Here is a 280,174-nt window from a genome sequence, read left to right as displayed (position 1 = left end):
CACCAGTGGGGCGCCAATGGGGCTCGAACCCGTGACCTCGTAATGCGAATCCGTCACTATGACTACTCGACCGCCACAGCGGCTACAAGGGTGGGCTGGCAGCAGGACGGTCATTTCAACTATTTCCAGGAGGGGGCAAAGAACATGTACTCAATGTATATATATATACTAGAGGGGTTTCATAACATATCTTGTTTATTTCGTCCCACTTCATCAGCGTGCTATGGAAAGGGACATGTGAAAGCACAAGTTTACTGAAGAAGCGAATTTTACAATAATAAAGCAACAAAAAACAAATGTGATTCATCAACTATACCCCCAGAAACCTTCCCCATGGAGGGGGGGTCCCCAGACTCCAATTTGCTGAATTTTAATGGGCCCCAGACTGGATTTATCTCGGGCTACCGATGTGTTGCAAATTTTACAATGTTAAACAACAAAAGTCAATGAGATTCCCCAAATCTAGTAGTGGGGACCCAATACGCAGATTTTTAGTGGGGGACCGAGACAGAATTATCTCGGGCTTCCGCTGTTGCAAATTCTACAATGTTAAACAACAGAAAAGAATGAGATTCATTCAGTGCCCCCTAAAAGAAAACCTGTGACTTGGAAGCTTGTCGGTCATCCCCCGCTCCGAGTGCCATGAAAAATTTTCATTTGTATTCATTTTACCAATGAATAAAATCCAAGCCTCAACCAATTACCCGGGACACCAATTCGAATACTTTTAGTGGAGCCCCAGACCAGTATCTTAGCCAGGTTTTGGTCCGTGGGGGAGCGAAATTGTTAAAGGCGCCATTTTTTTGTCCGTGCTTAAGGCGCAAACTTAAAATTATGCATTAGTGGAAAAAGAACTTTATAAATTTCCCAATTTAAAAAAAATTAAATTTATTTTGTTCTTCAGTTGATATTATTTTTCAAATTATAAATTAATTACTTTTCAGTGTGTGTGTGTGTGTGTGTGTGTGTGTGTGTGAATATATATATACAATATATATTAATGTATTTTAATTTTTTAATTAATTTTAAATTCCATTTTATGTTTTGTGTACTTATACAAATGCAAACACCAAAAACAACTGGGAAGTCACCCTAAAAGGTAGTTGGAAAAAAATTTAGATTAAAATATAAAAAAATGATAAAAAGGAAAAAAATATTTTTTTTCTCTCTAAAATTATTCCAAGATATGAAAGCACAGAGCATCTTCATGCTTCCATTTAATCGCTTTTATCATGTTACACTCTTATCGTAAGCACGTATCACATGTACACTACTTTAACTACTTAATCGTGCATGTACTTCCAAGACTTATGGAAGATAGCAAGACAGATTTATGGAATTTCTAACAAATTAATGTAACGCCGGAAAGTTCTTTCTTATATTATGCATGACCGTAATGTATATATGATGTCAGTAGTATGTAGTTATGTATGGTTTCAGTTCGAGAAGTTTTGCCATCTGTCTTCCATATTAGAAGTAAAACTGGCAGATGCCTGAAGTTTCGTCTTATGCAAATACCACGGTGAAAGCCTGCCTGAGGGGCGCGGTAGCCCGGTCGATAAGATGCTCGCTTAAAGTACCAAAGGATGTTTAGAGGTGTCGCGATTCGGAGACCCGGTTCGTCCTTGTCAGAACACTTTCCTGACGCAGGGGTACAACAAAAAACGGCAACTTGACCGCAGCGAAAAATTGCTGCCGCAGGGAGTCCCCCATCGAGGGGTTAACGCACCAACCTGTCGATGAGCATAAAAAACAAGCTCGCCGTTCGGAATCGGCAATAAATTGTAGGTCCCGGTCCAATTAGCCCTCGTGTGCAGAAAATGACCGTGGTGCGACAAAAATGATCAAAGCCTGCCTGCTCTCTGCGGGAAGGCTTTCCACACGAAAGGGTTTGCATTCATACCTAGAAATTGAAAAAAAAAAAAAAGACTCCCTCTGGTCACCGCCACTGTGCCACTAGTGGGGTTCAAACCGAGGTGAATCCACCATGATGTCCACATGATCGCAGTGGTTATCACATATTACTAGATTGCAGACGCACAGAGGGTGGCCTGAATCCAAAAATGTTTAGGAACCACTGCTTCAAACGAATCAGTGTACGCTAGAAATAGTCGCATGCGTCCGTAATCTATTTAAGTATCTCTGAGGCGTGTTTGTAATGCCACTGCTCATCTTCTGAATCGAAGTGAAAGTGGCAGGTGTATGAATCGATTGAAATATTTTTATGCTATATTATCTACCGGCTTCCTTTGGAGATACTATTTGAAGGGGAGTTCTCTCTGCTCGAAGTTGAAAAACTTAAAAAGGCATTGTGCATAATATATGTATATTTATTTCTAGTGAAATAAATTCATTCCATGTTTTTTATAACAAATCAGAGGAATGGAAATATGTCCGGTAATGAATGGTACAGACTAGCGCAGGGGTTCTCAAACTTTTTCCATCCGCGGTGCCCCGTTTCTTCAATCAATGCTTGGCCGCGACTCCCCAGAGCAGTTTAACAAAGATTCTCTTTGAAAAACCTTCGGGATGCTCCGCGGTGCCCCCGACAAAGGTTGGTGACGCACAGTTTGAGAACCCTCTGGACTAATAAGTTCTTGGATTTTCCCCCTCGTAATTTGACCAGAGGGCCTTCGGGTAAGTAGGCAAACCTCACGACGCCATAGTTCATATTAGAAAGTATCGTAAGCCCTCGGATAAGCACTAATTGAAAAACACTAGATAATTTCTTAAGAGTAGACTCTCAACGTTTCGTGGACACTTACTGTTTTTCTGAAATAGTATAAGTATGTATCTTCAGTTACTTTTAAACTTTCCTCATAATACGTAGACAATTCCAGGCCCGGTCCAAGTGCTTCAAGTGCAAAAGAGACTTCATCAGGATGATATCCAGTTAAAATTTTCGAGAGTGAACTGTTAGGCAGGAATTTTTGAACAGGTAAAGGGGCTTAGAAAAGTCCCTTTGATGGTCGTAAAACGGCCCTGCGTAGACCACCAAACACCAATGTGTTGTAGTGGGAAATAAAGAAACAAATAACGCCCGGAATTCTGCTTTAAAAAGCGATGAGCATACACATAGTGCGTTTTTATTATTTTATTTATGAAATATTCAACGGATGTGTATGTGCTTGTGGCTCATCGCCACCCTTTTTTGAGGAACGTCTCAACGCGTTGGTGTATTGATGCGTGCTCATTCAGTTCTTTGTAGTGGGTTTTTTTTGCATTACGCCAAGGGGTTCTCAAACTGTGCACCGCGACACCCTTGTGCGCCTCCAATCTTCGTCAGGGTCACCATGGAGCGGTGAGAACCCCTGCGTCAGGCTATTCTGGGCAGTCAGAGATAAATGATGGCGAAGTCGGGGGGGAAGGCCACGGGTGCCGAAAGTTTAAGAAATACTGGGATTAATTGGAGGGGAGACATGTCATGAGTTAACAAACACACCGGCTATTTTTGCAGGGAATAATTTCGCCAATTCGGCACACTTTGACCTTTGAAGACCGGACACACCCCGCTTCCCATCTCATAGAGATATCGAAGCGTTCAATTCGGCACACTGCTATGCATGCATAGTGATGAAACAAACAGTGATTCTTGGAAACGAGAAATTACACCATGAAAAAAGGCAATGTTTCTGGAAAAGTCACATTTTAACATAAAACTATGTACTATCACCGTATATAATATAGTACAATATATTGTCGTACAAATATAGAAGACTAATTTTCTCTACATATCGGAGCGCTATTTGCCCAAGATTATAGGTTTTTTATTTACCCATTTTTAAGAAAAACTCTTCCAGAAACCCCCCTTTTGTGCTCCAAAATCTTGGGTTTTTTGAGGCTCAAAAGCTCATAGCTGTTTTCCACCTTTTTTCAGTCTTTGACACTGCCCTATACACAAGCTAGTAGCTCTTGCCAAGGCAGATAACCTGCAGATTACGTGGCATTTCTAGGCGTTATGAATCTAGCTAAGTCCCCCATTCACAAAGTGATATTTCTAGCCTAGAAACTCTAGGAACTCAAGATGTACTTAAGGCGCCCAAAGAAAAGGCGATACTTCTTGGAGCTTGAATCTTAGCCATTACTTCATAGGTTCAGTGGTCTGTCCGATATAGGTTCCCGTGTCTAATTTCTTCAAAAGGCGCCTTAGTCAATGCTCTTGGTGGCCCTTCAGAACAGAATGAGCATTTCGTGAACGTCATATCCTCATACCTATGAAAGGTATTTCTAGGAGCTCTATCGAGAACGACCAATAGCCAAAAAAAAAAAGAAGTGGGCAAGATTCTGCCCTTTAATAATGGGTGGGGAACAGAGGCTGATCTGAACATGCTTCCATATGAAAAGCTTGAGAGCAATTGTCAAAAATGGTAATGAAAACCTCCACTTTTTTTTCCTTCTCTTAAGGATTAGCACAAACCCAATCACTGTGAAACTGCAAGAGGCACAAATATAAATGTAGATTTTTTTCCTTACTCATCATTTTAGTCAATGAAGGTAGAAAATGAAAAAGTCAATATTTTTCAAGTTTTTTTTGAAGATCAAAATTCATTTAGAAAAATAGGCGCCAATGTAGGCAAAATTTCGATTGGGGGAGCAATCGCTCCCTCTGCTCCCCCCTGGCTACGCCACTACCCCAGACTATCGTTATCTCGGGCTACCGATGTTGCAGATTTTAGAATGTTAAACAAAAAATCAATGAGATTCATCCAGGGGCCCCGAAATAGAACCTGTCAACATTTCCATGGGGGCCCCGACCTGAAGGCTTGTCGGACATTCCCCCCTGTGTGAGGCTACGACAACTTTTCGTTTTTATCAATTTTACGACGAATAAAATCGAGGTCCCTCATCCAGTATCGAGGACCCAATACGCAGATTTTTAGTGGGGGGGGGGGGGGACCCAGACTGAATTTATCACGGGCTTCCGTTGTTGCAAATTCTACAATGTTAAACAACAGAAAAGAATGAGATTCATCCAGGGCCTTCAAAATGAAACGGGGTCCCCCGACTCGGAAGCTTATCGGGCATCCCCCCCGTGAGGGCCACGATAAATGTTCATTTGTATTCATTTTACCAACGAATAAAATCTAGGCCCCCAACGAATAAATCCAGGCTACGCAATTACCCGTGACCGAATTCACAAATTTTATTAAGCCCCCCCCTGACTGGATATATCTTGGGCTTCCGCTATCTCAAATTTTTCAATGTTAAAGCAGCAGGAAAATAATGAGATCCATCAAGGTCCCCTTGTGTGTGTGTGTGAGATGAAACCTTTTAACTTTCCCATGAAGGTATATGTGCAATCCCTCCAGGTACCCCGACCCTGTGTGTTGGGAGCACTGGTGATACATGTATATTATACATATACATACTTCTCGGCATGACCCCCACAAGGGCAGGGCTGACACAGGCCGGAACGATTCTTATCACTTTTTGATTTTTCACACTATAAATTAACCACAGAGAGGCCCGTGAAAAAACTGATTTGGGGGCTCGCCATCTATTCCAGCATATGCTGTAGGATGTGGGAGGGGAGCCTCTTGGTACATACATGCACATAACTTAGTCCGGATGGGTCCCGATATAAATGCAAGAGTTAAATGAAAACTAGATCCAAAATCGTAACCGATTTCCGTAACACAAAAAACGTCACCGACTTCTGTAACATAAAATCGTCACCGACTTCTGTAACATAAAATCGTCACTAATTTCTGTTGCATAGAAACACTCCCTTTTCGAGTTTGGGATTTTATATTATAGAGTAGATACCATTTAAAGTGTATTTTTAAAAGCCTGGGAGCGACATGGCCCCCCCTGACCCCCCCCCCCAAATGATGGGCCTGGCAGGCAGGGCTCTAGCCTTGGGGGAACAGGTGCACTTGGAAATTCAACATTTATTTATAAATTAGAACTTAATCTAAAACTGTTCCTGGAGGAACACTACAGACACGTGTGCACGCAGGCAACCACAAGCAATACACTAACGACCGTATTCACCCAAAGCCGCACTCTAAATGCAGCTTTGGTATTCACCAACACAGTTTAAACTGCAGTCGCAGATAAAAGGATTAAAGATTGAAACGGATTGGTTAAATTGAGGATTTTAACCAATCCGTGTCGATCGCTAATCGTTTAACCAGCGATTGTAGGTGAAACTGTGTTGGTGAATACTGCCGTAAAAAAGCAATGGGGGAGGGAAACAAACACGCAACTATATCGCTGCAAAGGAGATGCTGCCATCTATAGAACAAAGTAAAAACAACAACCTGGGCTCTAACATCCCACCCGGCGTTGAAATATTAATTTCAATCAATATCACAACACATAAATGAAATGAATAGGATTGGTATAAATCAATTCTAAGCTTTACAAATTCCCCAACATTGCATCCTAAACATCGTGCAAACAAGAGAATTTTTTTTACGTCAGGGATTGTTCTTGGAATGGAAGGGGACAAATTTTAGAGACGCTTCTCTTTATGACAGCATTCTTTGTCTTAACCAACATTCAACACCACTCGCACCTTTTGATCAGACCCCTTGACCACATATTGAATGCGACCCAGTCACCAACTACAAGGAGAGCTGTGATCTTCCTTAAGAAGGAAAACGTCACCTTGTTTTACATTGTCTTTGTCGAAGTACCACTTGTTTCGCTTCTGCAGTGTGTCCAAATAGTTCCTGTTCCATCTCCTCCAGATGCTCTGCACGAACTTGGTTGTACGCTGCCAACGATTCTCATTCACATCAATCAGCTCTGGCATAGTTCTGATGGGACGACAGACCAAAAAATGACCAGGTGCCAGGGCATTCATATCCTCTGGATCAGATATCGGTGAAATAGGTCTAGAGTTGAGCATTCTCTCAATCTGGGTTGATACTGTCAGGAATTCTTCCAGTGTCAGATGTGCACTGCCAACTGACTTCTTGAAGTAGTATTTGAATGCCTTCACTCCTGCCTCCCATAAACCTCCAAAGTTTGGAGAGCCAGGAGAAATGAACTTCCAGTTCACAGATTCCGACGACAGAAAATCAGCCTGGTCCTGTAGTTTGGTCACCACGATCGCCCGATTCGTCGTGTATTGATTTCTTTTTGTGGGGACAGCTGAAGAGTCTGATGTATGATACTTCTCTTGACTGTGAAGAGGACTTAATCGCAAGACTGTCGGCTACTGCTAGAGAGGTTCGCGATGTGCCTGGAATATTCCGGAGCGTTCGCCAATCCCTCCTTCGCCGCTGTTCTTCTTGCATCACTGTTTGCGGTCGCTCTTTTGAGCAATTATTGTAAATTACTCATTAAAATTGCTTTTTTAACGAATACGTTATTCTTGTGTTTTCTCCTCGTATCTTCGGTTTGACTGTGTTGCGCCCTGTGGCACGTTTGCATTTCATTTTAGACCACGCATTCTTTGATGAAAATTGTTTGTTTTTGTGTGTTCTACCACTTCTTAAGGTTTTTCCCGTCTTTTTTGAATCACCTTATATATATTCATATATCAACAAAGATGGCGCCTAGTTCACAACTAAACCTATTCGAAGATTCGGCTGTTTTAAGACAGTGTGACGGATTGCTTCTTCATTTCTGTTTCAATTTTATCACTCTGTTAAACCTACTTAGAAAAATATCAAAATAACGTAACAAATAAAGTTTAAAATGACGAATTTTAAACTTAAAAAAAATAAAAACTTGACTAAACAACGTGAGGCATCAAAGATGCGTATTTTGCAGTTATACGCAAGGATTATCGCTATAGTGACAGTAAACTTTCCCCGTCTTCTTCTTATCGGTCGTAGGTCCTGGGCTGTGCTTCTACTACGATTTCAGGGCGAAATCACCGGGTTCTAGACTCCCAAAAGAAGAAAACAACACACTTTATTTCATTTATTATCCAGCATCCCCGACGATACCGTCATGTCTCTTCGATACAAACTTTCACCCTATACTCCCTTTTCGAATGTCTCAACTCGTTCCCTTTTCTCTTCTCGCGACTTCTGTCTCTCTCCGGCCTTTTTCCAACATCTTTTTTTCTGGACCTTACAGTGACAAAACATTGCCAAACAGTCATCTGCTGATACTTTCTCGCCAAGCAGGTTTCCGATAATACGTAAGTACCCAAAGTAATATATATTTCACGGTAAATGAAATAAAAAAAAACCGTTGATTATATATGCATATTGGTTATATTTTTGTTATCGGGGTCGCAGCCAACGTGGTAAAGTTTTTAATGGTGCTGTGGCACCAACTTTTGAATTTTATATGTCGTGCATGCATAAGGGGCGCACGATTTTGGATTGTTTGTACTGTCTGCACGTTTTTTTTATATGTCTGTAGTATTTTTTGATGTGGCACACGTGCATTTCTCTACACATGACTTTTGGCAAATTGCAACTATGACTGTCACACCCGCATGTAACTCCTCAAGTGAAAAGAAGGACGGGAGACCAGACAGAGTTCGGGGGTGCAGGAAATAACAAGGGGAACAAGATTGAATGTCGACAAATCAAATAACTTGATACGTAGCCGAAAATAACGTGCCGATTGAGGTCCTTGTCGCGTGCGTTCCATGTTTTCCTTTGAGGGCGATGTTCCCATCTTGTAACATATTGTGCTCTCATATCCGCAATAGAGATTCTTAGGGGGTGGGGGGGGGTCTCGGGGCACCGTCGGACGGCGCCGGAGGGGGCCTTATCATGGGTGTCGGGACGAAGGGGGAGTCACACTCGCGATGCCGCCGAGCAGTGATGTGCCCGGGGTTTGGGTGTGGTTGTGCTGCTTGGGGGTTGGCGGGGGTGTTGGTCCGACTAAGGTGTGCTTTCCCGGCGAGCTTGCCGGTTTGAGTTTTCTCCGGCACGCCCACGATCTCACCATCAATGAGCTTATATCGTAAAAGCGACAGAGCCTGGACGTGCTCGGTTCTAAACTAAAGTAAACTACCTTCCCAACTCAGAAATTACTTTACGATATAATCACAACTATAAATAAGAATATATTCATCTCACATATTTGTGTTTAAGGGTGATTTTTTTTTCTCAAGTCACTGCAATTTGCAGTAGCTCTTTACTTCTCGTGATGGTGACTTTTCTGTGATTTCAGAAAGAGTTGACAACTTTTCTCACTTTTGGCATCATTTTTGCAAAAATGTCCCGGTTGTTCACGTGTTTTCAACGAAGTGAACTTGATTTTTTAAATCAACAATTAAATTTATCTTCCCAATTCAGAAATTACATGACGGTAATTACGAGTACAAATATAATAGGGTGCAGTACCGCAACTAGGGGAGAGCAGGCTGGTCTGGTGCCCCGGGCGCTGTACCAGAAGGGGCGCTGAATTCACCGTTTAACTGCATTTTCTACATAGCAAGGAGGCACCAAAATGTAGGTTTGCCCTGGGTGACAAAGCGTCTATTTGAGGCCCTGAGAGGGTGCATTAGTGTGACGTCACGACCGGCAGCTCTGATTCCAAACAAACATGAGCTGGGCGAGATTATAAAGAGAAACGCCATAGGACGCAGATGAGCTTCTATTTAAATTATTTTTCTAAAAAATATATGATCAAATAAGACTTGCAGGCTTTTGAAATGAAAACTTCAAACTCTTGTGAACATGCAATGTTAAAAATATAATAATAGTTCGTCTTTAATTAGCTATGAAAGCTTTACATTTCTCGCATACTATCCGGTCACTTTGTTCGTTTTTCCTAGTAGCCATGCTTTTGATTCCTGCATTGAATCATGGATTCCATCATGGAATCAATGAATGAATCGAATTGAAGAAATAATTTTAGAATTATTGAAAAAAATAATTTTAGAATTATTGAAAAAAATAATTTTAGAATTATTGAAAAAAATAATTTTAGAATTATTGAAAAAAATAATTTTAGAATTATTGAAAAAAATAATTGATGGAAAAAATAGTCACAGAATTACTGAAAGCAATAATTAGAAAGATTCGATAGAAATCAGAATTATTGAGAATAACTTAGGAATTGTCAAGAGTAATTTCAGAATTGTTAAAAGTAATAATTTATGAAAAAAAATTTAAGTTTTTGAAAGAAATAATTTCATACTTATGAAAATTTAAAATTAATGGAAATGATAATTTCCGAATTACCGGGACAAATTTCAGATTTAGTAAAAGAAATAATTGATCAAAAAGAATTAATTAGCTAATGAAAGAAAGTTATTTGAAAATAAATAAGAATTCAAATTTAATGAAAGATGTTTAGTGGAACCTCCCCTAACTTTTTTATAATTTTAGTTTTTAATTGGGTTGCTGTATTTTTAAATTATATGACATCCATAATTTTTATGGGCATCTTTTTCTCAGCCACATCGTTGGGCATTTTGCCTGTTGAGGCGTTGTATTTGTATTTGTATAACGGACACTCCCCATTAATGGCCACCTCCGTTAATGGACACTTTTCTGATTCCCGGTTCCGTAGAACAGCGCTTTAATGTATTTCACTTTCCGTTAGAGGACAGTAAAATCAGGAAAACTCCAATTTATTAACTGTTGGTCATAAATCGTGAATTTATCACGTTCAACAAGATTATGTCCCAAACTCGTGCAAGGAAATATAATAAATCACCAATAAATTACTGAATGCTTCAGGATGGTGAATTCGAATGGCAATGTGTTGATACTATCACAAAAATTAGAAACGATGTTGATGTTGATACCTTGTGACATTATAAGTCAATGTAACATTATAAGATTGATAATGTTGTTGTGAATGTTTTTATCTTCACGTTTATTTTAATTTAATTATTATTACAAAATACGTTTGGCGCACATATGATGTACGGGCGGGTTAGAATAATTAATTGGTTTAATGTGAAAAGATGAAAGCTTACTATAATAGCATACAAAGGTTGTAAATTTTTCATATTTATCAGACTTTCTAACTTTATTTGGGAATTACAAATAACCGCCGGTAAAAGTGATAGAAATGTAGTGAAATTCAATCAAACTTTTTTTTATCAAGACAAATGGTGATTATGCATAAGCACCTGTGTATCACTTTTGCAGTAATTAAAATGCATAGGAACCAACAGCAAAGAAGCAGAACGTCATATAAATGAGGTTCCATTGCATATCGTTACTCCCCGTTAGCGGACAAAATTTTTTGGTCCCATTGGGTGTCCGTTATCGAGAAATTCTGCTGTATATTCGATCAAGAAGGTATATTCAGAGCAATTAGGCCAAACGCACGTGAACGGATAGCATGCGAGAAATAATAAGCTTTCATAGCTAATTGGAGACGAACTATTTTGTTATATTTTTAACGCACTGCATGTTCATAACAGTTTGAAGTTTTCATTTGAAAAGCTCACAAGTCTTCATCGATCATATTTTTTTTAGAAAAATAATTTAAACAGAGGCTCATCTACGGCCTATGGAGTTTTCCTTTATAATATCTAGCAGCTCATGTTTGTTTGTAATCAGAGCTGCCGGTCGTGACGTCACCACGAATGCGCCCTTAAGAACGAATTAGTGGTTCAATCATATAATTACATTATATATATATAATAGTTGTCGCAACAACTATTATATATAATGGAAACATATGCATTATGTAATTCCATATCAAGAATAACGCATCGATTGAGGCCCTTGTCGCGAGGCGTTCCATGTTTTCCTTGATGAGAAGCGATGTTCCCGTCCTGTAACAAATTGTTCTCTCATATCCACAATAGAAGTTCTTGAGGGTGGGGATGGTCGGGGGTTTCCATTCGTGGGGCGTGTTGGAGTGCTGTGGACAGCGCCGCGGGGCTTTGTCAGGTGTGTCGGGACGGAGGGGAAATCGCACTAGTGGTGCTGTCCTGACTTTGTCGAGCGGTGATGTGCCCGAGGATTTGGGTGTGGGGGTTGGTTGTGCTGCTTGGGGGTTGGCGGGATGTTGGTCCGAACCGTGTGTGCTTTCTCTGCTGGCTTGCCGGTTTGAGTTTTCTCGGGCACGCCCACGATATCACGATCAATGAGCTTATATCGCAAAAGCGACAGAGCCTGGGTGTGCTCGGTTCTAAACTAAAATAAACTATATAATTCCATATATTTGTCTTTTTTTTTTAAATTCACTGCAATTTGAAGTGATGCTTCATTTTTCTCGACTGGCGACTTTTCTGTGATTCTAGTATGAGTTGGTGACTTTGTCCACTTTTAGCTTCAATTTTAGCGATTATTTGCAATGCCCCGTATTTTCCTGTATTTCGAAGCACAATCTCAGGTATTTTTCTTGAACAAATATGATCAGTTTACATATACCTGCTGCTTTTCAGTCACTGAGCTATAAGGATAGCTTTCCAAGAAAGCTCAGTATTTCCGGTAAGCAGCTGTGCGATATTCCGTATTTTTCTCGAGAAAATATGGTCTATCGATTCGTAAAGTTAAAAGTAAAAATAAAATTGTTAGTTCGGCCTTGCCTTGACTTCTGTCCAGATTTCCTGTAATAAAACTTGGAGTAATAGTTTTTCCGGATCGTTAAGGGTTGGATAAATACCCGTTTCATTTTTGGTAGAGAAGAAGGGAATACTCTGAGAGTAATAGTGATATATAGTAGCGCAAATATGTAAATGTACACCCTTTTCTAACTTTGGTGTTGAATCCTTAACGCATAAGAAATTCTAGTTCGTAGTTTTTTTTGTTCCCGCTGGCAGTACTGCGTTTTTACAAAGCGATTGTTATGAATTTACTACCGATTTACCCGTAAATCGGTATAAAATAGATCTGAATGTGTCGTGATTAGTAAAAATCAAGACCCTGATATATTTTTTTTCGGGGGTTATGGCCGCTTTGAATGATAACGGCGTGAGCTGTGTACCGCTTTTCTCATCTTTGACGGCTTCCCAGGTGAAGAATAATGAAGATACTCTGTCGCTGAGAGATGAAGTACATCTAGAAAGATCAAATATTTCTAATCAGTATTCAGATGCTAATGAACTGAATGATCAAGTGCTAGATATTGTCATCAATAACGTGGTGTGCAGCTTCAACTTGAAATGCCATCTAAACCTCAAATACATCGCTATGAACGGATGCAACGTTGAATACAGGAGAGAAAATGGGGTAATACATGTATATATACAGTATGTGCATATACCGTACCACCATTTTTCACTCTTCTATTTGTTGTTGGTGTACAAATGTAGGAGTGAGAAACGGGAATAACCGGAAACGACTTTGTTTTAACCTTTTTTTTATACAGCAATTATTCCATTTGTTTTTTTTAGAAATTTTATTGATAACATCGTGAAGGCAGGCAGTCGTGGCCTTACCCAAGACAATTGCCATAATTTTTTTTTGTTTTTTCATGCTATAAATTCGCTATAGAAGGACCCATGAAAGATCCCAGCCTTGCTCCAGGATTAGGGCTGTCATTAGTGCAGTGAGATTCAAAATCTGTGATGTATGTTCCTGGGGTTGCAGGACAGGCTGTTGAGGGCGTATATAAAAAATTAATTGCCATTTGTAGTAAAAACTAGAAGAGTGGCATAACAAGGTGAAATACACAATAAATGTGGTGGGGGGAAAAATAAACTTGTGCATTTCTTTTTTTGAGTGAAAAACCACATGCTACTTGGGGTATGTAAGCCTTCTATATATACCTTGGTATGAGCACACCTTAGCAGGACCGATTTTCAAAAATGTAAGCAGTCAGCTATAAACATTAAAATGATAAATGTTGGCTTTGAGTATGTGGTGGGGGGACCTCATCAAAGTTTTCACCCCCAAAGCAAAATGTGCGAAGTACGTCGCAGAACAACCAGTGCTGTTGTAGAACAATCTGGAAGAATTTTAAGAATAGTGTAGAAAAACGCTATTATGTATATGCGAATTTTTACCGTAGAACATTTTCAGTCAGCTGAGGGCTCGTTGCAGAACATCGCAAAACATTTTGCTTTGGGGGTTTTCACCAGTCCTCGGCACGTCGTAGTGGTCATAGTAGCAGACTTGCATCACAAGGATCTGGGTTCGCACCCCACAGATGACACCATGGTGGTTGGCTGAAGGTGGTTTTTTATGGATCCCAACTTCGAGTCGCAAATGTGAGCCGATCTTTCTATTGAAAAGTCTCGTCATAGATAGCAAAAGGCCTACAACTGTACAATTATTCAATCACTTCACTTCATTATTCAATACGCTTCACTCCATTATTCAATACGCTTCACTCATAGTTAAAAAAATGGATGGTAGCATTACACATAACAAGCTTTGCGCAGAAACAAACTCTGCTGTAGGTTTACAACGCATACACAACATTCAAACATGTACCAATTTGTTAGAAGTTCTGTAGAGGAATATGAACAAGTTTCATGTGTGGTTTAGTGATAGACTCCCTGGCATGTTAGGCAACAGATTTGTCCAGCACTGATGCACACCTTCTTTCTATGTATTTCAAGGGATGCGTAATGTGGTATGCCTCTTTCAAATCTCTGTGGGTATTCGTACCTCTTGAAGATTCATATGGAGGGTACTACTTAAAACCACGGTATGTCAATTTAAATCACTTGATTTAAAAAATAACCATTGATTTAAATTTCGTTTTTTCTTTACACAACTTCAATGATATTGAAGTAAAAGTAACCTGGTATGGTATGCATGTGTGTGGCAAAGTATATGGTTAAAAGAAGTATAGATAATCTTCAGGGAGTAAATAAAGACTTGAACTTGACCCCTAGATACAGTACAGAAAAAAGGCTGCTCTATTTCTAATTTTTGTGCACAGAAAAAAATTGCAGAAAAATATAAGGAGCTAAACTTTTTTAGAGCTCCAACTGGGGAGGGGGAGATTTTTTATCACCAAAATATCATTTGCTTAGGCTAGGTGCAAATTGAGACGTGGGCAACATTTGCAAGTGGGCCAGACCCGATCGTGATGCTGTCAACACACCTTATGTGTAGCGAGGGAATGCACATTGAAACACAGTTCATTCGTTAGCTCTGGACGCAGGCCCCAGAGTGGACGAGCATTTCCAAAAGGGAACGATTTCGTGGGCCAGGAGCCTTGCCTTTTGGATATTATATATTTGTGTAGAAAGTCAACATTAAAATAAAGACATAACATTAATTGAAATAGAAAGTACAGGAATGCTGAAAAATACCAAATTTTGTAAAAATGTGAAACACAAAAAATAATGAAAAATCAGGAGTTAAAAAATAAAGGTTTTAAAGGTTTACATAAATAAATGAAAATTAAAGGGGGGGGGGATGGTTAAAAATTAAGGCTAATTCAAGATTTGTGAAAATGAATGAAACTTTGGGATTTATTAAAATTGAATTTGTGAAAAAATTCAAAATTTATAATGAGTCGCACAATTAATAGAAATTTGATGAAAACAAAAAATGGTGATACCACTGACCTGTGTTAATATATTTTGTTTTTATCCAGATCTCAAAGCATTCTGTACAAATCCCATCTCTTGATGCACATTTGCCGCACACATTTGCATTGTGTACAAGATTGAAGCGTTTTATTGTCTTTACAGTTCCTTCTTACTCAGCATTTCTGTCGTTTCTTGTGTCCATCAATAGGTGTTTTGCATGTTATCACATTTTGAATTGTAGTTTTCAAGTTTAAATACTCAGCACAGAGTTCTTCACATAACTGCAATACGTAAGTTCGCGAGTGATTTTATTTTTCTGTCACTTTTCCGTACAAAATCCAAGCATTTATCTCTGACATGTCCAAAATGATAGAAAATACACGCGTTGTCCAGTGACAACTTCCAGTCTTGGTCGTATGTAATCGCACCATTTGATCCACAATGTCCACTCCATATTTAATTTTGTTACAGTAGGAAACTGTTTTTGGGTTCTATTTTTCATTTTTGTTGAAAGCTACATCAGTATGAAGTGAATTCAGAACTAGAACATTTTTATTATTTTTCCCTGATAGGATGTCGGCATAATATCAGTTCCAGTTTTGAATACGATCGACGAGTATAGATCTTGTTTTCCAGTTTTTGCTGTTGGATGCACCTCACGACGGTCTTTTAGAAGGGTCCCAACCAAATTTTTCGATTTCGATTTGAAAAACTCACATAATCTCAGTGATGTAAAATAATTATCTGTTATGTGTCAATCTTTTCTTAGATATGGTTTGACTAATCTAATTATTTACATTTTTATTGACAAGTTGATTTGCTGGTCTGGTGGTATATTCCCAGTGTAAGGAAATCCTTTTAGAATGTTTTTGGAGTCAATGCAGGCAAGAAGCCAGAATTATATCCCAAATTTGTCGCTCACTTGGGATATACTTTGTAAATGGACATCTTGCTGTTCGTTGACAGTTAGATTGGACCCTGGTTTGTAGAAAGTCACACTGTTTTCTATGAACAAATTCCATAGTGAAGATGCTAGAGCAAATTTGTCAGTTTTCAATCTTTCAGATATTTCAGATCGAATCTCATAGTTTCAAAATTTCTTTGAAATGATCTCTTGCCATTGTTTGGGGGGGGGGGGAAACCACAAACCGACAACCATGATGAATTCAGGGGAAAGTTTTTGCACCTTAGTTAAGGTGCAAAAACCTAAAGTTATAGCCTATCTTTTGCATACATAATGGATTATTATGAATGGATTATGAATAATTGCATCCAGTTCAGGCGCAAAGGAACTGACCAAGGAGTTTTATTTAGATGACGATGAACTTCACACAGCATCTGTACATTTCTGTATATGACGCATCATTTTATCACTGAAAATAAGGCACCATGAACTCAGAACACTTTCATTTATGGTTTTTGACATACAAATTGGAGAGGGCTTGATCTTCTCTCGATATAAGTTTTCTTGCCATTTCTAAACTAACTTTGAAAAGATAACATACACTCAAATTTTCCACATCCCAGAATGAGCAATTTATCAGATAACATGTCAAGAATACTTGGCAAAAAACCAAAAATGATACACCTGCTGACGGACACTTGCATTTAAGAATTAGGGGAAAAGAAAAGTCACACAGAAAGTCAAATGCAAAAAAAAGACTTTCAGAGGAATTATAACCTACTTAGAAATCAATTGTAATGATGATAGTAGTATTTACCGCATAATATGGTAGAATATGAGGAAGGGTCACTATGACCCTTTCCCCTCTGTCTTTCTAGGTATATCCGCTTGTATCTTCATTGTTAAAAAAGATAAGGAAAAAGGCTTTGGTGTACAATAAGAGCATACTAATTCAGGAAAAGTTGATAAATTTTTGGTGGTTCAGTTCAGAGATATGTAAGCTTAAACAGAGCACGTAGGGTACCCTTGTTTGTTTCTAGTGTTAAACTCTAAGAAGCCAAAGCGAGTATAATAATCCGAACTTCGTGGGAATGTCCCCCTCTCGCACAGTCTGCGATATAGTCTAAAAAATTTTCTTCGATTATACTAAGAAGAGAACCATGAGGGTCCTTTCATTTTCGTTTTCCTCTCGCCCTCTCTCCGTTCTTGTCTGTATCTGGGTTCTATCAAGCTGCTTCAGCAGCCTTTCTGTATGAGTGTGACGCATGTGTTTATACTCCACACATTGTAATTGTCTCTATTGTGCTTTGGAATCTTAAATTCTTGCATCTCTATTAGGTTTAGTTGTGTGCTTTGATCCTTTGTGAAGCTAGATTTCAGTTATATACTTCCACTTACTGATGAAATGTTTATCCAGGGGCCTTCATGCTGATAACGTTTTGTGATACGACAAGGTGGGTATACTGGCTACATTGATTTTATATGTGAAAGACACTCTACATGAGGAAATGCACGTCTTTCAACATCGTGGCTTTATTTACGGGAGCCATTCTACCAAACCTACTGCCAACAAAATGAGAGTCCAAGATGAGAAATTTTCCTAAGTCGAAGATTTTATTGAAATTTTTTACCCAATGTCATACCGCAAAGGTAATGTTCCGTTAAATTTTATTTCTTTAAGTGATTTGAAATGCGCGATTTTTAATTATTTTTCCCTCAAGTGTTATTGAAAATGAGGTTTTTCGTTACAGCAATTCCGGGATGCAGTAGATTGTGAAGGTGGTCAAAAATCAGCTTACGATACGAGTCTGGAACAAAAGGTCTGGGTGAGCCAGTTGAAATGTCACACCATAGCTCACCATAAGAACATGCTAATTCAGGAAAAGTAGAGAAATTCCAGGTGGTTTGGTTTATTCTTAGCAGAGATGTAAGCTTAAACAGAGCGTGCAGCCCCATCTGTTTTTCTAGTGTTAAAACTCTATGAAGCCGAAGCATGTGTAATAATTCAACCGCTTTATCTGTTAGATGAACATGGTTTCAGTTCCAGCTGTAGGGATGTGTTGTTGCCCTTCGAAATTTCTTTCAGTTCCAGGTCGCTTGTTTGAAATCCCCCAAATTCTTTGGAATTAATGTCCTTAGAACCAGTTTCGAGCCAATTTTGAGAGCCTTGGACGTGACAAATATTGGTTGAATACTGGGATATAAGGTGTAAATAACGAAGTTATTGCAGTGAACATTTGCTTGAATTCTGCTTGAAGGTAATAAGGGGCCTCTGATCTGTGAAGATAATGAACTCCCTGCCTTCGAGCATGTGCTTGAATTTTTTTTTTATGGATGAATGAATTCTAAACAGTTCTCAGTCATAAGCAGACTATTTGTATTGAATAACTTCATAGAGAAAAATGCAATGGGTTCCCATTTGTCAGCTAACTGCGTAAGAGTACCATCCACTGTGACATCTGAAGTATTTACCTAAAGCCCAAATACTGAATTTAGCTCTGGGGAGTGTGGAATTTGCCAGTGTTGTTGTTATTATTTTAAAAATTGTGTTAGTCTTTACCACAATGATGAATTCATATAGGTGAGAGAGTAAGCTTGGAGCCAATCTGTTTTGTCTGTGCGCGAAAGGCAGTCTGTAAAGCCACGTCTAAAAACACATTTTCTATACCAGAAAGCTTTGACCTCACTGAAGTTATCCATAGTCATTAGGTATAGCAGGCCAATGTATGCAAAATTCTTACTTTTTTTTCAGTATATTCAATGGCTATAGATGAAATGGATGACTTCAGTGACATCATGAGTTTCGCGCGGAGGCTTTCTGCTGTAGACGGTGTTGTCATAATCTGCCGCTCGACTCTATGCGCAAATGTGCAAAGACCAGTTTTCGTCAAAGCAGCCCATACTGTGGGCTAAAAGCAGATTTTTGAGTGGTTCAAGGTGGTGGAGTGGACAGTTTATTGCAGATGGTTCGGACCTGGCTTCATTTGCATAGTGGAGCTCGCGGAACTTGTGCCAGAAAGAATGTGTTTCGTCGTAGGTGCTGTAAGAGCTCTGATAAGAAGAAAATGGGGAGGGGGGTCTAGGATTGTTAGACGTCCATATATATGGTCCACAAGAGCCAGGGTTCGCACATCCTTAAAAACTCCTAACTTTTCATTTCCCTCTGGAAGGGCCCTTATAACTCCTTACTTTTTGCAGCCACGCCTGAAAAAGTCCTTTTTTGTTTCTCTGAAAGGATGATCTTTCTTAGAATAGGCATTCCCCATGGTGATGAATAGCATTGCCTAGAAAAATAAGAGGAAGCTTCCCCCGAATATAAAGAGGAAGAAAAGAGAAAAAAAACGCTCTCTACCTTTGTAATAGGAAATGTGAAAGCAGGGGATGGGATTGGAAAGGAAAAAAAATTTCAATTCCACTGGAGTAAGGGACGACGACAAGCGTATCTTTTCGCAGTCGCACCTTTTTAAAGTGCTAAAAACTGAAGTCCAGTGGGGAAAGTGAATCTGTTTCGTAGATTGGTTGCCGTAAATAAAAAGGCAGAAAAGAGGAACAGGCTCTATCCACACACAAGAGATTCCATGAGAGAGACAATGTGTTTATCTCTCCTGGGATCCCGTAACGAGCGTTCATCCCTGAAGCCACGTTTTCCTAGGAGTAGGCTTTTTGTGCTGCGTGAACCTATCTGGATCATTTCGTGTCGGCAGAAATGAGTTACATAATGACGTTAAACATTTGTGTTTTCCAAGCGTGGTGCATCGGCTCAGGACAGTTATATAGTATATGACCCTGGCGTCATATACTCTATCGGCTGCATGCTCCGGTTTAAAGGGAAGAGACACAATACGAAAATGAAGGGAAGATCGCTGAAACGCGCGGCACACGACGCTTAACTCCTCCAGAAGCAGTCTGCCAATCACGGCCGACGTAAAGCGCTGTCGTGAGCCGTATTGCGCTCTGTAGGAAAACAGTCGTACTGCTTTTCATATTGATGAATAGACGGCATGTCGTGTGGCATAGAAAACCTGCTAGTAAAACCCGGCTTTTAAAAGTGACAGCCCGAGCCACGTCTGGTTTTACAGGAGGGGGGGGGGGGGAGAGGACGAGCCGATCAGCTGCTATAGCGGAACCCACTTATTTTAACCTTCAGAAAATAACTTTAGGGTATCTTTATGTTAGGGGTCATTCAAGTATTACGTCAGCATGGATGGGGGGATTTTTGATTTGCTGACGTGGAAGGGGGGGGGGAGATTCTTACGTCATCAACCAAACCCTTTATAAAAAATATGAAATATTCTTAATGCCGTCTTACTCGGTGCGCGAAAAACGAGTAAAACTTTTCACTAGTTTGTGGGCACCTGAACTAACATTCTCCCTATTGAGTCCCCTACAGAGCCACTCTAGTGATCTTCAAATACTTAGCGGATCCAAATGCTCTAGAGCTGTGCCGTGCATCATATAAGTGATCCGTGATTATGCCGCAGATCACTTAAGTAATCTGGGAATGTGCCGCGGATAACTTGAGTGATGTAGAACCGCACTGGTGGCAGGACCAATGCTCTAAAACTTAAGGATCACTCAAGGGATCGCTTAATGTGCCAGAGATAGCTTAAATGGTCTGGAATTGTGCCACGAGTCACTTAAGTAATCTGTAAATGTGTCACTTGGTTCATTGTTAAAAAAATAGATTTAGGGGCAGGCCACATCATAACGCCAGGGCCACATTTATTTACCATCTATGGGCAATTTACTATCTAGGAAGTTGTGCTGGAAGTGTATGTGGCTGCCTAGAGTTGCTGCAAATATAAAGAATTTTGTAAGAAAAATCTTTGTCGGCTAGTGGTTTTTATTTTGAATAATTGGAGGGGGAATGAATATCACTTTTCGAATTTTTGTAATTTATGTGATGCTGTTATGAGTTATATTTTTGACTAATACTTGAAGGTTTTTGAACACTTTGGTGACGACAGGAAAGCATGTATATGGATTGATTATTTTATGAATTCTTATGATGCTGGGTAACAAATCAAAACTTGTAATTTTTGAACCACTTCTGCATCTATATTTTTGAGAAGAGGGAAAGTTTGTTTGCAAATTAAAAATAAATTTGCATATGTGCCCCACTCCTTTTTTTGCTGTAAAATTTGTAAGTTATGAAGTTTGTCACGACTCCTTAAAAACAGCTTGAAACTCCTTAAAAAGTCCTTAAAAACTCCTTACTTTTCATTTTGAAAATTTAGTATGAACCCTGAGAGCGTATACTGGTTGGTATTGCATTGAATATTCATGAATTATCAATTGACTTTGTAACCTCATAAAGCTGCTTCGTGAGGTGGATAGGGGACTCATGTGGCCTAAAGCCTTCCAGGTTCCAGTGCCAATGAGGTGCTGTATTTAATGAACTTTCAATTGAAATTTAAAAAATTAAAAACTTTGAATGATTTTTTATTGTACTGTGATTATGTTGTCCTATGTCCTTATGTCCCTATTACTGGCTGCTCATTAAAAAGCTCGTGTGACCAACCTTGGCACATCTTGTTTGTCATCTTAATTTAATAAAGCTGACAAGCCTTTAGTCGACTGACCTTAATCAGACAAGTCTGGAATGGCTCAGGCTGGCGTTATGATGCTAAATTAATAAAAACTTAAATGCCTCAGAGTCCTGCTGTCCATCATACATCCTCATCTGCAACAAGTAAACTGAGAAGAAAAGTATGTATGTGACAATGCATCTTCCTTATAAAGGAGGAGGAAAATATGGCAGTAGTTGAGATACTACTAATATATCTACATCAGCCCTTCATGCCACAGTGCGTGAGATAAGGAAGGCAGGGTCATGTCTGTAGTGGTGTATATGGTAGCACACTATTCCAGTTTGCAAAAGGACCTGGGTTCGATTCCTGGTAGAGAACAATTAAATTTTCTTGCAGATTTCACATCGGCATAATATCTAGAAAATGTACATTTTGTTTATATATTGGGCTTAGAAAAAGCTGTCTCTCTCGCGTGAAAATGTCAACAACCCCTGACATCAAAACTGGGGCTGTCTTGATCAGAGCCAGCATGTGTACTGAAAGGCGGGAACCAAAAAGAACTACAAAGCACAAACACTTCAAAGATATAGGTGTCTGCAGCCACTGACACCGTGCTTTTCACAGTGTGCATCATGGCTCCTAAAGTCTGCTCCTGATGGGTTCCAAACCGCTCTACCAATTTTTGATATTGCATCTGCATCATTTATTTCTATTAGTTGTAACCCCCTTTTCATCCAATGATGAGAGGTTACAACCAGTTACAGTAAAACCTCCCAACAACGGCCACTAACGGGATCGTGAAAATGTGGCTGCTATTCAGAGGTGGCCGTTATTGGGGGAGTGGCCATTTTTATTTCTGAAAAGAAAATTTAAATCTGCAATCTATATAACATGTAAAATGATAATATCCATTCTGTAATTTATTATGATAATTATGTAATTGATTATATTTAAATATATGATAATATAATTATAATTATTGATTAATTCATCTACAATCGATGGAGCAAAAAGTTAGGAAAACTAAGACCTAGACCAGTGGTTCTCAACCTGGGGCTATATGGCCCCCCTTGCAGTCCTGGGATATTCTAGGGGGTCCATGGAAAAAAATCAGAAGAAAGGTGATCTACGATAGGTGGTGAAGGGAGTCATACAGAGCTGTGAAGAGAAAAGCTTTAAAAGTGAAACATGGTTGAAAAATATTACTACTTTCAGAATCTGTCCATAAAACCATGGGCATCTTAACCCTTGGGTCTATGTAGGCATGGCCCAGGTCTTCATGTCTATAATGGAGGGAGGGGACTGCACTATATGGGATCAGGTACTATGATTTTCATATGTAAGCTGTTATTTCCAGCTAAGTATGGAGGGCCGCCAGAGCAATGGTCGATGTGTTGGGAGGGCCGATTTATTGTGCAGGTTCATTGGATCGTCCCGTATTTTACACAGACCGTTTTTACCATATAATTTGACTCCACTCCTCAGAGAGATGATAATCCACCATTTGAATCTGTGCCTAGCCAGGATTCCAGAGATCGATCTGATTTATTAAAATTTCATTCATAATAAAAAAATAGGAAGTATCTCAATCTTGGATGAGCGTAGAGTAGGCCCTGGATAGGAAAGGGGGCCACGAGAAAAAAAATGTGATCCATAGGAGGATCATGAGCTGAAAAAGGTTAAGAAACACAACTAAACCAGTGGCTCTCAATCTTTTTTGACTCATTGAGCCCTTTCTGTCTATAATTTCTATGGCGGGAGCCTTGTTTAACACGAAGAGCTCTTTTTTGTGAATAAATTTTATGGTGCAACCCTGTTCAAGCCTCTTTTTTTTATTTACTAATCAAATTTACTGATTTATTTTAGTTTCCTTGAGTTGCCGCGGAGCCCTTGGGAAGTGCATATTGAGCCCCAAGGGTTCTGCAGAGTACCGGTAAGAACTGCTGAACTAGACCATACATGCTAAGCTCCGGACGCGTGGGTCAAATGCGGCCTTTAGGGTCATCTAATGTGGTCCGCGATCTCAAACCTAATTCTGTAAGAACTAAGTGCCACATTCTCGGATCACTTCTATCACCCACAGCATATTTACGAATCATTTAAATTACCTGGACGCTGTTCCAGATCACTTATATGACTCGCGGCACATTTCCACCTCAATTAAATGGACTGCAGCACATTTTTGAATCATTTAGGTGATCTTAAATGTAACCATAGAGCACTTGGTGGCTGATTTTCCTTCTCCACTGCCTCCAATATAACCATCCAGCGTTTGTACTGTGGAAAAAAAAAACATACGTATTCCCCATAGAGTGAAAAGGAAAAAACTCCCTTGAAAATTATTTTTCTAATGGGTATATGTATGTTTTTCCCAACTCCATGTCCAAAGTGGCCGTTGTTCGAAAATCGTTGTTCAGAGGTTACTTGTAATGTTAAGTCCAAGGGACGCGTTCGGTTCCAACAAAATGTGGCCATTATTGGGAGATTATCATTGTTCGGAGGTAGCAGTTAGAGGAGCTTTAACTGTACATGCTAAGGAATACGTGCGTTTCTTCCTCAAACGGGAGATAGGAAAATTCTTTTATTGCAAATTTACAGAGATATGAAGAATTTCACTGTTTTCCAAATTTCGCTGAGACAAAAACAGTTGATAACATTAATTAAAATAGAATGAATTATATCTACAGTCGAATCCCATTATAACGAACTCAAATAAACAAGAGAAATCACTTTGTTATAACAAAATTTTGTTACAAAGGAATTCCAGGTTTTTGCATTGTTTTTATGTCAACTTATCTGGGGTATCAGAAAAGTGTTCGTTAAAACAAGATTTTGGCTATAGCGGTATTCGTTAAAACAAGATTTTGGCTATAGCGGTATTCGTTAAAACAGGATTCAACTGTATATATATAATCGATAGACATTCTGTCGTTATCATGGCACCTTCCTCAAGTTGGTATGAAAGAGCTCCAGCCCAGGTGCCTGGAATGATTCTCGTCATTCTTTGTTTTTCATGCTACAAGTTTACTATAGAAGGGCCTGAATGAATGAACGCCAGAAGTTTGCCACTGAACTTATCTGTTGCTGAGATCTCTTCCAGCCCAGCTTTGTGGCAGTCTGGAACAATTATAGAAGGGTCTTTGGAAGGTTGGTCTGAGAGCCTGTTAAAGATCCTAGCCTAGAGGGCTTTGCTGCAGGATGTTGGGGAGGGGGTCGTGGTTGTTGTAAAGAGCTTGAGACCTTATTTTAAGGCAGATACTGAGAAATCCTTATTTTTTCCAATTTTTTTCCTTCAAAATTCTACAATTTTGTTTTTTAAGCTAATTTATGCCATATGATTTTCCTGTTTCGAATATGCTACCAATTATAACATAAAACAAATTATATATAACTTACTGTTGTATATCTGTTTTTTTTTATTTATCTTGCGGGTCTGTATATTTAAATATTTATTCATCTTCCATGGGTTGTAAAAGTTCCAATTTGACGAGGGAGTTGTCCAGTACTTCATTTTTTTTTTACTTCAACCTGGTGTTGATATACTTTTTTTGCCCAGACAATTTCGGTTTTTTTATCCATAGGTAAGTTTCAAGCCATGACCTTAACATCCAGCAGCAATGGTCCCTAGACTGGGATGCTTAGTGGGTCCCCAGGCCAGACTTTCTCACGGACCACTCCACAGTGGACCTATAGTGTCTGTCACAATGAGGCTAACTAAATCAAGAATGAGCAGTACCCTTTCGAACCAAATTTTTTGACTTGCAGCCTTCAATGAAACCAATATCACTGCCTCCTACCTTTCCCAACAAGCTGCTAAAACAGAACTGTGAGTTCTTTGAAGATACGTATATTCACCGCAATAAGTGACAAAGCGCATGGACAAGAAAAAATCTTGTTAACAGCAAAAAATCTGTGTTTATAGAAGTCGTGGAGCAGTTGCAAAGAAATAAATTTTTGAATTGCTGCCAAACAAGATAGATGAGCACATTTCATTTATGTGATCAAATACAAATACAGCACCACAACAGGCAAAATGCCCAACAAGGTGGCTGAGAAAAAGATGCCCATAACAAATATGGATTTCAAACATTTCAAACATATAGCAACCCAATTAAAAATGCAATTACAAACAAATACATGATAAAATATTACACAATGCCCATAAAGAATACTTATGGTTGTCTTATTTTAAGTATGGATAACTTCTCGATTCACCCTAACATGTTTATTGTGTTTTTTTTAAACGTGTCAATTTTGTTAGAATTTACTACCTTCGGGGGTAAGCTATTCTATTTATTAACAACCCTATTGGAGAAAATTCCCTGCGAAACCATAACCTAGAATTGTCCCTTACCAATCAGTCAAACCATAAAAAAGAAATCCCCTTTTGCAAGAAGCATATACAAGTGCATGTCGAATCTGTTTGTGACCAGGAATAATAAGAATAAAAACCCATGATATTTCCATTAAAAGAGAGAATTTGATGTTTGAGTGAGAAAGACGATATCCTTTCAACACCCACCCTGAGGACATAGCCACAGAAATACTTTGATCCTTTAAAAAAATTCAGTCTTCCAGATAGCTTTTAAATAATACCAAATAAATAAAAAATAAATAAAACTGAGGTACTCGTATTTTATGATACGAGGGGCAAACCATCAAAGACTATATTTTTGGCAGTGTTGTACTGTAGGAGAGGCAAAATGTTCTTCAATCATTTTGAGTAGGCCTATTGTACAAGTGCTTTTGTTTACATTAGGACAAAAGTTGGAAGGAACAGAGATTATGGGCATTGGGGTGAGCTGGAGATATTAATTCACTTGCTTATATTTATGCTTTGAAATAGTTATGAGAAAATATCTGCAAAATTATTTTGAGTAGCCGCAGATGAATTGTGAATTGAGCAAAAGGGCCGAAAGTGACAAAAGTTGAGAACCACTGCCCTAGACACATTGATGCCATATATTTTTTCCACTTGTGGCTTTGAAGGAAAGTATTCTATACCAGGGTGACAAAATAAAATTAAAAAAATTTAGGTGCCACCAAAATTTTATAGATGCAGAGCATTTCCCCTCCACTAAATCTGTCTAAAATAGTATATTTGAATTACCAGAACTTGCTCACCATTTCCTGCTCTAGCAAAAGTGCTAATGTAATTTCCTATAATTTTGTGTTGTCCACACACTCCAATTTAATTATCATACATTTAAAAAAAATGAGGTGCTAACATCAGTTTTTTAGTCGCCATAGTGTCAAGCTGTGTTTTGCACCAGAGGATCTGTCAAGATGCCAGTTGTCAGGATCTGTCAATGATCATTGGCATGCACAAGGTGGGATAGGAGCAACCAAAATTATAGTGTTATTTTGTAGGAATAAAACATAAACCCCCCCCCCCCCTTCAGAAGAACAAACTTTTAAACCCCCCCCCCCCTTGTGTACACAGGATTTTCTCCTGTGTACATCTATGGTTATTATACAAGTGTTGGTGACATGAGTGCCATGATTCTGCTACACAACCTCCCCATCAGACTCACACTTTGTTTAGGGGAAAATAAATCATATTCTTCAATAGCATCTTGTGACAAATAATTTCACACAAAATTAGAATCTGTAGATTCATTGGGAACATTATCACAAGATAGATAAAATGCTGGCTTCATTCCATCAGTGTTGATCACCTATTCTTCATGGTTCACTTCTACAACGAAGTCCTTGGTCAGTCTCCATACAATGCAGAATGGGCGTTCTTAAGGACACTGTAGAGACTTCTTGAATGCAATGCTGTGGTGAATGCAGGTAGCCGGCTTTTTTTTTTTTTGGAATACAGATCTGTTAAAGTTTATGGTTGCACAGGATTAATCCTCATAAAAGAAAACTGCTCATAATATGAAGCATTTTATATAATCTGCACTAGAAGATGTTTCTTTAACATTTATCTGTAGATTATACAAGGTGATTCAGAACATCAAAGGGAGATTCAGGCATATGATAACAACCAAAAATCACATAGGTGCGCAAATGCCACTACAGGAACTTGTCGAATCACAGACTTTTTTAAAGCAATCCCAAACTCAGCAAGAAAAAAGTAGCAATTCTGATAATATAAATATGTTAGGGGCCACAGATACACTCAGAATACACATTCCTACTTACTGATTCATTAGAAATTCTGCAGAGGAATGTATATGAGGTGCATGTAGAGTTAAGTAGTAGTATGTGCATTCAAGCATGCAGTCCATGCAGAGTTACTAACGAATGGCTCCGGATGGCTTCAGTGATTTTGATGGCTTTCCTATGTGATTTTGGATTATTATTGTATGTCTGAATTGCCCTTTCAGCTTGGCATTGCTTTTCTGAATTACTCTGTATGCAAGAAAATAGTATAACATTATTTGTGAAGAGTATTTTGTAAGAGTATTTCAGAATAAGCCCATGTGCTTACTTGCTTACATAAATAAGTTTTTCTGTATATATGATTTGGCAGATGGTGACAATGAAACTGAGAAATCCTTGTACAACAGCAAGCATATGGTCTTCTGGCAAAATTACATGCACAGGGGCGACCAGGTGAATTTTCGTTTTTTTTAATTAACATAATACAGCATAATGAAGTTTTATACTGTGTTTAGTTTCTCACAGGCTCAGTAGTAAATTAACATCACATTTTTCTGGTGCACAGAAAAAATGTATTAAAATGGTTCACATTTCTTCTGCAGCATGTTTTTAACCTGCTGCAAAAAAAAACAAAAAAAAATTGTCATCTGTCCTGCAATTCAGAAGTGAATATAGTCAATGTATGCCATAATATATATATATATATACACCTTGACTTATGAATTTTTTTTGTGACTAAAATTGTTTTGTGATACTTCTTCCTCGTCTAATGAACATTTTGCTTGACATAAATGCAAGCACTCGCATAACAGCAGCGTTGTGAGCTGAATTTTTGTGCAATTATCATTAGAATTACAGTCTTTCACGCCTGATTAATTTATGTTTATCTTGAAAATCCCTTTATAGATATACTTCTATTTCTTTTCCATACAGCTTATGAGCTAATTCATATGAATAAAAAGATATGTCTAAAAAAAAATATAAAAAAATTATCCTAAACTTGAATGTTTCCAATGCACATGTTTTTTCAGTGAGAGACTATTAGCACCAAACTGAAGCGTTGTCTGGACATTTTAGGAGATTATCTTTTTCATCTGCCTGTATGAGATACAGAAATAAGCCAACCACATCACGTAATAGTACATTTAGAAAACTGATTGAGGTTGTGTGAATATTGTAAAATAAAATATTTTAATAAAAAAGTGGCAAAATGTGATCTAAAAATGAGTTGATATGCACCAAGAAATGCTAAAATATGTATTAAAAATCCAAATAATAAATTTCCAAATAAGTTTTAAAAATTCCAAATATGTACCAAAACTGTTTAAATGTGTTAAAAAAACAAATAATTCTGTTGAAAAGCCAAATAAGCAGTGTTTTTAAAATGTGCATTCTATATTTTCTTGGTGCATATTCATTTACGAAATATAGTTTTATATGAATGAAAATTAAACATGAATACCATCAATGCTATTGTATAGCTGTATGTAATTGATCACCTTTTTTAAGCATGACACCAAAATCTTCTGATAGGATTAGTATCTGGTATTATAATTGGGTATTGCAAAATCACAGAAGCATTGATGAAATTTGATGGACATTTCCGAATTCTTGATTCAATCAGCATTTTTCACTTTTGGACAAAGTTTTCAGCTGCTTTAACCAAAAAATAGAGATAAACCACAGTGGATCCCAACCTTTTTTACTCCATGCTCCACCTCTGAAATCATGATCACACACCCCCCCCGTTAAACTTCATATCTCTAACTTTTTTAATGTAAAAAATTAAAATGTAAATATAAAAATTAACCATCTTTTGCTATTGTTTTGCATCCATAAATTTTACAACCAAGAGGTTTTTCTGCTGTCCCCCCCCCCCCATTGTTCTGTCTCTTCTGTCCCCATTACTTGTAATTATTTTATACAAAAAAGTAAACTCCTATTCACGCTAAAGGAGCCAAAAACTTAATTTACTTAGTCGAAAGCAGTGGTGCTTTTTACCAGAGCTTTCAATATATGGAAAATTTACTTCCAACAATTCAAAGACTGAAAAATCGCCACTAGGAAAACTCACTGGCAACAGTTTGTCACCAATGAGTGAGTGACAGTGATTAAACAAGAAGTGAGTGAATAATCATATGAGTGACCAAGTGAATGTGCAGTTGAGTAGCCATATGAGTGATTCAGTCACTCACTTACCAACTCATTCACTCGCTTCTAGCTTGCTTACTTCCTGACTTATCTGTTCATTCACTAACTCCCTTGTTAATTTACTCACCTGCTAAATCATCTAATCATTTTGCTCCCCTGCTCAATCGCCCACTTATTTGTTCACCTGCTCAATCGCCCACTTATTTGTTCACCTGCTCACTCACTAACTCACTGGCTCACTCACCTATTCTTCCTCTTACATTTCCACTTATCAATGAATTGTTTGTCTGTGAACTTTCTTGCAGCGAATTTGTCAGGTCTGGGAATTTTCCCAGAGATAAATTTTCCTTTCAGTAAATCGTGTGGCAGTGAATTTTGTAGCGGCGAATTGTTGGAGATAAATTTTCCACACAACAAGGGTCCTTGGAGAGACTTCAAGGGTAGGAGGGGGGGAGGTGTACATGAGCTTGGATAAGAAAAAAAATTAACTCATTGTTTCCATATGCATCAACGCACCCCTGACCCAGCCCTAAGGCCATACAGGATACTTTCTTAAATCTGACACTGCTGTCCCACTCAGGACAGATCTGACTGGGCGAGACAGAAATAAATCCTGAATCAAGAGCCAGTGGAGCCAGAATCGAGGGGTGGTGCCAACCCTCTTAATGTCAGTCGTGGGGTTTTTATCCATAGGTACAGAGCTACAGCCACCAACCACAGGGCTTAGTGTGACTTGCACCAAGCTAAAGCCTCACCCCACTGTATCGATCTGGAGAACTCCAGCCTGGCAACAGAATGGTGAAACTAACCTGTCTCACGACAGTTTCTATATATATATATATATATATATATATATATATATATATATATATATATATATATTATTTTGTAAAGAGGGGGGGGGGGTTCTTGGCTTTCATTTTTTTTTCATTTCATATATTTTGGCAGAAATCGCCCATGGAACACAAACATTAAGAACCCCTGGTCAAACCACAAAACACTGAGGGGGAAAACACCGAGACAGAAAAATAAAAGTCATCACAAGAAATTGTTTAAAATGTAAAACTTTGAAGTGATATAAAAAATTGTGGGATTTTTTTTTTTTTTTGAAAAATTCTGAGCTCTAATAGAAAAACATTCTCAAATCGCCCCCTTGTGGGGCATCACCGAGGCAAATGAATCGGAAGATTTCTCTGGATACAGGTGTACATTAGGCTCTGCCTTTTGAGTTCAGAAGTTGAAGACTTGTATGGAGATGAGAATTTCATTTGCCATCAAGATTTTGCCTATGTAAATTGCTGCAGCATCGATACAGGTTCTTGGAAAATTTCAAAATCTTGATAGCAAATGAAACTACCCTCTCCATACAAGTCTTCAACTTCTGAACTAAAAAGACAGAGAAGCTAATGTACACCTGCATCCAGGTGGTCTTCTGATTCATTAGTCTCTTTTTTTTTTGGTTCCAGCAGCTGAAGACTTAGTTTGAAGATAGAAAATGTAGATCAAGAATTCTGCAAGTTCCATCTGTTGGAATAATATCATTTCCCCCCTTTTACTGTGTGTATTCATGTTCTTTCCCATATACGCAACGTTTCCCTCTTTTGGGGACTTTCTTTTTCCCTCCACTTGACCGCTGCTGTATGATAATTATTTCTTTTTGCTTGTATAAAATGTTGTTCGTCTGACTAGACGTGTGTTTCGTTTCTCTCTCTCTCTCGTCGTCGTCTCTCTCCCTTCCACACTCTGCCTGCCCACAGGTTATGGGCCCAGAGCATCACCCAGAGACGTATTTTTTGTGATGGTTGCATTTTCAATTTTTTTTTTTCTGCACGCCGATACGCAGTAGTGGTATCTCGTTAGAAGTTTAGTTTCCATTCGTTTTATCGTGTGCATCAGGAAACTTCGCAACGATAATGGCCAGCATCAAGGACAATATTGTCAAGCTGAACAATCAAAACTATTCGAACTGGAAATATAAAGTTAAACTTCTACTAATGAAAGAGAAACTTTTCAAGAAAGTCATCGAGAACGATAGGCCAGATCCAGGTGAAGCGAATCAAAGGACCCTCGATCTATGGGATGAAGCCGACAGCCAAGTACAAGCGTCCATCGGACTAACTGTCAAGGATGATCAGCTAATCCACATCCGTGATAGCAAATCCGCGAAGGACATGTGGATCGCCCTGAAGGAGTATCACGAGAAGAGCACCCTCACCAACAAGGTTCACCTGATCAGGACAATCTGTTCCCTGAAGCTAGAAGAAGGCGGAAATGTTCCCGAGCACGTCGTCCGCATGCAAGAACTTTTTCTGAAGCTGAGGGACCTCGGCGAGGAATGCTTATCAGATAAATGGAACACCGCCATTCTACTCAGCAGCCTGCCGAGGAGCGTCGACCCAATGATCACCGCATTGGAAACACGTGCCGAAACCGAGTTGACGTTCGCTGTTGTCCAGCAAAAGGTCATCGCAGAATACGAAAAAAGGCAGCAACAAGCGGATCCAGGCAGTATCCTCACAGAAAGAATGATGAAACTCGGATCAAGCCACATCGAGAAGAAAAACTCCATAAAGTGCTATTTTTGCAAGAAGCCCGGCCACGTCAAGAACAGATGCAGAAAATACGTAGAGTGGAAAAGGAATCATCCAGAGAAAACGTCCAGGAGCTCAAGCGAAAATAAAGTGAGCGCAGCTCAACTAAAGGATACCTTGCTTTCAGTAGGCATACAGTCGGAAAACTGGATTGTAGATTCTGGTGCCACACGCCACGTGAGTAACGATATCAATTTCTTCACGTCGTTAGATAACTCGTATAAAGATAATATTGAAGTTGCAAACGGCGAAACAGTTGATGTGCTAGGCATAGGTTCCGGAAATATGCTATTGAAAAATGTAGACGGTACTGTGACAAAAGTGTTACTTTCGAATGTGTTGTATTCTCCCGATGTCGTCGTCAGTAATCTAATATCCGTTCGTCAGCTAACTTTACATGATGCTTCCGCGAACTTTCATGGTGATTATTGTGAAATTCACAAAGATGGAAAGCAGATCGGTATTGCTGACTCTGTCGGAAATCTGTACCGATTACGGTTTTGTCAGTTACATAAAGTGAATACAGTGACTGGTCATAAAGAAAATTGCGTACATACATGGCATCGAAAAATGGGTCATAGAGATATAGAAACTATCAAGAAGATGCATGCTGAAGGACTTGTTCATGATTTGAAACTCATTGACTGTGGTATCAACATGTCCTGCGATACGTGCATGAAAGGGAAACTTCCGAGACCCCAAGAAATCCACGAGTGAGTCGAGCGCACCGTTAGATCTAATTCATACCGATGTGTGTGGCCCGATGCAAACGATCACACCAAGTGGAAAGCGGTATGTTGTCACGTTCATTGATGATTATTCGAGGTACACTCAAGTATATTTGTTGGCATAAAAATCAGACGTATCCGATGCTCTAAAGCGGTACCTGAATCTTGTTTAAAATAAATTCGGTCGAAAAGTAAAGGTGATTCGATCCGATCGAGGAGGTGAATACCTAAACCGAAACTTGAGGAAATTCTCAGCTGATAAAGGTGTGCAAACTCAGCTAACTGCGGCTTATTCTCCACAGCAGAACTTTTGGGGTGAAGCTGTGATGACAGCTGACTACATTATGAATCGTGTTCTAACTCGAGTAAAGGACAAAACTCCTTACGAACTGTGGACGAACAGGAAGCCTACCATCAAGAACCTACAAGTTTTTGGATCGAAGTGTTTCGTTCATGTACCAACAGAGGCGTCAAAAACTCGATAACACAGGGGTACAAATGATTTTCCTTGGGTACGACGAGGAGTCGAAAGCCTATCGCTGCTACAACCAATCATTGTAAAAGGTTGTAATCAGTCGAGATGTCAGGTTCTGTGTAGAACATCAAGTAAGTGACAGCTTCGATGCGACTAAAGATGATGTTCGTGAAACCGAACTTTCTGGCTCAGTGGAAATAAAAACTCAGGAGGAGCGATCCAGAAACCCATCAGAGGGAGATCCCAGAGGTGACGGATCCCGAATTCGTGTTTCACAAAGGTCAACTAAAGGCATCCCACCCAAGAGATTCGAAGTGATGATAGCAGGTGACGACCATCACATGGGGAATTTCTTTGAGAAATTGATGGATGACGACAACGATGATGAGGAACATCCAACCTGTAGTCGTATTCCTGACAGAAGGCACTTCAACAACGGCTTCATTGTCCATCAAGCCAGTTTGTGTCGTGGTGAAGATCCAGAAACATTAGAGGAAGCTATGGCCAGCCCCGAAGGAGAGAGATGGCGAGAGGCTTTAGATATTGAAGTAAAAGCTCATCCTCACAACAATTCTTGGGAACTTTGTGATCTTCCATCCGGAAGAAAACCTATCAAAAGTCGTTGGACTTTCAATACAAAGAGAAAGGCCAATGGTGACATAGAAAAATACAAAGTTCGTCTCGTTGCCAAGGGATGTTCACAGAAATATGGCCTGGACTATGAAGAAACGTTTTCGCCAACAGTGAAGCACAGCTCCATCAGATTTCTGATCTCTCTAGCAGCTCAACATGATCTGGACATAGATCAGATGGATGTGGTCACAGCATTTCTCCATCCGGAACTTGGAGAAGAGATCTATATGGAACTTCCAGACACGGAACATTTTCCAAAACGACACTGTCGACTGAAGAAAGCCATTTATGGGTTAAAACAAGCCAGTAGACTATGGTATGACAACTTAAGTCAGGCATTGTTGCAGTCGGGTTTAAAAAGGTCAAAAGCAGATCCATGCATATTTTTTGAGAACTACAACGGGAAAATTATCATCGTAGCCGTTTATGTCGACGATCTTCTTATTCTTTCCAATGACAAAAACTAAAAGAACAGAATCAAAAGGGAGCTGAAACAGGCATTCCAGATGAAAGATCTAGATGAAGCCCACTATATACTCGGAATAAGGATAATCAGAGATCGCAAAAACGGAGTGATAACTCTGGACCAACATCGAAGACATCTTGAAACGATTTTCTATGGAAGGAAGCAAGCCGGTCAATACACCTATAGCCTCCGATCAAGATCTCACTAGAGACATGTCGCCGAAGAATGAAAAAGATCGCAGCCAGATGAAAAAGGTTCCATACAGAGAAGCAGTAGGATCCTTACTATATGCTTCACAAGGAACTCGTCCAGACATCAGCTACGCTGTAGGAGTGGTGAGCAGATTCGCCAACGATCCTGGTCAAGCTCATTGGTCTGCCGTGAAGCGTATTATGCGCTATCTGAAGGGAACTCTCACCAAGAAACTCGTGTTCCAGAAAAACGAAGGGGAGTTGGTTGGTTACACCGACTCTAACTGGGCTGGAGATAAAGATGACAGGAAGTCAACTACGGGCTATGTCTTCTGCAATGCCGCCGGAGCCATCAGCTGGAATTAAAAGAAACAACAAACGGTCGCTCTTTCCATAACAGAAGCTGAGTACATGGCAATAAGCTCAGCCGTTCAAGAACTTCTCTGGATACAGCAACTCAAGACTGAATTGCAAGGTTGCGTCAGCCAACCCATAACTTTGTACTGTGACAGCACAAGTGCCATATCATTCGCCGGTAATCATGTTGTGTCCAGTCGCGTGAAACACATCGACATCAGGCATAATTTTGTTCGCGAGAAGATCAGTGAAGGTTATCTGGACATTCAACATATAGACTCTAAAGTCAACCCAGCCGACGGATTTACAAAAGCACTTGATATTGTGAAATTAAGAAATGTTATGTTTATTTATGGGCTCAAATGAAGTGGGGGTGTTGGAATAATATCATTTTCCCCCTTACTGTGTGTATTCATGTTCTTTCCCCATATACGCAATGTATCCCTCTTTTGGGGACTTTCTTTTCCCCTCCACTTGACCGCTGCTGTATGATAGTTATTTCTTTTTGCTTGTATAAAATGTCGTTCGTCTGACTAGACATGTGTTTTGTTTCTCTCGTCGTTGTCTCTTTCCCTTCCACACTCTGCCTGCCCACACCATCAAACATAACTGATACTTCAGTGGTTTTGTGATATCCGATAATTGATGATTGATGCTGATCTTATCAAGACATTGTGAAGTGGAGCATAGAAAAAACTGATCAATTGGAAACCATCTGCTATCAACTCTACTATAGCAACAATGGAATTCATGGCTGAGTTGCAATCCAGATCTGTGCCAGAGTTCTAATTTTAACACAAAGAGGAAAAGGTGATTTGGCATTTTAAGATGCATTCAATCTATTTAAGACAAATTTTCTTACCATCAATAGGCCCAAGAGCCTTTTAAAAGAAGAAAATACTAATTACGATCACACTGTTGGTTTCGGCTGTCCAACTTCAGCATTTCATGAATTGCTCTTCTCAATTTCTGGGGTGTTCTAATTTTTTAAAACAAACTTGTATATATTCATTTGATAAATTACAAAAAGTGTTATCAACCTTTTGGGAAACTTTAAAAATAAGCATGGTATCTGAAAATTTTTAATTTTGTGCATTTATGTTGAAAAATAGGTGAAAATATGCAAATGCATATGCCTTTATGTATGTATGCATTTGCATATAATTGTGTCTTGCTTATTATTGTTATATTACTTGTGCTATCTATTCATGTAGTGCTATAACCTTTATTTTGGTTGCTTTAGTGATGATGATGCGAAAAAAGCTTCTAGGAGATTTGCTCGTGTGATTCAACAGCTTGGTTTCAAAGTGAAGTTTTCTAATTTTCGAGTTGTCAATGTTCTGGGTACCTGTACGATGCCTTTTGGCATTAAAATTTCACAGTTTTCTGCCAAACATAGACAATGTGCAAGGTAATTTTATTTATAAGTTTTTATCTGATAGTAGAAAAAATAATATAATGAATAATGAGTTACTTTTACTCGGGGTTGGCAGGTTTTTGCCGCATGGCACACTGTCATGTCAAAAACCTCAAATATTGCTTTTCAATATAAAAATTCCTTTTGAAAATACACACATTGATTGCATGTAATGTTTAAAGTGACTATTTTATTTATTTTACGTCCACAAAAGGCTTGTTGCACTTACATTGCAGGGAATAAAGAAAAAAAAAGCATGATAAAAATCAAAACAAACATAACAAATAATGACATACTGTACATACATGGGGAGTACATTAAATTAAAATGAGTATCTGATCAAGAAAATGTCAAAGTTTGATAGTCATTTGCCAAATAATGTGTATGTCTGCGTACGAGATCGGATAGAAGTCTATTTCAAACTCTGCCTATGTTACACAAAGTATGAATACTTAATATGATTATAAAATAGTTTTCTACTATCTACACAGAATTATTTTGAACAATATTTTTTTTTTCTTGTAAAATATACAATTTGAATAGAGCATAACAAAAGCTGAAGGAAAACTATGGAACAATTCGATATTCTTCAATTTAAGGATTCTCAATCTTCTAAAATTCCTTCAACTACTTATGCATGTCTATTGATATAAACCATGTGCTGAACTCAGATAGGTGTTTAAAAAGTTCTTATATGGCATATATGTAGTGTTGATTTCTGTTATTATTGAATTATCTATATAAACACAGAAACATACCCTTGATGTGTGCATAACATTAGAAAATATCTAGCGATATCGAATATTGTGTCTGTGACGTTATTGTTCTGCCACCCATCAGTGATGCCTATGATACCTCAAAAAACATGTGCATGTACAGTCAAACCTTGTTAATTAGTCATGTTAATTAGTCACTAAACAATATATTGTTTACAATTTTTTTTAATTGCATTTTTAATTGGGTTGCTGTATTTTTGAAATATATGACATCCATATTTTTATGGGCATCTTTTTCTCAGCCACCTCGTTGGGCATTTTGCCTGTTGTGGCGTTGTATTTGTATTTATGCTTGGGAGAGCAAAAATATGACTTGGTAAGCAAAGTGGCTCGTTAAGTGGAGTAAACCATAACTGTGATAAACCAAATTTTAGTTATTCAAACATGTTCAGTCATTAAAATTGATTACTCAAGTTTTTCTTGACAAATTAATGTTAATTTGCTAAATAATTATGTATTTGAATGACACAAAAATATTACTTTCTGATTTTTCAAAATTCGCAAATTTTTCCACGTTTATGGAAAAAGTATTGTCTTCTTAGCAGTTTACTTTTTTTGTGGTACATTATAAATGAAAATAAAATAGGTATTCTTTATCTATGAGTTATGTGGAAAAAAAATTCTTCATTTTACACTGAAAAAAACTGTCAAGTTTTGTTTGTATGGAATTGGTGGTTGAAGAAGTGATTCTTTTCTCCAAAGAAGATAGAAATTGGAAGTCTCTGTCTGTTGTGCTTTCCAATCCTGACACAAATTTTCTTAATAAATCGATAGAATCCATGGCCTCTTGTTTGGAAGGCATCTTGCATGGCATCAGCAGGTGGTAACTAATTCTTCATCTGTTTCGTCATCAGATATGTTTTTCCTTTCCTGAAGTTCAGCTACAATATCCTTTGTTATTCCCAGCGCATATCTGAAAATTTCCGTTACCATTCATATACATTCCTTCATCAGGAGTATCTTTCCCACGATTTTGCAGATGCTTTAACAACACAAAAAATGGGACTAAGTCATCATCATCACTTAAATTAACAGAATTTCTAGAGAAAACAAACATGATGGGAACAATTTCTTATGGTAATTTCAGAGACTTTTCCAGCTTTTGTGAACATAGAACATGGCATCAAGTATGTTCACATGGAACTTCTTTTTCATTAATCTCTCTGATGAAATCCTTAGCAACAGTTTTTATAATAAGACTTGAAATTTTGGATGACTCCTTGATTGAGTAGTTGTAATACAGAAGTGACATTTGGTGAAAGATAAATTAACTCAGTCGATAGCAATCCATTAACTTTCACATGAGCCACACAATTATCAACACTAAAGATCATTTTTCTATAGATTATACAAAACTTTTTATCTAAGCTTTCCATAGTTTTTCCCATATTTTAGACGTCACCCATGACTTAGAGTTAGCGTCATGAATTTGTGGTAGTGATTTAACTTGACCAAAACATTGGGGTCTTGCGCTCTTACCTATAACAACAGGTTTCAGTTTTTCTGTTCCGGTCATGCTTCCACCAAGCAGAACTGTTATTCTATCTTTGCTTGTCCTAAGACCTGAGCATTTCTCGGTTTGAAATGTCAATGTCTTGTCGGGCAACAAGCCGAAAAACAAACAGTTTCATCTAAATTAAATACATCATGTGGATCACGATAGTCTAGAACATTCTTTAGAATAGTCTCTTTCCAATTATCTCTGGCAGAACTATCAGCAGATGCAGACTCACCTTTAACTTTTTTGAAGGATAGTGCATGCCTTTCCATAAAATGCTCCACCCATTCATTACTGGCATGAAAACTTTCAACACCAAGTTCACTGGAAATTTCGAATGACTTCTCTTTGAGCGAATTTCTTGAAACTGGAATGTTGTTTACCTTAGCTTGCGTGCATCATTCAAGGATTTGATATCTTTAAAGTTCAAATTTCGAAATATCCTTCGCTTTGTAACCCCATTGTGCATTGCAGAAAGAGTAAACTCCTTAGATGCCATAATACTGTTCAAACTTGTACAAGGTACCCTTCATTTTGCGAATGCCATTTTTGTCATTCCCAATTTTTCATATCCAACCACTAGCGTTGCTTTGTCTTTTAGTGAACAAACTTTTTTAAATTTGGAGTAGTTTTTAAATTTTGACAGTAGGATGGGAGCGGACACAGAAAACTATGTTGTGTATGCCTGGTTAACACTAGAAAAATAAACTTCATGATTTTTTTTTTCTGTAGGGAAAACCAGGGTTACAGATGCTTGACAATCGTCCAGACTAGATTTGATTCGAATGTCAAAAATCAGTCAAATCTATTGAATTCGCCCTGTAAACTCAGTATTTATTTTTCTTAAAAAAGCCAGCAAATTTTTGCAATGGAAAAAAACCACATCTCTCCAACAAAAAAAAAATTCTGCTGTACAGTTCCCAAATAAGAAATAGCCAGATGTTGAAGGATTCCGTTAACAAGCCTCTAGTAAAAGGTATGGATGGGGGAATAGAGATAACTTCAGTGACTTCTGCTTGAGAAATGAGAGGTATAATATATCTCTGACACAGCGAGAGTGAATGACGAGCTTATTGTGTATCATCATCATGAACAACCACCATTTTCAATCCACTGCTGGATGAAGGTCTCTAAATTTTTCCATTCTCTATCTGATGCTTTAGCCATCCAGTTGACTCTAGCCACCACTTTCCTGATCTCGTCAATCCATCTTGCGTGGGGATGCCTTCTCGGACATTTAACACCACAAGGGTACCAATCTAGAATACTTGTGGTCCATCTGTTGTCCTGTCTTTTTGCAATATGTCCACCCCATTTCCATTTCAAACGTTTAATTCTTTCCATGATATCATATACCTTTGTGTGGTTCCTTATCCAAGTGATTCGTTTTCTGTCTCTCCTTGTGATGCCTAGCATACATCTTTCCATGCTCCTTTGTGTTGTCTGTAGCCTTTGTATCATCTTGCTTGTGAGTGTCTATGTTTCAGCTCCATAAGTCAGTGCTGGTAGCACACACTGGTTAAAAACTTTTCTTTTTAGGCATAATGGCATGTGTCTTTACAGAATTACACAGTTTTTGCCAAAAGTGCTTCATCCAATCCTGATCCTTCTGTTTATTTCATTAATGATTCCGTTGTCCATGGTGATTTCTTGTCCCATGTATACATAGCTTTTTACTTCTTCTATCTGTGTTGTTGAGCAAGATTGTCCTCTTCAACGCAAAGGGGTTGAACATAACTTTAGTCTTTTGCAGATTCATTTTCAAGCTCACCTGAATACTTGCCTTTGCCAATTCTTATATCATTTCTTCTAGTTCGTCTGGATTACTGCTGATAACAACAATGTTGTCTGCAAAACGCAAATGGTTGAGAAATTCTCCATTTATTTTAATTCCTTTTTTATCCCAATCCAGTTTTCTGAATACTATTCTAAAACAGCTGTAAAGAGTTTTGGTGAGATAGTATCACCCTGTTCTGACTCCTTTTCAGAGTTTAATCTTTGCCTTTCCTTTATCCAAATGAATCATTGCAGTTGTTTTCTCATTTATTTTCTTGATATTGGTGTAAGTCTTCTCTACCCAAATTACATCTAGAGCATAGTTTCCCAACCTTTTTTGTCCCATCGCCCCCCTCTTCAGAAATTTTTTTCTCCCATCGCCCCCAACGCAATCTAACCCATAGGATCCAATGTTATACCCGTAGCTTCTACCGCCACCCTGGAACTTTCCATCGCCCCCAAGGGGGCGTTAATGCCCACGTTGGGAATCACTGATCTAGAGCTTTAACAGCAGATGTGAAGATAGTCAAACGCTTTCTCAAAATCAATGAAGGCTATACACAAGGGCAATTCCTATTCCTTGTGTCTCTCTATAAGTTCCCTTATTATTTAGATGTAATCCATTGTACTGAATACACTTCAAAATCCTGCTTGTTATTTTGGTTGAGCTTCGTCCAATTTGGATTATAGCCTATATGTCAGCACTTAAGTGAAGATTCTATAAATTACTGATAAGAGACTGATTGGTCGATAGTTTATCGTGTATATTGTACGAGTAGTTACCAATTTGAAGGTAATTTTCAAAAGGGTGCTTTCACAAAAGTGACTCATTAATCAGAGGGGTGACGCATTATCAAGAGTTAAATAACATTAGAACCCCATAGAGGACAGTTTGGATTTCCAAGAAGTGATCAGGTAAGCAGGGTGACACACTAATGAGGTTTGACTGTATTGAAAGCAATTGGAAGGTTCAAGACTGATTGTTAAATGATTTTCATTTATGCTATCAACTCCCGTCACAATTAATTTGTGATGTAACAAGTCTTTATTGACGCTCACCCAACCTTTTTACCTTGTGTAATGAGAATGCATGTTATATTTATTTTGAGTTTATGCTATGTTTGCCTAATTTTGTGTATGTATTATGTCGTCAGAGTCACCAACTGTTACGGATTGTCTGTAGTTTCTATGGACAGCTGCAATAAACTACAGAGCTACGGGAGATACTCTCAATATTTACAGAAATTGGTTTAAAAAAATCTGATCTTCAAGTTTCTTGCAGTATTTTACTCTTTTTTTCTTTTTTAAATCACATCAATCTTTACTATAACGATTGATTTGTATACAGGTCATTCCCAAAAAAATTGTACATTCCAAATATTTGAAATGAAAAATTCAAAATTGAATTTTCAGAATAAAATTGATCTCAAATTATATAGCCAATGACTTGAAATTTAATATTTCATATTTCTCTTCTCTTAAAATATTTGTTTTCTTAAAATAATGATATCAGCTTATTTCTCACACATCTGCTGAAATAAAAAGCTGTTTTCAAAAAATTGACTTTTTTTCTGTTTTGATGGTTTTTATGATTTTTTCGAAATAGTACATAGAAATAGATGACTTTTTTTCTCAGCCCGAGATATCAAGGAAACAGTTATTTTCCGGATGTGATGCTGAGGTGAACTCAGAAAGAAAAGTGATCATGTCTCCGCCAGGACTCAAACCCGGGCAAGAGAGCCTGGGTTCGAGTCCCGGCGGAGATGTGATGGCTTTCTTTCTGAGTTCACCTCAGCATCATATCCAGAAAATAACTGTTTCTCTGAGTACATAGAAAGTTTATTTTTACATATATTTAGAGCTACACAAAATCAAAACTTTTTATTTCTGATAGACAATGGACTGGTAATTTATAATTTAACATCTTAGTGTGAAGTGTTCTTGAAAATTTTTGCCCGTGGACTGCAAAAATGCTTCCTGTAACAAAGTGGACACCCTTGCAATGGCAGATCTTGATTTTGTGGGACACCAGGCGCAACCTGATCTGGAGGCCCCCATTGCCCCTATCAAGAATGGGATTGTTCACTAAAATGAATGCAGAAAATCATAACGTTTTTTTATTTTTGGATCAACAAAAATACTCCCCAAGGGGAAGAAAAAGAGCACAATCACAGCACACATGCAAACAATATATAGGAAGTTTCTCAGTCACGCAAGACCATCGTAGTGAAACAGCATTAACAAATAACAACATAGTAGTTTGCATATCACATCGAAGCATTGTAAGAAAATCTTAATAGAAATATGGCAACAATTAAATACCAACATTAAAGACTTGGTCAGAGTTGACAATGTATAGTTATGCCTATTGCGAAATGAATAGAATTAGAGCCATGTCCGGGGCCCACCACCAGTAGAACATTAACGGATTACATTTAACTATTCACAGAAATATAGAAAACTCTGGAAACTGACTGAACTATGGAGTTTTTACTGGAAAGGAAACTCGATGTTGCAAGTTATATCTAGTATTGTTGTAGTGAGGTTACACTGTATATGTATCTGTTTTTTAGGCAATATGAATAAATTGAGCAAGATTTTTTAGTGACATTGAAAACCATTATTTTGGCATGCCCCTCAAAATATGTTTTTCCTGTCGAGTTTGGATCAGAGCAGAGAATTGATACTTACCATGAGTTCAGGTGTTTAGTATAGTTAAGAAAATTTATCAAGTTGTGAATGCTGGTTGTATTTACCATTTCACTTAGTGTCACCTGATGATCATCAGAGTAGTTCCTTCTTGGGATTGAGAATGCAGGGCATTGTCCTACATAGAGAAGTGAGGTTTTATTGTTTTCTTCACACACAGGACAGATAGATGAATTTGTATAGATGTTTGGCTAGGTTAACATGACCAGTGATGATCTGTATAACCTGTCGAATCTTTCCTATTCAGTGAAATAATTTTTTTCAACTATATTCGGTTGGTTTCCCAAGGCCAGTTTGGCTTGTCTGCAGTCCTGCCTTGAGTTTCATTGCCCATAATGTTTATTCTCTGTCCATTGTTTGACATCTCCTTTTATGGTTGACATAGGAAATAGGATAGAAAGGTTCGAGTCCAGATAGCTTCAAGTTCACTGCCTCACTATTCAGATGCAGTAGGTGACACACAGTTGAAACTTGAAGTTGTCAAGAGTCATTAATCCTGCATGGCTATCAGAGAAGATAACGATTTGTTTATCACGATACCCTTTAGTGATTAGGTTTTGAGCTATAGTGTAACTATTGCAAATACTTCAGCTTGGAAGGCTGAAGTCGTTTTACTAAGATACAGGTGTTTCTTATGGTAGTCATGGTCAACTCTGGTTTTTCATTGCTGCAACTGTTTTGGAAAGCAGCAAAGATGCTCTGAATCTGTGTGAAATATGTTCTTATTTAGTATCAAAGCATATTGAACGAGATATTTAAAGGAAGTATAAGTTCTCTGAGTGAATCCTTTAATCAACAAAGACGCAACTTCAGCTGGTGAAAAATGTAAGTCTTTCCTTTTTGTTCTAAAGAAGCACAACAGAGAAAATTTCAGCAATCTTAAAAAGTGTACTTAAGTTTATTAGTAAATTAAAATCTCGGCCTAGGTGGTGTCTGGCCTTAGAAATAATTTTATGTGGGTTATCACGTAAAAGTGGTGACCCAGCCAGGATGCAAATTATTGAAATTAATATTAATTATTTGAGAAAATAAACATTTTATAGCATCAATTAATTAATTGAAAAAATTTTGATATAACTTTTGTATTAAAACTTTTTCCTCGGGATTTTGTGTCAGTTTTCGTTCAGTAATGTGCAATTTAATTTTTTTTGATAATGGAAAAACTTGTTAAAAGAAGAGTTCCCATTCGAGCATCTTTTAATAGAACTCTGAATCTAATTGCAGATAAATTAGATAAAGATTTTGTAGCTTTTGGTTTACTCACGAACAAATTCATTAAATTGAGAGATTTAAAAGCTGAATATTGTGTATGAACTTGATAATTTAATAATGGATACACTTCTGGACACAGAAAATGTTAAAGATGAGGAAATTTTTTAATGAATCACAGGGTGTAAAAGAATACACAGACAGGTTCATAACAATTGAACGATTATTTTGTAAAAAGACCAGGGTAGCTTACTCTGTTCAGAGTGAATCTGTCATGAGCATTCATTCTGAAAACAAAACAAAATTTAAGCTTCCCAAGATTGAATTAAAACATTTGATGGACAATCGATCAATTTTTTTCCATTTTGGGCACAATTTAAGCAGATCCATGAGTTTCAGGAGTTATCTGCTGCAGACAAATTTCGTTATTTTTTTCGAGCAATGCAACCAGCCACAAAGCAAAAGAGTTTATAGATGCGTACCAGGTAATGGAAGAAAACCACCCGAAAGCTATAGACGCATTGGAACAGCACTTCTTGAAAAAGGAATTAATTAAAGTGTATGTTCGAGAACTATTGAAATTTGTCAATAATATGGGTAATCAGGGCCGGCTCAAGCTTATTTGCCACCCGGGAGTGAAGCCTCATATGCTGTGCTTAATGGCAACCCTGGTAGGAGGCTGACAGGGCTCTAATGAAGGGGACTTTGAGATAAACCTGATTTTTGTTCAGAAGAAAGCCGTACACGATCGTTTATCGTACCAAATGTGCATGCCCATACATCCAGCTTTTGAAGTTAATTTTTTGGTGTTTTTTTGTTTTGTTCCAGAATTATTCTACTATTCTTAATAATGCCAGGTAACTTAATCCTTGAAACCGCACTTATTTTTATGAGCCATTATCACTTATCTTATAAGGATGATATACAAAGAGGTTATTTTTATATTAAAGTTTTTTCTCAAAGGTATTTCTGGTACTCCAGGGACCGGACAAGTGAGAAGCCGAATTTTTCCTTTGCTTTCATTTGACTGTTCTAGAACAAATTCTGGGTGAGAGAACCAAAATGCACACTTGCCCCATGCGATAGAGTGCAGGGGGTGGCTCTTTGCAATGTGACCCTTTGCGGCTGCACGGGGCACCGCTCAAGAGGGGTGCTAAATCTGAGGTGAATGGGTTAAAAAAAGTTCCATTGGCCAAAAAAAATCAAAGAAAATGTTTTCCGTCTGCTCTGGAGGGGGTGCGCAAAATCCCAGATGATAGGGTAAAATTTTGTTTTTTGTTAGGAATTGTTTGGATAAGTTTTGAGATAAGGTGCATGACCCCCAAGAGTAGGGCTCCCGCTGGGGACCCGGGACTAAATCCTTATAATCTTTCTTTTTTTCACACTATAAATTAACTGTAGAAGGAGCCCCGTGGGAAATCCGGCTTGGATCCCACAAAACATTCCAGCCTATGGGCCCTGTTGCAGGATATAGGCAAGAGGTGCAAAAATATGTCCAGCATGGGTACAGATTTTGTCTCAAGCTGCCCAAATAACTTGCATTTTTGTTTCTGGTATTACTGTCAAAGGCCCTGTCTATTTTCTCAATGTTTCCATCTTCAAGGTACGACTTAAAAGTGTGATGTCATTATGAAATTTTACTGTGTTAAATTTTGGGATCTTAACTGAAGTCTATACTGCTGCCCCTTAAAACTTGCCGCACTCCTTGCATCCTCACTTAAGCCACTCCTGTGAGTAATACTGGGAAAACATCTTTGAGCAAATTGGTGGATAAGATTGAACCCCATTTAAGATCATTGGAATCCATGGGGGGTTAAGCAGGAAAACAAATGGGGCCTGGTTGTATCCTCTAGTTGAAAGTTGTTTAGGGGAAAGATGTTTTAAGAGCGTGACAGATATTCAATTCCCCTCCATTTCCTTCAGTCATTAATGGTGTTCTTGATGTCTCGATCCTCACCCACCAACAAACAACTGGGAACATGTGCAAGACTTTCAAGGTTAATGGCTTTTCTTCACTATGAAGTCGAAAATGAAGAGAGGCCGACTGTAGCTAGACAGGGCTTTCATACAAATAAGGAACCCTTTAAAGACGAACAAAAACTATAGAGGTCATCATCACCCCTTCCTACTGCTATAGATTGCACACAGAGATCAAAACCAGCTGCATTTTCTGTGTTTGCTCTCACAAAATTAGGGGCTACCCTATAGCCATGTCCATGCTGTTAAATGACAGAATCACTAAACTTGAAGAAAAAAGATGATTAAAAAGGGGGGCATCTGGCAAGGTTCTGTGGGAGTTTTGTCTGCTGTCATGTATGCAGCAAACAGCACTATTTATTACTCTGCCCAGGTATTCCTTCTTGAAATGATAATGCGTCCAAGGACTCGGAAAAGAAAAACTGCACATGAGTGATAAAGACACTGAATCAGTGTCATTATTATGACACTGTTTTCTATGGCTTCTACTTTCATCGGGTCAGGCTGGATTCCTTTGTGGTCTATCAGATGACCTAAGAACCTGACTTCTGTGACACAGAAGACACGCTTGTTCTTGTTGAGGATGACGTTCCCATCATGTAACCGTCGAAGCACATATCTGAGACATCTGTTGTACTCTTCTTGAGTAACTCCCCAAACTAAAGTGACGTCTGTCAGGTTCGTCATGGCTGGAATACCCTGTAGATGATCTGCAATGCCTTGTTGACAAACTTCTGGAGCTAAAGAGATTCCAAATGGAAGTCTCAAGAGTTGAACCTTCCAAAAGCCGTGATAAAAGTTGTCAACCTCTGAGCCTTTTCTGCCAAACTCCTTTTTTAACATCCAGCTTGGAAAATATTGTGGCTTCTGGGGGTATATCTGGCCCAACAGATGATCAACTGAAGGTAACAGAAAATTTTCATGTTGAACGTTACTGTTCAACTTCATCAGGTGGATGCAGAGCCTGATATCTCCATTTGGTTTTGTTGCTACATAAGCAAAGCACACCATTCATTAAGTTCTGTGAAAAATTTGGTTATTCTATCCTTCCATATAACATTGAGATGCTGTTTTACTTTATCCATCAATGGTATAGGAAGTCTTCTTGGAACGTGAACTGCAAAAGGCATGGCAGGAGGCTTCAGCTTTATTTATTATTCTCCCTTCAGTTCTCTCAAGTCTGTCGAACATTTGTGTGAATTCTTTTTCCAAGTTGACTTGGTTAGGCTGTGAGCTCTCACTTCATTGAATCAACTTCAGTTAGAGGCAACGATCTCTTGATAATAGCAGACGATGAGGTATCTTGATCACATAGACTTTTGCAGACATAGTCGCTGCCTTGCAAGTTAGCTGGCACTCGAACATTCCCTTGACATTCAAGTTTGCTGCACCAGGACTAGAAAGATTCTAGTCAGGTGGCTTCAGTTTCAGAAATCAGTTTTTCTTCCATTTTTAGAGACTGGCTGCGATGACAAACTGTCACGATGCAGAAGAAAATTAATGGATCCCAAAAAATATTTCTGTACAATATTTTTATTCAATAATATAATTCTATTCTTGAAATGCTGTAATTTCTAATAAATGTGCAACAAAATAAATTGTGATTGTGATAGCTCTTTATGAACATATGTTTGAAATAAAAAATTTTTATGACAAATCATGTGTGCAAGTTCTGTGATTTATAAATCATGTTTCTATTTTTTTTTTATCATATGTATATATAGTTTTTTAGTTTTCTTATTGCACTTTTAATTGGGAGTTTCTGTATTTTAAAAATATATGACCCATATTTGTTATGGGCATTTTTTTCAGCCACCTCGTTGGCCATTTTGCCTTTTGTATTAATAATTAACTGAAATAAAGTACAATGTCAAATGAAAGTTATTTGTTGGAAGCTAAGTATGAAACAGATAGATTGGTAAAACATCTTTAATATACACTTGTATATATATTTATTTAAAATATTGAAGTATTCGCTTCCACTAACAGATAAGTGCTCACCCATAGAAAGCTATGTTCTGATTATACTTTTAAGACTGAGTAAAAACCACGGTTCAAAATACAGAACTACAATAAGCTGTAAGGCAGTTAATTATTTTTAATTACAAATTATCAATAATTTAAAATTTAGTTACTCCAGAAAGAATTTGCAGTTCATTGCTCAATGCAGTTTTTTCGAAGCAATAAATTTGATAAAAAAAAATCATTTAAAAAACAAATTGATCTTTAGGTGACACTCAGTATTAAAAATAGTATTCAGCAGGGCCCTCAGGTGAAGAGGTGCTCTTGGTGGGGGGGACTAAACCAGTGACCTTAATTTAGAATCTTATATTTTGTGAAAATTCAATTTTTTAAAAATTTTTCTTTTTCTTCAATATCAGACCCACTTCTATGTAGCTGGGCTCCAGATACTCGTTTCCTCAAGTATCCAAAAGCATGAGTACTTGAAAAGATTTCGAGGGTGGGGGGTGGCTGATGAGCTTGGACAACAATAAGTATTTTTACTATTATATGCTGTTTACAAAATAAAAACTAGCTAACGATATTAGTGTAAAAAAAAAAAAGTGCAAAGCACAAGTAACAAACATATATGGCGAGTAAAAAAAAATCCCTCGGAAAAAGTTTGTTTACATGAAATTGTTGCCACAATCACTACAGAAAAATGATTAGTAGTAGTTGTAAAGTTCAAACGTCATCCCGATTGGTAAAAGATCTGTTACTTTTGAAACCAAAAATTTTCTCCCCTTTAACTACTATTTCACATCTCGTGACCTTATGAACCGGTAGTTTGTGGTTCTTCGTGGTTGCTCTCAACTACCAGTTGTTGAAGCAGTCCTTAACTTCTTTGCTCTGATCGGTAGTTCATTCAGACTAATAGTTACTAAGCAATAGAGATAGTTTACCCTCAACACTGTCAAATTAAAGGACATTTTAGTCCTACAATTTAGTATTTTGATTGCTAACTATATTCTAATGTTATGCACTATAAGGGTATTGTTTTAAGTATCAGTGATTATCTAGGTAATTTGATAATAGAAATCAGCATTAAGTGTATGGTGTAAAAACTCCTTAAACAATTGTTATAAAAAGAGCATAGCAGATGTTTATATCCATACTAAATTGGAATATCGAATTGTTCCATAGTTTCATAACTGCAGAAATCTTGCTTTTTTATAGCATAATGACAGACATTTTTTGTATGATTTCTGAAGCAAAACTGTTTACTGAAAGTCAGGCAGCAAACGGTGTGAACTGCATACAGTTGTTGCTCTGTTAATGACCAATAATGGAAAAAATAAAAATCCATTTATACAGTACTGTTTTAATTTTTTACTTGTTATATGGCAATGCTAATAGTTAATGCATGTAATGGACTACATAGTGTAATGTGTTGAAGTAAATGCAGTATGTATGCATTTTTAATAAATAAAATGTATCATATCAGGTGATAAATTTTTAATAATTATTACTCACCACTAATTAATAATTTTATTTATTTTCAAATTATTTACTTTACTTTCATTGTGTGTGTGTGAGAGAGGGGGGGGGGCAGTATTAATTTATTAATTTATTTTTGAAGGCCGGGATGCATGTGCCTTCTGCCATGGATATCACTTTGTGAGAAACTCTTGCTTCATAAAATTTGAATCTATGGCCCTCTTGCTAGCAGTGAGCGACGATGGTTGATTTCTTTTACATTCTTGATTTTTAACACAGTGAGCATGTTCATTTAATAAAGTGTTTTCTAGTATAATCTAATCTTTGATGTAAAACCATAACGTAAACCATCAAAAAACGGTCATGTATCAAAACCAGCCAACCCTGCTCAATGTTGATGGGTTTCTTTGCAAGCTTTAGTTAAACTGCTTAATTAAACTTAGAAATCAATTATTAGTTTGATTCACAGGGGTACCAGTGAATAATGGGGAGCAGTTTTAATTTATAAAACTTCTCTATAATAGATTCTCTTATAAAGAAATAAAAAAAAAGTTCTCTTGTATGAGAACTTTGTTGTATACAGTCAAACCTCTCTTTCTCGAAAACTTCATTTCTCGAAGAACTCTATATTTTGAAAAATAAAAAAATTGTATTTTTTTTCTTTATTAAATCAATGAATTTTCACCTCTGTATCGAAGTCATTTTCGAAAAACTCTCTATCTCGAAGGCCAAGCCCAATGATGGTAAAACTTAAAACACTAAAATTCTTTATTTTTTTTTCATGTCAAAATTCATTTTCCGGTTTTCCTCGTGGTTTTTCCTCCGGTAAAAACCACGGTATTTACCGTACTGTCCAAAACCTTGCCAACCCTGATTAAAATGCATTGAACGTTGAGATTTCAAGTGTCCAAATGAATAACATCTTTCGTAAGGGCTTGTATACCATTAAAAAACATAGAAAAGGATCCTCTGAGAACAAAAAAGTAACCACTGGGAATGCAAAGGTTTTTTCCAAAAAAAGGACAAGAATTCATTGTGAGTGCATACTACATCTCTGAAGAAAATGCCTACAGATTAAAATTTTCAGTGATAAATAACCAAAACATGTGACCAATTGCTTGAAAGAAAATGCCTAAAATATGACCACTAGCTCAAAAATGTGCAAAATATGACTTGTCATAAAAAGGTTTGACATGCCAGAAGAATCTGAGCCCTACAATAAATCCATCTGCAATGATATTTTTTAAACCTTTTTTGTAATTGCTTATAGTCTTATGTTAAACTCCTTTCGATACAACGTTATCCTTTCCAATGATAAACCTCTCTGTAATGGTATGTTTTGAGGAGATTTTGATACTGCTACAACAATATATTTTTTATATTTCACTTGAAATATCCTTCAATATTTTTTTTTATTGTCACATAATTTAGCTCTTTTGAGGATGTCCAATAATATTGGTATTGCCTAAAATGAAGTTTTTTGGCATTAGAGGGTCATTCAAGTATTATGTGAGCATCGATGGGGGGTTGTTGGGGTTTCAAGTTTGATGACCAGGGGAAGAGGGGATTTGAATGATGCTTACATCATCAATAACCCTTTATAAAAATAAATTATTCTTAATGGCATCTTTACTGAGATTGCAGTTTGTGGGCACCTGAACTAACATTGCTCCTTCCCTATCGATGAGTCCTCTATAGAGCCACGTTAGTAATCCATAAATGTTTCATGGTTCTTTCAAAGTGATCTGGAAATGTGTTGCAGGACACTTAAGTGCTCTGAAACTGCATCTCGTGTGGCTCAAGTGATCCCTAAATATGCTGCGGATCACTTAAGTAATCTGTGAATGTGCCATGGGTAACTTTTGTGATGTGGAACTGCACTACAGGCCGCTTATGTACACTAAAACTTTCCTTTTATGTTACTTAAGAGATCTCTAAATGTGCCACAGACTGTTAAATTATCTGGAATGGTGCCACGGGTCACTTAAGCGATCTGTAAATGTGCTGCTTTGGTCATTTTTACAAAATCAGATTTGAGGATAACCAGGCGACATTTTTGGACTGGAGGCCATGGGTTTAGCATATATGACTCAAAGGGTGGGTTGCAATGAATTTCTTAAAGAGTAATTGTGAGTTCTTGTGATTTTCGAATTTCTAATCCAAAAAACATATTTTTTAGAGCTTAAAATTATTATATATGTTCTATCCTGAATTTGAAAATGCAAAATATTTTTGTCTGGTAAGTTTTTATGGTGGTCGAACATGTATTATCCCATTCACCAATCTCCAGTTTTTCCTGCAATGAACCCAAGTTTTAAATTTTAAAAAAAAACAGTCTCGTACTATATTCATTAAATCTATTCCTTTGAGGTACTTAAGATAAATATCTGCATAAAAAAAATATTTAAAATGGATTAGAAAATTTTTTTGAAATGATTTTACAACCTTATCGTGAAAACACCTTTACAATCTTTCTTGGCCAACAGAGATTTAAAAAAACACATTGAAATTATTTATTGCAGTTTATTTTATTGCTTACTTTGTAAAAAAAAAAAAAAATATCTTAAATTTTTTTTTTTTTTTAGTATACGTTCTGTCAGATATCACAACACATTTGAAAAATTTCAAAACATGCACAGCGCAAAGTCCATCTCTTAGCAAAATTCAGAAATACAAAAAACAATCGCGCCGTGTAAGTAGCGATGAATTCACCTTCAACGGTGCAATTCTTCTCTTCAACCAAGACGGAGTTAACCTTCAAATAGCATTAATAGTAACAAAAAAAAAATGATTACAATAACATATAAAGGTGTTTCATTTCAAAATCTTATTATTTTTTGAAAAAATTGTTTGCATCAAATAAATGTTCTATTTTCTCGGGGGGAGCACATAAAGCTAATGAAATTTTGCTTACCAGGGGGAGGGGGGGGAGGAAATATCCAAAAACCTGCAGGCGTAATACTCTTGAACAGCCCCTTGCTACTTTTTTTGTATTGCAATAAATCCCTTAACAGGGGCAATACATCCAACTGAATTCTGTGTTTATCCACTAATCACAGTAAAAACATTTGGTCACAAATAAATGCTGAAAAGTGCATTCTTTGGTGCTACTAACAATGATTTAGAAAAGGTGCCAACACCCCTAGGGTTTTAGCTCCGGTCGTATTTTTTGCAAAATGTAAAAGAAAATCTTAAAAGGCAAAAGAAGCAGTAGCCACTTTCGCAAAAATGCATACAGGATGTACGAGAGAAACGAGTAGACATACAATCATCAGTCATTAGCATTTTGCTAAAGCTTTTCTCCCCATTTTCATTTTTTTTCGAAAGGAATTTTTTATCTAGCTTAAACCCTGCAACACCCACATAAATTTGTTGGCACATGAAGATAATGTTGCCTCTCGATATAATACTACTCCCTCCACAATGATATTTTTTCATTTCTCTGCAGAATATAGTTTTGTCAATGTTTCACAGTATCTGCATTGACCTGATCAGCATAGATAAGCAATATGAAATTCATTTGAAATAGAAAAACTTTGTTGTATGTGAAAATTCATAATATCAATGTTTGTGTTTTAGTGAGTCCAACTGTATTTAGTTCTTTGCCACATTTTTTCATGGGCACCCAGGAAGTTGCACCTATGGAAGTTGATGAAGTGGGCATTTCCGTTAATAAATTTTGGATTTTGTTCTCGTAGCTCTCTAAGAAAATAAGCTTATGTGCATAAAGTTTTAGTTCCATTGAACGCATGTTATTTACCCTTTCAATAAGTAATAACTTTGAATGAGTTCACTCATTCTTTTTAGTGCATTCTAGTTAAATAATGCATACTTGCGCATATTATTAATGACATTCAAGATGCACAAGATCAAAAAGTATGGTATATTCTTAATATTTCTCTGGTTTTGTGTATCAGGTTTGATGCTTTTTATTCACTTCTTAGCTATGAACCAGAGCTACATCCTGGGGTGACGTATAAAGTAAAAGATCTGAAAGCAACTATGAAAATATTTTCAACTGGTAATATAACCATTACAGGTTAGTATTTACTATTGTCATTGAGAAATTTGAAATTATTAAGCAGATCCAGTCATAATATTACTTCATCATTATTATTCATTCAATCATTTAGTTCTCTTCATAACTCTATAGCAGTGTTCCCAAAGATGGCAATGGAACGGTCTGGGGGGGGGGGAGATAGAACCTACAGGTATAGTATGGGACCCTATGGGTTCTCTTGATATGGGAGGTGGCAATAGAAAAAAAAGTTTTGAGGAATTGTGTTCTGTAGCAGGGGTTCTCAAACTTTTTCCACCTTCGGTGCCCCTTTCCCCTATTCAATGTTTATTTGCTAGCTACACCGGCTCCCTTGAGCTGTTTAACAAAGGATATTTTTGAAAACCTTTGTTAGGGTCACCGCTCTGTGGCACCCCGGCAAATGATGGAGGTGCACAGTTTGAAAACCCCTGCTGTATAGCATAGTTTCCCAAACTTTTTGTTCCATTGCCCTCTTTTTCAGAAATCTTCTCCTTTTATCACCCCCCAACCATAGGGTTCTATGTTATACACGTAGCTTCTATCGCCCCCTGGACCATTTCACTCCCACCAGGGGGCAATATTGCTCACTTTAAGAACCACTGCTCTATTGGATGAAGGAGTGCTCTTTTGTGCGCAGTGTTATTTTAATATGTTCTAATAGGTTTTTTTTGGACTGAACACAACACACAAAACGTACAATCAAACTTAGAAAAACACGAAACAATAAAACTCCACAAAAAGTAACAACGTTACGATAACACAGACACTGTGACCCCAAGGTGCTGATACTCCATGCTAGATGATCTTCATGCTAGTTTTAAATTCAGCCTGATTTTTAATTGTTTCACGAATAATATTGGCAGTATTATTAACTAGCTATACTATCCGGAGCTGCCCGGGTTTTCTTCGTGTGAGGCTTTTGGATAACGTTATATCTCCTTCTTTCTTTGAAGGACATACAAACTGTGTCTAAGTTAACCAATATGGCGCCTTTCTGCATGACTCATGAAAGAAACATCTAGATTTAAAGAAACGTAGAAATGAATATACAGGGTGTTTCAAAAAGAATCATTCAATTAAAAAAATCGTAACTATTCAGCTTTTAATTGAATAATGTATAGAAAGAGGGAAATCTCAAGTTTCACACAGTTGCCAATAGGTAGCTGGGAATGGAGATGACTTTGTTTGCTTCGACGTGCACGTAACGGATTCTGTAGTCATGTGGATATTTTCCCCCGATGATCGTATTGGCAAGACAAATTTCAATGACCGATATTTTGACTTTAAATCTTATTAACGTAAACATTTCAAACTCTTGCATAGTGATTATCATTTCCAGCAATTATTGATAGATTGTTGTTGTAACTAATATAAAATTAATGTAATAAATATTCATATAGAAAAATGGCCATTCCTTATTGTCGCCTTCTTAAAAATTTGTCTAGGAAAACAAAAAAAAAAACATCAGGTATGCTAAATATTTGTTGCAAATGAACACCCTGCTCGTTACATGCATAAATATTATCTCGCTCAAGTATGGTGCAATAAATAATAATAACAAGGAAAGCGATGCCAGCATCATCAAGACACAAAAAATATTTTGAATGAGGGCCAGTAATTGGTCAGATGAGAGGGAAAATATTTCGCCCTGTATTTTCTTTCTTGATCTCAACCATAATTTTCTGGAATTGTCATGTGGTTACTTTTTGACGAATATCTGTGGAACGATCGTGGAAAACCAATCCCTGTCTCTCAGATTATTCTTTACAAGCATCAGGGGATGGTAGGCCTCCTGCACCTTGTGTTCTGAACCTCGGTGCTGACTCGTCAGTATGTCATTATTCTATATGTAACTTTTTTGGTGCTATAACACTAAGTCTTATCGCATTTTTATAACTACAGAAATGACTGTAATGCAATAAACAAAATTAGCTATTGAGTCTCGCTTATCCGACATCTCATTGCAAAAATAAATAAAATAATGCATCAAGTGGCACCAAGAACTGCAAGTTGTGAGCGTAGTCTATTTTTTGTTGATTTGGAACTACTGCAGCTACTTAGTACCCTGTACATTTCCTCCCCCCCCCCCCCCCCCCGGTCTACACCATGGCTCATGTATTTGCCATTCACGGGTGTCTGTTGAAATTGAAAATTGAAGAACAAAACATAATTGAAAATTGAAACACGTCAATATAAAGGATGTTACTTATTGGGTTGCAAGGGCTTAGGCTGATGTAAGGGCTCCAATAATTTCCAAATCATGGAAGAAGCTGCTAGGCGATGATAAAAGTATGGAAACGGAAAGCACAAATGAAACCGAAGAAACCATTCTACCTCTAGTGCAATCTATCTCTGGATGTGAAGATACATCTTTGCCAGAAATCAAAAGTTGGATGAAAGACGATGATGATCAGTATGAAATAACTGATGAGGAAATTGTCACTCTTTTCAATTGCGATATGAACAAAATTAAAGATCAAGCTTGAGAGGCTCTTGAGGCTCTAACAACTGCAATTAAAGAAGAGTAAACATTGAGCAACACTGCAATAGCAGTAGAAAAGCCAGACGCATCCCCACATTAATATTCACAACAAACCTCTAATAAATAAGGGAGAGCAACACTGCAAGTAAACATTGAGCAACAAGAAGCTAAAGAAATTGACATAATGATGCTGCAAAGATGGCGAAACTTGGCAGCGAGGAAATGGCACACATCAGAAAAGCAGACTAAGATCAAATTTTTTTTTAATCATCACAAAACTGAACTTTTTAACTACTGTATTTAACTTCAGAATATTCTGTAACTAAGTTCATTTTTTCAGTTAATTTTTTCTGTTTTGTTGTAAAAACATGATTATTAGGCCAGGATTACACTATAAACGTTTCATAAAATTTCATTTATAAAACTTTAAAAATACAACCAATAAGAGCATTGGTTGCATTTGCTTGAACGAAACTGGTAACTTTATTGGTTACATTTTTCAAGTTTTATGAATGAACTTTTATGAAACTTTTATAGTGTAATCCCGGCCTTAGGCTCGTAATGTGTAAATTATAGTATAGTTTGCTGTTTAATAGTCTTTTTTGTAACACCTCCCTATTAGCTGGCATTCCGCTTATCCGACGTTCTCCCGGCCTGTTTATGTTGGATAAGCGAGACTACTGTATTTCTAAAAAATATTTTCTGCAATTTATAATTTGATAGCATCAATATGGGAACATAATGTTTAAGTAGCAACAGCGTGTATTGAAAAAAGAATATGATATAATTGACAAAATTAGTTTAAGTTTCTGTGTATATTTTATGGATTAGAGTTGTGCATTAGAAATTAGATGGGAGTGAATATGGGCGTTTTGATATTTGACAAAGTAAGAAATTTGCGCCTATTCATCTCCAAGTTATCCAAATAAACCCTGTTTGTGAATTACCACAGGAAAAACAATCAGTTTCATTCATTTTCTTACGCTTCCTCTCCAACTAATATACTAATAATTTGTCTGTTTATTACAGCCCCAGCAATCGAGAATGTTCAGAAAGCAGTGGAATATATATTTCCTCTAGTTCATGAATATAAAAAAGATAAGCCTGCACAACTTAGAAACTGTCGAACTGTGGAATTCTTGAAACAAGAAAATGGAGGAAATGGTTTGAATGATGAACAGCTTTGTCATAAAGTAAATGCTGAAGCAAAAAAGTGATAATTATAGGAATTAGTGACTTGGAACTTTTTCGAAACAAATATTTATTTTGCCACAGTGTTTCATGTATCTTTCTGTGACTTTTTTTTTTGTTGTTGTGAAAAATCGAACTAAAATTCGACATTCAAATGTTCATGTATGAAAATTCTTATAATTTCAGTTGACACATGGTCAACTAGAGACTGACCACTTTTTTTACTGATTCGGTTGATGAACTTCAAGCTTTTTTTGTTCTTTCTATCATGTGTGTTTTCTAATGAACTGTTATGGTTGGAGTTATGTATTGAATTTGCTGTGAATTTTTGATGCAGAATGATGCTGAAATAAACAAATAGATAAGAAATAAACAATAATGAATATATTCATTAGACAAACTCCCATTAAAATTTATAAAAATGTGTAATTCGAAAATATATTTGTACTGGTTTTTTTTCCTTAAAATTTTTTATGATTAATAGGTACATAAAAAATTGGATATGTGTATATATAGAATGTTATAATTTAGTTTAACTGTTCTTTATATATCAATGGGCTAGTTCAAAGTGGCAACAGCTCAGAATTCGCTGTTTTGAGATATCAGCATTTTGAAAATTCACTTTGTATGGAACTCAGTGGGAGCCGGCTCACATTGAATTGCAGTGAGAAGTGTATGAGCAAAATTGAAGTTGAATTATCAGCAGAATTGAATTATCTATGTCTACACTGGTGCGTTTTTGCTGCAACAGTGTGCTTTCTACTTTCACAACTGATGTCAAGCATGACATAATCACTCAGGCACGACTTAAACTTGTTGGAAGGCAGCCATTTTTTTAAGAGGCATTCCTCTTGCTTTTGCTTTACCAGGTGTGGTTTTTTGTTGAATTTCCCTTTCCTGAAGATTCAGTTTTGTTTTCAAAAGTTTTTCCAATTTTTATGATATTGTCCAAACAAACTTAGAAATTTTTGAAGATTTCCAATCACGTAGTGCATTACAGGATATTATTGCAATAAATTTAAATTAACTGTAATTATAATTACAAAATTATAAATTAAATGAGCATTTTGAAAAATATTTTTTGGTCAAATTTCATATTAAAATGCAGGTTGATTTGCATTACGGAGGTTTTCTGTGTAATTATAAAGTAATTCACAAGCTTTTCCCAGGGCCACCTCAAACACATGGGGCAATCCATACAAGGTGTGAGGACCTTAGATGTGTTGGAGAGCTATTTAGGGTAATGAGATCTAATGCGCTATGATTTTTTAAAGTATGTAAAATTGGTACACCCTCTGAATATCACTTTCCCCCAGAGGCCCATGGTGCTGTTAAAACACGTGACTCTTCCACATTCTTTCAAACATTTCGTAGACACACACAAAGAATACTTAGTCAACTGTTGCAGAACAACTGTTACAGGATGCAGGACTCCTTCACCAGTGCCTGTTTCTTAAATGGGCACTTGTCCTTTTCCCTTCTTATTTCAGGAGCCCCAAAAATTGGATATCCTTTATTTTATTTATTTTATTTTTTTAATTTACAACCTTTGCCATAGAATATTGCCAAACGTGGAATTTATTTTGAGAATAATTATATGAACTTGTTACATAATTACTATAGCAGGAAATTTCATGCTCATGAGCACTTGGTCAACGTCCCAATTTAAACACTTTGTGCAAATTGCATCCTACAATTAAAATCATCTCCTTTCAAGAATATTTATGCCAAACTTGCTGCAAGATGGCATCCTTTTTGATGGTGGGTGCAGGCAGTGTGCTTGCAACTGGAAAAAGTTGCCTCAAAGAATATTTATAAAAGGGGGAAATTATGTTTGCCTAAGACCCGAATTCATAAGGAACAGTCTGTGCTCTTCAGCATACTAATAATCTTTGCTGTTTTCTCAAAAACTGCAGTATTATGTAGATTTTATTTTCATGAACATTATTATAGCTGCAACCAGAGGCGTACATATGACCGACCTTTGGAGAAGCACACAAAGTTTAGTGGAGAGTGCACAAGAAATCTCTTCTAGAGAAGTCTTACGAACTGTTGAGAAAGTATGGTATTTTAAGTTTTGTGAAATTTCTTTTGATATTCTGATTTTTGTACAAAAATATTTTTTGATCATGTTGGAGGTAGGCACGGGTCACCATACTCCGCCACTTTTTATTACTATAAAAAATTGTTTAATTTTAAAAATCCAAGTTTTTTATATCTGTTACCACAAATTTAGCTTTCTGGTGTATCAATAAACACTTGAGAAAAATAATACTGCACCGACTATAATTTCGAACGAAAAAATTATTTGAATATGTATGAGATTATGACTTGAAAAGTGAGTAAAGAATAGAAGAATACAGTTTTCTCAATTTATTTGACTCGTCTATATTCTGATAAAGTTAGCAAACGAGTTTGGAATAAATTAAAAATTTAAATTAAATCAAGTTGAGTCATTTTGAACAATTTCGTCTATATTTTGCCTGTTGTGGTGTTGTATTTGTATTTCCCATCTTTTATTGCTCAATTTTTCCCTTACACTTTTTACATTAAAACGTAGAAACTGTATCCACTACTACAGTTGTGTCAGCAATCTGAATTGAAAGGTTTTGCCTTATAGATGTAGACAGAGAAAAGGCCCACTACTCGAGCTGAACTATTCTTTAAGAATAATAAAACAAAGTTGAAAGAAGGGGCAATAGTGAGGACATAGCTATTGAGCATATAAGCATTGAGGGTTGGAGTGGATACTTAGATGTATTTTCCACCGTTCTCATGGTGTGCCTAACTCAAAAATATAATTTTTAGTGTTGTTGCCTTCTTGAACCATCCCGTCGGTATATTTCAATACTAATTTCTTCAAATGCTTCTCTAAAACTCAATATTCAGTTGACGTCGCTTATTAGAGTCACAGATAATGTTATCATTCAAGTATTTTTATCACTCTTGCTAAGTATGGAATGGACCAATATCGTAGCATGGGGGAAAATTTTATTTATTGTTATGAAGACATTTATGCTATTTTTTTATCTAGTTTTTTTTTGCATATTTTGACGCTGAGATTGAACTGGACTCATTTTTCCCCTATAAAGTATTGTTATCAGTTTGCAAGACTAGGTGAGAAGTCAGAATGTTAATTTGTATTGATGAAACTTTCAATTTCCTAATCAAGCCATAATAGCCGCTATGATCTGTGTATATGTAGTGCTTCTTTTGGAACGGCCTCTCCATAGTGAAGGAATGTGTGAGGTGAAAAATTTCCCTTCAGTTCATAAGTTTTTTTTAACTGACCACATTCACATAAGCCAGAAAATTTTCACAAGGGAATCCATGAAACAAACCTTACATTATAAGAAATATAATTCCTAATACGCATTAGAAGGTTTCATTCTAACTGATCAATTTCTGAATAGAAAAAATATTAAAAGGGGGGAAAATCCTTTTTTAGAACTAAAAAAAATATTCACTATTTAACATTTCGAAATTAGTTATATCGAAAAAAAGTAGTTTCCAATTTGACTAAATGGGGCATATGGCTTGCAACTGGAATTTTTTTTTGGTATAGTTATCAATTGGTTATTGTTATTAGAGAACCAAGTCCTGATCTGATCACATTATGCAGCATGTAATGTAGTATAAAACTTGTATGCGAAAAAGTAATTTTTTTTTTAAATTTACATTTCTAAAATCTTTTTTCCAACTTTCTAGGACAGTTTCAATAGTCTGAAGCTAATAACATTCATGCTGAAGCTTTAATGCACTAGTACAGGGTTGGTTAATATCTCACTATTCAAGGGCCAACATAATGGTAAGCTGCAGCGTCTCGGGTCGCACCAGGAATACTTTGGTGTATAAGCCGCACCTGTAAAATTATATGGCAAAAACGGGCAATTTAGTCAATAAATTTCACCCTAGGCTCCACATCTTCATGAACTGATACATATCCTTTTTTTTTCTGGCTCCCAGTTAGTAATTTTTGATGCATGATGCAATGCATGTTTTTTTTTTTTTTTTTTTTTTGCAAATTAGTCCTTTCAATTTTATTCATAGTTTGAATTTTACAGACAAAACATTTTTCCTACAATGTTTCTGAAATTACTTCTTTCCTTTACCCCTGATTTGGTAACCAGTGGGAGCGGCATGAGTCGAATAGACGATCAAGGAATGTATTCATGCACCAGTATTTTTGATAGGAGTTTTATTATTAGGATGAAAAACCTGCTAAAAGTCAACAGTAGTATTGACTATCATGGGTAAACACGTGATAATACCAAGATAAAATAGAGTAGCTATGGACCAGACATTTTACCTGCAGATGTGAAAGGATGTAAAATAATGGTGCTCCTGTCCATGAGATTAAGCGGATACAGATTTGTGATAGGGGCCTACATGTATTCTTATTACTTGAGTTGCCTTTTTTGAACAGAATATCAGTATTTTGGTTTGAGAAAGGGCGTCACTCTGCTTTAACGGGGAATGCCACTAACCTGCTATATCAAAATTTAGAGATGATTGCTTTCTTTTCTGTTTTTGACAAAAAATCATATACTCTTTTGTTCAACAACACAATATGAGCCCACCATCCCATATGACACATTTTTACTATTTGGAATTGTTGAGGTCTGTGTATATTTGAAAATATTGAGGTCCTATAGTTTTTATTTGGACTTCCTCGAACTTGATCAGGTGTAGTGAGGGTAATCTCATCAAACCAAAATTTCCCTCAAAAATTTCCATTTTGAGTAAGTTTCCCCCACAAATTCAGAATTAATGTGCAGCCACCTATAGGTAAAATATGTACTCAAGTATTTAGCTTTAGAAAAGCATCGCACAAAATAAAATAAAAAGAGGAAAATAAAGTAATTTTTTTAATCTGATAAAAACTCAAAATTTCTCACAAATGCTAAATGATGATCAGATTAAATCAGATGATTAATCTATTTGCAGCCAGACACTATTGTCGTTGAAGAGCTAGTATTATGTTCTAAAAATGAAATGCAGTTGCTGATTGGTCGAAAAACGTTAATTTCAGGATTTTTTTTACCAATCAGCAACAACATTTAATTTTAGTGCATAAAAATCCTAGCCCTAAGAGCTGTTGTCAGAGGCAGGAACCGGAAAAACCAGTCTAAAGTAAAATTGAATAGTTGTGAAAAATTTACTTTTTACTGTAAATTATATGAAATATGCAAAATATACCTTAAAATTTTGAAAATATACTCTATCACGTGAAAATAGTGAAATATGCAAAGACATAGAAATCAATCCCTATTAATTACCATTGTCACTAGAAATAATGAATGCAAATAGTTAATCAGGTCTGCTGTGGAAAATGTTGACTTAATAAGGAAATAAATTTAATACGCTGTAATTTTACCTAGCCGTTGGCCGAACAAAATCACCTCACGGACCAGCTGTTATTCACCCCTGCACTAGTATATGTATAGCGAATTACTGATATACAAAAATAAAACAACACAAATTAATATGATAGAACTATGTCACGCTATTAATACATTTATATATATATTTTTTTGATAGTTTGGACTGAAAAAGTAGGATAATCAATTACAACAGCACCCTTATATCCCCCCCCCCCCCGATATATTTACCTCACTTAACTGTACCCATTCCTCTATATATTTCTAACTTGTGTAACACATAACATGCAGAAACATCTTATGTGTAAATGTGTTTGACCCCAAGAAGTTAAGCTTGTTTCGTGTTCTTGCTGGTATTGTCATCTGCCTTCCGTATTTTGAAGTGCAGGTGGTAAATGCTTAAATTCTTTTATTTTATGTTAGTTTTCATTTAAGCATCATTTTGATGGTCCAATGAAGCCTGCTGTCTACGAAGATACTGTTTCAGTACTTCCTATCAGAAACCTGATTTTTTGTATCTTGATTTGTAAAAATCCCAAAAAGTGACTAAAAGAACTAAAAGAAAGAAATACTAATAAAAACCCTATTCATTTTTCAGTCTTCACTATCCTAGGCTGAGGATGTTGTCAGAAAAATATTTTAAACTCTTAATTTCCCATATTTTTCTCAGAAAAATATGGGAAATTGGGTAGTTTTCAAGTAGGGAAATTTGGAAATTTCTGCCAAATAAGATGCCAAAAGTAAACAAAGTTGCTAAATTATGTTAAAATTATGAATGGTGAGGAATGAAGTAGTACCACAAATCACTAATTTTACAAAGAAAACATAATCACGGCAAAAAAATGTGAGTTACAATTTATATAGTCATAGGTTTCAATTATAAGTTTGCAAAAATGATTTTATTCTTTGATTTCAGTAAAGCATAAAAAATACAAGTAGGCTTAGTTGCAAATTGGGAAAAAAGTGGACAATTTTATAATAAAATAAATTAAGATAGTAAAAAATATATATGGGGACGTCCAGGAAAATGAGTCGTGGTCGCATATGCAATCCCAAAAAATTTCCCAGTTTTCCCTTCTATTTGTAATACACATTTTCTTTGGTGAAAAATATTTCATCACATGGTAAACCACAGATTTTTTTAAATCTGGAAATTGGCACCTATGATATGTTATTTGAATAGGTGATGTTTAACCTGCCTATCACTAAAAAAAATGCTTGTTACAAGGACTTCTAATAGAAAACATAAAACACTCAGCCTGAATAAGCAAAGGCTTCAAATTTGGGAATAAAAAACCACAAAAGCATTTTTACCCTCTAATACTAACTAAAAAAAGCTTATGAAAACTGCATTTTAACTGCCTAATACCTCTACGTCCCTGAGACGTAGAGTTAGTATTCCAGGGTTAAAGAAAATTTCAAACTGAGAATGGATAGACTTCAAGAGATGCAATTGATGAAAGACTTCAGCCGAAACTGATCTGATAAAGGGAAAAACAAGTTGCACGTGGCGACCTGGGAGAAAGATATTAATGAAGCATCATTAGCATTCAATGTGATTTGAACAGAAAAGCTGAAAACGAAAAAAAAAGAAGGTAAATAATGTGGTTGTTTTCCAGTAAAATACCAGTTCTTTCTACAAAGAGCAGGTATACCTTTAACATGGTGCTAATGTAAAGTCATGCACACAAAAATAATGCAAATTCACGCGTGCATCACTTTCACTTCTAATATAAAAGACAGATGGTGGCACTTCTCAAACATGAAACTCTTACATGATGTCAGGAGGGGGAGTAGCAGGATTTGAAGTGTTTAAAATTTTAAATGGAATGGGGATCACAAGTTATTAATACAACGTCAATCAACTGCTTTGACAAGAGGACACCAGTATTGCTTAGTAAGGGAAAATTCTAGGTTGTGGTATCGCAGGGAGTTTTTCTCTAATAGGATTGCGAATAAATGGAATATCTTACCTCCAGGTGTCATGAATTCTTACACAGTTGGCACATTTAAAAAGAAATACTGTGAAAATATTGGTACAAATCGAGAAGCTATCCACACTTAAATGAGAGAACCATAATTTTTTAAGCGCAATATATTTGTATTTTTTCATAATTATTGATTTTTTTTTATTGAGCTTATTTGGGTTGCTGTATTTTTAATATGGTTTAGATATATATTTGACATCCACATTTTTTTATGGGCATCTTTTTTCAGCCACCTCGTTGGGCATTTTGTTTGTTGTGGTCTTTGTAATTGTATAAAGCGTGGATGGCCGCACTTCACATAACCAGTGTTACACAGTACCAAACGTCACGTTAGGTTCACAACATATACCAATTCACTAGAAGTTCCACAAAGAAATGTGGATGAGGTGCATGTGTGGTTTAGTAGTTATAGAGTTACCGATAGAAGCTTTTTTAATGTTGATAATAGTCAACTTCTGTATGTGTATGGAAATCAAGAGAAGAGTTTCTTCACATTCAACCTTATTTCCTGTAACTAAGACATTATATGCTATACATATACAGGGTGATTAATATAGAACTGGTCTCGCAAAATATGGTACATCTAAAAAAAAATGTCATACATATAATTATGTGCTTGATATATAACAGACCTTGAGTTGTGTACTGTACATTTGAATGCTGTTCATTGTGATTATAGCAGGTGTTGAAAGTGGGGGTACCATTTTCTTCGAGGCATACAGCCCCTGTTTATTTCATATTCTCAGTGATATGTTGCATTGTTCCTTTGGTGATTGTCCTGATTGCTGCAGGAATGTTATTCTTCAAGTTGTGTAATGTGTGAATTTGAGGTTTATTTGTGTACACTCTGGGGTATACATTCATCCTTTGGGAATGCTTTGATGCCTATCTGAGATGTGAAGTAGGATGTCTCCGGTCCTTGAATGTTCACTGTGTACATTCTGTGTTTCATAAAAATCCTTTAAAACAAAGAAATCAAGGCCTCTGAGGATCATGGAGTGGGAACTTCTGTGTCTTTCAACTTAGCACCATATGTGCTGCCACCTGTTCGTGCCATCCGCAAATTATTTTACTATTCCACTCGACAAAGCTGAGAGATTAATTCGTCCTTAAGTTAAGTGGTTACATGCCTCAACACTGTGGAATCACAGTAAAACCTCTCAGATGCGGCCACCCCTCGTTTATGGCCAAATGATAATTTACCCTTGTATAATAAATGCAAGCAATTCACACACCTTGATTAATGGTCATCCCTCTTTTACGGATGGATTTTTTTGTCCCACTGGTATCCGCAAATTCTACATTTTGTTTCAATTTGTTTTAAACTGATTAGGTGAGACCCCACACTCTCCTAAGTTGGTCGTTCTTTGGCATCAAAGAAGGGTGTGGGTACCGGGTTTGGAGATCATTGGTGTGACCAGGAGTCTTCTACACATGGTCCACAAGGCAGTGTCTTGCATGGGCCTACCTGTGCACTCCAAGAGAAAAGGGGGCTCAGAAAAATGAGTAGTAGTTGCATTTTTCGAGAATTTGCCATGTAGAGCCTCAGAAAAATCACTTGGCCCTGGGCCCATGATGCTCTTAAGATGGTCATGCCGCAAGGCCATAAGTAGCCCTCTGAGGTCTTTGACAACGTATTTGTATATAGTTCAGTGACTCGTGGACTTGATTAAAAATGTCAAATATGACCTGTGCTGTCAAAAGCTGAAAGTACCTGGTGTAAACCAAACTATACTGTCTCTTAGACACATGGAAACGTATTAAAAATTTATATTGCTCGTAGATAAAATTTCACACTTTTTTTTTTCATATTAGTTTTGTACTAATTAGTACTATTAGTGCTTTCGCAGTAGTTTTGTAAAAATTTAGCCTCTTGAAACCCCTGAATATTTGTTTTTATTGTCTTGTATTTATTTTGAATTGTACTGCAGCATTTGAACAAAAGGAATTCTGTCATGATGAACATGTTGACTCAGTCTATCCCATCCATTAATGACAGACCGTATTTTTTTAGTTGAAGAATGTATCTCCATATTTATATAGAAACTGTTTCTCATTGAAATTGTTCAATACTTCAGCAATTTTTTTCGAAAGCATTATTGACAGTGTAAATAGTGTGAATTATGCAACATAAACCATCTCCTATGATTGTTTCACAGAAAATAGCTTTAACATTGTCTTCTAGTATGCTATTTATAGATGTAACAGTCTCTTTATGTTGTGTTAAGTATTGATATAAATTGTGTAATTTTAAAATGTTTTTAATTAAAAAAATGTTTAAAAAATTACAATGATCTGTGTAGTTTAAGACTGAGAAAGAACTCTTCTATGTTGAGCATTTTTTAGCTAAAATCCATGAGATAAGTTTTTTTCTCTCTGAATAGCAAGCTTTTTCACTATGTTATCAAATTTACCTTCTGAACAAATGTGATTGCTTTCTTCTATTGGTGACATACGATTGTGAAAAACTAATCCAGTATTACAAAGAATTATAATGAATAAATAGTTGTGAGTGAAAATCTATATCGTATAATGAAGGATTTACAGTGAAACCTGTCTAAAGACACATACTGTATGAGTTGGAAACTTGTCTTAAACAAAGTCAAAATATAGTCTCTTGAATGATTAGTGATTTGATTTGCCCCTTTATAAAACGTAAATTTGTCTAAAACGGAATATTATTTGTCTCTTGACAGTCCGTTTCTTACAGGCTTCACTGTAATAGACACAGAATAAGAATTGAAGTATAGTAGTAGTATATTGATGGCGGTTTTTTCTTCAAATTTCATCACCCAATCCAGTTTTTCATTATATTGCTCTGTTTTAATGTTAATCGGCATTGCCCAACTAAGTCACACAAAAAGAAAAGATAATTCATAGGTGGATACAGAGAGCAGCGAAGAGGGCTATCGCAGCGTCCCCTTCACTTAAATAGCGTATATACTAAGTGCTGTCTTAACGCATGAGCCCACCCGGGCACCTCAGAAAAATGAGAAGTAGTTGAATTTTTCTAGAATTTGCCAGGTAGGGCCTCGGAAAAATCACTTGGCCTGGGGCCCATGATGATCTTGAGACGGCCGTGTATATACTGTACTTGTGGATAAACCTACCTTACCCGATGTTTAGGGATAAGTAAATTTCGCAAAAAAAAAATTTTTTTAATCATAAATTTCGCATTTATTCGCAAAAAAAAACATTCAGGTCAGAAATTTCGTATTTGTTGACAAAAAAAAAAATTTCACAAAAAATAAAAATTTTAAAAAATGAATTAAATATATTTAAAAAAAATAGCATATATATACAGTCAAACCTAGTTAGTGCGTCACCCGGTTAACACGTCACTCCGCTTATCGGGTCACTTTTTGGAAGTCAGGCAGGAATTGGCACAGCTATAGCTTACTCCGTTTAACGAGTCACTCCGCTTACCAAGTCATAATTTTGCTCTCCCAAGAGTGACTCATTAACGAGGTTTGACTGTACACTGAAGAGCCAAAAAAACTGGTAACCTGCCTAATATCGTGTAGGGTCCCCGCGAGCACGCAGAAGTGCCGCAACACGACGTGACATGGACTCGACTAATGTCTGGAGGTAATTGACACCATGAATCCTGCAGGGCTGTCCATAAATCCGTATGAGTAAGAGGGGGTGGAGATCTCTTCTGAACAGCACGTTGCAAGGCATCCCAGATATGTTCAATAATGTTCATGTCTGGGGATTTAGGTGGCCAGCGGAAGTGTCTAAAGTCAGAAGAGTGTTCCTGGGGCCACTTTGTAGCAATTCTGGATGTGTGGGGTGTCGCATTGTCCTGCTGAAATTGTCCAAGTCCGTCGGAATGCACAATGGACATGAATGGGTGCAGGTGATCAGACAGGATGCTTACGTACCTGTCACCTGTCAGAGTCGTATCTAGACGTATCAGGGGTGACCATATCACGCCAACTGCACACGCCCATACCATCACAGAGCCTCCGCCAGGTTGAACAGTCCCCTGTTGACATGCAGGGTCCATGGATTCATGAGGTTGTCTCCATACCCGTACACGTCCATCAGCTCGAAGCAATTGGAACCGAGACTCGTCAGACCAGGCAACGTGTTTCCAGTCCTCAACAGTCCAATGTCGGTGTTGTCGGGCCCAGGCGAGGCGTAAAGCTTTGTGTCGTGCAGTCATCAAGGGTACACGAGTGGGCCTTCGGCTCCGAAAGCCCATATCGATGATGTTTCGTTGAATGGTTCGCACACTGACACTTGTTGATGGCCCAGCATTGAAATCTGCAGCAATTTGCGGAAGGGTTGCACGTCTGTCACGTTTAATGATTCTCATCAGTCGTCGTTGGTCCCGTTCTTGCATGATCTTTTTCCGGCCGCAGCGATGTTGTAGATTTAATTTTTTACCGGATTCCCGATATTCACGGTACACTCGTGAAATGGTCGTACGTGAAAATCCAAATTTCATCGCTACCTCGGAGATGCTATGTCCCATCTCTCGTGCGCCGACTATAACACCACGTTCAAACTCACTTAAATCTCGATAACCTGCCATTGTGGCAGCAGTAACCAATCTAACAACTATGCCAGACACTTGTTGTGTTACATAGGCGTTGCCGACCGCAGCGCCGTACTCTCATTGGTTCCACATCTCTTTATTTGCATACGCATGCCTGTACCAGTTTTTTTGGCTCTTCAGTTTATATCATAGTCTCCCAAACTTTTTGTTCCATCGCCCCCTTCATCAATAATTTTTTCCTCTCATCGCCCCCCAACTCAAGTAAACCCATAGGATCAGTAGGTTCTATCGCCCACTTTGGGAAACACTGGTTTATATCATAGGTCCTCGGCTAAAATGATTTTTCTGAGGGCCGCCCCCCCCCCCCACCTTGCTAAAAATGGTTACTCTCCATAATTTGAACCAGATCTCATTTTCATGAGGCCCTTCTGTACTCGAGGTTTCTGGGCCGTGTTCGGTCCCATGCATTAAGACGACACTGGTTGGATGTCATGCGTAAAGTCAATTTATTCTAACTCTTTTCGGCTGCTGTGTCTTCAGCAGAATACTATGCCGTTCATCAATTCCAACATACAGTAGAGTCGTTTATCCGACCTTCCGTATTATCCGACGTCCCACCGCAAAAAAAAAAAAAAAAAAAAAAAGATCGCATCAAGCACCAACTGTTGAGCTTTTAGAATTTCACATAACGACACAGTTAAGGCTCTAGAAATTATAATTAAATACATTGAGTAACAAGAAGAAGCTACAGGAATCGACATAATGATGCTGCAAAGATGGCAAGATTTAGCAGCGAAGAAACGGCACTCGTCAGGAAAGCAGACTACGATCAAATTTTTTTTAAATCATCACAGGACTGAACTTCTTTAAGTGCTATATTTAACTTCAAAATATTCTGTAACTGTAAGTTCATTTTCTCAATTTTTTCTGTTGTTTTGCTGTAAACATGACTATTAGGTTCGTAATGTGCAAAATTATAACATAATTTGACGTTTAATAGGCCTTTCCTTAGCATCTCCGTATTCTCCGACGTTCTGCCGGCCCGTTTATGTCGGATAATCGAGACTCTACTGTACTCATTTGTTTATTTTTTTCCCGTAAAAATTCCCTTGAAATTTGATCCCAAAAGATTTCAAATCAACGAACTTGCTCCACAAAACATGTGCGAATGGGAAGTTTGATTCTTTCAAATTTTCTATTAGCATAATTTTTTTTACAGAACTCGGAAACGAAAGTCAACGGAACCCGTATTTTCGGAGCTAGAATTTCATTGTCAAAATTTAATTTTAGGAAAATTATGCTGGAGCAATCGTCTTCGCATTTATTGAGAAAAGCTGCAATATATGATATTCGTTCAGATAAAAGACACCTTTGAACCACGACTTATACAGTGATACTTTTTTCTTTTTGGTAGCTTAAATACGCACTGTTCATTTTTCTTGAGTGCGAAAAAAGTTATCTTCGTCTTGGCCACAACAGAATTAAATTCTTTGAATTCCTTAATGAATGCGTCACTCACAAGATGACGCGCGGAGTCTGATACTGGATCCTTTATTTTCGTATTAAGTTTCGTATTCTTTTAAGGTGTCAATTATAGCTTGAGAAAAACACGAAAGAATTAACGATAAAATTTAAATTATCGAGATTTTGCAGAAAAGTAGTAAAAATTAAATTTTTTCTTTTTTATTCATCAAAATTGGCAAATTTCGCATTTATTTCGTGAATTTCGCATTTATCTCGGTTATTTCGTAAATACTAAATTTACGTATCCCTACCAATGTTGCTAACTTGGTTGTTGTCGCGCCCATTTTACTTAAGTACCGTATATACTATACTTGTAGAAATGAATTACCTTTTGGGTTTGATAATACAATTGAGTAATCGACGTTGCATGTACAAAAAATTCCAAAACGAACATGGCTATACGCGTTTCGGAACTATATGAAGTTCCTTCATCAGTAGCAGAAACAAAGAAGAAAGAAAATATTAAAAAACTCCTTATAGGGAGAGTTACTCGCTGTTGTAGACATTCAAAATTTTGGGTACATCCAACGTCGATTACTCAATTGTACTATACTTGTGTATAAACCTACTTAGGGCCGGTCCTAGAAATTCTACTGCCTGAGTCGATAATATTTGCCCTTAAGATACGACTATTTGAGAAGAGTTTTTTTCACCTTTATTGCCTTGATACAGTGGTTCCCAAAGTGTTGGTAGTAGTATTGGCGGCGCTTGACCACGACAATGCCCATTTCCGTCGTTAGATGGCGCCACCGGAAATGTTTTCAATTATATTTTTTTTTTATTTTTTTTTTTTTTGCGCGTTTTTGACCGACTTCCTCTTTTAGCCGGATTTCGCACCTTTCGAGCCAGACTTCCTGTCGCCTGGAAAATGTCCGGTATTTTTTCCTGATCTCGAACCAGACTACTTGTCGCCTGGGAAATGTCGGATATATTTTCAAAATCGCGGTTGGTCATATTTATTTGGAAAAAAACTATTTTAGTGACTTATCGGGATTCGATACCCATGACAACTGATAAAGTCTTTCGTTCCCCTTTTCGTTGATCTTGTTCACACTGTCATTTTTCGATGCCAGAATCGCTCTCTCTAGAGGGACAGAGCCTGGGTCGTGTCTGGTTAGTAGTAGTAGTAGAATCGCTCTCTCACAAAGCCACTCATGGTTCCGGTGATTTTGTTCAATGTTTGGGAAGACTTTGTCTGCAAGTTCTTGAACTGAGTTTAACAACTGGCAAAATCCATTTGGGAACGTAATGAGTCCAGTGCTTGGGTCTCTACGGGAATTCTTCCATTGCCAAGTTTGATCAACTGACGTAAAAATGATCGCAGTGCTGAGTCATTTTTCAGTTGAACTCGCATGTTAGTGGATAATGATAACTTTTTAACTTTGTGCCAGAGTGTTGATGATTTGAGGCAAGCATTGAGTTCATCAGCTGGCGTTAAACATTTTTATTCCTAATTTTGTTGTCGTAGTTGTTGTCCTCTGTTGTTAGCTACGTCATACGTCCAACTTGTGCAGCGAATATTATTCAAACGCCTTTCAAGCATATTTTAAATTTAAACTATACCTCTACGGTGGGCGGTTGATGAGATAAAGCCTAGCCTATATACAGGGTATCCTGTATATAGGCTAGCAGAAATACCCGGCGCTCTTTCCGGGTTTTCTTCAATTACTGGGAGGATTGGAAAAGTTACAAACTGTTATAATAACAGAATTAAAGGTGTGACAAACTATTGTAAAGGCATATATACACGTCTGAAACGCATTGTTGGAAACCACGGTAACCAAAGTAAACGTTCCGAAAGTAATTGTCGAGGCCCCAAAACCATTGTTGCCCGACAGTTTTTCGGGCATTTGCCCAGCACTGACGAACTTTTAAAATAGCCTACGGTTCAATCCCTTCTTGTTTGGTATATATGCAAAATCTGGTGACGATGGGGTAAAAACTGTAGATTTGTATAAAGAACAGACATACTTTCACATTTATATATAAGATTTCAAATAGCGTGAAAATTTTTTCTTACTATCGAATTTGTATTATCGCATGGCTTTTCGAGACACTGGTTTTTCATGAAGCCTCTCTTTGAGCCAAGATTACAGTGTTATTTTGCATTAAAAGAAGTAACCCCCCCCCCCCAAGAAGGAAAAAAAATCTGAAAACCCCACCCTCTCGAAAAAATTCTGCGTACTCCTATGGAAACATGGGCCTCGCATGCGCACACCACGCGAAGGGTCTAGACTAGGGGTCTTCAAACGATGGCCCTCCAAAACATTTCGATCGATTGACGCAATATCATTCAAAAAATAGGGTAAAACGAAGATTTCGGGGGGGAAAAAATCACCAAGTTTTATATAGACTTATAACAAGGACAGGCTGATCAATGTACAGTATTTAGCTTCTTAATAAGGCCTTAAACGTAAAAGAAACCACACCATACACTTCTTCACCATGTAATTTTTGCGTACATTCCATTCTCCTTGAGTGGGAGAAAGCAGAAATGAACAGAATTTCCATGATATCGTATTTCTTTGGTGCATGGTTGGGAATGGAGCAGGTAGATGTATGCATCTTGATTGGTTGGAAGGATATGTACAATATTGGTAAAGTTGGTCTACTTGTGTTTTTGGTCTTTGAAGCCTTCTATTCTTTAAATGAGGGCATGATGGCGAACCGTGATCGCAAAAAAAAGGAAAATTTAAGAAAAAGTGATTTTTTTTTTTTCCAGAAAAGTTGGGCATCCCTTTATTTTTTCGTCGAACACAAGGCTAAAGCAGTTTGTCTCATTTACAATGAGAGCGTAGGTAGCAATGATAAATACAATAAAGAGGCATTACGATACTGATGTTAACTAGCTTGTGCTAGTTAAAATAGAAATAGAGAATAGAGGGAATATTTAAAATTATTATTTTCAGATATATTTAAAATTTGATAGTTTGGAGTATTTTAATTTGATTTTGGATTTAACTATTTAGAACTGTAGGTCAGGCGCCGATAGCAGGCGACAGTAACCGATATACTATAGTACAGCAAACAAATAATTGAACAATAGGAACGTAAATAAGAATGGTTGTTTATGGATGGTAGACATGTTTCTTGAGGGTTTAAAGTAAGTGGCGTCATGTCGATGGAAGAAGCTTTGTCCAAGCGGTGGGAACATAGTCCCAATTAAATGAAATACAATCACAGGCCGATGTAAGTAGATGGGGCAATCGCCATTCATTAGGGAATCTTTTAGTTACCGTCACAACGCATCTGGTCGGTTGTACTTCAGGGGTGCCCTAGGCAAAAGGGATCGTCCGAGGAGTGTTTTCTTGGAGAGAAAGCGGGGAATCGAAGAAAATAAAAGGGACCAACGCGAATGAATAGACAAATTTCAAGATTGAGAATAGTTGACGGCCATTTAAGTAGAAGTAGAATCCCTTTATTTAGGGGGTGCAATTAAAGTATAACAGAGAATCTAAAATGCCGAGTGTTAGTCATGGGAAGCTTCGATGTAGGTTAAAGGTTAGGCCATGGCCGTTGGGGTTCTCGGGGTCCTGAAGGGAGAGTCGCTTGGACAAAGAAATTAGGGATGGATCGGCAGTGGCCAATCTTATGAATAAACCTTCAGGAAACGAATAGAAATTTAGAGATGATGGGTAAAATATCAAATCAAATTAAATGGGTGGAGTTTTCCAAGGGACGGGGGACGTCCGAAATGAAATCTTAAAGGGATGAGAAAATCTGGATACGGGGGAATTGAGAATTGGAGAGTTAGAAATGCAGTAACGAAACTAGACTGAAAAAGAGATGACTTGTGAAGACGAGAGTTGTAATCAGAGGAATAGTTTCTTGGCTGCGATGAGTGTCTAAGGGGCTAAAGCTAAAGACTGGAGAAGGGTCTCACCTGGTGAGTGATGCATGGATTATATTCTCTCTCCCATATGTGACATATAGTATAGGTACTTGTAATTAATTGTTTTGGGGGCGAACTGAGATGCAATGGAAAATCACGGGTCAGGGCCAAGAGCTTAATTGTTTTGGGGGCCAACCGAAGATTTTGTTAAGTATTTTTGAATGAAGTTGTATTAATATTTTTAATAATGATGGTAATATGACAATACAATTTGCATTAATTCAGTTAACTAGAGTGTAAATAAACTAATTAACTTCCAGCATCTCGTGTATGACTACTTTGTGTAAACTTTGCCTGGGTTATTATACTTTATATATACACAACGCAATTTGAAATCATTGAACGGCATTCGCTTACGTACTTACGAGAACGGCCTCAAACCCGAACGGGCTAACACTGAGCATAGTGCGAAGTATTCTGGATTGAAGGGAAATTTTCGAAAGGACAAAGTCAATGAACTGAAATTGAAGCTGAACTGTCAACAGTCATTATTATTCGGAAGAAATGAACAGTCTGAAAATTGTGTTCGTGTTAGTTATATAGTAGCAGAAAAAAATTGTGAGACGTGGGCAGCCCTTCGGGTTGATGGAGAATTCGTTAAAGAGTGCCTTCAGTCTGCAGTTGATGTGCTTAGTCCATCACAGGCTCAAGCTGTTTCGAATATTAATTTGTTTGGTGTGACAGCAGCAAGACGTGTGGAGGATCTGTCAGCAGATGTATTGAAGACCTTCAAATCCAAATGTGAGGAATTTTTGTTTTACTCAGTAGCTATGGCTAAATCGAGGGCTGCAACAGATACAGGGACGCGGTAGCCCAGGTCGATAAGATACTCGCTTAAAGTACCAAAGGATGTTTAGATTTGTCGCGAGTTCGATACACAGTTCGTCCTTGTCAGAAAACTTTCCTGACACGGGGTGCAACAAAAACGGCGACATGACCGCAGAAAAAAATTGCTACCGCAGGGTTTCCCCCATCGAGGGGTTAGCGCACCAACCTCTCGATGAGTATAAAAAACAAGCCTGTCGTTCGGAATCGGCAATAAATTGTAGGGCCCGGTCTAATTGGCACTCGTGTGCAGAAAATGACCGTGGTGCGACAAAAATGGTCAGATGGCAACAGATACCGCACAAGCAGCCATTTTCATTCGTGGTATTGATAAAACTTCAAAATTGTTGAGGAGTTAGCTAGTATCGTTGCACTTAAGGATACCACACGAAGTTTCGACTTATATTCAAGTTTGGCAGAAACATTGGTCAAATGTGAGTTGGACTTAGCCAACATATCTGCCATAACTATAGATGGTGCTCCCTCTATGACCGGTGAGAAAATGGGTATTCATATTGATAGTCAGATGCCAAAAAATGTGGAAATACAAAGAAAGAGAATGGAATTTCTCTCTTGTAAAGTCTGAGAATGGAATTCAGAAGCAATTTTCTGACTTCCGCGTTCTCGCACTTTCTTTCTTAAAATGTTTTTCCCACCATTCTCAGTCGATATCGAAAGTGTTCCACCTGAGCTACAATTAAAATTTGCAGATTTGCAATGTGACTCTGCAGTTAAATGCAAGTTTTTTGAAATTCCTTCATTAATTGATTTTTATTCTAAGTATGTGTCCGAAGAAAAGTATCCAGAAATACGCAAACATGCATTGTTCATGTCTTCTATATTTGACAGCACTTGCATAAGTGAACAGTTGTTTAGTCGAATGAAGAATACAAAATCAAAAACTAGAACACGTCTGACTGATCGGCATTTGGAGGATACTTTACGAATAGCAACAACACGAATTTTACCTAACATTGAAGCTTTAGGCAAGCAAAACAATGTCAAGTTTCGCATAAATTCAGGAATTACATCCACTCGAATTCGTAATGTAAGTAACCAAAGACTTTTTCTATTTGGTACGTAATTAATTCAACATTTACATGTATAAACAAAAATCATCCATTTTCATTCTGTTTCATACAATATAAAAAATAGCTAAAATAATTTTTCTTACCCCAATTCAGTTTAATTTTTTAAAACGAAAATGCTACATAATGGAATCATAAAATATGTAGTACGCGTCACATTTCAATTTGTCGTATCTGAGCGTACGTAGGATCAACCTTTGGCAGGTAGGAAGGTGGGACACTGAGATTGATCGGAGGCATATGAAATCTCTGAGAAAAATTCAGATTTACCAACTTTCAAAAGCATTTTCAAGTAACAGAAATGTATTAATATAGCAAAATCATTCAAAATTAATATTTGTTAAAATTAATTGAATTGAATGTTTAAATTTTAAAAAATATTTTGAAATACAGTCGAATCCCGTTTTAACGAATACCGCTATAGCGAAAATCTCGTTTTAAGGAACACTTTTTCTAATACCCCAAATCAGGTTACCTAGCATTGTTCCTATGTAAACTTGAATTCCTTTATAACGAAATTTCATTTTAATTGGTCGAAACCTTAACTGAAACTTACCTTGAAAAAGAATAAAAAAAATCAAAAATATCAAAAAAACCAAAGAATCGATATCAATCCGGAGGCAGCTACACTTATCAGAATAATAAAAAAAAATCCCACGTGTTATTTTCAGACTATTTATCACCTTTTTATCGCTGTGCCCCTTAAAAAATGCGAATTTCATTTTTTTGACCCCCTACCCCTATCGAATGAATTTAATAACTCTCTTCTTTGAAGGGAGAGTGGTCCTACAGTCAGTGCCGTCTTAAGGCATGGGCCCACCCGGGGGCCTCAAGACAGAAGGGGCCTCACAAAAATGAGATCTGGTTAAAATTTCCTAGAATTTGCCTGGTAGGGCCACAGAAAGATCACTTGGCCCGGGGGCCCATGATGCTCTTAAGACGGCCCTGCCTACAGTGGGTGCACTGCTTAAATTTTTTCCTGTGGGTGTTGGATAGACTTTCATATGGATGTGTCACTTGCTTTCGGCACCCAACTCAAAAGCAAACTTCTTATGAAACAAACATCCTTTCTTCTATATGTTACAGGAGCATACGTTACAGCTGCGAACGAAGTTCTGTATGTGGCTACGAGCAACCCAGCTTTGAATATTTACATGGAGTACGAAGCTCCCAAGACCAGACTGCTACATCTTGAAAAGGACATAATAGTGGACGAGCAGCGAATTCCGTCAAACCAATTTGAGCAGCGACATAAGCAATGGCTGTTTCACCCAAGCAGTGATCTCACCAAGTCTCGAATAATGCCATTTGGTATTGATAATATTGATTCCTTGGGCTCTAAGAAAATATTCACTGATGGCTCTAAAACAGAAACGGCTACTGGCTGCGCGTATGTGGTACTAGCGGAAGATAGTTCAATAGAAGAGTAATGGAGTCGAAGGTTAGCTAAAGAGAATAGCGTATTCCAAGCCGAGATTTTTGCGATAATCAATGCTGTTAAACGTGAGGAAGAGATGTTTTGTCCAGTGACAACCTTGACAGATAGCGCATTTGGCCTCCTAGCCACAAGATCCTCGTTATTTATCGTTATCTATTATATAATTAATATTTAATTATATATTATTATATATCCGTATTACCACGGACTCTAATACGGTGGTCGTGATTCCTGATGGTATCACTTACCGTTTTGTAACGGTGTATCCGTCATTGCTGCAGATTTCTTCCTTCGACCGGTTAGAGCCGGTGGAAGGTTACCGCATCGTCGGCTCACTGCAATCCCTCGCCCTGGCCCGGCTGTTCTACGAACAACAAAAATTCCGATCACTTCAGGCGAAAGGTGAGTGATGTTTCATTTAAGATATATATTACTTAATGTCGTTATTTTTGCGATATGCTCGGATCATTTCTCTTTGTGTTGTATATTCTTCGTGAAAGGGCTTTATTTATTTTTAAGTAAAATGTACACAATTTCGTATCGCAGGTAATATCTTCAATATAAAAAATCGTTCATGCCCTTATCGTAATACTTTTCTTTCCTAGCATCCCTACCGACGACTTCGGAAACAAAGCCGGGGGGGGGGGAGATCACAGACGGACCCGAAAAAAGTTGATGAACATTTCGTTCAAACAGGGCCCCTTAAATACGATTCTTCGACCCAGACGGAAACACCATCAGATATGGAGACATAGGTAAGGGGCATAAGTGAGTTGAGAAATAGATCGTTGATTTAGTCAACGACGATTGGAATATGCGATATGCTCCGATCATTTCTCTTTGTTGTATATTCTTCGTGAAAGGGAGAAAAAAAAGAGCAATTTCTAGACAGAAATAGTGGAACATTATTCATTGGTATTGATCAGTTTCACAAACCAACAACCTACTGATTACCTTGAGCCTCCAAGCTGTTCAAATCCTTCCAGACAATTCGCTCTATCTAGAATTCCCTCAGAATTCCAGACTACTTTCCGGGTGCTGCAAGCAATGCCTATGATTATGACGATTCTGATGAGACTATTGAGAACGGGTCCGATAGAAGTCATTGATTTATCTGATTCAAGGGCGTAGCGAGGGGGGGGGGCTTGGGGGTCTGGTCCCCCCCCCCCCGAAATGTGAGAAAATGACCGAAAAAAGGGAGAAAGATGGCCAAATCCATTGTTCTGTCCCTTTGGTCCCCCCCGGAAATGAAAGTGGTCCCCCCCCCCCGAACGAAATTTCTGGCTACGCCCCTGATCTGATTCATAAAAGGTAAGAATCTTAATATATATATGTATATCATATACAGTATATGATAACTATCGGAATGTGCGTTAAGCAAAATTACTTCATGTCGATAAATGCAACTGTTTACTGAAATATTAATCTTTTATTTTGTAGTGATCCGTTTTTATCGTTCCCTAATCCAAAATAGTCTGGTAAAATCGATAGTAGCCTCGTTTACCTCTTTTAGTGAAAGAGGTAAGAGACCGAAAATAATATGTATGATAATATTGGAATGCATACTAAGGTAATTATTCAATTCTAATTCTATCTATTTTTTTTTTTTCAGGAGGTCTCAGTGGAGAGGCCACTGATATCAGACTTTTTTAGATCACGAAAAATTCAATTACTCGTAATCACCGACTGTTTAACAGCGACTTGATATCCGTTCCGTCGACTATGACGTTTTACGTAGTTGAACCTGCTCGATGTATCCCTTTTATTTTGCGAAAAACGGTATGTTGCATTTCTCTTAGAATATTATTTTTATCTTCTGGGCTCCGGCCTAAATGAATAAATTATTATTAATTATTTTTATCAAACCATAAGGCGCGAATACACTAGCGCGCCGATCTTGCAACGCACGATCCCCTGCAGCAGTTCTAATTCGCTCGTGGGTACACAAACTTCCTTTGTGTTCCTTTCTTTTCTTTTTGTTTGTTGAAAAAACCGATTGCAGGTGGGTCCAGCGAAAACAGCTCAAGAATCGTTCGCAACACCGTACAAATTACTCAACAGTCAGTTGCGAATGCTTTCATTGCAAGATCCGCGCGCTAGTGTATACGCGCCTATAGATGTGTAATTTTCTTTTGTTAATAACTGTATCACTTAAAGAAGACTTAGGCCCCTTTCACACGGAGCGGATGCGGATGCGGACGCGGATGCGGATGCGGAAGCGGGTCCGCATACCCTTTCACACGAGCACTGAAGATGCGGGTGTTTCGCCCGCATCTTTAGGTTGAAATTCGTGCATAAAAACTATTTTTTCGCAATTTTTGTAACTGTTTTTCTCCTTCACCCCTGATTCAGTGCCCATATGCAGCCTAGAGGTATTCTTTGGTGGTTTAGTCTAGAGCCACATAGAATATGGGAATAAAGATATCTTCATTCCGATCCTCACAAGTAGTCGATGGGAGAAAATGTCTTAAAATATTTTCAAAAGATTTTGAAAACAAATCTGTCTTTCCGGAAAAATATGAAAGAAAAATTCCAAAAACATCCAATATTCGAAAAATCCAATCCAAAAACATCCGAAACTAATATGTTCCTAAAAAAAAAATTCAGGAGATATCAAAGAATTTGCAAGTAGAAAAAAAGGGGAGGGGTGGGGACGTTCAAAATGTCTGTGCTTAGAAATATTCACATCACAATTCTGTCTTAGGCCGGGATTACAGTATAAAAGTTTTATAAAAGTTAGTTTATAAAACTTGAAAAATGCAACCGATAGGCCGATCAGTTAAGTTCGCTCGAATGTAACAGATGTGTTTATTGATTACATTTTTCAAGTTTTATAGTGTAATACCAGCCTTAGGCCGGGATTACACTATAAAAGTTTTGTAAAAGCTCTTTGATAAAACGTGAAAAATTCAACCAATATTATCTTATTGGTTGAATTTTTTGAATGCAAAATGTGTGTGCGTGTGTGCACCGGTTGCATTTTCTGGAATGCAACCGATGCGCCTTTGGTTGAATTTTTCAACTTTCATAAAAGTTCTTTTATAAAACTTTATAGTATAATCCCGGCCGGATTACACTATAAAAATTTTATAACAATTATTTAAAAAAAAGCAACTAATAAATTTATCGGTTGCATTAGAGCAAATGCAACCAATAAATTTATTAGTTGCTTTTTTCAAGTTTTATAAAATAACTTTCATAAACCTTTTATAGTGAAATCCCATCCTTAGATTAGTCATTTCTGAAATATAAAATTTCATTTTTTAAGTTTATAGACTGAATATCGAGTAAAATATACTTGTAGGTATCGGGGGAACCACCAAAAATATTCAAGTGCTAGGGTCTTCAAACGACTTAATCTGGCCCTGAGTGAACGTCGTACGGGGATAACGTTGTTTAATAAAAGTATTTTTTTTAAAGTTTAAAAAAATTAACAGATTAAAAATTTAAAAAAATAACAAATATTTAAAATAATATTTCAGATATTCATATTTTTAAATAATTTTAAAAATTTAAAAAGAAAAAAATTAAAATTTTTAAATTAAATTTTAAAGTTATTAAAGTATGTAGTCAATTAAATATTCGTAATGAACTGAACGGCTTATATATGGACATATGTGAAAGGGCCCTAAGGGCCCTTTCACACGGAGCGGATGCGGGTCCGGAAGAAGTTTTAACAATTGGAATATACTGCGCCTTTCAGACGAGCCGAAAAATCTCCGCACCTAGGAAATGTTCATGCGGGTCCGGACGTCGTCCGCATGTGTCAAAACCTAAGTGCGGGCTCCGCATCCGCACATAGAAGTTTTGACAATAGGTTTATTCGGAGCTATTCAGACGATGCGGATGCATGCGTGAAAGGGCCCTAAGGGCCCTTTCACATATGTCCATATATAAGCCGTTCAGTTCATTACGAATATTTAATTGACTACATACTTTAATAACTTTAAAATTTAATTTAAAAATTTTAATTTTTTTCTTTTTAAATTTTTAAAATTATTTAAAAATATGAATATCTGAAATATTATTTTAAATATTTGTTATTTTTTTAAATTTTTAATCTGTTAATTTTTTTAAACTTTAAAAAAAATACTTTTATTAAACAACGTTATCCCCGTACGACGTTCACTCAGGGCCAGATTAAGTCGTTTGAAGACCCTAGCACTTGAATATTTTTGGTGGTTCCCCCGATACCTACAAGTATATTTTACTCGATATTCAGTCTATAAACTTAAAAAATGAAATTTTATATTTCAGAAATGACTAATCTAAGGATGGGATTTCACTATAAAAGGTTTATGAAAGTTATTTTATAAAACTTGAAAAAAGCAACTAATAAATTTATTGGTTGCATTTGCTCTAATGCAACCGATAAATTTATTAGTTGCTTTTTTTTAAATAATTGTTATAAAATTTTTATAGTGTAATCCGGCCGGGATTATACTATAAAGTTTTATAAAAGAACTTTTATGAAAGTTGAAAAATTCAACCAAAGGCGCATCGGTTGCATTCCAGAAAATGCAACCGGTGCACACACGCACACACATTTTGCATTCAAAAAATTCAACCAATAAGATAATATTGGTTGAATTTTTCACGTTTTATCAAAGAGCTTTTACAAAACTTTTATAGTGTAATCCCGGCCTAAGGCTGGTATTACACTATAAAACTTGAAAAATGTAATCAATAAACACATCTGTTACATTCGAGCGAACTTAACTGATCGGCCTATCGGTTGCATTTTTCAAGTTTTATAAACTAACTTTTATAAAACTTTTATACTGTAATCCCGGCCTAAGACAGAATTGTGATGTGAATATTTCTAAGCACAGACATTTTGAACGTCCCCACCCCTCCCCTTTTTTTCTACTTGCAAATTCTTTGATATCTCCTGAATTTTTTTTTTAGGAACATATTAGTTTCGGATGTTTTTGGAATTTTTCTTTCATATTTTTCCGGAAAGACGGATTTTTTTTTTCAAAATGTTTTGAAAATATTTGAAGACATTTTCTCCCATCGACTACTTGTGAGGATCGGAATTAAGACATCTTTATTCCCATATTCTATGTGGCTCTAGACTAAACCACCAAAGAATGCCTCTAGGCTGCCTATGGCCACTGAATCAGGGGTGAAGGAGAAAAATAATTACAAAAATTGCGAAAAAATAGTTTTTATGCACGAATTTCAACCTTCAGTGCTCGTGTGAAAGGGTATGCGGACCCGCATCCGCGTCCGCATCCGCTCCGTGTGAAAGGGGCCTTAAAGGCCAGTCGTGGTCCAGGCTCTGTCCCTGATGGGATGTAAGCCGTTTACCCGGGAGGGTTGGACCACGCTGGAGAGGGCCAGCCACGCCGGGCCGGGAACTAACTGTATCACTGGAAATTTTTAGTCAACTCGTAGTTATTAAGTTATAAAAATTACCTGTATTAATTTTTGATGAAAATAACAAATTCAAGTTAACTCTGTTTAAAAAACGGGTAAAAATGTCGGTATGGCCAGAAAAAGAGAAAATGTCGGGACTGTTCCGGGAAATACGGGACGTATGACTGCTGTGAGCTACAACAACGGGCAGGGTAGAGCCAATACTAATACCGTCTAGAGCAGACAGAAGGTATTGCCAATACACACACTGTAAAATTCATGCCATAATAATGCTTATAGTGAGCATGCGCAAAAAATGAATCGAAAGTTTTTGTTCAAGACGACGTGTGGGTTTTATGGTCACGATATAATTATTACTATGTAGAAACAACAACAACAACAACAGTCAGGGTGCATAATCGTCTCTAACGGAGTTGTTTCAGCCGTCATAAAGCCTGTGTTACTAGTGAAATTTGATGGAGAAAAGTTGATATTAGTATTTTTGAATTTTTTTTACTGTAATGGCCAAAAAGGCTTATGATTTACTTTTTAAGTTGTTGCTGATTGGCGATTCAGGTGTTGGGAAAACATGCATATTGTTCAGATTTTCGGATGATGCTTTCAATACAACTTTCATCTCAACTATAGGTGAGTGCTTACTCCCTTGATTAAAAGGTTTCTAAAAAAAATAGTTTGGATATTGAATCAATGTCGATTAAATGGATGGTCTGTGAAAAAAAATTTCCCCCTTCCAAAGTTATTAATCGGCCCCTATGCCTAGTACTTATGATATATGCAGACCTCCTATTTTTCCTACTTTTCAGAAATGTCCTCCTATTTTCCTAATTTCGCCACAGTTGTCCTTTTTACCTCAATTCCCCACCTACTATTCCTATTTTATCCCTCCCTTTTGTTTACAGCCAACATCTCACTACGAAAATTCAGAAAAACCACAAAATATCACTCCCTCCCTTTTTGACATGTTTTATTCACAGCTCACTACTGAGAGACCAGATAATTTTTTTTCCAGTTCTACTAGAGTCAGGGGCGACGACAAGTGTATTTTTTCGCCGCCGTGCTCAATCAAAGTGTTTAAAATGAGCCTGAAGTCCGGTGGGGAAAGTAAATATGTTTCACAGATCGTTTGCCATAAAATAAGGAAGACAAAAAAAAGGGGGGGGGGCAGGCTATCACAAGAGAGGTTTGAGAGACTAGGGCAGAGGTCTTCAACCTCTTTCAGTTGGAAGCACTGCCTGCACCCACCATCAAAAGAAGAGCATTTTTACTGCAAGTTTAATATAGGAATGCATGAAATGACGATGGTTTCAATCCTTGAATGCAGTTCCTTCAAGGTGTTGAATTGGAACATTGGTAAAAAAAGTGCATATCAAGCACTCTGGGTACTTCAGAGAACAACGGGTTGAACATGCCTGTGTGTGGACTAGGGTTTCTCTCTCCTTGGATCCCGTAGTGACCGTTCATCTCTAATGGAATAGAGCAGAGTCACATCTGGTTTTACAGGGGGGGGGGCGGGGGCGAGCCATTATTCGCTAAGGGAACTTTCAGAAAATAACTTTCGGGTGTCTTTGTTATTTTAAAGCATACATGTGTTCTCAACCAACACCCCCTCCTATCGAGTGTGTTCGCTTAACCTATGGCCTGCCTGAAGTGTCCCCAGCACTCACAGATAATTTTAGTGGTTTGCAGCACATTCTTACCGTATTTAAGTGATCTGCGACATATTTCTAGATCGCTTAAGTGACCTGTGTTTTTGTTCTAGATCAGTGGTTCTCAACCTTTTCAAGCCTACGGCCTGGTTTCATTCATTTTTGTTAGTCAAAGGCTTGATCAAACACACAACTAACAGAAAATGAATGAGGAAAAATGAAACGGCTAATCACTCGCGGCCCAGTATGAATGATATCAGGGCTTGGCCATGGCCTGGTGTTTGAGAAGCACTGTTCTAGATTGCTCAAGTAGCTCACAGCACAGTCTGACTTCAATTAAGTGGCCTGAGGCAAATTTCCAAATCATTCAAGTGGCCAGTGGCACAGTCCCAGATCATTTGAGTGACCCGCAATACATTTACAAATCACACAAATAACCGGCACTGTTCTAGATCACTTAATTAAGTGACCCATGATGCATTTCAAATTTAAGGCAAGGGTGCTCAACTATTTTTGGGAAGTGTGGTCCAATTCATTGTTTTAGAAAAATCACTTGAGTTAACTGGAATTGTGTTGTCTGAACAACATTTTTTAATACTATGGTAATTTTTGGGAATTCCATTTTTTCCCTTTTTTTTGTCAATGGTGTTCTTATTTTTCTTTCAAATTTTCACTTCTGGGCCTGTATATGAGAACATGAACTTCCTTCAATGTTTTGCTTAGTGCAGGAAAATCTGTCTTTAACAGAATCACAAGAAACTGATATATTTTTTGCCGTTGAACCCAGGTTTCCACTTAATAGAGATTTGATTGACATAATGTGTAAAATTACATAACTATCTTGTATGTAATTGAAATACTGTATAATAAAAATAAATCAATTGAAAATAGATTAATTAATTTAAATATACATAAAATAAAGTGATGTACATTATTTACTCTGTAATTACTAAATATTTATGCTTCCACAGCATGTGTGACACCCCCACTCTGTTCTTCATCTGAAATGACTACATTTACGTTCTTTTTGACTTTCTCTGAAATTTTGAATGAGATATCAGGTTCAGTTTGTACATTGTCGTCTTTGTTTATTTAATCCTCAACACCAGGGCTGTAACTAGGATTTTTGTGGGGGGAAGCAACATGAGTTCGCTGCCCTAACCACTAGAATTCAATGATTTTCCCATGTAAAATTTGCCACTTCCTATAGTTCGCCTCCTCTAATTCCGGCCCTGCTCAGCATTTGTGATCATGGAAAATAGCTTGCATATAATTTTGTAAGTCTTGTATATCATTTGTAAACTAAACATTACACTGATTTCTCCTGTAGAAAAGCCTGGTTCACCAAAAATTTTGTTATAATTTCAGAAAGCAACTGCTTCACTATATATGGCGTTTCAAAAACCACAGCATCAGTTACGGTAACTTTTTACAAATCTAAGGATGGGTGAAGTATAACTCGCATTTGCAAGCAGTCATTGCATTAAAAATTACGATAGAAGCACAAATATTTTGTATGATTCTTTGAGCTATTGTTGCAAAACAGATGAAGTGTTTGTGTGAAATTTTCCATTAACCCTTTAAAGGGTGCAACATCAAAATATGTAAAAAAAGGGACACGGTAGCCCAGGTCGATAAGATACTCGCCTACATGTTTAGAGGTGTCGCAAGTTCGATACCTGGTTCTTTTGTCAGAAAACTTTCCTGACACAGGTACAACAGAAACTGCGACATGAACGCAGAAAAATTGCTACTGCAGGGAGTCCCCCATCGAGGGGTTAGCGCACCAATCTGTCAATGAGAATTAAAAGACAAGTCTGCCGTTTATGGAATCAGCAATAAATTGTAGGTCCAAGTCTAATTAGCCCTCGTGTGCAGAAAATAACCGTGGTGTGACAAAAATGATCAAATGAAATTTGCCAGAACTTTAAAATGGAGAACCCCTGGGAACATGTAAGTCGAAGTAGTAGTTAGTTGTTGACCCCTAAAATACCATTCATCGTATGTTGACAGTTTACCTGATTCTCTGATTATAATAGCCCCCAAAGCAGAATGTGCCAAAATCTGCAACGTACATCGCAGAACAGTTAGTGCTACTGCAGAACAATTTGGAAGAAAAGGTGCAAAAAACCACTATTATATGTATGGGGATTTTTACCGCAGAACATTTCCAGTCGGGGGGGGGGGGGGCTCGTCGCAGAACAGTGCTAGACATTCTGCTTTGGGGATAATAGCTTGAGTTTTATTAATATTCAGAAAAAAAATCATCACAAAAACCCTGGAGTACATCTATATTTCTTGGAGTGTTTTTTGGGGTATCTGATAAAATTACGCCATCATTCACATACAGAAGTGCATGTATACCATTGATTTGATTTATAAAAACTGGTGAAATACTAGATGAGTGCAGATGGTCTGTGAGTTCTTTAATGAAAATCAAAATATAGAAAAGTGAGGAGGTAATATATATATATATATATTTCACCCTGTAAAACCCCCTTTAGTAATATTTATTTCAGCATCAGCCCATCGTGGGTTCGATATCAGGGTTTAAGCTGGATAGAAAAATTCCTTTCGCAAAAAAGCGAAAATGAGGGGAAAAGCTTTAGCAAAATGCTACAATGCTAAGGGGCTATTCAAGTATTACATCGGCAGATTTTTAGCCATTTTTGACCCCTCCACAACCTTGTCAGCAAAATTTCATCAGCAGCTTAGAATATTTCATACCTTCAAAAAGGGTGGTTGATGACGTCAGCAACCTTCAAACCCCTCCCCCCTTGTCATCAAATCCAAAACCCCCCTCCCCCCCCCCCGATGCTGACGTAATACTTGAATAACCCCCCTAATGTAATGATTGATGGTTGGATTTCTACTTGTTCTTGTTGTGTACCTCATGTACGCATTTTTGCGAAAGTGGCTACTACTTTTTTCGCATCCTGCGATTTTCTTTCGCATTTTGCAAAAAATGCGACCGGAGCTTAAACCCTGTTTGATATTCTCACTCTTACCTTAGTGTACATGTCAGGGAGTATCTTTATAAATTTATCACTAATTCCTATGAACATGCCAAAGTAGGGAATGGTCAACACTATTAAAAGCTTTCTTGAAATCAATAAAAATAGCATAAAAATTACCCCTAGATTTAAAAATATATTTCTGTATGAGGTTATTCAAAATAAAGATTTAAATAGTGATTGAAAAATTTGAATTAAATCAGCTTGTTCCCTTGGAATAATATCTTTCTCTTTTAGCTAGATATTTAATCGATTGTTCAAAATGGAGATAAATAACTTGGTCATGACTGAGACCAAAGAAATGGTTCTATAGTTCTCTCTCTGATTGGGTGGGATCACCTTTTTTATTCATGATGTTGACTAATACCTCAATCCATGAAACCGGAAAACGATTTCTCAAAGATATTGAGGATTTTTAGAAGCTTTGAAAGACTTGCAGGTCCCAAACTCTTATTCAGGTTTTATGAGATCACTTCCATAAGCCTTTCCATGTTTCATATTCTTGAGGGCAAATAAAAGTTCTTCCTAAAAAAAACGGGTTATACAAAATAGGATCTGTATGACCAAAAGCCAACTCAAAACTTGAGGGAAAAATTTGTACGTGATTGTTATTAGTTGTGGATGGGTGAAAATAGATTTGAATAAAACTGGAACCATGTTGATGTAGGAACATTATTGAGATTCAAATGTCTAGGTTTACAATTATTAATTATTTTCAAAAAAGCTGAATTTTTGGCAGAAACCAACAATTTATTTTAGTGGGAAATTTTTTTTTTTTTTACACAGTTTTTATACCTTAGTGTAAGAGCTTGGAAAGTCATACATATTTCTGGAGAGAGATATTTTATATTTTCTGAGAGAACAAAAGAGTGCTATGAATATTTTTTTTTAAATTACGGTAGTCCTACTCAAACAATGTCAGTCTATTGTAAGAAAACTCATGAGTGTGTATGGTATGAATAAGGTTTAGTTCAGTTACAACATTAAAGATAGTCTCAATGAATTAGTTTGGTGATATTTCTAAATCTGCAACTCTAGAAAAAGGATGATTAGCTTTCGTGTCAAACTCATCTGAGCAATCGGAATTCAGGACTGATCTTTTGTAGCTTGTTAATGATCCAGTTTTCAGGGACAGTAACTGAGATGAATTTAGCACTAATTGGAAAATGATCATCTGAAATTTCAAAGTCATGAAAAATTGTGTTTAAATCATATGAGATAGCAAATAAATCAACCATGCTAGCACCATTTTGATAGAAAATATCATCCCATTCACAACTAAAAACATCAAACCATTCTTGACTGAAAATATTGTAACACATCCATTAACCCTGTTGCAATGGTCCTATTCATTCTCATTTATTCATTGTTATTTTTAAGTTAAAAGTTTTGTTCAATTAGAAAATATAAATGTTTACCTTATTTTAGTTTCATTTGTGGTCAGATGTGATGATCTCGAGTGAGCAGAGGGCTCCCACTTTTCTTAATTTTCCTACCTTTTTAAAATGTCCTACTTTTGTCCTACTTTCTCAGTTTTGTCCTACTTTTCCCACTTTTTACCAAATCCTATCTTCAAAATTTGTGTAATTGGTTTTAATTAAGCAGGGGATCATAGATATATTGCCAAATAGTACAAATATTGTAGATTACAATTAATGATTCTGCCAAAGCAGAAATTGTAGTTTTCAAGGTTATTTGGGAGGGGGGAACTATGTGGACCATTCAGTTTATTAATTTTTCATTTTCTTAGTTTGAGGGTTCAATGAGTAGAGTAGTCATTAGAAACTTTCCCCCATCCCACTTTTTATTCCTGCTGCTTCTAAGTTTTTGAGTGGGATCCCTGGTGAGCAATCGCGGCTCTTTGGGTATTTTACCTTTTGGGATCTTAATATTTATATTTTGTATGAGAATAGGAATTGGAAAACCCATACTTTATACAATCTTTGAAAACCAAAAACCAGTCCCTAATATTCAGAATCACCTAGATTGCGGGTAGATTGCCGATTGCCGTATTAGAGATGTCCTGCTGTAATTAAAGATTTGTATGCCAGTTGCTTATTGTCTGTCTCATATATAGTGTAACTTCAGGATATTGTATCACGCTTTATATAATTAAGCTGACCATATTTCCTCGAGAGAAATACGGGAAATTGGGATTCCAAATATGGGACATCGCCAATTATCACCAAAAAATTACGCCAAAACTAAACAAAATTGCCAAATACTGATGAAATTACTGAAAAATCACAATGGCAGGAAATGAAGAGTTACTGCAAATTACAGTGGATTAAAATGAATTCCACTAAAGAAGCATTCACCAAGACAAATGTGGGATTAATGTTCTTATTTATAGTTATAATTATCGTAATATAATTGATGAGTTCAAAAATAATTTCAATCTTTCACTTCAATAAATAATAAAAATTCTAGTAGGCTTCGTGTAAAAAACGAGAAAAAGTCGGGACGGGCAGAAAAACAAAAAATATCAGGACTGTCTCTGGAAATACAGGACGTATGGTCACCCTATATATAATGTTTGTAGTGTCTTGCTATTCATTCTTGATTTTTTTATCTGTACTAATCTCACTCATGCATATTTTATGATAGGTATTGATTTCAAAATCAAGACATTGGACATAAAAGGAAAAAAGATCAAGCTACAGATATGGTAATCTTAGATTATTTTTGAACATTTTGCAAAATACCTCGATTGACCCGATGTGATAGTACAAATTAGACTGAGACAAATGAACTCAACAGATTTCCATGCTCAACAAATTAATTTTTTAACAATTGAAAGTATTAGCATTGCAAGAACACAAAAAATTCAACAATAAATATCACTGAAAATAAAATGTCATTACCGTCAAATGAGTCTAATCAAGAGCCGAATGCATTCATGCAACGTTAGACGAGCTTCTAAGGATTTGTAATATGACCATACGCTCAGGCGGGAAGAAAATTACTCGCTTCTGTGAAGGGACCCGATGACCAATGACTGGTGGGCATGACATCAGAGGGATGCAACTCTAAAGTCGTGGTGGCGACAGAGCCTATATTCAAGAATACCCTAGGTTGACAGCAGTTTAGCATAGCATCAAAGAAAGATGACAACAGCAGAATACCAAACCCAGAAAATTGGTGTGAGAGGGCTTGAACAACCATCTGTTACTCCATAGAGAAATCAGTCAAATCAGTAGACGCAAACATACCTTTTACATGGAAAGCGTGATGGTTCCAGTCCAGCTGGTATTACTACTATCACAAGTAAGAGTGCAGCACAAATTCATACATGGCTGATCAGGAGACGTCCAGTCAAATTTGCAGCTACAAGAGCTGTGAGACTACTGCAAGAACTGGGAGGAAGGGAAACGGAACATCTGCACTATACTTGAACCTATACTGACAACACAGTCCAATTTCAGGAACTGCTATTTTACTGCACACCAACTCCAGTCATATGTCACCAATTTCCAACCAGTGGAGTTGGGTGGGAAATGTAGGCACCATCTATTGCTGGTCGCTCCAGATTCAGTAGGTAAAGGACTTATTCCATAGTCAAAGACAAGCATCTTACCACTGCGTCACTCGGATGCTGATTCTGAGGACCGGTCATCTCAATAAACTATTTTTAGTAAACAACCAATGACAATCTTCAGTTTAACTAATTTGCATATTCTCATAGAGGTTGAAATTTTCAGAATTTCTAAAAATACAATGTAAATACTATGACAATTTATTTCACAAAAGCCGTGAACAATGTTAAAAATGAATATTGAAGCGATTGTATGCACATCCAAATAAGGTAAGAAATTAATTTTGTAAAACAGATTCCATATAAACAGATAAAAGACATTAGAAATTCAAATATATACTTGCACTGACTAAATATAGAGGTTGGTAGTGAAAGTCTATTGAACAGTGTGGTCCCAGTAATATTACAATTAACAATGCATTCTAATGTTGTAGTTTTATGGCTTGTTTAGTTTTTATCTGCCTTATCTACTGCTACCAAAGCATGGAAACTTGTTATTCCATTTAAGGTCCCTTTCACACGGAGCGGACGCGGGTCCGCATATCCTTTAACACGAGCAATAAAGGTGCAGGTGTTTCGCCCGCATCTTTAGTTTGAAATTCGTGCATAAAACTATTTTTTTGCAATTTTTGTAATTATTTTTCTCCTTCACCCCTGATTCAGTGCCCATAGGCAGCCTAGAGGCATTTTTTGGTGGTTTAGTCTAGAGCCCCATAGAATATGGGTATAAAGATGTCTTCATTCCGATCCTCACAAGTAGTCGATGGGAGAAAATGTCTTAAAATATTTTCAAAAGATTTTGAAAAAAATCTGTATTTTCGGAAAAATATGAAAGAAAAATTCCAAAAAAATCCAATGTTCGAAAAATCCAATCCAAAAACATCCAAAACATTCGATGTTCCAAAAAAAAAAAAAAATTCAGGAGATATCAAAGAATTTGCAAGTATAAAAAAAAAAGGGAGGGGGTGGAGACTTCCAAAATGTCTGTGCTTAGAAATATTCACATCACAATTCTGTCTTAGGCCGGGATTACACTATAAAAGTTTGATAAAAGTTTGTTTACAAAACTTGAAAAATGCAACCATTAGGTGGATCAGTTAAGTTCGCTCGAATGTAACAGATGTGTTTATTGGTTATATTTTTCAAGATTATAAAAGAATTTTTAATCAAAGTTTTATAGGGTAATTTAAAATTTACTGCCGGCCTTAGGCCGGGATACAAACCTTACAAGGTTTGTAGAAGCTCTTTGATAAAACGTGAAAAATTCAAGCAATAAGATCACCGGTTGCATTTGCTTAAATGAAACCGATGCGCCTATTGGTTGATTTTTCAAATTTTATAAAAGATCTTTTATAAAACTTTATAGTGTGATCCCGGCCTTAAGCCCAGATTACACTATAAAAATTTTATTATAATTCTTTTCAAAATGCAATCAATAAGCTAATCGGTTGTATTTGCTCGATTGCAATCGATTGCTTTTTTTCAAGTTTTATAAAATAACTTTCATAAACCTTTTAGAGTGAAATCCGATCCTTAGATTTAGTCACTTCTGAAATATAAAATTTCACTTTTTTTTTTTTTCCAGTTTATAGACTGAATATCGAGTAAAATATACTTGTAGATATCTGGGGAACCACCAAAAATATTCAAGTGCTAGGGTCTTCAAACGTCTTAATCCGGCCCTGAGTGAACATCGTACGTGGATAACATTGTTTAATAAAAGTATTTTTTTTTAAGTTTAAAAAAATTAAGATTAAAAATTTTAAAAAATAATAAATATTTAAAATATTTCACAAATATTTATATATATATATATTTTTTAATAATTTTAAATATGTGAAAAGAAAAAAATTAAATTTAAAAGTTATTAAAGTAGGTAGTCAATTAAATATTCGTAATGAACAGAAGGGCTTATAATTTTGGTCCCGTCAGTGGCCGTTGTTGGCAGGTTTTATTGTATGAAATTGTAAAGTATGGACAAAAGGCAGTTAAAGTTGCTATATCTCCATTTCAGAAGGAAACGGAGGGATAGACGTATGTGGATACATCATATTTGATGAACCGGTGAAGGTGCAGATTTATCTGCACCTTCACCGGGTGCCAGCACCACACTTCATATGGTGTTTTTAAGGGTATTTATGACAAATAATTACAAAAAATTCCTCTCAAAATCATCTTTAAAAAGTAGCCAAATATGTGGACGAATTTGCTCCGCATCCGCATCGTGTGAATAGCTCCAAATAACCCAATGGTCAAAACTTCTATGTGTGGATGCGGAGCCCGCACTTAGGTTTTGACACATGCGGATGACGTCCGAACCCGCATGAACATTTCCTAGGTGCAGGAAAATTTTGGCTCATATGAAAGGCTCAGTATATTCCAATTGTTAAAACTTCTTCCGGACCCGCATCCGCTCCGTGTGAAAGGCCTCTAAGGGAAATGACAGAAAAGGAACGCAGTATGGGTCTTATGATGGTTTTGGGATTCATATGCAATGTTCCCGTGAATTTTTTTAAATGTTATCTGCACCAATCTCTTTTTTTTTATATGCTGTATAGCAAGCTGTCATATATACCAATAGTGTATTAGGCAATTTTGCATGAACAGGATGTATTTTCAACTTTATCGCTTCCGAGAGAATGTTTCATATCAGGAGGTGTCGTTTGAACTCTGATACAAAAAGCATTGGGATGTTCATATGGCTGCCAGACATTTGTATATGGGTCATTGCCTAAAAAAGTGTGCATTCAACATTTTTGAAATGAAAAATTCAAATTTGAATTTTCAAAATAAAATTGATCCCAAATTATAGCTGACGACCTGAAGTTTAATATTTTTCACTTTTATTTTGTAATAATATTTTCTTTGGGTTTTATGGCTGAGAGTCATGAATTTTATCCACTCTGTTACAAAAACAGATATCACTGTAAAAAATATTATTATTTCTGCTGTTATCTTTTAAAATAATATCAGCTTATTTCTCACACATCTGCTGGAAAAAAAATCCAGTTTTAAAAAAAATTGACCTTTTTCCTGTTGTTTTGATGATTTTTTATCATTTTTTTCAAAATAGTACATAGAAAAGTTTATTTTTTACATGTAGGCCTATTTAGCTACACGAAATCAAAACTTTTTATTTCTGACAGACAATGGGTTAGTAATTTATAATCTAACATCTTAGTTTTAAGTGTTCTTAAAATGTTTTGCCTGTGAACTGCAAAAAATGCTTCCCATAACAGAGTGGGCAGAAATGTTTAACTGAGAGAAAGATATCTCAAGTATTCTAAATAGGCTATGCAAAAATACTTTTATTTTATCAAAAATCTATATATATATAAAATTGATTTTCTGTGTGTCTGTGTGTATGTTCTCTATACAAATCTACAATTTCAGATTGATCGTCACCAAATTTTACATATATACCAAATGGGACCCGACTTGAATGATAGGCTGCTTTAAAATTTCGTCAGAGCAGGGTAAATGCCCCAAATGGGCAAAAAACTGTCGGGCAACAATGGTTTTTGGGCCTCAACAATCACTTATGGAACGTTTACTTTGGTTACCGTGGTTCCCTAGCAATGCATTTCAGATGTGTATATGCCTTTGCAATGGTTTGTCACTTCTTTAACGCTGCCAGTGTGTATGTATAATAGTTTATACCTTTATAATGGTTTGCCACTTTTTTCAATCCTCCCAGTAATAAGAGCTTTTTGAATAGACTCCATCATCAGCATCACTCTGAGGGTAAGGCAAAGGATGATCCCCATAGAAATCAGTGTTAAAATTGTCAATTTTACTGTAGAAATGCAGAAATTCGGTGTGGTTTTCTGTCACATCAATAATTTAAAAAATTGTATAGAATTCTTGATTTTTGAAATATGAAATGCTTAGAGATATACGAAGCCCAGAAAATTAAATATGAAGTAATTAGCCACACCTACTTTTGAGTTGGACATTCATGCAATAACATTTATTTCAACTTTTTATATCTTCTCAAGTATGAAAATTTAGTTCTCCGTATTGTCTTTTGATATTCAACTGCATAAATTGATATAGATTAGGTGGTTTTAAAATTCGTTATGGAACCCGTAAAGTACATCGAAGAAATTCCACAGAGCTTTAATTAAGCATTTTCAAAAGCAGAAACAGGCAGATGGATACCTTGAAGTTTAGGGGGGGGGGATCGAAATACTTAGCGCCCCTTAAAAAAGGAAATATATATATATATATTCATTTCTACGTTTCTTTAAATCTAGATTTGTTTATTTCATGAGTCACACAGTAAGTCGCCATATTGGTTAACTTAGACACGGTTGTATGTCTCTCAAAGAAAGAGGGAGATATCACGTGATCCAAAAAGCCTCATTGAGGAAAACCCAGGCAGCGCCGGGTATTATAGCTAGTTATGTATAAAATAAGTTATAAATGACCCAGAGACTCCTCTATAGCCTTTGAAAAACAAAAACATCCACCCCATGAGGAAATTCAAAAACGCACATTCCATCCCTCGTAGTTTGAATTTTAATCTGGTAAAATATTTAAAATCTGGTCTAAGTGGACACTGAACTGAACATATTATATCATCAAGATAATTTTTCTTTTACTTTAAATTTTTTGTTGAAATTGAATAGTATTTTGATGTTGGTGTAAATCTTGCATTTATGGCTCTCACATTAATTGATCCAGAGTGGATGGGGAATTGGACCTGGAAACAAAAATAATATAGGAAAATAATGGTTCTGTCCCATAAAATGCAGAATCGATTGTCAAATAACGACCTTTACTCATACTAAATTCCCTTTATGGCCCATCTCCCTGGATCTGGGCCTGGTAGTGATTTTGATGATCTGTACCACTTTTAACTTTGGTATTTAACTGAAAAATAACATGGTGGAGAATGTGTGTGTTAAGAAAGAAAAATAACCTCTCTTGACTTTAGAGAGAAATGTCACATAGAAAAGAACTGGTTCCCTGTGTGCTTTTCTTAGGGGAGAAAGAAGAGAGAAAAGGACAGTCAGTCTCAACGTATGGAGATGTGCACCTAAGAGGGGGGGGGGAACAAAGGAGAAATTTAAGAAAATTGTGCAATTCTTCAATATTGGTTTTTGTAACATTCATTACCACGAGCAAACATAACTAACATTATCGATCAAATTCTGGTCTAAAACAATGTTTTCCAAAGTGGGCAATATCACCCGGGGGGGGGGCAATGGAAAGATCCGGGGGGGGGGGAAACATAGAATCTCTGGATTTAGTATAGGATCCTATGGGTTAGCTTGAGTTAGGAGGCGATGAGATAGAAAAATTTTTGAACAAGGGGGCGATGGAACAAAGTTTGGGAAACTATGGTCCAGAACAGTGATTCTCAACCAAAGGCCATATGGACCAAGGATATTCGAGGGAGCCACGGATAAAAATCTGGCAAAAGGGGAGCCACAGCTTCTGATAAGGGACCACAAAGGAATTTTGTGAAAAGAACGATTAAAAAAAATTTAATTTCAAACAAAATGTGTTGAATATTTCCCTCCCATTTAAGTAACATTAACATGAGGGAGAGGAAAAAAGAAAAGTGCTGTGTGCATGAAATTTGGATGGTTTTGCGACATAGGTTTTTAGGGCTAATGCAAATGATTTTCAATTTTTCAGTTTGTTATAAATGTTATTTCTACTTCACATCTTATTTTCCATGTGTGATTATGAAACAGGTGCTGTATTTAAAACAGTGCTTGCCCAAAACCCTGCCGAATATGCCAGAACACTTTTCTTTGAAAAATTCATTATATTAAAGGTACTGAATACACATAGTCCCATTGCATTATTGTGAAACTCAACATAAATATTGTTTTTTATTAGATAGCATTATAATGATGCAAATAAATATGAATGGTGTAATGCTCATTTAACGGCAATTGCTCTATTTTGACCTTTCAAACGTTCATTTTTAAGGGAACTTTTTATTTTAGATCCTCAGTCTTGAATTTTAATTAATTTTGATGAAGGAAAATATCTGAGCAAAATGAGGCTGTATGCAGCACTTACACATGACTAACTGAATACAATTTCACAAAAACTGATTATCCCTATATGATGATAAAGGACTTCAAGACCCAAAATTTAGTTAAACTTCAATTGTTCTCTTATGAGGCTAGAAGCTAATATTTCACTGAATAAATTCAAGCTATATATACACAATGCTAGCACACGGTGGACAGCAGTTCGAAAAACACTGGAAAAAAAGACTTATCAAAAGACTGTCTTCAACACATTGTGAACTTCACACATTGAATACAGGTAATCAGTAGTTTAAATAAAATGGGCGATAAAATTATATATTATCTATTCTAGACTTTTCATGTAAGAATTGCAAATTTTAATTAATGTTTTAATTATTTTAGTAAATTAGTGTTTAAAAATAAAATTTAATATACAAAAAAGTGAGTTTCTAATCATGTTATATACCTATTGTTCAAAATATTATCCAAAAGCATTCATTTAGGTTTTTGACAGTTTGAATCAGTTTTTGATGTCAAAAACCCGACCCGGGTTTTGGAATATGCATACATTATAAATAATATAAATGGCTAGCATATTTTTCTTCCTCGTTGGGGGGGGGGAGTAGCACTATCACCTGCACAAAACCTTGAAAAATATTCCTTTTCAAAAAGGGTTTGGCATTTTACATAGGGTTTAATGTTTTCCACCGTGGCAGTTACAATGTAGATCAGTGAAATCTTAAAAAATGCTTGAAGAGTTAATGTTCATGTAATCTTGATGCAAGTTTTGTGTTTGCAAAAAATTCATACTATAATATTTTTGATATGTTCATATATGAAAATTATTTTGTTTTTTGTACATATAGGGATACAGCTGGACAAGAAAGATTCTATACAATCACAACTTCATACTACAGAGGGGCAATGGGAATAATGCTTGTATATGACATTAGTAATCCAAAAAGCTTTGATAATATTGCCAAATGGCTGAGAAATATTGATGAGGTATGTCAACAATTATTACCATGTACTGCATGAACTTGTGACTTCAATTTTTATACAGTGAAACACCTATATAACGGTACTTAAGGGATCAAAGAAACATATCGTTATAAAGGTGGTGTTGTTATAGATGGAATATGCAGGGTGGATACTATTGACCACCCAGTAATTACGCACATGATCCCTTGTGAAAAACTAATATAGAAAAGTGTTTCCTGTTTTGGGATCACATAAATATTTTAGAGTTATAAAATTTTTAAGTTTTACGACATGCCATTTTTGTCACGGTCATTTACACGCCTGAATTGCAGTTTTTTGAAAATGAACTGAAATATTTAATCTGTGTTAGAAACTAAGTTCGGTCTTTTTTTTCACAATTGGCGCTATTTCTCTTAGTATGGAATGATGTCATAACCTTGTTATTACATTACCTTCGCCGTCTATATTGACAAATTTATCACCTAATTTGTAAAGTGTTTGGTCGATACCATGAATTCAAACACACACTGTTTTTAAATTCAACATTTAATTCTAATGAAAGGTGAATTATGTATTTCACATATGCAGGGGAATTACGAGACAACCTCCAACATTGAGTGGTGTCAACATACACTTACACATTTCTCCTGAGAGGAACATAATAATAATAAAGTGAAAGGTGATGTCAACTCCATCTTGTTTCAGGAGCAAGAGATAAGTGGACATACTCCATCTTGTTTCTGAAGCAGGAGATAAAAAGTTAGGCGTTTCCAGTGTCAACCAAATGAGATGTACCAGTTTTTTTACATGTGTGAGAAACCCCCTCATTTTTTGCACTTGATATTTGGAAAAAAGTTGAAAAATATTTTTCTATAATAATATCCATGTATGAGACCCCACTCCTTATTTTTGGGACCCAATATTTGCCAAAAAGAGTTTCCTTATGTTAAAATATGGAAAAATTTGAAACCAAAAGCAATACCTTTTCACCAAAATATAATTTCCTTCCCACTGTCAAGTGGAATTTTTTGAGGGAAGGTGCATATAGTGCATAACGTAAAAAGGGATGAGTAGAAACACTTTTCAAAGTTGGATTACGAATTTTCCTATTCTGCCGAAATATAAAATTACAAATTATTACCCAAAACCTAAGTCTGCATTGCCCTTATCAATTTATGGTATTTTTACTTGATATTTTTATTTCAGTTAAATAAAAAATAATAATAACAGTGTTTCAACTCACCCCGCAGAAAGGGGTGAGTAGAAACAGGCATTTAAATGCATTGTTGTTTCTTTTCTAACAAGTTGATGTAAAGTTGAAACAAGAAAATATATATGGTTCTATTAGGAAATGCATTAGTAAACAATGATTTTTCAGTGAAACGGTTTGTTAACATAAAAATAGAGTAAGTAAAATAAACAAAAATGTGAAATACCAACTATACTGTAGGTTATATAATGCAACTCTTTACCGTAATCTTGCCATCATTAATAAACTACAACATCAGTGAGATCCTCTTTGAAAAGTAGCATGTTTTTGAAACATAAACTTGTACTCGAAATTGGCGAGTACAGTTTTTTAAAGTTTTAATGTACAAACGACAGGTTTGTATTTCATTAACATATTAACAGAAACACTGAAAAAAACGGCTTTTTAGTTGTAAAATAAACAAATCAGGCGAGAAATAGATTTTTATATAGTATTAGTACCAGTACGGCACACCAGGACAAAAAATAAATTTCTGGGTTGTAGGGTGAATAGAACTGCCTGAAATATTGTATTCATGCCATACATTCTAAAAACATAACCTTAAAACATCAACAGACAATGTTTGCCAATGGAACAAAATATTATTTCCCTGTTGGTTTTAAGTGTTGCCAATATAGAAAAAATAATAGTTCAAATTTTTTCTCAGTAATTTTATATGCATATAAAGTTTAGTTTCTATTCACCCCACTATTTCTACTCACCCCAGTATGGTACATGTTACGGTTTAATAATACATAAGGTTTTACAGCACATATTATAAGGCTGTTGATTTCAAACCAACCCAGTGTTTATTTTGCTGTAGTTTTTGAGATAATGTATACTCTCAATGATGCAATTTGTGCACTGCTTATGCATTACCATTGAAATTTAATTTCCATTTCATCTCAAAAATTTTAACCAGTCTGACAAAACCAATGTTTGATTTGGAATCAGCACCCAAAAATCACTTTAAAAATCACTGAAATATCTTTACCAATGATTTACTGTATTTATTTATAACACACAGTTACAATGTTATTTGTATGCTACTTATGTATTACCATTGAAATTTAATTTTCACTTTATCTTAAAAACTAGAGCCAATCAGACAAAACCAATGTCAAATTCAGAATCAGCGCCCCAAAATCACACTAAAATCACTGAAATATCATAAAGAACAAAATCAGTGGTGAGCAGTGTTATAATCAATAATTTGAATTATTGAATTATTATTAAACAATTAGAATTATTTGAGAACTATTGTGAACAATAATTATTCATATAGTCACATACCATACCAAATTCTACATGTTGCAATAAAGATTTTTCATTTCCTCGTGATTGCAATAGATTTTTTTATCAAGGCAATAGATATAATCTTGATTGCCAGGCGGGCATGGCGTATTAGGAAATCAGTAAGCCGGTCAACAGGAGCCGATGTTCAGCAGCAAGTGAAGATGTGAAGAATCTGAACCAGCCGGCGATGTGTGCCTTGCACAAGTGAAAATTAGATAGAAACTATGACATCTCAACATTTTAGCCGGACGGGCAGCTCTCCAAGAACCGATCAGCAAACCATGTTAGTAACGGTGAACAAATTAATGAAAGTGACCTGATCATCAGGTCTCCGGGTATTTATACCTGAAAAAGGAAGTATCGCACAAAAAATATATTAAAACATGACCAATGAAAAAAACAGTATAACAAATTTGCATAACATTGAATTTTATAGAAATTTTGCAATATCAATGTGGCAACAACAATCATCAAAATGGCAATGTGATCAAGATTGCACATTTTTCCAGTCTATGGATAATAAGAATATCACAGATTGCAACCAACCGTGCACGGTTATGAAAGGTAAGACAGTATAACAAATTGTATTATAAAATTACACAAGTATAAATATATAACATGTTTAAAAATTAAATGGTAGAGGTGGGTTTGGCAAATTCCAGAAGAGGTTTCCCAACTATTGTTACACAGAGGTTGAGCAACTTGAAAAAATTTTTATTTTTGGGTATAACGATATTGCTTAAAAGTTTTGAAAGCAATGGGGGAGGGGGGGGACTGGTATGCACATCTTTTTATTTTTTGGTTTTGGTGAGGGTCAATACAGTAGCATTATTATCGCTTCAAAAATGCCACGTTGTATATTTCGGTGAATTTTGCAGGGTTATGAAGTGACATAATCATTTTTAAAATGCTATAACTCCTTAATGATAGATCAAATCAAAAAACAAAACAATTTTCCCATAATTTGTTTTTGACAAGAAATCATGTGTGTAACTATTTCACAGTTGATAGTATCCACCCTGTATTAATATTATGAAAAGGGAGTGCATGGGAGCAATTGGTAATATTTTTACATTGGTAATTATGGAGGTAGCGATTATATTTTGTTTTTGTGAGTATCGTTGTATAAAGGATTTCCTCTGTGTTATGATTGCTAAATTGAAAAATTATGAATGACAGAAAATTTTCTGATTTCATGACAGTGTACCATGCAGCACGAAGAGAGGATGTAAGGTCATAGTTAATTTGAACAAAAAAAAACACAGTTTTGGATCGATTTTCTTAAAAACAAAATCATGTTTGACTTAAGAAATTTGGATGGCACCTAATTTTTTTTCAATTTGTCAACCCTTTATTGACACATAACATAGAAATGAAGCTAATGTATAACTGGGGGCTCAAATTTTTATGACCCAAAAATCTTTGAAATATGCAAGCATTTATGACCTAAAACAAAAATATGACTTTGAAATACAAAAATATAACATTATAATTTTCCACATTATTTTATCTTTTTCAGTTATTGCTTTTTACCTTATTAAATTGAAAAACAAACCATAAATGTATCAATTTATCTGATAAAAAATTTTCAAACGATTCTTAGTGTTAACAATATTTTCACTGCACTCCTGAGAGAGAAAAAAAAAATTTCTTCATTATTTCCCTCTGAGCTCTCAAATTTTGACAGTCTAAATTGGACAAAACTAAGGGGAGATGGCAATCACCCTGGACGGTAATTTTGAGGGGGGTTGCAAATTTTAGAGATGAAAATTGAATAAAATGATTTTTACTTCAAAATTTAACAAAAAACTGTTATAGAGCCTTGAAGTTTTACAGTGGTGGAAACCACTAAAACTTCATTACAGTGGATTAGTTTACAACTAATGGGTTTTCACCTGTCTTCTTCACCAATAATACTGAACTAGCACACAGTGACATAGTTTCTATGACTATCCCATTATCTTTCCATTTTTACAAAATATTACTGATTGCCATCCTCTCAGACAAACTTGTTCCATACAGCGGTACACAAACAGGTTTGCTTCTTTCTACCTCCTTAATGTCCATCTTAGTCAGTTATGCACATCCAAGTTCCTCAGTGGACAATGCAAAAACATCTCTATGCCCATTTACCAATCTCCAAACTTCACGCTTTTCTTGATCTCCAGTTGAATTGTCAAATTTTATTTCATCTAGACAAATTCCTCTCGTCCTTTACGTCCTCGTTCCTCACACGTGGTAGAACCCACATTAGCGAACTTCTTATCGCAAGACTGTAATTCATTGTGCAGTTAATCCTTCAACATCACACTTGAAACTATCATCCTTACAGGATATTTCAATGTCCCTCGATCCTATGGTGACCTCACTTACACAGCAATCAGTTGAAGGTCTCACTTTTTCATCCACTGTAACATCTAAATTCTATGTAGCTCACCACACACAAATGAGTTTCTGACTTCAGATTTTCCTACAGCTTCATTCAGTTCTTTTAATTCCCTCATGCTCAGTTCATCAACAATGCTTGACGCACGACTGATACACTGTCCTTCAAACTTCACTCCATGTTTTCCTAAATTCAAAAGCTGAACCTTTGTTTTCCCTTTCACAACTTCCAGCAAGACATCAGTATTTCTTTGGCTTCCTTTCATCAGTACCAGTCCATCCTCCACGTAACCTATTCTGGCATCAATGACCTCCATCATTGCACCGTCAACTTCTTCAGGATTCATGGTCATCAACTTTATCCTTTTTTCCTCAGCTCTCACATTTTCTCAACATGACAACTCAATTGCTTGCCGCACATACCTGACCTGGCACCATTCACTTCCAAATCCATGTTAAGTTTTCCAAGTGCAACTGCTGATGGCTTCACCAAATCTCTAACCGAACAACTCTTCTGATTTTGGCATATACTTGAGCTTCATCTCTTCCGCTACAGACTTCTTCAACAATGTCACACTACTTCCAATGTCGAGTAAACATGAGATTAGACGTCCATCATTGATCCTAGCATTTTTAATGCAATTCCCTTCGTAACAATCAGCACAACCATTTGCTGCCATACAGGTGACATGTTAAATTCTTCTTTCTTGGACAATCACGTAAGACATGACCCCGGTATCCGTACAAAAAATATCTGGGCTTCCAATCTGGTTGTGTATTGGCTCTGGGAACTGTTGGCCGGGCACATTTACCTTCGCTGTCATGCATAACTTACTCATATGAGGTTGATTGTTCCGGTTCAAAGTCCTTTCCATCATCGTATCTCTCCTTGGATCCACATGCACAATTCAATCCTGAGCAACAATTCTTTGGTATACATCTACTGTTTGATCATTTCAAAACCCGTATCTTTGTTCATCAGTCCCTGCGATCTTGACTTTTCACATCCTCGATCTCAGATATCACGCTTTCATATTTGTGGAGCTTTTTTGCCAATTCATCAAGGTTCACAAAACTAGACCACTGATTGATGAAATGTTTGCAAATGTTCATCGATACCCACTATTTCATCTGCTCTGTGATGATCAGTTTCTTCAAAGACTCAAACTTGGCTACATTCAAAAGTGACGGCCACTCGGAAAAGAAGACATTCAACTCATAACCAAAGTTCTTCCAAGACGACTTCAGATGTCACATGTGCTGGATAAACTTCTGCTGTATCTTCTCTGTCGTTTTAGCAACAGCCCTTTAACGAAAGCATAGTCGTTAATACTCTCTTTGGGTTCATAGATCACAATTTCAGAAACTTCGTAAAGCAGCAACACCAATAGGCTGGTGACCCACTGTTCCTCTGGTACTTTAGTGAGTTTGGCTTAGCACTCGAAGTACTGTGAATACAGACTCATCTCTGTTATAGACATCAAATTTCTGTATCATCTTCAACAAATCGCACGATATGACGCCATGGCTTTTAGTGTCATCATCGATATTTCGTGACACACACATTATCCGAAGACGTTCCAGTTCAAATTGTCACTTGGCTTCTTTCTGTCACAGTCGCTGTGCCTCCACTTCTCATTTCTGCCGCTGGGCTTCTTCTTGATGTGTTTCTATGACCTGCTGGAGGAGTCCCTTAACCACAGTTCTTTTCATAATAATTATGTCAAGTCGAAGAATTGACGATGAGGTTCTTTTCAGATCAGCAACTTTGTCATTTAAAAATGGCTTCTCTCCCAATTCCAATGCCAGCATCTCCAGGTTTTTCTTCCGTCCTCTGACCAGAAATGACATATTTGGCTCCTATCACAATTCTGTTCTGGATCCCACTTCTGTGGGATCAAAATCTGTTGTCTCCCAAGGAAGTAACTGCGGCTTCAAATCAATGTATTCTGAGCTTTCTCTAATAATTACAAAAACAAACTTTATTTTCAAATTTAAAATGTGTATAGCCTCAATACGACTACCTTCCTATGCCATTACTCAATCAAACCTCTCACTGTTCGATTTGCGTTCCCCAAAAATCTTGATCACAAAGTCACAATACGTTTTTTCCTTTTTCATCAGCTGCTCAGTAGCTTCCTACAGATGTCATTCGAAATAGAGGAAAGTTTTATCCTAAATTCTTTCCAGTGACTTACCACACCCATTGATTTCAACCACTTTTTGAAAATTACAGCTAACCTTTCGTGCAAAAGATCATATTTATTTTTTCTAATTGAAGGAACCATTCTTTTGTTATTAGGTTTACCCATGAAAAAACTACAAACAAAGCTAACAACTCAATGGTCACTAACTTTTAGAACTAAAAGTTTGCTTTAACAGAAACATGTTTAACAAGATCCTCAAAAGTTGTGAGAATTAAATCCAAATTAGAAGTACTTCTAGTGGCTTCTGATACCTGGTGATACAAAAAATTATCAGGCATCAACTTAAAGAAAGCTTTTCTCAAATTGATTTCTAACTAATAAGTTCTCCCAATCAATACCCATATGATTTAAATCACCTAAAATTACTACCCTCTTATGCTTAGACATGTAGAAAATTTCATCATGAAGGATGTATTTTGGATCACTATTCTGTGGATTATAGCAAACTCCTGCAATAATCTCATGATACTCTTTGCACTCAAGTTCCACCCATGTAGTTTCAATATCACTACCCTGTGCATTGCACTCTCTAGTCTTTCTTTCAAACTGAGAACAACTTCAGTCTATCCCCTTGCGCGATTTACTACTGAGTGAGCTGTGCTGGAAGTGTGAGTGTGTGTATAGTGTTTTTTCTGATTTTTCAGTGCTGTCATCTATATTTCAGATGTTGAGGTCAGAAGTGAAGTGTCGAGATTGAATATTTGTACCATTGTAGGTCCGAAGCTCTCTATGGCAAGACCTTACCCAATTGTCCGGGGAAAATATGTTGTAAAAATTTTGTATGGTTTTTTTCCTTCATTTTGACACAAAATAAAGTGTTCCAGACTCTGTCACGAAGCTGGGCTGGAAGAGATCTCTGCAAAGGGATCTGCTCATATTAGCACCTTGAAGTTGGGAACCACAGGAAATTGACTTTAGCTGACCACTACTATGGCAATGGTGAGATTCGAACCCGGGTCCTTGTAATGCGAGTCTATCACTATGACTACTCAACCATTACAATGGCACAATCTCTAGCCTACAAACAGGATTTTATTATGCCTATGTAGCTTATTGTCCATTCTGAGAAAAACTGGTTGTGAAGGAAAGACAGTGGAAGGGCTGCCTATGGAAGTTGCACTGTATCTAGCTGACTAATGGCAATTTTGGGTTGATTTTGAAACATAAGTATTTTTTATCTTATTTTAAGTGCCTATATACATTCTGGTACCTTCCAGTTAGAGACTAAATAATTGTAATGAAACCATTGAACCTTGTAAAAGGTAAAAACTTGAGTCTGATATATTTAACTTTACATCACATTAATAGTATGAAAATTTATTAATTATATGAGTTTTTCTCTTTCGATAATGAAATAGTGACTTTTAAAGATGTTTACTTTAGCATGCAAGTGAAGATGTAGAGAAAATGATTCTTGGTAATAAATGTGACATGGAAGATAAGAGAATGATCAGCAAAGAACGAGGGGAAGCAGTAAGTGTTTTCTATTTTGATATTCTCTAATTACAATGGTAATTTTAGCTTGTTTATGAGCATAATTTGTACCGGAAATGTGCTTGTAATCCAAAGCACTCATATATCTAAATGATATTCCCTATTAGAAATAAGTAAAACTCGCGTGATTTTTCAACCATCTCCCTCACAACTGCCATGATTGTTATCAAAGAATAAGTGTGATCAACACTTATTATTTTTCAAATAATTGTGATCAGCACATATTCCCAAGAGATCTTCACGATCTGTCCAGGGAATTTGTTAGTGTTAGTAGACATCCATACCCAAACCGGGATTCAAACCCAGACCTGCTCAGTCAGAAGCTAACTCCCTAACCACTGGACTGCCAGGTGGCTATTAATTTGTTTTATATGGTATGTTTATTTGTTTTATATTGTGTTTATTTTATGTTAAAGGCCCAAGGATCACACTGTTCTACAAATAAAAATGAAAATCGTTTTTCTAGGGGTAAAAGTTGTGATTCTCATGGAAATCTACCTCCTGAATTCAAATCTTTACATTTTTTCTCTGTGTCAGGCATAGTTTTCAAGTTATAGGCAATTTCAGAGTTTTCTACTTTTTTTTCCATGCTCTGTATATATGTAGGCAAGATATGTAATAATCGCTATTCTAGTCACTTTTGAAATTGTATCGCAACATTCCAAACAGAATAAAACAAAAATTAATTACAGGCCTATGAATCACCACATTTATTCATGTATAGGATAAGGTTTCTATTCAGTTTTCTCGGCTTCAAAAACCTATGTTGTGTTATATGCGCAAGCAAATATCTGACCAAAAAACATGACTAAAAGACAAAAAAAATCAGTTAAAAATGGTTTTTAATTTAAGAAATAAACTCCAGAACTAATTATAATTTTGATTGATTGAAAATAATGATTAAGGATTCATTGAAAATTCAATGTACAGTCGACCCCCCGTATTCGCGGGGGTTACGTTCTGGAGGTGACCGCGAATACGAAAATCCGTGAATAACCGAAACCATAGGTTTTTTTTTCTATATCTCGTTTATTGAACATCAGGAGAAGAGCAGTGTGATGCAGGGGTAGAAAGGATATGTAAAAGAGGGTGAAGATGTTTTCGTGAAAGAACACTGTGATTTCTGTTTGCCGTTTCTTCTTCATATCATGAAGTATGTTGGAGTATGTTTTGATAAGACTTCCTCTACTAATTTTTCTACATGTGAAGCACATACCATAGAAGGATCTATGTCATGAAAATAATCTATTGCTGATTTAAACTTGCGAAGCCCTTCCGCTATGTTACATATGTTGAACTGGTCTTTATTTCTTAATCTTCTTCAGCTTCAGTTTCAGGAGTAGTCACTCAGCTCCATTAATTCCTCTTCGGTTAATGTCTCTGAATTGCTATTCATTTTTAGCTGTTCAATTTCTCTATATCCATATCATTGAACCCTTCTCCCCTCACCTGTTTCGCTAACGTGACAATGTCTTTTATAATTTCCTTGGAAATTTTCTAGCTGCCTCCTGGTCGGCAGAGGCTTGATCGTAAGTGATTTTGTACATTGCATAATCCAAATCATTTCTTAAACCTATGAAATCAACCTTTACTTGCATAAAGTTCTGATGAAATAGACGTTTCACCAGCTCTTTCCTTTATAGAAGAGTAAAATTTTTTTCGCCTTTTAATTTATAATATTGCAATCAATTGGAATACCTTTTCTGTGGCAGTCTTGACCCACAAAAAACAGTATTTTCTCTATGAGAAACACATGGGTCCCGTAGGCAATGCAAAGTTTTCCCTGCCATAGGTGCAGCTACAGCCTCGGCTGATTGAATTTCAGATTCCTTTTTCTTGATATATCTCACCGTAGATTCGTTGATTCCATATAATGGCGGGCAATAACAGCAATTGATTTACTTTCTCCACAAGCATACATAGGCAATATATAAATTTTTTTGCAAAGTTTTCACTTTTTTTGTCTTTTCAAAACATTATCAGTAGTATTAGAAAAATGAGCCATCCTAAACACGTACAACTCAAATTTCGTAAACAAAACACGTGAATGTCGATTGCTAGTGTTGACAAAAAAAAATTTTCAATGAAGGAAAAAAAACCGCGAATACAGGGGGTCGACTGTAGATGAAAAAATTAGTCAGAATCAGGGACTTAAATAATTGAAAATTGATGAATAAAACAATAAATAATTAATAAGAGAAATAGTTCCAGAATAAATGAAAATTCTGAATTTATAAGATATAATTTCAGAATTTTTGAGACTTTTTAAATACTTTTGCCCCCCCCCCCCATGCATTCGATTCAGGTTCTTAAACCAGACACAGGGATCCTGACAGTGGTATCAGATCCAGAGGTGCAGTCAGTGCTCAAGCACCCACAGTATTTTGTTACACCATTCTGAGCACCACCAAAATTTATTCAAATTCTGGTTCAGAAACACAACCCCCTTTTGAGACAAAATTTATTGGCAATCCTTATGTATAGGGTGGCCATTGTCCTGATTTTCCAGGACATTCCAGATTTTTTGCTAACAAAATCGCTGTCTCAAAAGCACTTTTTCGGGATGCCCTATTCTGTATCTCTGTTTTTTGGTTTTTTTTCCCCTACATTATCAATGATGAATGAAATCAAATTATTTTTCAATATTTAGTTGGCGGAACTGTTTTATTATGAAGTTTCACACTGCCAATATATCAACATATTTTTTAGCTATGAATCCTGCATACAGTGACACCAACACAGTCGCAAGTCAAGACAAAATGCGTTTCGCATGTTTTAATGCTGCAGAGGCAATATCTTGGTATCCAAACTCAGGATTATCATTATCACATATAAAGCCCAATAACAAAATATTCTTGAGCTCCTTCTTGAGAAGAATTGTTTCAGTTGAATCGATGTTATTTTAAAACTAGCTACAATACCCGGCGCTGCCCGGGTTTTCTTCAATGAGGCTTTTTTGGATCACGTGATATCTCCCTCTTTCTTTGAGGGACATGCAAATCGTGTCTAAGTTAACCAATATGGCGACGTCCTGCGCGACTCGTGAAATAAACAAATCTAAATTTTAAGAAACGTAGAAATGAATAGTCCCCCCCCCTTTTTTTATGGGTGTTAAGTATTTCAATTCCCTCCCTCTGAACTTCAAGTTATCTATTTCTGCCTGTTTCAGCTTCCGAAAATGCTTAATTAAAGCTGTGGAATTTCTTCGATGCACTTTATGGGCCCATAATTAATTTTAAAACATCCTAAACTATATGAATTTATGCAGTTGAATATCAAAAGATAATACGTAGAGACATTAATTTTCATGCTTGAGAGGATATAAATACAAAGTTGAAATCAATGTTATTGAATGGATATCCAACTCAAAAGTAGATCCGGCAAATTATTCATATTTTTAATTTTCTGTGCTTCGTATCTCCAAGTGAATTCAATATTTCAAAAATCGAGAATTCAATTTAATTTTTAAAATTATTGATGTGGCAGGAAACCCCCCTCCCCCCACTAAATTTCCGTATTTATGCAGTTAAATCGGCAATTTTAATACTGATTTCTGTGAGAATAACCCTTTTCCTGACCCTCAAAGCGATGATGGTGATGATTATGACGTCTATTCAAAAAGCCTCATTACTGAGAGTATTGAAAATGTGGCAAACCATTATAAAGGCATAAACTATTATACATAACTGGCAGCATTAAAGAGGTGACAAACCATTGTAAAGACATAAACACGTCTGAAACTCATCGCTAGGGAACCACGGTAACCAAAGTAAACGTTCGGAAAGTGATTGTTGAGGCCCAAAAACCATTGTTGCCGGACAGTTTTTTGCCCATTTGGGGCATTTGCCCTGGTCTGACGAAATTTTAAAGTAGCCTATCGTTCAAGTCGGGTCCCATTTGGTATATATGCAAAATTTGGCGACGATAGATCTAAAATTGTAGATTTGTATAGAGAACATACACACACAGACACACGCACAGAAAATCAATTTTATATATATAGATATTCATAACATTTTCATAAAAATGGTGCAGTCACCCCTTGCTTTGCTATACATTTTTTTTTCCAGTCACAGATGTTTTCTAGGAGACAGGTCAGTTGCACTAGAAGGTATGCAGGGCTACCAAAATTACACTGCTTCACTTGTTATCTATGTTCAAATTTCATTAAACATGTCCCCCCAGCTGCTGTGGTGGTCGAGTGGTCATAGTGACGGACTCACATCGCGAGGATCCGGGTTCGAACCCCACCGGCGCCACAGTGGTGGTTGGCTGAAGTTGGTTTTCTGTAGTTTCCAACTTCGAGGCGCAAATGCGAGCCGATCTCCTCGTTAAAGTCTTGCCACAGAGAGCAACAGGTTTACAATGTAACAAATATTCAATCATTACACTTCACTCACAATTTGAAGTATAGATGGCAGCACTGAAATATCAAGCACAACACTAGCTACACACTCAGACTGTTAGGTGCACTCACTTTGTTCCAGACTCTGCCGCAAAGCTGGGCTGGAAGAGATCTCTGCAACAGGACAAGTCTGGTGGCAGAGCCCCTGGCGTTCATTCATTCAGACATGCCCCCCACTTTCATTATCGCTGTTATCGATTGTTGATAAATAACTTTTTTTACCCTCTCCGCATTATTTTTCCTTCACACTTTATCCAAGCCTAGAACTGACTGTGGCGTATAGTCACTGGTGTGTTTAAAAAATTTGTGGGTTTAAATTCCTTTGTCATATGTCAGGATGAGATCCCCTTACCTTACAAAGAAAGAGTTCAAGGTATCATCTTGGCAATATCTATAAAAATCTAGTCATTAAGTATCACATTATTTCCTGACCTTTATTGTTCGTGGTCATTAAATGACTTTGAAATAACATGATTTTCTTCTCTTTTTTTTGACTGGCATCATTCAGAGGAAATGACCAAGTTTCACATCATATTTGACGTCAGGCGATTACTTGGATCCTTGATTCATAAGATAGCCAAAAGCAGTCCATGTTGTGAAATCAGTGTCTCTTTGAGGTTTTTCAAAAACCTCTATGATTTTTTTAAAATCATCATCTTTGAGTTGTTTATTCCTAATGTCACTAGGGTGGCACACAGGAAAATCCACTGTAATTGTACGGATCTCACAAGGGTCTTCAGGTGCATTTGGTAACTGGGATAACATGTCAGCGAGTGCATTTGCCCTACCTGGTATGTAATCTATATTCAGATTGTAAATCTCTATGAGCAAAGCCCACCTAGCAAGTCCACCAGATGGTGACTTCAGGCTCATTAGTCACTTTAGAGGCTGGTGATTCAAAGCAATGTGGATCTCATCATCTTTTATGTATCCGCTGAAGTTATCCAATGCCTGCCCACACAACTGCCAATGCATCTCTCTTGGTAGTATAGTTCTTTTCTGCAGTATTCAACAATCTACTTGCATATTCGATAGTATGTTGTTCTTATACTTCTCCTTGCAGTAACACAGCACCTAATGTGTAGGAGCTAGCATCTGTGTGGATAACAAACATTGCTTCAGTACTGGAAAAGTCACCAGAGAGTTTTCTAGGGTCTCAAAGGATTGTTGTTCTTCTGTTTTCCATTTCCAAATGGCTTTCTTTGTGAGATTACTCAAGGATCCTGATATGTCCGCGAAATTTGGAATGAAACAATGATACCTAGAGCAAGACTGTAGAAACGACTGTACTTGCTTAACATTCTTTGGAGCTGGTATGGCAAGAACAGCTGATATTTTGTCGTGATCAACCTTCATTCCTTTTGAAGTGATCCAAATACTTTATTCTAAAACACACAAAATTGCATTTGGCTTGATTAGCCACAAGCTTAAAGGATTTAAGCCTGTCAAAAACAAACTTCGAATCACTGAGATGATTATAGAATGTTGATGATAAAACAATGATACCATCCAAATACGCGAGGATGTCAACATCCTGCAGCCCTCAACAAAAAGTATCAAAGAGTCATTTGAATGCCGCCTTGGCATTTCAAAGTCCAAAGGACATGCATAAAAAACTGTATGTACCAAGTGGGCATATAGATGATGTTTTATCTTGGTCTGGTGGGAATACACCAACCTGATGATATCCAGACTTCAAGTCCAAGGAACTCATGTCAAACAGCTCGTCCATTTGGGCAATGGGTATGTGGGGAATCGGTCAAAGCTGTCCACAGAGTCAAGGATACACAGTTGGGTTTTCGAACACGCTGATGATGGCCGCTCTTGTTGTGAAGGAAGATTTTTTTCGTATTTTACTTCATAATCTTTGTAGTCCTGCTGTATACATTTAAAATTAAAGATATTTTTATAAAAGATGTCATCATGCCTCCTGCCTATTTATGCGCCTATAGGTATTTATTGGGGATAGTATTCGCTTTAAGCTTACGATAGTCAACACATAGTCAGACACTTCCATTAGGCTTCGGGACCAATACCACTGGGTATTGGTCATCTCAATGGCCCGGGGGCCTCACAAAAATTAGATCTGGTCAAGATTTTCTAGAATCTACCAGATAGAGCCTCAGTAAAACCACTTGACATGGGGGCCCGTGATGCTCTTAAGACGGTGCTGCCACTGGGGCAGCAAATGAAGAATCACATTCTTTGATGATACTTTGATCGAGGAGTGTATCCAGTTCTTTCTGTAGCAACTCTTTCTTTGCTGGAGACATTCTGTACAGAGGAACAACTGTTGATGGGCTATTTCCGGTGTTGATATGATGTTGAACGAATGGAGTAGGCTCTCTCTATGGTTTGAAGGCATCCTGATGTTTGCTTAGCTGGGCGCTAAGTTGACACTTTTGTTCAGGAATCAGATCTCTTCCCTCATCAGCGCACAATTGGAATGAATGCACGAGGTCCACTGATTCCGATACTGCACAATCAGCCATTGGAACCTTTGGGAATGAGAATTTGTCCTCATCATAATCGCCATGGTTGACTATGGCAAATTTTAACTGAACAACTGTCATGTTGGTTGACATGGCTACTTCCAATGCTTGAGCTAAAACGATGAGGTCTTCTGTCTTTCCTTTTGCTAAGTAAGCCATAGTACGATATATATAAGCGAATGTTTCAATAACAATGAAAAAAAATCAACACTTTTGAGATGCGTGGAGCGACATAAAAAAATGAATATTAGACGAACATTTTCACACTCGACAAACACTTTCGCAAATTTTGAAACAACTAATGCAACAAATTCCTTTTATGTTGAAAACAAACATCTGTTACGGAAGTTTTACTTCCCTATTGGTAGGTACATTCAGGCTGAACACTAACGATTCCCTTTGGGTTGAAAAAAAAATCATCTTTCATGTTGGGCGCCAAATTGTAGGTAGCCACTCACTGTTTGGAACGTAATTTATTTAAGTGAAATATAAATTACATCAGAGAGATAACAGCACCTCCAATGCAACAACACGCCGTGGATGCCATGACATCTCAAACACTCTCGACTACTCTGCCCACTAGAGCGAATCTTGGGTGCCATCTATAATTCCTGATACACGTCTGCCTTTACCGCTACACAGTGCAAATTCCATTTGAGGTCGTCCGGTATTATTATGCCCAGATAGTTATTGTCTAAAACTCTGTTTATTTCTTGGCAGTTGCAGTGTGTTTTGACTTGGGGAATAGTTATGCATTTTTATTATGTATATTTATGTTTCTTGTCTTTAAGCAAATATATATTTAGTTTTTTGAATATTTAATTGTGTGCAGTTTGTTTTTACCTAACCAACTATGTATTATGGAAAGGTCTGCTTCTACTTTTTAAAATAAATTTTCTATTTCCTTTTTTTCTACATGCAGTACTGTATCATCAGCAAAAGATTGCAGTATCATCAATGGAAAGATTTAAGTTTCCATTTTGTTTAAGTTTGCAAAATTTGTTTATATATATGAGGAATACAGGTCCTGGAACTGATCACTGTGGTACACCCTTTTTTTACTTCCAAAAATGTACTAATTTTTTCATTTATTTTAACTGCTTGTTGTCTATTATAATATGTTTCAATCCATTTCATTAGATTGCCATGTATGTCAGCTGAGTAAAGTTTTTTATTTTTATTTTCAGGCCATATCTTATTTTCTTTTATATTTAAGTCAACATAATCAAAAGCTCTTTTTAGATCTAAAAATATGGTTATTAAATATTTTTTTAGGTTGTATATTCATTATTTAATCGATTGCATAAATCTATTATAGTCATTTATGTATTTTTTTCTTTTGGAATCCATATTGATTAGATACAAAAAATTGCTAATGATTTAGAAAATTTAGCAGTTGTTTCTTTATAAATTTTTCTATAACCTTTGAAAAAACAAGTAGAATAGAAATCAGTCTGTAATTTATCAAATCAGTTGTATCTCCTTTTTTATAAATGGGGTGCACTAGGGAATATTTGAGTTTGGGATAAAAAAGTTTTTGATATTGATGAATTTATGAGATTTTTTTTACTACGTCTAAATGATGATGCGTTGAAAATTTTGTTATCATTTTAGGGGTAATTTTATCATATCCACTTTATTTGTTTTCTTTTATTTCTTTGATTGCATCCTTTGTTACTTCATCATTGGTTTCAAAATAAAACATGGAATTACTTGCTTTATTATTATTTGTTTGTGTTGTGCAAAAATAATGTTCATTTTCTTCTACATCCTCCCAAATTTCTGTTTATGAAATTGACATTGAATCTTTCAGCCATTTCTGAAGCACATTGAAATTCTTGTAATATGTTATTCTTTATATTTTTGTTCAAAATGGTTTCATTGATACATTTCCATATTTTTTGTACAACTTTTCTTCATAGTTTATATTCTACCTATAATTTCCTTGGTAATCCATTTTTTTCTTGGATTTTTTTATTTATTTTTTTTAACTGTTTTAGACCATTAGTTCAAGTTCAGTAATATCACATCCATGAATCGTTTATATTTATTTTGAGTATTACTCTCTTCAATGAGTTTTTAAATTCAAATTTGAAATGAATTTTTCAAATCTTTCATAGTTTATTATTGGTATTTGTTCTGTTGATTTTTATATTCTTTTCCAAAAAAGTTGATGTAACCTATTATCGGGTAAGGGTCAGTGACTTGAGTTTTATGAACAGCGAATTCTTGTATAGTTGTTTCTTTGGTTCTGTAAGAAAGTATGGTCAATACATGTTTTAGTTCCATTTTCCTCCCTAGTTATGTTTTAGTGTAATGGATGAAATCTGTTTAATGCCATTCTATCAAGATATTTTTATGTTTCAATGTCTTCTCCATAGAGATTAATATTTATATCTCCTGCTAATGTATTACTTTTCGAATTTAACATGTATAACTCCAATTCATCATTAAATTGTGATATGGTATAACAATGTGATCTATAGATTTGTAAAATTTCTAATTTGTAATCAGCGAGAAATATGCAAAGTTCTTCTGCTGTTTGGAAATTATAGTGTTTTTCTTTGTATTGATCTAATTGACTTGTTTATGTACATAATAACCCTCTTCCAGATTCATTATAGGTAAATAGTTTGCGTAATCAGAAGAAATAATTGTGGAAGAGCAATAAATAAACAAATGTTAGAAATAATTTGAGGAGTGGCAAAAATATATAGACTATTTTATTTTACTAAATCTAAAATTATGTATTAGCTATATGAATTGGTGAAATGTTTCACAGACAGGCACAGGAAATTCCCGCAGACCAGCGGTCTGCAAAGCAAGCTGTTGTTCAAGAACACCATACTTACATAACATGAAAATCCAGGCATCTGTCACCTTCACTTCCCAATTCATCTACAAAAAACATCTCCAATTCAAAAACTTAGAATAACGTGAAAATGCATGACATGATTTACAAACTGATTTTATTTCACCAGAGTGAAAATGTCCACAATTTCCAAACTACATCAACTGATTCTACATATTTTGCAAAAAAAATAAAATTTAACGTAAAAATAAAAATTAAAACTTTACAAATTTAGAAAAAATTGACATTTCGGAAGAGTCACAAAATTACAATAATTTTTAAGTTGATTCAAAAAATTACGATAATGTTACAAAACTTATGATAAATTGCTCAAAATGAATTCAATTGTGTTCAATATTTTGTGGCATCCCCCTTATCCTTAATAGTCTTCCGTAAATGATTTTGCATGTTATTCACTAGATTTTCACAATCATTTCTACTGATACGTGCCCACATGGTGTTCAAACTCATTGAAAATTCATTTTTGTCTTTTGGAGCAAACTTTTAAAGGCATTTCTTTATGGCACTCTATAAATTCTTGCTAGGGCTCAAATCTGGTGAATTTGAAGGCTGGGGGGGGGGAGGGGGGGAGAGAGAGAATGAATTTCATTTTTTTTCTTTGAACCAAGCAGTGGTCGATTTCGAAGTGCGAAAAGATGCACAGTCTTGTTGGAAGATGAAATCGTCATCCAATAAATCTCCAGCCGATAGTATCATGTAGTATTCTAGAATTTCTTGATATACATGGGAATTCACTCTTCCTGTCAAAATACAAAGCCTCCCTGGGCCCTCAGCACTCAATACAACCCCATACCATAATGGAAGTAGCAAATTTCACTGACTGCTTCATGCACTACTTGCTGGAAGCTCCATGGTTGAGATGCCAAAAATGACGATTCATTACTGAAAAGAACCCTATTCCAGTCACCACATAACTGTCTTTGTTTGCACCATCATACTCTAGCATTCGTTTGTTTGCATGTAAGGAGTGGCTTGCTCTTGAGCACACAAGATTTATATCCATAATGACTGAGTTGTCTCAGTGTGGTGGAGGACTACACATTGACACCAAGTGCTTTCCCCTTTTTATGTATGAATCTGATGCTATGAAAGCAGCTTTGTCGCACAATGTTTGTTGAGTCTGTTATGTCTTGCAGTAGTAATTGGCTTACAGCCACGATTTGCATGTTTTCTCTGAAAATTGCTATCATTTGAACTATTCCTTAAATTTTACTCTCACTTGCTTGAGAGCACTTTGCTTTCTGGGCGATCATCTGCTGAGTAAATCCTTCTTTGCGAAGATTCACTGCCAGAGATTTTAGACCTTCAGTTAAATCTTTCTTTCAACCCATTTTCAACACACAACTGAATAAAACCGGTTTGCAAGCCTGCCTTCATATGTCTAACGACTTTGCGATAGTGTGATTTATGCACATTTTGGCACTGACACATCCGATCAGAAATTTCCCTATTGTAATATTTTGAACCATCTCTTCTGATTGGTCTAATTTTTTGAATAGCTTAAATATTTTAAACAGAATGTTATTACAATTTTGAACATGTTATAAACATCACAGGTAAGTTCAATTTATTTTAAATGACTCATTTTTTTCTTTTTTCATTCACTTCCATTGTTTATTTATCTGGTGATCCTCTGTTGAAGAAAAGAAAATGATTACTTTTTGCATTCTAATTTTTTGAATCAGAGTGGTAATACTGTTTTGAACTTTTTTTGTATGCTCAAAAATGAAATTGAAAACATTACTATCATCAATTAAATCAAAAATCACATTTTATAACTGAGTGTATTTAAAATACTTATTCTTCATAAATGGTTTTTCTTTTTCAGATTGCTCGTGAACATAGCATACGCTTTTTAGAAACAAGTGCTAAGGCTAACATAAATATAGACAGAGCTTTTAGAGAATTAGCCGAGGCCATACTTACCAAGGTGATTTTTTTTATCACTTACTAACCATTATGCAGTTAATGCTCATAACTACCCTTATCTAGGGTGACCAGATGTTCTGGTTTTTCGCAATTAAATTTACTGTCCCGAAAATGACTTTCAGCATGCCTGTTTGTCCAGGTTTTTCCTTGTGCAATCAAAGATTAAAAAATATAATTATATTTTCAATATTTTTTATGACAGAACTATTTAATTCTTAAATTACAAACTATGAGTATATGTAAGCTTTTTAAATTGAGAACAGTTTCTGGTAGGTAGTATTTGTGCTGTGTCAAGGCATTAAAGTGTTACAAAAAAGAAAGAAAAAATTTTAATGATCAATTTTTGAGTGCTGTGTGAAGTTTCAATGCATGTACAGCTCACTGGATAGTGATATAAGTTTCCATGTAGTGTATAAATGTTCACAAACTACATGAATTGTGATCAATATTTTTATGTTGCCTATGTCAAATCAAACTTTTAGCTGTTTAAGATATTTTGGCAAGAATTTATTATTTCACAGTTTTATTAACAGTTATACTTTAAAACATTATTTCACTTGATCATCATATCAATTGCTGGTAATGGGAATTTCTCTTGTGCCAGAAAAACGTCAGATTTTCATTGTTGTGAGAAGAATGGTTTTGAAGTCAGAGAAATATGCTGAAGCGACAGCAGTGAAAAAGAACTTTAGAATGAGATTATAAAAGTAAATGATGATACAATGTAGATTAAAGTGGTGACTAATAAGATGTTAAAGTGGGATTGTTTTGGGTATTGTTGTAGCAAGTTGTCACTGTAAGTAAGTTAGAGCATAGATGTTGCACACATAGCGCTCAGAGTACTTGAATCCCCACACCAGTAGCTTATTGATTATATAATGTAATGCACCCCCCCCCTCCCATGGCAATGCTCTTCAATCTCATAAGTAGCATGATAATATTTTTATATAAGATATTAAGTTAACAATTTTACACTTTCCAATGTCTTTTAAAATGCCCACCAAATAAGGGTTTGAACAGAATATGCAGATTTAAATCATGATTAAAGTCACAATTTAAATCGATTTTTTTTAAATTATTGATTTAAATCATAAAATTTAAATTTCATTTTTCAATTTTTTTTTTAACTTCAATGATATTGAAGTAAAAAGTATGTATGGTATGTATGTTATTGAGATATGTTAAAGGTTTTGATTAAAAGTATAGAAGATATGGTAAATATAGAACTGAACCTAATTCTCCTAGATGCAGTGCAGAAATATAACTGTTCTGTTTCTAGATTTTATGCATGAAAAAAATTTCAGAAAAATCTAGCTAAACTTAGATGTAACTGTACTAAGCATTGCAATACATTACAATGGGCACTAGGGTTTCCCTGTTAAAAAAAGATAAATTCATTTTTGTATAAAGTCTTGAATTCTATGACCGAATTTTTAATTTAAAATCATACAGTCTGCTTATAACATTCCCATTTAGAAAGTTTAAGTAATTCTCATTAAGATTTCCCATTTAAAGCATCTTCCCACTTACAACATTTTTTATGAGTTTTTTGAAAAATGTAAGTGGCATTCACTTTAATAGATGTACTTGAAATTTCAATATGAATAGTATGAAAAAGTCAGGAATTTGCTCCTCTTTCATAAAAAATGAATTGAATCTGTGAATGAATAAAAACGCGTAAATTATTAAGCATCATTATTCAAGTCAACACATCGTAAAAAATGCATCCACCAATTGGGCAAGAAACAATCCTGTGAATATAATGTTACAAAGGGTAGAATTTGAAGAGGCTTGCGAGTGTGTGCATGCAAGATACGTGTGGCATGTGATTGTTAGAAATAGAAGAGAAAGATTGTAGGAATTCGGACAGTAGAATTAGAAGTGGGAAGAGGTATGTTTGGAAAGCTACTCCAGTTTTAGCAGTACTTCTACTTGATGTAAATAAAGGTGTTTATTTGTTCTTGAATCCTCGTTCCTATTAGTGCTTACCCATCTTGAAGTCCTCAGCAAAGAACCCGGGAAAGATCCGCGTGATGGGATGAATCTGGTTTGACAAGAGACCCGCCAGCGGAACAAAACTAGTGTCAGAAGCACAATGCTGCAAGGACTTCAATGGTGAAGACAAGGAGGATGACGTGTCAGGGTTGTTTGGTTTAAACCACTTTGGTTTTAACGAAGGGGTCATTCCATTTCAAATCACCCGGCAAAATGCCAAAATGACACCCATAGTCTCAGATTTCAATGACTTTTTTTTTGTTTGTTGCATTTACCATCCTTATTAACCGTGTGAAATATTATTTGCATATCTCTAAAACTTTTTGAGAAAAAAATGTTGAAATTTATCAAAAACTGATGCAGATGACTTTTCCGAGGCTCAATTTTTAAGCGGCATTGTTTGAGAAAATAAATCATAACTTTTTCAATTTTCAACATATTGAAGTGAAATTTTCACTGAAGTGTTCACAAAAACATACAGAATATGAACAAAAATAATTCATACATTTGCATTTGAAATTTACATGCAAAAAAATTATGTAAACTTTGTTTTTGTGGAATTTTTCGTTAGAAAAAATACAATTTTTCGAACATATTTTTAGACCAGAGGCACAGCAGTTAACAAAACAACTTTTATTTTAAATTTCTGCTAAATATATGAAGTAAAATACTGGAGAAAAAAAAAATAATGGTTTTTTGACCGTTAATATGTTTATTCTGGCTCGCAACACAAAATTCATCGAAATAAGACTGGATCGTTCCAATTTCAAATCATTCAACTAGATACTGAAATGCAACCCATCATCCGAGATTCCAATTATTATTTTTTATTTATTGCTTCTACCATGCTTGTTGACCATGAAAAGTTTCATGTACATATCTCAAAAACTTTTTGAGAAAAAAAATGTTTTCTAACCTCACGAATGACGTCTCTTAGGCTAACCCCATTCAAACAATATTATTTGTGAAAATATATCATAACTTTGCAGATTTTCAATATATTCAAATGAAATTTCCACTAAAATGCTCACAAAAAAATGTAGATTATGACTAGGAAAGAAAATTTAAACCTTTGCATTAAAAAATTAGATTGCAAAAAAATAGTTGAAATTTAATTTTTTAACAAAAGCCATTTACAAAAGCTCTCCTGCTTCTCTCACGGCAGTGACATTGAACTCTTCAGATTTTTTTCCTTGTTCCCCTTTCTTAAAGCAGGGGCCAGAGTTAAAATTTGCAGTTTTCCCCTTGTGATGGGGTAAATTGAGTCTTGTTTCTAATTAACTTCATCAAAATATTCATATTTGCTTTCTGTTTAATATCTTCATTAAGTGTGCTTTGAGATTCATTTTCTGGTAATTCTTCAAAAACTTTACAAACATTTGATTTTAAAGTGTTGCAAGCAGATTCAACTTTTCTTTTGGCATTGTTTGACTTGCACTGTGGAGCTACCCTATGAAGTTTAATTGGTGACTTTTCTATGTTCTGTAGAGATTAATTTATTTCTTCAAGTGCTTCTTAATTGACAGTTAATAATTGACATTTTTCCAAGTTACTTCTCTACATTACTATCACTGTTCATCTCTTCACAGTATTCAGTTTCTTCATTTAATTTATTGTTGTTTATATTCACTGTCTCTACAGGCATGGCATATTTTTTACCCTGGAATTGATTTTGTACAACCATTTATTTCATTTATACATGAAAAATACAAGTTTAATATCCTTAAACCTTTTGTTATTTTTTTCTTATGACATTTTAAAGGATTAAAGCATGCTTCCGGATATATTTCATACTTTGAGAAAAAAGCTCTATGATACTTAAACACACAGTAGATAAATGTTCAGAACTTGCTCCACTCCTCAATATTGATGTCCGATGGGTCCAATGATGTAATGGGTAACAGATTTTACACTTTGCATAACACTTTTTATGACAGTCAGATCGAGTTTTTTGTCCAACACTATAAATTTCAAGTGTCTTTTCTGACATTTTACTTTGAATTCCAAAATGATGATATAAAATATTTAGCTCAAATGGAAATTGTGTTATCATAAGAAAAATTTGCTAACCCTGGAGTAGGCTACTTTATGGAGCACATTCTCTGTCTTCAGCAAGATCATAATTGAGACTTGCATCATTTGATCCGGGGGGGGGCGGGCAGTTTAGTTCTAACACATTTGTTTTAGTTTTCACAATGAAGCAGCAGCAGTGACTTTATCATCACCTGCTGGGATGAGACTTGATTTAATTATAACGTCTTATAATTAAATAAGACACCAGCTGCCCTCTGAAGGACAAAGACCAGTGTGCCATAGTTCATATCTTCACAGAAGCTATTATTATTTTTTACAATCATCATCACAACAAGAAACATCACATCTTATATATCACCACCAGGCATTATATACATTAGGTTTTCAATTCTACTCTCTTCCATCTGCCTCAGCTACAACAATTAGGTTGTAGCTGATAATTATTTCATTCTTTGTGATTTAATGCCTCATATTCTGGCTTTTTATCAGCAATTTTAAATTATTTCTTGGGAAAAATATATAGAGGCTTGTGTTAGATATTATAATGTAGATTTTTTTTCACACAAGTATAACCATTTCATATTTATCATATACATTAAATATATGTTTATTAAAATATATGCTGTAAAAATCAAAGTAATTTTTAAAAAAATTTAACACTGTTGTGGTAAAATAACTTTATAATTAAGCATGTTAAAAAACTTCAAAAATTAATCTATATATATGATTAATATTATCTGGATTTATCAAATACAAAATAATTCTTTATGCAAAAATATATCAGATTGCAAAAGTTCATCTTTGTTGCATCATAAGAAATATTTATAGATCAATTAAAAGTGAAATTAATTATTTGGAATTTGAACACTTCTAAGAATCTGAACATGAAGGTTTAATTTGAAAAATTATTTTATTCACCCAAAACCTTTTTTTTTCACCAACTCCCATTTGACACATTACATTAACATTTCTAATTAGTTCATGAATTCATTTAATCCTAGAATTTTAAAATTTATTAATTGTTTTGAATTATTGCATTAACTACTCGTGAAACTTAATTTAATGAATACTGTAATAAATGTATAAGCGTACATGAAAAATAAAATATAAATTTCTTTTTACTAAGCATGAATCATTATATTAAGTCAAAATGTACAAATATAATTAATGTAATCATATAAGTACAATTGTGTTTTGTTACTCAAATGTATTAACTGTCAAAATAATGTTTACTTTTCTAGTCTTCTTAATATATTAATAGGATTAAATTTTAAAAAAATTGAAAATTCATGCTGTGCATCCAAAAAAAAAGTGTTTAAAAAATTGTGTTAAAAATAAAAAAAATAATAAATTTAAATGACTTTTTCCCTCTAAAGTTTACATTTTTTCTATTCATAATCTGCATTTTTTTTGTGAGCATTTTAGTGGAAATTTCATTTGTATATATTGAAAATCTGCAAAGTTATGATATATTTTCACAAGTAATATTGCTTGAATGGGGTTAGCCTAAGAGACGTCATTCGTGAGGTTAGAAAACGTTTTTTTTTCTCAAAATGTTTTTGAGATATGTACATGAAACTTTTCATGGTCAACAAGCATGGTAGAACCAATAAATAAAAAATGATAATTGGAATCTCGGATGATGGGTTGCATTTCAGTATCTAGTTGAATGATTTGAAATCGGAACGATCCAGTCTTATTTCGATGAATTTTGTGTTGCGAGCCAGAATAAACATATTAACGGTCAAAAAACCATTATTTTTTTTCTCCAGTATTTTACTTCATATATTTAGGAGAAATTTAAAATAAAAGTTGTTTTGGTAACTGCTGTGCCTATGGTCTAAAAATATGTTTGAAAAATTGTATTTTTTCTAACGAAAAATTCCACAAAAACAAAGTTTACTTAATTTTTTTGCATGTAAATTTCAAATGCAAATGTATGAATTATTTTTGTTCATATTCTGTATGTTTTTGTGAACACTTCAGTGAAAATTTCACTTGAATATATTGAAAATTGAAAAAGTTATGATTTATTTTCTCAAACAATGCCGCTTAAAAATTGAGCCTCGGAAAAGTCATCTGCATCAGTTTTTGATAAATTTCAACATTTTTTTTCTCAAAAAGTTTTAGAGATATGCAAATAATATTTCACACGGCTAATAAGGATGGTAAGTGCAATAAACAAAAAAAAAATCATTGAAATCTGAGACTATGGGTGTCATGGCTGGGTGATTTGACATGGAATGACCCGAAGTGGTTCTTTTAAAGAAACCAGTCTGGCTTTTTTTTTTTAAAAACACATAAAAAAAGTGGCCTAAACATAATTTTCCCCTCTAAAAAATATCATTTTGGTTAATTATTAGCCAAAATGATTAATTCTTACCACATTTTCTATTCTTGGGGTACATTCTGATGGTATATCTTTAAATAGTGTAAGATGATATACCGTATATACTTGTGTATAAGCTGACCCCCCCCCCCCACTTCAGAACCACCAAAACCGCAATAAATTGAAAACCTGTGTATAAGCCTATTCCAAAAAATCTGTGCATTTTAGGGAAAATAAAATTTTTATATTTTCATACAAAATAAATAGCTTGCGGAAATTTACAATAGAAGATGATTCAAACTTTTTAATCCATTTCTTCTGAGCCTCCAAGCACATCGTAATCCATCAGCTCATCATAGGAGGTGCGGCATCTTTGTTTTTATCCTCATCTGGGCTGTCATCGTCATTGTCACTTTCGAAGATAATGTCTTAAGTACCATCCATCGCTGATGCAACACTTTTTGAAAGATCGGATGATAATTTGGGTGGAAACAGAATTCCACGCCTCATTGGCACAATAGGCCAATGTCGGGTTTCTTCAAGGCACCACTTGTAGTTTCTTTATATCATCCATTCGATCCACAAATTCTCAAATAGTCTTTAAAAAGCTTGTTGACGCTCACATCTGAAGGCTGTACAATCAACATTAACCCACCTGGTATCAAAGCCAATGATGTTTCCGATTTTTTTGCGTGAGGGTGTTGTATGTTCAGACCCCCGTTCTGTGGGGTCTGAACATATTCCATACCAATAATGCCGGTTTCTCGAACAATGCTACAAAAATGACTACTGATTGCGAGGGTCGATATTTTCTAATCAAAAATTGACCTGAGTATAAGCCGAGTTCTGATTCCAAAACACAAATAAGAATTGCTGGTCAGAATGGCTTGAAAATATGTATGGGTCTATTGTATGAAGCAATAGAATTTCTTTGACGAAAGAAAAAACTTCAAAATGTACACAAGTAGATGATGCTGTACTTAGCTTGCAGTATAATCTATTTTGCACATCCACATCATTTCACCACTTCAACCAGAGTCGTCAAATTTGCTCCCCTGGTAGATACTCATTTTCTAGATACTCATTTCAACCCTGACTGAGTTTTTTAAAGGGCAAATTTTGTTTGTTTTCGAGGAAAATGTGTTGCTCCTTCAGGTTAAAATTTTATTTTAAGGTAAGTTTATGTATTCCAAAAATTGCTACATAGTGCAGTGTTTAGAATATGTATATTTTGAAGTATTTTTAAAAGATTTTTTTGGGAGCAAAAATGTGATAAATAATTTCTTGAAATCACAAACACACTTTTTATAATTCTTCCAACTACTTTTTTATGTAATTATTTAGGTAGGAGATTCACATATATAAAAATGTTACAAGAAACCACAAACAGAAAATGTAACCATGAATTTAGATATGCAGACATGCCAACTCTCTGGGTTTAGGCGGGAGACTCCAGATTTTTCATCCCCCTTTCCTGCTCTCCGGATTTTGACAGAAAATTAAATTTTACGCGAGCTTTCATGTTGTCGTGACGTTAATGACTGCCGTCATCGTTGAGGAAAACACCCATAGAGGACAGCCGTAAAAAAAGTCTTGGTGACTGCATTTAAGCAACTGGCAAAGATGTGACTTTGTTTATGTAGTGTTTATCTGCAATCATTTATCAGGGGGGATAACTTCGGTTGCAGAAATTCCTGTATAATCATTATTGTATTCCATTAACAGCTGTGTAGTAAACACAAGTTTTTTCGTCAGCAGCTTTGTATTTTGAAGTTTTTAAATTGTTTCCTCCGGTTGAATGTCTTCAGAAAGAAAATATAAAACTTTAAGCTATATAAAGCTAAGTATAAAGCTTTTAAGAGCTCATATACCCAACATTACCAATCACTGATTGTATCCACAAAAGAAAACTTGTTTTATGAACAGTATATGCAGATGTGATTTCTCTATTCTGCATGGAAAGACTAACATGGGATTATATTCTGCTCTGGGGGGGGGGGGGAATGGAACTTTTTACTGATATATAAAAAAAAATTCAAAACAATTTTTTTGTGAATTTTTTTTTTGATTGAATCTATGAGTGCTGGGGGGGGGGGGGGGCTACCCCCCTTAGGGAGAATCTCCGGATTTCTGGATTCCAAAAGTTGGCACATCTGTAATACGTGATAAACATATCCAAAGAAGTTATTGCTTATTTATAATACATAATTTTCCACACACACAACAAATCCTTGTATAAATAAATTGAAGCCTCTGTAAAGCAGTAAACCAATGTATTTAAACTGAATTTTCATTCAAAAAATATTGACATGTTTGCATTATTTTTTTATAAGCTTTATACAGGTATATGAGACTTTCATAATTGAAATATCCAGAGACAAAAATAACATTATCTCTTAACGAAAAGAAAATAACTTTGTGGGATTCTTGAATTGAAGATTGGTAACGAACATTGGTTTTTTCCAAAACTAAGACCTAACCAGAAAATATACGCCTTAGCTTGATTTTTAAAGATGCTCATAATATATCCCTGACCCCGAAAATTGGCCTGTTAAAAAATCATCAGGACGATGAAGATATTCTGTAGATCTGTTGCTATACATGACAGATTGTCTTATATAGTGATATTAATATACAATAATGTTATTCACATTTGTATTTAATGATAATTCAAGTTATTCTGTAGTTTTAAGTTCCCAAAAATGGCTAATTTGGTTAAGTGGAAAACATCTCCAGAGTAATGAATCCTCAGAATGACTGCTATCTCCTCCTCTTAACCAGATCATTTTTTAATTATTACTGTTCTTTTAAAAATATTTCAGAATTTAATTTAATGAAGCTGGGATATTCTTCAATAGTGAGGAATTCAAGAAAAAGAGAAGCATGTGACTTTAGCCCCTGAAAGTTTGGGTTCGATTAAAAAAAAGAAAAACTTAATGGTTCTGGTTACATAGCTAAAGGTTTCATTTTTGATGGATCAGGACACTTTTGAATACATTTTCTGCAGTGTTTGAAAAATTTGGAGAAAAAGAAATTCAGGCACCATCCTGATTTCTCAGAATTTTCATTATCCAAATTCAATTTGTTTTACCACAAATAATTTTCTTGCTACAGTTCTGCATGCAACTCAAGGTTCAGATATAATTATGCAGAAGTGGGTGTGTTAATGTGTGAACAATTTTTTCTTTGTTGTATGGTCAATTTTATTAATCAAATACATAGTTTAATGTGCACCAAAAATATATATTTAGACTTATGTCTAAATAAGTCTTAAGATTTAAGATTACTTAAATTAGACTTATGTCTAAATACATCCTTTATGTGTACATCTTACATTATTGTAAGATCTATTTGGAGAATTTTTCTTTGAATTAGATTTCTTTCTTGAATAGCAAACGAAAGCAATATGGCCTACTTTTTTGCAAAAATTACAAGTGGCTTCACAAAATTTTCACTCAGACCTCTATTGTCTGCTGCCACAAGTCAAACCAGGTACCTCATATAGTTTTTTTCGAAGACCGAATTTTGCATCCAGTATTTTGTGAGATATTAATGAAGCTCACAGCATCTACCCATCAGCCGCTGTGGTGGTCGAGTGGTCATAGTGACGGACTCTCATCGCGGGGACCCGAGATCGAGCCCCACCGTCACCACAGTGGTGGTCGGCTGAAGTTGGTTTTCTATGGTTCCCAACTTCAAGGCGCAAATGCGAGCCAATCTCCACGTTAAAAAGTCTTGCCTCAGAGAGCAACAGTCCTACAAACAGTACAAATATTCAGTACCTACACATCACTCACTTCACTTCTGAGATATAAATGGCAGCACTGAAAAATCATACACAACACTAGATACGCACTCAAACTGTTAGGTACATACACTTACACTTCCGGCACAACTCACTAGGTAGTAAATTGCCTATGGCGATAGACCTGAGTTGTGCTCGGTTTGAAAAAAAAAAACATCTACCCATCAGAGTCATGCTGGGTGGGTCAGACCCAGATGAAAAAATATTAAGTTTACCAGCAAATGGTTGGTATCCAGGTTCTGGAGCGACAAAGAAATCTACAGGCAAAGTGTGTAAAAGATCACATGATATGAGAATCAAATCTACAACACCATCTCCCTCCATGGTTACCGTAATATGTAAATATTGACCTAGAGGGTCAGAATATGTACAGCCATTTAGTAGTAATAGATAATTTTCTATGGCGTACAATTATTATTTTTCCCTTAAAATTTATATCTAGTAAGTAAAAACTATAAAAAAACTGGTAAGTGTAAAAATTATGCCTGATAGTTCTCATCAAGGATTTCCCATTTATTGTGTTTTTCACTTGTAATGTTATGTAATTATGATTTCCTTGAGAAACATTATGAATAAGATCTACTTTATGTTTATCTTTTCTCATGTTATAATTTCAAATATTACATTTGTTTTCAAGAATATTTAGGCTTCAATTAAAAGAATTTTTGCGGTAGGTTTATTGGGAGAAAAGGGGTTCCTTTTTTCAAAGTGATTTCTGTTGTGCAACTTTCACATTTTGTTGCAGCATTTTGTTGTGGAAGCATAGTATAAACGGAGTTCTTCTTGCACTTATGCCAATTCGGGGAATACACCAATGAATTAAGGAAGTATGTATCGAATCTAACAAGGATTAAATTAGCATAGCAATCATTCCAATTTGATTTGAGATTGAGCTGTGTTTCAACTGTAGCAGCTGTTATTGATTAAATTAAAATTTTTGAGATCAGTAATTCTTTTCTTATGTGTTGATTCATTTTGTTCTTTCAGCAAGTATCGAGTAGAGATAATCTTGATAATCCTGAAAAAGTTCGTGTAACCATGCAAGATAAGAGTAAAATGAAATGTTGCTAGGTAAGAGTAATTTTTGACACATTCTGCTAAATTAGTGAAAAATTATTCATAAAAAAAAGAAAAAAAGAAACAATTTTATGAATAATTTAGTGAATAAATTATTCAGTTATTTATAGTATTTCAATGAAGGAAGGCATGTTAATTTTTTTTTTCTTGTAATTTACAGAATATTTTACAAAAAAGTAGGTAGATGCTCTAACACTGGGCTTGTATAGTTATGTGAAAACATTAACACAGCTCACAAAAATTTCAATTTTACCGTAATCTTGTATCATCTGAATGATGGCCACTTAGCATGACTTCTGTTAGTAAGATACAGGTGCTATAAGTGGATATACAGAGTGCATAGATAACAGTGTTTGTCATTTTACTGGTGAACCTTTGATTTTAGAGGCATACGTCCAATTAGAAAAAGTATTCAAATAATGTGTAGTACTCATATGTCATTCATGTTGTAAGGGGTTGTATAGTTATCAAAATAAAAAAAATAAACTTTTTATACAGTCCCTGAATAGAAAATAAACCCAATTAGAGAATTGTTGCCCTGTCACTCTTGATGTCAACGAAACAACTTCCACATTTCTAATTCACTGAGATATTTGATTTAAAAATCTGAAGAAAGTGGGGGAAAAACAGCATTAAATACAGGTAAAACGGTTTTCCCATATTTTAATTCTGTTTTTTCCCAACTTGCCTCCGTTTTTGAAATTTAATTATCTCAGTGAGTATTGCATTAAGAAAGTTTTTTTTCCATCAGGAGTGATACGGCAACTTTCTAATTGGGTTTAATTTCTAATCTGGGACTATACAAAAAGTTATTATTTTAATTACTAAACAGCCCCTTGCAACATGAATGACATATTTGAATACTTTTTCTAATTGGAAGTATGTCTCTAAGAACAACGGTTTGCCAGTAAAATGCCAAACACTCTGTTACCTATGCACCCTGTATATCCACTTATATCACCTGTATCTTATTAACGGAAGTCATGCTTAGTAGCCATCATTCAGATGATATAAGATTACAGTAAAATGTCATAGGCCTTGTTAACTATGCACCCTGTGTGCACCTTATAGCAATATGTCAGTAGACACTTTCGAGTTCTGAAATTTTTTTGAATTTCTAAAAAAATATTTGATAAATTATTCTAAAATTTCAGTCATGTAAACCCTATGCTTATACTCAGGATTTTCATTGCATTAAGGGGACCGACAAAAAATTTAATAAAAAATGAGTTTGTGCTCGACCCTGTATCAGAAAAAGCTGCAAATGATTTGTAACTTTCACAAAGATATAAATGTTTCTTCAAAAATTCTAAATTTCATCACACGTTTTTTGCTTATTCAGTGAAACCTGTATAAAACGAAGGTCAAGAGACTGAAATTATTTTCCGTTCCAGACAAGTTGCCGTTTTATAGAGGTGCACATAATAATATATACAGTGATTTATTTCTAGTTGTGCAAAGCTTGAATTTCGAGAACATCACCCTAACTTCTATTAACCAATGAATGTTAAACAGAAACATGCATATTATTTTGAATTTTTTCACGTTCGCTGTTTCAAATAACTATACAATGGAAATATCATATCTAATGCGCTAATAGTTAAACTTCAATATAAAACGTTCTCCCGAATAGCAATATAATGAACACTTATTTTTGTCAAAAATGAATTTTTTTAATCCAGTGAAACCTTCATATAACAATATTCTGCAGACCAAGGAAAATATTGTTGTAGAGAAATTATCATTATATCGAGGCGGATGATCAAATTTATGCAGTTGTTTTCATCTTTTCTACATCGACATTGTTAGTACCATCATTTATTCACTGCAAAAAATTGTAATAGATTAGTTTATTAGAAAAATTCACTAAGATGCATTGTCCCTGTAAAGAAGTTTACTGCATTGCACTTCCGTGTCTTTTACATAGAAAGTAACTATTCCAATAACTTACTTTAGCTTTCTGTAATTTTTAGTGCAAAATATTGATGTCATCAGATGCCTTCAGAAGAACGAAAACAAGTGACAAAGTTAGAATAAAATTCGAAATTATTTGGAACAAAATATAAAAGAATATTGTTGTAGCAGTTTCAAAAATCTACTAAAAATATTGTTATAGAGGGATTTATTGTAGTAAAGGATATTGTTATATCCAGTATTCTATCGAGGTTTCACTGTATTAAAATAAAAATTGCATATACCCTTTTAAAAAACAAAAGTGACATTGAGATCAACAACCACTAACGTTTGCGAAAGAAAGATTCTACATCTCTGTAGCACTTAAATTTTGTTTTTTGTGCCTCTACAAACTCAATTTTTGTGTTCAAATTGAATAAGCATTTCTTGTGGCTGGTGGCCATTTATCCACTGAATGAAAATCTCTGCAGTAGCCAAAACACGGTATTGCTAAATTGTGAACAATTCAGTCTCCCTCGCCTATTACTCTTCCGAAATTATCAAACTTTTTCCAAGAAATAAGAGTGTTTTCTAACAAAAGTCACCATTTTCATCATAAAAGAAATGCTAAACAAGGTAATTAAAGCTTACTCAATTTTTTGAATAGTTAATCTGCTTCCTCCCAAGTGCGACCCCTAGAACCAGTTCAGATAATAAGTATTCATCGTTTTTTCCAAGAAGTGAAAGAGTTCACCTAACAAAATGGGGGATCATAACTTAACTTTCCTCCCATCCAAAGGACGAAAACTTGCACTTGGTCGGAAATTCTTTCCGTTTCAGCAAGTTTTGTATCTGCAAATAGACTAAATATACCTTCTGTTTCCGCATTAGACAATTTCCGTCTTAAAGAGGTTTCTTATGATTGAAAAAAGCATAACTTATTCATAAGAATATTAGTGTAAAATTTTTTCATGCTGTAAATTCGCTATAGAGGGGGCTCAACGAAGGTCTCAGCCTAGGGGCCCCGCTGCGGGGGGGGGGGCATGGTAATGGTGGCTTATCAATAAAAGCTGTAATGGGGATCAAGTTTGAATGTACCACTAAGAATGGTAAAACCACTTGCGAACAAAATGTGGGACAGTTTCTTTAAGAGTGGAACATATGATCGATGACATTTTGGCCTGTGTACAGTGGTGTGTGTGTGTGTGGCTTTGTATTCAAAAACAAAAAATCAGCTTCATCCCAGGTTTACCTAGGCTAAAACCTTGTCAGCTTATGGAAAGGGGTAATCTTTAAAGGTGGCATATGAAACACCCAGGTGGCAGGTAAGCTTGAGCCGCCCCTGATTGTACCATGCTAATTGATTTTCATTTACACTTATAAATACTGTAGGGGATGTGGAATAAATTAAAGAAATCTTCTTCATTATAAATAGGATAGTATTGTGCTACAAGATACAAGTTATTCATGATATGAATATTATTATATAATGTCATTATATTGTATGAATAACTTCACAAATGAATTCAAATCAAGTTAATAATTTGTTAGACCATTGTATATATGTAATATATTATTAACAATAAAGGAGCAGTAAAATTCGCAATTATAGTTTTAGTTTTATAATAGGCGATTTTTGTGTGTGAGCACATGCATAAAATATCCATAGTTGACACAGTGGTTGATGATGATTTGTTGAAATTTTCATCTATATTTGTATAGAGTTATTCTTTACTCAACCATGTTGTGCATTTTTAATAGGTAACTCAGCAAGTGTTTCATATCTCCGCAGCAATTCCTCCATGTTTGGCTTCTTTTTCAACATTCATGAAAGAACCACAGGAAATATCTTTGAAATATTCTTTCATTGTACATTCTAATTTCAATTGAAATAACAGACAATTTTTTTAATCACTTTTTTTTTAATTTAAAAAATTAAAAGATTTGTTATCTTTTCATTCTAAACTCATTATTTATTATGAAAAAAAATATGATGAAAATTGCTTGTTCGAGTTTGAAGACCGTCGTCCGTTTGAGTCTGTTCTCAACGTTTCTCCAACACTTAGTGATTGGCATCATTAGGAGAATTGATAAAACTGGATCAAAAGTCGTTTTCCGGAGTCTCAGATTGTAATTACGTACATGAGTGGCTTGACATCCACTATATATTGTTTTGTGATTGGTCATTTGATCCTATGGCTGGCAGCTAATTGAAAACAGTTCTTATGCTGGGAGAACCTGATTGGCCAAGAGATGTGGAGTTATCTGATTGGCTGTTGCCATTCTGTTGCTGGATTTTCAAGGGGAAGGTTCTCGTTCTTCTTAGAGCTAGTGTCCAGGATCTGCTCAATTTCAAAGTTTCTTCTCTTCTATTACAGCTGTTTTTGTGCTTGTATGTTTCAATAGCCTCTCTGTAGATTCGTCGGAAGAAGTGGTCAATATTAGCTATTACCTGTGTTTTGCTGAATACTGTGGTTGTCATTAAGAGCCTGCTCTGCCATCGTCAACTTTTCTGTTTAGCCCATTCTGCAGCATCGTTCAGGCTCTTTTATTCTTGTGGCCACAGGTGCACAGTGTTTGGTAGATCCCAGTGTTGATAGAGGGTCACAGTGGTCTTTTGCTGATCGCAGCATTTTACACATTTTTCTGGTTAGTTTGAAAATGGAATATATGATGTTTTTTTCATGACTTTGCCGATTCTTGCCGCCACTCTTGGGATAAAAGGCAGCACAGCTTTTCCCAAGAGTGATGGCAAGAATCAGCAAGTTCAGCAAGGTCATGAAATAATATATAAAGACCATTTTCAAACCAACCAGAAAAATATGAAATGCTGCGATCAGCAAAAGACCACTGTGACCCTCTATCAACACCAAGGAGCTACCAAATACCTTACGCCTGTGGCCAGGTATATATTGGAACCACAAAAAGATCTGTGGCCACGAGAATAAAAGAGCACGCACGATGCTGCAGAATGGGCCAAACAGAAAAGTCGCGTTGGCGGAGCATGCTCTTAATGACAACCATAGTGTACAATTCAGCAAAACACAGGTAGTAACTAATATTGACCACTTCTTCCGACGAATCTACAGAGAGGCTATTGAAATATACAAGCACAAAAACAGCTAAAAACAGCTGTAATAGAAGAGAAGAAACTTTGAAATTAGGCAGATCCTGGACACTAGCTCTAAGAAGAACGAGAACCTTCCCCTTGAAAATCCAGCATAAGAACTGTTTTCAATTCGCTGCCTGCCATAGGATCAACTGACCAATCGCAAAGCAATAATGTATGTGAAGCCACTCATGTACGTAATTACAACCTGAGACTCCAGAAAACTTGACTTTTGATTCAGTTTTATCAATTCTCCTAATGGTGCCAACCACTAGTGTTGGGGAAACGTTGAGAACTAACTCAAACAGATGACGGTCTTTGAACCCGAACAAACAATTTTCATCAAATGATGGCTGCAAAAACCTTATAAAAAAATATGTTCATCGATATGCTATTTTCTTCAGCCTTATCTCCAAGTTAATTGTTGGATGTGTTTTTTACAAGGGGACATGCATCATGTGAAAGACTTCAGGTATATGGTATTAATATCTTGTTACAATGTTATTCCTGAAGTTCCTGTATGTAATGAATGTCAATCTTGCATTTAGTAAAAAAATGGCATTTCAAGTATATTTTAATAAATTTCGTGCAATTTTTTTTTCATTTGTTTTATAGTTACTTATAAGAAAGACTTACTTATTTGCTTCACTTACTTATAAATCAGAAATCCAAGTGCCGTAAAAACTTGTAAATCTATCGTTCTGGCTTCAATCGGAAAAAAAGGAATGCTACTACTGTAACGTGGTTTAGCTGGATGAATAAAAATTTGTAACATATTTTGACCTGATGAATGCGCGATGTCTTGTATTACAATTAGTACATATACCAAAGCTTCACAGATGGAGACCAGTCTAGAAGGTTTTGCAAATACAGTCGAACCCCAATTTAACAATTCTGAAGAAATCAACAATTGTATTCATTAAATTGAGGAAATCATTAAATCTGGGTCAAATTGATCAGGAACATAAACACATTTGAAATGGCATATTTCAAAAGTTATTTACTTTGGGGGGTTGCTGTTACAATTTATTTCTGACAACAATTGAAAATATATACATAAATATAAACTTCATAAATATAAAAATAGGAAAAAGTCAGGATACATGATGCATATGTTTGATAGCCAACATTTTTATCAAATTCTGTTGAAATTGTAATTTTTTTGTTTACTAATTGAAAAATATTTTTTTCTTCAGATGACCTGCCATTCTTTACTTGTCACGACAGTGCACAAATTTGAAATAACTATTTTGTACTTAAATCAATCGAAACATGCAAACAGCACAATGTTTTATTGTATTGGTGTTGTTACGCCGATTGCTGAATCCTTCCCATGTACAGTACTGAGTGGCTTAATTGTCTCCTTTACTGAAAAAGGAATAGATTCCTATTCCCCTTTCCCCCCCCCCCTTTTTTTTGTCTAAATAAGCGATAAAGGCCAATTCCTAGGAAATCGAATTTTGGTTTTCAGTGATGAAAAATAAAACAAATTTTAGATATTCAAAAAATATTTGTAATATTGAGTTTTAAATAGGGGTTTGAACTTCATTTTTTCCAGAATTTCAGAAAAAAATTTGTTCAATCGTTGTTTAATCATCGCGAAGCTGCGGACCGAACATTCTGTCCTTGTATTTTGTTGGAGCTAGTCACTCGCCTCCTGTCCACTTGAACGTTTCTCTCAACCAGAGTTGAACCCTGCTCTATCTGGCTAAAAATTCCTGCCTGCCAATTTAAACTCTTACGTACTCCGACTCTTGGAAATTTGAACATCTAATTTTCACGTGGCCCCTTCTGCACCTGAGACACCCCCTCCCCCTGAAGACGCTCCGGGATATGTCCATACCTAAGACTGCACTGGTGAATAGGAAAAATGATAAGGAAAATGATTCTGTCCTCTCCAAGAGGCATAAGCGGAGATAGACTTGGAAGTCTGGGGGAGCACGATGATGTCAATTCATATATACATTAGATTAGTCTACTCCACCTTTGATGCAGGGGGGGGGGCAATGCCCCCGTATCTCCGCCTATACCAAGAGGTGCGCCCCATCCGAGGTGAAAGAGCAAAAAAATTGATAAATAAATAAACAACCGAAAGGGGCGGGTTTGCGCTGTAAAAAGATTTTGCAAAAGGGGGTAAGGAAAGAAGAGTTTCAAGCGAATGGCCAACGCATTCTTAGAAGAGCGGGTGGGGACTTGGGAAGAGACAGGGCCGTCAAATTCTGGAGAACTGGCTACCGAAGCAGCTCACAGTTCATTTCCGACCAATTACAGGAAGCCTTTTAACAGGAAACGGTTCATTTGAATTTCCGGGGCTCGCGGTTCATCACAGTTAATTTCCCAAACATTTACAGAAGCAGTCATGGTATCTCTTCCAGCAAAATTTCCCTTTTGACTAAATTTTTCCCACTCATTCCGAAAAATGTGCCGCCATCTAGCGGGGAGCATATGTAATCAATAGAAAGTATTGCACTGCATTAATTCTTTATTTTTTCAAAAAATTCTTTTGTGTGACGAACTTTCAGAATTTCCCGCAAATACTAAGAAATTTCCCACTTGGACAAATTTTGGCCAATTTTTCCGACGAGTTACCATCACTGTACCGCCTTTTAACAGGAAACGGTTCACTTGAATTTCTGCCACTTGCGGTTCATCACGGTTCATTAGTAGCCAATTGGAGCAGGCAACATGTACGAAAAAAGCGAAGCGGTCATGGTTAATTTCCGACCAATTACAGGAGTTCTTTTAACAGAAAACAGTTCACGAATTTCCGCCGCTCGCGGTTTATTCAGTAGCCAATAGGAGTCAGTAATGTTAGCGAAAAGAGCGTATTCCGCTCATGACTCGTCGTAGTTCTCACAACGTTTGCAAAAACCTGCCTGCTTTTTTGATAGTTTCTACTGAGCTGTAATCCTTATAACCATCGACCTTATATTAATATAAGCTCGATGTATATCGCACCACTCTTATAACTGAGTGGTGGTTTCCAGTGTGCGATGGAAGTGTAAGAGCCGCGGTTCTTTTCTGAAGAACCGTCGCTCACTCGCTCTCTGAAAAGAGCCGCTCTCCTAGACGGCTCATGACCAGATCGCCCATCTTTGTTTACATCCGATGACAGTCTTAATCCTCTATCCAAAATCCCTTTGTAATTGTTATTGTATTGTATAGCCTTATAATCCTCTGCATGTTATGAACATATCTTGTGAGTTAAGAAACCGTTTCATTATTTAAGTCTGCTTGCTCTTTATTGCGGCTCTAATGCAGCAGTTCTCAACCTGGGTTGCAGGGATTCTTCAGGCTCCTTGTGTATTGAGATTTAACGGGAAAAAAGGCCTCTTTTTCAACTTCGATAAGAAAACATGTTGGGGAAAAATTAGGGACAAAAATAGAGTTAGGCTAAGAACATAGTGGGACGGCAAGGAATGAAAAGGAGAAGTGAGATATACAGGGGTTGGACAAAATAATATGAACACCTGTGAATAAAACAACACTAGAGGGAACCTGTCGTATACTCCCGTCCATTGGCGTACGCAAACGGGAGTTTGGGGTTCTACACCCCCCCCCCTACTGGGGCCACAGTAACGAAAAGGGCCACCCTTGTTGGTGTCAACGCAAATGACAGCCTATTTGACATCAACTGTCAAACATAACAGTGGCCAAAAGTCGAAGATGACTGATGGAGACAGAAGGGTTTTGAAGTGGATTGTGGTCAGAGAGAGAAAGCACAAGACAACAGCATCCCAGATAACATCTGAGATGCACACACATCTACAGGAAGGTGTATCGACAAAAGCTATCCGCCGTGAACTGCAAACATACACGATAGAGTGGCTATTCCAAAATCATTGGTGACACCATGCAATGCCTTGAATCGAGAAACCTGATGTCACGAACATAAGAATTGAACATAACAATGGGGGAATGTCATCTGGTCAAATGAATCGTCGTTCACATCATTCCAAACTAACAGATGCGTTTGCGTTTAGAGAATGCCAGCACAAACCTATGATGTTGACTGTCTCCCTACTGTTAAGCATGGAGGGGGGAATCAATGATACTGTGTGGGGGGGGGCGATTTCTCACTGTGGTCTCGGCCTACTTGTCCTGAATGGGTGGGTTAAAGTATCAGTTTATGTCAGTATTCTGGCCAACCATCTTCATCTAATGGTGCAATATTTGTTCCCTGATTCTCGACCTGTGTTCCAAGATGTTTCATTTGCCCATTCACACTGCTGGAATTGTCTGAGACTGGCTTGATGAACACGATAATGAACTGCAACAACTTGTGTGGCCCACTCAGTCCCCTGATGTTAATATAATTGAACCTTTGTGGGGTATTTTAGAGGCCAACTGTGTAGTAGGTTTCCACCTTCAAAGACATGTTTTGAATTAATGACCTTTTTGCAGGAGGAGTGGCTACGTATCCCTGTGACTGTTGTGCATGACTTGTATTTGTTTGTCCCATGATGGATACAAGCTGTAATTAATGCAAAAGGAGTGCCAACAGCCAATTAATGAAGATTTTGTCTCATTTCACAGGTGTCATATTATTTTGTCCAACCCCTGTAGCCGCGAGCAAAGAACATAGTACACATAATGGGGGTGTTTGATATAGCAGAGGGTATGGAATAGAAACTCGCGCACGTTATCTGCTTGGTTTTTTAAAAATTAAAAATGCTCCGCATCTTTAAAATTTGCAAAAATTTCATAATTACAAAATCCATTGCTCAGATAACGGTTTAGAAATAATAGTGTGAATATTGGTACTTTTAAATAGGCCTATAGCTACGGAAATATTCCACTCTTACAGAGATGCCACTGTACTCTAATTTGCCTGGGTCCTGGGCCCTTTTGAATGAAAAAGTTGGTCCCTCTCAAATAAATTATCTTGAAAAAAAAAAGTATGGTCTCCCTTCCCCCATAATTCAGCGGTATCTCCGAATTTTTTCCATCACGCCCCTCAGGTCTTTGATCACCTGCGTATATCTCTTCGTTGAGACAGCGGTGGGTCATATTCTGGGTGGGAAAGGAGGAGGTATCATTGTGAATCAAATAATTCATTTCTAGAAGCATGTTCATTTACTTTCATTGTCTACTTGTAGGTAAAGCCTCTGAGAATTGAACATGTGGAAATTTATCACATGTAATCTGAAAAAAATACACAGTCGATCCCACTTATAACGTTTCCATTTAGAACGTTTTTCCACTTAGTACGACTTATTTTCATCATCCCAAATCTAAATTCTCATTAAGATTTCCTTTTTAAAGTGTTTTCTTGCTTACAACGTTTTTTATGACAGTTTTTGAAAAATGTTATAAGCAGGATCCACTCTAATTAAAAGTTAGAGGCACACATTTACATATTTACTAATAAATCAATCTATAAATTCCCTTCTGATTGATTTTTCATTTCGTTACAAAAATCTTATCACTTTCAATAATATATTCCAGGGTTGGTAAAAAAACCGGTTTTTTGAAAAAAACCAAAAAACCGGGTTTTTTTGGTTTAAACCAGGTTTTTTTGGTTTAAACCGGTTTTTTTGTTTTAAATAGTATTAACATTAAAAACAATGAAATTTCTGAAAAATCATTCAAACTTCTAATAATTAACTGAAATAAAATGTTTATTAATGTAATTAACACTATTCCCATGCTAATTAATCAAAAAATATTTCTTACATTTTAACAAAAACCAACTTTTGCAATTTAATTTTTTTTTGCTTAACTCAATGGATTACTGTGTGTTTGAAAATTATTTTAATGTTATTATTAATCATATAATATATAAAGGTTTTTCTCCAGTTACTTTCGGTATGCTTAATTAGGAAGCTATTTTGCAAAAAGTAATAAAAATTAGGTGAATATAATGTCTTTAATGAAGCATAAATAATTCAGATTAATTAGCAATGATTTACGATATACAAGGTGATTATAACTAAGGTTCTGATTTCAAAACACTATAAAAAAAAGAATGATTGTCAGGATGACTTGAAAATTGACATGAATATTCCTGAAAAATTCAACTTTATTTGATAAAGGGGAAAAAATACTTAAAAATGTAAAATTAATGACATCATCCAACATGTGGGAAATTTGCACGCAGAATGGAAACGATAGCCAGTCATGGCAGAATGATAGCTTAATTATAGCATTTCACGATTTCATAATTCATGGAAACATCACAAAAAACGAAGTAATTGAACAAATAACTACAACTTACTTAAGAAATGTTAAATATGTTGTCCACCGCGTGTCCTGGCTATAAGGTTGAAAGCACAAAAATTCTTGTTCAACAGCAGAATCGAAGTATGCCATGGTCATAATGTGGATGTGCTTGCAATTCAGCTTTATTAAACCAAACGCATCCCCCCCCCCCCCCGTTAATATTCCTGAGGAACTTATAACATATAGGGAATGTGCTGGACCCCAAAGCAGAATATGCCGAAATGTGCGACGTATGTCGCAGAACAATCTGGAAGAATTTTAAGAAAAGTGTAGAAAAGCGCTATTATGTATATGTGAATTTTTACCGCAGAACATTTTCAGTCAGCTGAGGGCTCGTTGCAGAACATCGCAAAACATTCTGCTTTGGGGGTGCTGGAGATTGCAATTCACCAAAGTTTGCAATCTGACCACTGTTCATAACATTTTGAGGTGCCCCCACAGCCAGAAGTTGCAAGGGTTAAGGTGCATCCTGTCAAAATGGGTCTTCAGCAGCTACTTTGCTGGTATTGCAATGTGCATCTTGATAGAAGTTCTATCCACACACTGATGCTGTGGAAATGCCGAAATGATGTGGTTGCACAAAATAGATTATACCGCTGGGCAAGTACAGCATCATCTACTTGCACATTTTGCATGTTTTTCTTTTGCGAAAGAAACTTCCATTGCTTCAGGAGTATCCATGCAAATTTTCAAGTCATTCCGATCAGTACTTATTGTATAGTTTTGGAATCAAAACTTAAATTATAATCACCCTGTATATAGCTGATTATTTTTCATAAATATGTTACTACTATACAGTAGAACCTTGATTAACTGGGCTTAACAGTGTGTGTGTGTGAAAGTATAAAAAAAACAACTATTGAATATTAAGACTGGGAGATATACAGTAGGAGATGTGCTACTTCTTATGGGAAAGAAAATGAAAATGTAAGTGAGGTAATGTAACTACTAGTACACTAGTCTTTGTCCTTTAAGGACAGCTGGTGTCTTTATTGGATTATAGGACCACCTGCCCCTAGCATGATGGTGTCACTACTGTAGCTGCTTCTTTGTGAAGAGAAAAAGAAACCCTGTGAGATAAAATACACCACTACATTTAGATGTGTGATGCACTCCTTATTCATGAATTTGCTTAAGATAGAGCATCAGAATGTAGCCAAAGGTTAAAAAATGTTGTAAGAATGAGAAATTTTGGCTTTTATGTATAACTTTAAATGACTAAGATACTTCATTTGAAAAATCTATATATATTCTGGCCACTTTTATGAGACTTTTTGAAAAAAACCACTTATAAAATCTTATGTCATTTAAAGATATACCGTCAGAATGTACCCCAAGGATGTAAAATGTGGTAAAAATGAAACATTTTGGCTAATTATGAACCAATATGATATTTTTAAAGGAAAAAAAATGATATTTAGGCAACTTTTATTTGATTTTTTTAAAAAAACCACTTGGTTAAAACCAAGGTTTAAACCAACGTGGTTTAAACCAAACAACCTTATATTCTGATTTAAATTTAAAGCAAAAGAGTTTCTTTCCTGCTTATCTTCTCATTCCCTATTCATATAAATCATTGTGAAGCGATTTCCTGGTAGAATGACTTTCCTTCCCTGTGGTCCACCACTCTGATGTGTCGCCAGTTAGCTGCCACATATTTTCACACCTGAATATGAGAGCTATGTCAGATTTGTGTTGGTGAAACTCAAGTGTGTTTTGTGTGTATGCACCCAGCATTCAAGTGTGCTTTGTGTTTGGTACGTGGTACCATTTATCTAGGGCTAACTACTAAACCACACATGTAGCCTACCTCGTCCATAACGTGTAACGAATTGGTACATGCATGCTGGAATGTGCATGTCCATGTTGTGGCGAACCTAATGTGAAGCTTGTTTTTGTGTAATGCTTGTTATAGTGCTGCCATCTACCACATATTTTTTGAACTATGAGTGAAGTGTAATGTTTGAACATTTGCACCATTGTAGGCCCGTTGCTCTCTTCGGCGAGACTTTTTTAATGGGAGATGAACTTGCATTTGCACCTCGAAGTTAGGAACCACAGAAAACCAACTTCAGCCAACCACCGCTGTCGCAGTGCGAGTCCATCACTATGACCACTCAACCACCGCAGCTGCCATCCATCTAAGGCTGCAACTACGTACTTTATCACATGGGACGGCAAGCACAAATTTTGGCATCCCGTGTAATGTCGAAGCAATTATAAAGGGTGAATTAGGTGCCCCTTTCAGTCCAGAGTCCGGTAAGAGGCACTAGACACTCCTTAAAAGTTGCACCCATGCATCTATCCTGCAAATTAGTAATGCATGGATTTGAAATTTAATGTATACATATTTGTGTTATAGTTCTGTGTAATTTTCACGGCGACCAGAGCGTTTTTCAAATAAATGGCCAACTCCAATGGTGCACCATTGATATTTATTTGTATAATTATAATGTTATCTAAGAAAAGTGTTCTGGTATATTCGGCAGGATTTTCGGCAAGCACTGTTTTAAATACAGTACCTGTTTAATAATCATACATGAAAAATTAGATATGAGTTAGAAATAACATTTATAGCAAACTAAAAAATAAAAAACAGTATTTAAACAGTTATATGAGTGATATTAATTTACCATCAGATTTCGAGTTTAAAACCATTAATTTGGTAGAATAATTAACTTAAAAAAAAAACAAATGACACCTTTTACAAGATTTTTGATTTAGTTGGACAGTTTATATTCAGCTAATATATTTTTTTTGTATGTTAGTATAATGAAAAAAAATTCCATAGGTTTCTCTATAACAGCGGTTCTCAACCTTTTCTGACTCACTGAGCCCTTTTCAGTGAATAATTTTTCTGGCGGAGCCCTGTTTACCTCGAGGAGCCCTTTTTAGTATATTATTTATATGGCGGTACCCTTTGGGCATCTTTTTTGTTTGTTTATCAAATTTATTGATTTATTTTATTGTTCTCGATTGGCTGCGGAGCCCCTGGGAAGTGCACGCGGAGTTGGGCTCCGCTGCTCTATAACATTTTGAAACTTGGACCTTTTTGGACAGTTTATCCTGCACGTGTTGCCCAAAACCAGTTTGGGACATTTCATCCCACATGTCCTATCCAGAACCCCAACCCTAGGTATGTAAATAAAATGTGTATTAGGTAAAAAAAATTGAGTGTATTTTGCATACCGTCATTCATAGCATAACATGAATGAAAAATCCACTAGTATGTGGATGGAAAATTGGAGATTGCCATTCGATTGGTCTATTCGAATTTTCTTAGAATTCTTGCTTGAAATGAATTTAAGCCATTTCATTTCGAGCTGGAATTCTAAGAAAATTCAAATAGACCAATCGGGTAGCACCATTCCACAAGCATCCAATCAGGGCACTGCATTAGTATCACGCAGGCTCTCAGCTTGATTCTGGCCACGACGTTTGAAGTGAAGACATACTTTTCCGCTGAGCAACTGAGAGTTAAGATTTGGTACTCAACCCAAGTGGGATACTCGGTCAGCATGATTTTTTTTTTAATTTTGTGTCACAAAGGCATCTCCCTATGCACCACACAGTATAACATAGGGCCATAAATAATGGTACAATCAGCATATTTACCATGGAAAATAAACAAAAGAAAAATTGAAATACTTCATTACACAAGAGAAAAATTGTTTTTTTAAAGAAAAATATGAAAATATATATATATATATATATAAATGAAAAAAAAATAAGGGGAAAAAAAAGAATAATATATAAAAATAGAAAAATAATAATAGAAAAAAATGGGAACAATAAAAATAGAAAAATAATAAAAACAAAAATACAGAAACAAAAAAAAAGTGAAAAAGAAATACAGTAATATGGAAAATATATATATATGTATATATATATACAGGGGTTGGACAAAATAATGTGAACACCTATGCAAAAAACAACACTCGAGGGAACCTGTCGTATACGCCTGCCCTCTAGTGTGGAAGAGTTCCACTTAGTGGGTGATAATGTGCACCCATCAGTCTAGTCGCAGCAGTGATAGCGTTCGGATGCGATGTATATTGGGGTGTTAAAACTTTGTTATGGCTGACCTCACAGATTTCGAAAGAGGCATGATTGTTGGAGCCCGTCTTGACAGAACCACAGTAATGAAAACGGCCACCCTTTTTGGTGTCGGGAGAAGTACTATGTCAATGGTAATAATAGTCTATAGCAAACAGGGAAAGACATCTACCAAGCATAACAGTGGCAGAAAGTCGAAGATGGCTGATAGACCCAGATGGGTTTTGAAGCGGATTGTGGCCAGAAAGCACAAGATAACAGCATCCCAGATAACATCTGAGATGAACACACATCTACAGGAAGGTGTATCGACAAAAACTATCCCCGTGAACTGCATGCAGCAAACATACAAGGTAGAGCGACTATTCCAAAATCATTGGTGACACCATGCAATGCCTTGAAACGACAAACCTGATGTCACGAACACAAGAATTGAACATAACAATGGCAGAATGTCATCTGGTCAAATGAATCATTGTTCACATTATTCCAGACTAACGGATGTGTTTAGGTTTGGAGAACGCCAGCACAAGCCTATGATGTTGACTGTCTCCCTACTGTTAAGCATGGGGGGGGGGAATCAATGATACTGTGAGGGGGAGCGATTTCTCACTGTGGTCTCGGCCTACTTGTCCTGAATGGCTGGATTAAAGTATCCGTTCATGTCTGTATTCTGGCCAACCATCTTCATCCAATGGTACAATTTTGTTCCCTGATTCTCGACCTGTGTTCCAAGTTGATAATTTGCCCATTCACACTGCTGGAATTGTCTGAGACTTGCTTGATGAACACGATAATAAACTGCAACAACTTGTGTGGCCCGCTCAGGCCCCTGATGTTAATATAATTGAACTTTTGTGGGATATTTTGGAGGCCAACTGTGTAGTAGGTTTCCACCTCCAAAGACATGTTTTGAATTAATGACCTTTTTGCAGGAGGAGTGGCTACGTATCCCTGTGACTGTTGTGCATGACTTGTATTTGTTTGTCCCATGATGGATACAAGCTGTAATTAATGCAAAAGGAGCGCCAACAGCCAATTAATAGGGATTTTGTCTCATTTCACAGGTGTCATATTATTTTGTCCAACCCCCGTATATTAAAAAATTGAAAAAAAAAAAAGAGAAAAAGAAAAATCTCTCTTATGCAGATACTTAAAATGTAATAAATATAGGAAATGAAGAAAACGAAAAGAAAATATACACGTATAAAAAATACAAACAACACGAAAGAATGAAAACAGAAGCCTTATTTCTTAATGCTATGTACAAATCTTCAAAGGGCGCACAGTGTCTCTTTTGAGTACACCAATTTTGATGGTACTTGGTGGCCATTGAATTGGTAGCTTCCGTAGGTCACGTGCAATTACAGTTCTCTGAATTGTCACCCTTGAACGCTCAAAGATCAGATGTTTAGGATTCTCCTTTCCCTTTCCACAACTGCATATGTAACTCTCTACCAAGTGGAATCTCTTGAGATAAGATTTGAAATTGCCGTGTCCAGTTAAAAACTGGGTGAGAAGGAAATCCGAAAAAAAGGAAGGTTGATTTAATCGATGATGTTCTGTAGGAAAGAAACGTTTTGTCCATTTTGTGTGTGTGCTGTGTTGGATTTTAAATACTTTTTGTATTTTTCCTTATTCGGTGATGACTTCGTAATATTCGTGGGCGAAGTTGATCAACTCTTCCAAAGTTAACCTTACTTACACAGTGTTGGGCATAGACACTGGAACCTGAGGACTCTGTGTGCTTGACCCCCCCTCCCCAATTAAGTTTATAAGAGAGCTTAGCCCTTCCCAAGAATTCATGGATACATATACAATGTAATTGTGTTATAGAATGCATGTCCCTTCCACATGCGGATGACCCTGAATCTCGTGCACATGGGACATCAAGCAACTATGCACAAAGATGAAAAACTGAACACAATGAAATCACATTCAACAGTAAGTCATCACATAATTTTTATTTTCAAAGTTCCTGCCATACTAAATATAGCTTTGGCAGCCAACAAGACCATTATTCATAGGAAAAGAATTGCATAAGAGTTCGAAGAATTTTTTTGATTGTGTGAAAAATGGAATAAAATTTATTTAACTTTTGAAAAGCATTTGCATGCCAGTGCTGATACCATGGCATGCCACGAGTTGTTTAGCTTTAAATCACAGTATACAGTCAAACCTCTTTAATGAGTCACTCTAGGGAGAGCAAAAATATGACTTAGTAAGCAGAGTGACTCGTTAACGGAGTAAGCCATAGCTGTGCTAGTTCCTGCCTGAAAACAATTGGGACTTCCAAAAAGCAACCCGGTAAGCGGAGTGACGTGTTAACTGGGTGATGCACTAACGAGGTTACATTCTGTTGTGTTGCTTGGATTTTTGGAAGATGTAACAGAGTGGACAAATAAGCCTGAATTATTACTTTTTCATTAAAATTTTAAAGGATTAATAAAAACTTCTCTTATATTTTGAAGCATATTTCCATGTACTGTCACTTCATGTTGATATAGATAAAAAAAAACCAATTTTTATGATAATGATGTAACAGATTGGACATTCTACAGTGGAAAAATCTGGTGCTAAAGATTTAACATGAATCTTAAGTCGTTTTACAAAAGTAAAATCAAAAGTTGTTGAACGAACAATAAAAGTCAACCTTACTCCTTAAACAGAGGTGTGTGATGTATTATCAGGAATTTAATAACATTAGATCCCCCCATAGAGCAAGGGTTCTCAAACTTTTTCTACCTGCTGCCCCCTTTTTCCTAATCAGCATTTATTCACGGCAGTTTAACAAAGGGTATTGTAAAAACTTTGTCAGGGCTGCAGCTCTGCGCTGCCTCTGATGAAGTGTTGGCAGCGCACAGTTTGACAACCCCTTCAATAGAGGACAATTGGTACTTCCAAAAAGTGACCTCATAAGCGGAGTGATGCATTACTCGGGTGACGCATGAATAAGGTTTGATTTGTGTGTGTTCATTTACAGTCTGTCATTTTCTTTTACAAAATACTTATTTTTACCTCTCTCGAGGCTCTATGATAACATTTTATTTAATCAGTTCGTCATGTATTTGCCAATTTCTGTAATTTTTCATATTTTTCCCTTTTTAGTGTTTTACAAAAAACTATATATTTTACTAATTCTGGGGTTCTGGCCTCAGTACAAGTCTGTATAAATAAATATGTATAATAAAAAATGTTTTTATTTTTAGTGTTTAGTGCAGTATTGGTAATATTGGGCATATCTAAGCAATAGTAATACTGTTCAACGAATGGCATTGATTCTCTTAAAGCAAGGATCTCATTTTCATAAACTTTTTTGTGGGTCTTTTATTTTTGGAACGTCACCTAGGAAATGCTTTAAATTTTTTGAGGTGAGTAACACTGTTTTTCTTTCTTTCTTTTTTTTTAAAAATGTTAAAGCAATAATGTACAGTAATATCTGAGTGTCATTCCATTTCGAATCATCCAGTAAAGTGCCAAAATGAAAACCCATGGTCCTAGATTTTGATTGCTTTTTTATTTGTTGCTTTCACCATCCTTACTAACCATGTACTATACTTACTAACCAAATACCATATGTGTATCTCTAAAACCTTTCGAAATTTTTTTTTTTGAAATTTATCAAAAAAATTATGTATATGACTTTTCTGAGGCTCTATTTGCAAGCAATATTGTTTAAGAAAAGGAATCATAACTTTTGAGTTTTTAATATATTCAAGTGAAATTTGCACTAAAATGTTCACAAAAACATACAGAATATGAATAAAAATAATTCCTACATTTTCATTTGAAATTTACATGCAAAAAAATTATCTAAACTTTGTTTTTGTGTAATTGTTCGTGAGAGAAAAAACACAATTTTTCAAACATATTTCTAGATCAGGGGAACAGGAGTTACCTTACAACTTTTATTTTGAAATTCTCCTAAATATATAAAGTAAAAAAGACTGGGAAAAAAGAATTATAATTTTTTTCGGCAATCAATACATTTAATGTGGCTCGCAAAACAAAAATCATTAAAATAAGACAGTTGCTCCTATTTGAAATCATTCAACTGAATAATGAAATGAAACCCATCATTCTAGATTTCAATTATTATTTTTTATTTATTGCTTCTACCATCTTTGTTGACCATGCAAAATTTTTTATATATGTCTCAAAAACTTTGAGAGAAAAAAATATTTTCTAATGGGACACGAATGATGTTTTGAAGCCTAATTATTCAAGCAATATCGTTTATGAATATAAATAACTTTATGGATTTCTAATATATTTAAAAGAAATTTTAAATACTCACAAAAAATTTAAAATATGATTTGTGAAAAAACTCAAATCTTTGGACTGTTTTTTCACAATCTAATTTTTTAAACTTAATTTTTATGAATTTTTTTGTGATAAAAAATTTTTTAGACTTCCAAGACTTTTTTTCAATGCAAATGGCATGAGTTTTCTTAACAATTTTTTAAAATTACTTCACTTTATGCAGGGTAATTCAGAAAAGATAAGCAAAACTTTAAGAGGTGATAGTACACATCAGTACAAACAATTGTCATCAAAGAATGTATGGTCTAACATGAAACGCAAACATGCTTGTGTAACATGTCCATGTTACGGCCCAGCAAAGAAACCATATTTAGTTTCAATATAGTTATATTTTTTTGAATATATTCCTTTTTGCTCTCTTTGGGATTGGTATCCATGATCATGTTTCGGCAATTGTGGTCGATTCTCACGCTGTTGCCAGATTTGAGATAAGGTTGTCTAACTGTTGTTGTGTTATGGAAATTCTGGTGTTATTTTTTGAATCTGATCAGATCCGGTGACCCTGCGCGGTCAGGGAAGTTTCCCTTAAATACTGGTTGTATGTTAACCTCTTGTGCTCACTTCTTTGTTTACGCAGTTGAAATAGCTCATGATAAAGGTGCCTTATGCATCTCCGCACTTATTATGATATCCTGAAGGATGAACAGCCGATGTTGTAGCCACCTTTCGATCGCTGTCTTGCCAGTTCATGGACAAGTTTTTGGTAAATTTGACTGATTGTAGCCAGAAGAGTATTTGCATAATTGGCAATGAAAAATTTTGGCAACCATTTGATTTTGAACTTTGTCAATCTTTCAGCAGTTGTAGCTCGCCAATAAATCCAAATATTTCAATGAAAATTATATCTCATAGGATTTTTCTGTTCTTTCAATATATATGTGCTTAGTTTGCATGTAAGTCTCTTAAAAACTTCACAAATGCAGCTTTTTTTAGACTTGACACATATTTTTTTGACCCATTTTATTCATAATCGATTATCCACCATAACTCGGAAATGGTTTTAGATAGGACAAGGTTGGTGGGGTGTTTCATGATCCACTTGGGCTCATATATCACCCACTTTTGTTTGGCAGAAAAGGTCGGATTCACCCTGTATATGAGGAGGGTAAGTCAGACTGTTCTAAGTTAAAATCCTTCTTTCGAGGAAAAGGTTTTACTAGAATTGTTATAATAGTCATGTTAAAAATTTTATAATTTCACAATCTATTGGCAAACTATTGAAGCTGACTTTTTTTATTTCATTTTCTGAGTTCATTTTTTCTCCCATTATTTAAACATATCTAGATTTTATTTCTAGACTTGGTCAGAATTGTGTTGAGGATTGACTTGACCACTCGAACTCTCTCGTGTGAGTTTTTGTTGGTGTGGGTTTCTTTGAACAACACATTAGTTGTTGAAGTTGATCTACTTAAGCAGATTGTTTAGTATTGTTGAGAAGTACTCGCCAGACAGTTGCAATGGTGATCTGTAGAGGATTTTTCTGCGAAAGGGCATTCTAAATCTTCTTTTACTGCGGATCTTGAGCCTAGGATTTCTCAAAAATAGAGAATTTGCATTTTTCTTGGAGAGATTTATTTCTCTTGCACTGCTACAGCTTTATTTGATTCTATAAAAAATATACATTTGCCATTCGTAAAGCATAAGTTCAAACTTATGACAAATTATTGAAGGGAACTAGTTTCTTCGCGGAAGAAACCTATTTGCTCTGGCTGGTTTTTTCCTCTTCAGAAGAAACTGTCCAACCCTGATGTGCACATAATCCTGCTCTTGTATTCATTTTGGTTTAAAAAAAAATTCTATCTTTAAGAAATTTGGATGAGAGCATTATCATACAACATTCAAATATAGCAAATGCATACAAGCAGCCCTCGACTTTCGCACAATTCGCACACTTTAAAAATTCAATTTTTTAAAGATTTTTGTTGATCATGCAAAAATTGTTTACTTCCATGCATGAATGAACTAAACTAAGAAAAGAAAAAAAAAGGTGGTATTCAACTAACTCTTGACAATTTTATAAATAAAACACTTGAAATAAATTAAACATGCTCCGTTAACTTAATTATGTATATTGTGCAATAAATATTTCAAAATACATATGTACAATTTTTGTTTTTTTTACATTCATCTACTTTTGAACATTTAACATGTGTACACATTTTCAAAGGAACCAGTTATGTGTGGAAGTCGCTATCCACCTGTACATTACATTACATTTTTATTAGTCAGAATTTTTTTTGCACAATCTTAAAGAAATTAGAAGTTATGTACATGAAAATGAAATTTCATCCTTTAAAAAAAATTGGTGTTCGACTAGAAAAAACTTATTTTTTTTACTTTAAGGCTTATGCCAAGAAATATGGTATGTTTAATATATTTGCATAGTTATTTTACACTCAAATTTTTATTTTCATAGAAAAAGAAGTTGAACATAGAAGAACAGCTCACCGCCAAGTACTTTTGTTCCTTTGTGGGATCTGCTGTGCCTGATGGTATTATTATTTTTTAAATAGAATAATACAATAATGCCATGAATGTCTTCCTTTTAGAATCAGCTTGAATTATTAATTATGATTGGATTAGATTCCAAAGTGGGCAATATCACCCTCTGGTGGGCAATGGAATGAACGAAGAGGGCGATAGAACCTATGGATTTAATTATATTTTTGGATAACACAGCTCCCTAATCTCCCCGAGATTTTTATGTACATAATCCTTATGTGTACCAGAAAAAAAATCCAGTAATTATAATTTATTATTGAAGACTTCTTTTTTCCATGCATAAATTTTTCAGAGGTGGAAGTACTATACAGAAACGGATTGCCCATCATTACTGTTCCTTTACCATCTCGCCAAGAAAAATGCAGATTTACGTTAAAGCCTATTCTGAACACAGCTGGTGATTTTTTGACTGATATCCAAAAGGAGGACAAAGGTGTTGACAGAGTAACTGTTCAAACAACTGGTAAATATATTTTCATCATTCATCTTTTTTCTAATGCTTGAACTACCAAGGATGTGGTGTTTGGGAATTAAGTCTATAGCACATGGTGACTGCTATTGACTTCACTCCAAAAAATACTACTTCAAGTTGATTTATTAAGTTAAATTAATTTATTAAAATGGCACAACGCAAGTTCGAAGAAATAAAGGGGTTAGAAAAAAATGTTAAAAATCTTTTATACCAAAAGTTAGAAAAAATGTATCATAAACATGAAGCTGGTAGAGAAGCAAGTGATTCGATGTTGCAAGCTCATCTGACATTTCATCAGCCATGTTGGTTCAGTTTGCTTGTGGATCTCTTGTGTCTCGTCTTAGTTCTGTGTGCTAGAGGCTAAGGGCATTATGTCCGTTTTTGTCAATATTTGGATACTGCTATTGATTTGCATCACTTTCAATAGTTGCTGTGGTCATAGTGACGGACTCGCATTGCGAGGACCCAGGTTCAAACTTCACTCTTGCCAAAGTGGTGGTCAGCTGAAGTTTGTTCTCTGTGGTTCCCAAATTCGAGCCACTCTCCCCATTAAAAAGTCTCGCCACAGATAGCAACAGTCCTATAATGGTAAAATCTTCTATCATTGCACTTTACTCATAATTAGAAAAATCGATGCCTAATGACAGCACTACACCTAACAAGCATTACATAGAAACAACTTTACATTATGTTCACAACACAGATATGCACATTCCAACATATACAAATTTATTAGAAGTTCCGCAGATGAATATGGACAAAGTGCATGTGTGGTTTTTAATAGTAATACTTTCGTTACACTAAACATAGGTATAGAACACTATTTAATAGGACATAAATAGGACTATAATAAGTCCTTATTTCAATAAATAACAGATATTCACTTCATAAAACAAGTGAGTTCTAAATAAAGACATGAAAAAAAAAATCTGTAAAATTTCCCTCATTGTGCTCCTGTAATTCCCTTTTGTGGCATGGTGCCGTTTACCTCTAGCATACAGAGTTTTTGCCTGTAAATAAATTGTCACTGTAAATAAAAGTATGTTAGTGATGGTTTTTTTTTTATCAATTTCTTTCTCACAATCTGTTTAATCACTGGGAACTGTGCAGTAAGCAAGAAATAATCAATTTCCAACAACATTTTTATGCAAAGGCCACAACAGGAAACGAGCTAATGCGAGCATATTCGAAAGTCCCATCGGTTATGACAGCTGTTTTTTTAACATCTTTTTCATTGACAGGAGTTTGGTAGTACGCTCTCACAAGGTCCAATTTGGAGGAAAATTTTCTTTCCTATGAGCTCCATGCCAAGATATTGGATGTGTGGCAGTGGGTGATAATCCAGTATTGTAACATTGTTGACCCTACGAAAGTTGCCACAGACATACCAGAACCCATCTTTTTCTTTATGAGATGAATGGGACTTGACTAAGGATTAAGACGGACTAAGAACTTTAAGATGGGTGAACTATATCCTGAGCCAAAAGCATTTGAAATTCTTGTCAGACTGCATGTAACTTTTCTGGGCCAAGACATGGAGCTATAGAAGGGATAGGTGGACCATCAGTGAGAATGGAGTGTGACTTAGAGTGATCAACAGGAATCTGATTGAGAGCAGTTTGTGTAATGTTTTAAAACTCTTACAGAAGCTGGTGATTGCAAGAAGTCTTCAAACCAGGAGGCTGACCAAGCAAGACATTACCTTTGGCATTAAGAGATGTTAGTTGATTGATAAGTTGACGCTCTTGACATTGACTAATAACTCAAACTGTTACATGAAATCAGCTCCCAGGATAGGGCTAAAGACATTGGCAATAACAAATGACCAAGAAAAGTCTCTGCATAAACCCAAGTCGATCACTAGATGTTTATTACCATAGAAGGAAAGTAAACAAGATTTTAAACTTCAATTACTTTATTGCAATAAGTATTTTTAAGATGTTACATCTACAATTTAAACCTTTCAATTTCAGTTAAAAACAATTTTTCGATTAAGATATCAGTTCAAAAATTTTATTCAGTCATAATGATTTGGTCTCAGCCATGAATGTCCATACTCAGCTGAGTATCACGTCTCTTCTTGAAAACCTAGAAGCGATGTGTTCTGCTTACGAACATGGCACAAGTCCAATCATGATGAAGGAATGAACCAAAGAACACAGTTCAGGTCAGTCATGGCAGGTGGCATCTAATAGAAGATTTCCAAATGATCAAAGAATAGCACAATGTTCTAGTCACACAGATATTGAAAGGCAGAGTGGAACTGGAGGTCACTATCAGCAGTCAATCGGCACAATACCATGAAACCCAGAAAGGTTTCATCACTCAAAATGTACCCATGAGAAGCAGCCATTTGTCAGTGTCGACCTTCAAGACTTTTTCTTTAGAATTAGAATTTCATTTAAAAACACTGCCGAGAACAAGAGGATCGGTTACTTAGTTCACAACACGATTTTAGATATTGGTCATTAGACTAATTCGTTAAGGTAACCAAGAAGAAACCTTAAGAATTATCCCCCTCTGACACCAAATTGTTCTGGATAATTTCTCTTATAAGTCCTTGAAATGAGCAGAGGATGAAACAAAATGCAGGACATCACAGATTTATTCCACAGAACAGGTACCATCAGCGATTTTAATGAAAAATGCTAGAAACAGGAATGTCTTATAAATAAGAGGGTGATCTTGTCTTCTCGACACAATTTTCAATAACTGTTAAAACCCAAGAGCAGGGTCACATATTTATAGGCAATAGCATCTTCCTAGGCATCAGGTGGTAGCAAATACCTCTTACAGGACTGTCTTACAAAAAATGCAAAGATAAGCATGCATTCTTATCACGGGAGCTTTACCCAGCTCTCCTTCTGTTGCCCTTGAAACTGCTGTCAAGCTGCCACCTCTATGATGGTGTCTACAAGGAGAAGCTTTCAAAACCATGTACAAGCTGCAACCTTTTGCACCAAGTACTGTTATTTGGGATACAAACCTTCTTTTAAGAACCACTTTGACAATTGTCTACTGGGAAAAGTAGAAATCCCTTCTCTACTAATGCCAAAAGACTCCTGTTCCAAAACAAAAAAATTTTACTAAAAACTTTACTATCCACATACCCAGGAGAAATGAAGTTGCTAACATAATTGATAACACCTCAACAGGAGTTATATCGAATGTTAAATCGATGGCTCTAAGATTACTGGAGCTGGAGCAATTTTCCACATCTCTGGAGTGGGTCATGACTACCATAAGATACATTTGTATCTTGGCAAAACGACTACAGTCTTTCAAGCTGAAGTATTAGCAATAGCCATACTGGCTGAAAGCTTGATTTCTAAAGGATATCATGGCAAAAAAATTGCTATCTTCTCTGACAGCCAAGCAGCACTAATGGCTCTTGACAACTTCCTCAAGTTTCAACTGTGCGTTAAACACTGCACAGACATGCTGAATAACTTGGCAGGCAACAACATCAACTTTTACTGGGTTCCTGGACATTTCAATTTCCAGGGAAATGAACTTGCAGACCAGACAGCCAAAGAGGCAGCGAACCTGAAGCTATCTGGATCTGAACCCTTTTATCCTGTTTTGATGTCAACCTTAAAAGGAGATGTCAAACAATGGAAAGTAAATAAACATTATCATCACTGGGATTCGAGGCAGGACTGCAGACAGGCTAAGTTTGTCTTGGGAATCCAACCAAATATTGCCAGAAAGCTTACCTCACTGAACAGAAAACAGATTCGACAGGTTATACAGATCATCACTGGTCATGCTAACCTATCAAAACATCTACACAACTGCTGCTATGCAGATTCACCTATTTCTCCTGTGTGTAGAGAGGAAGAAGAAACTCTCCACTCCACTATGTGGGACAACGTCCTGCCTTCTCTATCCCGAGAAGAGAATACTTTGGTGATCATCAGGTGACACTAAGTGGAGTGGTAAATGTAGACAGCATTTATAAATTGATAAATTTTCTTAATTATACTAAACACCTGAACTCATGGTGAGTATCTACTCTTTGCTATAATTTGAACTCTCGTGTGTTATTTACCAATAACTTTATGTTGAGTTCTTTGGCCATATCCCTGGGAGACCGCCTCTGCTCCTTTCCTTAAAAAGGTTATCACAGACAGGAGCGTATCTTTTCTTGGCCAAAGTAGATAATCCTTAATTTTAATTTCATTTTTTACATTATTTTGTTTTTTTAGAATTAGAATGTATTAACACAAACCATACAAAATGGGGGGGGGGGAGGAGACAAAACATATTACAGTGTGGGGGGGGGAATCAAAAGCAAATATCCATAATAGACCCAAGAGATCTATGTATGATCTGTCCAGGGTCAAACCACAAATAATTTTATTGATTGGCAAACGCAGACTATTGAAACACAATACACACAACATCATAAATATACATAAATAATACAAGTTGATCAAACAGTAGGCCGCAGTACGAGGTATGGTTATTATTTTCACCAGTAATGTTTCATTTCACAAAATAAAATACAGTTAAACACATGGCAGATATTGGCGTTTCTTTAGATTGAGTTAACAGGAGTTAATGTAGTCTACAAGCAATTTTTTGAAGCGGTTTATGTTTCTTTCGAATTTTATATCATTACTTAATGTGTTATAAGATCTTGATGTTAAATATAAAAATTGCTTCTGAATAAGTGTCTTTTTAGGTTTTATGACCTCATATAGATATCCATATTGTCTTGTTTGTGTAGGAGTGTGCTCACATTTATAAATGCTTTTTTAGTGTCTATTTAAAAAAAAAAAATTTGTGCTTTATTTCCTGTTACCTATTTTTACCACCTACATTTCTGGGCTGTAATGAATAGAGCCCAGAAGCCCTCCCCCCCCCCCCACCCACCCACAAATGTAACTCTACAGTTACATGTTGTGGAGGGGGACACAAAATCACTTGGAGTCATATGCTGTCCACAGGCAAACCTTTGGCTACACTTATATTTCCTGTTCACCTGTTTTATTTATTCATTATAATTGGTGAAATATTTAGAGACGTTATTTACTGTTTGTGATATTTTTCACACAGATGGTATTAAAATAGCTTCATCAACATCAATAGCATCAATCATGCAAGATAACTTCCATCTCACTATCAATGAAAAAGTTTATTTGGTTTGTCCTCCAAAATTAAGTAAGTATTTTTTCATAATGAACTCTTATACACATGTATTTTTTGTTGTATGCAATTCATGTTGCCTTAGTTAATATGTATTTTGTTATTAAATATGTACAATACTTAGCCACTACACTAGCCACTCCAGCTGATAATATCAGCCACTTCATAAAATCAAATTGCTAAAGTGGATCAAAATCAATACAAATCACCAAATCAGTATGCTTAATTAGCAAGCTATTTTGCAAAAACTATAATAAAATTAGGTGAATATAATGTATTTAATGAAGCATACTTAATGCAGATTAATTAGCGATGATTTACGATATACAGGGTGATAATAACTAAGGTTCTGATTTTTAAAAAAAAAGCTCTAAAAAAAAGAATGATTGTCAGAATGACTTGAAAATCGACATGAATATTCCTGAAAAAATTCAATTTTATTTTGGTAAAGGGGGAAAAATACAAAAATACTTAAAAATGTAAAATTAATGACATCATCCAACAGTTGAGAAATTTGCTCACAGAATGGAAATGATACCCAATCATGGCAAAATGATAATGTTCAGAAATTTGCTCACAGAATGGAAACAATACCCAATCATGGCAAAATGATAACTTAATTATAGCATTGCATGATTTTATAATTCATGGAAACATCACAAAAAACAAAGTAATTGAAAAAATAACTACAACTTACTCAAGAAATGTTAAATATGTTGTCCACTGTGTTCTAACTATGAGGTGAAAGCACAAAAATTCTTGTTCAACAATAGATCAGAGTATGCCATGGTGGTCATGTGGATGCGCTTGCAATTCACCTTTATTAAACCAAACGTGCCCCCCGTTAATATTCCTGAGGAACTTCTAACCGGATGTGCTGAAGCTTGCGATTCACCAAAATTTGCAATCCGACCACTGTTCATAACATTTGGAGGTACCCCCCACAGTCAGAAGTTGCAAGGGTTAAAGTCAAATAAACTGATGGCCGGCCAGGTGTCGTGCAATCCTGTTATTGTCAAAATGGGTCTTCAGCAGCTGCTTTGCTGGTATTGCAATATGCATCTTGATAGAAGTTGTTCTATCCGCACACTCATGCTGTGGAAGTGCCGAAATGATGTGGTTGCACAAAATAGATTATACTGCTGGCCAAGTACAGCATCATCTACTTGCACTACTTGCTTTTTTTTTCTTTTGCGAAAGAAACTTCCATTGCTTCAGGAGTATCCATGTAAATTTTCAAGTCATTCTGACCAGTACTTATTGTATAGTTTTGGAATCAAAACTTAAATTATAATCACCCTGTATATAGCTGATTATTTTTCATCTATCTGTTATTACTATACAGTAGAACCTAGATTAACTGGGCTTAACCATGAAAGTATAAAAAAAACAACTATTGAATATTAAGACTGGGCGATATACAGGAGATGTGCTACTTATGGGAAAGAAAATGAAAATGTCTGTGAGGTAATGTAACTACTAGTACACTGGTCTTTGTCCTGTAAGGACAGCTGGTGTCTTTATTGGATTATAGGACCACCTGCCCCTATCATGATGGTATCGCTACTGTTGCTGCTGCTTTGTGAAGGGGAAAAGAAACCCTGTGAGATAATACACCATTATATTTAAATGTGTGATGCAATCCTTATTCATGAATTTGCTAAAGATATATAGAGCATCAGAATATAGTCAAAGGTTAGAAAATGTGGTAAGAATGAGAAATTTTGGCTTCTGTATATAACTTTAAATAACTAAGATACTTCATGTGAAAAAAAATATATATATTCAGGCCACTTTTATGAAACTTTAAAAAACCACTTATGCCATCTTATGCCATTTAAAGATACACCATCAGAATGTACCACAAGAATATAAAATGTGGTAAAAATGAAAAATTTTGGCTAATAATGAACCAATATGATATTTTTCAAGGAAAAAAGATATTTAGGCCACTTTTATTTCATTTTTAAAAAAAAACCAAACAACCCTGACAGGGTATCATCAATATATTGCCAAATATTACAAATGTGGATTACAATAATTAATGGTTCTGCCAAAGCAGAAATTGTATCATTTTCAAGGTTGCTTGGGGGCGTATGTGGATCATTTGGTTTATTAATTTTTAATTTGCTTAGTTTGATGGTTCAACAAGCAGAGTAGTCATTAAATACTTGTGCCTAGATTGAAGAAATAATTTTGTATTTACTTGTTCGTGGTCTTGGACAGTAACTCTGTCAGACCAGACAAGACCCAGGCTCTGTCCCTTCTGGGATATAAGCCTTTTACCTGTGTGGGTTGGGTTTTCAATTTTTGCCTTTTGTTCTGCCTTCTCCTCTCGGCTCTCAGGCAGTTTCTAAGTTTTTTTCCATGTTTCATTTCTTGCTTCTTCAGCTGTCTTGGCTCGATGCGGAGTGAACTACAGTCTAGTACCTACCACCTACACCAATTCAACTTTGGACACTAGCTAGCATTCATCATTCAAAATTATGGTGCATATTTTGTGTGTAGGCAAAACAACAATTTGCACTACAAAGCAGTTGGATACATAAGCCTATTCTAGGTTTGATGATTCTGAATCTACCCAATAGCATTCAATTGTCCTCTGTATTTTTAAGGCATGCAGAAGCATAAACAATATTTACAATATTCAGCAAAGAGCTAGAAGTGAAAGTACTTCATTTTTCAAAAACTATTATTGAACAGTATATTGAACAGGTATTGAACAGTAAAATGTAAACAAATTCCTTTAAAAAAGGGATGACAACGCAGTAAAACTATCCGGTTCACCTTGACTTATTAACATCTGAGCTTGTAATTTACACATTTTGCACTGTGCTTTTGAAAGTGGTCTCGAAGGAGCATCATTCTTACATGCCTTTATAATATTCTGTGCATTGTCGAAGACAGTTGGCAGACTTCATAAAAAGAATGTAATATATATTGTGAGTTGAGACAAAAGAATTATCTGTGGTTGTTAAGTACCCTGTTTTAGCCAAAAATTGATTTTTGTAACCAAGTCATTTCTGTCATTTTGCTTTGGCTTGAGTCAATCTTATAGGATACTGAAATAGTGCTATGAAAAAAAAATTAATGATTTTTTATTATGCTATAATTATGTTATCTAAGGGTATACCCTATCCTACTTTCTAGTCCTTTTTCCTACGTTTTCTAATTTTTTGAGTGGGAGAATTGTGTACCGCCAATTGACTACTTCGACAAGGGGAACACCAGTGTCGTGTCCAAATAGGTGGTGATGTCAATAGATAGAATAGCTTTCCTCCGGGGTCATGAATCGACCCGTTTAAAAATAAATTAACACATAACAGCCCAACATTAACACATAATTCCTGCCCACCCTTTCTCAAAAATGTTTTATGATTTCCCGTTCCCGAAATCGTAAGAAAAATTTCCGGGAAATAGGGAAAATTACCGTTGTGACATATTAATACTGAAAGTGAAATTAAAAATAATTTTTTTTTTTTTAAATCAGTGGGAATATTTGTTGAAAATATAAAAATAATACCCATATAAAAAATGTTTCAAATAAATTAAGATTTTTCTAAGCAAATTTTTTTATCTAAAAATTCAAAGTAAATAATAATTTTTTACACACACTGTATAATGCCTGGATTCAATCTCAAATAAACTATAGCCTCATAGCATGGGGAGGAGACTATATCACTAACATTAATGAAGTTTTACAAAAAAAAAATTCAAAATAAATTTATCAAAATCTTATCTAATTTTAATGGAAGTATAACTTTGACCAACTACGCCAACCTCAATATCTTATCCATCAGACATTTGTATTTCTATAAAATCTGCATTTCCGTTCACAGAAATTGAGTTCCGTGCAGTAGACGTAATGTTATCAATCCCAGAAGGCCGAATCAAATTTTAGTAATTCCTGAACTGAATAAAAATATTCTATGTGAAAACTTCATTTACTTAGCTCCAAAACAATACAATAGACCACCTATCGATATCCAAAATGAAAAAAATGAATACTCCTTCAAAAAATTGCTTAAAAAATTCGTACTTTCTATTACTAATATTGAACAATATTTTTAAAATATCATATCTGATGATATTTGTCTTGAAGTCTTGTGCTTATTTGTCATCTATTTTTTCACTCTGATTCTGAGATAACACTAAAACGACTGATATAATATTTTATTAAAACTGGCACTCCTGTTTGCCACACTATATTCAGTTATTTATTTATTTATTTGGTTTTTTTTTCAAAAATTGTCATCTAATAAATTTTTATCTAATAAATTATAACAGTATTATTAGAAACCGTTTCATTTATACATGGTGAATTGTATTTATATACTTGTGATACTATTATACAAAATGAATCGTACATTTATCTATAATCACCAGTATGGATCATATACAGTAAAACCTCAATAAGTCGTCACCTCAAGTTATCGAAAAATTATGACACCTTAAGCGGAGTGACGACTTAAGAGGAGTTCCGTCAGTTTTAATGTGCAATGTTATGAAAATTGTATAAATTTAAAGTAATATGACATTTATTAAACTATGAATCAAAATAAAAATATTAATAAAATTTATAGATTGCAAAAGAAAAAATAAAAGCAATTTTTTATCTTTTTTATCTCTTATTACTTAAATTATTGTGGTGAAATGTACTGTACACTTTGGTTTAAACTAGTAATTTTTAATTAATAGACTAACAGAGCAACTGTTTGAATAAGTAGCTTTTCTTCATAACAGAATTCTCTATTGCACATTAATTTTACATATACATCAAGTAATCTCGAACACTTTTGACTTGGTGGAGAGGATTATTTATTATCCGTGCCGTTGCACTTTGACTTTAACTTGATTAATTTGATTCTTTGATTTACATAATTTTTGATTTCCATTATCTAATCTTTGACATATCAATAAATTTTGGTTTTGGAGGGGGCGAAGTGCTTATGTTGCTTCTTGCGACAGAGCTTGGATGTCTCACATTTTGTTCAGTTTTCCAATGGAGCCCAGGCAGAAATGAGATCTAGCTTGAACAGTCCCCAACGTTCCAAAAACCTTAGTCGGCAAATGAACTTCCCCAGCCTAACTTTCGTTACTTAAACTGTTTCGTTTGGATATATAGGATTTTATGGTGACTTTTAAGCATATGAGAATGCTATTAACAAGCTCTTTTTTTAATGGGAGCCATAAAAATAGTCTGTTCCTCTTTGTCAAACTTTTTCATATTGACGACTGACTTAACCGAAATTAGCGACGAGTAAACAAGGGTTTAATAACATTGTGGTCTATGAGAGCTGGAAGTGTCTGAAGAAAAATGACGACTTAACCGGAGTGACGAGTTATCAGGGTGACGACGTAACGAGGTTTTACTGTATATCACCAGTATGGCTTCATATATCATATCATCCCTTGGTGATTTTATTTGTTTTCCGAAATGTATATGATGTATGAATAATGAATAATAAAAAATAAAAAAATTTACTTATAGCCATCTTCTATAGCATAACATTGCTTGGGAAGGAGATGGGGGGGGGGGGGAAGAAAGAATAAATTAAAAAAAAACAGGGAGGGGCATTCACAGTTTGTGTAAAATATATTAATGATTGTGCCTACTATAAAATCCTAATACTGTTTTGGGAAGTGGAAACACGAGTGATGAGAATGAAGGAGATAATATCTGAAAAAAGGACACTGTTCCAGGTCTGTTGTGATGTTGTGATTTCCAAATGTGTATAGCACGTCAAAAGCTATCCCGGTTATTCTGTGTGGGATCCGTCCATTTCTGAAAAAAGGAAGCTCTCTTCCGTTCTAAAGTCAAACAAACATATTACATATTTTATTTTTCTCACTCATCAGCACCCCCATATTTTCTGGCCTTAATTAAAGGCGCTTTGTCTATGGAGAATAATACTAATAAGCCTAATACTCTCCTGTTTTTCCTCTCTCCGCAACCTTAATACTAAAAAAAAATATCCTTTTTTCTCCTTTTTCGTCTAACCACTTGCAAGTGATTGAGAAAGGAAGTTTTATGGCTTGTAATGCCCAATCGAAGCACATCTGGGAAAATTTATCCGTTACAACTTACCCCATTTTTTAAGCAGTCTTGCAGGAAAATAAAAGAGCAATTGCAGGGAGAGGAAGGGTTGTTTTTTTACTTTCAAGTGGGATGAAACCATTGACCATGATCGGCCTTTCAATCTGAATGGCTTTAAATGCCAAAAAAAACTGAGATGTACAAGTAGGGAAATCACTTCGTACAGTTGAAGCTAAAAATCTCAAACGTTTAGATGCAGTTTTATATGCAGAATTCTTGAATGCTCATTCTGTGTTAGTGGGTATGAATTATTATATTTATCGGTAGTGATTAAGAAGGATGTGTATGCATGCGATCAGCATAATTGAAATGAAGCCATTTTAGTGCTGCATGGGAAAGTTGTAATTCAAACTATACAAAAGGTGAGGCATTCTTCCCCCCCCCCCCCTCTGCTAACTGGGGGAAAATTGGAGAAATTAATATTTCATGCGGCGCATAAATTTAATTCAATCCGCAGCAAGAAAAATGTGAAATTGTATAAGTTTATCAGAGCCTGGCCAAACTGCAATAAACCTGGAGGCAGGGCTTCCACTAAGAGAGTTGTGTACACAAGCACAAGTGCCAATTCACCCTTCAATGCAAAAATTTGTAAACCTTCTATGTTTAACTGCATGGATCATTCAATTAAATATAGAATTTTGGATTTGTGTAGTGAAAATGTCGCGCAATTGAAGTTGTGTGGCGCATAAATGAAATATTTAACTTTAAAAATTATAAAGAGCAATTGAGGGCAAAAATAACGTCGTATAAACTGAGGGTGTCGTGTAAACAGTTTCACTGTAAATATGTAATTTCGAGAATTCCCTATAATTTTCGAGAAATACAATTTCCCGTTCCCAAGGGCTTCAAAATGTCACAAATTTAGAAACCCTACTTGTGGCCTTTGTATTTGCATGACCAGGTTTGATTGTGTAATATAATTTTAACTGGATCTATTAATGTCCTAGATATGTTAACATCAGAAAATCTGGAAGGACTTTCTAACATACGAGCATGTGTTTCTCATCTCTATGAAGTTCTACATGTTGAACAACATCAACTAAAAGTGGAAAGGCAACTCGTTGAAAAACTAGAGAATATCTTAGAAGAACTGGAACCCTTGGAAAAGGTATGCACTAATTTTTTGTGACATTAACTTCTATTTGATGGTGTTTCTGTCAAGTGACGTTATTTTCTTATATTTCTCAGTTAAGACAATTTATGTTTTGAGCTCATTTCAACCTTGAAGTTTCTATGATTGTCAGCAGATGACTCAAAAGTATATATGTTCCATACTTATGTACATTAGGCGATTAAAACATTCAGACGTGTTGTGTTTTAATCAAATTCTTAGCATTTAAAATTTTATTTCAAATCATTAATGAAATATAATTATTCTAAACCTTTTAAAAACATATTTCGCAGTAAGAGGAAGGATGCGTTCAGCCACACACACACATGCACACAAATAACTACATACTACGGTGCTGCTCAACCCCATGTTCTCTTGTGGCCAGGAGTTAGGCCAAAACAGCACATAAAGCGACATTTTTGTTATTTAAATCAGCTCCTGCTCAAGAACCTACCGCTAAAACCAGGCATCTTGACATGCGAATGAACGAAAAAAACAATTTCCAAGTACAAAAACCTTTTTTGCTAAAAAAGACTCCATTCTTATTAGTAGGAGACTCATAGAAATATTATCGTATTGCATACCTGGTCAACCATCATGATTTTATTGTATTTAGTAAGATTTTAGCAAATTAATACGATTATATGCTTTTGCTTCTGAAAATAAGATTTTTTAGACCTGGCGTCGCTCTTCCACCATGGCTCAAACCCTCTCTGGGTGACCAGCTTATATCCCCTATGGGGACAGAGCAGGGATCATAGTGAGTTTTGCATCCTTGCAATGAGAGTCTGTCACTATGATCATTCAACCACCCCAGTGGCCATTAGGATTGGTAATCAAACAATTACCTGGAAGAGATCGGTCCAGTTTGAAACATCTAAAGGTGAATGCCTGAGACTGGTCCAAAGACTTATCCTCCTAGAAATCTCAGCAGATGACACTCAAAAGTCCAGTATGCAGGAGGTGAAGACTAGGTCTGGCAGGACAGTAAAATCTCCCACAAGACAAACTTTGAAAATTGAGTCTCATTTTTTCTTTGGATGCTAATTCTAATTTTTTTTCCCCTTCGAGTTTCAATTCCCCTTCAGGTCACAATTTTTACCTATTATGTTTATTCTCACTTAGATTTTTATAAGGGTTAAGTTGTTTTCTAAGGCTTAAGATGTTTTCTAACAACTTAAGGTAGGAGGATGTCAAGTCTTATGTTTGTTGTTAAGATATTTTTATATTATTCTTATTATTTTTCTGTTTGTGTGAGTGGCAACAGTTAGTTTGTCAAGCTGGTGAGTCCAGTCATTGTGTTGCTTTGAAAAAAAAAAGTAAATAAAAGCCAAGTTGAGTTTTTTTGCTCTTAAAATTTTTCTTTGAACCCTCGATGCTGGTAGCATTTAATTTCCCAAGCCAGCACGTTTCAAACTGGACACCTCTAGAATACTAACTAAAATGAAAACTGATGAAAACTACATCATCACTGCCTATATTTCTGAGATGTGGAATTAGTATTGTTAGTATTCTAGTATTAATAAAATATTAACTCTTTCAAAAATGCCAAGTTATATGTTTTATATGTTTGGTGAATTTGGCAAGATTATGAAGTGACATCATAAATTTTTAAAGCATTATAACTCATTATTTGTCAAATTAGAAAACTGAAAGCACTTTTCATATCAGTTTTTCACAAGGAATCGTGTGTAATTATTTGGCTGCAGATAGTTACCACCCTGTATAGGGTTATTCAAGTATTAGGTCAGCATTGAGGAGGGGGTTTCAGATTTACTGACTTTTGATGAGGGGGGGGGGCCTTTGAAGGAAATTAGTTCGATGCTTGTGGTGATGAGATAAAACACATTGAAAACTTAACTATTTATTATATACAAAAGAAATATAATGAGAAGGAAGACACACACGTTTAAAAATCAATGGTACGAGTCAAACTGACTTTTTTTCTTTTCTACAATCACAAGAAGCGTGAATGGGGTGCACCACCTATACAAACCGATGAAAAGGCGCTACACTATTACTACTCCTGTTGAAGACAAAATACTTGAGAAAAGAAAAATTGAACAATAATCGCACAATTAAAAAATATTGCAATACATATATTGTACATAATTATATGAATCGTAAGGGTCAATGACAGAAATTTTACTCTTCGGCCATATTTGGAAATATAATGATTTTTCAAAGTGTCACATAAATTATTATTTAACATAAAACATGGTTTAAGGCGATCTATGGATGCATTTTTATGGTAACCATTAATGTTCAACATAAAATATTTACCAGTTCTTGAAATAACTTCAAATATGGTCCAGTGTATGGTTGCTGTGGAGTCTAGAGCATGGTTTCTTAACCAGGGGTCCGTGAGAGCATTTCAGGGTGTCCGTGAGTGCATTTCAGGGTGTCCGTGAGCTTGATCATTTCATTGATCATTTTTGTCGCACCACGGTCATTTTCTGCACACGAGGGCTAATTAGACCGGGACCTACAATTTATTGCCGATTCCGAACGGCAGGCTTGTTTCTTATACTCATCGAGAGGTTGGTACGCTAACCCCTCGATGGGGGCCCCCCTGCGGTAGCAATTTTTTGCTGCGGTCAAGTCCGTGAGCTTGATTGAGAGAAAATTTAATAAAATACATTTTTTCATACACTGAATGAAATTAAGTTTATTCATAATTTTTTTTCTAAAAATTTCAGTCGTATTAGTATTTGTAATCACAAGTTCTTGGAATGCTCAACAGTTGTACCCTTATCAGTTAGTACTTCGAAAACTTTGCAATTGGTAATTTTGTCGCTAGGTTGCTATCTTGTGTTTGCTAGATGCCAGTATGGTGTTCAGGTCTGCCAGCTAGGCTTTTTAACGCTTGCATCAATCAAAACAAAATATTGCAATCTATTAGATGCCCAACATGACATCCTTGTTGCACTTTCAGATACCACACCCACACCTTACAATATTCTCATTCAAAAGATAAATAGCAACAGTTTCTGCACCAAAATTTTCGAATAAATCGAATCTAACTTAAAAAACTAATTTAATGTAGTAACATAGGTATACATTTGTCCTATGCAAAACCTGTATAAGGTGGGAACTTATTGAACGTGAACAAATTTTATAGTTCCGACTGTTGCAATGTTATTTATTTTACATGAAGTGGAATTTGCCCAACACAGAAATGGAAAGCAATATTTTAAATGTTTATGTAAAAGAAAAAGAATTGTCGGTATATAGCGGAAAGTGTTTGAAATACGCATATAATGTGGAATTTTATTTTATTTCATTTATCGCTCACATACATTTTTTTGTTCTTCCGGAAATATCTTCTGATGTCTTTATGAATTTTAATCCAAGAAGCGTCACCACTGATTTTCATTAACAAACATATATGTACTGAGTATAAAATGATTTTGATTTTTTTTAAATTTTGATAATGCAAAAACGTGTTCAATGTTGAAAATATACGCGGCCCATTGAGATGCTGCTTTAAACAAGTTTGTTTAACTTGTATCCTTGTACAAACACTAGAATCCTCGATTGAGCACGTAGCATGAGATTGATGACAGATTTTGGGCATTCCGAATTTTCACATCTCAATTTGAATTCAATGGTTTTCAAAAGTTTTTTTTAATGTAGCGACATTAGAAATTGGCTTAACTCAACGACATCAGAATTAGCCCAACTGATTGTTGCATGCAGCAAAGGAACTTATATTGTTCCATCAGGATGTTCACATGCTTGCAGAGATACCTTTTAGAATGTTCAGCAGGTTGCTATACGTCTTCAATAAATGTCAATCCAGTGTGTGTGTGGAGTAAGACTGAAAAGTAGATGAGATAGTACTTGGGTTCGAGACAGTTGACCAAGTACTATCATACCATCTTCTTTGGCTTCAGGACGTCTGCAGTTGAATCTATGAATCCTTTGAACTGGAAGTAGTTTTTGAGTCTTTGCATATATTTACTGAAATCTTCATTTGCCTCATCATAGCATTCCAGCAAAACCAATTGTGACTGGAGCAGCATTTTGAAGTTAATGCTAGTTGAGGGTGCTGAAAAGAATTCTGTTTAGTTTAGAAACAAAGTTATTCAAAATGGTCATGAATCGTTGATAACTGTCATGTAAGGTCAATGGTCAATCGTTCAGATACAGCCATTTCCAATTTTTCATCTATCGCCAACTGTTATGTATTTGATGAGGAAGCTTTTTATGCAATAAGCAGACACATATTTTGATTCTTTTACTGAGGACAGTATTTACAGGGGTCCCATTTCTCACACGTTCCCTCCTGTTGCCATATATGAGCAACCTAATAGCTTCATTTCTCTAGTGTTGCCAGATACATAACACATGACAGCCAAAGTAAACATTCCGAAAGTCATTATTGAGACCTAAAAACGCTTAGTTGCCCAACATTTTTTTCCCTTTTTGGGAATTTGCCCAGTTCTGATAAACTTTTCAAGTAGTCTGTCACTCACAAGTCAGATCCTGTTTGGTATATATGAAAAATTTGTCTATAAACAGTCTAAAATAGTAGATTTGAAAGTATGCACACAGACAGGAAATCAATTTAAAACTGGTTTTAATGCTAAAAATCCCAACACGTTAACAATTCAGTTGACATTTTGTAATGTTTTTAAACTCTGTATAAAACAATAATAAAAATTTTATGTTTTGATTTTTTTCATTTCAGAAAAAAGATATTGTTCTTAAATTGGCATCAAAGCGTTCCAATATTCTTTCATGGCTTGGACTTGCATTGATGGGGGCCCAGTTTGGAATTTTAGCCAGATTAACATGGTGGGAATATTCATGGGACATAATGGAGCCAGTTACTTACTTCATAACATACGGTACTACAATAGCCATGTATGCATATTTTGTGATCACCAGACAGGTAAGACAAGATTATACACATTACTCAGTACACAAATCGTACAAAGTTCTGAGCTTTTAAATTTTAAGCTACAAAAGTATCAACTTTCACAGTGTAAGTTTATGTTTGTAGTGTAGGCTTCCATCTTGAAGCAAAAGATTAAAATTTTTGTTCTTGAAAATTAAAAAAAAATTATCTTATTCTGATGTACACAGGATGCATAGCAAACGGAGTATGGCAATTTAATGGTGAACCATTGATCCTAGAGGCTTACTTCCAATAAGAAAAAGTTTCCAAATAATGTGTAGTACTCATATGTCATTCATGTTTCAAGGGGTTGTATAGTTAATAAAACAAAAAAAATAACTTTTCATGCAGTCCCTGTGTGCCCCGAAACCCAATTGGAAAGTTGTTGCCCCGTCTCTCATGATGCCAATAAAAAACATTTCACATTTCTACGTGTGCAATATTCACAGAGATATTCAAATTTCCTCCATCTTTGTCAAATTGAATATCTCAGTGAATATTGCACTTAGAAACATGGAATTTTTTTTTTGTTCTCATCAGGAGAGACAGCAACAACTTTCTAATTGGGTTTCAGGGCACACAGGGACTGTATACAAAGTAGATATTTTTATTTTAATAACTGTACAACCCCTTGAAACATGAATGGCATATCTGAGTACTATGCATTATTTGGAAACTTTTTTAATTGGAACTATGCCTCTAGGATCAGTGGTTTGCCAGTAAAATGTTATATTCCCTGTTTGCGCTATGTACCCTGTATATTGTTATCTGTGCAAATGTTATTGTTATCTGTACCATCTTAAACATATTCTCAAAAAAGTCTAGTTACTGGATATCTGGGTGGCCAGCATAGGCGTAAACTTGTATTGATCCCATGGGTCCCCAATAACTTTGAAGAGCCTGTTCAGTCCCTTTTCCCCCAAAAAAAATTGCATGGATACATTTCCCATACTTGATGGGAGAAACAGTTTTTATGAAAAAAAAACATTTAGGAAAGAGAAAATTCAACTGCCCCTGCGGGGAATTAAACCCACATCCTTTCACTTTCCAGGTGAACGCACTAGACTACAGAGGCAACAAATATCTCAATCTTTCCTTGGAGCTCGTGTGCACTGAACGGGACCATACATGGACGGTCGGACACAATTCAGACCAAAGCTCACAATTGCTGACTGTGCCACCAGATGGCGACTTATCCGAGGATGATGTCACTCTCTGCTATCCATACAAAGGAAAGGTTTTTTAACAGCCTACTGATGCAGTGAAAGGACTTTCTGTTTGATTTCCCACAGGGGCAGTTGAATTTTTTCTTTCCTGAATATATCTTTGCATCAGCTAGCTGTTAAAAACCTTTGTATGGATAGCGGAGAATGACGTCATCCTCGTATAAGTCGCCATCTGGTAGCACAGTCAACAATTGCAAGCTTTGGCCTGAATTGTGTTTGACCTTCCATGTACGGTCCCATTCAGTGCACACAAGCTTTAAGAAAAGATTGAGATATTCATTGCCTCTGTAGACTAGTGCATTCACCCGAAAAGTGAAAGTAGAGTTTGTGGGTTCGATTCCCAGCAAGGGCAGTTGAATTTTCTCTTTCCTAAATATATCTTCACATTATCCAGCTGTTAAAAACCTTTGTATGGATAGTGGAGAGTGAGGTCATCCTCAGATAAAAACAACCTGCTCGAAATTTTATTTTAATATATTTTTTTAAATCTCAATTGGTGTGTTCTTGTTTTGTGAGTTTTCATTGTCTTTTCTCATGGTCGACCCTTGACACTCAATCTCCAATTCCATTCCATCCTCCCTCAGGGCCGATCGGTGCTGCCCGAAGGCATCTCTAGATGACATCCATAGAGGATATGTGGTGGAGGTCCTTAGATAGGGCTGTCGGAAAACTCAGAAGCATCTCTTTTGTTTGAACATGACCCTTAAGGAAGGAGACCTTATACAGCATATCCAGACAATGCAGGAGGGGAAAAAAAGTTAAAAAATAGCCAACAATGATTGAAACCAAAATGAGTAAGTAAAAGTACATTTCAAGCCATATGTACTACCTGGAAGATGATAGCCGAGAGCTTATGTTATCAACAATGTTCGATAAAGAATCTAGTATTTAAATTCCAGACAGTCCTGGAAAACCTGAGACTTGTTATAGTCCCAGAGACTAGCCGCTGTGGTGGTCGAGTGGTCATAGTGACGGATTCGCATCGCGGGGAACCGGGTTCGAGCCCCACCGTCCCCATTGTGGTGGTCGGCTGAAGTTGGTTTTCTGTGGTTCCCAACTTCGAGGCGCAAATGCGAGCCGATCTCCCCGTTAAAAAGTCTCGCCACAGAGAGCAACAGGCCTACAAACAGTACAAATATTTAGTCACTACACATCACTCACTTCACTTCTGAGATATAGATGGCAGCACTGAAAAATCATACACAACACTAGATACGCACTCAAACTGTTAGGTACACACACTTACACTTCCGGCACAACTCACTAGGTAGTAAATTGCCTATGGCGATAGACCTGAGTTGTGCTCGGTTTGGAAAAAAAATAATAAGTCCCAGAGACTTCTTAGTGATCAAACTGTGATAAGACCAATGACACACATTCAGACTATGTTAGCAAAGTGCATCAAGATGGCAGATATGTTGCAGTTTTTTCAAGAAGGTTCCTCAAACTTCATAGTTTTTCCAAAGAGAGAAAGGCATTTTTTGGATTAAATGATATTGTGTAAAAAAATTTACCCTAGTTGTAAATGTGAACATCCTTTCTCGTTTCAAACACATGGTAATTTTTGAGAACGATGTCAGTGATTTGTTTTTTTATTAGGTCAAACTCAAACAGAAGTACCAAAGTACCTATGTCAAGAAAAAAAAATTTTCTATAACACACATTTGTTTCATCATAACTGTGTTCCTTTGCGCCCCTCACAGTTGATGCTCATTCCAAGTGATCTTACATGTTAGCGCAGGGGTTCTTAAACTTTTTCCACCCACAGCACCCCTTACCCTAATAAACAATTATCGACGGCTTCCCAGAGCAGTTTAACAAAGAATCTCTTTGAAAAACCTTGTAACACATTGTGGAGCAATGTCCTTATCAAAGGTTGGGGGTTGAGTTTGAGAAACCGTGCATTAGGAACAAGGAAAAGACTATTTGGTGATGCTATTCACCCCTTTGTGTGGGGTTACTAGGAACACCAAGTTTTTGTTTACCTTGTATAAAGCTACTATGGTATTCGAGTGGTCATAGTGACGGACTCGCATCGCGGGGATCTGGGTTCGCGCCCCACCGTCGCCACAGTGGTGGTCTGCTGAAGTTGGTTTTCTGTGGTTCCCAACTTCGAGGCGCAAATGCGAGCCGATCTCCCCGTTAAAAAGTCTCGCCACAGAGAGCAACAGGCCTACAAACAGTACAAATATTCAGTCACTACACATCACTCACTTCACTTCTGAAATATAGATGGCAGCACTGAAAATCATATGCAACACTAGATACGCACTCAGACTGTTAGGTACACACATAATTCCGGCACAACTCACTAGGTAGTAAATTCCCTATGGCAATAGACCTGAGTTGTGCTCGGTTTGAAAAGGAAAAAAAAAAAACCTTGTATAAAATTTTTTTTAATATGTAGTTAACTTCAGAAGTTTCTGATGTTTTGGTACCAATAGAAGAAGGTAAGATTCAAATAATTAGCTAGAATTTACTGTACACATAGCAATAATGAATTTGGTAGTTTTGCAGGAGTAGTATGCATTTTCAATGTGCACAACCACTCCCATAGAGCTTGTCTTGGGGAGAATGTTTGAAGGTGCCGTAGGAGATCCGTAGTCTCATATGAGAAAACATTAAATTTCCATAGGGTTGCCAGATGTCTGTACACATGATCTACAAGACCATATTCAAGAAGGCATTGCATTGAATATTCATGTGGATTACTGAGGGACTCTGCTGCCTTGCAAAGTTGCTTGGGGAAGGCAGCTCATGTGACCTGAGTCCCTAGGCTTCATTGTCTATGGGAGTGCTGTATTCAAATAAACTTCCAAATCAAATTTTTTTTAAAATTAATTTTTGAGTAATTTTTTTTCATCTGACTGTATATGTTTTCCTGGTGGGAAGGTTGCTACCAGGGAAAGGATCATTACTATTCTAAATTGTCAACGTATTTAATTGAAAACGTACAAGATTGGTAAAAACAGGGCTCGGCACGGGTCACTTTTTCCCCTAAAAGTCACTTTTTTAGAAGCTGGTCACTTTTATTACCTATTTTCGGGCCCAGGTCACTTTTTCCACTTTTTTTAGCAAAAAAACCTCGGTCTCGCGCGCTTTTCGGGTGTCAGTGTTTTTCTTTTCTTCAAGGACGAACTTTACCGGTTCAAGGTCGCTAATTTTCTCCCTCCCTTCATTGAACTACGATCGTACAAGGAACCCATATATATATATATATATATATGAAGGCGTCTTTATCTTCCCGGGAGCATACCGTGTGACGTCAGCATAACTTGATTTCAAGGCGCTTGGAAAGAAAGCTCCTTATAGTTAAGAGTCGTCATTTTATGGAAAAGCCGATCGGAAAAAAATAGCGTATTTACAACAAAGAATTTTTTCCCCTCCTCTACTACCATTCTTTCTTATTTCCCCACTCGTTCTTTCATTTTCATCTTATTTTAAAATTGATCCTTTATTTTATTAGTTTTAAAAAGTTTGTCCTAAGGGCCGAATTCCTTTCTTGGAGCATCGAGCAAGTTACATTTGTTGTTTGTTCTATCGTTACTTTTATTAATTTTTTTTAACATTTGAAATGACGATTTAAAGGCTCATTTACATTGAGCGAGTTTATAAAGAGAGCCCGTGCAGAAATTAACTTACGCGCAGCGGGAGAATACCAAAGCGCGCATATTAAAGATGCATACTATTAATACGTATTAAGCGTATTATTAGTACGCTTTGGAGAATACTCTTGTAGCTGGCCAACGTTAAAGAAGCTCGCAAGTATTTTGAATTTACTTAGAATAAAAAAAAAATCATCCGACTGAAAATCGCGATCTATCTAGAAATAAAATTCGTACTATTTTTCTAACTGGATTTAAATCTCAGCAAGAAACCGTAGCCCCAGATATGATCGAAAGGAGAACTGTTTATAAGATCACAGAATCCTGCAATTCAACGTTTATGGAAGGATGACGTCACTCTCTGCTACCATACGATGGTTTTTAACAACTGGCTGTTGCGAAGATATATTTTGGAAAGAGAGAAAATTCAACTGCCCCTGCTGGGAATCGAACCCACGTCCTTTCACTTTCCGGTTGAATTTTCTCTTTCCAAAATATATCTTCGCAACAGCCAGTTATTAAAAACCTTCGTGTGGTAGCGGAGAGTGACGTCATCCTTCCATAAGTCTCCATCTAGTGGCAGCGTCAGCAGTTGTGAGCTTGGCCTGAGTCTGGTCTGGCCGTCCATGTACGGTCCTTTTCAGTGTACACGAGCTCCAAGGAAAGATTGAGAGATTCGTTGCCTCTGTAGTCTAGTGCGTTCACCCGGAAAGTGAAAGGACGTGGGTTCGATTCCCCGCAGGGGCAGTTGAATTTTCTCTCTTTCCAAAATATATCTTCGCAACAGCCAGTTGTTAAAAACCTTCGGATTCAACGTTTATTTAACCAAATCAGATGAAAATTGGTCATCAGGCTGATGAAAACTCAGTTAACGTGCATGCGAGCCGTACATAGAGGTGGATTTAACGGTGGGCACAGCGACCGCGCCTTTGGCCCCTACTTTATACTTTTTTCATAATTTAAGGGGCGTAATATTAATTTTTTTTTATGCCCGGGGCCGTCAACAACTGACCTTTATCCGCTTCTGGCCGTAACTTAATTTAGAGCATCTTCACGATGCTGATTGTTGACTTAATATCGACATATTGCGCTCCATTCTCGGTGTTGTGTAAAAAAAATCCCCTTTTCAGACCTCGGAAGTTATTACAACGTTTTTGTCTCGAGTCGCTGTTATGACCGCAATAGGAAAGGGCGGGGTCTGGTTCCACGGGTGTTGAACGAGGAAGGGTGCCGAGTTTACTCTTTTTTCCGTTATTAAAAATGGATACCGGCCCCGGGCGATAGTAAATTTTCGTTCGTACTTGCGGCCCGGGTTGCTACATACCGTGATCAAATCCAAAACTAGGGGGGGGGGGCAATGCCTCGAATGGAATTTTTTTGATGGAATGGTATATTTAAGAAAAGGAAATAAATTCCTTTGCAAAATTATCGAATTTCACAGTCAAGGGGCAGTAAAATTACATTTCCTCTCCAGAAAAAATATCGTATTACGGCCATGGTAAATCGGGTGCCCCGGGTGGGGGCGAATTCACTGCTTTTGTTCTTTGAAAATTACGGGAGGAGTCCGAGCTAACGTGGCGACTTTTTTTCGCGCTAAAATAAGTAGCCCTGACAGCAGCATCCATAAACTCTATCAACCGCATTTATAAACCCCGTATGTCGTTGATTCGATTTTTGTGTTCATTTTATCCTAATTTTCCGTATTTCCCGATATATTTCTATCGATTTTCGCATATTGCCGCATATTTGGTTGATTCATGTTATAAATTATATATTTTTTTGTAATTTTATGTGCCCTTTGTCAGCCATCTTGAATTGATCGCCGCAAAACGGCGATTGGTTGGCGAGGAAAAAAGTCGCCACGTTGGTGCTTACAAGGTTCATGGGAAATTTACCGGGGAAGACCGCGGAGTCTTTTTCTGTTAAAAATTACGGGGGGGGGGGCAAAATTATATTGTTTCTGGGTAAAGTAGTAAATGTTTTTTTTGCAAGGGTGTATGTTGTGTGTAAAAAAAAAGGAAAATATATATTTAAAAATTTTTCTCTCAAAAACCAAACAATTTCAAAACTGATTTGTTTTCTCCCTCACCCAAGGGCAGTATTATTTTGGAGCCTCCTCCGCCTGTAAAAGAGTAGACCCACCCACCCTTCCCAGTCCTCCAGCCATAGGTGCAGATAGACTTGAAGGTCTTAGAGATGCGGCAGATGACAATTGATATACATCATTAGGCTCTGCCATTGACGTTGGGGGGGGGGGATGGATTGCCCTCCCTCAACGTATAAGGGGCCGTTCAAGTATTACGTAAGCAAATTTTTTGCCATTTTTGACCCCCCCCCCCCCCTTGTCAGCAAAATTTCGTCATCAGCTCTGCCCCTCTGAATCCTAACTCATATTTTCATAAAGGGTGGTTGATGACGTAAGCATTATCGAAACCCCCCTTGTCATCAAAAGTCAGCAAGTCAGAAACACCCCCCTCCATCGATGATGACGTAATACTTGAACGGCCCCTAACAATTAAAATAATTTAGTTAATTTAAATAATTTATTTAATTCAGTAGTTTAAGTAATATTTTAATTTAATAATTTAAAATAATATTGTTAAAAATGTAATTTTAGTTTTTTTTTTAAAATCAATCATTATAGTAAATTTCTTAAAATTTGTTGGAAGATGTTATACAAACCTAATTATGTAAATCAATTTGTACTTAGTTAAAAAAAAGAGTTTGAGTACATTTTGTATACTGTCATTCATAGCATAACATAATGAAAAATCCACTAGAATGTAGATGGGACAAATTCTCTCATCAAATTTTGTGTTATTTCATTTTTTTTTCCTTCTTTGAATGTGAAAATTTTTTCCCGTTTTGAAGTTTTTCCTGCTTAAATTGATTTTAAGATGGGTTGTGGATAGCAATATGGGGCCATTCAAGTATTACATAAGCAAATTTTTAGTCATTTTCGACCCCCCCCCCCCCGTCAGCAAATCGGAAACCCCCTCCCCCCCATCTATGTGATGACGTAATACTTGAACGGCCCCTATGGGGGGGGGGAAAGGCATTACTACTGTTACTTAGAAAGGATGTAATGTTACTCTCTCACACATAGTTGTTGATAAATTTGATAAGTTATTCAAAACTTTTCTGGTTAGCAGAATGCATTCGAGTTTGATTTATTTCACACTGCTATATGTAAAAAAAGCAATTTCGATGAGCTCCATTGAAATACAAAGTTTAGTGAAAACTAAATTCATTCAATTTGGTAATAATCAAAATTCATTGCCCATTTGGTCTCTTTCTAAAATTATTTTGGTCACTATTGGGTCACTTTTCAAACATTTTGGTCACTATTTGGTCACTTTTTTAAATATTTTGGTCACTATTTTCACTAGTTTTGAGGCCATGATCCGTGCTGAGCCCTGTAAAAATCCATTCAAGAAGTGCATGGACAATCCAACAACAAAACTAAATTTTTTTGGCAGTATTCTGAAAAAAAAAATAGCTGGGACTCGTGTCCCATCAGAGTCGATATCCAATAAGGAAAAAAGTCAATAAAGCAACAATACATTGCCAGGTAAATTTGGTTGCTTCAGCGAGAGTGAACGTGATTGCGTATCAAACACATTGCAACAACACTAATTCTAATTGGATAGTTATGTGCGCATATTTCTGAGATGGCCACTATAAAATTGAAATCACAACTCAACTCAACAACACTTCACTTCATGATCCATGTCAGTAGAATACAGAAGTCCAGTATGCATTGGTGGGAATGAATAATTTAGTGTAAAATAAAATTTCCGGTTATGCAATTTCATAAGAAGTGGATAACACATGTTAAATGTAGTTTAAATTGTTTCAGGAATATGTGAGCTGTAGTTGAGAGTAAGAGGGCAGGGCGATTGTAAAAGAATGAAAATTACAGTTTTCAATATTTTTTTCAATCTTTAATAATAACAATAATCACATTCACAAGAAAAATTGACAGAAATAGCATTAAATCAGGGTCTGAAGGTCAAATTTGAAGATGGCTATCAATTGTTCAGATTGAAAAAGCAGATGCTGTACCTGAACCTTATGTGATATATAGTGGAACCTCCCATAACAAACACTTCCCATTAGCAAACACCTCCCGTTGCCTAACACTTTTTGAATTACATCAACAGGACTCCGGATATGCGATTGATTATTTTACTATCCATTAATGGAGATTCCTCGTTAGCATAGAAAATTTCCAATCCTTGTGATTATTGAGAGGTTCCAGTACATTATTGAGAGGTTCTAATATAGTACAGAATTTTTCAGATGAGAGATGTTTCAATGCGGTCACAAATCTTTTGACAAAAATCAAAATCAACTACAAATATTCAGTAGTAGGGATTTGAGGATGCTGCTTAGTAAAATAGTCGAGCATTATGATGGCAACATCAAGTGCACTCTTCCTATTAGGACTGCTATTTATAGTTGTCTTTTACTTTTGAATTTTCATTATTAATAGATATTGTTTTAAGTGTGAAATGAATATTACGTTGACTGCAATCAATGTAAATATGTGCATATGTTTTGTGAATTATAATTTTATAAAAATAGTTTTTTATCAAATGATGGCCGCGTAAACCTTATCAACTATTTATAATTTTATAATTCACAAAAATTTAATTTTTTTATGTTTGTAATGAAGTTTACTGCAATCTTATGATTGTTTTTGAATTTTTAACCCCTTTTTATACCACTGTGTTGCAGGAAAACATTCATGCAAAAAAAATCGAAAATTCTTCACTGCATCTCAATTTTTTTATGTGAATTTTTAACGGCACTCCCAGGGGAGCGATGAAAAAATGTTTATTTGAAAAGAGGGTGATGAGCTGAATAAGTTTGGAAAACACTGGCTTAAATGGTAGAGTATTTGACCGGAATTCGAGAGACCTGAGTTTGAGTCCCGGTAGGGGCAGCGATAAAATTTTTCCAAAAATCACTCTCTCTACAAAATTATTCATTTTTTCTGTATATCTTGTAATAACTAGGTTTAGTTGCATTCATTTCCAATTATTCTATTATTAGAGAAAAGTTGCAAAGAGAAACCCATTAAAACTGAGGGTTTGACACGTGACAGATTTAAAACAAATATAGTTAAGTTCATTAGATGCATAAATTTGATGATAAATTAAATCAGTCTATAAATTCTCTTCTAATTGATTTTTCATTTCAGAAAAACTTGGCTGTTTCAGTAATATCTTGTGATTAAATTTGAAGCAAATGATTCTAATCATCATCCTTTGATTCATATAAATCCTTGCTGAGCGATTTTCAATTGGAACAATTTTTTTTCTTTACCTGGATTCTACAAAAACTGTGATCTACCACCATTTAACTGCCACATATTTCACACTTGAATGTTGGAGCTATGTCATTTGTATTGGCCCAGCAATTCCTAAAAAAACATTATAATTTTTTCCCCTTTTCATCTCAGATTTGGCGGCTCTCCTAGAGAGTGGACAAATATTTTTCCTTTATTTTTTTTCAATTAAAAACAATTTTTTCAAGAAAGGTAATTCTTGATGTAATTATAACACTGAGTTTTTTTTTAAAAAGTTCCTTTTTTTACAATTTTTAAAACAAAAAATTTGCATAGCGAAAATCATTTTTTGAGAAAGTCTGGTACCCCGCTGCTTCATTTTCAAGTACCAAATTGCAGAAACTTCTCAATTTCATCCAAATAGTTCAGAGTGGAGAAAGAGTTCTCTTGGTCCATTAAAAAGTTCCTAAGCTAAGTTTTTTCAAACCTTTCAAAGCGTCATATCTGGAAACATTGGGTTGAAAGTTGGCTTCTGGTTCATCTGATTCTGTGACAGTACCATTTACAATCTTAAATTGTTTCAACAGCTTTTGAAAACAAGTCAACGAGCCAACTCAGAGATAAAAGTGTGCACGTCCCCCTCCCAACACATGCTCAGGGGTAATAAAGCCCTCTCTGTAGTGATAAAGTCGTGGTTTCCCCCTCCCCCATTGTTTAGCACATTAACAACATTCACTCAACGTTTACCTCCCTGTAATTTTTCTACAAAGCATATTTTTTTATTTAGGTTGACAAATCCTTTCACATTGACCGATATTCCATTTAAAAGGTTCATGGTTAAGCATATTTTTTAACATTGTATTGCCTTATATTCTTATCAGGTTGACCAGAGTTTCATATTAAGCGGGCTCATGTTAACAAGGTTGAACTGTATTTAGCTGACCACCACTGCACATTAGCGGGTCCCAAACTTAGATTTTCATGATGTGAAACTTGTGCCTGCATAGCGACTATATGACAAAACTAAATATTTATGATCAAGTTTTTGCAAGTTATTTTTTTTTTCCTACAATCTTGGAAAATATTTTTTACAATTAGAACAGGCAATTCAATTGTAAACAATTCTTTGGAAAAAGCTTGAGTGCAATCTTGTGGGAACGAAACAAATTTACCTGGTAAACACATCTGGTTACCTGGTTATTCACATCTCAACAAGTGGTCTCTAACGTGGTGGGTAGCCTTAATTTCTCTGATATATAACCCACAGGAGAAAAAACCCTCAGAAATTAAAAAATTTGGTGTAACGGCCGCTCATTTAGGGACGCAACTTGATATTTTGTCAGCCTGTTCCTGATAGCTCGTGGGGTTATATATTTTATACCAATACTGTGTATAGTACTTCATTTGTAATTAAAAGTAGTTGAACTACTTTTCATTGAATTAATTTTGTTTCTAGGTCAGTATTCCATTCCTGAGTCAAAATTGAATGGCACATTTCTCCTGAAACTGTTTTTGTTCAATAATTCTTTAAAATACAAGTGCCAGTATACAGCATATTTTTAAAAAAATATTAACTAATTCATTTCATGTTTGCACAGCAAGTAATTAAAATTGCGTGGCCTTTTTTCTTTGTTTTTAGGAATACATTCTGCCTGTTGTATCTGATCGGCATACACTTACAGTATTTCATGAGCAAGCTAACAAACATGGTTTGGATCTCAACAGGTATAATGAATTAAAAAATTTGATTTCAAAAGTGGAAGAAGACTTGGAAAGATTGAAGGATCCACTCCAGCTTCACCTTCCTATAAAAGACCCTACTGCTTTCACTTACTGTTTTACTGAAGATATTCATTGATGAAAATCATCTCACAAGGAAAATTAGTTATTCAAAATACTATTTATTAAGCATTTGTCATATAAATTACAAATGATATATACAGTCAGACCTGCTCATAATGAGCAGCTCTTTTTCAGAAAAAATGCTCATTAGATCTGGTCACTCGTTTAATCTGTTTTCAAGTCCAAATAAATAAATAAATAAATTTCAGAAATTAAGTGCTTATAGCAAGTATATATGCAAGATTATATATTTGACAAAAAAAAATTCACCCTTTTTATAGTAGCATGATAATTTCTATTCAATTTTGATAGTGAAAACTTTTTTCTTGGAAGAAAGTGTTCAAAAGCAAAAAAACAAAGGACCTAATATATGGGCCAGAAAAAATTACGATAATTAACCTCACATTCAAATGCTTTGGATACTATGACTAGAGGCTATTTGTTTGATATTCCCAAGCATACTCGACCAATCACAGAGGAGCAAAAAGGAGTTACTCTTAAACCATAAATGAATTGCTTTAAAACCATAAATTTAGCTCCGTAAACAATGTAAGGTATAAACAACAGTGCAAAACTGTCAGAAGCTAAGGAATGTCAAAACATAGCCCAAAACGGAGGGGTGCGTTGTCGTAATTAGGACTAATTGGATAAATACATTTTTCTTTAAAATAATAAAAATATATATTTTTCCATTTTTGTCATGCAGTACGTGAGGTTTGAACAAATCGTGTAATTACTATTCATATAAATTAATAATTTTATATACTGATTAAATAAAAACATTAAATTGATACCCAATTTTTTCAAACTTCTCAAAAATGTTATTTTAGCCTATGACATCACATCGTATATAAAACAAATTGGACAATCATAATTAAAAATCATAAATTGAAACAAAAATCATTCAGAAAAATTAAAGTATTTGTATGCTCAACATTGGGTCATAAAAACAAAGGGCATTATTAATCAACTGATTTTATAATTGCTTTAAATTAACCATCATGCCATCAATAAGTTGCATAAATTTTTTCCAGAATGTAATTTTTTATACATTTTTAATTCTAATTATACACTTGCAAATGATGATTTCACAAGGAAATTGAATATTCTCTTCCCATCCCAATTGGCATTGTTTACAACCCAGAATTTCTTTGATGGTTCAATCAAAATTACCTCTGCTTTTGAATGGAAAAATAATATGTTCTTTCATATGGAAAAAATAGAAATTGACTTTTCTTTCGTGAAATCATCAGACATTAATATTTTTTCAGCATTTGCAATAATATCGGTATAAAAAAAGCAGCACCAGTTGTCACATGGGAAAATGGGGTGGGGCTGCTGACAGAGCTTCAGCCCTGGGCCAGGGTTGATCGTAATTTTTTTGTTTTTACATTGTAAATTTAGTTTAAAGGGCCCGCAAAAAATCCTGTCCTGGGGGCCTGACTTCAGGATGTGAAGACCTTGGTTGTAGGATAATCAGAGACCACTGAGGAGCATTGTGTATCACACTTGGATACTTAAATTTGTTTATATAATAATTTTATAAAAAGGAAATATATAAATAACTGTTGAATAAAGCTTTACATATAAGGATGACGTCACTCTCCGCTACCATACGAAGATTTTTTAACAACTAGCTGTTGCAAAGATATACAGTAAAACCTCGATAAGTCGTCACCTTAAGTTATCGAAAAATTATGACGACTTAAGCGGAGTTCCATCAGTTTTAATGTGCAATGCTATGAAAATTATATAAATTTAAAGTAATATGACATTTATTAAAGTATGAATCAAAATAACAATATATTAATAAAATTTATAGATTGCGAAAGAAAAAATAATAGCAAATTTTTATCTTTTTTATCTATTATTTAAATTATTGTGGTGAAATGTACTGTACACTTTGATTTATACTAGTAATTTTTAATTAATAGACTAACAGAGCAACTGTTTGAATAAGTAGCTTTTCTTCATAACAGAATTCTCTATTGCACATTAATTTTACATATACATCAAGTAATCTTGAACACTTTTGACTTGGTGGAGAGGATTATGTATTATCCGTGCCGTTGCACTTTGACTTTAACTTGATTAATTTGATTCTTTGATTTACATAATTTTTGATTTCCATTATCTAATCTGTGACATATCAATAAATTTTGGTTTTGGAGGGGGCGAAGTGCTTATGTTGCTTCTTGCGACAGAGCTTGGATGTCTCACGTTTTGTTCAGTTTTCCAATGGAGCCCAGGCAGAAATGAGATCTAGCTTGAACAGTCCCCAACGTTCCAAAAACCTTAGTCGGCAAATGAACTTCCCCAGCCTAACTTTCGTTACTTAAACTGTTTCGTTTGGGTATATAGGATTTTATGGTGACTTTTAAGCATATGAGAATGCTATTAACAAGCTCTTTTTTTAATGGGAGCCATAAAAATAGTCTGTTCCTCTTTGTCAAACTTTTTCATATTGACGACTTAACCGGAATTAGCGACGAGTAAACAAGGGTTTAATAACATTGTGGTCTATGAGAGCTGGAAAGGTCTGAAGAAAAATGATGACTTATCAGGGTGACGACTTAACAAGGTTTTACTGTATTTTGGAAAGAGAGAAAAAATTCAACTACTAAAATTCAATCAGTCTAGCGGTCTAGGGCGTTCTCCCGGAAAGTGAAAGGACGTGGGTTAGATTCCCCACAGGGGCAGTTGAATTTTCTCTCTTTCCAAAATATATCTTCGCAACAGCCAGTTGTTAAAAAACCTTCATAAAGCTTTACATATCTCATCAACTGCTTGATAATCATAATCAGATTCCTCCATCTTCCAGAAATGCAATCGAGCATGTTTCTTGTCATGAGGTCAAAACATATGAACAGCTATACCACCGTCATAAACATCTGTTTCTTAAAATTTCTCTAATTCGTTACTTTATTCAACGAAATAAAACTACAGATAACAAAACAGATTGCATCTTTTAGCGATAATGAACGTGATCGTCGTCCATCTTGTTTTCAAAAACACTCACAGCAGCAGAGGAAAAAAGAAGGAACATATGATCTTTATTGATGAATCAGCATCAAGATCATCATCACTCATTAAGCGCTGTGGACTTGTCACAGCTTCTTGCTGATTTGCCGAGAATACAGATAGAAAAGAAGGGGAAAATATTTAACACGTCTCCCCCCCCCCCCACATTGTTTTCAGAATTTAACACTGGATTCTGCAATTGGTAACTTTCTGCAGCTGAAGAACAAGTTTTAAATTCTAGTCATAGGTGGAGATAGACTTGAAAGTCTGGGGGGAGCGTGACGATGATGGTGTAAAGTCATGTACATATATGTATGTACATTAGATCAGTTGGCTCTGTCTTTGATGCAGGGTAAGGGGGGCAAAGCCCCCAGCATGGGTAGAGATGCCTCATATCTGCTCATGAGTCAGACAAGGTTGAACAGAGATCTCAGGCCCACGCTCTTCCAATGTGTTGATATAAATGAAATAATTTAAATGGGAATCATCATAAACTGTTTTATGGTCAAGTCTGACTGCTACCCTGATCTCAGCAACTTGCGACTTACAACCAAAAAAGGGAATTTACTCTGTCACTTGAGGACAGTCATTTTGGTGTCCCTGTGTCATAATTTTTAACTAAAAAGAGTATATTCAGCACCCTTTCTAGTTCAGTGTCCAGACTCCCTGAACTGCCTTAGTTGCGACCATGGGTGTTTATTATTATTATTTTGCAAAGCAAGCACACTTCGAGCAACACCAATCATTTTTAACTTCCAGTGTCCCTGTTTTACGGTTAGTGTTCCCAATTGGGAACATCAGTTTTATTAGGAAAAATAATTTTCTTACATGGAAAACACCCGATTTTTTTTTCCTTAACTTGAGATTCCAAACTTGATTTAGAAAACAAAAATTTCACTCATTTGCCCCAAAAACCATATTTTCTCCAAAAAGCCCGGGTTTTTTAGGCTAAAAAACTCAGCTCGGGGGGAAAATGGGTATCTACTCGGTGAGCAAATTTGACAACCCTGCCAAGAACCACAACTCGCTAAGAAAAAAAAATTCCAGCTGAACTATTTTCTAGTAAGAAATACCCCAGTGTTGAAAGACCTGCATTGTCACTGCAGGTTGTCAACAAGCCTGCAATGACATAAGGGGGGGGGGGAGAGGAAATGGAGGCTTCTGCTTGAAATGCTAGGTAGATCTTTGAGGTGATAAGAGTGAACGTTGAATTCATCGTGTATATTGTTCAAAGAGTTTATAATTTGAATGGTAGTTTTCCATAACTGCTTTCACATAAAGTGACTTCTTAAGCAGAGTGGGGTTATGCATTATCAGGAGTTTACTAACATTAGAACCCCATAGAGGATGATTGTGATATTAAAAGGGTAACTCTGTAAGCGAAGTGACACATTAACAAGGTTTGACTGTATACATATCCTGGATAGAAAACCATAGAATTTCACTCATAGTTAAAAAAATTGATGATAGCACTACATATAACAAGTGTTACACAGAAATGAACTTCAACATGTGTACATAAATTTCAATATGTACTTATTTGTGAGAAGTTCTGCAAAGGAATATGGACGAGGTACATGTGTGGTTTAGTAGTAGTACTTCCATCTTGGATGGAAGTAGGTCACCGGTTTGTTAATTCTCATTGACAAGCAACTTAGATTTTCTGAACATTATGTAACGGTGGTCAAAAATCGAATAGAGTGCTTGGTTTCATTGTTAAAAGTGTGTTTACATTCTCCTAAAATCATTCTTCCGCTTTTCTGAGGCTTAGTTCTACCTGGACTGGAGTATGATGTAGCATTTTGGAGACGATACCTGCAGGAGAGACATAGTCGTGGTTGAGGGGGGATGCAGAGAAGAGCTATGCTTGCTCTGTTGGCACACAAGGCTTGAACTATGAAGAGAGACTTGATTTCTTGAATATGTTTATATTGGAGGAACACAGGTGTCCGGGGAAAGGGGGCCGTTCAAGTAATACATCATCATCGATGGGGGGGAGGGGGGTTTCCGATTTGCTGACTTTTGATGACGGGGGGGGGGTTTAGATAATGCTTACGTAATCAACCACCCTTTATGAAAATATGAGTTAGGATTCAGAGAGGCAGAGCTGATGACGAAATTTTGCTGACAAGGGGGGTCAAAAATGGCAAAAAATTTGCTTACGTAATACTTGAATGGCCCCAAATGAACACATCGGGGATGTGATAAAAGTGTTCAAATTTTTCAACGGGATGGATAAGATGGATAATGAGCTATTAATACACCGTCAATCAACTGCTTCAACAAAGGTACACCAGTATCGTTTAGTAAGGGACAATTCTAGTTTGTGGTGTCCCAGGGAGTTTTTTCCCATTAAGTTGTAAATAAATGGAATAGCTTACCTCCCAGTGGATTGTAAATTCTAACACAATTGACATATCTAAAAAGAAGTATGATAAACATAGTGGGATAAATCGAGACGCTATCAAAATTTACAGTAAAACTACCATAACACCTTTTTTATGGGCAGTGTGGGGCTGGTATGATTAATTGGGTCGGTTAATTGATCAATTGTTAATCGCAGTTAAAACTTTTAGTGAAGTTAATGAGCTCGATTAATCTGATTAAAACTTTCATAAAAAGTTTTTTGACTTTTAAAAAGTTAAAAGTACTTTGACTTGATTTTTTTAAACAAAACCTATAAGATGTCTTAAATTAATATACCTGTGTATAACATTTTGGATAAGTGTCTGTATGAAAAATGTTTTGATCAAATTTTTCAGCATGGGGAAAATACAGGTCGATTTAATGAAAAATGATGGTTTCAGTTTCAAATTTAGTTTTATGGGAATTTCAGAACACACGACCAAAATTTATTGTCTCCACTGTAAATATCAGTTTTTCGTATTCTTGGAAGGGAATCGGCTCCTTTCCTCATCAGTAACATTTGGGATAAGTTTTTAGAAAAAACACCAAAAGAGACTGTTACTTTTTTTTGTCTGTCGTTGTTTCCATACTGTCTCTGACAATATGATCGAAAGTAGTTTCGAAATCAGTAACAAACATGAAAAAACAGATTTCTTAGAGAATCATCAAAATTCAAGAGAAGAAATTCAGAGATTTGACAAATATGTTCAGCATATTAAATTGCTTCAAGCGGGAAGCGTTAATTTTTTAATTTATTCTATATTTGTTTACATGTATAGAATAGGTTTCGTGAAATTAATAAATTTTATTTTTATAGCATTAATATTATATAGTTATGAAAAATATGCAATTAAAATGCAAATGGTCAGTAAATTAATCAATTTAAAAATTTTGATTAACCAGTTTAAAAATTTTAATTGATTCCTAGCACTAGAGCAGCATATTAGTGAGCATCAGGGTTGGCGAGTTTTTGCCATAGGTGGAAAAGACAGTGGTAAAAACTTTCCCAGATAAAATAGATTTTTGCCAAGTGGCAAAAATTTATTTTTCCCCATTTATACATGTGCATTTGTGTTTATACCGGCATTACTGCGTATTTGTTTATTTTTTTTAATGGAAATAAGATTGTTTTGAACCCTCACACACACTTCTTGCTGAACTTTACTATAAGAGTTAATAAATTCTTGAGTTGGCGAGTTTTTGACATTACTGTAAAAAACTGCAGTAAAAAATGTCCTGGCAATAATGGGTTTTCCCAGCATCAAAATTGATATGCTTCACACATTTTCCCACCAGCATCATTTCAGAAAAAAATTCAATACAAAAAAATTGTTTGAAACACACAAACTCTGGTTTAAGAATTATTTTAACATCATATATAAGCCCATGTTTATTAATTTTATCAAAGAATGAACACATTATGTTTTACAAAAGCGTTTAACTCTATAATGCCCAGATCGCCCGAAGTCGGCCGAGTAGGTTAATGCCCATAACCGTCTCAAGTCGGCTCAGCTAGGGGGTACGGGCATGTTTTGGTGGGCTTTTGTCACCAACGGGGAAGAAGATGAAAGCTCTTGTCAGAGGCGGGAACGGAAAAGACAACTGCAACGCCCTATCAATGGGATTTTAAAAGATGATGTACTAGAATGTTCCTTGAGAATGGACTAAGGGTACTCAATGCATTTTACAAACAGATAATACTGTGAGGAAAGGGGTGTGTTTTCAGTAGACAAATTATCTCCCAAAAATCCATTGAAATGAAAGGGTGAACGTCAATGAAAAGGGTGGCATGAATAGAAACTCATGAAGAAAGGGTGGGGAGAGGGAAAGTGGCCGAAATTTGGACGAGTCCACTTCGAACACAAAAAAATTGGTATTTTCACGACCCTCCCAGGCTTTCTATCTGGGCGTTAAAGAGTTAAAAGATCTAATACTTTACTTTTCATGCAATTGTATTTACAATGAAAATAGCAAATTTTTGCCAAAGTAAACCAATTCTTTCTAAAATAGACAAAGCACAGTAATACTGTGAAGTTATGTGATAGGTGGGATTGGTGACAACTGTGTAAGTCAGGGTACAGTTTTCCATAGAAATATATATTAGTTAATTAGGACCACAAATTTTAGAAAGAACATAAACCTGCAAGAAAAACTATTTAAGTCACAAAAACATAAACACCTGATTTTCCTTTCTTACTATGACTATAATGCTACGGTACTCTTCTATAAAGCTTCATAAATATAACTTGCATTGGACTGCAATAAGGTCTGGTAACCATTAAAATCTGTATTTGCACTCTTGAAATCTGCACAACTGAAAGTTGTGTGTTGAATGTTTTGATAACACCTCGACCAATTGAAAGAAATGAGCTGCTCGTGTTTGGAGGCAAAGAAACAAATTTCAGCCATGAGTTGAAGTTAATTGAAAGTTGCAGAACAGATGCATTGTCATCAAAGAGCAATACATTAAAACACATTATTTTTTAAACGTGATGTTGGACTTCATGTATAAAATTGTCACTTTCTCTGTGAAAATGGTAGATATCAAACAAGCCTTCAGATTCCATTCTAAAATCCCAGCAAAGTACCATCTTTACATATTGTAACCTCTCAAAAATTGGTGTAATTTCATTAAATATAATTATAATGCTTTGATTGAATAAAACAAGTTTTTCACTTGATTATCACTTAATGATCTCTACTATCTCAGTAATAATCCAATGATTATGCTTGAATTTCAGAAATATGCATTTTTCGCAGAAAATCATGTAACTCTGAATTTGCAGAAAGGCAGTGTAAGCAGGCGCGGATCCAGTGTGATGTGTTGGAGGGCGATTTTTTGCAGTGAAAGGTTTTGATCAGTGAGGCCAAACCGTGTCGACAGACGCCAAACATGCTTGAAACATAAAAAATAATATTTTCTTTAACTTAAAACTTTAAATTAATTAAAAATTGAAGGTAGAGAGTTAAAAATTAAAACTGAACTAAAATTTATATAATTAAAAAAATATATTTTTCAATAAGCAACATACTTATTCAAAAAATTGCTTGAAGCAACTTGTATTACAATTAATAAAATAAGCTGTTTTTGAAAATAAATTGGGACATTTGTTCCGGCTGCCCTCGCCAAAAATACCGTACGGAAAAAAAAGTTTGAGGGGCAGACTTAATAATGTTATATTTATAAACATTGTAAGAGGAATTCTGATGCACATTATCAGCTAAAAAAATTTATATCAACCGTATCAAGTGCAATTATAAAAATAAAGTTAAACTCTGAATTAAAGAAGAGCAGAATATCAAAAGCATATGCAGAATTATTTTAAAATGCTCCTAGAATCCTACTTCCTTCTCTTTTGCTTGATAAAAATTAAGGCTTAGTTAACTAGACACAACAATATACACAAATAAAAATACATCCGTATGTATTCAATTTTTTTTCCATTTCTCTCAAAGTAGGTAGATACTTTCTTTATTAATGAAACTTTTTGATCACTGTGAATGTATCAAACGTTTCTCTTTGCGACGTTTTGATAACAATCAAGCAAATAAGTATTCTTTATGGGCATTGTATAATATTTTATCACTTGTATATATTGTTTATAATTTTTATTAATTGCATTTTTAATTGGGTTGCTGTATTTTTTAAATATATGACATCTATATTTTTATGGGCATCTTTTTCTCGGCCACCTCGTTGGGCATTTTGCCTGTTGTGGAGTTGTATTTATAAAATAAGGATCTCGGTCAACCAGAGGAAACAAATTCTGAGCTACCTCGGATACCCGAAACCTCGTTTAATAGAGACGATCCTTCAATGCTTGAAGGAAAAAATTAATTCAAACCCCAACACACAAAAACAAAGCAGCTATCAATTAAGTATGTACTGCGGACACACAATGATAGTCCCTTGCCCGTAACGAATCACACTGCGCTTGCAAAAAATGCATGTGACCGCTCAAACCGTGGGAGGTATTATGGGGAAATAGATAATACCTCCATGGCTCAAACTTTAAATAGTCACATGCATGCGATCAAAAAAAAAGCTGAACCTACACGGAACGGCTGTCGCCTTCTCACTTGTAGGGTCCTTGATAAGACAGTTTCGGTTTCAGTACACAGCACAGGATAGTTTTATCTTATCTATTCAGACTGAGTGTGCCGCCACTGGGACCGGCCAAATGAGCTTCATTTACATCAGTGAGGGACCCCAGGTGAACTCTCTGTGGTCTCTCGTTTGATATTCTATTTATTTGCCAACCAATTCATGACAGGCCCTCAGTTGATTCGTACTTCATTCACATAGACTCAGTACTTGCACCCATTCAGGAAGACCCCAGATGGACCCTCTGTAGACTGTTCAGTACCTTGTTTAGTCTTTACCCTTGATCTGCTTGGTGTATGCACTGAAAAGGTTGGGAGCCACTGCCAAACACCAACTTTGGCCATATCGCTACATTGCAATTTACTGCCATTAATGAGATTGGTTGGAAATGAAGTTCATTAGGGAAAATATCTTATCTATATCCTCCCTTGAGTTCGAACCCAGGACCGTGACAGCAACATTCGTGGTGGTAGATGAGTATCGTACCACTGCGGAAACTCAAGCATCCACAGCCGAATTCTGCTAATTTCAGCAACTTTTGGTGTTCACGAAATACGCTTTAAAGACTTAGTGATTTGTTTAGGGAACATTAATCATTCTTCTTTCAATTACTCACGTTCTAGACTATGTCTTTCTGTGAACGATTTTAGAAATTCAAATTTGTAACACACCAAACTTGTATCCTCTGTTAAAACGGAAAGCAACATTACAGTAAAAAAAAATAAGCTTTTGCCCATTAATGACATGTCTGTATTCACGAATAATACCTTTTAACTTCATTTACCGCTTGTAATTTTCAAACGACGATGAAATCAAGAAAATTCATTAAAAATTTCCAACCATGTACACCTGATTTATGAAACTTTTTGCGTCGGAAACCCATATTCTTCGTCTTCAAGTAAAGCATCCTATACTATTGCGTATACAGGGTGATTCAGAAAAGATGGGAAAAATTTCAAGAGGTTATAGTACACACCAATACAAACAATTGTCATGAAAGAATGCATGGTTTAACGTGAAACAAAAACGCGCTAGCGCGTTTCGAAAGGGCTGATCCACAGACGTTGAAAGGGCATTCCTGTTGAAATTTATCGGGAGAAAAAGAACACGTATGCAAAGGCAACCTGGGGAAGAAGAAACTATGAAAATCTGCGTCAAAGTGAATAAAAGGTGCGCACGCCAGTCCTGTGAAGTTATTCCAGCGTGAAACCGTTCTAACGTACGGGATAGTGGCGCACTTTAGTAATAATACTGAAAAAGCAGACATGCATTTCATTTACGGAGCTGCAAACGGAAGTATCACAAAGGCAGCACGAATGTACAGGTGATTCAGAAGAGATGGGAGTACACGCATCCCGTACATTACAACTATTAGAACGGTTGTACACTGGAATAACTTCACAAGGTTGGCGTCCGTGCCTTTTATTCACTGTGACGCAGATTTTCATACGGTTTCTTCCCCAGGTTATAAATTACAGGTATGTATTTGCATGCATAGTGTTCTTTTTTCTTCCGATAAATTTCAACAGGAATGCCCTTTTACAGTTTGTGGAGCGGCCGTTGCGAAACGGCCCATAACCTGGATAAGAAGGTATTCTGCTTTAGAAGGTATTGAAAAATATAGCAACGTGTGTTAAATATATAACACATCGGCGTTAGTGTGTGGTGCTGCTGGAAAACGATCTTACAGGGAAGATGGGTTTCGTAGGACGGAATGCGATGATATCATGAATCTCGGGGTCAGGCTTTCTGCTTTAGAAGGTGTTGGCTTAGTACGATTCATTTTCATGATCCCATCCAGGGGCGTAGCCAGTCATTTCGTTCGGGGGTACCAAAGTGATAGAACAATAGATTTGGCCCTCTTTTTCCTCACATTTCGGGGGGGGGGGACCAGACCCTTACGTCCCCCCCCCCCCAATCACTAATATTCATTGATATTTCCCGTATGAAGCGTTTTTCAACCTACATTTTTTAGGGAAATGTTATAAGCGGGATCCTCTTGTAACGTTTAATCCACCTACTTATTTCTACACCTGAAAGATTTCAAATTATTAGATGGGGCAGAGACCTGTATTATAGAGAAGCTATGTTCAAAAGCCTCTAAAGCAGGACTCTTGAGCTAGGTTGGTTGTTTTTTTTTTGAAGTAAAGGGGGGGGGGGGGTTTGCTCAGATGCTTCGTATTTTTAAGCCCCACTATAATGAATTTGTAGTCTGTGTATACAGGGTGAATCCGACCTATGCTGTCAAACGAAAGGGGTGATGGGCGAGCCCTGTCCTATTTCAAACCGTTTTCGAGTTATGGTGGATAATCGATTATTGGAAAAATAAGTATCAAGTCTAAAAAACCTGCATTTGTGAAGTTTCTAAGAGGCCTACATGCAAACTAAGCACATATTTGAAAAAATCCTCTAAGTTGACATCATTTTCATCGATATATCTAGATTTATTGGCGAGCTGCAAGCGTTGAAATATTGGCAAAGTTCAAAATCGAATTGTCGCCAAAATGTTTCATAACGCTAAGACCCTTCAAGCTACAATCCCTACTACTTCACCAAACACCAACTCTGGCCATATCGCTATAGTGCAATTTACTGCCATTAGTGAGATGGGTGGAAGTGAAGGAGCTGTCTATCGGTGGTCGCCTCGAGTTCGTTAGGGAAAATATCTTATCAATATCCTTCTCCCTTGGGTTCGAACCCGGGACCCTGACAACAACTTTCACGATGGTAGACGAGCATCTTACCACCATGCCACTCGGCACAGCTACAATCTCTGTCAACTTTACCAAAAACTTGTGCATTTTAGCAGTTTTCGAAAGAGTGCCCCCCCCCCCCATCGTCAAAAATGGAGTCGACTGATCTTATATATATATATGAATTGACATCATCATCACCCCCCCCCCCCCCAGACTTCCAAGTCTATCTCCATCACTGAAATCAACGTTTGTCGAAGTAGATAAATATTCAACGAAAATTCGGAATTGGTTCTTAGAGGCCGTTCAAATATTACGTCGGCTGATTTTAGCCATTTTTGACCCCCCCCCCCAACCTTGTCAGCAAATTTGCGCCAGCTCTCCACCTCCTAACGCTATTGGGATCAGATACGTACGCGGGGAGGGGGGGGCGAGCTTTTGCTATGCCTCTCCTCCCCCCCCCCTGATGATGCAAAAAATATTAACAAATTAAAATTTTGGAACAAAATATATTTATATGTTATTATAATCAATTTCTGTTAATTTAAATGCTATTTGAAGGCGAAGAACACAAAATTTCTTTGAGAAATTCATTGCATACCACCCTCTAAGCCACAAATGCTCAACTTGTGGCCCTCTGGGTTATCTGATGTGGTGTGCCAACTCAAACCTAATTTTGTAAAAACGAACTAAGCGGCACATTTTTACAGATCACTTGAGTGACCCACGGCACAGTTCCAGAACACTTAAGCAGTCTGTGGCACATTTAGAGATACCTTATGAGGAATGTGGCACAGTTTTGGAACACTTAAGAGGCCTGCAGTTCTACATCACTCAAGTTAACCGCAGGACATTCCCAGATTATTTAAGTTATTAACATCAGTTCGAGTGCACAGACGGCCGCTATATATTTCTAGAACACTTGAGCAGCCCGGACACATTTCCACATCACTTGAAGGATTAACGGGGCATTTAGATATCACTAAAGATGTTCTACAGAGGACTTATCAATAGGAAGAATGCTAGTTCAGGTTCCCACGAACTGTTGCTGTGGTGGTCGAGTGGTCACAGTGACGGACTCGCATCACGAGGATCCGGGTTCGAACCCACCAGCACCACACTGGTGGTTGGCTGAAGTTCGTTTTCTGTGGTTTCCAACTTCAAGGTGCGAATGCGAGCCGATCTCCTCGTTAAAAAGTCTTGCCACCGAGAGCAACAGGCCTACAACGTTACAAATATTCAATTATTACACTTCACTCACAATTTGGAGTATAGATTGCAGCACTGAAATATCAAAAACACAACACTAGCTACACACTCAGACTGTTAGGTGCACTCACTTTGTCCCAGACTCTGCCACGAAGCTGGGCTGGAAGAGATCTCGTCAGCGGGATAAGTCCAGTGGCAAAGTTCTGGCGTTCATTCAGGTGCCCACAAACTAGTGAAAGGTTGTTCTTGTTTTTGTACACCCAGTAAGATGCCATTAAGAATATCTCATATTTTTATAAAGGGTTTTGGTGATGTAAACATTATTCAAACCACCCCCCCCCCCTTATCATCAAAAGACTGGAAACCCAATGCTGACATAATACTTGAATGGCCCCTTACAGATTTTGGCAACAATTTGATTTTGTAGAAAAGATCATATAAGTCGATAGTGCAGGAGCATCTGCATGTACAGGATATCTGTATTTAATGGTGAGCTTCGATTACTGAGAGATTAGTGAAGTGAAAACTCGAATTGTGACCAAAAACCCTACTCAAATTACTTTGATGCATGCAGATTTCAGTGATGTATTGCATACGAAGGCCTAAATTTCTCCTGAACCAGAACACAGATATGCTTTGTTGTAGACTCTCTTGAACGCTGTTGCAATTGATGCCCGATTGTAGCCAGAATGATATTTGTGTAATTGGCTATGAAAAATTTTGGAGACAATTCGATTTTGAACTTTGCCAATCTTTCAGCGCTTGTAGCTCACCAATAAATCACATATTTCGGTGAAAATGATGTCATCTTATAGGATTTTTTCCGTGCTCTCCAAATATGTGCTTAATTGTGTGTAGGTCTCTTATAAACTTCACAAATGCAGAGTCTTTTTTTTGGCTTGACATATTTTTTTCCATAATCAATTATCCACTATAACTTGAAAATGGTTTAAAATAGGACAGGGTTGGTGGGGTGATCTATCATCCCCTTTTGTTTGGCAGAATAGGTCGGATTCACTCTGTATATACAGTCAAACTCTGTTATAGCACCTGTGATTCAACGCCAACCTTGCTTAGCACTAGAAATTTTCAGTAAAAATATCTTATATTTTCTATATAAATTACAACAGTTCAAAAGTGATCAGATATAAGGCCAAACTTGTTATAGTGGCATAGATCTTGTTGCAAATTCTGCAAAATAAATGGAGGCGTTGAATATATTAACAGGCATTCCTAATTTTTGAGTGTAAATCAAAATTTAAGAATAACTGTTTCTCCCCTGATTCTTAGGGAATAAAATATAAAAATAATAAATTTATCAAAAAATGGAAATTTGATCTAATGAATTTATTTACAAGGATCACTGGATATGAGAGATCGTCTACATTTCATGCATAAACATACAACAGGAATAATTTAATCTTGCTCTAATCACAATACTGTTTCAGTATGTGCACCATTAGAGGGGTCAGAAAATGGACCAATGAGTTTGTTTTCGGGTGATGGAGTATCAACAACATTCTGACCATACACCGGGAGATTTCTAATACCATAAGCAGATGACTGGGATGGAGAATCTGGTATCTCGACCATAGTCGGAGAAGATCGTGCAAGCTTTACCTTTTCACAGAGGTAGCTATCTATAGAGAACTGCCTTTCGAGAGGTTTCCTTAGTTTCAAGCAAGAGGATGGATCAGAAATAGCATGTTTTGGCATGACTTTTTCAGTGGCTCCATCTTTCTCATGTTTCTGTGTTGCCTGCAAATTATAGTGACTAGATCTATTAGGGAATGGTGAGACAAGAGGTGTGTGCTCATCATCAGAGTAGAAAGGGTCTGCTTCAGACTGAGGGCTTGTTACTTTTGGACTAGTCGGAGAAGCTTTTTTATATGTGACGACATTTTCTGTTTCTGTAGAACTGTCAGATGATGATTCCTTGTGTTTCTCTTCTACTTTTACCTTTTTAGTGTTTTTCCCTTTCGAGGGCCGCCTAATAACCCTATTCTTTTCTTGAGAAAGCTTTTCTGGAATCTTCCTAGTTGCCTGGGGAGGTTTGGATTTCAGTATATTTGAATCACATTCAGCTGGAAGTTTCTTGCTGACACCATTGTCATGAATAAGTGATGATGGTCTTTGTGTCGGAACTCTGATAACTGGTTTATCAGGTAAACTCACTCTGCTAGGACTTGAAGCAGCAGATATGCTGTCAGAGTATTCATTGCTTGCAGTTCGTGCAAGTGATGCTGGTGAAGACCTACATTCGATAACTGGTTGGAAATGTTGACTCTGAGTTATTGAACTTGTTTCTAGATCTGTTATGGAATCTGTCAGTGAGAGAGCGCTAAAAAAAACCAATCAGAAATGATTCAATTATCAATTATGTATTAGTTCATGTAATAGCAACTGCATATTAGAATTATTCTTATATTATTCAATAATAAGATTAATAAGTAAGCTTTATTTAAAAGTGACGGAATTTCTTATTTGTCATTATTATTGCTATCATTTTGGTTTATACCTCAGCCAACGAATGTGTCTTGATTTATGAATTTTTCTGCAAAAAAGATTTTTTGCAATATTTTTGCCATGGCTGCTGAATACAGAGGGTAATAAACATTTTATTTATAGGCATCGGAGCCCATTTGAGCCCCCCGCCCCCGATAAATTTTGCAAAAATAATAATTTAAGGAAATATTAAAAAACAATAATTTTTCTGAAAACAATGCAATGCACCCTCCCACTCCTGTGTACGCACTTGAGTCCCATATATTCGGTACGACCAGCAACTTTCAGTCCCCCCACCCTAATGTTTTCGTCATGTCGGCGCCTCTGATTTTAGTTGATATGTGTGTGTGCGCTAGCATAAAAATGCTGGGTCATGAGCTAAATTTTTATACCAATGAAAATTTATCCAATGAGCAATGATTACTGGAGAGAAAGGTTAATTTATTTCCGCCTCAGAATCACACTCTCTTCCACAAAGATTTTGAGCCATTTAATTTAAAATGAATAATCAAGCCAAGAGAAAATGCATTAAAAAAGAAAAAAAATCCTTGGGCTTGAATGGTTTCAGTGCATATGGTAAGACAATATCAAACTGAACAGTCTGGATATATTAGGAACATATCTTTTCTATCTGCATGTACGTGGAGAAATGAGCTAACTGTATCACATAGCATACTACCTCACACACTTTTCTCTATTATGCTTGCACAAAGCAAGCTCGAAGAAGCATACATTTTCAATTTCGCTCATTATGTACAGGGTTTGTACAATCATGATGCTTGTGCAAAATTTCTCACACATGCTCAAGCATGCTTGCAGAAAAATTTTGCATATGCATGCTTACAGTTATGTGTGTAGGCACCTTTACTAACTACAGATTCTTGCATATTTATGATATTGTATAAATTTTCAAGTGTGCAGATAACTATTTATATATTTTTTTGCTACTGTTTGCATGTCTTGCACAGGATGTTTCAGCAAATTTAAAAAATGTGAGACATGAATCATAGTTCCAACTTTAGCACAAATATATTCAGAGCTCAATATTTTTTTCAATTATCAAAATTCAATGAAATCTGTCGATTACCTGACACATAGCATAGGTGAGTCTCTCGCAGTTCTTATATACATGACATCTATATCATAAGGACCATTCATAGCACAAGCTGGGTTCAAACCAGTAGTTGAATTAATCTTGGTATCGAGATTATGCTCCTCTGGGTCAGACAGAATGGGACTCAAGGGATTAGAAGGAGCACCACTCGACATGGTGGCTGCTGTAGAGTCTGTTGCATGCAAAACACGTTGTTCTTCTAAAGCATCTTCAAGAGCTTCCTCATTCAATGTTTCCAAAGCTCCAACAATCATTGATTCTTCCATTGTAACCTTAATATAAATAAAATAAAGATGATTACAACAACAAATCAGGATGAATAAAAGTGTATATCAAGTTTCAATTTCTTGTTAGAGCAATTCAATAAACTTCGAAGAAATGTTTTACATTACTCTAGTACCTAATATATATTTTTTCAAATTAATGTAAAGCTTCTGAACTCCAGATAGAAGAGAAGAAAAAAATTGGACAAAATAATAGCAATAAGAACCTTGAATTAAGCAAGTAGGCTTGATTTTGCTTTTTTTAAAAAAAACATTTTTGTAATTGTACATATGAGAGGCAAATGGGCGGTATGATGTCCACTGTTGAAACACTATGCTATGGAACACATAGCATAGTGCATATTGTACATTATGTGTTCGATAGCATAATGTTTGACCAATGGTCATCATAATGCCCATTTGTCTGGATATTGAAGCTAATGGTCTTTCATTTTCCAGAGCTTATAGGAGGAATTACAATACACACACACAACAAAAAAGATTAGTTTCTGGGCCAAAAAAAAACCTGCTTCCCTATCACATATTCTAATTCAACTGCAATGAACTGAATTTTGTTTTATTTAAATACAAGTGGACTCTTGATGATCTAGCCATGCACCACTCCGGCCTGTCCAGTAATCCAGCATATTTAGGCCAGTTCTCTTTGAGCACAGAAGAGGAAAACATGTCCTGCATGTCTGTGCAGGACAGCTACAGAAATTTGTCATATTTAAATGGACTTTTTAATTAACTTCCAGTGATCCTGTGATTTTGACAGGGACATCGGAAGTGTTTTATCATCTGTTAAACTCCAAAGCAGAAATCAGCGACAAACCCCACATGCACCCATCCACATTCCTCTGCAGAATTTCTAACAAATTGGTACATGTTGGAATGTGTGTGTGTACGTGTAGTGAACCTGACGTGAGATTTGTTTCTGTGTAATGCTTTTTATGTGTAGTGCTGCCATCTGCCATCAATTTTTTTTAACTCTGAGTGAAGAGCAATGATAGAATAATTGCACTGTTGTAGACCCATTGCTCTCTGTGACTACACTTTTTAAAGGGGAGATGGTTCTACCACAGGGACCAGATAATTGTGCGAATAGAACGCGAACAGAATAAATACCTTAGGAAAATCCTCAGGGCCCCATGGTTCTTGAGAAACAAATGCATTAGAAAGGACATGCAAGTTGAAACCGTATTTGACTTCGTTCAGAGACTTGCTAGAAAATTCTTCGAAAAAATCGAAAATTCTGAATCTGATCAACTACGAAGGGTCTCGGAATATGATAGTAACCAGATCCCATCGAGAAGGAGGCCCAAAAACATTTTGAGTCTTCAAAGACCAAATGTTCCAGGACTTTAGAAGTCACAGAAGCATTCACAAGAAACAAACGACAACTCACTTGTCATAAAAACATATTTCATGTAAGCAAAACAGATTGGTGAAAGTAAAAACACACAATTCAGAGTAGTGTAGCAGCCGAGCAGGTTGCTATAGCAACAGCGAACTCAATGTAAAAGCGACATAAGCAACAACAGGAGAACCCCAGATAACCACAATAGGAGAGCTCCGGATAACAACAATAGGAGAGCTCCGGATAACAACAATAGGAGAACTCCAGTCAAACAATCAACCCCTTGGAAAGAAAAGGAGCATTCATGAAAAGGGTAATCGATACCTTTGGAGGCTTAGACCCCCGATAAAGGGAAGTAAGGGCCCTTTCACACGGAGCGGATGCGGGTCCGGAAGAAGTTTTAACAATTGGAATATACTGCGCCTTTCAGACGAGCCGAAAAATCTCTGCACCTAGGAAATGTTCATGCGGGCCCGGACGTCGTCCGCATGTGTCAAAACCTAAGTGCGGGCTCCGCATCCGCACATAGAAGTTTTGACAATAGGTTTATTCGGAGCTATTCAGACTATGCGGATGCGGAGCGAATTCGTCCGCATCTTTGGCTACTTTTTGAAGGTGATTTTTCACGGAATTTTTTTAATTATTTGCCATAAATACCCTTAAAAACACCATATGATGGTCCCTGCTCATTAATATAATGTACCTACATACGTGTATCCCTTCGTTTCCTTCTGAGATTGAGATATAGAAACTTTAACTGCCTTTTGTCCATATTTCACAATTTTATACAATAAAACCTGTCAACAACGGCCACTGACGGGACCAAAATTATAAGCCGTTCTGTTCATTATGAATATTTAATTGACTAAATACTTTAATAACTTTTAAATTTAATTTAAAAATAATAATTTTTTTCTTTTTAAATTTTTAAAATTATTTAAAAATATAAATATCTGAAATATTATTTTAAATATTTGTTATTTTTTTTAATTTTTAATCTGTTAATTTTTTTAAACTTAAAAAAAAAAACTTTTATTAAACAATGTTATCCACGTACGGTGTTCACTCAGGGCCAGATTAAGACGTTTGAAGACCCTAGCGCTTGAATAGTTTTGGTGGTTCCCCCCGAATACCTACAAGTATATTTTACTCAATATTTAGTCTATAAACTTAAAAAAATGAAATTTTATATTTCAGAAGTGACTAATCTAAGGATGGGATTTCACTCTAAAAGGTTTATGAAAGTTATTTTATAAAACTTGAAAAAAGCAACTAATAAATTGCAAGTGCAACCGATAAATATATTAGTTGCTTTTTTAAAAGAATTATTATAAAATTTTTATAGTGTAATCCATACTTGAGGCCGGGATTATACTATAAGGTTTGGTAAAAGATCTTTTATAAAAGTTGAAAAATTCAACCAATAGGCGCATCGTTTGCATTCAAGCAAATGCAACCGGTGATCTTAATGGTTGAATTTTTCACGTTTTATCAAAGAGCTTTTACAAAACTTTTATAGTGTAATCCCGGCCTAAGACAGAATTGTGATGTGAATATTTCTAAGCACAGACATTTTGAAAGTCCAAACCCCTCCCTTTTTTTATACTTGCAAATTCTTTGATATTTGCTGAATTTTTTTTTTTTTTTTTGGAACATCGAATGTTTTGGATGTTTTTGGATTGGATTTTTCGAACATTGGATGTTTTTGGAATTTTCTTTCATATTTTTCCGAAAAGACAGATTTTTTTTCAAAATTTTTTGAAAATATTTTAAGATATTTTCTCCCATCGACTACTTGTGAGGATCGGAATGGAGGCATCTTTAGGCTCAATGATAAAAACCACCAAAGAATGCCTCTAGGCTGCCTATGGGCACTGAATCAGGGGTGAAGGAGAAAAATAATTACAAAAATTGCGAAAAAACAGTTTTTATGCACGAATTTCGAACTAAAGATGCGGGCGATTCATCCGCATCTTCAGCGCTCATTTGAAAGGGTATGCGGACCCGCATCCGCTCCGTGTGAAAGGGGCCTAAGATACAAGGAGGAGGGAAAGAAAGAAAATGTAACAGAGGAAAAGAGATAAGGACAGCAGTGCTGGCTCACTCCCCCCCCCCCCACACAGAAGTAAGAAGGAAGGAAGGAGGGAAAAACAAAGCGAAAAGTACGACCGGGGATGCACACCTCGCCCCCCCCTCTCTCCCCTATCGTCATAGTGATGCGAGGAGCAGGAAGTAAAATTGAGAAGGGGAAAAGAAGAAACCCAGATGGTGAAGTATAATGCACTCTCCCGCCAGGGGGGAGCTGCATACTGCAAGCAGAAATGTAAATAAACATACGACGACATTGTAAATAAAAACACGTGAAGGGTAACGCCCACACTGTACTGTAAATATTGGTGGAGGGATAGAACCAATTATTATTGAATATGATAAATAAACCAACTATTATGAATGCAAGTATATGTAACTGTAAATAAAAAATTTTGTAAATAATAATTCTAAAAAACTGTTAACGTAACATGACCCGGCCCTTGGAAGATTACTCCTTATAACGCCCACACTGTACTGTAAATATTAGTGAAGGGATAGAACCAATTATTATTGAATATGATAAATAAATCAACTGTTATGAATGCAAGTATATGTAACTGTAAATAAAAAATTTTGTAAATAATAATTCTAAAAAACTGTTAACGTAACATGACCCGGCCCTTGGAAGATTCCGTTTTTCGATAGCCCGTAAACATTCATGACAGAGGCCCGTTCACCCCGGAGCCGAGTATAGCACTAAAGTGCGAAATCGTTAAGATAAAATATACGCAGTCATATATCCGGCCCAGCCTCGGAGAAAGGAGAGAGCGTCACGAACCACGAGAACAACGAGTAAATGCAAAATGTAAAGCCCGTCAGGGCGCCAGCTTCATAAAAATGGAGCACACATATATAAAAGTCTGCATAAACGAAACATGGCTACACGCAAATAACGCTAGCAGATGGCGGCGCTAAATAAAGGGGTATGCGTTGCTACAACAGCAACGATTGGAACCCTGTATCACCACTCATGGTATTGGTATTGGTAAAGGGGAGATCAGCTCACATTCATGCCTCAAAGTTAGAAATCACAGAAAACCAACTTCAGCTGACCACCACTGTGGCAATGGTGGAGATGTTTACTGCAGAACATTTTCAGTCAGCCAAGGGCTCGTTGCAGAACAATGTAAAACATTTTGCTTTGGGACTGCGAAAATGCTCAACATGAACTATGCATAGAAATTTTGGATATTTGAATAAATTCTGTGAGTATTCAAACTTGAGCTACAAAATACTGAGTGTGTTTGAGCACTCTCAGCTCAGACACCACTGGATTTTGGAAATCAGGCACACCCTGGTCTGATACGTACCAGATTAGCAGGCATCTACTTTACAACTGAAACAGGATATATTGAGGCTGAAATTCACTTTCATATATGAAACAGGGTTTATACAGGATAAAATCTCACAAAATACCTGGTTTAACACTGGATTCCAATACGCGGGCAGCTTGTAACAAAAAGAAATGAGTATGAGAGACAGTTCATATTTATCAATAATAAAATGGAGAAAAAAAAGAATACTATAGTCTATTATAATTTTTTCCCCCTTCAGAAACATTTTTCCTTTAACAGAAGGTTTGATTACCTTTGTACATCACGTTCTTACGTGGTTATTTTTCCCATTCTTACAAATTAGACAAAACTATGAATTCCTCAGACAAGAGGTTCCCAAAATTTTTGAATTTGCAGCACCTTTTAAAAAGCAGATTATAATTTAGAAAACCTAGCTGTCAATCTCTTAGCACTTCAGCTACACCATAAATGTATGGTTTGAGAAATCCAAAAAACAAACAGGCTGATAAAAAAAGGGACATTCCGAACCATCAGGATAGAACTGTCAGTTTGCCTCCCTTATGGAGTCATGGTGTTGTTCGTGGTTCCTATTTCAGTTTGCCTAATATAAATTTGACTAGATTATAATTGACAACTTATAATTTTCATAAACATGTATCTACATGAATTTATATAGTACCTAAATCGTTGATTAAATAGTTGTTCTTAGGGGATTAAAATACAAGAATAAATTTACAACTATATTACCTGTTTCTCAAGAATGCTACTGTTACTCCTGGCCCGTGTGAAAGATCTTGAATCTGTACTGTCTGATCTGTTTCTGGAACTTCCAGCTGGTGCGGTTTCTTTCCTCTTGAAATCAGGAGAGTCAGTCACTGATAACGAAGTTAAATGTTGAGTATTGTGTGAAAGTCCTGGAATGTGAAACGTTGACCGAGTTGGAGAGGTATTCTGTATCTGTTTTTCAGGAGTACCAGTGGCTTCTTGTTCTCTCAGGGTGAGAATCAAAACCCTGAACAACTCCCAATCTCCAAAAGACATGTTCATAACTTTTTTCAATTCATCCAGGTTACAAGTCAGCAAAACTTGACCGTTTATGTTATGCTCCTTGAGAACATTACTGTAAGAAGAAATTTTCTGTTTGTCTAGTTTCTGGAGAGTTGGTAGTAGCGATATAACACCGTCAACAGACAAAGAACTCAGTTTCTGATCTGTTTTGATTTCCTATAAAAAATTAAATTGCATCAGACTTGAAATTACCTGATGAATAATCTATTAATTAATATTTCTGTAAGGAAAAATCTTAATGAAATTACATTTAACTTTGACAAAATAATTAATCAACACACTCGTCTCTTTAAAATTAAAACAGCATTTAGAGTAAAATGAAATGCTGAAGAGTAGGCTGTCTACAGTGCAGTCCCGCTCAACATAAACATATTTTCTAAATGAAGAAAATATCTGTCCTCTGTAGCTTAATGGTAGAGCACTTGCCCAGACTATTAGAGATTGGCGGTTCCATTCTCACACAAAGGAATGTGAATTTTCTTTCTGAAACTCATCTTCACTTGGTATCCAGTCAACTGTACTTTGTAACATTTAAAGTATTTACATGAAGAAAAAAAAATTAAGTAACATAAAATGCAGTGCACATTCTATGTACGACAAAAAATAAAAAAAAACAATCAACTTATTTCCTATGTTTCACTATATTATTACTATAAGCTTAATAGGCCTGTACCCCAATCATGATAACATATATTAAAAAACATTGGGTCCTTTCCTATGTATTCAACTCCCATTTCTACCTACAGGGAAATTTGAGTTATGTCTAAATATTTTAGACATTATTTAGTTGGTGATAACATGTTTTATAAATTAGCAGGTAAGAAATGTAATATTGTGATTAAATAATTTTTGATGTGGTGAATTTTCTGCACACTGTGGCAAGACTTTTTAATGGCGAAGCATTCTTGCATTTCAGGGGGTTCAAGTTAGTGGTGCGAGTCGAACAATCCTGATTTTGAGGAAAAAGGATTTGCTAGAATTGTTTTTATAGAGTCGAGTCCTATGTTAGCAATTCTGTGATTTCACAATCTAGTCGCAAAATACTGGAGCTGAGACTTTGTTCATTTTTTCTTCCCATAGCACTTCTAGATCACATTTCTGGATGTTTGAATTAAGAATTGTTGAAAATGTGACTGACTTTAAAACCCTCCTCCCCCTCCATTTGTATCTCAAAGTTGGTTTTTATAAGAGGAAACAAACTTTGACGCTAAAACTCATTTAAAAATAAAAAGTGGAAACTGCAACTTGAACGTTTCACTGTGTGTTTAATTCATTTTAAGTCATTAAAGATGCATTTGGAAAAGATAGAGGTAACTACACAATTATGGCAGTGCCGTCTTAACGCATGGCCCGGGGGCCTCAAGAAAAGTGGGGCCTCACAAAAATTAGAACAGGTTAGAATTTTCGGGGATTCGCCAAGTAGGGCTTCAGAAAAATCACTTTACCCGGGAGCCCATGATGCTCTTAAGACGGCCCTGAATTATGGTTAATAATGACCGGTAAAATTTAGATATTCAATTGCCTAGTATGAATAATTTAAACCTATGTTAAAAGATCATACTAATAATGTCAATGAATTGGAAATATTTACTTCCAAATAAGGTGTAATATCAGGTTTGTTCTGGAAGGGTATCATAGAATATGGCATCATGGGTTCTGCAGTTCCACTCCACCATGGCATCATAGGATTTGGAGATTGCAACATTTGATGCGATATAGGTGATGTCATATTGCACTGGTAATTTCTTTTTGAATTGTCTCCAACCAATGGTGGAGCTGATGGCATCCACCCCATGACAGTGGGAGGTGCCTTTGGAGATGAAAATAGAGATTTTTGTTGAAATTGATGCTCAGCTTGAACTGTTAGCCATTTTGCTGTCTCTCTAGAAGGCTCTAACTTGGAATTAGATGGTTTCAAATCAGTTTTCAATATCTCCGATGCCATTTGATGTTCCTCTGAAATTAATGAAAAGAAGTACTGTATCTAAGTTTTTGATGCATGCAAGTTTTCTTTTCAGAATTATAAGGTTAAAAAAGCAAATAGCAAATGTTGGAACAAAATATTAGGTGGAAAAAGGTTCTTACCAGAAATGATAGGTGGCGCAAGATGAACTGCAGTAGTCATGTTTACAGTCTAATTCACATAACTAAGATCGTTTTGTAAATGTTAAAGTGTGTTCTACTAGTACCCAAAATTTTGTTAGTTGTTAGCAACTTTTAGGTGTAACACAGGAAGTGTAAAATGTCTGGTGAAAAATCCAAAATTCGTCATATCATTTGGTTCCACTGGAATTCCAAACTTGGTGTTTCCGGGGCTGCAACTACAATAGATTCAGACTTAGGAGAGTACACTGTGTAAGTGGCAGGACAATCAAATGCTGGTTCTACTGTGGACATGTAATCCAGCTGGAAATTACCTGGTACTAAAAAGAGTAAAAAAGTTCGCCAGCTAACATACACTGACACACAAGAAGGTCCCAGTGTCTGCCTGGTGCGATCACCATAGAATAATCTTCTATAACTTTCTTCCCAGTGGACGAGCAATCAATTCCAAAGTGCATTGTGGCTATTTGGACAATGTTCATGAAAGTTTGGAGCAGAAAAAGGCATCGCTCGTGAACTGCAAGGATGTTCTTTACCCCCACAATAATGCTAGACCGCACACAGCGAAAACCATGAAGATAAAGCAGTGGTTCTCAACCAGTGCTCCGTATGTACTCTCCAGGGGCTCTGCGGCAACTCGAGAGAATAAAAAAAAACCAGTCAATTAAAAAAAAATTATTATAGATATTTTGAAATTTAAAAAAAAATAAATGTGATTAATAAATTAAAAATAGGCCTATATGGTGTTCTGCCGTAAAAATATTTTACCAGAAAGGGCTCCAAGAGCCAAAAAAGGTTGAGAACAGCTGAGATAAAGAATCAGAACTTCTGAATGAGTTGGGAACTTCTGGACCACCCTCTATATTCTACCAACCTTGCTCCCACTAACTTCCACCTATTTCTGTCTCTACAGAAAAAATCACTTGAACAAGAACAAACCAAACACTTCTAAAGAGGTCAAAAATGAGGTCCTTAGTTTTTTCAACTCGAAAACTCCTGATTTTTTGGAAGAACTTCCCAAAAATTGAAACAGTGATGGTTGAATGTTATTACTTTTGATAAGATATTTCTTGCTTTTTTTTTTCAATATCATTTTTTCCAAACAATAAATTTCTGGCAAGAACTTTGTTCCCCACCTAATACAAAATCAAGACTATGATTATTTAAATACTGCTGAAAAGTGAAATATCAGTGGCATCTAAAACATGTACTCGATAGTAAATAAAAATTACAGTAGAACCCTATTATACCAAGAGTATATCGAGAGTGGTCAACCCTCACCTTATAACTTGACTGCAGTATAACAGGCTATGCAAAAGTGATTTCATAGAATAACCAAGCACATGATTGTGGTCTCATTTTGTTCGATTCCCTAGCACCGTGAAACCTGTACAAAACAGATCAAGAGACTGGAAAAACATTGTTTCAGACAGATTTCTGTTTTATAAAGGTGCTACATCAAAGCATTAATCTTCAAACAGACTATTTTTTGATTCTGTGCAAGACAGGTTTCCATCTCATTGTCCGTCTTAGACAAGTTTCACTGTATATCAAGGTGCAGTGCAACAAGGTTCAACAATTACTACATTAATAAAGTTATTAATTATTAATTTTCTGATGTTAACCTTGAATTATTTTCCTAATGTATGGATCCAAGTTGATAGTAAATGGTAAAAACACCTTCATATCATTAATCAAGAGATTGCCTGAATGAACAGATAAGAAAACTTCAAATTTTCGTTCATCATGATCCAGATCAAGCATTGAGTCATCATCTTTAGATGTTGGCATGCAACAGCGAATCCTAAAAATATAAAAAAATTGCAATGCAGAATTTGTTGAATGCAAAAAATTTGTTATGCAGAAAATGCGTCATAAACACATAATACAAATATGCGGCACAAATATAGATGCAAAAGCTACCATAATTTCCTGCATATAAGCTGCACACAAGTATTATATACCATTTTATATGTCATCTAGAGTACAGCCTTTTTTCTCTCTGAGCAGTTGGAATAAAAAATATTTTATTAAGATAACAGATAGTGTGTAGATGAACTGACAATTTCTTTTTTTAATATGACCAACAACTCTTTCCGTTCCACAAGATTTCATTAGTAGTGAATGAAATTTTCATGTGTGCATTACATGCTGCTGAAAATCATAAGCTAAAAAATTTTTTCGAAGTGACAGATTTTTCACAGGAAATTTTTGTAAATAACACAAAAGTCAAGGGAGAGAAAGAAATGTAAATACAGCAAAGATAATTACATCTGGACCTCTGTAAGTGAATTCTAATGAGAAGCAGTTGTTAAGGCAGGGATTTTTGGAAATAGTTTAGGGAGGTCTGTTAGCTTCGATAAACAGAAAATAATTAACTTATTGCTTTTGCATTATTGTTTGCCAAGTAGCATCATCCACAGACCCTGTGAAATTCATTAGGCACAGGGGGCCTGTGGCTTTCATTTAATAGTCACAAAGGGTTCATGAAGCAAAAAATTTTAAGAATCCCTAGGTTAAAAAAATAATTTTGTGCTGTCTTTTTTTAAATATGTTTTACTGCATTGTAGATGTTATGCTATGAAACGAATCAATTCTCAGTTTCTGCACATTTTCAGTAAGTAATAGAGCCTTGATATTTCAGAATGAAACATATCACTTTCACAACTATGGTTCATCATTGTTCAATTCTATTAATAGAAATCATCTTTATACATCCCACTGTATTACAGTTTGGTTATGAAGTGGAAGGGGTAAACCATGTTCCTTTCCCCGTTTACTGTTGTCAGCACTTGAGAAATAAATATAATGCCTTTACCCATAGACAATGTGCTAAGATTGTGAGACTAAACTATTGGCCAGTTTTAGTATAACTATAACCAAATTGAAAAAAAATTACCTTTCATATATGCTTTTCAAAGATGTACTTTCATCCATTTCAGACTCATGCATTTCATAATACATAATAATCCAAGATGTCCTGTACGGCCACTGTTCTGTGATGTTCACCCAAGATGCTAGGTGGTACCAGTTGAAATCAATATTGAATGCTTTCAAAAGACGGCCTGCATGAAAAGAGTTGATCAAAATAAGTATTATCATTAATGAATAAATAAGATACATAAAAATCCATATAAAATCCATATAATGATTTCAACTGAATAGGTTTTGAATGCTTTCTCATACATACATAACCACTGAAAAGGCGGAAAAACAGGTACACATGTCCTATGCTAATTTAATATTGCAACATCGCCTATACAAAAATTGGTTGTATCTGCCAGTACTTTTATAAGGTAACCATTTCTGACATGACACATATCAAAAACTGGTTTAAACCGTCAAAAACCTAAATGAATGCTTCTGGATAATATTTTGTACACAATGGGTTAATAACATGATGAGAAACTTACTTTTTTGTATATTACGATTTATTTTAAATACTAATTTATTACAATAATTAAAACAAAATATTAATTAAAATTTGCAATTTTGAATTTTTTGACAGACAGAGTCTAGAATAGATAATATATAATTTTAGGGTTCATTTTATTTGAACTACTGATTACTTGTGTTCAATTTACTAAGCAAAATATATGTGATAGGAGTTGACAGGGGTTAGGTTTTTTATCTCAGAAACTTACTCAGTATTAAAACAGACGGTTTAAACTTATTGTCAATGTTATCATTCTTACTTTTGTACTTAGAATAAGTTACGGGAGCTTTTCGTAAGCATCCTATGCAATCAGCATTGCTAAATCAAAGGACATTTTAGTACTAAAATTTAGTATTTTTATTGATAGCTATATTCTAATGTTATGCACAATAAGGATATCTCTCATTTTAGGTATCAGTGATTATCTAGATAATTTAATAAGAGAAATTTACATTACATTTATAGCATAAAAGATTATTTTAAATACCCATCTGTTATCAAAAGAGTACAGCAGATGCTTATATGAATACACATATATAAGCGGATGAACAAATTTTTGAAGGTTGAGAATGATGTTGAATTGAAGAATAATAAATAGTTCCATAGTTTTTCCTTCAGCTTTTATGTCATGCTCTTTTGAAATTGTATATTTTATAGGGAAAAATATATCTATGTTGTCCAAAAGAATTCTGTAGAGAGCAGAAAATTATTTTACAATCATATTAAATATTTATTCTTTGTATAACATAGTGACTTTAAACATTACATGCAATGAATGTGGTTTTTTTTTCTACAGGAATTTTTATATTGAAAAGCAATATTCAAGGTTTTTGAGGTGACAGTTTAAACCGTCAAAAGCTGACATGCGTCAAAAACCTGCCAACTCTAGCTTGTACTAATTAAAGGTTAAATTACACCTGTATGCACCATTGATTAATATGTAACTGTCAAATGAGATTAATTATGTGTCAGGGGCATAAAAGGAAATAGACTAGGAAGGCATAACGATGTCAAAACATATAGTGTATTACATTAGTCAGTTTCATCATTAACACCAAGAGAATTTTTACCCTCTCTCTCAAATTAACATTTCACAAGCTATTGTTTTATTGCATATGATTGGGCATAGTCACTTTAGTTAACTACACAGTTATCTGAGTTGCGTGGCTGTAACATTTTCAGTCCATAAGCTATTTCAGGTCAAAAATACTTATATACATTTTATATTACTTATGTGTGTATATATAGTAGAGTTTCTCAAACTTTTTTCACCCACAGCTCCCCTTTTCCTAATCAATGCTTTTCCGCAGTTTCCAAAAGCAAGTCTAATAAAGAATTGCTTTGAAGAACCTTTGTCAGGGTGTGGCGACACTCACAAAGGTTAGTAGTGGTTTAAGAACCCCTGGTATATAAAAATGTACATTTTCACCTGTCACATAAACAATATTCATAAGACGTCTCATTGAACGTGGATTCACATCGCTAAAATAGTCATCAGTAAGTAATATCTTTGTAAGATCTTGAGCACCAAACACCACTCTATGGAGATTGCTGATACTGCTTGCCATGCTTTCACTTGTTTTCAGTTTCTGGTTTCCTTTCGTTGAGCGTTTATGGTAATTATCTGGATTTGACATACTTGCATTAGATGCTTTACGATTTGTAGGCTGAAAAATCACACCAAAATAAGATCATGTTAGAATATATAATTATGATACAAGGCTCACACTGATTTCTACCTGATAAATTTGGAAACATGCATTTATCATTTTTTGTTTGTATTATCTATGGATACATAGTTCATAAACAAGAAACAGTCAGGTTTTATTGGGTGCAATACAACTCTAATTCTGTGCAATACATGCTCAAACCATAGAAAACATTCTAATGCGTTTGTTGCCATCCCATACATAAGTAATCATAGTAATAATAATGAGAATGTGATCAATCAATGAACAATCAAACAATGTCAACAATCATGAAAATGGTGAATGGAGACAAAATATTACACAAATTTGAAAACAGCATCATGCTTCAAAACTAGGGAAAAAACTACCTTCATAGTAGTAGATTATTATCATTAACAATGTTTATTCATTATTTGTATTTGTAGTGTATTGTGAATTTTATGTCAAAATGTAACTAATAAAGTTGCAGCTGGTAAATAGGGCTCCACACCAAAAAAAAAAAAGCAGTATACTCTGGACTATGCAGAGCCTAATGTGGCAAAAGGGCAGACCAAATAACAGAAATTCCAGAGAGGCCATGCTCACTCCCCCCCCCCCACATAAAAAACATCCTTTTTATACCAATACCCGCTTTCTTATATATTCATATTTTTTTACCTCTATGTACAGAAATAATACTTAATAAATGATAAATGTTTGTTATGCACTTCTGAACTGTACTGTTTTAAAAATTTACTACAGAAAAAGGAAATCCAAGAATAAAAGTATTGCATGTATTTCAAGATAAACTTAATTGCACAAAACAAACTTGTATACAATGTACAGCTATGTTTTTTAACAGACTCTAGTGAGTACAAGGGATCATTTTTATTTATTACTAGCTTACCCGTCGCACGTTGCTGCGATCTCAGAAGAAAGGAAATTCAAGGAAATGAAGGAAAGGGGGAAAAAAACTATGCCAGAAACCTTCGCGGGAGTGTACTTATTTTACTGTTCATTGCTAACTGATTACACAAATATGAAAAGGTAATATTGTTTATAATCATTAATGTAATATTGTTTATAATCATTAATGTAATATTGTTTATAGTCATTAATGTAATATTGTTTATAATCATTAATGTAATATTGTTTATAATCATTAATGTAATATTGTTTATAATCATTAATGTAATATTGTTTATAATCATTAATGTAATATTGTTTTTAAACTAGGCCAAATAGTCATGAGCTGAGGAGTGAACAGTCTACTGTAATTGAAATGCAGGGAAGAATATCGAAATGTGGTTTCTGATAAAGAAATAACTTACAATGGAAGGTGCACCTCTATCTAATTCTCTGTCTTCGTTCCAGTAGTATGTCATCTTTTTTGAAGCATGTAATGCAGCTTGTTGAGCTGCCTTCACTCGTCGTAGTCCACTGTTCTGAAGATAGAATGGCAAATGGACAACATTTCTCAGATATTCATGACCGCTGATACTTGAGTTATGGAAAGCTCGGTTTATGTTAGATTCTATTGCCTGCAACAATAATTTAAAAAAATCAAGTTCAAAGCTGTTCTCAATAGATTAACAATAGAAGACAGCATTAACCCATTTATGCAAAATGGATTATTTTCGATACATGCATAAATACACAGTTTGAAACAAGCTTGTGCCCAACAGGTCGTTTATGACCCATGCCAGATTTCTATGTAAAAAATATATTAGATTTTTTAACAACATACAAATTTGTCATATTCTTACAGAAAATATTAGTTCAATTTTTCTGAAAAAAAAGTTTCTGACACAAGTGAGTTAATGGACAATAATAATAAACTGGAGATTATAAAGCTTTTTAAACATAAATTAGCTTATTTAAGTAGCTTGTAGTACCAGTAGCTTGTTTCTGGCGAGGTAAACTGAGGTAAATGTTTTCAATGGTGCTCAGGAGAAAGAAATAAATTTTTAGATTTTCTTTAATGCTTATTATCTTTTTTTCTGTGTGACTCCCTTGAAAAACATTTCTCCCTAAAACTGTAACGTGAAAGTCTTCAAAGCCTTCACAATGTGTCTAATTAAAAATATGTAATTTTTAGGAAGACATGACGTAAATTGTGGGGTGATGGTAAGTTGAGAGCTTTACTATACTTATACTGCACTCACAAGTTTGATAAAATTTTTAAATTAAAAAATGGAGAAAACGGAACATAGTAGAACAAAAAATTATGTTGTTAGAACACAATTCATATTAAAGAAAACTAGCATTCATACCAATATGACAATATGAGGATCTATGGCTAAAACAGTGAGAAATGGGGCTGATGCATCAGAGAATAGCAAGTGAACAGCATCAAGTACATGAAGAACCTTTTCTTGCTCGCAACTATCCAATCCATCAACTATGACAACCAAACGAGTCTGCTGACTAACAAAAGCATCTAAGCACTGAACCTGAGAATAAAACTTATAGTCAGTTTTTCACACAGTATGGCCTATATGTGATTATCAAAGTATAAATATCTGGCAGAACATACATATTTTCTCACCATTTGAACGATGGTGTCAACTTCTGTTTTGAGTGATGTTATATAGTTCATGGTTTGTGTTGACTCCAGATGAGTTAGACTATGCGCTATTCGCCGCTGATGAGATATAATTAGAGAACCAACCAATTGCACCCATGTATAAAGATTAGATACTAGAATCAAAGCTACAAAGCAGCCAACAGCAATGAGAATGGATCGAACTACTGAGGGCTCTTCTGCTTGTACACTAGTATCTGCTGTACTGGCTATAAAAAGTAAAGCTAAACTGCCCAAAATACATCCAAACACAAATAGAGCAATTAAAAAATTTGGGATGCAGCATAAACGACGCCATTGCCATTGCTGTGCTTGAACTGTAAATGCAAAAAAAAGTAATATTAATCTTCAAACATTTGTATCTCTCAAAAAATCACTCGTACTTTTTTAAGATGTTCATAATTTATCAAAAATTTAACTCTTGATGAAAAAATTACAAGAAATAATGTTTTTTTTACCCCTGCTCTAAACATTTCCTTACACATAAAATAACAATTACAGGGAGCCCATCTTATGAAGCATACCTCCTCTCTTCTAAAAGAAAAAAACATCTCACTAGTCTTCTTTTTAAAGGTAATCCATGGGATCCTATTTTGTGTTTGTAAGTTCCTGACAAAACCTCTTAATTAATAAAATCTTGATTTTATATGATTACATTTATTTAAAACTACAGAGAAGGAAAAAATAATTTATTTGATATGTATGCTTTTCATTTTGGCATGGTTAGATACATGCAGGGTAACCACTTTTATTGTTGTCTAACAGCCAATTTGATTTAAGGTGTAAAAGAATGAATTTTCTTTTGTTTTACACATTGGTGCATGAATTCTTTTTTACCGAATAAGACTTATATGGCCCAGAGAACACTCAAAAATTAAAATTTTTTAACTTCATAAAAATTAATTTTTATTAAATGGCATCAAGGATGATGGGTAACATTTAAAACATTTTTTGTATAATTGAAAGTTTCCGCTAAAGGTAACCAGTAAGAAATTAGCTATCAAACAACAATAAGAGTAGATATCCTGTACATTTTGAGACCATTAGAAAATTACTAAAAAAATAAACACTAACAAACACAGGAAAAACTATTACCAGGTTTAGGACGGAAAACTCTGTAAAAGCGACAAGTGAAAAAACCATATTCCTTCTCAATAGCCATGTACAAAGATATCAGAATTTGAACAATAGAATTATCATTCCCTGAGCTGGTAACTTTTGTTTGTTCAGTAAACAAGAATCTAAAAAATTGAGAGAGAAAAAAATGTTGGTATGCTTTCTGGAATTGATTCCTTTGTTACGAAGCACATTATTGTTGAATATGACAGGGCGTTACTAAATTTAAGAATTAAAAAAGCTTAAAATTTATCTATTTGTGAGTGAAGTAAGCTGTTGAAGAATGGTAGGGGTTTCTAATTACACCTGACATTTTTCATGATACGAATCAGAAGGAAATGAGATAACGTAACAATTTTCACATAATGTCACACCCATAAAGTAAATAAACATTTTTTGAATATCTTTCCAGGGTAAACTCTGGAAGAAAAGACATCTGGTCTCCACCGGGAATAAAACTCAGGTCCTCTTGCAAACTGGGCAAGTGCGCTACCATATACACTACTGGTGACATGACCCTGCCTTCCTAATTTCACTCACTGTAGTGTGAGGCGCTGAGGTAGAGGCATTAGTAGCCACCCTTAAATTCAGCAAATGGCCCTCAGATGGGATGGTAGAGAGAGATACTGTTTTTTTAAGGAAAAGCCATCTAGAGAGCCAAGATGATAGAAAAAAATCGATCTATCTCTCCCTACCACCCTACCTGGGGACCATTTGCTGAAGTCAAGGGTGGCTACTACTACTACTACTGAACCAGACATGCACCTCGTACATATTCCTCTGTGGAACTTCTAACGAATTGGTACATGTTGGAATGTGTGTATATGTGTAGTGAACCTGACATGAAGTTTGTTTCTGTGTAATTCTTGTTGTGTGTAGTGTTTCCATCTGCCATCAAGTTTTCTAACTATTAGTGAAGTGTAATGATTGAATAATTAAATTGTTGTAGGCCTGTTGCTCTCTGTGGTGAGACTTTTTAACAGGGAGATCGACTCGCATTTGCGCCTTGAAGTTGGGAACCACAAAAACCAACTTCAGCCGACCACCACTATGGTGACGGTGGGGTTCGAACCCGATGCAAGTTCGTCCCTATGACCACTCAACCATAGCAGCAGGGTGGCTACTGCCTCTAATTCAGCGCCTTCCACCACAGTGCATGAATTATGAAAGGCAGGGTCTAATATCCAGTGATGTATGTGTTAGAACACTTGCTTGATTTGCACAAGGACCTGGGTTCGATTCCCGGCAGAGACCGGATGACTTTTCTTTCCAAGTTTACCTTGACATAATATCCAGAAAATGTCTATTTACTTGATGTATTGGGCTGACGAAAAGCCATATCTCTTATACCACCCATATAGTTTTTCTTCAAATGGTTCAAAACAGTCAAACTAGTGTAATTATTATTACACAGTAAAACACCCTCTCACAAAAAATTTGTCCACAAGAGAGGGGTGAACATAAATGAAGGGGTTGTGTTATTGAAGAAATTAAAAAAAAAAGGGTTATTACTTTTCTATAAAAGAGAAGTGACAGTTAAGAGTGGTTTTACTGCATTTGAAACAAATAGAAGATGATCTCTAATAAGGTAATTAATTTGAGACACCAAAAAACAAGATAAATTTTAAAGCATGGTGTTTCTCGAATAGCACACTGAAATTCACAAGAAATAATAATAATTACCTCACAGGCTCAGTCATATTGCTCCTTCTTTTACAAGGTGGATTACAAAAGATGACAGACAATAATGTCCTTAATGCACCAAGTTGAGTTGCCAGAACAACACTAACTTTGTTCATTTTAGCCCAGCTGTATTTTTTGCTACTATAGACAACCATGCCTTAAAAACCGATATAAAAGAAATTTACATTTATTTTTTCAAATCTGATTTCATATTTATTATATATTCAGTGAAACCTCAATATAACAATGCTCTACAGACAAAGTAAAAATATTGTTATATGGATTTATCACTATATACAGAGGCAGCAGTTTAACATCAGAGTATAGACATTTCCAAAAAAAAAAAGGAAAAATATTGTTGTAGAGGGGTTTATCGTTATATATCATTGCAGTAAGGTTTCACTGTAATTATGCATAATAAAAAACTTACCAAGGAAAATGAAAGAAAAAATGAAAATTCCAGCCGCAGCTGCCACTCCAACAATCCACATATGTGAAGCAAGGGTGAATATTATGCCACAAACAAGAGAAATCACAACAACAATAAGAAATACCAGCCAACTCAATTCAAAAACTGGCTCCAACCATTGAATTGCAAAATTTCTCATCTCATCTGTAAAGATACAATAATTAAGTTGTATCAAAAACTAGATAAATAATGCAGGGCTCCCACTCAAAAAATTGGAAAAAGTAGGAAGGGAGGGGGTACCCCTCTTAGACAACATAATCGTAGCATAATAAAAAAAACTTCAAAAAAATTTATTGCGGCTGGTCCACATAGTCATTGTCTTCTAATGGTGATTTTACTTATCTAGTCTGAGGAGTTCATATATTTCTAATCAGACAAAGCGCTCGATGTGAGTGATGATCGTCATAATGCGATTTACATCTGCATGTCTACAGTACGGCATTCCGGGATCCTCAAAAAATCTTACAATGAATATATATATATCTTTCTCACACACACACACCCAACCAGGGGCCTATGTGGGCAGTAAAGATCCCGAGGGCCCCCCGCCAGGGCCCTAGTTATACCTTGAGTAGTGGAATCCAAGGGCCTGTAGGTACCCAGAGAGCCTGCACCTGAGATATCAGGGAAACTGTCACATTCTCCTGAAGCTGTCGTCAGGTTCCGTGATGACCTCCTCCTCCTCCAACTCTTGATCCCATCGCTGTTCCAGACTCTAGAAGACTTTTGGGACTGTCAGTAAATGATTTGTTTATTTAACCATCTATTTTTACTCCATCTAAGGATATCACAAAGAATGATAATGATAATAGGATTAATTTTTATGGTTAATTATTTTTATTTTGATTGTTCAATTAACTGAATGTCTAAGTATTTCATTAGGAAGAGTATTCAGAAATAAGCTATGAATAGAACTGCTTTGAACTCAGAGGCTCCTCTTAAGTATTTCAAAAGAAGTTATTAAAATTCATTTATTATGATTTTTTTCAAAGAAATTATGTTTTTTTGTGTTCTCACTGTGTCATCATTGGTTCTAAACTTTTCCTTGATATTTTTCTGTTTTCATTTAACCTGGGTAGTTTTGATGGTACCCCTCCCCTCTCATCACGGCCTACCCCTTAACTTTAACTTCTTAATTAATTAGAAGATGGTAATTTTAATCTAAATAACCTTAGAACAGTAGCATCAAAATCACAAAACATAGAATAGGCCTACATATCCAACTGCTTTGTTATTCAAACTGTTGTTTCACCTATACACAAAATGTGGACCATAATTTTAAATCATGAATGTGAGGTATTGTTTAAGACCACATGAAGTAGTAAATACGAAATTATTTTTTCAATCCAGACAGAAATTTTTAATCACTACTTTACTTGTTGAACCATCAAACTAAGCAAAAGAAAAATTAAACCAAATGGTCCACATACACACTCAAATCACCTGAGAAATGATACAATTTATGCTTTGGCAGAATTATTAATTGCATTCTACTACATTTGCATTAGTTGGCAATATATTGATAATTCCCTCCTCAATTAAAATCAATTCCAGGGATTTTGTTGATAGCATTCTGTAAAAAGTAGGAAAAGTATGACAAAAACTAGTATGTAGGGTAAAAACTAGAAAGAGGACAAGGGGAAGCCATGTAAATATATAACAAATTATCACTCTAATGAAAAATGATCATTGTATTTTCCTGTGTGTAATTCGCAGATTGTATATTAAAAAGCCATCAAGAATTTAATCATGTGGATTACAGGGTGCTGCATAGTATCTGTAGCTTTTTTTATGAGTTAAGAATATTTTACATGAATGTTTTTAAAAATTAAATTTATGAAAAATAATATTTTGAAGATTTATAGATGCAACATTTCTTCTACACAAACTTGGGAGGAATAATCCCTTTTATTCTTAAGATTTCATTATTAGTGAATGAAATTTGCATCTTTAGATTATATGCAGCAAAGTACAGTAATCATATCTTCATTCAAGATGCACTTTTTTTTTGACTAGCAAAAACTGACCTTCCCATCTTTATAGAAGGAATGTGGCAATTGAAGACAAACACTTCCTTCACAATTCATATACAATTAAACTTACTGAACCTACAAGAACGAGCGGACCGTGTGACTCTCGTTTTAGCGGCAAAACGTAAGTTCAGTTCCTCCATCGCGCAGGTGCGCTCTTTTTCTATTACTCGGACAGCCCCATCCGTTGGTGGAAGCTGTCACCACAGTAGCAGTTTGTTAGAAATTCTGTAGAGTAATGTGTACAAGGTTCATGGGTTCATGTACTGTTAAGTAGTAGCAAAGAAAATTATACATGTCTTTTCATTATTATTATTATCATCTCCTGTCACATTATTTTATGATTATAAGAAAGAAGGGAACCCTTTTCAATTTTCAAATTAACCGTGCATCAAAGATAAAACTGCCAATTGTTCAACCATCGTGAGAGAAATTTTAATTTTTACACAAAGTCACATACAAAAACTATCTCACTTCATTTCCAATAAATCTACTCTATAATATAAAATCACTAACTCGAAAAGAGCCCATTCCTATGCAATGGAAATTGGTTATGATTTTGGGTGTGATAAAAATCTGTTACATTTTTTGGGGGTGACAAAAATTGGTTGTGATTTTGGGTCAAGTTTTCATTTAACTCTGAATATATCCAGAAACCATTTGACCCATCAGGACCCAGTTATGTGTATGTACCAAGAGATATGTATATGTATGTATCACCAGTGCTTCGAACACAACGGGTCTGGATACCCGGGGGGGGGGGCATTTGACAGATACTTTCATGGAGAAGTTGACAAATTTCATTTTGTGGGGGCCCTTGATGAATCTCATTATTTTCCAGTTACTTTAACATTGAAAAATTCGTAATAGTGGAAGCTTGAGATAAATAGTCTGAGGCCCCACTAAAAATCTGCGAATTTGGTCCGGTCCTGGGCTCTTAGTTGAGTTGCAGCCCTGGATTTTTGGTTTCTTGGAAAAAAGGAATGGAAGTGAAATTTTTTTGTGACCTTCATGGGGGGGTCCAATAGGGCTCCAGGTCAGGAGCCTCATGGGAAAGTTGACAGGGGTTTCATTTTGTGGGCCCTGAATGAATCTCATGGTTTTTTTTGTTAACACTAAAATTTGCAACAGTGGAAGCCAGAGATAAATCCAGTCCAGAGCCCACTAAAAATCTATGTATTGGGTCTCAGCTACTGGATGTGGGGGTCTTGGATTTTATTCACTGGTATAATTAATACAAATGAGGTTTTTCGTGGCCCGCATGGAGAAAATGATAGGTTTCATTTTGCAAGGTCCTTGATGGATCTCATTGGTTTTTGCTGCTTTAGCAGTAAAAAATTTGCTAAAACGGGAGCTTGCTATAAATCCACATACAAGACCCACCAAAAATCTGCTTATTGGATTCCTGCTCCTTGGTTGGGAGCCCTTGGAATTTAATTGTTGGTAAAATGAATACAAATGAAAATTTTTTGTGGCTCTCATGGGGGAAAGAGAGTGAAACAGGGCTCGAGACTGGGGGCTCCCATGGAAAAGTTGACTTGTTTCCGGGAAGGGGTACTTGATGAATCTCATTGGTCTTTGTTGCTTTAATATTATAAAATTTGTCACAAAGCTGATGCTTTCACATGCCACTTTTCATATCACTCTGGCAAAGTGAAACAAAATAAATAAGAGAGATATGTGAAAAGAAAATTTGGGTGGCCATCGAAGGGGGGGGGGGGGTCCACCAAGTAAGCTATAAAAGAGGACTTCCTTCTTTGAACTGAAGCAATAGCCAGAAACACTTCATGCATATTTTCTGTTCAATTCAATACGCAGAACACCTGAGCATTATTCTCAAGTATAGTTGGCAAACTAGTTACGAAATTGAACAAACAGTTATATTTAATGAACACACAATCTACAATGAAAAAAAATTCATCTCACTTTCCAATTTTTTCAAGAGAAATGATTTTCCACTGCCCCATTTTGCATAGAGTCCAACAGTAATAGGCATAGACAGAGATGGCTCACTGAGGATGTCGGCTAATGCACTGCTATATAAATCATAACCCAATCTGTTCTCGCTGTCTTCATTAGTGTTCAGACGCCCTTGTAACAAAACATATCAGGTTACGAAAACTGCACAAGATTCTTTAGTTTTTTTTAAATCAAAGATCTAAATTTTGCTTACAACTAATTTTACTAAAAAAAATTTTAATCTAAACTTTTAATTTCAAGGTTTAATAGAATACATACTTGCACCAAATATCTGTGCTAAAATGCTTTTCTGGTAACTGGTATCAATGTTGTAAGGTGTTTCCCCAGCGCGATTTGGCCGGTATAGCAGTTGACTATTTTTTGGATTTCGTAGAAGGATTTCAACAATGGCTTTAGAGCGTGCTCGCATAGCAATATGAAGAGCGGTATCACCTTTCTATAAAATAAATGAGCAAAAAATAAATAACATAATAAAGAAACTAAGTTACACTAAGATGCAATGTTGTAGTAGATTTAGGCAGCAATTAAATCTCTAGTTTGACTGATCTTTTTATACGCTGCAAAATATAGACAGAAAATTAGAAGGCATTTCTTTAGACCTGAGCTTGCCTATAATTCAGATTGGTTGCTTGGTGTGTCATGAAGTCATACACATAATAAAGCAAAAACAAAACCAACAAGTAGTAGGCATCCAGTGCATACTTCTTGAACTTGTAACACTTACTTTATCTGTAACAGATACTTTACATTTTTTGTCAACTAGCATTTGCACTATTTCAGCATGTCTTGTTCTTGTGGCTTTTAATAGAGCAGAGTCACCATCCTAAATAAAATAAAATTAAGAAGGTACACAAAAAACACTTGTCAACTTAAAATAAGAAATAAAAATGACATTAAAATAATAGTTATTATTATGTACGAAATTCTCAGCATACCTTAATTGGGCTTTCAATATTTGGATTGGCATTCAAGATTAAACGCACAATATCTGCATAACCTTTTTCTATTGCCCAATACAATGGGGTTTTCCCTTCCTGTTTGAAAAAGTTTTAAAAGAAATGAACTCATTTACAAAATGAAACTATGCAAGTGTTGAAAATTTTTAGATAAAAATAAAATCACAGACAACAATGTACAATAAGAATTCAACTTTTATGGATGAATTATGTGATTTTATTTTTTCCCCAGGTACTATGTAACTGGCAAAAGTGTTTTTATCTCATCCTCTCAGTATACATGCTTTATAAAATCCGCAAAATAGGGGTACATAGAATTTCATAAAATACATATCAATTTCTTTTAATCTTAAGCATGTTTAACTAACACCTTGTCAAAGGAAAGTTTTAATACACTGATTTTTTAATAGGTTCGTTAAACATGTTTTTTTTTTTTCCTTCAATACTTTGTTATGCTCAACTTAAACTTGTATGTATTGAAGACAAATGCTAAAGCATGTGAGTTTCAAAGAACCATGAGAGCCTATTCTATATAGGCAACACATATTTTTTTACAAGATGTTTTGAAAATGAGAGAGTATTTCACAATTCTTTGCAAACCACAGTTGTAAATAGAAGTTATGTAATTTCATAAATTTTACTAGGGCTGGGAATTGACAAAAATTTTTCACTTGTTAATCAAAAAACTTTAATCGATTAACTGACTAATAATAAACACAGTATTAGGTAGCTATATAATATTAATCAATTCTACAAAAATATATTTCATTCATTTTGCATTATCATGATGTGAACAAATACAGAAATAGATTAAAAGAAATTTTGGCCGATCGCACGAAGCAGTTTAATATGTTGTACATATTTGTCACATCATAGAATTTTTTAACTTTAATCTTGTTTTTTTTTTAAATCAGTAATTTCAGGTTAGTCACTGATTTTGAAACTACTTTCGATCTCCATACTGTTGCTTGTTTCCCTTAAAAATATAGGGAATGCAGTATCTAAGAAGGGTTTTGCTCCCATATTGGGGGAGGGGGAAGACTGATGCTTCCTGAATATGAAAACTGCTGTTCCCAGTGGAAAAAATAAATTTTGGTCTTGTCTTTTCAAACTACCATAAACTCAATTTATAACTGAAATCCTCGCCAGTTTTTGTTGAATTGACTTGTATTTCCCAATGCTAAAAATTCTTATAAACTTAGTGATTCAAGAATATTTAAATATGGTCATTTATATAAAATGCTATGCATAGTAACATAATTTAACACATCTAATCAGCTTCATCAAATAAGTTAATTTACAAACCATTATAAAATAAATTTTAATTGAATTTTAATCAAGTTTATTAATTCAACTACAACAATACTGAATATAATGATAAATCCTTTTACAACGATATTTTTTCAAATCTTGTTTGGAAATACCTATAGTCTAATGTTAAACTACTACTTCTCGAAATAAAGATAATCCCTTTACAACAATATTTCTTCTTGGCCATAGAGTATGATTATATTCAGGTTGTATCTTCATTTAACAAAGAAAAATACATACAGATCCATGAAGATCAACATCAGCATATTTTTTTAACAAAGCATCAACAATCGAAAAATGTCCAGCTTTTGCTGCATGAATAAGATTAGTATCTCCATTTCTATCTTGCAGGTTGATATATGCTCCTGAATTCATCAAAGCAACTGCTATTTCAGTATAACCTTCTTTGCATGCAATGGTCAATGCTGTACAACCATCCTGGCAAACAAATTTTAAATCAACAAAAATTCATGTTTCAAAAATAAATTTACATTTATGAAATAAAAAGTGTATAATTTTCTTTTTCAAAATAAAAACAATAGTATATAGATAAACATGTTTTAGCTAGTGAAAGAATAAAAATTAAATCACACTTTTTTAGAATTTTTATTTGTTTTTGTGTCCAACCAAAAAATTCAAGAATGAACACAGAAAGCCTGTAACTAAACCTATACATTTTTGTTACATATCCAATGTTTATTTTTGTTATTAAATTACTTTGAAAGTTTCAGATACCTGAAACAATGCTCTTATTGGTTGATCATTGACCGTTGATAATTTTGTCGCACCACGGTCATTTTCTGCACACGAGGGCTAATTAGACCGGGACCTACAATTTATTGCCGATTCCAAACAGCAGGCTTGTATTTATACTCATAGAGAGATTGGTGTGCTAACCCCTCGATGGGGGAACTCCCTGAGGTAGCAATTTTTTGCTACGGTCAAGTCGCTGTTTTTTGTTGTACCCCTGTGTCAGGAAAGTTTTCTGACAAGGATGAACTGGGTATCGAACTCACTACACCTCTAAACATCCTTTGGTACTTTAGGCGAGCATATTATCGACCGGGCTATCGCGCGCTCTTATTGGGCATAATACCAGAGTATATGTAACGACTGAAATATAAAATTGAAGGAATGAATAAAGTGCTAAAATGATTTTGCTTGCATATTGAGCTGTAGAAACTCTTTTTCCTAATGAAAGTGATTTCAATGAGTGGTGAACTCATTAACAACCTAATATAGTGTGTATTAGGTTGTGGTTTAGAGGATGGAACATGAAAATTTCCTCTTCCAATTGTAGAGGTTGTTTCATTTTCATATTTTCTGATTGAGACAATGTAATTAATATGTAAGTTAAACATTAAACTCAGGATAGAATAGATTTAGAACGCAGAACAAATATGTACAAATGAAGTAGAAAAATCATGCTAAACAGCACAAATTCTCTTCTGTTTGCTAAACCAGGCATCAGACCAACCACACAAGATTTAACAAGTTTGTACAGTACTTGATTTTGATACAGCTGAATTCGATTACACCAAAAATTTTTAGTTACAGAATAACTTGAGAGAATCATAAATAAAAATATAATTTATTTTTAATACGAAAATAATTATAGCTGTCATGCTGTATTTTGCCATACATTTACACATGTAACTGTATGGCAAACTGATGCACCAAATTTATTACAACAATACACCAATTACTTTTGTTTTCATACAAGAACATATATTTCTCACCATGTCAACAGCATTAACATTAGGTCTGTGCTCCAAAAGCATATTAATAATAGCTGCATAGTTTCCACTTGCTGCCACAATCAAAGGTGTCCATGAAAACTATAAATTAAAAAAACCCTCAATAACCATAGCAAAAACGTTGGTGTGTGCAAAAAGTAAATAGAAAATAATTATCTATCACAGAATAAAAAACACAAAACATTAAATTTTTTCCCCTTTTTAAGCCCACTTCCCACAACGTCTGGAACCAGAGGCAGGGTGAGATAATTAAAGTAAAAGATAATAAAAAGTCTTTGTTTGACATACATCACAAGATGCTTCTGGCAACCCCAACAGCATGAAGAAAATCCTGTATACTTGTTTGGAAACTTCAAAGGAAGAAGCTTGGTGGGGAGAAAGAATTTGGGGAGTGTCTAATAGGTTCAGTATATTTAGCTGCAGGACAATCTCTTTTTCATTTGCCTCTACCATTTTTTGACGCCTTCCTGCGCTACCCATTTCGAAATGTCTGAATGTAATGTTCACTGGTGTTGGCTAGATGTATTCTCCCGTCTTTTGTTCATTATGGCCTTTGTATTGAAAGCCATAAAAATGACTGTTTCCCCCAAGGTCCGAAGATGGCAATTGCCTCCAGATGTTGTGGGAGGTGGGCTTTAGAAATATCAGCTAATTTAAGTGGTAGACTTTGATATTGTTACAAATTTCAGGAAATAATTTAACAGAGGAAAACAAATACAACATTATTCATAATAGAAATTATTAGTTCACAGTTCTTAAGTGATTTTTTAAATATGTTTTGGTTTAAATGTCAAATTACATCCACGTAATGTAATAATGATAAAATATTTTATTTATTATATTCACATGTTCAAGACTGAATGGAATTTCTATCTGTTTATATTTAGGTTATAACTCAGATAATGTTATTTGGTCTTATAACGCAAAATTGTAACCACTTGAATCATTGCAACACACCATTCCAGCAGTATCCACATTGGCACCAGCATCCAATAAGAGTTCAACTACCTCAACATAACCTTTTCGACATGCCCATACCAAAGGGCTTGATCCATACTATATTTCATAGGAGGAAAAAATAATATTAAGCATCGCAAAATGAAAATATTAAGGTAAGATATAGAAAAACTAACTGTATTTAAAATATTTATAAATTTCTGAAAAACACTGAGGGGAGGGGGAAGACTACGCAGGATTATTTTTAACTAAAGAAAAAAACCAAAGGAGTGACAATAATTAAAATAAACTTTTAGTATGAAAATATATAGGCGAAAAAAATGAATTGCTTCAGAAAATGAAACCAATTCTTCGTTTACTTTATTTCTCTGAATTTCTTATTAGTACTGTAGTAAAATGCATATAAGGTGAGCATATTATATAATGATACCCTCTATAACAGTGGGTTTTCTATCTTTTTTACTCACAGAGCCCATTTTAGCATATAATTTCTATGGCGGAGTCCCATAAACCTATTTTTTATTTATTGATCAAATTTACTCATTTATATTTATTATTAAAAATATTTATAACTTATTTTTTTTCAAATTTACCGATTTTTTTAAATTTTTCTTGAGTGGCAGCAGACACCTGGGGAGTGCACACGGAACACCAGTTGAGAACTGCTGCTATATAACAATAATTGCCTGTATAATAATATTAATCTCTGGTCCACATGCACTTTTCATAGTGTTAGTATATTTCATCTATAACAATAGCTCCTTTATAACAGTACATTTCTCCAGTCCCTTGAGTATCATTACATAGACATATGTATACGAAGACAACAAATAAAGATTAAAAGTGAATGTGTCATTCAAGCAGTACAAAACATATCTTCTTACCTTATCACCAGAATTAACCTTAGCACCATATTCCAGCAAAACTTTAACTATGTCATGATGGCCTCGGCCTGCTGCCCAAATTAAGCAGCTGCAGTGAAATTTATCATAAACATTGACAGATGCTCCATTTTCTATGAGCAATTGAACAACATGATAATGTCCTTTGTAACAAGCCCACATGAGAGGTGTCCAATTACCCTAAATAAAATTTTAATACAACAAGAATTAAAAAACAAAAAATCTTAATTGAGCACAATCTTAGTATAGACATAACTAAAAAAAATAGGTCTAATAGAAAACAATTCATTAAATAATGAGAAAATGCTTAAAACAAAGAAATTGGTTTAACCACCTCAAATTTAAGATTAAACTAAATGAAAGCTTGAGAATATAAAGGTCATTTTCAGTCACATAATAATTCACAAAATATATGGTCTAATGGATTAAATAAACATAGGCTGGATTACAAAGAGCATTCCTAATCATTAAAACTCTATTTTAGAATAAAATAAAAAATGATACTTTCATACTCTTAATTATATAATGCTGCATGCTTTTATCCTTTTTGAAATACATGACATCCATATTTGTTATGGGCATCTTTTTCTCAGACACCTTGTTGGGCATTTTGCCTGTTGTGGTGTTGTATTTGTATTGTATTGTTTCATTGTATATGAATATATTACAATGAATTTCACACAGATTATTTCTCAGCTAGAAAAATGAATATTTTTTCTTAATATTGTCAATGATTCAAACATGAGCTCAGATAAGCAGCAGGTTCAATTTGAAGTAAAAATTTTCACAGTCGATTTGAATAAATATGACATTTTATTGTTGTGTGGCAAAAAAAAAAAAAGTATTTCTCATACAAACCATATCCCGTTTCTCAATAAGTGCTCCATGGTCCAGAAGTTTAATAACTACATCTTTGTACCCAGATTTTGCAGCATTCATAAGTGCAGACCAGTTATCCTGAAATATATATTAGATCATAATTATATTTATCTACAAAAACTCAAACTCTTGAAAAATTATTCTGAAAAATATTTTATAATGGCATAAGCCTATTCGATATCTATTTTAATAAAGTGTTCACAGGAGTAAACTTTGTTTTGTTCAACTCAATTCTTCACACAAAATCAGTCCAATTATTCTTTTATTTTCGCTTAAAAATACAATAATTTTCTGTATATAATCTGTGGGACACCTATATAAAGTTTTATTTTATGCTTGGTGGGCAATAATAATAGGGGGTGATTCCCATTTTTTTATATTCCGAAAAAGTAAGAAACATTTCAGTCCAAAAAATGTCAGGCAATTTTTACCCATCTTTACCTCAGAAACAGGTTCAGGAAGAATGCATGGGTTAACACATCTTGGAATGGGTAACCCCTTCCTCAAGAAGGGATCATTACCAGGTTCTGAAGCCAAAATTTTTGGCTAGAGTGTTTCTAGTAAATTTAAAATTCACACTAACAAAAAATAAGACCACTCATGTCCCCCCAAGATTAAAGCCCCTAACACAAAAATGATTTTTACCTATAACCAATATTTTATTCCATTTTCATTCACCCACTATCAACTCCTGTCGAATGAATAGTGGATTAAAAAAGGTAAAAACTGCAAATATGGGCTTTATACAAATTTCTTTATTTTATTGCATGTTTCCTTTCCCGCAGGCTAGTAATGGTGTGAGCTATGAACATGACATGAACGCCAGGTGCTCTGTCACCGGACTTATCCCGTTGCCGAGATCTCTTCCAGTCCAGCTTCGTGGCAGAGTCTGGAACAAAGTGAGTGCACCTAACAGTCTGAGTGTATTGCTAATGTTGTGCTTGATATTTCAGTGCTGCCATCTATTCTTCAGATTGTGAATGAAGTGTAATGATTGAATATTTGTTACGTTGTAGGCCTGTAGCTCTCTGTGGCGAGACTTTTTAACGGGGAGATCGGCTCACACTCGCGCCTTGAAGTTGGAAACCACAGAAAACCAACTTCAGCTGACCACCACTGTGGCGCCGGTGGGGCTCGAACCAGGATCCTCCCAATGCAAGTCAGTCACTATGACCACTCGACCACCACAGCGGCTGTGAGCTATGAACAGGAAATTAGGATAATAATGTTTTTTTTTCTTTTATTCCCAAATCGTATCATTTTCATGAGAGAAAGAGTAAGAAACCAAAAGGGAAATTCAATTAAAAGAAAAGTTAGAATTAATTTTGAAATAACATATTGTGCAATAAAGATACCTTTATTTTACAAACTTATAAACTTATATTTTTATTATATTTTATTAACATAAAATTTAAAGTATAATTTTATCCAAATAAGCAATCAGTTATAAGATCATTGTAATGTAAAAAGCTTAGTATGAGTAAAAAAAAAAGACTAATGAATCTCATTTACATGGTTTTATCACTCAAAAATGATTTAAAAAAAGACATACCGAATCTTCTGCATTCACATCAGCACCTTGGGCTATTAATTCATTAACTATGTGAGTCTGACCATGTTGTGCAGCCACCATCAACAGTGTTTGTCCATACTAAAAAATATAATTCCTTGTGAACAATAGGCAACATTTCAGTAGGTATTTTCATATTTTTCAACAGGCATTTTTTTTCTTTTTTTATGGTTCAAAATCACCAAAAATAGTTTTTCCACCTTTTTCATTCCAAGTTTTTTCTTTGTGCTAAAAGCTCTTTTATAAAACTGGAAAAATACAAGCAATAAGCATATTGGTTACATTCAAGCAAATGTAACTGATGATTTTATTGGTTGCATTTTTCAAATTATATAAAAGAACTTTTCTCAAACTTTTATAGTGTAATTCCGGACTATGATAAATGTCAAACATTTTGTGTTTGTGTTCATAAAAGTGTAACTAATATCTTCTATTAACCAGTCAACTGGTTATGACAGCATTTGCCATCACGGACATAACTAATGCTGGTGCCTATGACCGCAAAAATGCCGTCATGCTGATTTTTCAGTCTTTATCGCACAGATATGACAGAATAATTTCTCATACAGTTGCTGCCTGCTGCCTGCTGCCACCTGCACAGTCATCCTTCTATTTTATTATTTCACCACTAGATGGTGTTAAACAATTATATTTCAAGGTCTCAGATTATTATTATTATCTTCATGCTTTGCAAAGCTGAATCCCAATGCACTTTTTTTTATTCCCTTGCGAAGATGCATCTGTTTTAGTTTACTCATCTTTTAATTATAGGACATGTTATCATAGGCGGAGATAGACTTGGAAGTCTGGGGTGGCACTGTCATTATTTCTGCAACCCCCCCCCCTTTTGGGGTGTCATATTATGTTTCAACACATTCCCCCATGATGTTTATATTTTTTGCAAAGGACCACCAATGCATCACATGGGCTATTTGACACTTTCTACCACACAAAACACATATAAAAATGCACTTTTCTTGTTTGTGACTTTTCAGTTCAACAAGACTTTGAAAACTTTTTATATATTTCCTACCTTACAATTAGCAATATACAAAGAAAAAATAGTCTATTTACATGTTATTTTAAATTTCAATACATCGTTTTTAGCATGAATTACTCTGAGAAATATTTTTTCATTCATTTTGAACTTGAACAACCCATGCTGTCTTTGCATTTTAATTCAATATTTCTATTTAGAACACTATAATTTGAAATTATTTTCATTACTATTTTTTTATAATGATTTTAAATGCATAGCAAAGTACGGGGTGATTATAAAAAAACTATCCCGACATATGGGCCCCTAACTATCATACCATTCACAGAAACTGAATGAAATTTTGGCATAAGGTATTTTGAGGTATGCGCTCAAGAATGATATGGAAAACAACAGTGTCACTCTAACAGTTACGGTTACAGTGAGAAAATTTCGAAAATATCAAATGGCAACACCAAGTTTTTTGTATTGGAATGCGATCTCCATACTGAAAAACACTATATAGCGTTGGAATGGCACCTGTAGCACGAAAATCCCAGGAGCTAGGCAAGGAAAAAGTAAAAAGGACTTTGCCGTGCACCAGAGCATTAATGTTTGTTTCATTCGTCACACCGTTTCTTCGGCTGAGATCCCAGCCTGATTAGTCCTCCACAAGGTCATGTGGAAAATTTGTGAAACACAATAAAATGCTTTATTTTATGCTGCTTCTCTGTCCTTATTGGTTGTCCTCACTTTTAGCCTATCTACTGCCGGTGATTTTCATGCTACAGTTGCAGTTCGAATGCTATTTAGGGTTTTTCACAATGAAGATCACATTCCAATACAAAAAACTTGGTGTTGCCATTTGATATTTTTGAAATTTTCTCACTGTAACCGTAACTGTTAGAGTGACACTGTTGTTTTCCATATCATTCTTGAGCGCATACATCAAAATACCTTATGCCAAAATTTCATTCAGTTTCTGTGAATGGTATGATAGTTAGAGGCCTATATGTCGGGATAGTTTTTTTATAATCACCCTGTACATGATTAACTCAAAATTTTGTTGTTTTTATAAAAAATTCAATAAAACAAATATTTTAATAGCTTCAAACTTCCAAGAAAAGGGGAAAAGGCACATTTTAAAAAAGGGGGGGGGAGCGCACAGCCGGTAGCACTTGCAAAAATTAATTGGCCAGTTGACTAATTAATATAAGTAGGGGCTTTTTTATTAGCAACATGAAAATCAAATTTGGTAATACTCTAAAAAAATAGAATTATTATTTATTATTAACTCTATTATTTCAAAAGAAAAATAGAGTTTTCAAAATTAATTATTTCAAAAGAAATAATAGAGATGTGCAGTGTTGTTACAAAAGAAAATTATAAAACAAGCATAAAATACATAATGGCATCTGTTAATTCTTTGACACATATGAAATACTACTATTCACTACTTCACTGTGCATGCACTTCGTAAACATTCCTCTGAGGAATTTCTAATGAATTGTTACATGATGGAATGTGTTATGTATATGTGAATAAACCTTACGTACTGATGTTGTCAAAGTTATGCTTATTTCGTGTTATACTGGTGCTGACAGCTGTCTTCCATATTGTAAAGTGAAAACTGCAAATACTTGAATTTTCATGTTATGTAAGCATTGTATTGAAGATGTGCCTACTCTCTGAAAAAAAGCTTTTTCAACACATTTGCACATGTGAATACTGCTATCACACTCATGTTGTCTTAGTTGTATAATGCTATGTCACTCAAAACATTATGAACTACATCATGCCCAACACACAAAAGTGTGCAGTATTCAACACATAATTGAAAAAAAAAATAAATTGTAGTAGCCGACTCTATTATTTACACTTCACAGAGATTAGTAATTTCAACATGTTTTTATATTATCCTTCTTGAGACTGTTTCAGCTTCAAATCCATGGTGTCATTGATAGATTTTATAATGAACATATATTTCTTAAAAACCTTAAAAGGTCAAAAAATTATTATTTAATAGAGATATTTATCAGCTTTACTTCGTCACATTCATTGGGGCTGCTGTTCCCATTTTCCAGATGACTGCGCAATGTTGCAAGATCACCTTCAGCAATGACTGAGGACAGGGCAGCAAATGACAGTGATGACTTATTCATGATTAGTCTAGATCCAAATAACCTAAAACAAAATTATGATTATTTTGGAGAAATAATCTCAATTAAATGTAAATAATATGATCATAGATTCTCATCCACACACAGGCAGAAGATAATACCAATGTCTCATTTTTTTAAAATAAATACAGTAATACCTTGCCAAAACACTCATGGTAGGAGAAAAAAAAAACCACAATACACTGAAAGTGAGCTATAACCAGCAATTTTTGATTTGGATTCTATTTTCAGATTTTTTTTACAATGCTGTCCTAATTAAATGCATGAAAATATATGAATGTGAGTAACAATGAGGCGCGCACACTATAACAAGTGGCTACTGTGATAAATTTCGTAATTCTGTATTTACAAAGACTTGAAAAACACTAAAATATCTAAGAAGTCTGAAGGGAAAACACTGTTATGGTTTTTTCCCTAAGTTGGTAATACAGTATGGAGAGAGGCCGCTTATCACGCATAATGTTATCATTCAGGTATTGTTATCGCTTTTGCAAAGCAAGGAATGGGCTAAATCATAAACATGGGAAAAAATTATTTATAGTTATCAGGACTTCAGTTTGTTATATGTTAGCAATTTTTCCATCAAAAGCTTTTTTTTTTTTTTGTAAAGTTTGAGACTTTTTTTCTTGGTCTGAAGCCTTTTTTTCACAAGGTAATCTATGAGACATATCATACATTATAAAACGTATCATAATTTGAACTACACATTAGACAGTTCTATTCTAACTTCTCATAATTTTTAAACTTGAAAAAAAAATTTTGCTTAAAGGGGGGAAAAAATCTTGTTTTATAACAATTGAAAAATAAAATGTGATTCAACATTTTGAAATGTATATGGGGGGGGGGGAAATGAAGTTGTATGGTTTTCGTACGTCCTGTTCGATCAAAGGGGAAATGTCATCGTACTCACAACCAGGATGTTTTTCAGATATAATTATCAATCAGTTATTGTTATCAGAAACTCTGAGTCCCTATGTGCATGTGATCACATTAAGTGGCATGCACTACATAAATGGCTTATGTAATAAATCAAAAGAACTACTTTGGATATAAACTAACACCAATTAAAATAAATTGAACTTGTGATCACTTGGAAATTTTTTTTTTTCCTTTGAAAAATAAAACATGGTAAAAACTAATGAATGTGATTTTGAACATGAAACATTTCTATAAACTTTTTAAATTTACAAGTTTGCGAATCATTTGAATAGTAAATTAGAAATTTCTAACTCAAGATATTCATACTTGTAATTGAAGCTAATATTTCAACATGTTTCCTGAACATTCTAGAAGTTTTTTTTGCATCTGCATGCGCGAGACACACACAAGTGAGCTAACCAAATCACTAACTCGACTGGGTTGGGCCAACACTAGCTTCAGTCTACTAAAGCGTTGGTTGTGTACATACTGGAAAATAAAAAGATCTTTGATATCTCATCTTCTTGTTAATTGCTCATTTATCCAATTTTGAAGTTGCTCATTTTATCTTTTGGTCTTTTTTTTTAAAAGCAATCCTTGGTGCTTTTTTAAAGGTGTAGCTAAAGCAACAGCTGATCAAATTTTACGTTCTTGGTGTATTTGCCTGTATACTCATTGATGCCGTAATAACAGGAAACCGCAGCAATGAAGCTAATCTTTGCCAATATTTTGAATTTTCCTTGCAAGCAAGTTTTTCACTTTTAGAAACATTTAAACAGTTGTATAAATATTTTCAGAAGGGGATTTTTTTTACCTTCAAGAGGGATTTTTGACACACCCAACATACTTTGTTCTGATATGAGAATTATTACCTCAACTATGTTTATAAAGTATAAAAACGTGGAAAAGAAACAGTGAGTACGAAAACCACGAGTACGGAAGACCGACTGTACTTTTAAATGTTTCAGGTACCACTATATCATCCTCTTTGATGGAAAAAAAAAATGTGGCGAGCACGCATTTTAACACTCCCGTAAAATGTTGAAGGAGAGGGTTAAAGGGTGAAATTTGCGCCCATCAACCCTCCATGGTCAGGCGCCCAGGGCACCAGAACCGCCTGCTTTCCCCTATAGTTACAGCCTTAGGCGTCAAACCCAATTTTTTTTCCTACCCTCCCCCCCCCCATTTTTTACTCAAACACTGGCCTGGGCGTCGTTGACGCAAGGTATTCCGCATGTCATTTATACTGCACCTAAGATTTTAAATTAACTTCTGAAAACTACCTCGGATAATGCGAAATTTGGGCTCGGCAGGGCCGTCTTAAGAGCATCATGGGCCTCCCGCGCCAAGTGATTTTTCTGGGGCCCTATCAGGCAAACTCTCCAAAATTTCAACTAATTATCATTTTTGTGAGGCCCCTCTTCTCCTGAGGTGCCCGGGTGGGCCCATGCGTTAAGACGGCACTGGGGCTCGGACAACCGGGGTCCGTTTTGATTCTTTGAATTCCCTTTAAAGGTTTATAGCAAGATAGTATATGAAAGCAATTGTATTACAATGAGATTCGAGCTATATTGATGCACAAGCTTCAAAATCCTCTTCTTTTATTTGAACGATTTCATTACCAGCTTCAACCGCAGTCATCCATAATACTTTAGTATTGAAGAAAAAAAAAACCCAGGCAGCTTTACGTAAACAGACAAGTTTTAGTAGTAGTCGTACACTAAACTGTGAAAAATTGTTCATAAACCAAAACATGAATCGGAACATAAAAATCAAGATACGCAATGTAATTTCTAACATTTTAAAAAGTACAAAAATGCTGATAAATCATTTTAAAGCAAGAAATATTTCCTCCTCTAAATTGTTCGTGATTGCATATTTTATAAAAAATGTTTTGGCAACATATTGAAAAAGTTCAGTTTGTTTACAAACAAATAGTGGAAAAATTTGAGTTTGCGTAACTTTCACGTGATATGTAAGTTCTGACGGTGTTAATTTTGACCGCTTTTGTTTTATAATTTTTTTAGCAGATGCCGCGCGTAACATGAGTTATAATGAATCATAATTATCAAAAATTATGATTCTTCTTAATCCATATTACCAATATTGAATTATATTCATATTGTGTTGAAATAATAATTTTGCGTAATTATTTATCCGTAGTCTTGAAAAATTAAGACCAATTGTTCTGTAGATGTGTGAAGTTTTATTTTGTTACGAAATCTAACCTTTTCCAGTCATCAATACAGGATCAGAGATGGTGTAAAATGGTAGTGGTTCTTAGCGGGCCTCCGAATCGGCCTGGGGTATTCTAGGGAAAGGAAGGAAGGGGCCATGGGAGTGAGTGGAACATGAGGGTGTAAATATGTAAGCTGTTATTTCCAGCTAACGGCCGTATTCACAGAGTTTAATTGCAATTGTAGGTTAAAGGATTAGAGATCGACACGGATTTGTTAAAATCCCTAATTTAACCAATTCGTTTGGATCGCTAATCCTTTAACCTACGATTGCAGTTAAACTCTGTCGATGAGTATGGCTGTAAGTGCAGGTCCTAAAGAATTGATTATTACCCAGGAATTCATAATTTTGATATGACCCTCATAGAACCAGGAGAGGCTGCTGTTCGGTCATGTAGGCATCGGGTTGGACTCTCATTCTAAGGATCCAGCTTCGAACACTGTTGACGACACAGTGGTGGTCGGTTGAAGTTAGTTTTCCAGCTTTGAGGTGCAAATGTGAGCCGGTCTCCCATATGAAATAATCTCTCCACAGAGAGAAATTAATCATTTCCGTTTTTAGTTTAGAAAATAGTACACAGATGGCAACATGAACATGAAACAAGTGCAACATAAATGCATTAGGTTCATGCATACACTCAGGACACATATTTCGGCATGTGCTGATTCTTTAGAAATTCTGTAGAGGGATATGTATGAGGTGCATGTACGGTTAAATAGTAGTGAAACCAGAAAAAGAGCGAAGTTCATTGATCTCTATATATAGCCCAGAGGTTCTTATTAATGGGATTTTTTGTTCGCTATAAATTTATGCATTTTTTTCATGATTTTCAGAAATTTTAAGGCAGTTTTTCATTGTTTTCAGTAGTTTAAAGACATTTTTTTAAGGATTTTCAGAATTTAAGGTATATTTTCATATTTCTGAGAATTATTTTGCATATTTCAGCAGAAAATGTTCTTGGATTTTTCTAAAGCCTACCATAAAATTCCTCACGATAGGCTTTTCCTTAAATTTTCAAATCTTGGTCAGAATGTAAAATTGCTTAAATGGTCAGAAGCTTTCCTAAAAAATCATAAACAGTTTATACATATTAAAGATCATGACTCACCATTTGCCACTATAAATTCGGGTACTCTTTAGGGAGCGGACTTCTTGCTTTATTGTTTTTAATATATATATAATCGTTCTCCCTGAAACCCTCAGCTGTAACATTTGATTTTTTGCTGATTGTGTAAATTACAGCACAATTAATCACAAGTCTGATCAAGAAATTTGACAATGTAATCTTGTTTATATCTCATACTGGTGCTTATTTTGGCATATGCCTATCAACATCTCTAAAATAGTTTTCATGAGAGCTTCTCGTAAATCTCTTCCCCCCCCCCCCCAAATTTTCATACTTGATCAATAACGTAACCCCAACTGAAATTCCTCAATTTAAATACCTGGGTGTCATAATCTTAGCTGCCTTACATTGAATAATCATATCGATTATGTTTCCCAGAAATGTCTCAATGAACTTTTCTTCCTTTGCCACAACCTCCAACACACTACTTGAGACATCTGACTTCTCTCTACCAAACTTATATTTCTCCCGCTCTTTCATATGTAGCTGAAGTGTGACACCCCCCCCCCCACCTACTCGTTACTCACAGACTTATCTCTTGATTAGGCATGTTTTATGAGATTACATGGTCATCTGAATTCTGATACGTTTGGTATTCTGATTAAGAATTCTTGTCTCTAATAAACTTGACCACTCCAAAAAATTAAAACCTATTTTTGCTTCTACCGGTTGTTTTGAATATGGTTTCTTTCCTAATACCATAGTTGAATGGAACAAACTCCCCTCTACTATTTTTGACCCCACGATCACTGATTTCTTGTTCAGTGTTACAAAATATCTATTTGTAAATCAACCACATCCTCTTGTATAGACCTCTAAACCAACAATATCGTATAAATAAATAAAAATGAAGAGGGACTTTTTTCCTCCCAACCTCCCTCTTCACTAGCTTCATTTCCCACGACTGGAAATTTTGTGACGATATCAGCAATAATTGACAACTTTACTTACATTTGGCATCATTTTTTGTAATGCTCTGCAGTTTTTCAGCAATATTAGCATATAATTGGCAATTTTACTTGTGTGCCTTTGGTGTCATTTTGGACAATGTGATTGTGGATTTCCCATAATTTCCTCAAGGTCAGACTATTTATGAAGTCATGTTTTTAGGCTTTTATGACATATTTAAAATTTTTTAGGGCATAAATGTATTTTTTATGGAGCATATTCTGTCGGTTTTTAAGTCATAAAAATCCTAGCCCTATAAATTACATATTAGCTTTTCTGAACTATTCTAACCAGATGAATTCCAACACAGCCCCATGTTATTGTTTTAAACTCTTAAATGTGGATTGGGAGAAACCTAATTGTGTATGTTCATAGAATCGACCTGTATTTTATGGGCAGACCAATTTTTCCAAGATAATCTGGCGGTTGAGAGAGACTGTTGCCTCCTCCCCTCTCCTCTGAAAGCTTGCCTGCAATCTATGACATAGGAACAGTAATAGACAGAGAACATTGAAAGGACCTTGACCAAAGTTAAGCCTTTATGTCAAAGTTCAGCACTTCTGTGTAGCAGGGTTCCCTCTGATTTTTTATCAATTGTAGCAATTTGGCTAATCAGTTTGAAAAGTTGTAGCCAAATGAGAGATAACCTTAGTTATTAATAGATATAAGAGATAACCTTAACCAGTCAAGTGGTTACGACGGCGTTTGCCGTCGCTGCCATACGTAATGTTGGTGCCTACAACGGCATTTACCGACGCGCAGACTTTTTTGGGTCTTTTTCACCAGTCAAGTGAGCATTTGCCGTCGCTGATATACGTAATGGTGTTGCCTACGACGGCATTTGCAGACACACAGACTTTTCAGTCTTTTTCTCAGATATGACGAAATAATTTGTCATACATGTGCTGCCATCTCTGTATAGCCATCCTTCTACTTTATTATCTCATCACCAGATGGAGTTGACAATTATATTTCAAGGTCTGAGATTATTATTACTATTATCTTTGTCATGCTTTGCAAAGCTGCATCCCCATCGCTTTTGTTTCAATTTCCAATTCCCTTGCGAAGATGTATCTGTTTTATTACTCATATATATCTTTTAGCAAAGGTTCAACTACTATGGTTCCACATAAATCCATCAACAGCATTTCTTTTAGTCACATGACATTATGACCGCCCCTCCCCACTTTTGGGGTGTCATATTATGTCTCGACACATTCGAGCTTTAAAAAAACGTGCTATAAAAAATATTTTAATATTTCAAACTTCCAAGAAAAGGAAAAAAAAAGGGAAAAAGCGTGCGCATCTTCGAAAAAAAGTAGGCACTGCAGGTAACGCTCAGAGAAATTAATTGAACAGTTGACTGGTTAATGAATTAAATTGACACGCCATATATAAAATATGCATTCCAAAACAACTTATATCAAGTTCAAGATGGAAAAATAAATCAAAATAAAAATTGTTTAAAATAAAATATAATGTATACAGTATAAAAAATATTTTAATTCTCGAGTTCACTCAGATTTTTTTGCTGCCCATAGAGATGTAAAATTCTTGAGAATAATCTTTTGGAGAATATTCTCTGGTAGGACAGGACTACTATTATAAATAACTTGAGAATATTCTTATAAGTTCTTGATGAGAATATTCTCCTGTTATTTATAATATAGTTACATAAAAAATCCTTAAGAATATTCTCTGGAAGGATTACTTTCATAAATTACTGAGGAATACTCTTATAGAAAATAATAAGAATTATTCTGAAGTTAATAATAGTCCTTCCAGAGAATATTCTCCTTGATGTGAATATTCTTCAGTTACCGAAATCTTTCCAGAGAGTATTATCAAGAATATATGTAAAATAACATGTATTATAATAAATAATCGTGATAAATAACTTGAGAATAATTATTATTTTCAATAAGAATATTCTCTAGTCATTTATGGTAGTAGTCCTTTGAGAGAATTATTCTCAAGAATATTCTCTGTCCCCATCTCTCTTCCTGTCAAAAAATGGGTATATTGCAGTTTGTAGTAGAGATGTCTGTGAGAATATTCTCCTGGATGTAAAGATTGGAGAATAATCGAGAATATTCATTTTTCTTTTAAATAATTTAAATTTTTTTATTAATTTTATTTATATTGTGAAATATAAATCAGTTTTCATTGCCTGAAACATTTACAACAAAACAATTTTTGGTGTAATCACCCTGAATGACAACTTTTAGTTCGAGAATATTCTCAAGATCATGAGAGGTTTTAAAAGTTTGGTTATAAAGATTTTAGAAAAAATTTAAGATTAAACCTTAAAAAATTATTTTAAAATTAGATAAATTTTCAGAAATAAGTTCATAACACAAAAGAAATTAAACCAAAGTTAATTGATAAAGGAAACTATTCTTATATAATCACCTTCATTCTAAGAAGATACAGAATTGTTGTTTTCTTCAATGCACGTACACTTAAATTCTGTATCACTCACATTTCTTTAAAAGTTGTGCAATTCAGCCCTGTTGGTTTAATTTTCTTGCTTTCAAACTTAAATATTGTGGTCTACAAACTTCAATATTCCCATCTTCTTGACAGGAAGAGAGACGGAGACAGAGAATATTCTCTCAAAGGACTACTATTATAAATTACTAGAGAATATATTCTTATCGAAAATAATAATTATTCTCAAGTTATTTATCACAAGATTTATTTATTATAAAACATGTTATTACATATATTCTTAATATACACCCTGGAAAGATTTCCCTAACTGAAGAATATTTTCATCGAGGACAATATTCTCTGGAAGGACTTCTTCCAGAGAACTTTATTAATAACTTCAGAATAATTTTTATTATTTTCGATAAGAATATTCAGTAATTTATGAAAGAAGTCCTTCCAGAGAATATTCTCAAGGATATTATATGTAACTACATTATAAATAACAGGACAATATTCTCAAGGTATTTATAATAGTAGTCCCCAGAGAATATTCTCATTCTCCGAAAGATTATTCTCGAGAATTTTACATCTCTAGTTTGTAGACCACAATATTAATGTTTGAAAGCAAGAAATTTAAACCAACAGGGCTGAATTGCACAACTTTTAAAGAAATGTGAGTGATACAGAATTTAAGTGTATGTGCATTGAAGAAAACAACAGTTCTGTATCTTAGAATGAAGATGATTATATAAGAATAGCTTCTTTTATCAAACAACTTTGGTTTAATTTTTTTTGTTGTGAACTTATTTCTGAAAATTTATCTAATTTTAAAATTTTTTAGGGTTTTAATCTAAAGGTTCCTAAAATCTTTATAACCAAACTTTTAAAACCTCTCATCATGACCTGGAGGATATTCTGAGAATATTCTTAAACTAAAAGTTGCCATTGGGGGTGATTATACCAAAAATTGTTTTGTTGTAAATGTTTCAGGCAATGAAAACTGATTTATATTATGACACAATATAAACAAAATTAGTAAAAAATTAAAATTATTTAAAAGAAAAATTAATATTCTCTATTATTCTCCAATTTTTTACCTCACATCTCTAGCTGCCCACAATTCAAAAGCATTTTCAAAATTGAATTTTTGCCTGCTGAAACCGTTAGAAAAAACAGAGATACATGTAAAAAAATATGAATACAGTATATTTGTACTTTTTACATGCATTCTGTTCTGTAATGGTGTTTTAGTGAGGTTCATGATACTGTGAGGGAAGGACTGTGGTTGACTAAAGTGTTCAAACAATAGGTTGTTTTTTGCATGTAGGCTCTTTGGGGTGCAGTCAACTAGTCGCGGCTCCAAACGAAGTTGATTACCCCTGTCAACACCCACCCCAACCTCCTCCGGAACAGTACCAAAAGTGTTGTAACTGGCCAACAAAAATTTTACTTCTGGGTTTTTGCACATGCATCAAATGTCCGATTCGACCATCAAGAAGCCGAATGGACACTCACGATTTGGCAAATTTGATCTTCAATTTATTTGCCAAATGAAATATTTTGCCGTGATTTGGTGCAACAGCGATCACAGCACGAACCCTGCTGTTTAGTAAATGCTTCTTAATTCAGCAACTCACTGTAAACACAATTTTCCTATCCCCAACATTTCTTGATGAATTGAAAACTGGATTCTCATATATAGTATCATAGTCATTGACTTTTACTGTGTTTTATTATTATTATTCATTCATTCACTATTTAATTTCAGGTCAGAAATTATTAACTTCAAATGTAAGAAATGTCGAAGCTTATTGTTCACTGGTTCTAGGGTTATTGATGCCCATAGCAATGTGTTTAATCCTAACATAAATTCTACTTGTGATCGGGAAAAATCTGAAAGTGTCTGGTACTTGGGCGAGGATAAGCTTGAGGATTGGATGAAAAAGCAAATCGAAGAGGTACAAATGCTTTTTGAAATAAAATCTATTTCTTTTAAACAACACGCAACCTCTCATGCACACATTAAATATCAAGGTTGATGAAACAAAATCTGTCCTGTAAATTTAAGAGGGACAAAAATATAAGGAAGCCAGATAACAATTCATTTTGCTGAAGAAAGTCGCCATAGGCATTCATACAACTTGTTGAGGAGGATATACTGTCTGTGGAAAAAGACTTAGGTTGGTTCATTATGGTCGGTGGTGGGACACTTATGGTGAAGCTCGATCAAGAATAAGCAACCCAGCATGCTTTCATGTGGTACGATTTAATTCATGATTGTGCTCATTTGTCATATTACAAACATTGTACAGTAGAGTCTCGATAATCCAAAGTGAACGGAACACCAGGGTCACTTTGGATTACTGAGAACTTGGATTATCCTAATAAACAAGAGAAATAATCTTTTAGTGGGGGGGGGGGGGGAGAGGATTGATTGATATCTAGCCCAGGGGTTTTTAATGAAATTTTTCTCAAATCTATGAATTTATTTACTCTCACCTATTTTAATTCAACAGTTTGGTTGGTCATTAAGATTAGGGTAGCCAAAACCGATGGTCTCTTTATAAGAGAGGCTGACAAATTTTTTCATACCCTATATGCTTTTTTTGTTTGTTTTTTTCACACTATGAATATATATTGAGGGACTAGCGAAAACTTCTGGTGTGGAATCAGGATCATCAAAACTAGAATGACTCATATTCATTGAAAGAATTAAACAAAGCGGGTTCTTGTGAAAAACAGTGAGGTCTGAGGAAGAATTGCTATAAATCCAGTACCTCATATTATCCGGAACCTTGAACTTACGAGACTTGAAATATGTTAAGACTACTGTATTCTGTGAAAAAGGTAAATTTTTGGATTTGAAGTCATTTGAAGGATTGTGTTTCAGTTTGTCCTTAACATTTCCTCAACACTTATGGTCAGCAGGAGAATTTAATGAAACTAAAACAAAACTTGTATTTTTTAGGGTCTTGGATGGTATTTATTAGCCCTTAACATTTCTTGTTTTAGTTTCACCTCTAGTTTTGAGAAAACTGGTGCACCATGACTTGGTTTGTACTGAATGGAGCCCAGACATTAAAACATAGGTGTAAATATCATTCCATTCTCATGCTTCAATTAGCCAACCATATATTAGTTTTTTTTTTTTTTATGCAAGAAAAGACATTTTAATTTTTATAACAGTTTATTTTTGAACACCAATATTTACTACAAACGTGATATCCTTAAGTGAGAATACAGCATAAAATTTAAAATGTCAGGTATGAAGAATAAAAAAATCTTAGAAAATAAATTACCTTTTGAGTTAGATAAGACAATTGAATGAACGATGTATTTGAACCAAAATTGCAAAAAAGAACCATGGCTATATGCGTTTTGGAACTATAGGAAGTTCCTTCATCAGTAGCAAAAACAAATTTGTTTGCTATTTTTTTCCTATAGTTCCGAAATGCGTATAGCCATGGTTCTTTTTTGCAATTTTGGGTTCAAATAAGTCTTTCATTCAATTGTCTTAAAAGTATCTTGTTTATTAAAATTTTTTATTTGCACACATTTAACCAGTTTTCTAATAGTACCAACTATGAGCTTCACTACAAAATAAAGACTGATCATTTCATCTCTTCCTTTTGTTTTTAATATTTTGTTGAGAACTAAGTTTTAAATAATAAAAAATCTAGCAAATGAATATTTTTTTTTTGACAACTGCATATTTCTTTTATAAATCAAGTAAGCATTATATTAATTTTTTTGCCCCTTCCTCTTTATATTTCTTAGGCAGATTGGATAAAGGGAAAATTATCTTGTCCAAAGTGTCAGAATCGCATTGGCTCTTTCAATTTCGTAAGTGGATCAAAATGCCCTTGTGAAACAGCTGTTTTACCTCCAGTTCACATAGTTAAGACAAAAGTAGATTACGAGAAAATTATAAAATCTGATTAGTAGAAATCGCATCTGTACAATTATTGCCTGTATATAAGCTATCCAAAAAACTAAAACTCATCAATAAATTCAGCCATTTTGCAATATTTTATTCTTGTGAGGTGTAGATAAATGTTCCTGTACTATATTTTGCGGCCACTCAAAATTAGATAGCCCTTTGTCTGGGCTCTCTGCAAGGTGGCTAGACTTCACATGTTGGCCGTGAAATACTCAAATACACCAATTAAAAATTTAACGAAGCTACCAATTCAAATGAAGAAAGGGAATGACTCAAAAAGATACTTTATTTTTGAACTATATTATCATACATGCAAAAGATTACATGTCTCTCATGTAACAAAAAAAAAGTTTAAAAAAAAATTATTTTCCATAAGCTGAAAAACATAACATCAAGCCTAGTTCCAATTTTGTTTTCCTCTTATGTATTGTGAAATTAATTGTATAAAACGATAGGTATATACACTGTAGTCTGGGGAAAACATGAACACATAAATTTCAGATTTTTTCACACAAAAAAAAAAAAAAAAATTCAAAAAGGAATTATTTTTTCTTAAACAATAACTCAAAGTGAATGCTGTTATCTTTTATGATGATTTAGACTAGATTAGGAGATTTGTTTTTGCTTTTTTACATAACAGACACAATATTGTGCATTATTAGTGCATACCAAAACTTTAAATACAAGTGTCGATGTCAATACGTGGAAAAAAAATGTTTTTACAATTCTTGCCATACATTGTGTTTAAGAACTTATTAAGATAAACATGCACATATTAAAAATAAATTCCAACAGAGCCCTTATTTCAATTGATAAATATTTAATGTCCTTTACCATGATGTCCAAAAAAAGTCCATTAACATAAACACAAAAAAATACAACCTCTACAACAGCATTTCCCAAATTTTTGGCTGAAATCAGGAGAAATTTTGAATGATGCCGGGGAGTGGGAAGAAGGGTAAAAAATGTGATGATCTGCCTAAATTGGGAGAATTGGCCGGTCTGTACTCTATATATAGTATATGAGAGAGAAAAATGGAACTTGTAGGGAAGTGTGAATGATGTGGTTTGTCACGAGAGAGCTCTACTGCATTCATCTTTTCCCTCTTCTATTTCTAACTAGATTTATCGCTGAACCTTCAAACACTTATTGGTTAAATCTGTTACCAAAAGCCTGTACGTGACGGGGGTTAAACACTGTTCAGAATGAAACCATATATTGTTCCATGAGAAAAAAATTAGTTTTAATGCAGTTGCACTATGCTCTAGAATAGTATTTCCTCAAAGTGTGTGTCACTGCTCGTAAAGGCGTCCCAGCTAGCTAGAGATATTGATTTTTTTAAAACACTTTTTCTGAATATAAAAATTATGTTTAAAAAAAGTCAACGAAATATATGCAATGAAAATATGTATTAACTACAGTTACACAGATTTTTATTTAGTCTTGTAATTTTAAATATCTATCAATTATACACCAGACTAATAATAACGAAAATCAAATCCACATCAAAATACAGACTTGCATCAATTATTTAAGAGCTATTAAATGAAAGGGAAGGGGGACAAAAATAATATTAGTTTCATTGACATGATTGTAAGAAATAGGATGTAAAAAAACATTCTCATTATATATCTTTTGTAACGTGCCAAAAGAAAAACTTTTGGAAAAGCAACAAACACCCAAAAGAACTGTAATGATGGTATGGATTTATTGTGCCTGTACATACATGCATGAAAGTGTACATTTAAGAGAAAAGAATTTGTCATCCATCATGGTATTTGGTAACTTGGGTGTCTCTCATGGAAATAATTTAAAAAAAACTATTTCAATAAGCAACAAAGTCTTGGTTTTTCACTTGAAAATTTTTGTCATTTTTCAAGGTGGCATGTTACTTCAAGTTATGGAAATATATATGTATAGGATATAAATTATATCAATTATTTATTTGATATTCCTCAATAAAAATTTTCATCGGTGAAATACACAGTTGGGAATTTTTCAACTTTGAATATTTAATTAAATATTTTATTCACTTTCCACACAAGCTATGAAGTTATGCCACAACAATATGAAAAATTCTAAAACAAAGAAAATCATGTTTCAGACTGAAAAATAAAACATATAGTACATCTTTTATCATTTACAATCCGAAACTTGTAATACCTGCCCTTTTTAATTTTTCAATACACTAAAATGCTTCAAGAGAATTGATGTAATTTACAGGTTTGTTTATAAAGAATATTTTTTTCCTTTGTTTCACAAGATCGAATTGTAAAACTATCCAGCTGAACAAAAACAGAGTTACATAAGTAATATTTTAATGAAAAGTTTATAAAAACATTTTTTCAACATGCTAGAAATTATCAGTCATTATTGATAATACAGATTAAAAATAAATTGTTTTGAAACCATATATGAAAAAAAACACATTTCACACACAACAGTTAGAACTACTTGTCACAAATAGAAAATGAGTGGAGACTGAAATCTAGTCTATGTAATAATTTCTTGGCTGAATATAGGCTATACATCACAAAGTTTAGGAAACAACATATTTATTCCATGAAGGACTGAAGCAGTAAGAAAACTGAAATCGATAAAATTTCAGCACTTGCACATTACTGGAAAAAAAATAAAAAGGGTTTCTCACTCTTTTTTTTTTTTTTCAAACAAGATACTCTTATATATATATAATATATATAAAGTTAGACATTCATACATACCGTATTATGTTTATATGCAATTGTATGTGTTATATGTACAATTCAGTGCAAGTCAAATGCAAGACTTTTGTTTAGTTGAATAGGAAAGATATTGGAATTACTGTCCTTGGTGATAATGCACAGATTTGATTCTTTATTCAATTGCTAAAAGCCTGCATTTGCTTAATCTACTAAATCAGTCATCCTAGAGACTGTTTTTTTTTTTTTTTTTTAACAATCCAGCAAGCTTGATAAATGTTATGATAATGAAGATATAGCTACATTGTGGTTTGATGCACCTTCACCAATATTGGCAGAAGTTTGTACCCCTGGAACTGTAGGCATAGCCAGGATGGTTTCTGCTTCATCATCATCCTGAAATATTTTCAAATAAGCAGATATTTTATTAGTGTTTTCAAAATTAAAAAGAAACATTTTAAAGAGGCAAAGTCAAATAATAAAAATTTTCAAAACCTTATCTTTTACTAAGAAAAGCTATTTTCTTAACATATTAGCATTTCACAGCTCTAAATTTACTTCATGAATCTAATTCGCTCAACTTACTTCTGACTGTAGCAACATTCATTGATAGCAAAGCTAGCTACAGTAGACTCTCAATAATCCGGCCCATTCAGTAACCTGGCATTTTTAGGAAGGTTTTCTTCACGCATAGAAGAGGAAAACATGTTGCTGCATGTCTGTGTGCACATTTATATATTTATATGATTACAAATGAGCTTTCTAACCTAACTTCCTGTAATTTGGCACACCCTGGTCTGATATGTGCCGGATAAGCGAGTCTACTGTATTACATATCAAGTAACTAAACGATTTTTGATGGAATTTGATGAAGAAAAGGACAAAATTACAGCAGGTGAATTTATTTAAATTAGTTGAGAACCCAGTCGGATTATTCCTTCACAAATTGTTTCACATTGGAAACAAAGTTACCATTGGTACGAGCAGTTCTTTTTTTGATATAATAAGGAACAATCACTATTTTGAAAACTGTTGTGCTTGTGAATGCAAATGGGTGAACCAACACTTTAAAGTATTAGGGAAATTGATCATATTGAAACTAGTTTGAGTGGATTTATTAAGAACAAATGCAGCATGTTAGATAATGTGCCAGAATCAGGATATAGAAGAGTTGATCCACTTTGCCCAAGAATATTTAGAAGACACCAACGAATAGGGCAAATACACAAAAAAAATAAATAAAAGTCCTAATGCATTTCAACACCAATGGGTGCAGTCTTCAGAGGAAAAATTTAACCACTAGTTTCGCTGACTGAGTTTCCCATTTGGGTTGAATACCAAATCTTCACGCTCGGTTATAGTAGCAGATTTGTAGTCATACCCTACGATCCAATACTCTCACTGAAGATCAAACCGATTCTTAAAAAGTTTAATCTAACAACATAGATGTGCCCACTAAAAACTTTGGTTTCATGCCCCCTAAAGATTCTATACCGCAGAATAAACAATGGGGCATTTATTACATTCCATGTGGCGATTGCTCTCTTGGTTATATAGGACAGACAAGGAAACCCATAAAAGCAAGATTAAATGAACACACTTGCTGTGTTAAGAATCAGGAATGTGAAAAATTGACCATCACCGCTCACTGTTGGCAAGAAGGCTACAAATTCAAATTTCAAGAAGCGAGAGTTTTTCACAAAGTCAAGTCCACAGTTGATCTAGATTTCTACGAAGGCATATATATTCGGGCCTTCAAAAATATACTAGTGAACGATAATAAATCTACACCCCTGATCGCAACACCATGGCTTAAATTCATTTCGAGCGGGAATTACAAGAAAATTCGAATGGACCAATCGGATAGCACTATTCCGCAAAGGTCCAATCAGGATGCTGCATTAGTATCTCACGCAGGCTCACAGCTTCATTCTGACCACGACGTTTGAAGTGAACAGACGTACTTCTTCTGCTGAGCAACCGAGCGTGAAGATTTGGTATTCAACCCAAATGGGAAACTCGGTCAGCGAAACTAGTGGTTAGATTTTTCCTCTGAAGACAGCACCCATTGGTGTTGAAATGCATTAGGACTTTTATTATTTTTTGTGTATTTGCCTTATTCGTTGGTATCTTCTAAATAAAGAATCAGGATAGTTGATTTTTTTAAAATCACAATTTTTGATTTTAATAATTTTTTAAACAAAATATATATTTAAATGTATATATTACTAAAACACTAGTCATTAATCTATATATTCTTAGAATGTACAATTAAAGAAATCTTAATTTATAAAGATAACTATTTAAAAAATATTTGCAAACAAGATAAAGAATCATATACTGAGAGTTATATCAGAACATTTTATTGAGAAAAAAACTTGCATTTCTTGAATATATATCTTACATCGCATTGAATAATTTAACCCTCAATAATTATTCATTCGCTTCATTAGAAACACTAGTTTTGATGCTTTGCCTACTCCTAATCTGTTTCACTATCTGGAATGAACTACACCAAATGTTGAAAAAATCCTTTCAGCACAGGCAGTTGATGCTTTGGCCGTTGTTAGCAGGTTCAAATAAATCACATATCACTCTCTGTAATTACATCTTTACCTAAAACATTATAAAAACTATTCGACCACTCAAAACCATTGTATCAACCATTTAAGTTTTAAAAATCACATTTTCGGCATGAAATGGTTCCAACTTCCCCAAAAATTTTAATGTTATTGCCAGGAACCTAGAGCTACAGTTTTCTTTGACAAATTCAAGACCCTTATTTCTCTCTTCTTTTGTAACATCAATTCCTATATTAGAAATCAACACTGATTAGCTTAGAATAAATGCAGCAAAGAATGCATCTATTAATATGATTGTTCATATGCTGAAGAAAGCTTTTTCCATGCTAGTTAGGAATACCCATTCAGCTAGGGAGCAGTTGTTTCTTTGTACAAATCAATAGTTTTGCTATCGATTTCAGAATCACAATCATGTCCTCGACATTTCTTTTTTAAACCAATATTTACAATTTTATTGGAGATGTCACCATTTATTTGAGATCTGTGGTCTTTACAAACTTTGGTAGCAACTGACCAATTTTAACTTAAGATTCAAGAGAATGACAATAACTATACCATTTTGTCTCTACAGGAAGTATCAATGTACTTCCACCTTCTGTATGATACCATGCTTTCGAGAGATGATGATTGTGAAATATACTGTACTTGTAACATGCTTTGTTACATCAGTTTTAACCAAATCTTTGACCAACAGGTTTAAAATGTGGGCACTGCACCCATATGTAAGTCCCAAAAAGCCAAGCTCTTCATCCAGTCTTTCTGGAAGAAACCATATTGGCAGCTATTGTCTATAACAAAACTTGATATTTCACATTCTAAGCTTTCTTCTGTAGACTTCACTAAACTAAAAACCAAATTTGTTAAATAATTTCCAGTATGTAATGAGCCGGATGTGTCAATAGTATCAACATGGATGGCTTTATCACACTGTTTGATAACACACAGAATTTATTCATTAAGGATATTCATCCATCCATCAATTGTCATGCACACTGTTTGATTTTCTAAGACAGCTTTACATCCCATAACTTCATCATTGTAAATCTTGAGCAACCATTTATCAGCTAAATCAGTACGACTAGGACATTTCTGATATTTAATATATATTATAATACTATAAATAATAATTAAAATAATTTAATAAACAATTGAATCACTTTTTGTGTAAATAATTTTATTTGATTAAAACAGGCATTTTTCCACATCTGAAATAAATTGATTTAAATCAGTGATTTTTTTTTTTTAAATCAGCTGATTTAAATCACTACAACCCTGGCCAGAATCAACAAGCAAAGCTATGCATAAGGAAGCCAGCTAAAAATAATTATAAACTCTTATTTGTTAGATGTTACTCTAGGTATTCAAACACACATTAAGCTTCTAGAGGAGTTCATGAAAAGGGACTTTGGTTAGTCCAGTACAAGCTGCATAAAACTATCGATATTTAGCAACCCAATATGTTTTCGCATGGTGTGACTTTACAACTTGTATCAACAACTTTAGTTGTTACTATCAACAACCTCACTGTTACTGCTGCAGCAAGAATTCCCTAATTTACATGTAAAAAAATTTTCAGTTTCATATAACCACAAACACAGAATAACTAATGATTTATTCCAAGATTAAATTTGAAACTATTTTTAAAAAAATGACTATTTTGTCACAAATTCAATATTCAAATGGAAATAACTGTGTTATGACATTATGCAATATATTTCTGCACTTATTTATTACAATACAAACTCAAGCTAGTTAAATTAATGGAGCAAAAGTTGGAGCAATTTATTAGACATACTACTTACATCATTAAATCCAAAGCATTCTGCCATATCTTTCTCCTTTTGCTGCATTCTTCGTTTCGCAAGCTCCTCCTCTCTCAGAGCAAATTCTGTTGACATACTCACATTTGAGTCCTTCACATTTTCCAACAATGTTTCACTGACTACACAATGAATGAAAAATTTAATTATTTTAAAAAATGTAGTTATCAAAATACTATACAAAATTATTTTCAATTATTGCCACATCATTTATTCAAAGATTATTATTATTATTATTTATTGCAATCCTCCACCAGTTGAAATATTAAAAGTATAGTAAAGCCTTGATTAACCAAAGAGGGTAAGACTAACCACATTGAATATATTCAGAACCTGTTGCATAATATATTACAATGTTTCTGAAACTTTTTGAATCCAAAAGGACCAGTAAAATGTCTAAAATATTTCTATGGACCACTGTTAGTAGACCAACCATATAACTTACAATTAACAGGATTCCTGTATCTTCAAGTGACATTTTAATATGATAGTCCCGTTTTATGAATCAAACTCATTTTTTCAATAGCTTCACTAAAATGAAGATTATGATAAATGAAAATAATTTTCATAACTTGTAAACAATGTTATGATGATTATGACTGGAAATATAAATATTAATCTCATATATCCCACATAAGGGTTTTTTTGGAACTAATTTTCAATTTATCAGGATTTCCAGCAGCCCTTTATTCCTCCTTCATTGGTGATTTTCTCACAATTTTAACAATACTTAATGATTTTTCCATATTCAAGATCCTAATTTTTCCATATTTTTCCCTCAATGAAATGTAATTATCCAGATGATGTTTTTTCATGAAATACTTTTTTGTTTACTGTGATTTGCAATAGCCCTTAATTTCTGTAATTTCAGAAATAATTGGCAATTTTTGAAAACTGCATGTTTTGGCATCAGTGAGTGATATCCCATATTTAGGATCACAATTTCCTGATTTTTTCCCTCGAGGAAATATAATCACCTTGAATAAAGGTATAATTTTTTGATTTGAGCTTGAAGGGATATCACTAATATCAGTTTCATAATAGAGAATATTATAGAATATTATTATAATTTTTCATTCAATTAGAACCGAATTATCAAGTCTGCTTGCGGATCTGTGTCATCGTCAGACCACCTCGGTCTGCAGACAATGGGTTGAGAAATGATATTTTACGACCTCTCTGATATATTAAAACCCCTTCTTTTAGAAACTTGAATACCTGTCCTTTTACTCTAGATATTCTTTGATTGAGCAAAGTCACAATCAGCATTTTCATTACCTTGCGTTTCATCTAATGATGTGTCAGTATGTCCAGTGATATCAGTCATCAAGTGAGAATCATTATCTATGGGAATAGTTGTATCATTAATTTCTTCTATGTTGGACTTTTTTGCAACAGGCAACAAATCAGGATCATCATATACTTCTTCCTCTTCTGCTTCTACTTCTTGTATAGCTTCTAATAATTTAAATAAATTTATTATAGTATAAATAAAACTTAAATGAAATTTCAGGTGTTTTCACAAGTTTAATGCATTTATAATGTGAGAGTTTTGAATTTTTTTTCAAAGTAAGCATTACATTTCTCATTCAGACTTTTTAATTTCATAAAAAATAACGAACTATATTTTCAATGAACAAATTTTCTTACCAACTGGCATCAGTGGGTTAACACTCGCACTAAAACAATATACACATATTTAATAATGTATCATTTAAAGAAAATAAGCAGTACCTTTCTGATGCTTTGGTGGTCGACCCCTCTTTTTTCCTTTTCGCTTAGGAGCAGCTGTTTAAAAATATAAAAATTAAATAAATATTGTGTTTGATAACAAATGAGAAGTTGAATTCTTTTAAAGTTCCTGTAAAGATAAGATGCCTTTTAATACAGTCAAACCTTGTTAGTGTGTCACCCGGTTAACACGTCACTCAGCTTACAGGGTCACTTTTTGGAAGTCCCACTTGTCTTCGAGTAGGAATTGGCACAGCTATGCTTACTCGGTTTAACGAGTCACTCCACTTACTAATTCATATTTTTGCTCTTCCAAGAGTGACTCATTAACGAGGTTTGACTGTACATATATAATTTTCTCCTTTAATTGAAAAGAATTTTAAAAAAAGATCATTAGAACCATTTTAAAACATTTTCGGTAAACTCCCAATGCTTGAAGTCATGTTCACAAATAATGCAATCTAAAGCATAAATCAACATATGAGAAGTTACGGTACAAATTAACTTTTAACATTAAAATATTGATTTAGAATTAATTATTAATACTCTACAGACTTTTATGAAAAACTAAACGTGCTGCATAGTAAAGGAAACCATCATATCAAAATAGTAATGGGTGATTTCAATGCCAGAATTGGAGAGAGAAGAAATGGTGCACGAAACGAAAGAGGAAACCGACTCGTTGAATTTGCAGAGAATGAACAGTTATGCATCATGAATTCATTTTTTAAGAAGAAACCCCAAAGAAAGTGAACTTGGAGAAGCCCAACTGGAACAACTAGTGAGATCGACTACATCCTATCCAGTAAGAAGCATATGGTCCGAGACTGCAGTGTTCTCAACAAATTCAATGCAGGAAGTGATCATCGACTGGTTAGATGTAAAATAAGGCTTAACACTAGAATGGAAAGAGCGAAACTTATCAAAAATATAAAAACTGTCATCGATATGGTAAAGCTTCAAGAACATCAATATAAATTCCAGTTAGAGATGAAGAACCAATCTGATTTGCTATTATAAATTATAACACCGCTGAGGATGAACAAGATGTCACCACAATGAACAAAACTTTAACCACTACCCTAAAAGAAGTCACTAGAGAAAAAGAAATCAAACCGGTGAAGAAAATAACAGAAGAAACTTATGAAAGACTGGAGAGAATTTCAGGTTAAGAAGAATGACCCTAAATCAAAAGTGGAATATGCAGAACTTTGCAAGACAGTACGAAAGCAGATTACAGATGTCAGGAAGTTTAATTGCGATATTGTAAAGAAAGCATTGGAAGATAATTGGGGCTTAAAATCAGCAAAACGAAAACTGTGTTGGGAGAAAGGAAATTTTTGCACTAAAAAGGAAAGATGGAACCACCCTGAAAGATGGAAATGAGATCATTAGTATTGTTGAGGAATTTTATAACTCTCTATACAAACATGAAGAACAGGATCGGAACAAAGGAAAGGGAGCAGGAAGAAAAGAAAATGGAGCTGAATTTGTACAAGTAGCACCTGTGCTGAAAGAGGAAGTCTACAAGGCTATAAGATGTATGAAAAAAGGGAAATGCCCAGGTGAAGATGAGATTTCAATAGACATTATTAAAGAAGCAAGAGAAGAATTTGCCAGTATGCTAGCTGCTTTGTTCACAAATTGTCTCACAAAATCAGATGTGCCTGAAGATTGGAATAATGCAATGATGGTTCTTCTTTACAAAAAAGGTGAAAAAGAGGAGATATTAGGAACTATCGACCAATCAGTCTCCTATCATTAATTTATAAAATCTTCACCAAAGTGCTGACATATAGGCTTGAATCCAAACTGGACGAAGCTCAACCAAAAGAACAGGCAGGATTTCAAAGTGGATTCAGTACAATGGATCACATCCAAACAATCAGGGAACTTATAGAGAGACACAAGGAATGTGAATTACCATCATGTATGGCCATTGATTTTGAGAAAGCGTTTGACTCTGTCTTCACATCTGCTGTTGTTAAAGCTCTAGATGTAATTGGGGTAGAGAAGACTTACATCAATATCATCAAGAAAATATATGACAAAGCAACTGCAAAAATTCATTTGGACAAAGGAAAAGCAAAGATTTAACTTGGAAAAGGAGTCAGGCAGGGTGATACTATCTCACCAAAACTCTTTACCGCTGTTTTAGAAGTATTCAGAAAACTGGATTGGGATAAAAAAGGAATTAAAATAAATGGAGAATTTCTCAACCATTTGCGTTTTGCAGACAACATTGTTGTTATCAGCAGTAATCCAGACGAACTAGAAGAAATGATACAAGAATTGGCGAAGTCAAGTATTCAGGTGGGCTTGAAAATGAATCTGCAAAAGACTAAAGTTATGTTCAACCCCTTTGCATTGAAGAGGGCAATCTTGCTCAACAACACAGATAGAAGAAGTAGAAAGCTATGTATACCTGGGACAAGAAATTACCATGGACAACGGAATCATTAATGAAATAAACAAAAGGATGGAGCACTTTTGGCAAAAACTGTGTAATTCAGTCACATGACATTATGCCTGAAAAGAAATGTTTTTTAACCAGTGTGTGCTACCAAGACTGACTTATGGAGCTGAAACATGGCCACTTACAAGCAAGACGATACAAAGACTACAGTCAACACAAAAGAGCATGGAAAGATGTATGCTAGGCATCACAAGGAGAGACAGAAAACAAATCACTTGGATAAGGAACCACACAAAGTATATGATATCATGGAAAGAATTAAACGTTTGAAATGGAAATGGGGTGGACATATTGCAAGAAGACAGGACAACAGATGGACCACAAGTATTCTAGATTGGTACCCCTGTGGTGTTAAACGTCAGAGAAGGAGTCCCCACGCAGGATGGATTGACGAGATCAGGAAAGTGGCAGGAGTCAACTGGATGGCTAAAGCGTCAGACAGAGCAGAATGGAAAAATTTAGAGGACACCTTTATCCAGCAGTGGATTGAAAATGGTTGTTGATGATCACTCTACACTACTTATTGTTATTTTTTTTTCTCCATTTTCTTTGGCAATGTATGTCTCTCTCTGATTCATTATACAGAAAAAAGAAAAATTGAATAAAAATTTCGAAGCAAGATAAACATTTTTTTTACTACCAAACTTTATTTTTAGAAGGCAAAAGTATTTAAAAAATAAATTATACACAGTGAAACTTTGCTACACACACTGATACTCAATATAACGATAAATCCCTCCACAATAATATGTTTCTTAAAATATTGTTTGATTAATACGATTAAATACTCGACGTGAGTATTTAATCGTATTATCAAACCCAAAAGGTAATCCATTTCTATTGTTTGGTTGCCTACAGTCTAGTGTTGAGCTCCCCTCAATGTAGCCATATCGCTATACTATGATAAATCTCTATGACGAAAATTTTTAGGATAATTTCAAAACAACTATGATACTTTTTTCACGCTAAAAATCATGAATATATTTTTTAATCCCTCACCAATTTTTTGCTCATCCTAGGAAGTATAAAAACATCAATATTTTGCATCATCTGATCACCAAAAGTGTCAAGAAAGTTGTCAATATGGCTATTTTCTGTGCAAAACAGAAAACAATGCACTAAACCACTTCACCAGAGCAGCGCCCACATCTGAATATAATTCATCAATTAAAAAATTGGAATTTTTTGCTGCGTATAGACACTCGCAAATGTGTTTTAAGGTGGTACTAACAAGGCTAATTCAGAAGAGATAACAGCAGCATAAATTTAGTGGCAACTGATGAAAATATACAGTGAAACCTGTATAAAACAGAACGTAAACAGATTGAAATTATTTCCCATTTCAGACACACAGGCTTCTGTTTTATAAAAGTACACCCAAAAATATATGCAGATTTATTTCTATCATTTCGCAAAACTTAAATTTTGAGAATATCACCCCTAAATACAATAAACCAATGAGCATTAAACAGAGACATACATATTATTTTCAATTTTTTCTTGTTTGTTGTTTCAAATTGCTTTCAAAATACATTTCAAATTTCATATTTAATTCAGTGATTGTTAAAATTCAATATAAAGCATTTTCCTAAATAGCAATACAATGAACACTGACTTTTGTCAAAAATGAAATTTTTTTAATATTTAAAATAAAAAAATTTGGGAATCGTATATCAAGCAGTAACTTTTATGAAAGAAAGCTTCTACATCCCTGGTTAACACTTAAATTTTGCTTTTCTTTAACCTCTATGACCTCTAACCTCTATGCAATTTTGTGTTCAAATCCAAGATGTGTTTGAGGCTGGTGGACATCTCTTCACTGAATAAAATGCTAATATACAGTATCGCTAAAATTGTGAATAATAATTCAGTCTCTCTTCCCTATTCCTCTCCCGAACTAGTTTGAATGGAAATTAGCAACATTTTTCTAAGAGAAACAAGAGTTGTCTAACAAAAGTAATCATTTTTATCATATAAGTAAATGAAATGCTAAACAGGCTTTTACTAAATTTTAGGTAGTAAAAATCTGCTTCTATCCATTCTATCCCTCATTTCTAGAACCAGTTCAGATGCAACAGTAAGTATTCAATGTTTTTCCAAGAAGTAAAAGAGTTCCTTAACAAAAAGGAGGGATCAGTACGACTTAATTTTTTTCCATTCAAAGGACAAAAACTTGCACTCTGCCAAAAAATCCTTCTGTTCCAGCAGGCTTTTTTAATCTGAAAATAAACTAGATATGCCTTCTGTTTCCATATTACACAGTTTCCATCTTAAAGAGGTTTCCCGTAATTGAAAAGGCATTAGTTATCCCAGAGGTGGCCAATCCGTAGCACACCAAGCATGTGAAAGTTTTTTTTTTTAAATATCAAAGAAATTCTATTTCATTTTTTTAATCTAACAAATTCTCTCCAAAAATTCAGAGCAATTCTTTTTTTATAAATACAAGTTACAAATGGTCTAATCTCCCAAACCTATATTTAGTATATACACAGTAGGTATTCTTAATTACTTACATAGGCATACACAGATTTTTCTCGAGGGGGGGGTTATATATTTTCCCCTTCTGATGGGGGAAGGTTGCATTTTTTCCTGCAAAATAACACTATAATCTTGACTGGGGGGGGGGGGGGGTTTAGAACCCCAAATCCCCCCACTTTGCAAATGCCAATGCTAAATTATAATGATGAATTTTTATTCAATGCATTTCTGTTTGGATTTTCGTCTCTTTCGGGCCATAGTCTCTGTACATCCCATAAACGTACAGGATTCAGGGACATCTGCATAGGGACATGCATTGCGTATCATGATTTCCGGAGGACAGCCCTCAGCCCTCTTGCAAAGTTTACTGGGAGGGTCCCAAGAAGCCTGAGCCCTTAAATTCCAGTGCCCATGATGAACTTATATCAATATATGTGCATACATAATCTGCATTGGAATAATAAAATTTACAACACAAAAATGGAAACAGTTTCTAATTCATAAGCATGGCAAGATGAACATTGCGAAAACAAGAAGACAGCAGAACAAATTTTTTTGGGGTGAGGAAAATGCTCATGTTCCATAAAAACAGGATGTATGCTCTGCAAATCAAAAATAATCTTAATTGTGACACAGTTTGGGAAGAAGTTGGCCAAGTCGTGAGTTATCCACTAGACTATTTCTCTGTTCTGTTCAAGATAGGTTTCCGTCTTAGACAGGTTTTACTGTATTGCATAGGGCGCATGGCATTTCATTGGCGAGCTGTTGATCCTAGAGGCATATTTCTAATTAGAAAAAGTGTATCCAAACAATTTAGGAAAAACGTTAAGATAAGTACATAATAAGTTGGGAAAAACAGTATTAAATATGGGTAAACTATTTTACCTGTATTTTTAATGATGTTTTTTCCCCAACTTTCCTCTGAAAAGATTCAAATATCTCAGTGACAGTGCAAAAAACTTTCTAATTGGGTTTTTTGAGCACAGGGTATCTGTATAAAAAGTTAACACATTTTAATTTTAATAACTATACAACCCCTTGCAAAATGCAACATGAATGACATATCTGAGTACTACACATTATTTGGATACTTTTTCTAATTAAAAGTATGCCTCTAGGATCAATGGTTTGCCAGTAAAACGTCATATGCCTTATTACATATGCACCTTGTATACATACGCTACCTCTTGATGTAATGCAACCCTTCTACAATGATATATATTTTTCTTTCCACAGATTATCATTATATTGAGGTTTCACTGTACTTCTTACTTTTCAACTCATCTGCATAATGATGAACTGTTTATGAGGATGATATAACATACCTGCGCATATGCATGTGTTACGTTACATGTATGCCTCTAGGGGCGGGTCACAAGACATTTATGAATATAACATACCTGCAGAAACAGTTGGTTCTTCTTCTTCAGGCAGTGTACTCTCATCCATTTGAGCAGCTGCATAGCACTGTTCATCAGAAACATCTTTAAGCACAGTCAATTCTCCACCTTCTCCATTAGCAACAGTTAAACCCTCTGCGTCAGATACCTCTGATGCCCTAGGTTCTTGACCCAGCTGAATTACTTCAAACACAACAACCTATTACGATAATAATAAAAAGAAATAAAATATGAAAAAATATTTCAATAATACCGCTGCTTGCCTTTACAGAACTGAATTTTGATTTTTAATTATACCTACAACCAATTTCTTCTACGCTGTGCATGCACGGGATCATGGGAGATGAAATCCCAAAGCTCTCCATTGGTACATGTAAACAAAATATCTTAGCATGCACAGAAAGCTTTCTTTTTACCTGCACAGCTCTGTGCAAGTATAAAGAAAAAAAAGGAAAAATAGAGGGAACATTTCCTACAACTAAAAAGCAACCTATCCAAACATGAAAATAAATACCATGTCTTATCTTTAAGCGTCTTAATAGTCTTCTCAAGGAAAACCAGAATATGCGAGGAAAACATGCCAGCAGATAAGCTCAACACAATACTTACATAACATAAAAATTCAGACATCTGCCAATTTAATTAAAAATTTTGCAAATAGATGGTGGAATACATACCTCAGACATGATACAAATACATTAGGAGACACATACATATGTATACAACAATTTCTGGTGCATACCAATTCATTAGAAATTCTTCAGAGGGATGTTTACAAGGTGTATGTGTGGTATCATGTCTCCATAAAAATCACTATTTTTTAACATATCACTCACTGATGATAGAAATTTCATAAGAATATCAACCTTAATTGGAAACAGTAATTGAACTCTTCAATCATGAAAAACTTGAGTCACTGGCATTTATTTTCAAACTTATTTTAGCATTTATTTTAGCCCATTTTATTTTAAAATATTTCTGGAAGAAATACATGTGAAATGATATCAATTTTAAAGGAGTAATTTTACTTGTCAACTTAACAAGTTTTTTCTTCTATTCTATTCAAGACAACATCTGGATGAGTCTATTACCTGATTATCATTATCTTGACCTTGTACAGATTCGTCAAAGCCAACATTGCCTGAGAAGGAACGGCCAATATTTTCTAAGTCATCATCTTCATCATCTATGTCATCATCTTCTTCCTCACCATCCCGAAGTTCACCAGGAGCTTTCGGTGCACCAATGCGCAATGCCTCTGCTTTGTCATTTTCGGATGCCTCAGGATCATGAATAGCTAAATGACGAATCAGGTTACCCTGAGAATAGAATACTGTTTTAAAAACATTTTTTGTAAAATGCAAATGAAATATTTTTTACTATTAGTCACTGATAGGGAACAAAATTTCTCTATTTATATTTTATTAAAAGCCTCACCCTTTATGTATTTTAAGTAAGTTTTCTCATTTACTTCATTTTTTTTAATAGTGTTATCGGGAAGATTTTAAAAATAGTGAAATCAGAAAAAGATTGGAAAAGTTACAATACTAATTCTGAATGTAAGGAAATAACATGGGAATGCAAACTCAATCCAGAAATTGTGAGATTTAAAACGATATTCATACTAAAAAGCATTTAATCAATAAGTATATGAACAGAGTATAGTTGGAGAGAAAAATTTGTTTGCATACTCTTTTTGGCCACAAGATAAGCTGACTTATCCAGAGAATGACATACATGTCCTATTCTAAAGCAGGCAACAGCCAGTTTCTTAAACATATGCATAACTAATGCAAATTTTTCTATTATAATCTGCATTTATGGTTGGCTTAATGGGGAATAAAATTTACCTTGTGTCTAAATGCCTTTCTACATTCTGAACATTCATTTGTCTTTTCTTTTGGAACTGGGGGTACATAATTGGGATCATGGTATAGATTTTTATGCCTCCTCAGCAACTGCTTTTGCCTGAAAGCCTGATCACATTCATCACAACGGAAAGGTTTCTGATCGGTGTGTATGAGCATATGGGACTCCAGGTGTCTCTGAGAGATGGAGGCATATGGACAAAGATCACACTTGAAGCATTTCTCTCCTTCATGCGTTTTGGAGTGAAGCTATCAATTGACAAAAAACAAATTCAATTACATAAGCATAAATAACCATACAAATACATGTCAGTTTTGTATTATAAATATAACTTGGAGAATTATTACAAAAAAAAAAAACTTTTATAATAAAACCACAGTTTTTATAAAATAAACATGAAAAAAATCTTTAGACACACACAAAAAAATTTTTCTTCCTGTTTTGAAAGATATGCTTTCCATAATTTATTTTAGGCCCTTGGTAAAACACCTATTACTTCTAATGTCACTCTGCTTATAGCATCAGGTTTTATAGGTTCTTGCCAACATAATTAGCAGATTAGGCTTACTCTGGGGACTTGGTCACTCCCACTTATAAAGTAGTTTTTATTCAATCTCCGGGAGAGATGTTATACGAAGGTCTGACTGTAACAAGCTGCAAAGAAAAAAGATATTAAAAAATTGAACTAAATGTAAAAAGTTACTCTATACCTTGTATGAATATCTATCAGGAAAAGTTTTCCCACATCTTTTGCACTTAAGCGGCTTATCACTCGTATGTAATTTCTGCATGTGTATCCTCAGATCTGTTTTTCTGCCACAAGTTGTTGGACAGAATTCACAGTGGAATGCAGGCTTGTTGCCAGAGTGTATGAGTTTGTGGGCTTTCAAACTGTTTGACTGAGTGAAGCGCGCCTGGCAAACATCGCATTCATATGGTTTCTCCCCAGTGTGTATGCGAAGATGACGTTTTAATTTGTACATATCTGGACTTGCATAGGTACAATGAGGACATTGGTAGGGACGTTCACCAGTATGACATCTCATGTGTCTTTTCAATTTACTTAGTTCTACACTGGCATAATCACATTCTGTACAGCGATGTGGCTTTTCATGGGTATGACGGTACCTGAAATGAATGAACATCAGTATTAGTTACTAACGTGATCATTGTTATAAAATGAAAAGAAAATAACACTGGTATCCTAAAGTAAATAAATATCATTCCACTTAATTCAAAACCACACACATTTTCCATACTTCTACATACTTGAAAGGTTATTTTTAGAGTGGTATTAATTAAAATCATTCAAGTAATTTAGTCTTTCTTGTTCCACCATGGTTATTTTATGTAAAGGCCTAATGAGGAAACATTTTACTTGGACATACAATTGTATATGTATAATGGATTCCAAACAGCTTACATTCCAAGTTTCCCGAAAGAACTAAGCAAGTTTCAAACCTATGAAACCTCTAGAACATCCAATAAGCAAATATCTCAATCAGGGAGCCATGTTCTTCATGTTAATTACAACTATATTATATGTTTATGTACTCAAACCTCTTGGATTGCACACAAATCTTCATACAAAATGCTAAATTGAATAAATAAAATTCCAAGCCCCCAATTAATCTTGTTATTTCAATGTTTTTTAATGTAATCAGCACATATTAATTATTTTTATAATCAGCACATTATATTCCTCATGCTCAAAACAACCACAAAGTCAGCTATAATCTGTGTTGCTGTAGAGCAGTATTGCTTTGATATCTAAGATGTGAAGCAGGGTGTTTTTCCCAAATCGACAATATTGCCTCCAAGAAGAGAAGGATGATGAAATGATCCAAGTGGGTGGTAAGAGCTAAGGGTATAACATAGGCTCATATGGGTTTACTCAAAAAATAGTCAACGAATAAGGCAAATACCAGGAAATACTAAAACTTCCTTATACATTTCGACATGCTATGGGTGTTGTTTTCTGAGGATAAGAATATCACGCTGACCGAGTTTCCCACTTGAATTGAGTACCAAATCTTCAATCTCGGTTGTTAAGCGGAATGAAAAAACACACGTCTGTTCAAGTAAAACATTGTCTAATAATACTAAAAAAAATCATCACAAAGTCATCTACTCTTTCATATGGGTTTGTTTGAGTTTGGGGGGGATAATGATAAAAAAAATTGTAAAGGGACGGTGGGATAAAAAGTTTGGGAACTCTGCTATAGAGTTACTAATGATGGTTAATTGATTCATTAAAAAGGGCCTTTGAATTGGTAGAAACTCTGAAATACGTCAACAATCGTATTTCAAACTTTTATCAACTCGCCTTTACAAAGTCTTCAGACTTTTACCATGACATATACAGTCAAACCCCATTGTAGGGCCCCTGATTTAGCACCAAAATTAATCAGTGAACCAATCTTCCATATATAGGGATTACATATGTTGTGATTTGATATAATGCCGAACTCGTTATGGCACCAGAAATCTGTGAGACAAATGGTGGCATTACATGAGTGTTTGACTGTGACTGTACACTGAAGAAATAATTTTTCAGAAGCTCTGAACCTGTTCACCAAATATGTGCAATGCTAAATGCTATGGTCCCAATCTAATTCAACCATAGCTTTAAAGATTTAAAAAAGAAAAAAAAGTTGGTGGATCAAATGTATTCAAAAAGGATAAGCACTAACAAAATTACCAAACTACAAAGGATATCAGATAATATCTTTGCTGAGTAATGTGCTCATTCTCAGTTTTTCATTTATTAGTTCTCACATAAGTGTAAAATAATCAATTGCAGAAAGAATGTGAAACACTGCTCACCTAACATGGCGAACCAACTCTCCAGAAGTAGTGAAAGATGAATCACAATCTCTACAATTATGAGGTCTAGTTCCAGTATGTGTGTTAACATGATTCTGCAGAGCCGCCAGCGTTTTGAATCCTCTTTCACAGACACCACACTTATGAGGTCTTTCTTCAGAATGAGATTTCATGTGCCTAGACAACAAGTACCTTTTAGGGCTAGTGTAGTTACAATAGTTACACATATGGGCTTGAGTGACGATCTGACTTTTCTTTTGAGTGATGCGTATGGTGCGTGTCTTAGTTCCATCAGGGGCAACTTCCTCAGATACTACTTCCCCATGGGGTCTTTCACCCTCATTAAAATCATACACAGACATATCTAAGTCCAATTCTTTTCCACCATCTTTATCTTCATCTGCAGGTTGAACAATTAACATATAATTCATTTCTCCTTGACTTCCGTCACCAGGAACAACATGCAATGTCTGATAATTATTTGCCATGTTCAGAAGAACCTATTAAAAGAAAAGTAATATTCTAATCAATCCAGAGTTACGGATAAGAATATTTTTCATAATTTTCAATGCATTTTTACAGAAACCAATATATTCAATAAACAGTTTACTTTGCTCAAAATAGATTATGTTTGCAGATATGAACAGCTCTGAATATTCATGATTAAAAATATGTAACTATAACTTTCATTGAAAGAAGGAAATGGGTCAGAAAAGTGTTCGAAAAAACATTTTGAAACACTTGAAGTATGATTAACTTCTTCAAACTTAACTCAAAACTGACTGTTAAAAAAAAACTAATTTGTGCTCATTGTGTTAAAATGCCCTTAATAAAAAATAAAAAATTATTCAATTAATATTAATAATTATAATTCAATTAATTATATATAATTAATTTCTGTTAACATCTTTACTAGGACTTAGGTTGGTACCCTGACGCATACCTCGAATCTTAACTTAAAAAAGAATCACTAAAACTGTTAAAAATTACACCGGCAAGAATAATATGTCACAACTCAAAAATTCTTTAATTTGAGATAATTCCATACTTAAAACAACAATTTTTTTTCTCTGCAAGTCAGTAATATTAACATTCCTGTAGCTACAAAACTGGCTGCTAAGCAGCAAAAGTTTCATTATGGTAGACACCCTTTTGTATTGAAAATGTGAAGTTTATTTTCGTTATTCTGCAATTTAAGGTTTTTGAGTTGTGAAATTACTCTTGGCAGTGTGCGATATTTTGTACCTCTGGAGCAAAGAGATTATGAAATAATTCATTTGTACCGCTGCTGCCAAAAAAAATTGAATAAATAAATAAAAATCCTAATCCGAATTTCACTTTTAATATAGAAAAAGGCAACATAACTTCAGAAACTAATTTTGTTAATGTAATAAATTCGGAGAATCATTGAATACTTTTTTATATTCGTCAATGCATAGTTTTTTATGTATTTTATATATCAGAATTCCCAGCTACTTATAAGAGCAATGCATTTTTTCAAATATCCATTAAATAACACAATAACTAATATACAGAAGGCATCGTTAAGAGAAACATTTTTTTTTTTTCAAATTGAATATTTTTCCCATTAGACATAATCAAATCAGTTTTGTTGGTTTATATAAAATTCTGTGGTACAAATTAGCTTTGGTGCTTCTTTTTACTTATGAGTCGTGTCTTAATGAGATTAACATTAATGTCTTAAAAATCTACAATTCAAATTTAGTAATTATTATTTTGCTTCACTGTTTTATGAATCGTTACGGATGAGTGCTAAGCATTTATATATGGACCTAATAGAATAGCAGCAATTCTGTAAAGACAAGACGCAAGTAGTGTACAATATAAACACAACAAATTGCATAGTACTGCATTCTTATTTGCATTTAATAAGTGATTAGTATAATGTATTAAATGCAATAGAATACACAAAAATTTTGCAACAAATACGTTTAGAATCAGAGGTTGAAACACAACAATGAATGAATCGTTAAACACATTTGTTACCTGGCTGTTCCCATCAGTCAGTCCACCAGCAGCTGCTTGCTCTGCTATTGTTGCCATCACTTGCAAGGTTCCCTCATCATTAACATGCAGTTCTTGACCATCTCCGGTGATGATTGATGGTCCCCTGGTAGTTGAAATAGGGATCGTTTGCTCAATTTCCGTTCCATCTGCTTGGCGCAGGACCATGCGTATGGTGTGAGTAGAAGCTACGTGAGTTCCTTCAGCCTGAAAATAAAGAATTTTTGCATTTTTATACCATCAAACAGTTACCACTATAAATAATACACAAACACATGAGCAGAAAATTTTTTCAAAATTCAGCTAAAATGCATATAGCTACATAAAAAATAAAGCTATGAAATACAAAATCAGACATTTTATTTACAGATTTACCTAAAAGAAAGCAATTGAACTGGGAGTAACATGTGATGTAATCAATTGGCATCGAAGTCCAAGTATGTTTGGAAGTGCCTAGTATCAAATCTAAAAAATATTTACAGTTTTCAAAGTTTATAAAAAAACCCTGATTTTTTGGGCTTAAAATTTGAAAAATATATGTCTACTAGCTATAATACCCGGCGCTGCTCGGATTTTCTTCAATTGCTGAGAGGATTGAAAAAGTGACAAACCATTATAAAGGCATTTAAACTATTATACATATACTGACAGGATCAAAGAAGCGACAAACTATTGTAAAGGCATATACATATCTGAAACGCATTGGTAGGGAACCACAGTAACCAAAATAAACATTCCAAAAGTGATTGTTAAGCCGAGAAACCATTGTTGCTCAACAGTTTTTTGCTTATTTGCCCAGCTCTGATACACTTTTAAAGTGTAGCCTATAATTCAAGTCAGGTCCCACCTTATACACGTATATAAATGTGAAAGTATGTATGTATGTATGTTCTTTATACAAATCTACAGTTTTAGACCGATCGTCGCCAGATTTTGCATATATACCAAACAGGTCTGGGATTGAACCGTAGGCTACTTTAAAAGTTCGTCAGAGCTGGGCAAATGCCCGAAATGGGCAAAAAACTGTCGGCAACAATAGTTTTGGGGCCTCAACAATTACTTTCGGAACGTTTACTTTTGTTACCGTGGTTTCCAACAATGCATTTCAGACGTGAATATATGCCTTTACAATGGTTTGTCACACCTTTAATTCTGTTATTATAACAATTTATTCCTTTATAACGGTTTGTCACTTTTCCAATCCTCCCATTAATTGCAGAAAACCCGGGAAGCGCCGGGTATTTCTGCTAGTTTAATATATATGCAAAGTTTGGCAATAATAGATCTAAAATTGTAGATTTGTATAAAGAACACACACACACATAGAAAATCAATTTTATATATATAGATAACTATCCATGCATAACCCCCTCATTTTCCGAACCCAATTTTTTGCAAAGGGGGTTTCTTATACACATTAAAATATGGTAATTTAAAACAAAAAAATTAATTTTATTAAAATAAAGGAAGTAAAAGTTAAAACACCGAAACACCTCTTAGGGGTTGTTTTCTATAAGAGTGTGTTCTTTTCTATGGCCAAATAATAATTTTTATTAGGCTTCAATAAAAACTATATTTTTTACGGTCTCTTGGTCTCCTATTTTTCTCTCTTTTATGGACAATTTTTTTTTGTGCTACGGGTATCTGAAAAAGAGGGGGTTCACTGTAGAAACAATATACCACATTCCTACTTATTCCCTTACATGTTGCCAAACTCCAGATTTTTTAATGTTAGGATCTGGTCCATTTCTGGCATGCTGGAAAAAGCAAGGTTTAATAAGGATCATAGCATGCATTTGGCCAATTCAGTGGAATTTTATCATAAAGATATCTATTAATTTTTCAGAATCTGTGATTTGAATTTCCTGGTATGCTGGTCTTCCTCCATACTTCCTGGCATGCCAGCTAATGTGGGGAGATATGATATATGTATAGGTTAATAGGTCTGAAACTAAAGAAAAACTTACATGTTCTTGTCCATCTTGACCCGAGTCTAAATTGCCTTCTCCAGACTGCATAGCTATCAAAGCTGTCTGTTCTCCTTGAACTGCTCCAGTCTAAATATAACATCATTATAATTAGAGAATTCCTCAAACATAAAGTTGAAATTTCAAAATTTCAATTTAAACATTCAACAGTTGTTTTATCCGAGAGAAAAGGCTATTTAAAAATATGGGGTTATCCAATACTACTTATTAAAGAAACAAAACAAAACAGGAAGATATACATGGTATAGAATAGATACAGACATCACACAGTAACTGACAGCAAAACAGGGTCAATTGATATAATATGTAAACACATAACTGTGATAGTCTTCATTACTGTTGTTACAATGTGTTGCCAGATTCAACAACAGTTGAATCATTTTTTTGATAAGTTAACTTTTCTTTAATAATATTGATTTCAAAAATTCCAGTACTTTATAAATACTGAAGCTGACCTGCATAATTCTATTACAAAAAAAAATTCAAGAAATATTTGAAACTTTTACCAATAAAAAACCAATGATGGTTAGATTGAGAACATATGCACTAGAACCTCTCTTGGACTAAATATTTTTAAAATGCCAAGTTCATGAAATACTACTAATACATTTTACTTTCTTCCCCCTTCCACATTTTCATTGTATATAAGAATTTCAAGGGGCCAAACATTTGGTTTGCTATATCCAGAAATTTTTGTTTGCTATATCGAAAAAAAAAAAAAATCAAAGAATATTAATACATAATCACACCTATCACAGAAAACATGTAATTAAGTATGTGCATTCCATTATTTCTCAGTTCCGACTGATGGCAAGGTATTCCTGCTCTCAAACAGAGATCCATGTTCTTTAGGATGAATATTCGGGACAGGACCCTCTCAGAAATATTGGAAGATGCTGTAAATTGAATCAAATCATTACTGATTGAACATCATCACTATGAGTTTATCAGCTTTACTAGTCAGGATTCCTTGCTTTGAAACAAATCCTGGTTACGATACAATTACTAAACTAACATGTACCTCCTCCATATTTCTCTTTGGAATTTCTAATGAATGGGTGCATGTCAGAATGTGCGTGTTTGCGTTGTGAACAAAGCACAAAGTTTGTTCATGAATGCTTGTTAAAGGTGTTGCTTGTCAAATGTTACTATCTGCCTTCAAAATCTGAGGCAGATAACTTCGCTGGTTATTTTTTGCTTGTGTCATGCATGAATTTTAAATGTTGCGGCCTGATTGCTCTCTGTAGAGAGATGTTTTTCATGGTTACTTTACTGTGCTCAAAGATGCATTAATTATGTCAGAAGTTTCAACTGCCTCTCATGGAAATGGGAAGACATAGAAACAAAGTGGCAAAGATATAAGAAGCAGTCTCATAACATGAAAGTATCAGCATATCCTTGTTTTAATGTTAATAAATGTGTGATTTTGAGGACTGCCAACTTTTAGCTGAAAAAATTAAGAAAAACTTTGGTTGAAGAAATAGATAAGTATGTTATATCTGTTTTTCATACTTCGGGATCAAATAACATCATATGTAGGCTATAGGAAATCTGACAGGATCAAAATATTTGTTCGTTATATTCTGAGGTTCGCTATAGCGAGGTTTTACTATATAATATATGACAAACATCACAACCAGGTTCATTATAACCAGTATTCCATAAGCTTTATGTTGGAGAAAAAGAACTAACCTGAGTTGTAAGTGTCGCAGGAATAGCAACAAAGTCTGGTGTCTTGCCATCCTGATCTCCGGCAGATCGATCACTAACAGCAAGAACAATTTGTTGTAGCCCAGAATGATCATTTGTTCCAACAGTTTGAAAGCTTTGTTGAGTTACTGGCACAACAGTTGCTCCCTGAGCTGTAAAAGCAGCAATAGCATCCTGTCCACCTTGATCAGTTGCCGTAAAGTATGTACCATCAGCAGATGCAAAGTAGGTCGTCCCAAACTGGCCCTATATAACAATAAAGTTATTCAAATATAATAACCAACACATGAAAATTAGCAAAAATGATTTGATAAAGACATGTTTCAATGTTTATATTTGATCGATAATTTTTTTTAAACAATTGTAATTGTTCAATTTCAATAGAACGGTAAACATAAACAAAGTTGTTCACACTAGAAAATCGTCTACATTTTTTCCCCCTCTGGATTTTTATTGAAACCTATGAATAACAAAATATTTGGTTGAATGAAATTTCACAGGCAAGAAATCAAACTTACATCTGCCTGGTCAAAAGGAAATCCTTCAACAGTTGTTCCATCTGCACTTTGAGTAACATAAAAAGTGGTAGCTGTAGAGGCCCCGCTTTTAGATGTTGACTGACCATCATTTTCAATCACAGCAGTTGAGACAGAGCTTGCACCAGTACCTCCATCTTGTATTTCTTTGTTAAATGAAGCCAGATAGTTCTGGATATCTGTGATAGTTTCTGGTTCCTCGGATGCAACTTGGCGGCTCTCCAAAGCCGATTTCTTCTTCCCTCTAAAAATAATTGCACAAAAAATTTAATGAATAATCAAAATTCAGCAGAATTAAAATGTGACATATGATCTACAGGCATTTCAGAATATATTAATATTTACAAACAGTGATAGACTTGTTTATTGGGCACTCACAAAATAGAAAAATTAATCTTTAAAAGAGGGATGACCGTAAAAAAATAAAATTAAATCCTCTAAAATAGTTCATGTTAAAATAAACAATTTTAATAACATAAGAAAAGTTACAAGATATTATAATATAAAATTGTTAAAACTGGTAGACCTACATACCTATGGAGCAGGAAAGGTTTTTTTTTTTGTTTTTCACTGCAAAAAGAAACCCCCATAATTTTTGCACAAGTCCCCCCCCCCCACCCCTGCAAATGCCAGTGCTTACATGATAGGAATAATTTACAAGGTTTGTGTGCTGTTTAGTAGTAGTGCTTACAAGACAATTTTTATTGCCTTCTTCTGAATTCAACAGGCACCCTAAAGTTATACATACTAATTACAATCAAAGATATTTCCGACACATAAATAATTTTGTCAGTCTTTGCTTTGCAGCTGTATTAAAATATATATAGTCAAATCCTGTTATAAAATATATATAACGAACTCCAAGAGACCAGATAAATCACTTCGTTACAGCGAAATTTTGTTATAAAGGAATCCCAGGTCTTCACATTGTTTCTATATAAACTTGTCTGGAGGATTACAAAAGTGTTCGTTAAAACAAGATTTTTTCACTATAACGGTATTCATTAAAACAGGATTCAACTGTATTTGACAATATTCTTGCTGTTCCTCCTCCCAAGCTATTCTTAGAAAGCTTTACTTAAAGGCACTGTAGCTGCTTTATTTGTACTGCTTCCAATTACATCAGTAAAAAAGGTGGAAGAGAATCTCAAGCTTTCACTATAATTTTCTCACCACTACAACACAATTTATCAATCAGCAAACTGAGGTTGATTAACAGAGTTCAGATAAAACAAAATCAGATAAGGTTCCATGGTTTAATTATAACATTTTTTTCATTTAATTTTCAGTTCATAAATCATGTTACTTTCCATTTGCCACAGGTTACCTCTGCTTAATTTTTTCTGACTACCTACATTAACCCTTTCAACTTTTTATTTATTTAGTGTTTATTTTTCTTTAGACTTTTTAATTAATTCAATAAAATGTTGGAATGAAATGAAGGGAAAACAGATCAAACAATTTCTTTCCAATTACTATTGTTGCTGTACCGCAATCGTCACCATTTACAATTTTTGTATTTTGTCATTTGAGTTTTTCTTCTTTTTTTTTTGTCTTTTTCTCTTATTTAGTATTATTTTGTCTAATTCTGAATCAAAATCCATACACCAAATGTCTAAAAAAAATTTAATTGCTAGTAAGAACCATGTCTTGGCTTCTTAACAGTTTTTTCCCCCACTTATATTATTCTGTATTTATGAATAAAATTGGAATTTACTAGAAAAGTAGAGAAGGGCCAATGAAAAATACTTGACTAAGGACTCACCAAAAATCCTGGCCCAAGGGCCTTCTCACTCTAAGCAATAGGAACACTAAAAAATTATGTGATCAAGGATTCTGGAGCTGAAAAGGTGTGGCAATTGTCCTTCTCTCCCACCTTTTCTAAAAGAGGGGGTGTTAGCACTTGTAGTTTAGACCAGTGGTTCTCAACCTTTTTTTTCCCATGGTCCCCTTGCGACAATGATTAATTTCATACCCCACCCCCATTTTCCCGTTAAAAGACAATTATTTAAATATTGTTTAAAGTATAAATATGTTTGAATTTAATTAATTTTTAATTTATGAAAATAGTGAAAAAGCAAAACAAACATAATACAACACAGTAAAAAAATACAATAAATTATTTTCAATCAATGTAAACTTTGTGCTTGAAGACAGCATAATGTCATCAGGTTTTGTACAGGATTAAGTTTGATTTATTTACAAATTAGTTTTTCTTTGGTAAATTTGAATTTGGGTAAATCAAAATGTCAAACTAATCAGAAATTATAAATAATCATATATCGAATAAGAAAATTATTGGTTTATTGCTTTTAATTTTGATACAATGAGATTTACATTTATCTTGAAAATCTGATGTTTCGTTGGATGACAAGCTACCTCCAAGTGGCTTTTTGGTTCATAATGTGGCCTCTGTCTCACAGGCGAACGAAGCAACGTGCGAGTTGGCTTACACAATACTTTACATAACAGACACTACTACATGTAATGTACAGGGTGCATAGGTAACAAGACGTATGGTATTTTACTGGCAAACAGCATTCATCCTACAGAAATACTTTCAATTAGAAAAATTATCCAAATAATGTGTAGTACTCAGATATTCCATTCATGTTGCAAGGGGTTGTATAGTTATTAAAATAAAAATGTTAACTTTTTATATGTACACCGTGTGCTCATAAACCAAATTAAAAAGTTGTTGGCGTGTCTCTCGTGATGCCAACAATATTGTTTTATCTGCATTTAACATTTTTTGGTTAGTTGTCTTCAAATAAATGTTACTGTCAATAAAGTGACACTGTATACATATATATAAATACATCCATCTGCAAACCTTATAATTATTGATAACACAAAGCTTATGACAAAGGCTCTGATTTTTATGACCTAAAGAAGAAACGTAGTTGCTAATGGATCTTTAGGCCATAAAAATCAGAGCCCTACTTATGAGAAATTGGATGAATACACAAAAAAAATCATTGTGCTTGTTTTCGTGAAACTCTTAAAAACTTTTGATACTTCAAGTGTCATCAAATTTCAACTTTCAACTACTCAGATCCTTATGCTCGGTGTTGAAATATCCTGCCAACCAATCAAAAATCAATAAAATCTTTATATTAATGTTGCTTAAATAGAAAAAAATATATTATACGCATATTGTTTGAAATTAAATATTTTTGGTCACTCTTTTTAAATAAATTTCTTCACGGCCCCCTTATCAGTAGCCGTGGCTCCCCTTTTGCGATTTTTTTCCTCCATGGCCCCCCTGGAATATCCTGGGGCTCCCTTTGGGCCATATGGTTCCTGGTTGAGAACCAGTGGTTTTCAATCTTGCTTTGCCTGTGGCCTCTTTCATCGATTTCTCATCCATGTGCACCCCCCCAACAATGATTAATTTCCGACCCTTCCCCATTTTCATGTTGGATGATAGTTATTCAAATATTGTTTGCAGTATAAATATGTTTGGATTTAATTAATTTTCAATTTATGAAAATAATGAAAAAGCAAAATAAACAAATTCAATACAGTAAAAAAATATAATTTAAATTTTACATCATTGGGAAAAATCTGATAATCTGATGTCTCGAGTTGGTTGACATTTATATAGGCTAAACTTTAGACTATATAAAAATGCCACCTACCCATTGTTAGGGAAGGGATATATTTCGGTTATCCCAATTTATATGTCTCTGTACACCAATTTTTCAACTATGTTCAGTGAGCAATTTGTATTAAAGCCTTCTGGATCAAAGAAATTTCCAAACTTTTTGTGCTACACAGGGTCCTCAGCAAAATCTGCTTAATTTTTTCCCTGACCGAAACTTACAAATTTCTGAGACTTTTCCTATGCAAAAAGTGCTGTTAGGAATAATAAACTTACTGACATTTTCAACATAATTCTTATTTTAATTATTGGAATTCACTGTTCTAGGATTGTTTTATTTATTTATTTTATTTTTTTTTCATTTTGTACTGATTCAAAGACCTCCTGGGTCAAATAGCAAAGAGAACCAAGAAGCTTCCCCCCTCTAACTTATGCATTGAGATATTTTCTTCGTAACCCTTAAGAACCTCTAGCAGTGGTATGCGACCACTTTTTAGTAGTTTCGGACTACCTTTACATAAGAGCAACCCTCATCTAAGAGCGATGCCCTTTCTACTTATTGATAATTAAATGGATTTAATAATAACTAAACTTATAATGAACAAAATATTTTATAAATAAGATTTATCTCTAGAACCCCGGTCCATGCGATCAGATATCCAGGTGATTATCTCTCCCAGAAGTCAAATTATATGGGAAAAATACGTCTGTGTAAAATGCTGGATGATCCAATGAACCTATACAATAAATTGACCCTTCTGATACATCAGTCACCCAGTGTTAGAGTTCAGTGAGCTTCCTTCTTGTGGGGGGTTTTGCGCATGGCTACCTCAGCAAAGTGGTTGGATTGGATTCTAGATTATTGGCACAAGGACCCTGGGGATGGGTGGTGTTATGAGGGCCCCCCCCCCCCCAGGGTCAAACTTGAACAGATGCAGCCGCGCTGGGCAATGAAATGGAATAAAAATGCTTTTATTAAGTTACATTTTGACTTCTCAATAAAGCAAGAGCTTAAAATTCTTTCCAGGACAGGAAACCCATAACCTAGAGTTTTGATTCCCCCCCGGCCAAGTCAACAACTTTCACAGGTTTGGTACCTGTGGTGCTGGACCATGCTTGCTCTGGCTAAAAGAATATTCAGTTGCAGCTCCAAGTAGTAATTGTCCTAACAGCCCTTCCATTGTGGTTCCTTGCAGTGGCATCAGAGCCGGAGTGCAGGCGCTGTTTGAGTATCACAGTATTTTGCAGCACTAGATTGAGCATTCCCAGAATTGATTCAGAAATCAAGATCACATATATAAAGAATAAAGACCAAGTCCAGCACCCACAAGTCTAAAATTCATCTGTCTCCAGTGCCCTGTGTATAGATATTATAGACATGGCTTCCTAGGCTGTGCTGTTGTACCCAGTACACTCTGACCAGAACACGGTTCCACTCTGTCCCCAGAGGGAAACATGTTTACAGTCATGGCCCCCACAAGGGATGGGCTGGCAAGGCTCAAGCCCTGAGGCCCGGGATGATTTTAATTATTTTTTTGTTTTTCACACTATAAATCCACCATAAAGGGGCCCATGAAAGTCTGGTCAGGGGGCCCTCAAAAGATCCCAGCCTAGGGCCTACTCCAGGATGTGGGGGCCATGTTTACAGTAGTGGCATTCCTTATGACACTCTCACAGATTTTTTGTAATCTAAATCATTTTGAGAGGGTAAATTTTTATCTCAAGGGTGGCAAAATATTATTCACCTCAGGTGGCAGAATTTCTAGGACTGCCCTGGACTTCACCTTTCTCCAGCATGGTTTCCTTATAAATTCACTATTGAGGGGCAAGTGAAAATCGGGACTCCAGAACAGATTTTTCATGGGTTCCCTCTATGGTGAATTTATAGAGTAACGAAAAATGAAAATAATAAGAATCGTTCTGGGTTGGAACCCTATCAATTCCATACTGGCAGGATCCGTGATTGTAGAGCAGTGGTTCTCATCCTTCTAGTGCCCAGGTCACACAATTTTTCTTGTTGGGCGGTGAGTTCATTGCCAAAAGGCATTTCAGTAACTTAATAGCCAGTTTGCTAGTCTTGTGAGTGCTAGTGTGAACCTGGCAGCCGCTGGTGTGCCAGATGACACTTGAGGATTGGGAGACCATTTTGAAGGGCTGCAAAGCTGTTTTCGCACCAGGTTCGTAATACTTGAATATAGAGTCCCTGTGGGACTCTATATTCAGCTAGAAGTAGCAGCTTACATACATTTAAAAATCACTGTATCAGATCTCATCCAGGGCCATCTTAAGAGCATCATTGGCCCCAGCTGGGCTAAGTGACTTTTTTTGAGACCCTACTAGGCGAATTCTTGAAAATTTTAAACCAGTTCTCATTTTCGCGAGATCCGACCTTGAGGCCCAGGGCAGTTTCCGGGTGGGCCCATGCCAGCATATGGCACTGACCTCATCACGTTGCCCCACCCACGATATGAGGGTCCCAGGCCATATTCCCATGGGTTGAGATGGCCCTGGTTCTATGGACAGCTCTGCTAGATAGTTAGTCACATCTTTCCCAACACATATTTCACTTGAAAGCTATTTGAACAGCTCTGTGGGCCCCCCCCCCCCCACTCTCTTTCATCTGATTTCCGCCAGTAACTCCCTTACAATACCCCAGGACCGCAAGGGTTGAGACCCACTGGTGTTATAAGGTAGAACCCCTACTACCCTTTCTATATTTACAGGTCCATTTGCTTATACAAGCACTATTGAATATCTAACATGTGTTGCTCCACCACCCACTTGTAATGCACACATTGAAATTGATACTCCCGGAAATTCTAAATTAAAGTACCCGGGAGGGTTTGGTTTTTTTTGACAATAGTAACACTTTCTTTTTATTAGGTTGGATTAATTGCTTTCATAACGGGTAGGTTCGACCAGCATTACGGTGCGCCAATTGTGGTGTTCCTATAAATAGAACGCGCGCGCCCTCCCATTTTCCTTTTTAATGGGCAGTCAAGTGTTTGAAATTATAAAATTCACAATTTTCTTTCGACATTCGAAAAGAAAGCTACAATTTAATAAAAATGGATTGTGTAACTGTTGGCGCCATCTATTTTTTAGCTGATGATAGATCAAAAAATGCCGTTGATGTCGCTGGCTGCGCCATTTTTGCAATGGTGAATTCGAAACGAGGTCGCATATTGATCGTCGATTCGGATCGTTCTTTTACTCTCAGTCGAATCACCAAAGATTATTAAATCAGCTTGCGATGGCCGTCTATTTGATTGGAAAGAATCATCTTAACGGCGGCGGTAAAAAAATGGTTTTATTTTTGTTATGAAAATTAACATCTACTCACCGTAGCACCATGTTAAGATGGCTGAAACTCTGTCTTGGGGGAAAATACTCGAGACAATGACACTTCGAGACGGATCTAAAATCTCACTCTCTTTTCATGATGATCGCGATCGATCACTCATTATTTAAAACCACACAAAATTTCCGCCGTGTTTCTCACTGAAATACTAATATTTAATTTTAAAATTTTGAGTTATCCGAGCACAATATTGACAATTTTTAACACTGGATGGCGTTAGCAACTCCCAGCCTCCATGAAGGAAATCGGTATCAGATAGCCGCCTTTTGTCGCTTTCTGTGACCGCTTCGGGGTTGCCAGAACATAACGGGAGTATATAAATGGCTACTTTTCGTCGTTTGGCGAATACAGAAAATGATGGGAGTGACAGAAATGGAAACGTTACTTTCTTTTTAAATATAAACTGCCTGATGGAATTCTAAACGTCAAAATGACAAAAAAAAATTATAATCTTTCTTTTATAAATAGGGTGGCCAGATGAAGGAACTAGAAAAAACCGTGACAAGATTCTAAAATAAAAACCGGGACACATGGCAAGGATTGGAACTAGAGGGGAGGCAACTGCCCCGGGCCAAAGCTGTATTAAAGATCTTAAGAATCTTAAGTCGCTTTGCCCCGGGCGGAACAATTTGAGTGGGGGTGGCAGTTTTAGGTGGAAACTATAGGAACGGGCTAAGTACTTTGCGGCCCTTTAAAGCAGGTTTCTTAGTTCTCCGGTGTCCATAGGCACTCTCTCCCTCGTGCACGCTAGCTTTTTACATTGGCAATTGAGAATAGCTATCAAACTACTATATTTCATGGTCATAAATAATAAGCCATTCTTCAATATATTTGGAAAATACTAAGTACTGCCGGAAAAATTGCAAGTATGCGCCCAAGGAGGTTATTCTTTCCTCCATGTGTGCCCTATGCACTTGAAGGTTGGAGGCATAGATAACCCATTATCTACACAGGGCCGCAACTAAATACTCTTTCAATCGAGTAAGCACGCATATGCCTCCTTTTAAATTTTAATAAGTTGATAAAATAAGAATTTAGCGGCCCTTTCCTCTAGTTTAGCGCCCTGGAACCAAATCCACCTGTACCAACCTAATTGGCTGGGGGTTGGGAGGAGAAGGGATCTGTGTCAAAACCCTAGGCCGGAGGGTTTCAACGTCCGAATCCTGGAGGTTCTCTATCCCGGACAATAGCTTTGTTAAATCGAAATCAAAGTGGTTTTATACATTTCTGCGGCCCTCCTAAAATTTGTGGCCCCGTGAA

The 280,174-nt window shown here is 35.2% G+C and overlaps 6 protein-coding genes across 16 annotated transcripts; 4 read left to right on the top strand and 2 right to left on the bottom strand.

Moving 5' to 3' along the window:
• The first annotated feature begins 12,396 nt into the window (after positions 1 to 12,396).
• On the top strand, positions 12,397 to 62,804 carry LOC149064605 (TATA box-binding protein-like 1). The gene is made up of 5 exons (XM_089255404.1): positions 12,397 to 13,061; positions 28,239 to 28,321; positions 36,704 to 36,871; positions 54,205 to 54,299; positions 57,811 to 62,804. The coding sequence occupies exons 1-5, from the start codon at positions 12,780 to 12,782 to the stop codon at positions 57,996 to 57,998; spliced, it is 816 nt and encodes a 271-aa protein (XP_089111530.1). The 5' UTR covers positions 12,397 to 12,779; the 3' UTR covers positions 57,999 to 62,804.
• A 21,573-nt stretch (positions 62,805 to 84,377) lies between these two features.
• Rab10 (RAS oncogene family member Rab10) lies at positions 84,378 to 136,337 on the top strand. Its single transcript, XM_089254580.1, has 7 exons — positions 84,378 to 84,621; positions 91,262 to 91,322; positions 99,049 to 99,187; positions 107,684 to 107,773; positions 119,392 to 119,493; positions 130,643 to 130,726; positions 134,387 to 136,337. Exons 1-6 carry the CDS (start codon positions 84,495 to 84,497, stop codon positions 130,724 to 130,726), a joined length of 603 nt encoding a protein of 200 aa, XP_089110706.1. The 5' UTR covers positions 84,378 to 84,494; the 3' UTR covers positions 134,387 to 136,337.
• A 2,453-nt stretch (positions 136,338 to 138,790) lies between these two features.
• MCU (mitochondrial calcium uniporter) lies at positions 138,791 to 182,753 on the top strand. 5 transcript variants are annotated; one of them, XM_089255468.1, is made up of 9 exons: positions 138,794 to 138,933; positions 147,849 to 147,956; positions 149,222 to 149,383; positions 152,752 to 152,827; positions 153,130 to 153,300; positions 158,371 to 158,475; positions 165,505 to 165,665; positions 170,362 to 170,565; positions 182,335 to 182,753. In XM_089255468.1, exons 3-9 carry the CDS (start codon positions 149,282 to 149,284, stop codon positions 182,551 to 182,553), a joined length of 1,038 nt encoding a protein of 345 aa, XP_089111594.1. In that variant the 5' UTR covers positions 138,794 to 138,933; positions 147,849 to 147,956; positions 149,222 to 149,281; the 3' UTR covers positions 182,554 to 182,753. The 5 variants fall into 5 exon arrangements, with proteins under 5 accessions (XP_089111592.1, XP_089111594.1, XP_089111593.1 ...); XM_089255467.1 differs by having other exon boundaries at positions 138,795 to 138,933; positions 147,685 to 147,956; XM_089255466.1 differs by lacking the exon at positions 147,849 to 147,956 and having other exon boundaries at positions 138,791 to 138,933.
• A 14,550-nt stretch (positions 182,754 to 197,303) lies between these two features.
• Arms (Ankyrin repeat-rich membrane spanning) lies at positions 197,304 to 236,849 on the bottom strand. 6 transcript variants are annotated; one of them, XM_089255375.1, is made up of 26 exons: positions 236,764 to 236,849; positions 234,089 to 234,227; positions 231,050 to 231,148; positions 229,477 to 229,575; positions 228,601 to 228,798; positions 227,717 to 227,815; positions 226,742 to 226,840; positions 225,243 to 225,440; positions 223,671 to 223,769; positions 223,460 to 223,558; positions 222,994 to 223,171; positions 222,682 to 222,846; positions 218,687 to 218,869; positions 218,257 to 218,413; positions 216,553 to 216,698; positions 215,422 to 215,774; positions 215,147 to 215,326; positions 214,205 to 214,414; positions 212,636 to 212,873; positions 210,670 to 210,835; positions 209,396 to 209,574; positions 207,259 to 207,623; positions 205,347 to 205,823; positions 204,721 to 204,753; positions 199,564 to 199,862; positions 197,304 to 198,312 (listed from the first exon to the last, which is right to left on the bottom strand). In XM_089255375.1, the coding sequence occupies exons 2-26, from the start codon at positions 234,203 to 234,205 to the stop codon at positions 197,403 to 197,405; spliced, it is 5,346 nt and encodes a 1,781-aa protein (XP_089111501.1). In that variant the 5' UTR covers positions 234,206 to 234,227; positions 236,764 to 236,849; the 3' UTR covers positions 197,304 to 197,402. The 6 variants fall into 6 exon arrangements, with proteins under 6 accessions (XP_089111501.1, XP_089111500.1, XP_089111502.1 ...); XM_089255374.1 differs by having other exon boundaries at positions 236,695 to 236,820; XM_089255376.1 differs by lacking the exon at positions 236,764 to 236,849 and adding an exon at positions 236,722 to 236,740.
• Positions 236,850 to 237,038: 189 nt separating this feature from the next.
• On the top strand, positions 237,039 to 262,148 carry LOC149064601 (E3 ubiquitin-protein ligase RNF180-like). Of its 2 annotated transcripts, XM_089255484.1 has the most exons (4): positions 237,039 to 237,116; positions 243,655 to 243,844; positions 245,664 to 245,729; positions 262,063 to 262,148. In XM_089255484.1, coding segments are annotated over exons 1-4 (273 nt in total). In that variant the 5' UTR covers positions 237,039 to 237,114; the 3' UTR covers positions 262,078 to 262,148. The 2 variants fall into 2 exon arrangements, with proteins under 2 accessions (XP_089111610.1, XP_089111609.1); XM_089255483.1 differs by lacking the exon at positions 262,063 to 262,148 and having other exon boundaries at positions 245,664 to 245,914.
• LOC149064600 (uncharacterized) lies at positions 246,095 to 279,185 on the bottom strand. Its single transcript, XM_089255474.1, has 14 exons — positions 278,897 to 279,185; positions 271,932 to 272,193; positions 271,396 to 271,659; positions 269,683 to 269,772; positions 267,698 to 267,922; positions 265,691 to 266,190; positions 263,575 to 263,992; positions 262,846 to 263,112; positions 262,087 to 262,314; positions 260,996 to 261,194; positions 254,645 to 254,698; positions 254,189 to 254,368; positions 252,893 to 253,032; positions 246,095 to 248,904 (listed from the first exon to the last, which is right to left on the bottom strand). The coding sequence occupies exons 1-14, from the start codon at positions 278,905 to 278,907 to the stop codon at positions 248,788 to 248,790; spliced, it is 2,955 nt and encodes a 984-aa protein (XP_089111600.1). The 5' UTR covers positions 278,908 to 279,185; the 3' UTR covers positions 246,095 to 248,787.
• Positions 279,186 to 280,174: the final 989 nt, after the last annotated feature.

This window comes from Pholcus phalangioides, unplaced genomic scaffold, assembly GCF_987345545.1.
Source record: "Pholcus phalangioides strain wild (caught in Gottingen) unplaced genomic scaffold, Ppha-v1.0 ptg000042l_1, whole genome shotgun sequence".
Classification (NCBI taxonomy): Eukaryota; Metazoa; Arthropoda; class Arachnida; order Araneae; family Pholcidae; genus Pholcus; species Pholcus phalangioides.
The sequence above is the reverse complement of the archived record's forward strand: the minus strand, read 5'-3'. Positions and strand labels throughout refer to the sequence as shown.

Excerpts from the sequence above, each read along its gene's own strand:
- LOC149064605 (XM_089255404.1), top strand. The coding sequence starts at position 12,780 with ATGGCCGCTTTGAATGATAACGGCGTGAGCTGTGTACCGCTTTTCTCA. Across the intron at positions 13,062-28,238 it reads AATACAGGAGAGAAAATGGG|ATGGTGACAATGAAACTGAG; the intron begins GTAATACATGTA and ends ATGATTTGGCAG. Across the intron at positions 36,872-54,204 it reads AAACATAGACAATGTGCAAG|CTATGAACCAGAGCTACATC; the intron begins GTAATTTTATTT and ends TTCACTTCTTAG.
- Rab10 (XM_089254580.1), top strand. The coding sequence starts at position 84,495 with ATGGCCAAAAAGGCTTATGATTTACTTTTTAAGTTGTTGCTGATTGGC. Across the intron at positions 84,622-91,261 it reads AACTTTCATCTCAACTATAG|GTATTGATTTCAAAATCAAG; the intron begins GTGAGTGCTTAC and ends ATTTTATGATAG. Across the intron at positions 107,774-119,391 it reads GCAAAGAACGAGGGGAAGCA|ATTGCTCGTGAACATAGCAT; the intron begins GTAAGTGTTTTC and ends TTTCTTTTTCAG.
- MCU (XM_089255466.1), top strand. The coding sequence starts at position 149,282 with ATGGCATTGATTCTCTTAAAGCAAGGATCTCATTTTCATAAACTTTTT. Across the intron at positions 149,384-152,751 it reads AATGCTTTAAATTTTTTGAG|AAAAAGAAGTTGAACATAGA; the intron begins GTGAGTAACACT and ends TTATTTTCATAG. Across the intron at positions 170,566-182,334 it reads ATTTTGTGATCACCAGACAG|GAATACATTCTGCCTGTTGT; the intron begins GTAAGACAAGAT and ends CTTTGTTTTTAG.
- Arms (XM_089255375.1), bottom strand. The coding sequence starts at position 234,205 with ATGAATAAGTCATCACTGTCATTTGCTGCCCTGTCCTCAGTCATTGCT. Across the intron at positions 225,441-226,741 it reads ATGTTAATGCTGTTGACATG|GATGGTTGTACAGCATTGAC; the intron begins GTGAGAAATATA and ends TTTGTTTGCCAG. Across the intron at positions 209,575-210,669 it reads TTGAAAAGCATATATGAAAG|GATTCGCTGTTGCATGCCAA; the intron begins GTAATTTTTTTT and ends TTATATTTTTAG.
- LOC149064601 (XM_089255483.1), top strand. Across the intron at positions 243,845-245,663 it reads TGAAAAAGCAAATCGAAGAG|GCAGATTGGATAAAGGGAAA; the intron begins GTACAAATGCTT and ends TATATTTCTTAG.
- LOC149064600 (XM_089255474.1), bottom strand. Across the intron at positions 254,369-254,644 it reads ACCACCAAAGCATCAGAAAG|AAGCTATACAAGAAGTAGAA; the intron begins GTACTGCTTATT and ends TTAAATTATTAG. Across the intron at positions 253,033-254,188 it reads ATCATTAGATGAAACGCAAG|TCAGTGAAACATTGTTGGAA; the intron begins GTAATGAAAATG and ends TTCATTGTGTAG.